The 207,214-nt window shown below is 40.4% G+C and overlaps 4 protein-coding genes across 12 annotated transcripts; 3 read left to right on the plus strand and 1 right to left on the minus strand.

The window, feature by feature from the left end:
* The first annotated feature begins 88,437 nt into the window (after positions 1–88,437).
* On the plus strand, positions 88,438–105,366 carry FURIN (furin, paired basic amino acid cleaving enzyme). 3 transcript variants are annotated; one of them, XM_074234040.1, is made up of 17 exons: positions 88,438–88,530; positions 92,947–93,298; positions 95,361–95,459; positions 96,108–96,203; positions 96,732–96,800; positions 96,884–97,012; positions 97,289–97,365; positions 98,207–98,295; positions 98,984–99,156; positions 99,386–99,598; positions 100,135–100,235; positions 100,499–100,602; positions 100,716–100,833; positions 101,086–101,265; positions 101,761–101,885; positions 102,011–102,127; positions 102,546–105,366. In XM_074234040.1, exons 2-17 carry the CDS (start codon positions 93,128–93,130, stop codon positions 103,094–103,096), a joined length of 2,412 nt encoding a protein of 803 aa, XP_074090141.1. In that variant the 5' UTR covers positions 88,438–88,530; positions 92,947–93,127; the 3' UTR covers positions 103,097–105,366. The 3 variants fall into 3 exon arrangements, with proteins under 3 accessions (XP_074090141.1, XP_074090140.1, XP_074090142.1); XM_074234039.1 differs by lacking the exon at positions 88,438–88,530 and adding an exon at positions 88,950–89,035; XM_074234041.1 differs by lacking the exons at positions 88,438–88,530; positions 96,732–96,800 and adding an exon at positions 88,950–89,035 and having other exon boundaries at positions 102,546–105,360.
* A 5,901-nt stretch (positions 105,367–111,267) lies between these two features.
* On the plus strand, positions 111,268–128,768 carry FES (FES proto-oncogene, tyrosine kinase). Of its 2 annotated transcripts, XM_074234048.1 has the most exons (19): positions 111,268–111,324; positions 112,368–112,589; positions 113,328–113,501; positions 115,628–115,724; positions 116,588–116,771; positions 117,668–117,805; positions 117,955–118,074; positions 118,374–118,496; positions 118,611–118,797; positions 118,981–119,064; positions 120,237–120,446; positions 120,972–121,094; positions 121,404–121,457; positions 123,225–123,343; positions 123,915–124,009; positions 125,111–125,234; positions 125,385–125,542; positions 126,000–126,122; positions 126,884–128,768. In XM_074234048.1, the coding sequence occupies exons 2-19, from the start codon at positions 112,377–112,379 to the stop codon at positions 127,024–127,026; spliced, it is 2,469 nt and encodes an 822-aa protein (XP_074090149.1). In that variant the 5' UTR covers positions 111,268–111,324; positions 112,368–112,376; the 3' UTR covers positions 127,027–128,768. The 2 variants fall into 2 exon arrangements, with proteins under 2 accessions (XP_074090149.1, XP_074090148.1); XM_074234047.1 differs by lacking the exon at positions 111,268–111,324 and having other exon boundaries at positions 111,658–112,589.
* A 2,490-nt stretch (positions 128,769–131,258) lies between these two features.
* MAN2A2 (mannosidase alpha class 2A member 2) lies at positions 131,259–153,150 on the plus strand. Of its 5 annotated transcripts, none has more exons than XM_074234045.1 (23): positions 131,259–131,281; positions 132,725–132,876; positions 133,611–133,868; positions 133,945–134,089; positions 134,558–134,729; positions 135,306–135,433; positions 135,970–136,143; positions 137,012–137,198; positions 137,946–138,123; positions 138,454–138,656; positions 139,006–139,188; positions 139,314–139,428; positions 139,942–140,009; positions 140,197–140,362; positions 140,669–140,905; positions 141,189–141,311; positions 142,045–142,159; positions 142,601–142,734; positions 144,281–144,422; positions 150,011–150,144; positions 150,894–151,088; positions 151,268–151,378; positions 152,155–153,150. In XM_074234045.1, exons 2-23 carry the CDS (start codon positions 132,745–132,747, stop codon positions 152,305–152,307), a joined length of 3,453 nt encoding a protein of 1,150 aa, XP_074090146.1. In that variant the 5' UTR covers positions 131,259–131,281; positions 132,725–132,744; the 3' UTR covers positions 152,308–153,150. The 5 variants fall into 5 exon arrangements, with proteins under 5 accessions (XP_074090146.1, XP_074090145.1, XP_074090144.1 ...); XM_074234044.1 differs by lacking the exon at positions 131,259–131,281 and adding an exon at positions 131,499–131,720; XM_074234043.1 differs by lacking the exon at positions 131,259–131,281 and adding an exon at positions 131,499–131,715.
* A 14,274-nt stretch (positions 153,151–167,424) lies between these two features.
* Positions 167,425–206,021, minus strand: LOC141521462 (protein regulator of cytokinesis 1-like). Of its 2 annotated transcripts, none has more exons than XM_074234050.1 (13): positions 205,903–206,021; positions 192,744–192,864; positions 191,461–191,583; positions 191,054–191,287; positions 190,339–190,509; positions 189,189–189,338; positions 188,072–188,219; positions 182,603–182,739; positions 180,740–180,835; positions 179,219–179,365; positions 175,904–176,014; positions 171,604–171,777; positions 167,425–167,942 (listed from the first exon to the last, which is right to left on the minus strand). In XM_074234050.1, exons 1-13 carry the CDS (start codon positions 205,905–205,907, stop codon positions 167,871–167,873), a joined length of 1,689 nt encoding a protein of 562 aa, XP_074090151.1. In that variant the 5' UTR covers positions 205,908–206,021; the 3' UTR covers positions 167,425–167,870. The 2 variants fall into 2 exon arrangements, with proteins under 2 accessions (XP_074090151.1, XP_074090150.1); XM_074234049.1 differs by having other exon boundaries at positions 167,425–167,945.
* Between the last annotated feature and the right edge of the window lie 1,193 nt (positions 206,022–207,214).

Consider the following 207,214-nt stretch of genomic DNA (forward strand, 5'->3'; position numbering starts at 1 on the left):
CATCCAGGGTCATCTCCAATTATCTTGATTCATATCTGGTCACAGAATTCAGATGATTCTGAAGGAGAAAGTGAGGCTGGTGACTTAGCACAGCCCCCCTCCCTCACTCAAATCCAATTCATGTGTTTGTCATGACATTACTGCCCTAATGTTATGGTCTTCCAGAATGAAGGAAAGATATCATCAAAACAATGAGACATTGAAGAGTAATTCTACTCCAATGTTCAAAATCTAGTTTAGGGATATTAAATTCTCACATGAAGTACCTCCATCTCCTTTAAAGAGAGGGTCCACCCTGACCATGGTATTCAGTAGATAAAAACTCCCTCTTTTTCTTTAGCTTTTCTTCAATAATAACAACTTATAACGTAGCCCTTAGACTTACCCTACAACAACTTTATGATATAGTACCAAGGTAAAATTCTGATCACCCAGCCATGTAAAGAGAAAAAAAATTTAAAACTTAAAGCTTTGTTAAAAATGAACTTTGAGAGCAGCTAGAGGGCACAGTGGATACAGCACCAGCCCTGGAGTCAGGAGTACCTGAGTTCAAATCTGGTCTCAGACTCTTAATAATTACCTAGCTGTGTGGCCTTGAGCAAGCCACTTAACCCCATTTGCCTTGAAAAACCCTAAAAATGAACTTTGTTCTCAAGTGTCCCTCAAACTTTCCTAAGTAGAGGCTCCTTTGGTCAGAAGATACATGATCTAGTCTTAGTTCTCAATCCAATTTCCTTGCCAAAGTTGGTGTCTAAATTCCTCATATCCTTGAAGGGCTCTCCCTCCACCCCATGAATATTTTTGTATGTGGTATAATAGAAAGCTGAAACCAGATGACCTGTGTTCTAGTCCCAATTCAGACATTTAGCATTTGTGTGATCCCTCCACAGATCACTTGGTTTTTCTGTTTGTGTACCTTAGTTTCCTTATCCATTAAAAGGAAGTCATTCGTTTCCTGCCTCTCAATTTTTGTTAGGAAGAAAGCTATTATTACTTGGCCTAAAGGTCATCAGGTAACACCCAAATCTAGTCTTGTCAATTTGGCATAAATCCTGTGAGCTAACCAACTTGGGCTACTTTTTAAAAGTCCTCTCCTTAGGAAGTTCTTTGGTTACAAGTGACAATGGGTTTTGATGTCTGAGAGTAGCAAAGTCTGGGATTTAAGGCCTTCTGATAAACACTAGCCATTGTGAGCACTGGTTAAATCACTGAAGAGCTGCAGATCTACATTGAAAGACTTTCTACAGCAATGAAATGTGTTTGGACCAAAATGACCAGCATTGAGCCACCTCCTACCCTCTAATGTAGCCCAGTATAGAGGCAAAAGGAGCTCAGCTGCAATTTAACTAACCCCCCACCCAGCAGAATAACTCTCTGTTCACCATAATATTTCACAAAAACCTAACCTTCACTCCCTATTTGCTTGTAATCCAGTTCCATAATTACAGTTTAAAAGCGATTTCTTCCTGGTTACCAGTCATCTCTTCCTCCTAAAATGTATCAAGGTTCCTGATGGAAGTATACACTAGACTAGACCATTTACATCTTGTTTACCTTTCAGGTTCTTAGATGGGCTAGGAAAAGCCAGAATGAGGTTGCATGAGTCAGGGAGGCCTATTATATATAAGGGGTGGCTAGGTGGCTTAGTGGATAAAGCACTGGCCTTGGAGTCAGGAGTACCTGGGTTCAAATCCAGTCTCAGACACTTAATTACCTAGCTGTGTGGCCTTGGGCAAGCCACTTAACCCCATTTGCCTTGCAAAAAAAAACTAGAACATGGAGAACCCACCTATTCTAATACCTGCCCAGTGTGGTTAGCTCTCTTATTGCCAGTTTAAATTTGTTTTTAATTAATAGACTTTTCTTTAAGTTCTGTTGTTTGGTAGTTTCAATTGTGTATTACTTCATGACCCCATTTGGGGTTTTCTTGGCAATTGGAGTGGTTTACCATTTACTTCTCCAAGTTGTTTTACAGATGAGGATAACTAGTAAGTGTCTGAGAACAGATTTGAACTCTAGCAGATGAGTCTTCCCTGATTTCAAGGCTGGTGCTCTATCCACTAACCGCTCATTAAATTTTAGCTACTTGCAATGTTCAAATACATCCATGAATGAAGAACAGACAGTCCGAGAACAGCTTTGAGTAATCAAGCTAATAGTGATGAAACCAAACAAACCAAAAAAAATCAAAACAAAGTTTGAAAAAAAGTGACTACCCATTTTTATACTGCAACTGTACCCTTGTTATTTGCCAGTTGATAAAGTCAAATAAACAAACCTTTATTATCTGCTATGTAACTAGATTCTCTGCATCATTCTCTATATTTCCTATGTCTTACTGCTGTTCGAAGTTATTTTCTACATTATGTTGCATTCAATCTATTCTTTATTTCATATAAACTTTCTCATTTCTTTATATTCATTTGTCATTTTAGGGTGGTTTATTTTTTTGCAAAGCACTGGGGTTAAGTGGCTTGTCCAAGGCCACACAGCTAGGTAATTATTGTCTAAGGTCACATTTGAACTCAGGTACTCCTGACTCCAGGGCCGGTGCTCTATCCACTGTGTCACCTAGCTGCCCCATCATTTGTCATTCTTTACATTGCAGTAATGTTCCATTATATTCATATACCACAATTTACTTAGCTATTCCCCAATATTCTTCTACATGACTTTTCTTACTATAAATGGTATACCATATCTTTCTACAAGTGGATCTTTTCTTCCTGTCACCAACCTCCTTTAAGCACAAATCTAAAAGAGAGATTGATAGGTTAGAATATGAATATTTTTGTAACATTCATTGTCCCACTTAGAATTTTTTTTTAAATTCTGAACTTAACCAACATCAAATAGGATGAGGGGAGGAAATAAGAATTTATATGCCCCTTTCTATAGGCCAGGCACTGTGCTGTGTTTTACAAATATTACTTCATTCATTACCTCCTAACAATTTTGCAAGATGAGTATTGCCATATAAAAAGCAAAAGAGAAAGAACTAGATGTGGAACTGCTGATCTATATTATGAATAGCTTGCTTTTCTCTACAGGCAGATAATAAGTTCATGTTATGTCCTTATCTGTTTCCTACTAACCTTTATTCTGTTCTCATCTGCATTTTTGAGTGCTTCAATGATTTTTTAAAAATTTTGATAATCCTATCACCATCCCTTTCCAGCTCCCTACTCCCACTTCCCCATTAAAAGAAAGAAAAATAATATACTTGTATCAGATAGCATTATACAAAACAAATTCCCTACACTGGCTATGTATGTCTCTCTCTGTACATTGAGTTCATCATCTCTGGTAGGAATCCTAGTTGGTCATATTGATCAAAGTTCTTAAATCTTTTAAAATGGTATTGTTGGGATTTTTCTGAAGTGTTATTTATTCACTGTTCTGGTTCTGCTCACTTCATTATACATCAGTTTATTTTGGTGGTATATTTGAGTCAAAGCACATTTACAGTTAAATAACTTAAGCCATTGTTCCAGTTCCAATATATTATAAGGCAATAAAGTTAAATGACTTGCCCAAGGTCACTTAGGCTTAAGTGTATGAGGCCGAATTTGAACTCAGGTCCTCCTGATTCCAGAGCCAGTGTTCTATGCACTGCACCACCTACCTGCCCCAATACTCTTCTTCTAAGGGTCAGTAAACTAGAACCCATGGGCCAGACCAGCTACCACTGTTAATGTATATTCAGTGAACTAAGAATGGTTGGTGTATTTTAAAATGTAAAAACCATTCTCAGCTTGGGGGAGGGAAGAGTACAAAAGTAGGTAGCAAGCCTGGCCCTCCTACAATTGGTCCTACACTACTCCTGCTTTTCTTATCCATCTGATTTATTAGTCTGCTTTGATAGATTTTAATCTAAAGTCCCTGCTGACTGTGGGCTTCCTACAGATCTCTCTTCTCCTTTACAATTTGACTTGATCATCAACTCCCAAGAATTCAATTATTATCTCATGATTCTTATATCTGCTTATCAAGCCTTAACCCAATAATCTCCAGGTTTACATCTCTAACCTATTGAACATCTCAAACTGAGGCCCCTCCCTCTTCCTAATTTCCCTATTATGGTAACCAGAATGACTTTCTCTCCCCATATCCAATCTCTTGCAAAGGACTATTGATTTTTTTCTTTCATTAACATTTATTGTATTAAGGAAATTGAGGGGATTTGGAGCAACAAGTGGTGATGGAAACTGAGTGAACCATACTGACAATGCTTAGTAAAGATAATCCTTGAAAGCTAGAACTTTTGTTTCTTTTGTCATTTCCTCTTTCACCTATCAGATTATATACTTCTCCTCGGACACTGCCACAGGTATAGGCCCTCATTACCTTGAGTCTGAACTACTGCAATACCTTCTGATTGTTCTGCCTTCCACAATTTTCCATACACCAGTCCATCTTCCATTCAATGGTCAAAGTGATCTTAAAGCACAGATAGGACCATGTCATACCCTATCCTCACAAATCTACTGTGACTCTGTGTCCTCTCCAGGTTCAAAAATAAAATTCTTGGTCATTCAAAGCCTTTCATTACCTGATTCCTGCCTCAACCTGTCCTGTCTTCTTCCACCTTCCGCCTCCCTACATACTCTGGGACCCATCCAAGGAGAGAAGCCTGGCCACCTTACTGTTCCTCCAGGAAGACATTTATTCCATACTGTTCCTCCAGAAAGACATTTATTCCATCTCCTGATTCCAAATATTTTCACTAACTGTTGTCTCCATGCCTATATACTCCTCATCTCTGCTTCTTGAACTAGAGTACCAATTAAAATTTTCCCAATTCTTAATTATAGTGCATTCAAATTTCTTCTGTACATAGTTGTTTACATGTTGTCTCCCCCATTATATTGTAAGCTCCTTGAGAGCAGGACTCCAGTCTATCTTCCACACAGTTGCCAAAGTGACATTCCTAAAGCACAGATCTGACCAAATCACTCCTGCACAAAAAACCTAAGTGGGGCAGCTAGGTGACACAGTGGATAAAGCACCAGCCCTGGAGTCAGGAGTACCTGGGTTCAAATCCGGTATCAGACACTTAATAATTACCTAGCTGTGTGGTCTTGGGCAAGCCACTTAACCCCATTTGCCTTGCAAAAACCTAAAAAAAAAAAAAAAAAAAAAAAACCTAAGTGGTTCCCTATTGGTTCTAGGATGAAATGCAAATGCTTCTGTTTGTCTGGCATTTAAATACCTTCAAGCCTTCAAAAATCCCAGAAAACTGAATTGCTTCCATTTAAATTATCTTGGGAAAATTCTGAAGATCACCTTGGCAGGAGGAGATACCAGACACTGAGGTCCTCTTTGAGCTAAATTGCCTAACATTTCAACATTACTATGGAAAGTTTAACTATGCTGCATTGGTCATGTTAGAACTTGTCAAAAAGGTTATTTTATGGACCAATCACACAGGGCAAGTGGTCACAAGGGGGTCAGAAGAAGCAATACCTGGACACTGAGGGTCTCTTAAGAATTTAGAATTGATTGTGCAGCACAGGAGACAGTGGCACAGGACCGCCCAGCATCTCTATGAGGGGTGCAGTGCTCTCTGAGCAGAATTGAGGCAACTCAGAAGAAATGAGGGATGCGCAAGTTTAGAATACCCATCCCAGGTGTTCACGTGGATTATTTGTGCCCATCCTATGGTAGAGCATTCCAGGCTCTTATAGGTTTGATCAGCCACAGTTGGACACACTGTAGTAATTCATCTGTGATGTTATTTTGGTTTTTGATAATGGACAAGAACGAACCAACCTTCAAATGTGGCTCCAGACAACTCTTCCAGGGTTTTCCACATTAATGTATATTTGATGTTTTCTCTGATAGAACTTAAGCTACTTGAGGACAAGATCTGATAAGTGCTGTTGAGGATGTTGTCTCCGTATCTAGTATCTAATACAGCACCTGGGCTACAACCCCTTGCATTTGCAGATTGTAGATTGTGAATCAATTCAACTCTCCAAACATTAAATGTTAACTATGGCCAAGACACTATACTAAACCAAGACCACAGATTCCTATAAGGAAAGAGCCAATGTTTTTGCTCTGAAAGGAAGGAGCTCTATTGAATTAAGTGGTCCAACTGACCATTCCCAGTGGATGAAAGGACCCCTGAAAACCTTTGATTGGGCTTCAGTTTGCCTTGAGAAATCAATTACTCAAAAGGAGTCAACTCCAAATTCATTTTGGAAACGTCCATTATGTCTTAAACTCTTTCAAAGGCATACTAAATAGAGCAACTACAATCCACATTTGCCAATTTTCCAGGGGCAAATATGATGTGGGCAATATCAGATCTGGGAAGGATTGTGGTTTTAAAAAAACATACTTGTCTTTAAACATGTTTATCAAAATATGTATGTAACAATGCTAACCTGACTGTTCACCGCTAAGGGGAGGGGGGTGGGAAGAGAGGGTGGAAGGAAATTTTGTAACTTAAAAATATACATGTGCATATGGATGAAAACAAATTTTTAAAAATAAAAAGCATACCTGAATCACTTAACTGAAACTAAGGAAAGAGAAGGATCTGTTCCTTAGAGTCCCAGTGACCATGACCAAGTCTGGAGAAGGAAGAAGATTCAACTATTTTCCTCTCTGTTCCTAAGTGGGGTGAAATCTTTTGGGGGAAAAAAAAGATAACTCCCCTAAGAACAGAGTCGACTAGATTGGAAAATGGATCAGTTTCTCTCCAAGAGATACATAGAGATGAAACCATTATTATACCCATGAGAAAAAGACTCAGTTTCCTCAATTGTAAAAAGTATATATTCTTCATATAAGACAGAAAATAATATAAATTCATTCTTCACAAGATTGTGTCAAAGTTTAATTGAGATAATGATGTGACAATTATTTTTTTAACCCTAACTTGCTTAATAAATGTTATCTTTTGTATTTTCCCAGCAATTATCACAGCTCACATATTGTAGGTACGCAATGTTTGTTGAAATGTTTGAAACACTGAAACTAAGTATGGTATCCCCTGAACTTTGTCTATATCCAAATGAAATAATATCTAGTCCGGATGTGGTCATCTGACTCAAACAAAAATAATTTGCCCTAAAGCCAATTTCTCAATAATTTGTACTTGACATTTTTTGCTCAAGATAAAAGTATGGGTCATCAAGTGGATTCCTCTAGTTAGAAATCCATTGGAACACATAGCAGAACTGTTTTTCCCTTTCTTTTTATTTGTGTCTCTCAAGTGGTGGGGGGAGGGGGGGCTCTTTTTCTGTCTTCTTTCACTTTCTGAAACTGGGAGGCTTTTTGAGTCATTTGTAGGTCCTTAGATTCTGAAGCTTATGGCCCAAGTCCCCAACAATGAAGATTCTGGAGGCAGTGAAAGATTAAGACTTGCTATCACAGAATCCTGTTTACTTGAATGCTTAGAAGAATGCCCTTGTCTGCAGAATAAATAATAACACCTATATTTAATTACTATAGAATTTGCTTATATTATAATTAATATATGCTATATTTAATAGCACTTTAGATGGGTTTTTTTTAACAAGGTGCTTTTCTCACAACTGAGGTAAACAGCTCAAAAATAAATTCACCTGGGGCAGCTAGGTGGCATAGTGGATAAAGCACCAGCCTTGGAGTCAGAAGCATCGGCCTTGGAGTCAGGAGTACCTGGGTTCAAATCTGGTCTCAGACACTTAATAATTACCTAGCTGTGTGGCCTTGGGCAAGCCACTTAACCCCATTTGCCTTGCCAGAAACCTAAAAAAAAAAAAAATGAATTCACCAAAATGGAAGAGCCTTAAGTGGTCATCTAATCCAATCCCCCCTGATCTTTCTGATACAGGTAGAAAACTCATTCTTAAAATATCCCAGAGGTCATTTCAGTCAATTCAATAAACAGCTATTAAGAGTTTATTGTGGGGGTGGCTAGGTGGTGCAGTGGATAGAGCACTGGCCCTGGAGTCAGGAGTACCTGAGTTCAAATGTGACCTCAGACACTTAATTACCTAGCTGTGTGGCCTTGGGCAAGCCACTTAACTCCATTCGCCTTGCAAAAACCTAAAAAAAAAAAAAAAAAAAAAGTTTATTATATCCAAAGGAAGTGGGGAAGAAGGGAAGAGGAAAGAAAGACAGGAAGGAGTGTCCAAGATAATGAGATAATATAAATGAAAAGTAGTATGTGATAAGTATATAATATATTATATACATATATATATACATACACACACCCTTCTTCATATAATAGAGATACAATTAAAATGTAAAACTTGTGCAGAAAGAAGGAAAAAAAGTATTTCATGAATCCTCTGCAAGAATGCATCAGGGAATGAGGAAGTCTACCTCATATTAGGCAACTCTAATTGTTACAATTTTTCCTTATTTTGCATTTTAAGGCTACATCCCTGTAATGTCCATTTACTGACCCTGCTTTTGCATTCTAGGTTTTGAGAAAACAAGTCTAATTCCTTGTTCCATATGAAACCCTTCAAATATATGAAGACGGCTATCTTATTCCCTCCCTGGTCTCTCTAGGATCAGTCAGCTGTGAGTTATCAGCCACACCCCTCTAGGCTTTAGTGTCCCCTCAAAAGAGGAAGGCATGAGCCAATTATAACCACACACTTGGGTTTCTTATGAAAAGTGTTTTCTCTGCTGTAATCTGTAGGGCACAGTGGTTTTATCCTCTTCCACCATCATCATATACTTGATCTTGCCGGGTTCCATCAAAGTATTTGCTCCCCCCAAGTTTTCCTAGAGAAGCTAAATGAACCTCTCTTCTGTTCCTCTGACCTTCACCCCTTATCTGGTGTTATTTCTTAACTTTTAATACTTTAGTTTTTTTTTCATTCAGTCAGCCAATATATATTTAACAAGCATCAACCATGTGCTAAGACAGACCCTATTCAAGGAGTGCACAGTCTAATGGGAGAAAAAACCATTCAAACAATTATATACGAACAAGTTCTAGTCAGGACAAATTGGATATAATTAACTAGAGGAAGGCAATGGAATTAAGAGAAGTTAGGAAAGACTTCCTAAAGGAGGTGGGGCTTGAACTGGAACTTGAGAGAGCCAAGAGATGGAGATGAGGAGGGAGAGCATGGGAGACATGGAGGGCAGTCAGTGAAAATGCTTTGAACATCAAATAGTATTTTATGTAGATTCCAGAACTGATGTGGAGCCACTGGAATTTCTTGAGTGGACCCTCTATCCCAGTTTTCTAACAGCTTCTCATACCCAATGTCCTCTCTCCCATTTTGGTGCTTCTCTCCTCATTTCTATGTCAAATATGCCTAGCTTCTTTCAAAGACTAGATCAGGTGCCACTTCCTCTAAGAGAGGGATCCCCGCCACTTCCCCACCTATTGACATAATTTCACTCTTGGAATTATGTCGTGCCTACTTTTATTTATTGCTTTGTGCTTGTGTGATATTCTCTACTAGAAAATATGCTCCTTCAGGGCATTTTGTTTACTTCTCTTTGTATATCCTCATCTGATGCTTAATGACTTGTTGACTTGGATTGTTTTGCATTTTCTTTATTCATATCATAATCCTCTCCTCTTCTATTAAATTTGTTGAGGGCATGTTTTGTTTTTCTGTCCCAAGTATCTGGAACCATGTCTTGGACATCAAAGGTGCTTAATAAATGGATTGAATGGAATGGAAAACTTGCAAAATTGAGACCTAACCACTGTTCCCCAAAAGACTCCCCCCATCCCCAAAGAACAACCCATCAAGGCCATATTTTTTGCCCCTTTGAAACAAGTTCTCTTTGGGGAGCAGGAGTAAATGTTTTCATTTATAAAGTCTTAAACCATTTGGATCAGAGGAATGGAAGGGCTTGTCTGCCCTTCGCCAAAAGGACAGTAGTGCTTCAAGAGGCAACCACAGGGTGGCAGCAGTGGGCACTCTTTGGCCACAGGATTTGCATTGGGAGGTGCTGCTTTTATGACTATGGGAGAAAAAAGAAGCCTGTGATTCTCAAAGCAAGAAGAGACCTAGAAGATCATCTAGTCCAGGGGTTCTTAACCCTTTTTTGTGGGTCAAAGACGCCTCCTGGTAATCTGGTGAAGTTTATGGACCACTTCTCAGAATAACATTGAAACAACCAATTATGTTCAAATATAGTCATCAGAATATTTTTTAAATAAGTTCATGGCACCCAGCTAAATAAATAACCCTGGTCTGGTCCAACCCCATCAATTTACACATAAGAAAAACAGGCCCAGAGAATTTTGTGATGTACCCAAGATTGTACCAGGAGTAAACTAGTCAGCTCTAGTAACAAATTAGAGGCAGGCCAATATAAAAGGATCGTTTATTTGACCGTGCATCAGTAAAATAACCTGTAGCACTTAGACTTTTCAAAGGAGGGAGAAGCAGGGAGCAACAGGATAGAGATGGTTAGATAGACAACAGCAAAACTCTGTTGTCCCTGGACATTCTGACTAATGGACTAGCAGCTTGAGAATTTGCCCATTTTGCTTTGGGAAAATGTCCAACCCTGAGAAAAGTCCAAGAAGGTAAAGGCCAGGAGCAGCTGGGCCAACCCCAGAGCAAAAGCTCAGCCTGGGGGAAAAATTAGGGGGAAGTGATGTAGGAAGGCACAAAGCCAGGCTTATTGGCAGCAAAATCATGTCCCAGGGTACCTGCTACAAGGTCAGGTTCCGACTCTGCTTTTAGATTTGAGGCCTAAAAGCAGAATAATTCAGATCCTCCAGACAAATATTATTTCCCTGTGATTGGTTCTTTGTCCCTCAATCGGAAGAAGAAGGGATGTTTTGTCATATGACCCCCCCCCCCCCATTCCCCTTAGTAGTTGCTCAACTTTGAGGATTGGGGCAAAGGCGTCTGGTCCCTTAATCTAAGCAACTTCATGTTATCGAGAGAGCCAGACACCTACGCTTGGACACCTACACTTCACTTGCCTGTAGGCATAATTCTGCTTTCCTTTCTTTGAATCCTAAATGATAGCTCTGTATTACTTACTGATCTGGATGATAAAGACATGAGTTCCCATTGACTTCTCTCCTACGTGTTCTGAGGGTGGCCTTGTATCTTCCCCATGAAGAGCCCCTTCAGGATGAAAATAATTGAGTGAAAAGTCATTATATTATTTGTTCTGAATCTTTCAGCCTATAGACACTTTATTAGAGAGATCCTGCCTACTCCTCTTTGGTGGAATGAATCAGATCACAAGACAGCTCTTATCCAGAGGCATGGACCAGCCTACTCAAGTTGTCTAGTTAGTAGCAAAGGTCAACTCTGCCTTGTAATCTAGGTCAGGTTGATAACCACCAACCACACACTTTCTATGCAGTTTACCTTCTGTACTCAAACCCCAATAAAGTCTAGAACAATATATGTGGAATAACCTTATAGCTTAGCTTACTCCCCACCCCACCCCCAGCCCTAGGCACCAATTAGACAATCATTCATCAAGAAACTACGGCACGGGGTGGCTAGGTGGCACAGTGGATGAAGCACCCGCCCTGAAGTCAGGAGTACCTGGGTTCAAATCTGGTCTCAGACACTTAATAATTACCTAGCTGTGTGGCCTTGGGCAAGCTACTTAACCACATTTGCCTTGCAAAAACCTAAAAAGAAAAAAAAAGAAAAGAAAAAGAAACTAAGGCAGCTAAATGACACAGTGAATAGTGAACTTAGAATCAAAAAGTCCTGAATTTTAAATACAGCCTCAAATACTAGCAGTGTGACCTGAACAAGTCATTTAACCTCTCTGTGGTCTCATCCAGCCTCTACATCTATGTCTTTATGATGCTATGAACCAAACTTTTTTGTGAAAAACATTCTTACTTGTATGCCTTGGATCTTCTGTGGGAGATGCAAAACTAAGAGGTTCCAACCCTGCCCACAGGAAAAAAAGGAGAAAATATGTAGAGAGTCTCAAGATTTCAAGGAAAAGAGATAACCATAGATAATGGTATTCATAAGAGGTATTGTAGGAGAATGAAAAATGAGTCAAATTGAGATGGGGATAGAGGCTGGGGAATGTAAAAAGGGAACTTGGGGATGGAGGATGAAATGAGAAGAGCCCTAAAGAGGGCCAGATTGACTAGAAGAGATTTCTCTAGTCTGAGATAAGGTAGGAAAAGCAGCCTGCATTATGGAGGACCTTATATGTCAAGACCAAGTTTGGACTTTGGAAAGTCACTGAAGGCTACGGGAAAGGAGAGTGACATAATGTAAATAGCATTCTAATAAGATTAATCTGATAGTGTAATGATGGTAGGTTGCAGGGAAGGGAAAAAACATCCCTTCAATTAATTGCATTGAATACCACACACATTTAATGCTACTTCTTCTTTTTTAGTTGTTTTTTTTTCTTAGTGGTTTGGACAGAAAAGTGATTCTCTTTTTTATGCAGAAGCATAGTTCTACAGAGATTCAAAATAGTTTAGAAAAGGAGGAAAATGCAAGAAGGGGCTAAGGAAACAAGGAAGCCTATCATCATGTGAATCTCAGCAGATAGCCTGAGCTCATAGGGAGATAAATTCTTTTTGGGTCAGTGAGGCCACAGGGGATAGATGGGATCATAGGATGTTAGAGCTAAGAGGTACCTTTTTTTTTGGGGGGGGGGTTGCAAGGCAAATGGGGTTAAGTGGCTTGCCCAAAGCCACACAGCTAGGTAATTATTAAGTGTCTGAGATGGGATTTGAACCCAGGTACTCCTGACTCCAGGGCCGGGTGCTTTATCCAATACACCACCTAGCCACCCCCCTAAGAGGTACCTTTTAAAGTTTGCTCTATTCAGGACAGTTAGGTGGTGCAGTGGATAGAATACCAGCCCTGGAGTCAGGAGGCCCTGAGTTCAAATCCAGCCTCAGATGCTTAATAATTGCCTAGCTGTGTGACCTTGAGCAAGTTACTTAACCCCATTGCCTTAAATAAAAATAAAATTTTTTAAAATTTCCCTAGTCTAGCTTTAAAATTTGCCTGGCCCACTCCTCTGTCTACAAATGGGGAAATTGAGGCCCAATGAAGTAACTTCCTTAAGTCACATAGCCAATTAGTATCAGGGTGGTCCTCCTTGGTGTTTCTGCAGTCACCATACTGTTGCCATGGCTTAAGAAGCAGGAATGTTGAGCATGCCCAGAGACATCTATGGGCAGAACAGGCTCGTTGTGCCCTCTTCACCATAGTGGGGGGGAAAGAAGAGAATTCATCACAGCCATGGAGATTTACATACAGAGTCAGCATGATCCCTGGGTTATGGTAGAGTGACTCAGTGAAACCGGTAAGAAAACACCTTGCCACCCACAAGGAGTTTGCCACCAGGTCCATATGAATAATAGCCATTCCATCTCCAAGTGTTGAAAGAACTGGCAGCTATGATTGTTGGCAATCACTGCCAGTGATCTTTGAAAGCTGGTGGAGATTTCTAGGACCACTGCAAGAGTGTTGAAAAGCAAATTTCCCAGTTTTCTAAAACAGGAAGATGATGTATTCTGTAAATTATAATGTAACAAATATGGTAAATTCCTAGGAAATTCTAAAATGGATTCAAAGGGATGGCTTATAAATGTTACATGGATGACTCTGGCTTCCCATCCTGGGTCACGTGTCTTCCAGCCTACAGAAAAACACCTGTCACTCCATTAATTATCTAGTGAGTGACTGCTATATCTAACCTACCTATCAGGTATCTATCTTACTTGAGCCACCAGCTTGATTGTCTTGTTAGTTGTTTTTTTTTCTGGGATGTAGACTGGATAGCCTTTCTTAAGAGTCTGCAATATATTTCTGTTGGTCACCAAAGTTTGCTCTATTTGTGAATAGATGGGAAAGGGTTGAGGCAAAGGCCCACAAGTGAGTGCAGCTACTCTAAGCAGTTAGGTTCAACCCTCACTGATCAGATCCAAAGCAAACCAAGGAGATGAAATTTTTGGTCAAAAGATTAAAATAAAATGTAAACCAGTGGTCTGTACCCAGTTCACATGCACCAACTCCTCAATTTCCCTCTATCATGACTCTATAAGTTCATAGGTTTCATAGATTAGCATGCTGTGGTCATATAGCTTATTGTATACAGAACAAAATGGGGAGAAAATAGTTCATATTCCTATTCAGAGACATCCAACTTCATCTAAACTCCTATGGGTGCCTTTTGAGAGCTTTAAATGCAACTGAGGACTCTCAACAACCCATCAATCACAAAAATGAATAAGGAAAAAAGTGTACAAACTCCATATCAGAATCATAGACTATAAGAAACAAGGAAAGGTGGGGAAGAAGGTAAGATCAATGACCTCTAGGTGTATAACTGGAAAACAAGATTTGGGCAGGTAGAAAGTTATAGCTTTCAGGTATTTTAAAGGGATTTCATATGAAAGAAGTCAGAGATACAAACTATAGGTAAGAGTTATAGAAGACATTAATTAAAGTTATAGAAGACATTAATTCAGTATAAAGAAAAACTTGTTAATAATTATAACTGTCAATGGGCTACATTGGAAACTGACAGGTTGCCCTTTCTGGACTTCTTCAAGAAGAGCCTGGGTAATCAATCAATCAGTTGTCATCATTTCTCTGTGAGGATCTGGGGTTAGTTGAATAAGTGTCCTATGAGAACCCTTCTAGCTCTGAGATTCTATAACTCTCTCTGTTTAAGGAAAACTTTCTGATAGTGGATAGAGGGCCGAACTTGAAGTGTGTGACCCCTAGACAAATCATTTAACCTCTTTCAACCTCAGTTTCCTCATCTGTAAAATGGTGATAATAATAACATCTATATCACAGAGTTAATTTGAAAGATCAAAAGTGATAATATATGTACAATATTTCATAAACCTTAAAATGCTGTATAAAGGCTAGCTTTCATCTTTATTATATTGTATAACAAAATAAAATATTTTCCAAATTCCTTTCATTTCTCCATGTAACTTCATTAAGAAAACTTTTAGCCTGTTGGGTTTGTGAGGCTAGGATAGGACTCAAGGCAATAGCTTTCTGCAATTTTCTGGGTGAGATTAAGGGAAAGTATCTCTAATGAAACCAATCTAAACAGACTGGTTCTACACAGGTTTCCTTGGAGACCATTCCACCAACTCACCTGAGGATGAGAGAGGTAGACAATATAGACAAATAAGGAGTCAGGAGATCTGGGATCTGATATCTGACAATGACCAGCAGCAATGTGACTTTTCTGTATTTGTTTCCTCATCCATAAAATAAGTGAGATGAACTTGGTGACCTCTAACTCTCCTTCCAACTTAAAGATGCTAAATTCTGTATGTTCTAAGCAGCCATATAAATCTGGCCAGTGCCAAAACAAAACACATACAAAATGGTGTTTAATGAGTCTGGGGTGAGGTTGCAAGGAAAGGTCTGAGGATATGCATGGGACTTAAAGGAAATACATAAGGAAAATCTCTTCTTTGCAGAAACTTCCCTTCAGAGAACAATGTGGTTCTAAAAGGTAGAATTTGGATCACTGGGTAGAGTTCTAGGGATGGTGGGACTGAAAATCAAATTAAATTTTAGAAAGAGATAGTTATAGGAACAGAGATTTCAATTCAATATCAGTAATAATTTTCTTATAGAGCTGTCAAATAATAATAGTCTGAGGTTATGAAGGAAGCATCCCTGGAGATATTCAAGCAGAGAATTAATGACTGAGTACCTGCTGGGAATATTTCAGAAGGGATTCTTACAGTAGGTGGGAGGTTGAACATGGGAACCTCTCAGGCCATTTCTATATGATACATGAATTTAACGCTCCCCCCCCATTCCCAGGGTGAAGTGGACTAGGAAGATCCATGGCTAAGATTTGTAGTTAAAACTCTCTTGCATTGAATAGTTTTCCTAGTTACCAGCCCTTGGTCACTATGATATTGCCCCTACTCCAAAGCATCCCTTTGTCTACAGTGTCCACAGTGAAGGTTTGGATCTAAGTGTCAGGATGTAATTGGGGTGGCAGGAGGAGTGGGCTTCGCTGAAAGAGAGAAAAGATATACCCATAGATAGGAGGCTAGGCATGAATGAGACTATACATTTGTATTACATCATTTAATTGAGATTTCCAGTAAAAAGTTCTGTGTCACGTCCAGAATAATGTCTGTCCTAATTCTCTACAATTTCCTGGAAGGAAGGAAGAGACTCTTGGGTTGGAAGTTTTTTTCACAATACTAAGGAGCCAGGAAGTGACGTAGCTCCCACCAGGTTAAGGAGGCCAGATAACTGTGGGCAAGCCCAACACATACATTTCCCAGAACTGAAGTAGAAAACCTCAACCTTTCCCCCACCTATCCCCTAGCCAACAGATAATGGGCCTAAGCAAGACGTTGGTGGTGGTTAAGTTGGAGAGAGGGACAGCAACTCTATTTCCAAAAGACTCCTTACTCAAAGCCCTGGAGGCTCCAGTTGGACAGTCAAAAACATGATAATGCCTGAAGGACTGAAGATTCAAAATAAAAAACCAAAACATTTGCATCTGACCTTGAGGAATAACAACCACAGACTGCCTGCCCAAGGCTTAAGGAAGCAAAAGGACAGAACATGGTCACATAACATCTCACTCCACTCATTCCCCAAATTGAATGTTAAACCACCTAGAGTGTCCAAAGGAGGGGGCAGTCAGCTTCATGTGTCCTAGAATGGAGAGAATCTGACTAGAGGGAGAATTGAGGTCAACCTTTATTTCATGATTCAGTGAGCCAGTTGGGACTTGGTGCTATTTGGGAGGGAGCATGATTAACTCCCTTTAACACATATATGTACATCTTTATGTGAGTGGAATAACATATTGTGCACCATAATCATCTACCTTCACTGACATATTGCTCAGTTCAGTTGTTCTCACAAATATTCTTAGCCCCACAGAGATTACAAGCCCCCTAGGGGCAGAGACCCTGACTTCTAATTATTTAGGATTCCTCCCCCAAACAGAAAGCAACAAAACAATACTCTGTGCATAGGAGATATTCAGTAAATGTCAAAAAATGATGGAACTGCAGCCAGCTTCTCCCCAGCCTCCTTGCCTGGCACTAAATTCTCCACAATCTGCCTTCCACCTACCTTTCCAGTCTTATTTCATTTTACTCTCTTTCACCCACTTACTTCCCCATTCCAGTCAAACTGTCTTTCTAGTTGTTCCCCATACATGAGATTTTTTTCCTCTTATCTCTCTGTTTTTTTTGAGCAAATGATTCCCCATGCCCTCCTTACCTCTGCTCCCTAAATCCCTGGCATCCTCCAAAGATTAGCTAAGGGACCCAAAGGGCTCTCTCCAAGGTATCAGCAATCTCTCCCTCTTGAAATTATTTTGTTCTTTTTTATTTGTGTCTGTTTCATACCCCCCCCAAATAAAATATAAATTCATAGAGGACAGAAATATTTAGTGACAACATAGAATTTTGAACAACTGAATAAATATTTATTGAATTTAATAATAATAATAATAATAAATAGTAAATTTTATAGCAGGCCAAAGTTTGAAAGGTACTATACATATATTATCTCATTTTAACCTCACCACAACCCTGAGAGGTCAATCCTAATATTATATCATGGTGCAGTGGTTAGAGCACCAACCTTGGAGTGGAGGACTTGAGTTCAAATCAGATCTCAGATACTTGACACTAACTTGTTGTGTGACCTTGGGCATGTCAATTAACCTTGATTGCCTCCCATCCAGGGCCATCTTCAGTTTTCCTGATCCATATTTGGCTTCTGGATCCGGATGACTGGAGGAAAAAAGTAAGACTGATGACTTAGAACAGTTCCCCCCCCCCCCCCCCCCCCCGCCCCACTGAACTCCAACTCATTTGCTTGTCATGGTATCACCTCCCTGATATCATGGTCTTCTTTGAGAACAAAGGACAAGTATCATCATCATCATCATTATTATTATATTCATTTTAGAGATGAGAAGATGGAGGTTGAAAGAAGTTAAATGACTTGTCCAGAATGACAGCAACTGTCTGAGACCAGATTTAACCTAAGGTCTTACTGGCTCCAGGTCCAGTGCTCTTACATGTTGAACCTTCTGATTGCCTCATGATTTCTAGCTTCTCGTTCTTTGCTGTCCAGATCAATTAGCTTCACAAATATGATCTTCATTATCTTTCTCTTTTTGACATAGTCACCTCCTGTACTCCCTGAAGGGAGGGATCTTCCCCCATTGCTTACTTTGCACAATGTAGAACACATTAAATGCCTAAATAAATGCTAGTTCATCAACTAAGTCATTTTCCTTCCTGGTATGCTTTACTCACATCCTATCAGTCAACATTTTGCATGAGGCATACACTAGGATCCCTCTCTACAAAAACAGTGCTATTTCATTTCTGTTCATCCATTCTCCTAGATTTCTTTTGTTCCCACCCAAATTCCTAGAAAAAGCATATATACTCACTGACTCCTTTTTCTCTCCTACTCCTAAATATTGCTCTTCACAAGGTCAACAATGATCTCTTTATTGATAAATTCACAGGCCATATCCTTCTTTATCTCTGCCAAATTAGAAACTACTAACTTATACTGATTTATATTCTGAAAAATATTCTCTCCTCTCTGTTTTTATAGTGCTGTTCTGTATGTTCTCTTCCTATTGATTTAAGTGATTCTTCTCTTTGCTGGATCATCATTCAGATCCAACTCCTCCAATGTTTCTTCTAGTCCCTCATATTTACAACTTAGGAATCATTCCCCAGCCTTCACTCTCATTCACCTGCTTATCCCAAATTTTGCTAAATTCTCTTAATTCTCCGGTCAACACCTTCCAGCCATCCCTTTCTCTATATTGACTTAATTTCTCTGGTGGAAGTCTCTGTCTCCCCTCACCTGGTCTGTTGCAGTAGCTTTTCTCCCTACATCCAATCCTTTTCCCTTTCTACTCCATCCTCCACACAGTTGCCAAATTAGTGTTCCTATCTTGGTCTAACCCATACTTGAGAAATTTCCGTGGCTCCCCGTTGCCTTAAAGATAAAAGACAACCTCCTCTGTTTGGCATTTAAAACACTTACAATCTGCCTCAGCCTTTCTTTCCAAGTTTATTACACATTACTCCTCCTCACATGCTACACTCCAACCACACTGGCCTAGTTGCTGTTTCTATACACAATATTCCATCTCCCACATCCAGGCACTTTGTATAGGCTCCCCTCCCCAAGGTCTGCAGTGCTTTTCCTCCTCGCCCCCAACTCATGGAATCCTAGATCTCTTCCAACTCAGCTTAAATAATATCCTCCAAATACCTCTTTTTTACTTTCTTATTATTCCTTTTTTGTTGTTGTTTACATTTTCTTTTGCAACATGGTTAATATGGAAATTTTACATAACTGCATATGTATTATCTATATTAAATTGCCTTCTCAAAGAGGGGGGAGGTAAGTGAGAAAGAGATTTTGAAACTCAAATTTTTTCAAAACAAATGTTAAAAATTTTTTACATGTAATTGAGGAAAAAATAAAATTAAAATTAAATGTAAATAAAGTCCTTCATAGGCTTTCCAAATTCTCTCAGTTATTAATGCCCCCTGCCTGAATTAACATTTTGTATAAATGCCATATTGACATATTTATGAACATGTATCCCCACTGCCACACCTCAATAGGATCCAGATCTTTATACTACTTGCCTTCTCAGAGGTTGGGGGAGGACCTGGAGGGAAGAATAGAATTTGGAACTCGGAATTTTTTAAAATGTTAAAAATGTTAAAAAATGTTACATGTAATTGGAAGAAGGAAGAGGACAAAGAGGAAGAAGGAAGAGAAGAAAGAGGAGGAGGAGAATCTCATTTCTGTATTTTTTATCTCTACCCTCTAGTACAGTACCTAACACTTAGTGGGTGCCTAGTCAATTCAACAAGCATTCTTCAAGACAAGAATAACTAATATGGAAATACATGTAACATGATTGTGCATATAAAATCTCTATGAGATTACTTGTTATCTTGGGCAGGGAGAGAAGGGGGGAGGCAGAAAACTTTACAAAAATAAATGTTGAAAACTATTTATATAAATAACTGGACAATTAATTTAATTAATTAATTTTTAAAACTAGGTCTAAGATACTGTCTTAGGTTAAGATGGATGCAGCTCCTCTCAGCAGTTCAATGATCAAGGACAATCCTGAAAGAACTGTAATGGACAATGCTGTCCACATACAGAGAAAAACTATGGAGTTTGAATGCAAAACAAAGCATACTATGTTCACTTTTTAAAACTTATTTTGTTTCTTCTTTCTATTTCATGGTTTTTTTTTCTTTCCTCTTAGTTCTAAATCCTTTTTCACTACATGACTAATATAGAAATATGTTAAACACAATTGTACATGTACAACTTTGATCAGATTGCTGGCCACCATGAGGAAGGTGAAGGGAAGGAAAGATGGTAGAAAAATATGGAACTCATAAATTTGCAAGTGGATGAATGCTGAAAACTATCTTGGCATGTAATTGGAAAAATAAAATAAAAAAAAAAATACAACAACAACAAAAGAGAATGTGTTAGGAGAATATAAATAAAACAAACGCCTGTCCTCAAGGCTCTTAATTCTACTGGGGGTCCCATGTGAAGACAAGGAAAAAAATGCAAAATATAAAAAAGTCATTTCAAGAGGACACTAATAATTGTGTAGAATCAAGAAAGGCTTCATGCAGAAGATGTCAAAGGAAGATAGGAAATCTAAGAAGTGGAGGTAAGAAGGGAGATCATTCTGGCTGGAGCTATGCCTACCTGTGCAGAGAGGCTACAAATGGAATGTCCATGGACAGTAAGGAGAAGGCCAGTTTGACAAGGGGACAATGCGTAAAGGGGAAAAAAAACACAAAATAAAACTGGAAGTGTTGTTGGCACTCATGTCCTGCCAACATTATATGGAATCTAGAAGCATGGGGTTTACAAATTAAATAGAAGATAAACAGTTAAATTATCCCTCAAGCTGTTTCCTGGAATACTCTTCTTCCTTATCTCTGCCTCCTGGTCTCCCTGGCTCCCTTCAAGCCTCAGCTAAAATCCTTCTACAGGAAGTCCTTCCTGATCTCTCTTAATTTTAGTGCCTTCCCTCTGTTGATTATTTCCTATTCATTGCACATATAGCTTGTTGCTCCTTGGTTGTTTTTTTTTTGTCTCCTCCATGAAATTATGAGGTTCTCAAAGGCAGAGTCTGTCTTGTCTTTGCATCCCTAGCCTAGAACCTAGCCCATTTCTTGGTCCACATTAATAGCTTAATAAATCCTTTATCTATTTATTTGAGATTTATGTAGAGTCAAATGATTTTTCACCTGGAAGGCAAGTTAGAGGAGTCCAATCCCCTCATGTCACAGAAAATTAAGAAGCTTCTTCCAAGAAATGGGGAGTGATGGTCTAGTTATCACATCATTAATCTGTTGTTGAGTCAGAGATAAGCCTGTTTTATTGATGACAATGACCTCCAACTGTCCTCCGGCATACCACACTCACCACACCACAAAAGAATACATATAATGATGTCTCAGAGAGCTCCACCACAATATTTACATGAGCTGAGAAAATGATGGTGTGAGCTAAGTACATTTAGTCAGGGATGGCTTCCTGAAGGAGGTGAGTCTTCAAACAAATTTTTGAAAATGAGGAAGAGTATTTGTTTCATTAGTGATGTATATTGATAATCTATTGTCCTAATTTGAATAGTACAACTAGGGGAGAATAGAATAGTATAGCCTAAAATATTAGTTCTGAGATATAAACAAAAAGATTATCTATTTAATTGATTAAAAACTCAAAAAAAAAAAAAAAGATGAGTTACACCTAAATTTTCATTGATGGAACAGTTAAATCAACTCCCAAAGACATTTAAAAGAAAAAAAAAGGTGCAGCGGAGGACCTATTTGCACAAGAAATATTTATAGCAGTTCTTTCTGTGGTGACAAAGAATTGGAAATTGAAGCAATGACCATCAATTAGGGGATGGCTAAATAAGCCGTGGTATATCTTTGTAATGGAATATTGTTGTGCTATACAAAAGAACAAGAATGATGATTTCAGAAAAACCTGGAAAGACTTACATGAACTGATACAAACTGAAGAGAACAGAACCAGGAAAATGTTATACTCAGTAACAGCAATATTGTTTGTTGAAAAATTGTGAATGACTTAGCTTATCTCAGCAATAAAATGATCTAAAAAAATTCCAAAGAACTAATGAAAAAGCATACTATTGGCCTCCAGAGAAAGAACTGATATTACTTGACTACAAACTGAAGCATGCTATTTTTCACTTTCTTTCATTTTATTTCTTTTATCTGACTCTTCTTATACAAAATGACTACTATGGAAATGTTTTACATAATTGTAAAAAACAAATAAATAAATAAAATTTTGATTGGTTGATAGAACAGTCTTCCTAGTGTCTCTAGGATAAAATACAAATTAATTAATTCAAGGTCCTCCACACTGAATTCTATAAATGTTTCCAGCTTTATTTCACATTGTTCCTTTTCATGAATTCTATGTTCCAGCCAGAGTCATCCTAGTAAATAGTTAACAACTGAATCTCTAAAAAAGCTGCAGGACACCCTTTTAAATTTAATTTGCACTACTAACATTTCCTCTATTACTTTATGTCTAGCTAATCAACAAACTAATAAGTTAAAACCTGATTTGTAGCTTGCCAGTATGAGAGCCCACAGTGCAAACTTAATAGTTAGCTTTGTTTGAGCTGATTCCAGCACACCCCTAACTCCAACTCAATTAAATTCACTAAACATGTATTAAGTTACCTACTATGCACAAGGGACTGTGCTTGGCATTGGGACACCAAGACAAACAGTAAAATAGTCCCTCAAGGAGCTCAATGAGAGGAGACTAGGCTGTTATCTACTCACCAAACTGAAAACATACTGAAGCATACTGTTTTTCACTTTCATTCTTTTTCCTTTATTTAAGTCTTCTTATACAAAATGACTAATCTAGAAATGTTTTACATAATTACGATGAAATTTTGACTCGTGAGTAGAACAGTCTTCCTTGTTCCTCAACACTCCATCTCCTACCTTTGAGCATTTATAAAAACAACCCTCCACATAGAATGTACTTCCTCCTCATCTCTTTGTATTACCTGAGATCAGTCCAAGTGCCCCTTTCCCCATGAATCTGTCTGATCTTTCTAGTTACTGGTACTCTCTCCAATTCCAGTTTAGTTTGTACTGTGGTTCTCATATGATCCTTGAAGACAAGACTTCCTAATATGCTTCTTGAATTGAGTTGCCCCGAAGTCCATCTGTATTATATGCCAGTTCCTCAACAGTGTGCATCTTGGTAGCCCTAGGGTTGAACATGGTATCTTATATGTTTGCAGAATTAAATTGTTTTAAGAGTCATAAAATGACAGGATTTAAAATTTATAATAAATCAATCAAAAGCATTTATTGTATGCCTACTATGTGCCAGCATCCTTGGATATCATCTAGTGTAACTCTTCATTTTACATATACCTTTTGATGTATGAATCCCCAAAGGAACTAGGGGATCCTACAGCCCAAATTCAATCCTGGAAGGAGTCAGGCTCTCTCTTTGGCTCTGTCCCCACCTTTGTAAAAGGAAAACTAGGGAAATCTCTAAAATAAAATATGGTTCATGGCTAAGATTTTCCCACAAGTAAATAAAGGGTGAGGGGAGGGGAGGGGAGGCTGGCAGTAAAGGGAAGCATAGAAATCTCAATGGCCTTCTCAGAAGCTCAATGAAGATAAGGCTGGGGAAAAGGTTTCAGGATGATAGATTGGCAACAGTGGAGTAAAAAAATAAGTGGACAACTTTCAGAGAGTTGGTATCCAGCATTTCATTTACTCATCTGGGTCAGAACACTCACAAACATCAAGACTGGTTTGATGAAAATGATGGGAAAATTCAGGAACTGCTATGTAAGGAAAAAAGAATTCCAAAGGGTTTACCAGCAGGATAGTTCATCTTTCTCTAAGAAGGAAGTTTTGGTTGGTAGAATTGTGGACTGATCCAACCATTCTGGAGAGCAATTTGGAACTATGCCTAAAGAACAATAAAATTATGCATACACTTTCATCCAACAATACCACTACTAGATCTGTAGCCCAAAGAGATTACAAAAAAGGAGAAAGGTCCATATGTACAAGAATATTCAATGCAGCTCTTTTTTGTGGTGGCAAAGAAATGGAAATTAAGGTAATGTCCATCAATTGGGGAATGACTAAACAAGTTGTGGCATGTGAATATAATGAGCAGACAGATTTCAGAAACACATGGTAAGACTTGCAAGAACTGATGTTGAATGAAGAAAGCAGAACCAGGAGAACATTGTACACATTAACAAAAGCATATAAGATGATCAGTCATGATGGAAACAACTTCTCTCAGCAGTTCAATGATCAAATACAATCCTGAGAGACCTGTTATGGAAAATGCCATTCACATCCAGAGAAAAAACTATGTCTTCTGAATGAAAAGCAAAGCATACCATGTTGACTTTTAAAAATTTCTTTTATGTTTTTTTCCTTTCTCATGGTCTTTCCCCCTTAGTTCTAATTCCTCTTTCACAACATGACTAATATGGAAATATGTTAAACACAATTGTACATGTTCAACTTGTTCATTGCCCTGGAAAGGAAAGAGGAAAGGGAAAATGGAAGAAAAATGTGAAACTCAAAAGCTTGCAATAGGAAGAATATTGAAAACTATCTTTGCATATAACTGGGGGGGGGGGGATTTTTAAAAAAAGAAAAAGAAAGAATAAATAGATAGGTTTCAGAAAAACCTGGAAAGATTTACATGAACTGATGCTGAGGGAAGTGAGTAGAACCAGGAGAACCTCATGCACCCTAAAAGCAACATTGTATGATGATCAACTTTGATTTAGCTCTTCTCAGCAATACAGAGATAAAGGATCAGTTCTAAAAGATCTGTGATGGAAAATGCCATCCACTGCCAGAGAAAGAACTATGGAATCTGAATGTACATAAAGGCATACTATCTTCATCTTTTCAATTTTGCTTTTTGCCTTTCTCTTTTTGGAGTTTTCCCCTTTTTGTTCTGATTCTTCTTTCAATGTGACCAATATGGAAATATATATATACTACAATTGTATGTGTATAACCTATATTAAGGTGGGAGGAGAGAAAGGTGAGAGGGAGAAAACTTTACAGAAATGAATGTTGAAAGTTATTTCTACATATAGTTAGAAAAATAAATAATTTTTTAAGAAAATTAAGAGGTAGTAATCGAAAGTAAAGTGCATGCAAAACTCAGAGAGATGCAGAATTCTTGGCAAAGTAAGAAGGCAGATAAAATTCAGTTTTACACTGATAATAACAACCCAAAGTACTTTTATGATGCCCTGAAGGCTATGGGTCAAAACTTAAGCTGTATCTCAACTACTGAGGACAGATGAAACCCATGTTAATTAGTGATAAGGATCCTGAAGAGATGAACAGAGAACTTCCATAAAGTTTTCAATTGTCATCAACCACTGACCATCAGCTATTGACCATATTTACCTCATTTTGATGTCAATCACTCTCTGACTAAATTTCCAAATGAAGTAGAAATTTTGAATTCCATTAGGCTCCTTTCATGTGGCAAAGTGTCTGTAGATGATTCCATTCCAGTTGAGATTTACAAGGCAAGGGATGCACTGCTCATACAAAAGCTGACTGCAATCTTCTTAGTTATATGGCAAGAGGAGGTTATTCCCTAGGAGTTCAAGGTCCTCTTTATAAATACAAAGGTTGTCCTGTGACAATCACAATCCCTTAGTCATTGTCAGCAAGATGCTTGCCAGTGTCCTCTTTCATTGGCTGATCCTTCACCTGGAAGATAATGATTTGTCTGAGAGAGTACGGCTTCAGAAAGGGCCAAGGAACAGTCCATATGGTGTTTGCTGCCTGACTACTCCAGCAGCAATGCCAGAAACAGAACAGAGGCCTGTACACAGTGTTCATCCATCAAACCAAAGCCTCTGATATTGTTTGCCATAAGGACTTATGGAAAATCAAGGAAAATTTGGTCTAGATAATGGATAATAAACTCTCTCACTTTTCCTGTCCCCAACTAAGTGAAGCAGGGCTGTGGGCTTCCTTCCCTGCTTTTTAGCATGATGGGGTTTTTTTGTTTTGTTTTTTTAGGTTTTTGCAAGGCAAATGGGGTTAAGTGGCTGCCCAAGGTCACACAGCTAGGTCATTATTAAGTGTCTGAGACTGGATTTGAACCCAGGTACTCCTGACTCCAGGGCCGATGCTTTATCTACTATGCCACCTAGCCACTCCTTTTTTTTTTTTTTTGGTAGCATGATGTTTTTAGCAATGTTATCAGATGCCTTCATCAAGGAGAAAAAGGGCATCAAGGTTAGTGAGCAAATTAATTCACTGCCACTTATGCTAATTTAGGCCTCACAATTAACACCAAGAAAACAGAAGTTCTCCAGAAGTCAATACTGTACCATCCATACGTGGAACCATAAGTTACAGCAAATGGAAAGATTTTGGATGCCGTGGATCAAGTTCACTTACTTTGGCAATACACTTTCCAGTAAGTCTACATAGATGAGAATGTTGATGCACAAATTGCCAGAACTAGCTCTAGAAATGAAATGATAGTCAACTTTTCTTAGATCCCTGGAGCTTGGAGCATACCCCTCTCCCTCAGCCTTCTCCCTTCTCATAGGCAGATTCCTTTCTTTTCTTTCTTTCTTTCTTTTTTGGATATAATTGGGGTTGTAACTTGCCCAGGATCACACAACTAGTCAGTGTCTGACGCTGTATTCGAACTCAGGTCCTTCTGACTCCAGGATCAGTGTTCTATCTACTATGCTACCTAGTTGCCCCAGAAGATTCCTTTCTTTTTTTTTTAGGTTTTTTTTGCAAGGCAAATGGGGTTAAGTGGCTTGCCCAAGGCCACACAGCCAGGTCATTATTAAGTGTCTGAGACCATCTGAACCCAGGTAGGTACTCCTGACTCCAGGGCTGGTGCTTTATCCACTGCGACACCTAGTCGCCCCAGAAGATTCCTTTCTAAAGGATTGTGAAAAGCAGAAGCTACTGGTGGGTCTTTCAGTGTGACCAATATGGAAATATGTATAATACAATTGTATGTGTATAACATATACTAAGGTGGGAGGAGAGAAGGGTGAGCAGGAGAAATGTGCTTCTTTCTGACCCATGAAGACTCATCACAGCAAAGAGGCCTGATCACTAGCAAAAGCTTCCCACTCAGGAGACTTTAAAGCAAATGTTCTTAACCTTTTTCATCAGGATCCCTTTGGCAATCTAGTGAAGCCTATAAACTCCTGCTTAAAATAATATTTTTAAAAGTATTTAATAAAATACATACGATTGTAAAGAAAACCAGTTACATTAAAACAGTTATCAAAATATTAAAAAAATAAGCAAGTATACAAACCCCAAGATTAAGAACTCCCTCTAAAGGGGAAACACAACTTCCACTCTCATTTTGTCTTTTTCCATTTTTCTGAATGTATGACTATAGCCCCATGTGCTCACCATGCGGTGAGGGAAGCATATGGTAAGATTGGATAGCAAGACCCTAATGGCTTTTCTGCTTTGGGTTGCTTTCCCTGAATACAGGTGATGGATGATTCCAGCTTTAACAGCTATATGAAGGATTCCAGAGATCTGGAATCATTGGAACACCTGAGAGCCCACCAAGGCAATGCTTCTGGGGGGTGGGGGGGTTGGGAGGGAGAAAGTTAAGTATTGATAGAATGAGCACAAATCATACCCCTGGCTTGTCAGAAGACATAGACCTTGAGAAAGTTAATTGAACAACACAAAGTCAAGACAGTCAACACAGTAGTCAAGGAGGCCCACAAAGTATTTCTACCAACCTAATAGGAGAGTCTAAGAAAAGTTGGACATTGGCTATGACTGGCTTAATGTTCTAATCCTTTGTCAGTCAACCTAATCTTTGTTTAAGAAATTCTTTCCAGAGTTTTTTGGCCCCTAGGGCAAGAGTCTGACTTATCTCCCAAGGTCTCTCCCAAGCCTGAATTCAGGTTGCAATGCATGAATCCAAAAGCTGGAGCTGCTTGGTGGAAAAGTCAACCCAGCTCTTTGAGTCTGCTAGACTGTGTAAACAAGTAATTAAATGTTTGTTATTGATCAGTCATGTCTGACTCTTTGCAGCCCCCATTTGGGGGGGTTTCTTGGCATATATTAAAATGGTTTACCATTTTCTTCTCTAGCTTATTTTATAGCTGAGGAAACTGAGACGACTTGCCCAGGGTCAATCAATTAGTAAATGTTTGAGGTTGGATTTGAACTCAGAGGAAGATGACCCCATGTCTCATGCTTCAGACAATGTGATACCCAGTGCCCAATTAAATTCTATCATTATTTATATGACTATGATCATTTTTTATGTACTATCATTAATTTGGGTCACCTACTCTGGGAGCACAACAGCATAGATGAGGAAGACTAAAGGGAGTAATGTGGGAAAAGTTGCTTATAATGCAGTAGCAAAGAACTAGAAACTAGGGAGCCTACCAACTGGGGAATGATTCCTCAAACTGCCCTACATCTAGGTAAAAGAATATTATTGTGCTTTAAGAAATGACAAATGTGGAATGATGTAAAGACTAGCAAATTGCCTTCTTGTGGGGGAGGAGCAAGATTGGGGCAAAAATTGTAAAACTGAAAATAACTAAAACCTTTCTAAAATTAAAAAAAAATGATAAAAGCGAAGAATTCCAAGTAAGCAGAATAAGAACTATTTATCTGATGACTCCAATAATGTAATGGAAAACAATAGTCAAAGACCAATTCCATAACCAGTCATGACTCTGGAGGACTGAGGATGAAGTCTTAGCAGAGAGGTGGTAGTCAGCAGGTTCAGAATGAGGCATACATCTTTAGCCACAGTCCATGGATCAATTAGTTTTGCTTGTTCCTATTTATTACAGGGTAGATTTCTAATGAGGAATGTCATTGAGAAATCACAATAATGTTTGAAAAGAAAAGAAAAAAATAAAATCAATAAAATATTTTTTAAAAGAAAATAAAAGTTGATTTAAATGTCTCTGGCCCAGTTGCAAAATCCTTTTCAATTTTAAATCCTTTCCCCACTCTCCCACATTCACTGCCTTGAGTCAGGTCATGCTATAAATATCACTCACTGTCCTTCTAGCTGAATATTCTCTTCCTGTGACTGCTTTCAGTGTATATGAGAGAGGGGGAAGAGGCCAGGGGACTGCACAAATAGCCCTACAAACACATGGGACTTGCAAGGATACAGAGAGGCCCTTTGATTCAGCCCTACTGTTTGCAGAGCCCTTACTATTTAAGACTAAGCCTCTTAAGCTCATATTCTTGGTCCGAAAGAATCACTCTTTCTCAGATGGTCATGCTACAAGCTGGTCTAGCAGAGGCTCATTGCCAGAAACCCCAGGGAAGTTCAAACTTTGGCAGGTGAGTTTTGTGTACCCTTCACCCTGTTTGAGTAGACCCCATATTGGTTCACCATTTTAGCAGTAGCTTGAGAAGTGTATTGTCATCCCTTCCCAATCTCTCTACACATCTAACCCAGGTCAGCCAACAAAATCCCTTCTCTTATCTCTTCAGAATCCCTCCTCCTCCCAGCCCACCCTTGGTCCTCCCATCTGCTACCCTCAGAACAATCTCAGCGCCTTCCTTCCAAACCTTGAGGATTCAGATAAATAAAACTGTGAGGGAATGTGTTTCTAGGATAATAATAATAACCCATCCTCTCTTCTCACCTCCACCTCTTGGAATCCCTAACTCTCTCAGCTCAAGTACCACCTCCTACATTGGGCCTGTCCTGATCCCTCCTCTTCCAGGACAGTTTATTTTATACTTATTTTGTCTCTATTTCATATTTGCCTATTTGTATCTGCTGTGTCTGTCATTCTTCCTCCGAACCCCTACTACCATCCCCTTAAGAATAATCTAAACTCCTTGAGGTCAGGTATAATTATTCGTGACACATAATAAACATTAATTAAAATGCTTATTGAATTGAACTGACATTTTTATGGAGCAATGTCTTTACAACTGTATAGACTGGGTAGTACAAGCACTATTATCTTCATTTTATGGATGAGGAAATTGAAGAAAGCTGAAGGACTGAGTGTTGGAGTAGGAACTTAAACCCTATTTTTCCTGATGCTAAGATCAGTGTCCTTTCCACAGTATTTCTTATAAAAGAACTACAGGAAATGACTGCAGTCACAAGATGCCATGATGTTATTTGATGTCCAAAAATGCTAGGAAGTGAGATCTCCTTCCTATAAATGCCACAAATGTCAGATATTTGCAATAGGACATTCAGAGTAGAAATTGATAAAATAGGCCAAGGTACACCCCATCTCCCAAAGCAGAAAACTTCATGAGATGAAATTTTCCATGGGCATCAATGGAAAGAATTAGATGGAACGTTTTTTCCCTTTTTTTCTGTCTAGTGTGGTTTTTTTGGTTGTTTTTTCCTCTGATGATGTCTTTTTAGATTCTCATTCTGAAATTAGACATGTGGGCTACAGAACCATGACAGCAACTTTAAGAGGCAGTGTGTGGTGACTTAGTATCCTAATATTATTCCCCTGGTCTCTGGCTGACAGAAATCCAAGAAACCCAACTTTCTTCTTCCTCTCCTGTGTTCTTAGTTTTCAAAACTTTCCTAATGGTTTAAACACTTTGATCTAATCTCATATTATCACTATCAAGTTTCTGAACTGTCGTACCTTAAACCCAAATTAGAAGATAGGAAAGTAAGTACCTTTAAAAGATCTCTGTATTTCCCATCACGACTCCTACTTTGGTACAGTTTACAACCTACAGACACCATCTAAATCTTGTTGAATGAAAGAACTAATGAACATCTAAGGGATAGGGGGATGGTGGGTGGTTAGGTGGGGCAGTAAATAGATGATTGTCCTTCATTCTCAGGGAGGTGTTGCCGTGACAAGCACATGAATAGAAATTGAGTGAGAGGATGCTGTGCTCAGTCACCAACCTCACTTTCTCCTCCAGAGCCATCTAGGTCCAGTGGCCAGATATGAATCAGGATGACTGGAGATGACCCTGGATGTGAGGCAATCTGGGGTAAGTACTTGCCCAAGGTCACACAGTTAGTACATGTCTGAGGCTGAATTTGAACTCCCACCCTGTCCTGCTGACTCCAAGGCCAGTGCTCTAGCCACTGCACCATCTAATAAATAGATCCCTGAAGTAAAAAAAGACCTGAGTTCAAATGTAATATCAGACAGTAGCTAGTTGTGTGACCCTGGGCATAACCCAGACCCTGGGCACAGCCCTCTTTTTCAGTTCCTTTTATAGAGAACTGTTTGTGTATGTTGATGCTATAATAATAAAAGATTTTTTTTTTAAACTGAAGAGAGATGAAGCATCAAGAAATGTCTTTTGTTGGAGGTGGCACCTGAGATGGATAACTAGCCTGACCATTCCCTGTTCCAAGAGACTCTAAGTTCAGACAACTTCTTTCCATAGTAAAGCTTCTTGCAGTCAGTTTTTTTAATAGGAGCAAAGGATTTAGAATTGAGAGGAAACTTATTAGTCGCTTTTGGTAAACTCTCTCACTTTACAGATGGGAAAACTGTAAGTAAAGTAAGATAAGAACTACTACTCAAAGTCACAAAAAATTAAATAACAGAGCCAGGATTTCAATTCAGTTCTTCTTCCTCTAAAATCAGTATTCTTTTCAGTCCCTACAACTGACACTCTTTGAAGACTCAGCTAGCTAGCTACTTTTGTGAGAAAGGCTGCTCCAAAGCAAATAGTACTTGTCAAGACTATGCCCATCTGGTCCCAGCAGAAGAGCTAGGATAGACCTTAAAGATACATGGAGGAGGTAACCGCCTACATCATGTAATTCTGACAAAACTAGAAAGGTTCTTCTAACCCATAAAAACACCTCCTTCACTTGATCGGTGTGCTTGATATTCTACTATTGGAACCTCATTCCTTCAGCTTTACTAAAATGGTAATGCCTTGAGTCATCTAGACTTCAGTTCAGGTTTCAACTCCTTCTGAGAGCAGGTTTTACAAGGAAGGAAACTGAAAACATTGGGCTGGGGAGGAGGGAAGGAGACCACAGGCCAGAGGTTTGACCTACTTTATACAGTCACGATAGAAATACTATAAACCATCTAGACAGAAGGCTTTAATGAGAGTTTGGAAAGCAAATCACAATTCTAGAATGGGGACCTGATAAAAGTAGTGATGGGAGGTTTCACTTATCTACCAGTGCCCTCTCTGACAAAAACAGAAGAGATAATAAATTTTTTGACTTGCCTTAATAATCATTTCAATCCTTCAAAAGTTGAAACTGCCTACTAGAATATAAGAGGAAATGGTACCCTTGGAAGAGAACAACTACTTCGTCAAATTCCTAAGAGAAAAGGAATAGGCAATCACTCCATCATAATAGAAAAAAAGGAAAAGATAGCCTAGCATTCAGATGTCACTGAATTTGGAACAAAGATGGGTGAGATCCCATAACCTAAAATTTGTTGGGTTCAAGAGTGATGGGTTGTTCCTAAGAATGAAATTCTGAGTACGTTGAATAAGATAATGACAATGAGGAAGGAAAAAAGAAAACTATCTAAGGAATCCAAATTGGATACACAGAAACCTAGTTAACCAACTTAAATTTTTAAAAGGCATATATAGAAGTTGGAAGCAAGGGCAAGTAATAGAATGTTAACACAAAACAATTGTTACATAGTGTGGTAAGAATCATTTCAGAAGCACTAAAGTTCAAAATGAACTGAGTTTGGTAACACATATTAAGAACAGCAAAACGGGGATTTTACAAGTAAATGGAGGAAATTTCTTTTTTAAAAAGTAATGGAAATTCATGACCATTATAGAACTTTCTTTAGAAATGCTCTCCTTTTGGGGTTTAAGTTCAGAGATTTTTAAAAATCTTTTTAAATTCATAGTTACTAGACTGATAACCCGAAGGAAAACAAAGAAAGAGGAAAAGAACATATATTCAAAATATTTAAAGTAGATCTCTTCATAATAGCCAAAAATTATAAATTAAAAGGGTATCTTCCTTTCAGGGGATGACTATATAAATATGGTTTATAAATGTAAAAGGACATAAGAACTGACAAAATGAACAGCTTCAAAGGAACAGTTTGAAGACCATGAGACTAAAATAATGAAAAGTGACACACCATTCCCCTCCTGCCAAAAAAAAAAAAGTGATGCAAATGCAGAAAAAGACATACATTTTTCAGAAATGACCAATGAAAGAATTTGATTTTGGTGGACTATGCATATATGTACTGTGGATATTCTTTTTCTTTTTTTTATTCAATAGTGGAAGAAATGAATTAATTTTTAAAATCACATAAGATTATATTTAAAGTGTTTAAGTATATGGGTATCTGGTAAAACAATTTGGAATTTTGCTTTATTTTTTAAAGTAGCTAAAATTGTCATAACTTTTAACCCAGAAATTCCACTATTAAATATATATACCCCAAGGAGATCAAAGTCAGGAAGAAAGGTCCCCCCATAAATTCCAAATTATTCATAGCAGCACTTTTTGTACCAAAAAAGAACTGGAAACAAATTATGTCAACAAACTAGGGAATGGATAAACACTATAATGTAAGAATCATTAAGAAATAAGAAATGTGAAGAATTCAAAGAAACAGAAAATTTATATGAAATAATAGAAAAGTAAACAGAATGAGGGAGATAATGTGCACAAGGAATATAACAATGTAAACAGAAAGAAAAGCAAAATGAAAGAGAAATAGACTAAAATTTAGCAACCTTGCTACAGAAGAGATTAGAAAAGTGTAACTTCATATGGAGAGGTGAGGAACCATGGATATTGGAATAATATAGCTGCTAGCAGATGCATTGTGTTGGTTGGTTTTGCTAAACTGTTTTTGTCTTCTAAACTTTTGTTATAAAAGGTTTACTTGATGATTTATATATTCATAAATAAATGTGATATAAAACAAAAAGGATCAATAAAAATTAAAAAATTATATTAGATAAAATAGGAGAATCAAAGAAAGGACACATCAGAGATGATGATAATAAGATGACAGAGATAATACAGAACAATTCAATTCTCAATTTGCTTCTGTTTCTTTTATACCAAGGAGTATGATTTTTGGACCAGAAAGAAAGGACAGAACAAAAAATGATTAATAAGCAGTTACAATTCAAGATAAGTAAGGAAATAGAGGGGGGAAAGCACCTATCTTCCCTCATGAATTCAATTCACCAAGCCTAGATGAATTATAACCCAGGGTTCTGGAAGAATTGAAATGTAATTGCTAAGACATCTTTAAAAGATTATTAAAAAAAACTACCTTTGAATCCTTTGACCATTTATCATTTGGGGAATGACTCTATTCTCTATATCTTTGAGAAATAAGACTTTTACTATATAAAAAATATTTCCCCAGTTCTTTGCTTTCCTTCTAATTTTGTCCAAAAACTTTTTTTAATGTAATCAAAATTTTCCATTTTATATTCCATGATATTCTTTATCTTTTGTTTGGTCATAATTTCTTCCCTTATCCCTAGATCTGATAGGCAAAATTTTCCATTTTCCCCTAATTTGCTTATAATATCATCCTTTATATCTAAATCACATACTCATTTTGACTATATATATATATATATATATGTGTGTGTGTGTGTATATATATATATTTTATACTTCAGATTTATCAAACACTAAATTACTATGGTCATTTAGTACCATATATTGTCTATCTAATCTATTCCACTGATCAATCACTATTTCTTAGCCAGTTTTGATGATTATTGCTTGTAATACAATTTAAAATCTGGTACTATAGGGTCACCTTCCTTCATATTTTTTTCATCAATTTCCTTGATATTCTTGCACTTTTGTTCTTCCAGATGAATTTTATTATTTTTTTCCTAGCTTTACAAAATAACTCTTTGGTAGTTTGATTGTTATGATACTGAATGAGCAAATAAATTTAGGTAGAACTGTCATTTCTATTATAATAGCTCAACCTACCCATGAGCAATTACTATTTCTCTAATTATTTAGATCTTTGTGAAAATTATTTTATAATTATGTTCATACATTTTCTGGGTTTGTCTTGGCAAATGGACTTGCAAGTATTTTATATTGTCTGCAATTATACTAAATAGAATTTCTCTTTACATCTCTTCCTATTATAATTTGTTGGTAATATACAGAAATGCTGTTGATTTATGTGAGTTTATTTTATATCCTACAACTGCTAAAGTCAATAATTGTTTCAACTAGTTTTTTAGTTGGTCCTCTAGGATTCTCTAAGTTTACTATCATTCATCTGCAAAGAATAATAGTTTTATTTCCTCATTGCCAATTCTAATTCCTCAAATTTCTTTTTCTTCCCTATAATGCTCTTTCAAAAAGACAGAGTAGAGTTTGCAAATTATGGGGCAGTGCATTTCACTTTCATTCCTGGCAAAGCCTGGAACATATTATTAAAGAGCTAGTTTATATCTAGAAAAAGGCTGCACAGATATTGACCTCATCAAGAACAATGATCACAGACTAAATGCATGTACTTTATTGACAAGGATACAAAAGAAGGAGTTCTATATCCCAGGAAATTTTCCATTTTCCATCAGCAGCTCTGCTTGGCTTACACTTCACTGAATATCATACTTCACCCAAGATAATCTGGTCACCAGAAATCTCATCACCTGGTCTCTTCCCCTTTAACTGGAGGACTGGAGGGTAAAACAATAAACTCCTCCCAAAGTCTTCTTTTATAGAGGACTCTGAATTGTCCAAAATTTTCCATTTCAATCAGCAACTCTGGTTTCAACTTCATAGAATATCAATAGCCTGGTGCACCACCCCCCACCTCTTTCAGCTTTCTTTTATATGTTGTCTTCCCCTTTAGATTGTGAACTCCTTGAGAGCTGTAACTATATCTTGCCTTTTTGTAATCTCTAGCATTTACTAAATCTTTACTCATTGATTGATTGATCAAGTGAAAACTTTCTCCTTTACATTTCAATTTCTCTGTTTTTTAGCTAGGACAGACCTTCAGCTTTTGCTTTGCCTCACTGGGCTATGACCTCTTTCACAAGTCAACAGATGAAACAACTCAAGACCAAGGATATATTCTTAGGGCAATCTACTGGAGACCTCCACGTTGATGTTGAACGATTAATGAATTCTTTTTTGATCTAGTAATTCAGGTAGTTCTGAATCCTCCACTTTGTATTATTCACCCAACATTCCTCTTGTTTATAAGAATATCATTAGATACTTTATCAAATGCTTACATGTAGGTAAGTTATATTTATTCATTGATTGAATTCAATAAACAATTATTAAACTACTATATATGCCTAGGAGCTCTAGATGAAATAAGAAAAAGAAAAACAACTTGCAAACAATTATCTATAAAAAGCAATTTATATACAGGATACAAAGGTAATCAATAGAGGTAAACCATTAGAATTAAAAAGAGTTGGGAAAAGCTCCCTAGAAAAGATGGGATTTTTAGTTTAAACTGAAGAGAGATCCTCCCCAAATGGGAGGGGTCCTCACAAAGTTTTGGCCTGCAAAAATAGATGTGTGATAACCTTCTCAGAATTTATCCTAATCAATAGACAAACATTACTAGAATTATGAAATTAAGAGTTTTGCTCTATGAAAGGGCAAAACAGAATTAGGTTAACACACACATATATTGCAATTTCTCTAAATTCACAGATTTACACAAGCATGCATGGGGGACTAGCTAGCGAGCCAAATACTCCAAAATGGAGCCTTACACTGACATTTTTATAGTTTTGATATCAGAAGGTAGAATCTGAAACATTACCTACAGTTTCTCCAATCAAAAAAGAGTATGGCCCCTCTATCTAGGATAAGACACTATGATTATCCCAGGGTTGTCCAAAATACTGCCCACTGGCTGCAAACAGTCCGCAATGGAATTTTATGCGGCCCACCTATGAGTTTTAATTTTCATGAGTGAAAAAATAAAACAATAATTTGTATGGAATGCATATTAGATTTTTTTAAATTCCATCACTAATAAATAATCTCTTTGATGGTAATTTTCTTTGGTATTTTTAAGCAGTAATGCAGATAGAACATACTACATTTTAAATCAATCTGTGGGATGTGCTCCATCACTACAATGCAGACTAGTCAGTATGCACCTACCTTTATATGTTGTGCTGTCACTGTTATTTTGTGCTTGCTTTCTCAGTTCAAATCTTTGTCTGTAGTATTGATGACACACTTTCCCCCCACTTTCTAAGAAGTTAAAAGTACCAAGACTTTTCATATTAACTATTATATTAGTGTATGGCATATTTTATTCTAGATGTGATCCTCAAATAATTATTTTATTTTAGTGAGACTTTAAGATAGACAAAGGTTGGACAGCCCTGGGTTATTCTAAAGGCCTTCAAAGCATAGAAATAGTCTATAAGAGTCATCTTGTTTAAGTCGACATTTTTACATTCAAATTTCTATCTGTTCATAAAGACAAGATTTACCTTTTACAATTGCTAAGTTGATCTGATTACCAGGAGGCTCTCTCTATGAAGGATGGCCTTTTTTTTTTAGCAAGGCAAACGGGGTTAAGTGACTTGCCCAAGGCCACACAGCTAGGTAATTATTAAGTGTCTGAGACTGGACTTGAACCCAGGTACTCCTGACTCCAGAGCCGGTGCTTTATCCACTATGCCACCTAGCAGCCCCAAAGGATGGCCTTTTTTAAAACCACTTTTGTTCTTAGAGGTACAGAAAAATAAGTCGTGTGTGTGTGTGTGTGTGTGTGTGTGTGTGTGTGTGTGTGTGTGTTTACTGTTTAAAAAACTGAGGAAGCCAGAAAAGTCAGTAGATGAAAATAAATATACTCTACCTTAAAAAGAGTTTGAAGTTAAATTACATTTGAAAAGGCAAGCAAAGTCAATGAAATTATTACATTCAAACCTTTTCTCTAGCACTTATCTACATAACATTCCCCAAAGGAATATTCGAGATGAAATTGATCACCCTAAGGTGAGCTTATAAAGGGAAGTTTTGAACCTGGGAAGATTGCTATCCAGAAGAACCTGGATCCTTTCTGCCTTGAAGGTGACAATTGACAGTCAAAAGGAAAGTTTCTATAAATCCTAACCTAAAGATTGTTGCTTTAGCAGAAAGAACAATTGTTGCACTCTAGCTGAGAAGAGTACCCTGATTAGCCAGTTGAAAATGGTGTAGCCCTATTTAGCCGTCAGAAGAGCTAAGCATCGTCTGGTAGCTAAGCTCACCCACCAGTTGTCCCTTCTAGGAGACCCTCCATAGACATTGAGGTGCTGAAGGTCTGATTTGGTAATTACTCTGGTTACTTGTGTTCCCTATAGCACTACCATCTTTAAGTTCATGCCCATTCTTCCTCCCATATATTATATATAAATTTGTGAAAGAATACACCACAGGAGGTAGAGCAAAGAGTGCTTCTTAAAAAACTTTTCTTGCTATTATGCCATTTTAATTAATTTCCTTGCAATAGAATTAACTGACTCTTCTAGCTGATTGTTAAAGGAATGCATTGGTGGGATTTCATGAGCTAGTGTAAAAGAGGATAACTACTCTCTAGATTTCAAGACTCTAGAGGTACAAATCTTGCAGACTTTTTAACTGGATCCTCATTTAGATCATACTTTTTAACTTTAAGTATCCCACAAGATTCTGTTCTGGACTCTCTTCTCTCTCATCAGTTCCCATGAATTTAATTTTTTTAAATGTTATTTCATTTTTTTTCAATTACATGCAAAGATGGTTTTCAACATTCATCTTTCTGAAAGCTTTTGAATTCTACGTTTTTCCCTCCTCCCACCCCATGACAGCAAGTAATCTAATATAGGTTATACATATACAATCATATTTAACATATTTCCATATGTCATATAAAAAAGAATCAGAATTAAAGGGGAGAAAATTCCATAAATTTAATTACTATATTTATGCTGATCATTCTTATATCTATCAATCTTGTTCAGTCTTTCTGTCGATGATCTCCAATCTCAAATCTTCAATTGCCTTTAAGAGATCTTGAATTAGATGTGCAGTAGACATCTCAAGGTATTGAAATCCAAACATGTTTTTTCCTTAAACTCTCCCCATCCTTATTTTCCCTCTTAATATAGGGGGCAACACCATTCTTCCAGTCCCTCAATCTCAAAACCATGCTATCAGTATTATCTCTCATTTCCAAAGTTCAATCTGTTGCTTGTGTTTTATTTATCTTAGCAACATCTCTTAAATATGCCCCCTTCTCTCCTCAGATCCTGCCACCACTCCAGTGCAGACCCTGCATATTGCAAAACTTGCTGTTGGATATATCATCCTCAGGTCTTTCCCCATTCTAATTCATCCTCCATTCAGCCACTAAAGTGTGATATCCAACCATGTCAACCCTCCTACTCAATTAACTGCAATAACTCCCTATCATCTCTAGGATCAAATACAAAATGTTCTGTTTGGAGTTTAAAGTCCTTCATCACCTAGCCCTCTCCTATTTTTCCAGTTTTCTTATACCTTGTCACATAATTTTGGATCCAGTGACACTGCCCTCCTTTTTGTTCCATGAACAAGACTCTTCAAATCTCAGTTTAGTATACTTTTTCTGGATTGTGTCCCATGACTGGAATGTTCTCCCTCTTCATCTCCACCTACTTTCTTTCCTGGTTACCTTTAAATCGAAATCAAAATTCCATTTTCTACAGGAAAACTTTCCAACTCCTTTTAATTTAAGTGCCTTCCCTCTGTTACTTTCTTTTTATCTTCTACCTAGTTTTTTTGTATATTTTTATTTATTTGTTGTCTCCTCCATTAGATTTTGTATTTTTAAATTTTTTCATTATTATTATTTTTTTTTTGCAAGGCAATGGGGTTAAGTGGCTTGCCCAAGACCACACAACTAGGTAATTATTAAGTGTCTGAGATCAGATTTGAACTGAGGTACTCCTGACTCCAGGGCCAATGATGAAACTGGTTAATAGCTTTTTAATATAACTTTCCTCTAGGGGCGGCTAGGTGGCGCAATGGATAGAGCACCGGCCCTGGAGTCAACCACCTAGCTGCCCTTCCTCCATTAGATTTTGAGTCCCTTGAGGGCAGAAATTATCTTGTGCCTCCTTTTAAATCCCCAGTGTTTAGTGCTTTTGATTAGCACATAGTAGATGTTTAATAAATCATTTTTTCAAAATTTTATTTACTTATTTATTTTCCAATTACACACAAAGATAGTTTTCTATATTTATCCTTTTACAAGCTTTTGAGCTTCTCATTTTTCACCATCTCCTTTCCCTCCCCCTCCCCATGGCAGCAAACAATCTGATATAGGTTGTTTTTCATGTACAACTGCATTTAACATATTTTCATATTAGTCATGTTGTGAAAGAAGAATTAGAGATAAGAGGGAAAAAATGAGAAAGAAACAAATTAAAAGAAGGTTTAAAAGTGAATATAGTGTCCTTTGCTCTGCATTCAGATTCCATTGCTACTTCTCTGGATGTGGATGGCATTTTCCTTAACAGGTCTCTCTCAGGATTGTCCTTGATCACTGAACTGCTGAGAGAAGTTATTTCCATCATAGTTGATAATCTCACAATGTTGTTGTTAATGTAGACAGTGTTCTTCTGGTTGTGCTCACTTCACTCAGATGCTTGATAAATCTTTATCAATTGATTGAAAGCAGTCACCACCCCCACCCCACCCCCACATAAGGATACAATCTGTCACTGATGAATGAGCCTAGAGAGGGGTGTTACACTTGAATAGAAGTATAAAATGAACAGGGTCATCCAATTTTCAAAAAACATAAATTTAGGAAGAATAATGTATAACTGTTTCAAGAAACCAGAAAATTTTAACAGCTAGACTGATGGACCAAATCTTATAAGGTGAAATTCATTGTATATATAAATATACTTGAGTTTTAAAAACCCTCCACTTAGGTTTTATTAAAAATTCAATTTTTTAAAAAAGTATAGGGAAGAAGCATGGCTAGATCTAAAAAAATTTGGAGATTTTTGTGAAATGTAAGATCAAAATAAAACAATTGTTAGACATGGCAGTAAAAAATGTTAATGTGATCATAATCTTCATTGAGATATACTGACCAGAATACACACACACACAGAAACACACAGTAATAGTTTTACTATACTCTTCTCATGTTTTATTACATTCAAAGTTCTGAATTCTGAGGGCCACACTTCAGGAAAAATATTAATAAACAAGGGAATATAATAATAATAACAGCATTATATAGTTCTTACTATATGTTAATCTCTTTATAAATATTATCTCCTTTGATCCTCACAAAACCCTGAAGGTAGGAGCTCTTAATATTCCCATTTTTACAGATAAGGAAACTGAGACAAATAGAGCATAAGTGACTTGGCTTTCATCACTGGTAAATGTCCAAGATCAGATTTGTAGTCAGGTCTTTCTGACCCTAGGCCCAGTGCTCTGAGCCACTTAGCTGTCTCCTTTGAGCAGGGAAGGATGACCAGAATTTTGAGAATTGTCAAACTGGAATTGCCTGCCTCTCATCTTTTTTTTAAAGCAAAAGCTAGATAGAAATGTTCTACCAGAGATTCTTGGTTGGGCATGGGTTGAACTAGATGACTTCTAAGAGCCCTTCTAACTTTGAGGTTCTGTGAATCATTGTTTTGCCTATGACAAGAAATGGAAAGGAGAGAATTTCAGGAGGAGACTTGTTTGTTTAATGACTCTGAACTGATCACAGTATAAAATAGAATCACCAAATGTCAGGTTTGCAAGGGACCTCTGGCCTTCCCTGATTGAGAATTCCTTTTACAACTTTCCTCTTGAGCCTCTAATGAAAGCTGACCTACTTCACCTGAAAGCATGGAAACCACAACTATTTTACCTGGCTAGGTTCATTTTCCTAGTCACTAAAATGGAGTTGGGCTAAATGATCTCTAATGTCCTATCCATGCTCCAAAATCTAATAAACCTATAATATGAACCAGAATATTAATTAAATGTTAAAAATCATAACTTTGAAACAGGAGGAATCAATATTATCATCTTGATAAATCTGAATTTTTAACCCATCCCTCAGAGAATAAGGCAGGGACAAGAAGAATAGAGAAGGGGGGGGGGAAAGAGAAGTGGTTGTTTTTTTTCATTGCAGAAAGGAAGTTGATTTGAATTGTGAGTAGATACTGACATGAGGAAAAGCTAAATACAGCTAGCAAGTCAAGTTGACTTTCCCAGTCCATGCTACCCCCATCACTAACCTCATTGCCAGAGAGATAGTGTCCCACTGTGCCTGGACAGTAACCCCACCTGGCCTGCAGTTAACACTGACTAATAACTGTAAGAGACTGTTGTGTGTGGAAGTGCTATAAACTTTTATCACCTGGTGTCCTTGAGTACCAGAGCATTATTTTATTGGTTGATTGGAGTGCTACCGGAGTGGGGGTGGACCTGGGACTGGGGAGGATATTTAAGTACTTGTATTTGTTTTAATAAATGGGTAACTTCAGAAAACTTTCCATATTTGTCTCCCCCCCCTCTTCAATATTTGTCTGGGTAAAGGATAAGCTAGTCAGCAGGAACATAACAAATGATGCCCAAACAGGGACATGAAATCTAATTGGAGTCTGGGATAGGGACCAACAGATACAAGCAAGGAAAAAAGCTTCCAGGCAACATCTTGGAGGAGAAGACTTCAGAGAGGTAACAGGTTGGTTGTTACCATGAGGCAGAAATTAGGGATAAAAGGACAAGGGTGCTCGGTAACTCTTAAAAAAATTAGAGAATTTTTGAAAGTAGCAGACAGATCATTTTTCAAGGGGTCTCATCAAGTGTGGAAAGAAAAACCTACTCTGCATGTAGAAGGCAAGGGATTTTTGCCATTCAAGCCCTGGCTGTGTATATAGTGTTTCTCTCAGTGAGACACACCCCATCTTTGAAAGGTGAATATTTTTGTCTTCACAGACCCAGTGAGGCAAGTCCTTTCTAAACTTGCCCTTGATTTTTCCTTAGCAACTTCCCAGAAACTCAGAGAGAGGATTTTAAGTAACATGAGTTAAGGGAGAATAAAGTGTCTTTGATAAGGAACACAAACTCGACACCCATTTTGTTTAGGAAGGAACTCAGAAGACCAACAGAGACTGTTAAAATTTCAACTGGAAGGGACTCTGTGGTGGCACACAGGATGACATCAATCCAAAAAGTATCCCTTTGGTTACATGAAGAAGGGAGTCTGGACAGATGGAAAATCTTTGGGTGGAACTCTTTTTCTCTCTTACTCTTTCAACTGCTCTCTATCATTCTCTGCCACCCCCTCTCTATGGGGGCGGGGGGGGGGGGGGAGAAGGGAAATCTTCCTTTTTGGAACTTTGAAGCTTAAACCTGTGTCTCAGGTGGAGTACATGCTTTGATGCAGGAAGGGTAGGACCCTCCCCAAGCCTTATTTTAGAAATCAAGGGACCCCCATGCCGTCTTCCTGGTTTGGGGAGGGCGGGGTTGGGCAATGACCACATTTTTCTTAGGCTATTGACTGGGAAGCTTCATGGTCAATTAGTCAAGAAAAAAAGGGAAAGACTTTTTTCTGGGACTTGGAAATTCAGATTTCATCTTTTGAATGAAGCCTGTGCTTATGGCTAATATCTCTGTAATAGGGTAGTTCAAAATATAAGTATATGTGTGTATATGTGTATTTAAACATCAATAGGACATTTTACATCTCTCTACTGGCCTAGAGAGGTGGGAAAATGTTTCTATATTTTGAGATCTGGTACTGGCCAGGGTATCAATCTCAGTTTGGTAAATGTGATACAAAAGAGTTATTTCTGTGTGTATGTGTGTATGTGTGTGTGTGTGTGTGTGTGTGTGTGTGTGTGTAATTCAGATTTGAAATAGTTACAGTTACCTGAGTTAAATACTACTCCTTTTGGTTTGGGTTTTGAATTTGATTGCTTTGAAAGGTCTTTTTTTGGCAAAAGAAAAAAGTTTGTAATCTTTGTCTCATCTATCATCACACTTTATGGAAGGGAATATATCAGTTATGTGATATTCTTTTCTAACTGCAAAGACATTATATTAACAGTGTTTGGTTCTCTTGTGAAGATGTAAGCTATTTGAATAATGTAATGTTAAAGCCTAGAATTAATTTGTGATTGTTTTGAAGGGGTGGTAAGGGAAATATCACAAATCATGACCCCCTTCTGGGATAAATCTGTGGATTCATGCATAATATAATGATGGAAATATTATTTTGTAAATTTAATAACTCATGTTAATCGACTTGGATGCTTAGTTGTTTTTACTGTTGTTTAATTGACATTTGTTTATACTACTTTTGAACTTTTGTTTACAACTTTTGTGGCATCCATCATGTGATTGAAAAGGAATTTCACTTCAAAAAACAAAAAAGGGGATTTGTAAGGGACTGTGGTTTGGGGAGTATTGTAAACTTTTATTACCTAGTGACCTTGAGCACCAGAGCATTATTTTATTTGTTGATTGGAGAGTGCCATGGGAGTGGGAGTGGACCAGGGACTAGGGAGAATATTTAAGCACTTGTATTTGGTTTAATGAATGGGTAACTTTTCAGAGAACTTTTTGTCTTTGTCTCCTGCCTCTTCAATGTTCATCTAGGTAAAGGATAAGCTAGTCCGAAGGAACATAACAAATAACAATGGCATAGAGCAGCCTCGTATGAATGTAGCATCATTACTCCATTGTAGACCTAGTATTAATGGCACCTTCAGGTCAGGGTGGAGCACCCAGCCCAGGTAACCTGCCAACCAGTCTGTCCAAAGAGGGAGGGAAGTAAGGGATTCCTGCCTGCTTCAGTAAACATTCACCCAACACATAGTGATATTTATTGAGCCTGCTCTGAGCAAAGTACTATGGGTATCTTGGAGAACTGTGGGGCATGGCAGGACACTCTACTAAGCACCACAGGTTATTGTAAACAGAAGCACATAGCCCAGTGCAGAGCTAGGTTAACCCCTGCAGTCATGAAAATCAGATGGAAAACCTGGGGAGAGGTGCCAATTCCAAACAATTGTACTTTTCACCTAAGCTGTCTCCATCACCTTTTTTTTTTTTTAAGTTTTTGCAAGGCAAATGGGGTTAAGTGGCTTGCCCTAGGCCACACAGCTAGGTAATTATTAAGTGTCTGAGACCGGATTTGAACCGAGGTACTCTTGACTCCAGAGCCGGTGCTTTATCCTCTGCACCACCTAGCCGCCCTCCATCACATTTTGACTACCAACTCTGGTAAAACAACAAAACAACTTTGAAGAATTCCAACTCTGTCTTGATTATGGAGTGATGGGAGGGTAAGAGAGATGAAAGGATATGGACTCATGTAACTGGGAGAAAGTGCAATGGGGAACTGGTAGAAGGAAATGTGATCACACAACCTAACCTCCTTCCACTCAGATAAAGAGGCTCTGGACTTTGCTATTGAGAAGTTATAGCAAAATTAATCAGGGTCAAATGATAAACAAAATATTAAGTGGATACATAAATGGAATGAGAATTGAAGAAGATATGTGTGCAAACTCAGCAGGGTAATGGACTTACTGGGAAAACTGGAGGCAGGGATGCCTAGGTATTGATTTGGTAATGGTTGGGGCTTTTAGTAAATCATTCCCCTTCTGCAGAACTGACTCTTAACTCCCTCTCACCATTGTCCTTGCCTTATCAGATATTGAAGAACTACAAAATCCATTTCTTATTTTTTTTTTTAGGTTTTTGCAAGGCAAGTGGGGTTAAGTGGCTTGCCCAAGGCCACACAGCTAGGTAATTATTAAGTGTCTGAGACCGGATTTGAACCCAGGTACTTCTGACTCCAGGGCCGGTGCTTTATCCACTGTGCCACCTAGCCGCCCCAAAATCCATTTCTTTTGAGGATAGTTTCTTCTGATTCAGAGTGAAAAGAATATTGTCTTTGAATCAAAAGAGTCCCACCTGCTACTTACAATATGGGTGACTGTGGCTAAAACATTTAACTTCCTTGAATGGGACTTAAAAGACAGGGATTTAAAACAGCTCCATCACTTGCTTGCTGAGGGACTATGGGCAAGTCACTTAAACTCTCCGAGCCTCAGTTTCCCCAGCATTAAAATGAGGATAATAAAACTTGTATTAACTAGAGGCAACAGGTCTATTGTGAAGACAGTGCTTCATAATAAAAATAATAATGACACATTATATAGTGGGAAGGCAAGGGAAGGTGATAAGTATTAAATGCTTACTATGCACCAAGCAATGTAAAACTAAGTACTTTTTATAAATATTGTATTATTTATATAACATAATAAAGTTATTTTATTTTATATAAAAAAATCATCTCACAACAGTCCTGGGAAGTAGGTGCTATTGTTGTTCCCATGTTACCATAGAGGAAGCTGAGCTAAATAAAGGTCAAATGATTTGTTCAAGATCATACAGCTAGGAAGTGATAGGAACTTGACTTCAAGCCTAAGGTTCTTCACCACTTAGTGCCTCACTTTATAATGTGATTTAACTTATACCTTAATGTTTTTAAAGCAATCATTGTCTTTGATTCAGGGTATTATAAAGTACCACTTAACAATAATAGCTAATATTTATATTGCAAAGTTGGCAATGGTATATATAAGGTTTACAAAGTGTTTTATGTCTATCTTCATTTGATCCTTACAATAACCCTATGAGGTAGGTACTATAATTATCTCCTTTTACAGATGAAGAAACTGAGACAAACTGATGTGGCTCCTTGTCCAGGGTCACACATCTAATAAAGGTCTAAGTCAGGATTCCAACTCAGGTGTTATTGACTCCCAATTCAGAACTCTATCCTCTGGGCTATCTAAATGCCCTTATATAAATATGAACTGCTAATATTATCATCAGGATGTCTGTGGAATATCAAGTTAGCTAGTTAACATCAGAAGCAAAGAGGGCAATAGGAAAGAACAAAGGAGTGAAGTGAGGCCCCAAGGCTCATCCTAGCTAGAATAGGAAAGAGTTATTATTCCATGAGAGGTAGTGTGCATTGACTTCAACTTGACTATCCGCTTATCACTCTCATTCAGCCGTCTCTGCACAGAAAGTTGTCTGAGACATGCTTACAAAGCAGGCTTGTCTACCCAGCACATACAGCATCGGTCAAGGTTTGGAGGCCACCAGAAAATGCTGGGGGAGTAACCCTCCATAGAGGACTGGAATTCCAACCTAGTGACAATGAGAGTTAGAAAGGAGTACGAGGAAATACAATATGTTAAGTAAAGATTGGCACTTAAAGCCAGGAGCCTGGAAGAGACCAAAACCTTGTAAGCTTCAGAACTGAAAGCCTCACCCATGTCTAAATTGGGGCAAAGAACTCTGGAACATTGTTTGTTTGTTCCTGGACCAGAAGAGAAGAAATTAGGGCAAGGTGGAGGAAAGGGACGGGAGGAGGGAACAAGGAAAACCCAATAAGACCAGCAGAGACAACAGGAAGACTATGGTGGAGCTTGTGGAATTTTTTTTACCCTTTCTCTATGCAGAGAACCAGAGTCCAGTACAGTGATCTAGTTTCAAGGAGAGAGAAGTGTTCCCTGAAACCATTCATGCTACTATGGGGCTTTTTTCCCCACTCTACTATAGAAAATAATTCCTATAGTGGTCCTTCCCAAGAAAAACAAACTGTTAAGAACTAGGGGGAGGGTGAAAAATATATCAAAAGTTCCCATAAGAGCAGGTTGCAAAAGAGAAGATACAAGGGGAAACTCTGGACAGGGCAAAACAAAAGATATCAATAAAAATCCATTTTTTTAAAAGCATATGGTCAAAACAGACCAGTTCTTGGCCACATGGTCCAAAAGGTCTATGTGCTTGAGTTTCCACATCCTGTGCAGAAAGTGAAAAATGCAAATTTCCCAAATGGACTGATCTCACAATCTGTCCTTTGTTGGGATAGTACCAGCATGGAGGTTGCCTCTAAGACAGAGGTTCTTATCCTGGGATCCATGAATTCTTTTTTTTTATAATACTTTGATAACTATTTCAATATAATCTACTTCTTTCATAATCCTATAAATTTATATAAAATATAAAAACATCTTGAGGGGCGGCTAGGTGGCACGGTAGAAAGAGTACCAACCCCGGAATCAGGAGAACCTGAGTTCAAATCCAGCCTTAGACACTTAATAATGACCTAGCTGTGTGACCTTGGGCAAGTCACTTAACCCCATTGCCTTAAAAAAAAAACATGTTGAGAAAGCATCTACAGGATTCACTGAAATGCTAGAGAGTAAGAATCCTTGTTCTAAAATAATCCCCAAATTCAAGAGTTAAAAGTTGGCCTTTTAGAAAAAATAGGGTAGCTCCTAAGCCAAATATCTACCAGAAAAATATATAAGGCTCCTCAATGTGACTCCTGCAGCTGGAGAACTCTCAGGCACAGAACTACCTTGCCACTTGTATTCTACCATCTTCCTTACAATCCTGTGAAAACTTGGACTCCGCCTTTGGGATCTATCTGATAAGTGAATTTTTGCCTGGGACAAGGTGTCCATATCACTTCTCATGCATTTCCACACTGTCACAATGCCCATACCCTCCCTTCTCTCTTTCAAGCTCTCCTTGTCACAATGTGCTGTTTCCCTATTAGAATATAACCTCCCTGGGGCTGCTAGGTAAAGTAGTGGATAAAGCACCAGCCCTGGAGTCAGGAGTACCTGGGTTCAAATCCGGTCTCAGTTACTTAATAATTACCTAGCTGTGTGGCCTTGGGCAAGCCACTTAACCCCACTGGTTTGCTTCTACTTGCAATCCCCCATACTGTGCAGTAGGTGACGTATAATAAGTGCTTATTAGACCGTTTTTCTACATGGAGCAACAAGATATCAAGACATTGCCACTATACCATCCCCACCTTCATATTAGAATGATTCAGACAATGCAGGTTTGAAGGAAGGGATCCTCGGAGCTAACAGTCCTTGGTTACAAAGTCCTCTTCCAAGAGACTCCAAACAGAGATGAATATAGGAGAAAGGAGAAAAGGAACAGCACGTTCCGATTTCATGAGAGTTTCTGAGGGTTCAGGAGTTAATAAAGAATAAAATGTCAAATGGTAGTTTCAGGAGAAACCAGAAAAATGAACAAAAAATGTCATGTAGGCAGGTTTCTGTACAGAACATAAACTGTTCCTAAAGCTAAATGAAGGCAAAGGGACAAAGAAGAACAGTAGTATCGTTGCAGAAATATCCCATCCATTAAGAGAGGGTAGGCCGCTGATGTTGGTGGTAATCCCAGTCCTATTATTCACATACTTAGACCTATACCTACGCTTTTCCAAAGCCCCCAAGCCCCCAAACTGTCTGAGTTAGAATAGATTAAGAAAGAATAGATTCTAGTAAAATATGGTCCAAATTTCCCCTCCTGTCCTATCCCCTCAAAGACAATTCAGAAGTAAATCAACCCAACTGTGATATTGAGGGGAAATAGAGTTTCAGACCTGATTATCAACTCTAATGCTTTTTTATTCCTAGCTCTGGTTTCATAAGCTCTTTGTAGTATTGTAATGGAAAGGGGAGACCCAACCTTCCCCAAGAGCCCACCAGTTGGTGAAATGTTAAGAAGTTGAATTTCTGGGACAGTTTTTGGAGGTTTCTGGGAAAGAGAATTTGGAAACCAGAAGAAGCAATCATTTCCAAGTTCCAACAGGTACATAATCTGTCAGTCTCGACTTCTCTATTCCTTCCTCCATGACTCAACAAATTCCAATTGCAGGCCATGGAACTAGAAGTAGCCTTCCTGCCTAGCCTGCAAGAACTAATAGGTCACGAATGCTAAGACTATAGCCACTAGAAGGAACTCTGCCTTTCCCTTCAGTTGTCTGTTGAAAAGGGATTAACTCAAAACTAACATCTCTGTTAATTTGGTGGACACTATGTTCTCCCTTTGGGAGAGGGCTGAGCTCAGGAGGAGCTTTTGGCCTTTAAAATCAGTAGTGAACCACTATCTTTTTACTCATTTACATAAAGCATATTTACATAAAGCAAATAAAATTTGACGGTTGCTAAATTCTTGTCTAGTTTGCCTAATACTTAGTTAGCTAAGGTAAAGATTTGGAGAGAGGTGGATCTTTATAAAGGAATGAAGGGAGATAAGTAGTATACAATGACTATTTGGAGTTCATATGTATTGTCTTCCTTAGAGCAAGTTTCCATAAACAAGAGAGTCCAAAAGCAAAGAAAAATAATAATATTGTAATATTCTCTCTGAATGTATTATCTTCTCTCTATATAAATTCTCTCTGAACATATACTATATATGTATATGATAGAGTATAGTGTATATTATATATATATATGTAAATATGTATATGTATATACTTAGAGGAAATAAAGCCCTTGAGACAAAACTGAGTTAAGCCTAGGAAAGGGGAAATCTTGATTATCAGTAAAAACCTCTTGCTCTTCAAGGGAAACATCCCTTAAATTCCTGACATGTCTTGCCTGGGTCCCACACCCCACCCTGCTCCTGTCTTCCCCCCATTTCATCTAATTTATCAATGAGATGCCATTTAAATCACCCATCCTCATGTATTCTTATATGGTACCTTCCCCACCCAGTATAAGGTATAGGAGAGGAAATGGAGAAACAGGTAAATTATCTTGTCCAGTGTCACAGAGCTAGTAACACTGCTGGGACACGTTACCAAGAACTTTGATTTCAGTGACAGTATTCTTTTTCTCTACACCATGCTGGTTCACTCCCTTTCTAACCTATTAGACTAAGGTAGCATTTCCTCCCTTCCCTATTGTCCACCTGGTAGACAAGCAGGGTTAAGGACTCAAGATCTAGGAGAATTAATCCTCTCCTAATGTCAGTATCTGAAGATGGAGGAAAAAACAATGAGTTAGGGTACCAGCCTCAATTTTTCTCTTTCCTCCTCCAGCATGGACAGAGTGAAGAGTATTCTGTAGAGATTTCTGTAGAGGCCAGAAAATAATTACACAGGCAAATGAGTCCCTCATAGTTCAGACTAATTCTGATTTCAGTGTGAAAAATAGGGGCCAAGAGAATATACAGAATCCAGCTTGAACCAACTAAAAGAGATGATTATTAAATTTTCTTTGTGAGGAAATCAACAAATATAACATCTCTGGATTTGATTTATTGTGTTATTTCTCTAAATTAAGAAAGTAATGGAAAAACTGCCAATAATGCAGATTGAACTTAAAAATGTATCATGTGCCCCCTTTTCTGGGGAGCTGGGGGATTATTGTTAAACATTTTCCAGTGAACCATTGAGTGTTGAAGTCTTGCCCACCCAGAGGAATTTTTTGGAGGGTTTTTGCAAGGCAAATGGAGTTAAGTGGCTTGCCCAAGGCCACACAGCTAGGTAATTATTAAGTGTCTGAGGTTGGATTTGAACTCAGGTACTCCTGACTCCAGGGCCAGTGCTCTATCCACTGCACCACCTAGCCGAATATTCCCCTGCTCTGGGGAATATTCAGTCATTTTGTCTGTATTGTCTGACTCTGTGACCCCATTTGGGGTTTGGGGTTTTCTTGACAAAGATACTGAGGTGGTTTGACATTTCCTTCTCCAACTCATTTTACAAATGAGAAAATTGAGGCAAATAGGTTTAAGTGACTTACCCAGGGATATATATCTGATAATGATGTTTGTCTTTCATTCTCAAAGAAGACCATGATATCAGGGAGGTGGTGACATTACAAGCATGTAAGTTGTGAGTGAGTCTCCTCAAGAGCCATCTAGGTCCAATGACCAGATATGAATCAGTATGACTAGAATTGACCCTGAATGAGAAGCATTCAGGGTTAAGTATCAAGTATCTGAGGATAGATTTGAATTCAGGTCCAGGGCTGGAACTCTTTTCATGGAGTCATATATTGACCTCCATGGTGCAGTCACTATGGATCATAAACAGAGTTGAAAGGGATTTCAGAGACCATCCAGCCCAACCCCCTAATGTTATAGATAAGGAAACTAAAGACCAGTGGGAGAGAAATAGCTTGCTCAAGACAAAATAGAGAGTAAATGGCAGAGACCTTTGTCTGTGTCCAACCTACAGCCTTGAGTCTGGGGAACTATGAGTGATTCTCAGGTGTGAAGTGGCCTTCTCTCTTTGTCCATTCCCTAGTCTTCTGCCATCTCTATTTCCTCTTTCCTATTCCCAGACACCCTGAAGTCCTGGACCATTACTTTGAGCTTCCTTCTTCTTGGCAAGAACCATGTTTTCTCAGCCCTGTTGCCTTGGAAGCACAAGTGTACTTTCTTAACTCAGAAAAGAGTTTTTTAGTGGAGGGAAACTGCTCTGCAACACCAACTGGGGAAGGCCGATTCAAGTGCTCTCAAAGTTAAGCTGAGCCAGGTTTATTGTCATGCAAATTTTATTCAAATAAAAAGAAGGGAAAAGCCAAGGGGAAGGGATCCTTTGAGTACATTCAAACTGCAGCCATAACTTAAAGAGACAGAAATCTTACTATGATTTTCTCTTCAGTGCACTCAGAAAACAGATGGGGAGTGAAGGAAAAGGAGAGAGGGAGAGATTTTGCACAGGTCTCAGAAGAAAGTTTCCCAATAGTAGCAGGAACAAGCAGACCAGAGAAGTGAGAATAAGAGCAATTTGGTTTTTTTGGTGGAGAAACTAACCTTTATTGGCTTATCCAAATTTATCTCCTATAAATATCTAACTGGTAATCTGCTCCAGCAGATTAGTAGTAGTGTTATTCATCCTAGCCTCTAAATTCACCCTGAGCATTTTCATCTCCCTATGCTAGCTCATTTCTCCCTATCTAAATATCCTTTCCCTCCTCTTTGCTCACTCAAGTCCTTCTTTGTATGCTCATCTTATTATCCACCATACTCCTTAGAGTTGGTCAAGGTTATATATCTCCCTTTTTTGGCCTCCTGCTATCGTCTCTCCCACTCATTTGAACCTACTTTATACTACCTTGTATTAATTTGGATTTTTATGTAAATGTCCTCTATTGAGAATAATTTACCTAATGACCACACCATGTAAAGAAAACATCATGGACTTCTGAAATTTCAGAAAACTAATGGAAAAGCATGTCTCTTAAGTGAGAGGTAATAGACTAGAGGTGAGTAATAAAACAAGGCCATTGTGTTGATTTGTTTTACTTTACTATATTGAATTGTTACAAGGGAAATGAGAGAAGAGAAAGTGGGAGATAATAATTATGTAAAAAATAAATGAAAATCATATCAATAAAGTATAAATAATGAATGAATGTCCTATCTCTTCGACCTGATTATAAGTTCTTCAAGGGCAAGGTCTATGCTGTCTATTTTGTACTCCTAGGCCTGCTTTTACCCAGTAGACACTCAATTTGTTGACAAAAATAATCACTCTCCTCCCTTCTCCATCTCTGAGTTCACTTGGACTCAGTCAGCTTTTAGGCAGTGATATTGGAGAGTCTTTCTGATTGGAGTCTTTTATCCCCTTCCAAATTTTACTCTGGGATAATCACTAATCATTGATCATATTTATATTTCTACAAATGTAAATAGAATGACTTCCCAGATTTTGTGTAAGTATTCAAGGTAACAAATGAATGTCAGGTACAGGACAGTCTTTATTTCACCACACAGAAAGACATAAGACAGAAAGGATTCACAAGAGCCCATAAACAAGCTATAGAAAAAATATGATACTCTTAGTACTTCCCCTCAAAAAGGACTGAACTTGGGGTGTCCATCAAGGCACTACTCTTAACATTTTAAAGAATGTTTAGCTCTCCTACAAGATCCTATACAGTTCCTTTAAGACTATTACTTGTTCTCTATTATTTGGTCTATTGTTGGGAGGTAAACACCTTTTGGGGCAAGTGAATAAGCAGACTTGGATTTATTTTATTTTGGAGGTTTTTTGTTGTTTAATTATATAATTTTTTTTCAATTACACACAAATATATACTATATACATATTGGTAGTTTCTACCAATCATTTTTTTTGCAAGGTTTTGAATTTTACAAATTTTTTTCTTCCTCCCTCCCTTCCCTCCCCACTTCCCCAAATAGAAGGCAATCTGTATAGTCTTTACATTTGCATCTGTGATATACATAGATTGAATATGTTGAGAGAAGGAACAGGTTAGACTATTTATAAGGGAAATATACTAATGGGTTGCCTGACAGAAGTAACTCCATTCCCATCTGACCAGCACTGTTCTAATAATTCACTATAATATTAGGGGATAGCAAAAACCTGATCTCTTCCTCTTCCTCATGATGTTGTTTTAATTCTTATTGGTTCTACAGGTACCCTGTTGATGATATTCTACTTTCTTTAAGAGGTTTACTGTTTAGGACATATTCTCTCTTGAATTTGAGGTTACTTTTTTTTTTTAAGGTTTTTGCAAGGCAAATGGAGTTAAGTGGCTTGCCCAAGGCCACACAGCTAGATAATTATTAAGCGTCTGAGACCGGATTTGAACCCAGGTACTAGTGACTCCAAGGCGGGTGCTTTATCCACTACGCCACCTAGCCGCCCCATTGAGGTTACTTTTGAAACAACTCCAAAGCTGGCACTGCTGAAGAAATATCTTTTCTGACTAGAAGGCTAGATTCTGGAATGATGCTGCCTAGAAAATTGCCCTACTCTGGCTAAAAGGACAGATTTCAAAGTTCTCCAATTCAATATTATAAGGGGAAAAAGGAAAGGAAGCACATTCAACATCTACTATGTATCAGACACAATGAGAAGCACTTTACAAATATTTTCTCATTTGATTCGCACAACCTGGGAGGTAGGTGCTGTTATGATGCTGATTATATTTTGAGAAAACTGAAGCAGAAACTCAAGAAGTTAAGTGACTTGTCTAAAGTCACGTAACTAATACATATCTGAGACTGGATTTTAACTGAGATCATCCATATTCCAGATCCATCACTCTATCCACTGCATCAACAGTTGCCTTAAAAGAATCTATCTTCGGGGAGGCTAGGTGGCCCAGTGGATAAAGCACCGGCCCTGGAGTCAGGAGTACCTGGGTTCAAATCCGGTCTCAGACGCTTAATAAATACCTAGCTGTGTGGCCTTGGGCAAGCCACTTAACCCCATTTGCCTTGCAATGCCCCCCCCCCAAACAGAAAAAGAATCTATCTTTCCCAGAGTCCTGATCAATCATCTTGGGGATAGCTTCAATCCTTGAAACCCATCTGAAGCTGTCTCCTATTGTCTCAACAGGGTATGAAAGGCATGTCATATGGAGATGTCCATCAAACGCTTAGAAGGCTCAAGATCCTGTAAACTTACCAAGTTGATAGGAAAGCTCATTAAATTGATCAGGGAACTCTTTGATCAACTTCTTCTTTTACAACCACACTTTAGTTTTTTGTTTTTTGTTTTTGGTGTTTTTTTTGCAAGGCAAATGGGGTTAAGTGGCTTGTCCAAGGCCACACAGCTAGGTATTTATTAAGCGTCTGAGACCGGATTTGAACCCAGGTACTCCTGAATCCAGGGCGGGTGCTTTATCCACTGTGCTACCTAGTCACCCTACAACCACACTTTAAGAATGGTATTATTCTATTTACAAATGAAAGAAGTGAGAATATATGTTCCTTGTGGGTAAGGACAGTGTTGATCTTTGTATTCCTACCATTTGGCACAATACACAAAGGAGGCTTTCAAATGTTTGTTGAATATAATTGATGAGGAATTGTGACTTGTTAGTGGTCACATAATTGATAAGCAAAGAACTAGGATTCAAATTTAGGTCCTTTTTAAAAAATACATTTAATTTTCCTCCAATCACATGTTAAAACAATTTTTTTAAGGTTTAAGTTCCAAATTCTATCCCTTCTTCCCTCCTTTCACACTTCCCTGAGATGGTAAGCAATCAGATAAAACATTACATATTTGTCATTTTTGTACAAGAAAACTTGAATAAAGGAAAAAAAGTATGAAAGAAAGTAAAAATAGCATGTCAGTCTATATTCAAACAATATCAGTTCTTTCTCTAGAAGCAGTTAGTATGCTTCATCCTTAGAATCCTTGGAATTTTATTGGATCAATGTATTGCTAAAAAGAGCTAAGTCATTTGCAGTTTTTCATCAAACAATATTGCTGTTACTGTGTTTAAAATTCTCCTGATTCAATTAACTTCACTTTGTATCAGTTCATGTAAGTCTTACCAGGTTTTTCTGAAATCATCCTGCTTGTAATTTCTTATGCCACAATAATATTCCATTACAATCATATATCACAGTTTATTTATCCATTCCCCAGTTGATGGGCATCCCTTTGATTTCCAATTCCTTAACTATCACAAAAAAGAACTTCTATAAATATTTTTGTACCAGTAGGTCCTCCCCACCACCACTTTTTTTTGATGTCTTTGGGATATAGACCCATCAGTTGTATTGTTAAATCAAAGGATATGCACAGTTTTATAGCCCTTTCATCATTTTCCTTTTTTGTCATATAAATCATTCTGATAGGTGTGAAGTAGTATCACAGAGTTGTTTTAATTTGCGTCAAATTCAGGTCTTTTTGATACCAAATTCATCGTGATAAATAGCAACTTGGATCCTTAATGGCCATGGCCCAGGGTAAGCAGACCTCCCTTCCCAGTTCTTGGAGAGACGACTATAGAGCTCCAAAATAACTCATCTATGTCAAATCTTGTTCATAACAGGTAGAGGCAGAAAGGGATTAAAGATCTTACTATAAGAGATATAGAGTTAGAAGGAACATAAGAGTATCAGAGAGTATGATGGGAGGCTGAAATGGAATACATTGGAACTCTCCTAGGATGATGAAATAAAGCTGGCTTACTTGTGAAAAGCAAAAAGTCAACTCTAGACATCTGGCAAAGATCAAGGAACACCAACCAGGAAGGCATCAAGAGGGGAAATGTGAGGTTAATAGGAAAAGGGAGTCTCTAACTACAATGAGATTCCGAGTGAGACAATCTCTTTTGAACAAGTCTAAGAAATGGCCCTTATGCCAAATCCCAAGACAGAGGCCCCAGAGAACTCAGGCCAGGCTTGCTCTAATAAAGCCTACAGAGTTGCCAAACAAAGAGCCAATGGCTGATTGCCCTCTGGGGAAATCAGTCCAACGGGGTCTTGGCCAGGGATGGTAAAATTGGCTGGATATTGTTCCTAATTTAAATAGGTTCATTAAAGTTCAACAGCTGGTAGCTCTGCTCATTTTTTAAAAATTAAAACATTTCAAAGTAAATCCAATTAGTAAATTTATAATTAATTGCTGAATAAGCACAATGGAGAAACTTCCAGACTTAAAGTCAGGAAGACTTGGATTCGAATTCTGCCTCTATTAGCTGTGATCAAACTTCAATTTCCTCATCTGTAAAATATGGTTAATAATATCTACAGTATCTATTCAATTCAACCATCATTTATTAAGTGCTGGATAATATGCTACATAATAGGAGTAAAAAGAAAGGAAGAGAAAAGAGCAAGTATTTTATTAAGTACCTAATATGGGGCAGGCATTGTGCTAATATTTTTATAAATCTTGTTTCATTTGATCTTCACAAGAACCCTAGTTCTATGATCATCTCAATTTCACAGTTGAGGAAACTGAGGGAGAGAGAAATCAAGTGATTTGCCCAGGATCAAAGAACTAATACAGGTCTTGGGAAATATTTAAACCCAATTCTCCCTGACTCCAGGCTTAGTACACAGGTCCATCTAGTTGCCTCTAAATGGCAAAAATGAAAACAGAGCTTACCTCAAGAAGCTTATAGCCTAATAGAGGGAAACATGCACAAATAAATATTGCCTAACACAGTTAATAAGAGCCACATTCCTAAATAAACCATATTATATGAGAATATGTTGTTATATATGTATATATTTCTAAGCTGATAAAGTAAATACTAGAACTACAAAGAGTGCTTTAAGAAATATTATATCTAAATTCAAATTTTCTCAAAATGTTCTTTTCCTAGAGGGAAAATTAAAAAAAAACAAGATAAAATCTTTCTCCCTAATCTCTACCCTCCTTCCATTCCTTTTACCCTCTAAAAGTTCAACATTTGCAAAAATTGAACATTTCTTATTTTCTTCCTGAGGCAGAGATGGTAATGTGGCAAGGGTTCTAGACAAGTCACAGAATACCTGGCTTCCATTGTTGCTTCTGAGAATTTCTAGCAGGGTCATCACAGACAAATCATTTAATCTCCTGAGTCTGAGCCTCAACTTCCCTAACTGTGAAATGAGGGTTAATAACACCTGGGAACATATTGAACAAAGTTGTAAGAATCCTTTGCCTGTAAGACACAGTTATAAAAATTCATAAGTTTTATATATATATATATATATAATATGTATATATATATATATATGCACACATGTATATATGAAAGCTATTAGGATGGTGGTACTGTACTCTTCCTCTCTTTTAAAATTCTATTGGTTTCTTCTAAGTCTAGCTCAAGTCCTATCTCCTCTGACCATTCCAACCCATATTTCTCTTTTCCTTTTTTTAAATTCCTAGAGTTTTCATTCTAGCATTTAATTATCTATGTACTGTTTGAATTATTACTTAACTGTTCCACATATTTGTCTTATTTGCCCATTTAGTCTACAAGGTCCTTGGAGATAGGAATTACGTTTTTTCAATGTCTTTTACATATTTTTGTATATCTCCCAGTGCTTAAAACAGTGCTGGACCTATAACAGCCTCACAAAGAACAATCTTCAATTGAACTGAAACAATGTGATTGAAATTTGGAGAGGCAGCTAAGAGTCCTGCCCTATGCTCAAGAAAGTCATTTTTGTTGTCTTTTATCAGTCATAGATAAACACAGGGATAACCCAGCTAGGATAATATAGAATCCATAGGACAAAAATTTCTTAACCTTTTTTTAAGTTCAATTCAACAAGGACCTACTATGTGCAAGCATGGTGTTAGAGCTAGGGAAAAAGGAAATATCATACCCAGAAGAATTTCATGTGAGATAGAATGTGATAGAGACAAAATAGACAGAGGGTCAAAAGAAATTTTGAGGAAGGATGCAGTCCCTGTAAACTAAGGATATAAGGCAAGACTTTGTGGCCCCTGAGTTGGGCCTTGAAGAAAAAATAGAATTGCTATATAAGGAAATGAATTTCATGAAACAGAGTGGAGAATAGGCTTATATAATTGCAGATAAAGTAGACAGCAGGAAGAGACAGAAACACCTAGCACACTAATTTGACTGGAACAAAAAGTACATCAAAGATAATACTAGTTTTACTCAGTTATTTAACCCACGACCTTAGTAATTCCCTCAGAAATGATATTTGGAACTGGAGGAACTTTCTTTTTTTAAAAAAAAAATTGTTGAGGGTTTTTTTGTTGTTGTTTCTAGAGTTACTAAGAACATTCTCCAACTTCAAAGATGGGTTCTCCCAGTAGAAAATTACCCCAAGTTCAATGTACTCTGTGGACTCACACTCCTAAACCAATACCTTACAATCCTCCACTTTTGTAAAGTTTATTTATTTAATTTTTTTTTTTAGGTTTTTGGCAAGGCAAATTGGGTTAAGTGGCTTGCCCAAGGACACACAGCTAGGTAATTATTAAGTGTCTGAGACAGGATTTGAACCCAGGTACTCCTGACTCCAGGGCCAGTGCTTTATCCACTGTGCCACCTAGCCGCCCCTGTAAAGTTTAATAGTAAGCCAGAAGACACACATTTGTTTGCTTTTTTCAAAATAAAGGCATTTAATGGAATAACGTAATAAGAAAAGTAATAATAAAGCATTTTCCTCATAAACAAAAGGATCCAGCATCAACAGGAAGGATAGAGACATACAGACAGGAATATACTAAAGGAACATATATAAAGCAGACTATTTCAGAAAAACTATCCTTAGGCCAAGACCTACTTGTAATTCACATCTCTAATTTAGTTGGGCTGATGATGTCTTTTAGTAATGTCACCAAACTTTCAAAGGAAGGAAAAAAATTTGGAAAAGTCTGACTGAGGGAAGAGGGGAGACTGCTCACCTAAGACCCTTTGGTCTTACTATAGACCATCAGAGTATAACACAAGTTGTCTGCCTACTCAACCAGAAAAGAATGAATGAAAAAGATTCTGTATTAAAGAATGAGGGTATAAACACAAAATCAAAAATAGCTCCCACCTTCAGAATTCTTTTTTTCTAATGGAAGAGACACACATATTAGGGAATGGTGACCAGGAAGTGCCAATTTTGATACAGAAATTTAGGGAATGAGAAGTGAGGTCCTAGAGGAGGTTGAAGCAGCCCATCCAGAAAAATAGTAGTTGATATAATGTGATTTCACTATTGAAGGAGGAGAGACCTGGAAAAGATAATCAGATAGTTCCAAGGTAGTAGTTAGCTAAGTTTTCAAGAATATGGTTGGGGAGGAGTGAGTAAAAAGAAGTATGTTTTGAATCCCCAGCAAAGACAGGAAGATGTATAAAAAATGGGAACAGTCAAGGTTGAAGCAGTTGTGGAAACACAGGCACACATGCATTATTGGTTGAGCTGTGGATTGAAAAGACATTAAGAAATACAAAAATAAAGTGACTAAAATGTTCACACCCTTTGACTCAGAGATTCCTCTTCTAGGCATGTATCTCAAGCAGGTTATTGACAAAAAAAAAAAATCCCATAAACACCAATATACCTATAGCAACACATTTTGTGGTTACAAAAAACAAGAAGCAAAGTAGAAATCCATTATTTGAGGAATGACTAAACAAACTGTGGCAAATGGATATAATAATTTACTTTGCTGTAAAAAATAAGGAACTTGGGGCAGCTAGGTGGCACAGTGGATAGAGCACCAGCCCTTGGAGTCAGGAGGATTTGAGTTTAAATGTGACCTCAGACACTTAATAATTACCTAGCTGTGTGACCTTGGGCAAGTCACTTAACCACAATGCCTTGCAAAAATGAAAAAAAACAAGAAACTCAATGAATACAGAAAAGCATAGAAAGAAAGCAGAGCCGGGTAAACAATATACATAATAATGACAAGTGGAAAGAACAACTACAAAACAATTGAAACTGAATTCTACAAAAGTATAAAAAAAAAAAAAACAGTTTGGACCTGGAGAAGAAATAAGAGAAAATATTACCCTGACCCCTTTATAGAGGTTGGGATCCATAGATGTGGGTCACTGTATAAAAGATAGTTTTGTGGGTTTTTTTTTAACATGTTGATTAGTATTGCTTAAGCTTTTCTTTCTTTCTCCTCTTTTTCTTTTTTGTTTTTTTTTTGTTTGTTTGTTTGTTTTTAGGGCTTTGCAAGGCAAAAGGGGTTAAGTGGCTTGCCCAAGGCCACACAGCTAGGTAATTATTAAGTGTCTGAGACCGGATTTGAACCCAGGTACTCCTGACTCCAAGGCCAGTGCTTTATCCACTAAGCCTAGCTGCCCCCCTCTTTTTCTTTTTTAAAAAATTTTTTTGTTGTAAGGAATGGTTCTCTAGGAGAGGAGAAAGGGAAAGATAAGGAGATCTAAGCCATGTAAAAACCAAAGATGAAATAAAAATCTATGGGGGGAAGGAATTCAGGGTTGGTTCAATATTAGGAAAACAGTTTAATTGACTATATCAATAACAAACCTAACAGAAATCATATGACTATATCAATAGATGCTGGAAAAGCCTTTGACAAAATACAGCACTCATTCCTACTAAAAACACTAGAAAGCATAGGAATAAACGGATTGTTCCTTAGAATAAATGGATTGTTCCTTAGAATGATAAACAGTATCTATGTGAAACCATAAACAGTATCTATGTGAAACCATAAACAAGCCTTATATGCAATGGGGATAAGCCAGAGTCATTCCCAATAAGATCAGGGATGAAACAAGGATGCCTGTTATCACCACTACTATTCAATATTGTATTAGAAATGTTAGCTTCAGCAATAAGAGAAGAAAAAGAAATTGAAGGAATTAGAAGTGAGAAGGAAGAAACAAAATTCTCATTCTTTGCAGATGACATGATGGTATACCTAGAGAATCCTAAAGAATCATCTAAAAATCTACTAGAAAGAATTAAAAACTTTAGCAAAGTTGCAGGGTATAAAATAAATCCACATTAATCCTCAGCATTTCTATATATTACTAGCAAGGTACAGCAGCAAGAGATAGGAATGAGAAATTTCATATAATTTCAGACAGTATAAAATACTTGGGAGACTACTTGCCAAGGCAGACTCAGAAACTTTATGAAAACAACTATAAAACACTTTTCACACAAATAAAATCAGATTTAAATAACTGGGCAAATATCAACTGCTCATGGATAGGCCAAGCTAATATAATAAAAATGACAATTCTACCTAAATTAAACTACTTATTTAGTGCCTTACCAATTAAACTTCCAAAAAATTACTTTAATGAGCTAGAAAAAATTGTAACTAAATTCATATAGAGAAACAAAAAGTCGAGAATATCCAAATATTTTTTAATGAAAAAAGTGCAAAAGAAGGTGGCTTAGCATTACCAGATTACCAGCATTACCAGATCAAAAATATTTATATTATAAAGCATCAGTCATCAAAACTGTCTGGTATTAGCTAAGAAATAGAGTGGTGGATCAGTGGAATAGATTAGGTACAAAAGAGGCAGGAGGAAATGATTATAGTAATCTGTTGTTTGATAAACCCAAAGAGTCCAGCTTCTGGGATAAAAACTTTCTCTTCAATAAAAATTGCTGGGAAAATTGGGAGTTAGTATGGCAGAAACTTGGATTGGACCAACATCTCGCACCCCAAACCAAGATAAGATCAAAATGGGTACAGAATCTAGACATAAAAGGCAATATTATAAACAAACTAGGAGATCAAGGAATAGTTTACCTGTCAGATCTATGAAAAGGGAAGCAGTTTATGACTAAGGAAGAGATGGAGAACATCATTAAAAACAAACTAGATAATTTTGATTACATCAAATTAAAAATTTTTTGCACAAGCAAGATCAAAAGAAATGTAAATTAGGAAACAATTTTTACAACTAGTATTTCTGACAAAGGCCTCATTTCTAAAATATAGAGAGAACTGAGTCAAATTTATTAAAAAAAACAAACATTCCCCAATTGACAAATGGTCAAAGGATATGCAAAGGCAATTTACAGATGAGGAAATCAAAGCAATCCATAGCCATATGAAAAAATGCTCTAAATCATTACTGATTAGATTTAGAGCAGCTCTAAGGCACCATCTCACACCTATCAGATTGGCCAATATGACCAGAAAGGACAATGGTTCAATATTGGAAGGGATATGGGAAATCTGGGACACTAATGCATTGTTGGTGGAGCTGTGAACCCATCCAACCTTTCTGGAAAGCAATCTGTAATTATGCCCAAAGGGCAATAAAAATGTGCATCCCCTTTGATCCAGCAATGCCACTACTGGGTCTATTATTCTGAAGAGATCATGAAAAAGGGTAAAAACATCCCTTGTACAAAAATATTCAAAGGAGCCCTATTTGTGGTAGCAAAGAATTGGAAATCTAGTGAATGTCCATCAATTGGGGAATGGCTTAGCAAACTATAGTATTATATATGTCATGGAATACTATTGTTCTATTAGAAACCAGGAGGGATGGGAATTCAGGGAAGTCTGGAGGGATTTGCATGAACTGATGCTGAGTGAGATGAGCAGAACCAGAAGAACATTGTACACCCTAACAGCAACATGGGGGTGATGATCAACCTTGATGGACTTGCTCATTTTCTCAATGCAATAATCAGGGACAATTTTATAGTACCTCTGATGGAGAATATCATCTGTATCCAGAGAAAGAACTGTGGAATTTACTTTTTTTTTTACTTTTTTACTTTTTTTTTTGTTTGCAAGGCAAGTGGGGTTAAGTGGCTTGCCCAAGGCCACACAGCTAGGTAATTATTAAGTGTCTGAGACCAGATTTGAAACCAGGTACTCCTGACTCCAGGGCCGGTGCTTTATCCATTGCACCACCTAGCCACCCCAGAACTGTGGAATTTAAACAAAGACCAAAGTCTACTACCTTCAATTTTTTTTAAATGTCTTTTGTACAACATAATTTTGCTATCTCTTGTATTTTATTTTTCTCCTCAAGGATATGATTTCTCTTTCAACACATTCAATTTCATTCAAAGAATAGCATGGAAACAATGTAAAGCTTATCAGACTGCCTTCTGTGGGGGGATGAGAGGTGGGGGAGGAAAAATTGTAAAATTCAAAACCTTACAAAAATTGATAGGTAGAAACTACTATTTTATATAATTGGAAAACAAATAAAATATTAATTAAAAAAATCTATGGGGAGAAAAAACTGACAATTCCTCTTCACTCAATCTCTAGAAGGTACCTGAGTGAAAAAGGAGAAGAGAAAAAATAAAAACTGGATCATGGAACCAAGCCTAGGATCTACTTGTTGCCCTTCTAATTCTTCTCCTCATTCTCTTCCTTTGAGCCTACTCCTGCCAGAGCTATGTGGCAACCACATTTGTCTCCAAGTACCAGCAGTCCCTTTGGAAGTAGAGATTAATAGAATTGAAGGCCATGGACCTAGTCTCTGTCCAAGAGCAAAACTGGGCCAAATCAAGGAACTTTTAACCTTTCCATGAGCTGTCCTGGGCTTTACCCTCTAAACCAAAGCTGTTTTTAAACTCTTAAAAGTTTTTATTGAAACAATAGACAATATATTTTGATTTGTCATTTCAGTGAGAGCTCTGCGGTAACTCGGGCAGGTAGAATTTTGAACAGCTCTGCTCTAAACTATGAGCACTACCTTTAAGCATATGGATTATAGAATTACTGGATTTGTATCAAAAAGGAACCTTAAAGATTAGTCCAACTACCTCATTTCACAAAAGAGGAATTTAGGAGTAAAAAGGAATTTTCTTTCCAGACACTGATCTCCTTCTGCAATTCTCTATATGACCTGCTCTTGACTCCACTGCCAAGCTCCTGTTCTGGTCCCAAATCTCCTCAAACTTAAGCAGCTTCTAGTGTCCTTCAAGCAGCAGTACATAGTGGATAGACCATTAGACTTGGAATGAGGAAGACCTGTATTCAGATCCTACCACAGAGGTTTTAATAAAGGTATGGATCTGGGAAAGTCACTTAACCCCTCTCGGCTTCAGTTTCTTCATCTGAAAAAATGAAGGGTTTGGACTTTATGACTAGGTTTCTTTCCAACTCTCATTTTATCTGGCATTGCTGTCAAGCACCCTCCCCACCACTTCTCTGTCTCCTCCCAATCCTTGACACATCACTCTATAGAGGCCCCAGAGGAACAATTATGTGGGCACTCTGGGAGCTCTTTTCTCCACAATCCAGCTGGGCAGAACTCACTGTTCATTCGCTTGTGCCTGCCAGGGAGTCATCCATTGATTCCAAGGAACAGCACCGCACCGTCCTAGAGTTGGAGAAAACAGGCTCTCATTGCTAGCTTCAAGGAGCAAGGCTGTTTACTTAGGGCAATGCTGTTTACTCAGTGAATATCCATGACTCACACCAAGTTCCCAGACTCCTAATTTCCTAGTTTTATGAACTAAAGGTGTTTTCATAACCGACGTTAGTGATGAGCTAGTTAGCCCAGAGGTTCACAAACAGAATGATTATCTGGCTGGAAATATCCCTGAAAATATTCTTGCCAGTAACTTAGGGCCTCCAGTGCTGTGAGCTTCCCCAGGGGGGTGTCCTCCTCATACCAATACAGGACCTTTGTGTGGTGTTGGCAAGAGTAAAATTAGCAAAATACAGTCATAGTTTAACACAGGTCCTATGCTTGAATGAGACCTAAAGAAAACCAGTTTGGGGGACAAGTTAAAAAAAACTGAAAATTAATTTAAAATGAATCTGCTAGGATGCTACTGATAGCACTTCACATTTACTTGGAATTCCACAACTACAAAAGGACACACCCAATGCCTTCCCTCAATCACAGCAAGGACACTGGGGGAAAAAAAAAGATAAAAAAATGGCATAGTCTTTGTCCTCAAGGAGTTTGAGGATTTAGTATTCTTACACATGGAAGTACAACATTGGGTTGAGGATGATCAGAAAGAACAAAGGGAAGAGAGGCAAAAGAAAACTCCATAGCAAAATCTGGGTGGAGGAGAGAGAAGAGGGAGACACAGTAAGAGGCACCTGAGGTAAATCTGTAAGAAAGAGAAGGATTCCCACAGACTGAGACCAGAAGGCAGTCAGTTGCAGGCATAGATAGCTCAGCTGAACTCACAAAAGCTAAAGACAGTAAGATGAGATGGGGCACAGCCAGTGATCTAGTTTGGCTGGAAAAAGAGGATGAATGAAGGGGAGTGATGTGAAATCAGGTTGGAAATATATATTGGAGCCAAATTGTGGGGGGGACAATAAATGTTTGATATAAATTAACTATATAAAATTTATTGAGTACTTACTATGTAAGAATCAGAGAATATACTGACTCCAATAGTCATATTATTTTTTAAATATTTATTTTAAAAAAAAGCATGTTTGGCACATGGTTGTATTATATGAATATTTATTCCCTTCCTCTTTTCCTATATCTAAGTAACTGGGAATAATAGGAAGATGAATTAAGACAAGCCCTCACTGTCAAATGATAATCTAGTAAGGAGAGAGAAGATTACAAGTATACAGATAATTACCCTTTTTATAAAGCTTTCGAGTCAGGATGACCACAGACACTTACTAGCTAGGTGATCTTGGGTAAGTCACTTGACTCTGATTGCCTTGCATCCAGTCTTCTTGATTCAAATCTGACCACTGGACCCAGATGTTTCTAGTGGAGAAAATGGGGCCAGTGACTTAGCACAGCAGCCCCTCTTTCAAATCCAATTCACCTGCTTGTCATGGCATTACCTCCCTGATGGTGGTCTTCTCCAGAACAAAGGACAAACATCATCATCATCCTCATTTTACAGGAAAAGAAATCGAGAATGAAATAGATCAAGTGACTTGGTCAATGTGTCTGATGCAGAGTTTGAGTTCAGGTCTTTCTAAGTTGTACAAAGAGCCTATAACAAGTGTGGTAAGAGAAGTTTCCATAAGAATCTAGCAAGTGAGATTATAACTGGTCGTGGGAATTAAGGAGGTCTCTTTACAGAGGAGGTGGTTGGTTCTTGTCTTTCATTATCAAAGATTATAATGACATCACCATGTTTGAGAAAAATTCCAGTGTGCCTGACTGGGGCTGATCAGACCAACAAGCTCAGAATGCTCTACCACAGGTTGGGCACAAATAGTCCATGTGAACACCTGGGGTGGGTAATATGACTTCCAAGATGCAGAGATGTTGACAAGGTCTGTGTGAAAGTAGGGAAAAAACATTCTAAGTTGAGAGAAGAGTATGATAGAGGCAAAAGAAAGGGAAGCTGTGTAGTAAATGGAAGACATGAATAAAGCCATTTGGTTGGATTATATGTAATGGGAAATGGTTGGGAAGGTTGAACAGGATTAAATGGTAGAAGGTCTTGAATGCCAGGCTAGAGAATTTGGGCTCTTTTTGGTAGACATGGGGAAGCACAGGAGGAATTAAAGAAAATATCTTCTTTAGGAAGAATTTGACGTAGTATGCAAGATAGATAAAGAAACAATAAAGGAGAATCCAAGTCAGAAGACCAAGTATGAGTTTATGAAAACTTGAACTACAGTTGTAGTAGGGAGTATTAATGGAGTTGATAGCCTAAAGCATTGCGGAAAAAGAACACACAATATTTGGTGACTAACTAGTTGTGGAGGATATACTCTTGTTTCTTTGTTTATTTCCCAATTTCTAGAATTGTCTTTATAGTCTTCCAGGCAAATCCTCTAGCTTCATCTCTAACCAGTTCATATAGACAAACAGCATCCTTCTTGCTGTGTCACCCTTTTCCAGCTAACAGCCAGACATTCTGATTCAGCAGCAACAGATGCTACAGGGGAAAGTCCCTTCACTGTCAGTCTCTTCTCAGTCAGTCCCCATGGTCTGATTTCTGGCACATCCACTACTCAGACGGATGTGGGAGAAAGCCACAGTTCCTGCTAAGATCATCTTCTCTGGGGCTAGAAGCTCCTCTCCCCAGTCACTATAGTTACCCTTGGCTAGAGTAGAAGGGGAAAGAAACCATGGCACTAGATCTCTCCAAGACCAGAAAGAGAGGGAAGAAAACCACAACAAGAAGTGGTCCTTTCTAGGGAAATTGGATAGAACTCTGACTTCACCTCATTGGATCAGGAGAAAATGTACTAAGAATGAGAACACGGGGGCAAGGGTTAAAGAGTCAACTTACACTCACCCTGTCATTAGAGTTTGTTCTCCACGAGCAGGACCCACCCATACACAGAGCTTAAAATATAGGCTGCGTTGGGTTTTTTTTTCCTTAGCGTTTAAAAACCACTAAAATCCAGCAAATGAAACCCCCCCTTCCCACCCCCAACTCTTTAACGCCATTTGACAGTGCCTCAGAGTTCTAAGAGCTCAGAGGAAGTTTGAGCCACAATGGAGATTGATATCCAAAGTCTGATACAATGTCACTTCCGTCCTTCCAAAAAACTACTTTCTGAGATGCACAGATCTGCTCTGATCAACCTTCCTTTTGCTGACTCTAGCAGTCATATGCAGGGGTGGGGTGGGGAGAGAGTAGGAAGGGACTCTATACATGAATAAAGGAAGCTCAAAAAAGGCCAGCACTTTGGTAGTCCTGAAGATGACCTCTGAAAGAATTGTGTTTTTTTTAAAACTGTCTCCTCCAATTCCCAAGAAAACCTTGAGGGTTTTGAGTAAGGGTTTGAGTAAGAATTGCTCAAATTTAAGATGAACTGTAATTGAAGTGTCTAGTACAAATGAGGGTCTTAGAAAAAGAGAAAGACATGGGTTTTGTCCGATTCCTTCCATTCGTAGAATGAAACAAAGAAAGTTAGAATTGGAAGGAACCTTTGGAAATCATTTGGTCTAAATCCCTCATTTTATAGGTGAGGAAACTGATGCCTAAAGAGGATAAATTACTTTCCATGATCACAGCTAACCATGTTTACCTGACCCCTGTCCTATGTTCTATAGCACAGGGGCCAAGTCAAATCTCAGTTTTATGAAATCCTGGGAAAATCACTTAACTTTCTGGATCTTAGTTTCTTGATCTTTACAATGGGGATGGGAGAGTTGGGACTGGATGCTTCCTATGGTACCTTCTAATTCTAAACCCAATATCCCTCTCTCCTTGAAGCCAACTCTGAAAGAGAGTGAAGTTATTCTCTAATGGAAATCAAGCCAAAAGGGTGTCTCTCTGACATGGCAGCAACTGTTTTATTGAACATCACAGTGAGCCCTTCCCTCCAGTCAACAGGCTTAGTTTAAAAAGTCCAAATTCTTCCAGAGTCCTTTAGAACATTTCAAAATGTCCTATTCAACCCTTATTGACTAATGTGTTTATTTAGGACAAAAGGCAAAAAAAGAAAAAAATTCAATTAAATTCTCTGTGTGTAGGTATGTTTTATCTATGAGGAGGCATGCTTGTATATACCAAAGAGAGTACCAGACTTGGGAGTAAGCTCATACTGCTTATCAATATCTGTGCCATCAGGGAATCATTTAACATCTTAGAGCTTCAGTTTCTTCATCTGCAAAATGGAGATAATAACAATAATTGTATTAACCACCACACAATTGTTATGAAGAAACAAAGTTTTAAACTTTAAAACAACAAAGAAATGAGTTACTAACTTAATCCATGGCTATTTTACCTAATGAGGGTTGAATAATGATGACAGGCAGACAAATAGAATACTCTACTGGTGACCTTTCAATGACAGGAAGAAAGGAGGAAGGCTTCTGGCACTTTGGGGTGAACTCCTTGCTTTGAACTTAGAGGACAACATGGATAAGATGTGTGAAGTATGGGCAGGCAAGGTTGCCATATTTGTCATTAAAAAAGATCTATATTGAAATATCCATCAATTTGAATATTTTACTATTAAGTATTAGATCCTGAAGATCAGGGGTAGTGAATACACCATTTATTTTATACTCTCTATATCATACCAGGCTTTCTCATCCTCCTCCTTTCCTCCCCACATCCTCAACCCCCTGGGCATGGTAAATACACATAACAAATGTTGCAGATTGACTGACTGGACAAGTTATGACTGCTACTGAATTTCAGACACTATAGAACTCTGAAAAATGATTTTATCTGGAGACTGAGATCTTAGGAAAATGAACCCGTCATTTTAGCTGAATTTTCCCTTAGGTTCTTTCTCACAATTTCCTTCTCCTATCCTTTACTAGTTGATCCCATTCTTATTCTTTGTTTTGGCTGAATATCTTCTTTCCAAGAGTGCCATTTGTTTTCATCTTGCTCACCCTATCTTGGAATCAACCTATGTTTTTAAATCCTTCCCTCTTCTCTCTTCCCCCATCAAAACTCCCATCCCTCTAGCCCCTAATCTCACTGAGGCAATAGATGGAGCTCATCTCACTTACAACAGATACTAAATTAATATATGGTGGATGCATGAATCCCACAAAATATTGTTTTAAATTGCTTACAACAATCTTGGAAAGTAAGTAATGCAAATAATAGTGTTCCCATTTTAGAAATAAGGAAACTGAGGCTGAAAGAGACAAAGTCTCTTGCCCATAACTAGAATCAGAACCAGCATTTGAACCTGTCTTCTGACTCCCGACCATACTACTCCCTACTATACTATCTTAAGACACAAAAGACCAGAAATAGTTTTAAGTTATTATTTGCTAGAGTATTTACTTTTCTTTTTCTTTTTGTAGGTTTTTGCAAGGCAAATGGGGTTAAATGGCTCGCCCAAGGCCACACAGCTAGGTAATTATGGAGTATCTGAGACCAGATTTGAACCACCCACCTAGCCACCTGGAGCATTTACTTTTGTTTTTGTTTTTTTTTTAGATTTTTCAAGGCAATGGGGTTAAGTGGCTTGCCCAAGGCCATACAGCTAGGTAATTATCAAGTGTCTGAGATCGGATTTGAACCCAGGTGCTCCTGACTCCAAGGCTGGTGCTTTATCCACTACTCCACCTAGCTGCCCCCAAGAGTATTTACTTTTCAAAAGAAGTCTGTAGATACAGTATAATACTTTTAATGAAAGGAATGTATATCTCATAGTAAAATTTCAGACAATCTGACAGGTGGTAGGGGAGATATTTGGGGGTCGAAGGACCTTTGTGGAGCATTGCAGATCATAATGAAGTAGAAGAAATATTGGACAGAGAAATATGTTTTGTTTCTTCTGCATTGACTCCATACTTTACATTAATACTGATCCCCTCCCCAATCCCTTTGTCCAAGCTATGAGATGAGATCAATGAACTTTTAGTAAAGTACTTTGCCCCTCCCTGGCAAGGACTTATAAATCCCCTTCCCAGGCACAAAATAAGCCTCTATCAACAAAACAATGGATCTCTACCTTAGTCAGAAAGAATTAAATCTTTGACCTATCACCCCTCAGCTACATATCATATATCTAAATTACATCATCTTCCTGCACCTTTAAAAGCTTAACTCACTCTTCAGTTAAGTTGCTTTTCTTCCAGAGAAGTTAACCCACTCTTGGGGAGTATGAATCCCCCAGCCCTGTGCCCTTCTCTACTATCTATCTCTGCTGGTTTGTCTTTTTTGTAAAGCTAGTCTGCTGTGAGGGAACATGATCCTCCAAACTCTCCCACCCTCTTAGCCATGCTGTTGGATCCATGTTGCTCTAAGACCAGTCACTGTCTCATGGTTGTGTTCCTTGTTTACCTTACCTGTTTTTGCCATTCTCCCCAGCCCAACTTGTAGTTGTCTCTTCTTTGTTTAAATTCACTCTGTTCTTTTAAAAAAAAATCACTTTCTTTACTTTTTAACAAACCTAATTTGTTATTTTTTTATTAACTTGTGAACTTTTGCAGCAACCTGTCAATTAAAGTCTGTGTCCTTTCTTACCCTCCTGAGATTGATGATTTCCCTACATAAAAGAGCCACAGCTCTTTCTCTCTCAGATCTCCCCACCCCAGCTACTCCAGCAACAATACCAGATAGGTGACTACCTATCTACCTGCTTCTTTGTACTCTCAGAAAGAACACACAACCCTTTGTCACTATTTGATTGAACTATGCTCACTCATATACATTCATTTTTTCCAAAATGTTGTTGCTTTGTCCTATTTCTTAGATGCAATTTGTTGCTGAACTTGTACTGAGAAAATATTCAGAATTTATCTCCTCAATATCTTTTTTTTTTTAGGTTTTTGCAAGGCAAATGGGGTTAAGTGGCTTGCCCAAGGCCACACAGTTAGGTCAGCCACCCCTACTCAATATCTTTTAAATGACAAAAAAACTGAAGAAGGACTTTAAGGAATCTCAAAGATTAACTAACTGCATCTCTTGATAGGAATAGCAGTGGGAGGACAAAAAGGAGAAGAGGAGCCTGAAGAAAAGAACTTATCTGATAGAGAAGATCTTCCAGTATCATAGAGTCTTGTTTCCTAGGATGATGTTTGATAAGCCACAGGTACTCACAACATAGCTACAGATTGGTAAGTATAGTGATTAGAAGAAACAAAAATTACAGTCATGAAGACAGAAAAAAAAGGAGGTAAGAGGTAAAGTAAGAAAGCCTTTAATAGAGAAGGTCCTATGAAGAAAAGTAATATAGTAATTACAGTAATAAAGAAACAGGCAGGGGCGGCTAGGTGGCGTAGTGGATAAAGCACCGGCCCTGGAGTCAGGAGTACCTGGGTTCAAATCCTGTCTCAGACACTTAATAATGACCTAGCTGTGTGGCCTTGGGCAAGCCACTTAACCCCATTTGCCTTGAAAAAAAAAACCTAAAAAAAAAGAAACAGGCAGCGATATTGATAAAGAACAATGGAGACTAAATCAAAGAGTGAAGAGTTAGCTTCAAGAGAGAGGCCCTTGAAAATGGGACCAGCATTTTAGCAATGGAAGGGTGAGAGGAATGCAAAGAGAGAAGAATGGGTGGTGAGGGGTAGAAGCAAGTTTACCATTTGAAAGCAAATCAAGAAAATTAGCAAAAAAAAAAGTGGGCACTGAGTAGAAAGGGAAAGGAGGTAATGATAATAAACTTGCAAATAATGGATGACATATTCTTCTTTAATTTAATATTTATCAAATCCCACATAAATACGTGCTATTGTATCAATACATATAGTTCTTATTTTCAAGGACATGGCTAAAAGTTATCCTTTGAGCAACAGATAAGATCATAATTTTTTTTACACATCTGATTTCTCTTTATGTATGCTATTTAATGTTAGGAAAGCGGCATCAGAATCATATGCTTATGGTTTTTCAGATAGAAGGAAAAGAATAGTTCTTAGGTCTAACGTCTTTGAATGTTCTAGAAATATCTCCAACCAAATACTTCTCTGTTGCCTCCATTTCCCCAAGATGCAAACCATTTCAGTAAAGCTGTGAGTGAGTCAGGGGAGCAGAAGGTAAAACCCCACCTACAATGGCCCTGTGCTCTATTCACTTCACCCACCCACTGGTAGCTATCCAGAGAAAACTATCTCAAAACGACAAAATTAGCTCAAAGCAAAATGAGGTCTACCCTTTCTAGACCTCATTTTCCTCATCTAGTAAAATGACTGTATGTGATTATATATTATCTCACTGGTAAGAGATGGTATAGAGGTAGGGAGAGAATTTACTTAATGTGACAAGTATTTATTTTTCTATTTTGAAACCTGGAGATTAGAAAGCTATCATTCCCTAGATTCAGGGAATAAAAAGATTAAGTCATGAGAGACATACAGGAAAATGGGTGGAACCTATCAACGGACCATGAATCCACTGTTCATTGATACCAATATGTATTTACTATCTCAGTTTTCTCAATAAGCTAGAAGCTATGGAATCCAAGAAATAAGAATCTGGTGAAAAATTCCAACTTGAACAGGAAGAAATTAAATGTAAAGGGAAAAGTAGTAAGAGTTTTCAAAGATCATGGAAGATTAAACTATGTAATTCATAGGTAACATGGCCTCCTGAAAGGAGAGTTGGAGGGAAAAAAACCAACATCACCAAAAAAGACAGGCTTAATCCTGACATCAGGCTAGTTAATTTGCTCTAACAAACCAAATAGGAAAAAGAGAAGAAATCATAGGAAAAGAAAACTTAGGGTTGAAGTCTGCTTATAACAGAGAAAAGATAATTGCACCCACAGACACTGATGAGACTCCCACAGAGAGTATAAAGAGAGAAGAGAAAGACAACCTAGGACAGAGACTTGAAGTACCAGACAATGCAAGACATAGGTAGTGATCCAGCAAAAGAGACTAAGAAGTTGTCAGATAGGCGGAAGGAGAATCAACTCAGAGCCATTTCACAAAAATCCAGAGAAGAAAGAGTATACAGGAAGAAAGGGTAGTAAATTGTATATTAGATTCTGCAGAGATGTCAAGCAGGATGATGACCGATAAGAACTTAAAATGCTGTAATTAAAGGGGTGTGTGTCTGTGTGTGTGTGTGTGTGTGTGTGTGTGTGAGAGAGAGAGAGAGAGAGAGAGAGAGAGAAACAGAGACAGAGAGACAGACAGAAAGAGACAGAGAGAGAGAGAGAGAGAAAAAGATGTCTTTGGTAATCTCTGAGAGAGCAGTTTCACTTGAATACTATGACTGAAAACCAGATTTCAAAAAGTTGAGAAGAGGAAAAGAAAAATGAGTGCTTTTTCTAGAAATTTGGCAGTGAAAGGAAAGAAAGTTACAGGGCTTTGACTTAAGGTACATTCAAGTGAGGATTACTTAAAAATATGGAAAACCTGTGCCTATTTGTGAGAAGCAAGCCTGTAGATAGAAATTAACAATTAGAAAGAACAACAATATGCCTAAGTAGATGAAAGGGGGTGGGATCAAGAATCTATGTATACCACCCTTCCTAGAACTATTTCCCCAATTTGGACTCATACTCACAGGCTGGATCTCCAGAGAACAGCTTCTACTCCTGAAAACTGAAGTTCCCAAGTCTTCATTGGTAAGTTTGCCTTTAACAGTCATCCAGTAGACAAAATTATTGTTGTTCAGACATGTCTGACCTTTTGTGACCTTATTTGGTGTGCTTGTAGTAAAGATATTGGAGAGACTTATCATTTCCTTCTTCAGCTCATTTTGCAGATGAGGACACTGAGGCAAACAGGGCTAAGTGATTCACCCTGAGTATCACACAACTACTAAGTGACTGAGGTCAGATTTGAACTCAGGAAGATTCCTGATTCCAAGCTCAACATTCTATTCACTTCATTACCTAGCTGCCCAAAACAGATTAGCTCAAAATAATAAAATTAGCTCATTGCAAAAGTTTGAATTTTTGGCTTATTTTGCTACTCTCTAAAATAACGAGAAGAAAACCTGTATGTTCTTGCTCTTCCCCCATCCCAGATACCATTCTTCATTTTTTTTTTTGGCAAAGGCAATGGGGTTAAGTGACTTACCCAAGGCCACACGTTGGTCACATTTGAACTCAGGCAGGTCCTCCTGATTCCAGAGCTGGTACTCTATCCACTGTGCCACCTAGCTGCCCCTATACTATTCTTTATTACAAAGAATTTTTAAGGGCTAAAGAAACTCTTATCCCAGTCAATGGTCTGGCTTCCTTTCCAATCAATGAGAGTTCTTTCACACTTTGTTATATATTATTAACAAATTAATATCTCCATATCTGTCCCTTACTTTCTATGATTACATAAACTCAACAGGGAAAGGAAAGTCAAAGTATCCCATTACAAATGCACAGAATTTGGTCTTGTTGAAGAGAAGGACTAACTTTTCATCACAGAGTACAGAAAAGGGAGAAAGAATAAAAGATATCAAGATATTTTGAGATGTTGAAGAGAAGGCTCATATTTGTTCCCCTTTGTTTTCTCAATGAACTATGTGGCAAGTAAAATTTGAAATGACTAAGGAAACAATGATTTAAGCTTCCAAGTATATTGATTTATTAAACAATGAATGCCAGCTGCATAATAAATGGGTACCAGGCCTCCTCTGCTTGGCACTAGACACAAATTCAGGGGGAAGGAGATTTTTAATGCACTAAAAAAAAAAACAGGGTACAAAATTAAGTAATCTGATTTCTAATTAGAGGAAAGATTAGGTGCTTTCTGAGTTAGGAGGAGGAAAGCGAACAGGTACAATTACCTGAAATAAAATAATAGGTATCCATCCTATTGGCTTCAAGTGTCTATATTCAATCAAATGATTGAATCAAACCAATATGAAGTCAATTTTCAAATCAGACATATGGGTTGTTTGAGATGTTTAATAGAAAACTTCTTGCATTAGTCTTCAGATCTGACTGGGTTTCTGATCACTATAACTTAGGACCTTAGTTAAGGTTGTCTGAACAACAAGTAGAGTGGTCCAATTTCCCAGCCATGCAGGAGTAGGTAGATTCAAGCAAAGAAATAAAGTTTTCTCCCAATTCTCATAATTGAGTAAAGTTTTCTCACAAGGCAGAAATTGGACTAGACCCATAAATGAATAGAAAAAGAACAGAGCTAACACACCAAAAAGATGTGAATGTAGTTCATTCAATTCCCACAATTTTCTCAATTATGAGGTATGATCTTCTGTTTAAAGGGAGTAATAAAAATGAAAGAGGACAAAGTATAATTTAGTTCCATGTGCATTTTTATCTGCATGCAAGACCAGAATTAGCTGATAAGATTCCTATAATCTTATAAACTTTTCCCTTAATTGTTATTATAAGCACTATGAATATTAGAAAAATATTCCTTAAAAATATTGAAAAGTGTTGTCTTTTATTCTGGGAGTATAAGGCAAAGGAAAAAGAAAAAGCCTTCAAAAGGAAGAGCCCTGGAGACAGGACTTGATTTCAAATACAATTCTAACTTTGACTGTTACCACCTCTCTATGTTTCATTCAGGTTGCTTCTTATCTATAATAAATAAAAAGATTGGACAAGGAATCTCTAAGGCCCTTTCTAGTTTCTAATTCCGATAATCCTACAATCTGTCCCTTCCAGTTCTAAAATGCTAGGAAATTCTGATTCCTAATACAATATGACTTGATTCTTCCATATTTCAATTCTCCAGGTCTCTCCTTGACCCTAGAATATCCTGGTTTCACCTCAGAATAACAGAAACATTAACCAAATTCACCCCAGCTCTTATTTCCAAGTTCTTAAGTCCTTAAGACCTTGAAAGTCACTGCCCTAAAAGCATCTAGAAGATACAATGGATATGCATAGAACACTGGGGCTGGAGTTGAAAAAACCTATAGAGTGCCAGCCTTGAAGTCAAGAGGACCTGAGTTCAAATTCAACCTTAGACACTTACTAACTGTGTGACTTTGGACAAGTTGCTTAACCCTTATTGTCTCACATCCAGAACCAGCTCCAGTCATCCTGAGTCATATTTAGCCACTAGACCCAAATGATTCTGGAGGAGAAAGTGAGGCTGATGACTTAGCATATCCCCCCTCACTCATGTCCAATTCGTGTGCTTGTCATGGCCTCACCACCTTGATGTCATGCTCTTCTTCAGAAATGAAGGACAAGGGGCAACTAGGTGGCACAGTGGATAGAACACCAGCCCTGGAGTCAGGAGTACCTGAATTCAAGTCCAGTCTCAGACACTTAATAATTACCTAGCTGTGTGGCCTTGGGCAAGCCACTTAACTCCATTTGCCTTGCAAAAAACCTAAAAAAAAAAAAATTGACAAAAGCATCATTATCAAAGACCACTAGCTCTATGACCTGGGAGAAGTCACTTAATCTGTTTACCTCAGTTTCCTTATCTGTAAAATAGGCATAATACCCAAAGAGATTGAAACAACAGCAGCTTTTTTGTGGTGGCTAAAAATTGGAAATTAAAAGGATGCCCACCAATTGGGGAATGACTGAATAAGTTGTGGTATATGAATGTAATGGAATATTATTGTCTATAAGAAATGACAAGCAGGACAATTTCAGAAAATAATTGGAAAGATTTACATGACCTGATAACAAAGCAAAGTAAGCAGAAACAGGAGAACATTGCATAATATTAACTGCAGTATTATACAATGAAAAACTGTGAACATCTTTAGTTATTCTCAGCAATACAATGATCCAAGACAAATCCAAAGAATCCTGATGAAAAATTCTAGCTTCCTCCAGAGAAAGAACTGATATCATCTCAATATAGACTAAACCATACTATTTTTCTCTGTTCCTTTCTTTCTTCCTCTTTACTTCTCTTTTCTCTTATTCTCTCTGTTTTTTTAAGATTTCTTACACAAAATGTCTACAATGGAAATGTTTTACATGATTGCACATACATAACCTATAGCAGATTGCTTACCACCTCAGGGAAGAGGAAGAGGAGGGAGATAGGAATAGAGTTGTAACTCAAAACTTAAAAAAAATGAATATTAAAATTTCTTTTTATGTGTAATTAGGGAAAAAAACCAAAATATTAGTTAAAAAAAATGTGAAATCAAATAGGGATAAGAGCAATACCTACTTTTTCTGGATTGCTGTGAGGATAAAATGAGACAATATTTGTAAACCTTTATTCATATCTATGGACCTCATTTTCCTCTTCTGCAACATGAGGAGATTGGAATAGATGACCTTTAAAGTCTACTCTAGCTCTAACAATCTATGAGTATATGTGCTACCAAAACATTAGGGTACCCCCATATTCTCCAAGCTCTAAAGGCCCAGTGAAAGGATCTCTGGACTTGCAGTCAGGGAGATCTAAATGATTTACCTCAGATATTTTCTAGCTATGTGATCTAGTTTCCAACCTATATAATAGAGATAAAAATAGAACCTATCTCCTAAGATTGCATGAGGATCAGATGAAATAACATGGAAAGCACTTTGAAAACATAAAAGTGTTATATAAACACTAGTAATTATTGCTGCTGTTACTACCACTGTTAAATTGGTAGGAATTTCAGTTAAGATTAGGGAGGGCTACTAAGAATCCCATCATTATTTTCTGCCAACAGCTCTCCCTTCTGCAGGTCTCTTGGTATCCCTTCTAATCGACTATGTCTCTTCTTCCAGCCGTAACATCTTGATGCACTTTGCCAAAACGAAGCTAACAAGTCTTCCCAGCAGGACTGGCACTATGTAAACACAGTCGGCTCTACAGTGTTTGCAATACCACAGTGAAAGCTATCTAGACGTGTCCACTGGGCAGCTAACTGATTTTTTTCCCTTTAGTGTTTGTCTTAGGGATTAAAGTTAAATGTAGGAGCCTATAATTCCCAAGATCACAGTTCCTTTCCTGGCAGAAGGTACTACAAGTTGTTATTTTATTTTCCCAGTCCTACTGATAAAACTATTCCAGGACTAGAGGTTGATTGTCATATCCCAAATCTTAGAATACTGTGATTAGCTAATTCCTGCCTAAGCCTCAGGGCATATATTGGCTTATCTTCACCATAGTTTCTCCAGTATTGCTCAAACCACCTTTCAAGATTGCGTTGCCACTCATCTTCCCTTCCCCCTTCTTTCTTTCTTTAAACATAAACCACTAATGTCTCAAACTGAAACACCCCTTTGTGTATAATCTTAATATTTTAGATGAAAATTTTCATAAAATGCATTACATATTTTCCTGCCTTAGTAAGCAGGATATAATCAACATAATTTAATCTTTTCTTAATGGTTGAGTCATTTTTATGAACACCCATTATTCAATTAAGCAGCTCCATTCAACAAACATTTAACCAAGTTCCTACTCTGTTAGGCAATGGGCCAGGCCTTGGAGATACAAAAGACAAAAACAGTCCTTGACCTCAAGAAATTTAGATAGCACCCATATTTGAGGACAGGGACATACTGTGCCCAGAAAAAATAAACGTAAATTAATATAATATAATTTCAAGAGGGGAACTAAGGGAGAAGGGGAGTCTGGAAATGGAGACTCAGGAATGGTTTCCAGTTAGTAAATTGGGGTTCTAGAACAGAAAGTGAAGGAGGGCAACTTAACAAAGAGGAAGAACACCAGCACCAAGTCCCTGAGGTGGAAAATGGAAATACTGAGTTTGGGAAATAGCTAGGAGGATAGTTTCATTGGAATGGAGACCACAAAGAAAAGCAAGGAAAAGTAAATTATTCTGTCCTATATTATATATAAGGGAGTGATATTCTTAGGACAGCTAAAGCATTTAGGGTTGCATTGCCCCACATGCTATAATCCAGAAAAAAAAAAAACCAAACTATAGGTTGCCAAGGGAAAGATTAAACCAAATTTGTTAAATCTATAACTTCATTCATCATTTGGTCTCCTAATCTTAAAACTCTCCCCTCTTCAGCCTCCTACACCAAAGTACAGTACTGATCTGACTACATCATTCAATAAACTCTAGTGGTTCTCTATTGATTCTAGGATCAAATATTATTTCATCCTGATCTTTTCAAAATTTTTATTTTTGTGAAAGTTTTATTATAATTATTAGTATAATACATAATTTCTAGTATAGTAGTCCTTGCATGTAATTTTATTTCATTTGTTAGTTTAACAAATTTATTTACTTATTATCCTAACTATATGCAAAGGTAGTTTTCAACATTCATTTTTTTTAATAAGATTATGAGTTGCACATTTTTCTCCCTCTCTCCCTTTCTTCCCCAATACCCTTGACAGTGAGCAATCTGATACATGTATAATTATGCTAAACATATTTCCATACTAGTCATATTGTGAAAAAAAGAATCAGAACAAAAGGGGGGAACATGAGAGAGAGAAAAACATTAGGCAAATTTTTAAAATTTGAAAATAGTATTTTTTGATCTGCATTATTTCTCTCCATGTGGGTAGTATTATCCATCACAAGTCTTTAGAATTGTCTTTGATCACTGTACTGCTGATAAGAACTAAGCTATCACTGTTGATCATCACACAATTTTGCTGTTACATGCAAATAATTTAACATAAATATACAAATATGTCCTAAAAATATTTATTTATATGGTACATGATCAAAAGAGTTTGGAATCTACTGTTCCAGATGGTTAATTTGTTGAATTCTAGACAGAATGTTAAGTATGGTCTAAGGGCAAGAGCATGAGGTTGGGACTCAGGAGACCTGGATTGTGATCCCAGTTTCATTTGGTGACTTGGGTCAAGTCACTTCCCCTTCTCTGAGCCTTAATTTCCTCATCTGTAAGATGATCTCTATGATTCCTTCCAGCACTAACAATTTATGAGTCTAGTGTGCTATTAATAAACCTTTAGATTCCCTACAAGAGGAAATGAAACTATTCCCTGACTTGTTCATTCGGCACCAAAACATTCAACAGACATTCATTAGCATCTCCCAGAGAGATGAGGTGCACTATATCTAGGCACTAAGAAAGTTATAAAGAGAAGAAAGACTCAATCCCTGAAAGTTCAAGAGGCTTATAACCCAGTAATGTGAAATTTGGTAAGCACACAAAAATGCAACACAAGTTGGAACATAAGTGCATAAAAAAAGATAAAATGTTATGTGTTTGAGAAAGGACAAGTTACTTCCAATTGGAAGCATTAAAGAAGACTTCATGCAGGAAGTGTTACTTGAGATGAATTTTGAAGGTAGGTACAAAGCTGCCTTCCTCACTAGCCTACAAACTGTTTGGAATTCCTACTCCAGATCATTTTTTTTTTTAGGTTTAGGCAAACTTATCCAGAGTAATGGTGTAGGAGCCACATAGATAACTGAAATCAATGAATAAAATAAAACCATTTAATTGCAATTTCCCTCCTGCCTCACCAAACTTCTTTTACCAGTACTACTGCTTATAATTCAGTCAGTAAAGAAGCCTTTGCCAATTATCTGCATTTTGTAGAGCTCTGGAATTTCTTCTCCTTTTTCTGGCCTTATAAATCTCCTGTGAGGGCAGGAAAGTGCAAGAGAAGCTATAAAGATGGGGATCAGGAGGAAGAAACTGAAGCAGTAATCCTAGAGAATGAACAAATTGTATAACAGCTTCAGAATAATCAAGAAATGTCTTTTTTTTTTTCACATGAGTGGCAAGACATGTGGTCCTTGCCTAGGTAAGGACTGGAAGGAAGGAAGGATTTATTAAGTACTTACTATGTATTAGGCACTGTGCTAAGTACTGGGATTATAAATACAAGTGGAAAGAAAGGTGAACCTGAACCTCAAAAAGTTTAACATTCTAAAGGGGAAAAGATAACCCATAAAAGCAAACAGAAAAAGTTGGGGTGGGGGGGGCGGGGAGGGAAGGTAACTAGTTGGGAATATGCTTTTGAAGTTGGTAAACCAAGATCAAGACCAGGAAGAGAATGAAGGCCAGAGAGGGTCCCCCATAAAATGGAAGCTCCAGGAGGATTCACCAATTGGAGCAGAAAGGTGGGATGGCACACTACTGCTATCATGGAAAGTCCTTTATTGGTTGGAGCACTTGTGAAGTATTGTTTTCATTTTGGGGCACCATGTTTTAGGAAAGACATTGACAAGCTGGACCACTCTGAGGAGGGAAACTTAGATGGTAGAAACTATGCCATGATTTGTGGCTGGTGACATATCTCCCAGAGGGACCTGAAGCTGGGAATGACTGGCCCTTCTCATATTCCCATTTATTAGAGTTCAGTTGAAGGAAATGAAGATGTTAATCCTAGAGAAGGGGAAGATGATAATTATCTCCAAGTAATGTCATAAATTAGAGCGCTAAGATTTGTAATTCTTGGCCCCAGAGGCCAGAACTAGGAGTATTGGGTAAAATTTTCAGAAAGGCAGTTTTAGATTGATCATCAGGAAAAACTTCCTAATGATCAGTCATATAAACATAGGAATGGCTGTCTCTGGAGACAGTGGGTTTCTTATCCATCACCTAAGGTCTTCAAATGGAGGTTGGATGACTTACTTGTCCAAAAATTATAGAATCCAAATAGCATTCAAGACCTCTCAAGTCTCTTACAACTATGAAATCCTATAATTCAATGAAAAACTCAAAGCCTTTGCTTCCTATCACTCTCTAGCCATATGACCTTCAGCAAACCTCAGCTTCCTCATCCATATAATAGGGATGAGATTATTCACCTGGAAAAACTTTTATGAAAACCAAATTAGATACTATATAAAAAGTATTATAGAAGTGCAAGATATTTCTCTAATTTGAACAAAGTAAATCAAAAGGCATTTATTGAGGGCCTAATTGTACATAACAATGAGCTGGATGATGAATGAGGTCAATGGAACATAGAAACATATGTTCAACAGAAGGAAAGCATTAAGCAAAAAAAAATTACTATAAAGTACATTCATTCCACAAGCATTTATTATGTTCCTACTACATATAGTGTATCTTTCAGGAAGGTAAATGCACATTAAGAAGAAGAGAAGACCCACCCACCCTAATAAATGGGAATATGAGAAGGGCCTGTCATTCCCAGTAACAAGTCCCTGTGGGAGATGTGTCACCAGCCACAAATCAGACCCAACCCCTCCCCACTGCCCTCAGAAGCCTAGTTTATATCCTTTATATAAGGGAAATTAAGGAAATTTTCCAAAGCATCTTGACTAGAACTGTCTCCTAGGAATTACCCCAGGAACTGACTGGAGTAAAACTAGGCTGAAGAATCCTCTTTTTTATACAATCAATCGTCCAGAAGGAAACAGAAGCAACTATCAGAATGGGAAGCCACCAGATCCAGTTGGTGATGTTATCCAAATTTTTATATGCTTTTTAGAAAGAGGATTATGTCTTTACCAAAGCCTTTGGTTAAGTAATTGGGTGTGAGAAGGATACCTGTTGATCAGAAACCAGGGTTCCCTTCCCCTTAATTATTATGGAAAAGTCACCAAAGGAAGTAGAGATCTAGGTACTTGTTCCAGCTCATCCACTAACTAGTTGTGTGGTCCTGAATACAACACATTTCTGAGCCTCAATTTTCTTATCTGTAAAAAATAAAGGGATTGAACTAGATCTCTGAGGTCCCTTCCAATTGTGACAGTCCATGACAATATGTTTTTTGCTGGATGGAGGAAGCTGGAAAACAGGGTGGTCAAGTCTATGATTTCATTGGCGCACCAAGAGCTTAAATAATTTGCTTAGGGTCACACAGTCAATGTGTGTCAGAGGTAGAACTTGTATATCTTCCTGATTCTGGAACTAGCTATGACCTCTGTGCCAAAATGATTGTTATCTCTTGTTTTTTTTTCAAAATGCTCTATAGGAATAAATTTGGAAGTTTAAGTTTGCTTTTGAATCAGCCTGGGGCAGTCCTCTGAGATCCTGGACTTTATTAGCCCCAAACCCCAGATCAGTCTTAGAATAATCCAGGTCTTTCTATGATTCTAAAAACTAGAGGAAAAACTGGGGCAAGCTAGACTCCCTCCTCTTCAGCTCTGCAGTGCCAGTCCGAGGCATAATTGGAAAGTAGATAATTTTCTCTTTTAGTATCTTGCTCTCCTCTCATTTCTGTTTTCTTGACCCACAGAGCTCTTAGGATACTCATCAGTTTACCTGGAGCCATGATTTTGTACCTACTGAGGCCTGCTCTACTAGGGCACACTCCAGAACTAATTCCTATTGCTTTCCTCCCACCCTCCATCTAAAGGTAAATTGATAAATGAAGCTAGGCAATAGATAGAGTGCTGGTCTTGGAGCTCAGGATGACCAAGATTCAAATACAGAGTCAGCTACTTACTGGCTGTGCATCACTGTTTTACCTAGTTTGCTAGGGATAATACCAGGACCTACCTCTCGGGGTTGTTATGAGAATAAAATGGGATTAATTATCTGAAAAATGCTCTGTAAACCTTAGAGTGCTATTTAAAGACCATTTATTATTATTTTGTTGTTGTTATTATTATTATTATTATTATTAATGATAATGGTTAGTTGTCAATCCAGTTATTAGCAGTTCAATCTAGCAGGGGCCTTTCTGGAGAAAATGTGTTTTGGATCACATTAAGCATGGTGCCAATATCTCTTGAATCTGTTACCTTCTCTTCACTCACACTGCCACCAGCTTAGATGAAGACTCTCAGAACCATGGCAGTAACCTCCAATATGGTCTTCCTGGTTGGAGTCTCTCTCTTTTCTAAGTCATCCTCCTCATACCCCTCATATTTCTCAGACACAGGCCTAACCATGTCCCTCTTTTGCTTAAAAAGTTCCAGTGGTATCCTATTTCTCTAAGAACATAAACAAACTCCTCTGGTATTTAAAAGCCTTCACCCTACCTTTTAAAAGGTTTATTATAGATTACTCCCTATCATGCACTTTTCCATCTAGTCAAACTGGCCTACTTGTAGATCCTCACATACAACATTTTGTCTTCTTTCTCCATGTCTGTTTATCATGACTGAAATGCATTCCCTCATCATCTTTGCCTCTCATTTAAAGTCTTGATTTTTGTTTAGGTTTTTTTTTTTAGTCTTGATTTTTTTAAAGGTCAACTCAAGCATTCTGTCTTACAAGAGGCTTTTCCAAATCACCCAGATAGTGCCTTCCATTCCCATCCCCTCCAAAACTTTATCTAGTATTTATTGTCCATATTTTTTCTAACATTCACATGTATTATTTTCCCCTGAGAGAATGTAAGTTCCTTGAGGACAGAGATCATTTCATTTTTTTTTTACTTTTGTAAAGGTTTACCTAGCAGCATGGGGAGGCTAGTAGGGAGATATCTGGGGGGAACAAGAAGGCATTAAGCTCACCTCTAATGTCAGTTACCTGCTGACACAGAGAATAATCTGGCCCTATATTCACCAGTTCAAAGGGTCCTACAGACCAGAGGAGAACCCCCTCTGGTTTAACTGCAGCCTGGGGCTGGATTTCCTTCTTAGAGTAATCACTGAATTCTACTTCAGTTATTTACTGAAGTTATCACAAGCAAATCAAAGTCCCCGTATTTCCATCTGTAAAATGGGTTCTCTCTCCTTCATAAGATTGTTGTTGCTTTTTCAAACCTTAGACTTGGGATGACTGAGTTGGAGCTAAGGTGGCTTGAGATTTTTGCTTAGCAGTGGCAGCACTTTCTGAACCTCTTCCTTTCTGCAACCCCCCAAAGTCCTATTCCACAACATGCTGAAGTCCCACTACCTGGGGGATGTTTACCTAATAAAATTCAATGACTTGCTCTGACAGGCTTTGGGTTCACCTCCTTCCTCCCTTCACTGCTTCTCAATTCCTTTCCTGGTCAGGAAGGATGACCTCTCCCAAGTAATACCTACCTAGCCCCCCCCCCCCCACATAGGTGACTTGATGGTCTTTGCAGACTCTGTGAACCCCATTTTAACCCTTTGCCTTCCTGGGAACAGGGAGAAAAGCTTTGTGAGTGAGCTGGAATGGCAAAATTGATGCCCACACCACCCTTTCTCCCAGATCTGAAAATGATGAGACCAGCAGAGTAAGAGATATTAAGCCTGGTGTAGCCCTCCCCTTGTTATGGTTACCACATGGCTAAAGTGCTGATGCCAGAACACTATGGAAAAACTCTTGGGATAAGGCTACAGCCTGTGGCTTCATGGTGGATGATGTCCACAGTGTGGACTATCCAGAGCACACATTCATCATGACTGGGCTGTGTGGTTGGGAGATGAAGAGAGCTATGAGATGTTCAAGGAACTGTTTGATTCTGTCATTGAGGACCAACACAGAGGCTAAAAGATTTCAGATCTTAACCCTGACAATGTGCAGGGTGGTGATGACCTGGATCCCAACTATGTGCTGCATTCTGGTGTTAGAACTGCCTGGAGCAGCCAAGGATTCTGCCTGCCCCCACATTGTAGACATAGAGAAGCTCTGGTCAGCCTGGAAGGTGACCTGAATGGGAAGAACATGACTGAGTAGAAACAGCAGCAGATTGATAACCACTTCTTCTTCGGCAGGTCTCTCCACTCCTCTTGGCCTCTGGTGTGGCCCAGGACTTGGCCCAATGGCAGGGAAATTGGTTTGATGGTAGGGAAACAAGATCTTTCTGGAATCAATGAGGAAAATACCTGAGAGTCAGGTGTTTACAAGCTTCTGCCAGGGACTCATTCAGATCAAAACCCTTTTTAAGACCAAGAACCATGAGTTCATGTGGAACCCCCACCTGGACTATAATATGATGTACTCCTCCAAGCTGAGCACAGGCCTACAAGCAGGTGGCCACATCAAACTTCCCCACCTGGGCGATCACAAGAAGTTTGGTAAGGTGATGAAGAAGTTGTGGTTGCAGAAGAGGGGGACAAGGGGTGTGGACACAGCAGCTATGGGTGGTGTCTGATGTCTCTAATGCTGACTCCTTGGGCTTCTCAGAGGTGGAAGTGATGTAGACAGTGGTAGAGAATGGTTGAGACGGAGAAGTGTTCCCACCCTCACCCTGGGGAGCTCCAGATGCAGTCCACCTAATTATGCCATGCCTATGACTAGATAAGTCTTCCTTCCATCCTTTGGTATTAGAATTTTTATTTTGATGACTGAGATGTTGCCGAATGCTGAAATAATAAACCATTGTTTTGGTCTGAAAAAAAGACCCAATAACCTTAGACTCAAAGGGCATTCATCTGCTTCATTACTTTTATTGCAATTTATCTTTCTGCTTCATCACAAGACAACAAAGGACTCTTAGGTCTTTGGGTCTGGGTGGCCAGCCTGGTTTCCCAATTTCCCCTTATCCAGGTTCTCAAGCCTGTCAGAGGAAGAGTCTTGCATCATTTCCTGACCATACTTGACACAGTGGTATTGTTCTCCCAACTGGGTCCTGGCACAGGGCCTGAGCTACCCCTGGGGAGGGCTACACCAGGCTTAACACCTCTTACTCTGCTGGTCCCATCGTTTGGAGGTCTGGGAGAAAGGATGGTGCGGGCATCAAGTTTGCCATTCTAGCTCACTCACAAAGCTTTTCTCCCTGTTCCCAGGAAGGCATAGGGTTAAGAGGGGGTTCACAGAGTCTGCAAAGACCCTCAAGTCACCTCTGCCTGGGGCCTAGGTAAGTGTTCCTTGGGAGAGGTCATCCTTCCTGACCAGGAAAGGAACTGAGAAGCAGTGAAGGGAGGAAGGAGGTGAACCCAAAGCCTGACGGAGCAAGTCAATGAATTTTATTTGGCAAACAATTATCTGAGTGCCTCCAGGATCCACATCTTTCCCAAGACAGAATGGATCGTTTCCAGCATGATATCAGGATGAGTCTCCTCACGTTGCTTCGGCACGGCATCTCGTCCTCAAGAAATGAGGAAAAACAAAAACATTAAAAAAAAAATAATCTGCTCCTAGCATTTATTCCAACCCGACCCCTGGTCATCGCGTTTAACCACTGTAAATGAGAGGGAGCGGACTCCGCGGACGGCCGGGGCCGGTCCAGGCCGGAGTCAGAGCGCTGGGCACCCCCGGAGCGGGCCCCCAGCCTGCGCTCGGGCACCTGGCGGGCTGACCACAGGCTGGGCTGGGCGAGGCCGTGACGCTGCAGACGCCTCCGCCTTATCTAAGGCAAACTCACCTTGGGCCTCGGGGGCGCCGCAAGCAGCCTCCCGGGGCCAAAGGTGAGGCTGGCCGGACCCAGAAAGTCTCGGGCGTGCACTCCTCCGGGCGGCGGGCCGGGCTCCGGGGCGTCCGCGCGGGGCGGCGGCGGCGGGCCGGGCGCGTCCTGCGGAGTGGAAGCCGCCTGAGAGCAGGGCCCCGGCTCGTCAGCGCCGGCACACGGTGAGCCCGCAGCGGCGGGGGCCGGGGCGGGGGAGGCTCCGGCGCGGGTCCCGCGGCCCCCCGGGCGGAGCCCTGCTCCCGGGGGGGGGCCAGGGCGGGCCGCGGAGCGGCGGGAGCCCCGGGCCGGGCCGGGCTCGGAGCGGCGCGGCGCGGCGCGGAGCGGAGGCGGCGCGGGGCGCAGGGGGAGGGGCGGGCGCGGCGGCCCAGCGGAGGAGGAGGAGCCCGAGCCCGAGCCGGAGCCGCCGCCGCCGCCGCCGCTGACAGCGGCCCGAGTAAACAAGCGCGGCTCCGCGGCCGGGCGGCCCCCGCAGCCCTCCCCGCCCGCCAGCCCGGCCGCCGCCGCCGCCGCCGCCGAGGCGCTGAGCCGCGCCGCCGGGACGGACCCGGGCGCCGGAGCCGAGGCCGCCGCCGCCGCCGCCGCCGCCCGGGGCTCCGCGCTCGGCGGGCCGGGGCCCTGCGCCCGCGCTGCCACCCGGAAAAGTTTCCGCAGCCCGAGCTCCCTGGGGTAAGCCGCGAAGCGCGTCCGGAGCCCCCGGAGCCCGGGCCGGGCCCCGCCGCCGCTCCTGGGATCGCGCCCGGGGACCGGGCTCCCCCGCAGCCCGCGAGCGGGGCCCCGGGCTCGGGCCACGGCCAGGCCGGCGGCGGGCCGGGGCCGGGGCCGGGGGCGCCGCGGGGGGCCGGGACCTCGCCGGGCTCCTCCGTGACCCCGGCCCGACCGGATCCATCAGCCCCCCCCCCCAGGGAAGAGGGACCGGGGCCGGGGGGGGCGCCCCAAGCCTGCCTGCGGGCGCGCAGCCCCCCTGGGGAGGGGGCCCCCAGCTGCCGCCCACTCTGGTACTTTTCCACTGGGGACCACACAGACCCACTGACCCCAGGAAGTGCACGTCTGGCCCCTGCTGGCCGCCGGGTCCGGGGGACGATCCGGAGGGAGCCTCCACCCTCCCCGGGGACGGCCGCCCACCCCCGGCCGCGGAGGGACCGGCGGGGCGCCCCGGCCGCGGGAGGGGGAGGCTGGAGGCATTGTTCCCGGGCCAGCCCCCTCCCGGGCGCCCCTACCTGTGGGGGGGGCAGGTGCTGCCTGCGCCCGGCCCGAGGGGCCCCCGGCCCCGGGCCCCGGTCCCTCCCCGAGGCCTACCCTCCTCTGCCTCTGTGGCACTCGTGACCCTGGAGAGGCTCGGGGAGGACCGGGGCCGAGGAAATGGAGCCGGCGGGGCTGGACAGCTCTGAGCCGCGTCCCCCGGCCAGCCCTGGGGCACAGGGGGCCCGAGCCCGGGGACCCCCTGCCGCCGCGCCCCCGCCCCCCGGGGCTGGCATCCTTGAGCTAGGCCGGCCGCAGCGCCAGGGGCTTGCTGCATTCTCCAGCATTTACAAATGTCGGGCAGATGGAGAGAGCACATAAGGTAGTTGAAATCTCCTTTCTCCAGCCCCCGCGCCGCCGCCTCCCCTCCTCCCCCTCCCCATTGAAGACAGGAGGAAAAGTGGTTTCCAGAGAAAGCACCTGAACCGGTCGGATGGATGGCGCGGACAGAGGACCCAGGACTGGAGGGTCGGGTCGGGTCTGCATTTTGTTTGACAGCTTTGTGTGGTCTGGTCCGGAGACCCTGCTCATACCCTCCCCTTAGCCCTCCTAAGTGGGCCTGGCTCGCCTTTTACCAAGCTGGAATCAAGCTTCCAGGATGATTCCGAGTTTTGTCACACTGCTTTGTCAGTGCCTCAGCCACACTATGATGTGGCTGGGAGGAACCCTACCTTACAGGGATCCTAGCTTGGAAAATCACCGAGGCTGCCCGCAATTCCAGGTTTTCGTCCGGCCACTTTAGTAATCTGATTTGGAAAGGAAAAGAGACTTTGACTAATCATCTCCAAAAAAACCTTTTAGACCCTAGCACAGTTCCCCTGGAGTGGGTGAGAGACTCAGAGCCAAATCTGTAATGCGTCTGTGTATCTATGTGTGTGTGTGTGTGTGTGTGTCTGTGTGAGGGGCTCATTTGTATCTCAATGAAGAAACAGCCTCAGTTGTAGACGAGTTAGAACTTGGTGGGTGAGTCAGAGTCTAGGGTGGGGGCGGTGGGGAAGCCCATTGTTTAAAGTTTTGGCTGCCTCAGCTTCCATTCAGGCCAACCAACTGAGATGCTTGTATGATGGTCTTTCTCAAGGCAGAGGTCTAAGGATTATTCCTTTTGACGAGGGGCTGGTGACATCCTCCTTCATCTGGGAAGGGAGGCAAGTGCTTTAGGGGAAAGAGGAAGAGGGTACAGGGCACTGGGAAAGAGGAATGATGTTTTAGTTCAACTTCAAACTTGCTTTCCCTCAGAGCTGTAAGGACTGTGCAGGGTAATTAAATAGTTGGTTAATCACCTTTAACATCAGGCAGCTGCTGCTTGATCCCACAGAGATCAGAAACTAGCTTTATTGAGCCAGTTTTATGCTTGGGCTACAGTTTAGCTCCTGCAGGTTCCTGGCATTTTTATAAAGGCTGAGGTCCTCGAGTAATAGATGGAAAAAAGTCTGACTTCTCCCTTCCAACCATTCTGTGCTGTCTCAGGGGTAGTTCTTCCTTAAGCCCCTCCCTATGAAGACACTGGCTCATCTTGGGGTTGGGGGAGGGTTAGGAGGGAGAAGATAGTGGATGGATGCAGCTATCAGCTGTCAAGTTATTTTGGTATAAACTGAAAATATCCTAGGAAGTACAGGTGGTGGTGGTTGTGTGTGTGTGTGTGCGCGCACACACGCGCACATGGCGGCCCACTAGAGTCTGGAGTGTGGTATGTAGAATTCTGACTATATGGATGAGGGGGAGGGTGCCACTTCCTGTTGGAGACTGTGGACAGGACTGGCAAAGGGGTGTGGTTGACCCTGGATTTATTCTATCCAGTATTGACATGCCCCCTTATTTTCCATTTGACATGCAGAGTGTTTTACAAATATCTCATTTGACTCTTGCCACAACTGTGTAAGGAAGTTACTCTTAATTTTCCTCATTTTACAAATGAGGAAACTGGGGCAGATGGGTTAAATAAATTGCCCAGGATCACATGGCTAATAAATGTCTAAAGACCAATTTGAAATCGTCTTCTTGACTGTAGGCCCCAAAACTCAATCCATTGAACCACCTCATCATCCCCCTCTTAGCTATGACTTGGGGGAACCCTAGTTATAGGTCCTGGTCTGATATCTGTTTCATAGATGAGGTGTTTTCTGGTTTTTCTTTTGCTAGATTAGGGCATCACTTTCAAAACTTGGGGCAGAAGAAAATAGTAATTCTTGTAGATCGGTGATGCTTATAAATGTGGAACCCCAAGCTAGGGAGAGCCAGACAGTCAGACAGACACACATGCACAAAACCAGCCTTCCTTAGGCCAGCATCCTGAGTCCTAAGAGGTGTCACAACTCTGTCTCTCTTCCAGACTTCCATGGGTACATTTTTAGCTCAGGAATTGGCTTGGTGTGGTTTCTTGTAGGGGTTGGGGGCCCATGTAAGGGACAGTTATGTGAATGTGGGCAGAACGGTCCCGTTGTTTGTTTGCTGAGGGAGGAGGAGAGGCAACACACAGCCTATTGATTTCTTGCCTCACCTTAGCTCCCTGGCTTAGCAAGCTATGTTTGCCTGGGCAGCCCGTGGCTTAGGTTACGTAAGACACGGTATATGTGCTCTTTTGCGTGGGGGTGCTGATGCCACCCAGTCTTAACAAGCTGGCAGGTCTCCTATTATGGGCATTGCTGAGACAGTAAACTCCCACCCCACCCCCCGGCTAATCAGGGACAGTTAGAAAAAGTGGTACCCTAAAGGAAAACCACAGGATCAATGAACAGAAAAGACCCCAGGCCTTCATTCCTGGGCTAGATGTTGAGTGCCTCTGGATTTAACCCAAAGGAAAAGAGATGCTCCCAGTTTTGGGAACTCTGTCCGTATTTACACTAGTAGAAATAAAACTCTTGTGTGTCCATTTGACACAAGTGGCAAAAAGTCCCAGATCCGAACTAGATTGATCCTGTTCTCTGATGTTTGTCTTTCACATGCTAACAACTCACTGGAACTATATATAGACCAGACAAAGAAAGGATCTAGAATTGAGGTTGTTGGGCCCATATTGACTTCTTCCTGGTGGGAACCAATCTTGAATGAGTCAGTCTCTGAATTTTGTTTTTCCACACACACACACTTCTGTTGCGCAGTATACTGAGTGTAAGAACTGAGGGTTTGTGTTGTCATCTGGGGTCAGTCATGTGTTGTCCCACAAGAGACCTTGATGCTGGAGGGATGGAAATAGAATGCCAAGTTTCTCTGGAGAAGACTTTTTTTTTTTTTTTGCAAAAGCACTTTTTAGGGCAAAATTATGGTAAGGGAGGGAGCAACTCTGTCTTGGAAGGGACAACTCAAATGAATTAATTTCCTTCTTTTCCATTGTTTAACAGAGCTAGTGGCCCTGAGTCCTGCTCCATCTGGCCCTCCTTGGCTTGGCCACATGCTCCCACCCACCCACTCCAGGGCTCAGCACACCGAGCAAGAGCCTGAGACCAAAGCCATTCTGATCAGGCACAGGCATTGAACCTATAAGAGGGAAGTGGGATTCCCCGGGCTCTGCCCGCCCACCCCATGGAGCTGAGGCCCTGGTTGCAGTGGACGGTAGTAGCTGCTTTGCTTCTTTTGGTTGGAGAGGTCCTCACCCAGAAGGTTTATACCAACACCTGGGCAGTGTTTATCCCTGGGGGCCTAACTGAAGCAAACAGAGTGGCCCAAAAGCATGGATTCCTCAACCTGGGACCGGTGAGTCTGTAGTCTCTTACCCTGCTACAGAAGGGTTAACCTTGGAAGGAGAGTTGGGGGCTTGGGGGGGAGGGGAGGTCCTATTTCTCAATGTTTCTTTCAGTTAATGGGCCAGCCAAGCTCAGCTCTCTGGTACTTATTTATCAAACTTTAGGGAGGGAGAAACTATTATTTTCCTTCAATGCAAACTATTTTTGGAAATTTGGGAAAATGAGTAGAAGAGGGGAGCTCAGGGTGAAGCATCTAGTTTCAGAGGACCCCGGGCAATGTAGGAAACAGTGGCTTGGGAGCAGAGGAAGGTAGGCACTTCTCTCCAGGGGCTGGGCAGAGTTCCTTGCTTTGGGATGGTCAGCAAGACTCTGACCCTTGCCCATGTGGCAGGAAGTTCCAGTTCCTGTTTGGCCTCCAGAGTAGGAGTGGTGTGACTTTTGTTTAGTGTTTTGTGAAAATTAGCTTTGGCTGTCCTCTCCTTAGCTTGGCACCAAACAACTGCTTTTGCTCTTACCCGGTTGAATGGTAGAGAGTTCCAGTCTCTCAGATATTTCAGGGCACCTGATGAGCCAATGGGGTAATCCATGTTTCTGGGCCAGTACAATGAGGGAGGAAGGGGAGGCAAGTCTAAGTTCTTCTAAAAGAAGAACCTTGTGTCCTCCAGCTCTCAGACCATAGGAGGTATCCAGGAATGGGACCTCAGTCAAAACAGAACAAGAGCTCACTTTTGCACAGCATCTTAAGGTTTGCATGGCATCTTAAGGTTTGCACAAGTATCTATCCAGGTACCTTTGAGAAAGGTGATTTAAATATCATGCCCATTTTACAGATGAGATCACTGAGGGAAAGTAACTTGTTTTCATCTGCACCAGTGATTGCTGGAGCTAAAATTTGGACCCAATTGTACTGACTCCTAGCTCTCTCCCCACTGTGTCACCACTGCCTCTCCTGATTATGTTCACACATGTGAGCATGCCCACGTGTCTGTGTGTAGACACAGACACAAGACACAGACACACACAGTCTGCCTCCTCTCAAATAGCGATTTCTTTGCTATGAGGGTTGCTTGCTGAGGTGTAGGATATTTTTAAGAACAAATAGAGTGAGAGAAAGGGAGCTTAGGATGACACAAGACTCAGACATCAGAAGAGCCCAGCATAGACCCATCAATTTACAACTTCTGTATGATGGAGACTTTGGCTCAGTAAAATTTCAGTAAAAAAAAATTTGTGGCCATTTTGAGTTGTTCTGGTAATGGGATTTGCCCTCCTGGAGAAGCGGCTGTGGGCCCCTCATGCCCTAGTTCCCTAGATTTCCCTCATCTGGGCTGCAAAAACAATTCCATTTTTAAGAGCTGAGTTTCCTAGATTGTCCCAGGGCAGCATAACTAATATCCTCTCTTAAACTCAAGAGTGCCGCTTGGTAGAAGATTAAACTGTGCCCAGTAGCAACCACAGAGAATGGGTGAAGGGTTGTCTTCCTCTAATTCTAGATTGCTCAAAGGGAAAAAATTAAACATTTTTATGCATGTGATGGAACAAATTAAATGAAAAAAGCAATTCTAGAATAGCCTTACCTTTCAACCCGAAGGCTAAAAAGCAACATTGAAAGCCGGTTCTGAATGCCTTCTGTAGGTGGTGGGGAGAGGGAAGCAAGAATGGGGGAAAAATTGTAAAACTCAAAATAAATAAAATCTTTCTTAAAAAGTGGGGGGGAACAGTTAGGTGGTGCAATGGATAGAGCACCAGCCCTGGAGTCAGGAGTACTTGAGTTCAAATCTAGCCTCAGACATTTAATAATTACCTAGCTGTGTGGCCTTGGGCAAGCCACTTAACCCCATTTGCCTTGCAAAAACCTAAAAAAAAAAAAAAAAAGTTGGTTCTGAGAGGAAAGGCAAGAACCATGGCTTACCTGGTCTTCCTACCTGGCCATATCTGCATGCTTGCTGTTGTCTTAGTTTATCTCCACCAGCGGATCTAGTCCCTTCTACCTATTCCTGAAGATTGATAAATCAAAAACTCATGAATCCCTCAGGTGGAATGCTGACTCAGTCATTCTTACCTGATTTCAGATTTTTGGGGACTATTACCATTTTTGGCATCGGGCAGTAGTGAAAAGATCACTGTCACCCCACCGCCCCCATCACAGCCGACTACAGAGGGAACCCCAAGTAAGTATAACCCTTTCCTCTCTTGGAGGCTTCTCCTTGATGATTGAGGCAGGGGTGATATCTGGTAGGAATAGGAGAAGACCTTGGAGTCCAATCTGCCTCTCCCTCCCTACATAATGGGAGTATCTTGGGTCCAGTAGCATAAACTTTACAAGGGTTTTACTGAGCCTGAGGCTCAGTATGCTTGCCACATAGACTCATTTTATGGCAGAATCTTGGGTCCTGGTTGGGGGGGGTGGGGAGGGTGGGAAGGGAAAAAGGAAATTAAGAGGGAGTTAGAAGGATGGCATCTCTGTTGTATGAGACAGGAAAGTTGGGGACTCTAGGGACATAATTCTCTATATTGACTTAATTGCCCTCCAAGTTGTCTCCACTTATCTCAAAGGATATTGCAAATTTCCAAAAACAAAATATTAATCTAATACATTATAGATGTGGAAATATTTGACCTTTATGGGGTGGATGTTTTGTCTGTCAATCCAAGCAGAGACCCATATGGTAAGGGAATCTTGAACTTACATTGGCAGCTTATCTACCATTGTGCCTAACACCTTAATGAGGTGGCCTTTCCTTCACCTTTTCTCTTCGTTCCTAGCCTTCCCCCCTCAACCCACACCATGTCTTCTCCCCCTTAACTTTATGTTCCAGGTGCAGTGGCTGGAACAACAGGTGGCAAAACGTCGGAAAAAGCGGGATATATTCATGGAGCCCACTGACCCCAAGTTTCCCCAGCAGTGGTACCTGGTATGTAGAATTCTTGGGACTCTGTGCGGGCTCTGGCCTCCAGTACCCCAGCTGGGGGAGCTTTGGGACAAGTCTGTCATCTGTAAACTTTTTCTCCTTTGCCAAGCCTTTAGATGCCCCTTCCATCCTAATCTTGATTTCCTTTTTTGTCACCTTTGCCTCTTTGCTCTGACCAGCCCTGGCTAAGGTAGTTTAAGTAATCCTCCAGGGGCTTAGTCTCAACAAAATTATTTATTTGCTGCTTTTCTCATTGCCCTTCTTTTTTTCTGTAAATCCCTCAATCCTCCCTCAAATTGGTCTACAGTAATTGTTACCTAACCCTTGCTGTATCTTTATCAGATTTTAAAGGCTTAAAATATTAACCTTCCCAAGGATATTTGTATTTTATTAGGGGATTCCTAAAAGGCCCAGAAAAGTATTACTAATTGCAGAATTTGGGGCACAGTGATAGCTATTGGGGAATACTTGGGGAAGGTGGACTTTTCAGAAACCCCTCAAATCATACCACCTATTCCATCTCCTTGTAAGGTTGGCCCTGCTCACCATCACCACAGGGAGGCCGGGAGAGTGCCGATGAGCTCTGCAGGGTCCCTAGAGGTCTGAAGAATGGGGTTTGGGGTGGTGGTGGTGAGTGACTTCTGATGGGTGTCTGTATATATGCTGACTGAGTGTCTCTGCAGTATGGTATGAATCAGCGAGACTTGAATGTTCGAGGGGCCTGGTCCCAAGGCTACACTGGCCGTGGCATTGTGGTTTCCATCCTGGATGATGGCATTGAGAAGAACCATCCTGATCTGGAGGGCAACTATGTGAGTCACCCTTTGGTGTAGGGGGTGCATCTTAAAGACAAAGGTGACCAGGGCCCATGAATTCTGGGGAAGGCTTGGCACCACAAATGTAACCACTCAAGAGAGTGAAGCAGGGCTATACCCACTGTGGTAGGGGTGAAGACTATTTCTGGAAGCCATAGTTGTTTCATTCAGGAGCTCAGAATGTGTGCATGAGCCATCACTGGGCATCTGTTGGGCAAGACCAGACACTATCCCTTCCTAGTATAGCCACTGAAAAGACTTGTTCCTTCCCAGGATCCTGGTGCCAGCTTTGATGTCAATGACCAGGACCCAGACCCCCAACCTCGTTACACACAGATGAATGACAACAGGTAACATTGAGGGCCAAGGGATGGGGATTTGTCCAAAGCCAAGAAAGGAATGACTTTTTAAAAATGGGAGGAGATAGAAAGCAGGTATTAACCATGAAAGGACCCTTCTAGGTAGGGACCAGGGTGCTAACTTATTTCATGGTAGTCCATAAATCCACCCCTACTGCTGGCTATACCTTTCTGCTCTCCCATTCTGAGTCAGGAACATATACCTAGCAGCTATCTCAGGAGGATGAAATTTGGACTTATGGTTAGAAATGAATAGGCCCGTGATCTTGGACGATATTGGGCCAAATCAGAAAAAAAAATCTTTATATACAACGCAGCTAAAGTGGTCTCAATATCTCCTTTTAGTCATGTTAGGACACATCACCAGATTGGACCATGAAATCATACTTTGATTTCATGGAACAAAGGGTCAAATGAAGGCCTTCAGAAAGGAGCTAATTATTGATTAAGAATAGATCCCTAGCAGCTAGGTGGTGTAGTGGATAAAGCACCAGCCTTGAAGTCAGGAGTACCTGGGTTCAAATCCAGTCTCAGACACTTAATAATTACCTAGCTGTGTGGCCTTGGGCAAGCCACTTAACCCCATTTGCCTTGCAAAAACCTTAAAAAAAAAAATAGATCCCTAGGCAGAGGAAGGGAAATAATCGTGAAGTCAGAATGTAGAGAAGTTGGGAAGAGGGAGGAGAGAGAGAGATTGATTAGATAAATTTGTCCTAAGTTAAGGATTTCTTTCTTAGTCCACAAGATCGTCTTTCTGAGAAAGAAGGTAATATTGTGATTCCCCCTATTCTCTTTACTCTTTCCCTAACACTGTTTCCCTTGGCATCTGCAGACATGGTACCCGATGTGCTGGTGAGGTGGCTGCTGTGGCCAACAATGGAATCTGTGGTGTTGGTGTTGCCTACAATGCCCGAATCGGAGGTGAGTCTAGGAATCTTCTGAAGGGCAATAGAACCCAGACAGTCACCTTGACACGTCCCTAACTTCTGAGGATTGGATTGTCTTGGACTACAGCATGGGAGGAGGCTTCTGTTGACTTAAGGGAGAATGAACAAAGCCAGGGCTTCTATTGTACTCGTTTTTATACCTTCTAGATGGCTTGCATCTGAAATAAAGCATTATTTCTTCCCACCATTATCATTGTCTCTCATTTGCTTCATACTTGGTTAGGAAAGTCCTGATAAATGTCCTTTCCTCCCTGCCACTCAACAGTATTCTGTCAGATTTCTTTATTAAATATTTCGTGCATCAACAAAACTGGTTTCTGATCCATGTGCCATCATTGTTAATACCCTTGTGATAGTGGATAAGTCACATAACTTCCCTGAACCTCAGTTGTGACACCTGTAAAACGGGGTTGAACTAGGTGATCTCTAAGGTCTCTTTCAGCTCTAAATCCATGATCTAGCCAGATACCTCTTAAGGCCTCGGATTCCTCATTTGTAAATGAAACATTTAGATTGGGTGATGTGATACCTAAGTTCCCTTCCAGCTAACTTCATTATAACTTCCTTCAAGTCCAAGTTCTGGCCTGAGCCCTGTCCTTGTAGCCCCCAAAAAGGACACATGGGGTTCCTGAGGTTATACCTTCTTCCCCTTGACCATCTAGGTGTGCGCATGCTAGATGGAGAGGTGACTGATGCAGTGGAAGCACGTTCTCTAGGACTAAATCCCAACCACATCCACATCTATAGTGCCAGCTGGGGCCCTGAGGATGATGGAAAGACCGTGGATGGGCCAGCCCGCTTGGCTGAAGAGGCGTTCTCCCGGGGAGTCAACCAGGTAAAGGTTAGGGTTCCAGGGAGGTGTATTGATAACAAGGGTCAAGGAGAAACAGGAGCCATTTGATCACCAAGAAGAAAAGTTGGAGCCTCATTGATCTGTCAAATGCTCTCTTTCTGGCAGCCTTTCCAAGGGTTCAAAGCATCATCTGCCTGCTCTTATCTATACCTCCCACCACACCTACGTCTTCTGTAGAGATTACCCTTCACCTGTCTCTTGTTTCTTATAGGGCCGTGGGGGTCTTGGATCGATCTTTGTCTGGGCTTCAGGCAATGGGGGCCGGGAGCATGATAGCTGCAACTGTGATGGCTACACCAACAGCATATACACCCTGTCCATCAGCAGCACTACCCAATTTGGTAATGTGCCCTGGTATAGTGAAGCCTGCTCCTCCACTCTTGCCACCACCTACAGCAGCGGCAACCAGAATGAGAAGCAGATTGTGAGTTCTGGACCTTGGGCAGGGCTGGAAGTTGCCCAAAAGCACTTTCATCATGGGGAGCTCTTTGACCCCCCTCTTAATTCTACTCTCTGTAGTGGGTTGAAAAGGCACTGCTGATGTGACCAATCCCTAGGGCCATCACAGCACCTTTTAGGGGGAAGGCTGAAGATATTTTATGTACCCCATCTTTGCTTCTCCTCCGTATGCCAGTGATGGGACTCTCCTGCCATGTAATTCCTGCTCCATCCTTTTCCAGCTCAGGTTTTAGAAATGAAAGTCAGAGCTTAAGACTAGATAAGGGAGAAATAGCTTAGTAACCATAAACCATAGAATATAAGAGGTGAACTTGGCAGTCATTAATCTCATCCATCCCTCTCATTCCACAGGAAAACTGAGGCCCCAAGAGACAGCAGAGTAGTGTCCCAGATAGGACTTAGTGAGCCCTAGCTCATATGCTAGAAAACCCCCTGGACAGCCAAGGGTTCTTCCCTCTTTTAATACTGCTTGGAGTCAGGCCCTTTCTCTTTTCTTTATAGGTCACTACAGACCTGAGGCAAAAATGCACGGATTCTCATACTGGCACCTCTGCCTCTGCTCCACTGGCAGCTGGCATTATTGCCCTCACCTTGGAGGCCAAGTAAGGATGAAGCTAAGAAGGGGGTGGGTTTACTCTTCTTACCTGATCCCTGGGTTAGTCCTGACTTGGTTAGCCCTCTAACTCCAGGAGGTCCCCTCTACTTATTTGGACTAACCTTGGGGTTCTCTCCACACAATCCATCTGAGCTTCAGACGCCTTGAGCTTGTTGGGGAGAGGGAGAGCTTTCTGTTATCCCCGTGATTCTCTTTGCCCTCCTTCTTTTTCCTTGAGGCACATCTCAAATCTGACTTCTTCCTCCACAGTAAGAACCTGACGTGGCGTGACATGCAGCATCTGGTGGTCCGGACCTCCAGACCCGCTCACCTCAATGCCAATGACTGGGCAACTAATGGTGTCGGGCGCAGAGGTGATGTGGGGGAACGTCCTGGGGACTGGGAAAAGAAAGATGGGGCCTGGTTTTGTCAGGCTAGCTCAGCATTGTTCCCTTTCATGAACCATGTCTGTCATCTCTTTCTGCAGTCAGCCATTCATATGGTTATGGACTCTTAGATGCAGGAGCCATGGTGGCATTGGCCCGGAATTGGACCACGGTGGGCCCACAGCGCAAGTGCCTCGTCGACATCCTCACCGAGCCCACGTGAGGGAGTGGAGCATGAGGGAATGGGAGTGGGAGTGGGGGGGCAAATCTCCCCTCATCAGAATAGGGCAGGTATAGAGACTTGAGAACAACTAACACTTGCCCTTGTATAAGCCCTTGGGAAGATTTCTTTTTTCTGAATGCCTCTTTTTATGATTTCAGTCCTCTCTGATCTCTCGAAGATCATCTTAAGTTAGAAGAAGAATGAAGGGCTTTCCTAAGAGGACAGTTTGGGTTGTCTCTTTTGGGCAGGGACATAGGGAAACGGTTGGAGGTACGGAAGAAGGTGACTGCCTGCCAGGGAGAGGCGAACCATATTACCCGACTAGAACACGCCCAGGCCCGACTCACCCTGTCCTATAATCGACGTGGGGACCTGGCCATTTACCTTGTTAGCCCCATGGGCACCCGTTCTACCTTGCTGGCCTCCAGGTGGGTCTCATCTCCCTCCCCAAGACTCAATCCTATTTCCTATCTAGAAATTTTTTGTCTAGGCTTCCCTTGGGATTTTGGGAGGGCATTCCTTACCCCAGGGGACCCCCCAACAGATTTATCTATTTGACTGTGGGTCATAACTCTGTTACTTGGAGCAGCAAGAGGGGGTACAGGTGGAAATGAACCACTACTCCTCCTTCCTCTCGAGCAGCAACACCCTCTCCTCCCCAGTCCAGACCCCATAAAGTAAAAGAAGAGAACCAGTATTTTGGAATTGGAAAACTTGGGTTCAAATTCTAGGTCTTTCCTTTACTACCTGTGTTTCTTAAAGTCATTAACTTCAGGACCTCTGATCCCATTTGTAAGATGAGAGTCCTGGCCTTTCTGTGATCCTGCAAATGAAGACTAAATAGCTCCTTACCCCTCAAAAGATGTTAGGGAACCCTGTCACACCCCAGAGGAAACGTTCTTTTGTTGTCCCCCACCTCCCAGACCTCATGACTACTCCGCTGATGGGTTTAATGACTGGGCCTTTATGACTACCCATTCCTGGGATGAGAACCCTGCTGGGGACTGGGTCCTCGAAATTGAAAACACCAGTGAAGCGAACAACTACGGTATGGAGTGGCTCAGGGGTTCTGTGGCTCCAGGAGCAGGAGCAGCATGTATGGGAGGGTTGAGAAGCTGGAGGGGTCGGGGACAAGGAGTGGGGAAGAGCTAACCCTGTCTGTTCCGGAAGCAGGAACGCTGACCAAATTCACCCTCGTGCTGTATGGTACAGCTGGTGAGGAGTTTGGGATCTCTGCACCCTCTGAAAGCATCGGCTGCAAGACCCTCACTTCCAGCCAAACCTGCGTGGGTGAGTCTTTGCTGAAGGGCTTGTACCTCTGACCAGCAGGGTTGGTATGGAAAAATGGGGCCCTCTAAGAGAGAGCAGGCCACAGGGTGGGTGTGGGTATGGGTGTGTTTCTGTCTGTATCTCTCTCTGTCTCTGTCTCTCTCTGTCTCTGTCTCTCTCTCTCTGTCTCTCTCTCTCTCTCTCTCTCTCTCTCTTATATCTTTGTCTGTGTGTTTGATGGAGAAGTCACCTGTTAGTTCCTAATCTTATACCAGATGGGTGACATCTAAAGGTGAGATAGTTTTCAAATGGGAGAACTCAGCCCCCTGGATCAGATGTCTGGTACGCTGTAAGCAGTTAATAAGTGCTTATTGATTTGATTTGCCATTCCATGGATATACCCAGGAGTGATCTAACCATTCCCTGTCCTCTCTGCTAGTGTGTGAAGAAGGCTTTTCCCTGCACCAGAAGAACTGTGTGCGGCATTGTCCCCAAGGATTCATCTCACAAGTTGTCACCACCCCGTATGGTCTAGAGAACAATATGGAGCCCATCCATGCCAATGTCTGCTCCCCTTGCCACCCTTCCTGTGCCACTTGCAAGGGGACTGAGTCCACAGACTGCCTCAGCTGCCCCGTCTTCTCTGACTATGACATGGTGGAGTTGACTTGCACCCAGAGGAGGCAGCCCGGCTTCAAGTCTCCAGGGCTCCCTCACAGTGAGGGGCTGCTACCTTCTCACCTCCCTGTAGTTGTTGCAGGCCTGAGCTGCGCCTTTATCGTTTTGGTCTTCATCATCGTCTTCCTGATCCTTCAGCTCCGCTCCGGCTTCAGCTTTCGGGGGGTCAAAGTGTACTCGCTGGACAGTGGTATCATATCCTACAAAGGGCTGCCCCCTGACGCCTGGCAGGAGGAGTGCCCTTCCGAGTCTGACGAGGACGAGGTCCGGGGCGAGAGGACTGCTTTCATCAAGGACCAGAGTGCCCTTTGATGAGCACCAGATCTTCCCCTCCCCTGATCTGACTCTCCTGGTCACACCTTCCACCCCCCTCCTCGGGCACTTTTTAATTCACCAAAGTATTTTTTTATATCGGGACTTGGGTCAGGTCCCCCAGCCCAGGGGAGGGTATGGAGCGGTAGGGTCTGCCCACTCCCCTCTCATGCTAGCTGGGGAGCCCTGAGATCCTCACCTGCCACCTCCAAAGTGGGGTAGAGGGCTGGAACACATGCCAGCTTTTCTGTGGGACAAGCTCTGGGGCAGAAGAGGCAGGGGACAAGGGGTGGGTCTCAGTCAGCATAGGAGCAAAGTCAGTCTTGAAGGCATTTCCTATCACCTAGGGGTCTATGCCGCATCCCTCCCCCACCCCAAACCCACCTTTGATGGAGAAGGAAATGAGATACTGGGACAGTGACTGTCCCCTTTTCAGATGGACTGAGGATGAGGCTGCTGTGGCAGGCTGGTTTATATGGGGAGAGAAGGGAGGGGAAGTAGATTCTTTGTCACAACCCTCCCTTGTTTAATTCTCCTGCTTCCCTCTAACCCAGGCTCTTTCCAGCTGCTCCAGTTCCTTCTAAAGCAATAATGGTCCCAATCCAGCCAGCAGGAGGCACTGGGCAGCTGTTGTCTGGGGGGGGTTAACTGGAGGACACCTCTCCAAGGATTCTTGCCCCCTCCAGTTTTCCATCCTAGCCTGTGTCCTTCCCCTCAAAGCCACAGGCTTTGGAGGCCCGCGCCATAGAAGTGATTGTCCTAGAAGGGACCAAGAAGGGCAGGTGCTTTCAAGGGTGTCTGTGTGTCTGTGTGTGAGGGTGAGCTTGTTTGTATGTGTGTGTGTCTGTGTGTGTGTGTATCTAAGGACCCTCCCTCACCCCTGCCTCCATGTGTGTTCCTGGACCACCCCATCCTTCCCGCACACATCTCTGCACCTTGTGCCTCCTGCCCTGCTTCCCAGAAGCCCAGGCGAGCTCAGTACCGTCCACTCAGCCAGGCTGGCAGCAGGTGCCAGGCTGGCAGCAGGTGCCAGGGCACGGCTCCAGCCATGAGCAGAGCTGCTTGTGTCCGGTTCCATCCCTCTTCCTGCCCTCCTGCTGTGCGGGGAGACCAGAGGCCCCTTGTGCAGCCAGGGACTTCTTCCTTGTTTTCTGAGCCCGGGGCTTCCTGGGCTGTTCCCCCTCGCAGCTCTGGAGCCCCTGGGTGGAGGGGAGGGAGGTCATCCCCAGAACCCTCCCCCCATCCTACCTGTTTTTCCCCACCCCACCAATGCTGCTTTCCCCTGTGGGGATCTCAGGGGCCGTTCGAGGATATATTTTCACTCTGTGATTTCACTTTAGATGCTGATTTTTTTGTATTTTTAACTTGGGGTAGCAGCCGGAACACCCATACCGTCTGTCCTGCTGTTCCCCTCCCCACCTCCCTGGCCCTGGTGGGAAAACTGAGTTCCTGAGCTCAGGACAGGGCATTGGTCAGGGGGAGAAACGATGATAGGGGGTCATGGGGTGGAGGGAAAGAAAGGAGTATTTTTTTCTGTGTTAAGAACAATGGTTGGTAGTGCCAAGGGCTCATGGGTCATTCATTTCTCCTTGTGCCAGGGCTGAAAAGTGAGGGGGTAGGTAGGCAGTGGCATAAGGGTCGCCAGCCCCCTCCCCACACTGTGCCTAATGGGAAAAAGCACTGACCTATTGAGTTTCCTCCCCCCCACCCGTACATCCCCATCTCCCTCTTCTGATGTGCCTTTTGCACCTCCACCTCCACCCCCCCCCCCATTAGGACAATCAGAATCATCTCCCACTTGGGAGTCCTTTCTTTCTCCCCAATCCCTTAGGAGTTAACCAGCCACCAGGGTGAGAAGCGGTCATCTCTCCCAGCCAGGAACAAGCCTGGTGTTTCCACCCCTCCCCCACCCCCATTGTCCTCCATGGCCGGCCCGGGCTGGTTTTGTATGATACCGGGTTGGTGCACAGTGATTTTTCTTGTAATTTAAACAGGCCCAGTGTGGTGGGTTCTATTTAATGGACGCGAGATGATGTTAGAGGTTTTTAAGTGATTAAATGTGCAGACTATGCAAAACTGGCTGTTCCTTATTTGTGTTCTGACCCAGGTTTCTTCCCAGCACTTAGCCATCAATCCAGACTTCTGTCAATGGGGCAGGGAAGCTGGCCAGGGGTCAGACAATCTAGTGTTCATTTACTCTTCTCCTGCTCTAGCTCCCTTGTCTGACCTGTAGTCTGCCGAGTCTAACAAAAGAAAAGAGGCAGGTTTTACCATCAGGTCTCTGAAGTCAAGGTTGATCAATTGTTGCATCAACCTAAATTCTGATGCCTTGAGAGCTTTTTCTTTTTCCTTTAGTGGAATAGTATGCATTGGTTCTGCTGGTTTCCATCTGCATCAGTCTGAGTGAGCCTTCCCAAATTTCTCTAGATTCTCCAGAGTCCCCTTCCTTTTCTTTCCCCTCCCCCACTCGATGCCCGTTTCATTAAAGAAGCTGCTTCTCCCATTTTCATTGCAGGGCAGCCACCTCTCAAGCATGCAGTCTCTTAATTTCTAGCTGACTGCTGCAATGATACCTGCCCCTGGGCCCTGTCTGCCCTGCTTTTCTACCTCTTGGTTTCTGTCCACTCCTTTTTTTTTTTTTTTTTTTTTTTGCAAGGCAGTGTTAAATGGCTTGCCCAAGGCCACACAGCTAGGTAATTATATATTAAGTGTCTGAGACCGAATTTGAACCCAGGTACTCCTGACTCCAGGTCCACTCCTTTTCCTGGTTTCTATCTTCCTTGCCTAAGGAGTAGACTGAAACTGGAGTCAAGGACCTGCATTCAAATTCTACCTCCATTTAATAGATTGGTGATCTTTGGCAAATTGCTTCATCTCTTTTATCTCAGCTGTACTATGAGGCAATTGAATCAGATGATCTCTATGGTTCCTTCCAGTTAGAAGTTCTGTGATCCTTGCTTGCTTCGGCACACTGGTGTTTTGCAGTCTTATGCATAAGAACTCTTCCTGAGAATTGAGGACAGTTCTCTCTAGGAGAACTAGAACAGAAGAACCAAGAGGTATTTGATTTAGGAACATCCACTGCCTTGCAGCTATGAACATTTGTAATTTCACTGGAATAGGAAACTGCCTCTGCCAGTGCTGGTCAGCACCTCTGCAACTTAACAGTTCTGGAGAACTGTTGGGGAAAGAGATGTCAAACATCAATTCCCCAATGTGCATTGTCATTGGGAAAGATTTTTTTTTAATACAATAAAGCACATAAAATTACATTTTAAAACTAAGTCGATATATCACTCCTCTCCAGATAGTGTAGTGAATTTAACAGCTCTGACTTTGAACAGTGAGACTTGGGCAGGGGGCCACATGACCAACTTGTGTCAGGCTACATTCTCCTGGCTTCAAACTAGCTCTATTCACCTCACCATAAGTGAAGCCCTTGAAATAAAGAGACCTGGCTATGAGTTTCATGTACTACTAGACTGGACTTAGCCTTTATTTTATTCAACTGCCTGTGAGTTGAGCTCTTGGGTCTGCCATCAGCCCTGAGCTAATTTTCACTTCTAATAGCGCCCTAAAGATATTTAGAATCAGAATTTGAGTTATAAGGTCCTCAGGGATCATCCAATCCAAATTATTTTCCCTTTACAAAGTATTCTAAAAAAAACAAATCACAGGGGAGGCAACTAGATAGCATCGGCCCTGGAGTCAGGTGGGCCTGAGTTCAAATCCAGCCTCAGACACTTAATAATATCCTAGCTGTGTGACCTTGGGCAAGTCACTTAACCTATTGCCTTACAAAAAGCAAAAAAGATAAAATAAAAAATCACCATCCAGTCTTTTCTTAAAGACCTCTAGTCTCACCCTAGCCATACTGTTTCCACTTTTGCATAGTTAGGAGGAATTTTCTTAGATCATGTCTAAATCTGCCTCTTGTGAAATATTTTATGATTTTAAAGAATCGTACCTCCAAACCACTCCCCTCCATAACCAACAATAGAAGCCCCCCTTATAATAAATTAAGCAAAACATCAATAGCTTGGGCACGTGTGGAGATCTATTCCAATCTATAGTCTGCCCCCTCTCTGTAGGGAGGTAGAACATAAGCTAGTGTCAGTGTTAGTCCTCTGAAATAGCCATTTTACTGTATAAACTGGAAACCATATTAGTCCAACCCTTTTGATGTTACATTGTGTCTGGGAATCTGTAGGGTGCACTTCACTGTGGATGTTTCCATTGGTTCCTTAGAGTTGGGACTGGAGATGATTGTACCTGAAGATGATGCTTTACCTGTTACCTAGCCAACCTTCCCTCCCTAAATCTTGTAGTAATTCGGAATCTTGAGTTTCTGACTCAGGTGGTTAAAAGAGCCTTGCCTAGGCATAGTCACTCTAGGCAGAACACAGGTAAAGTAATTTTCCAGGTAAATCAAATGAAATACCTCCTTTTGGCAAGAAAAATCCGGAATCAATTAGAGCCAGGGAATTTCTATATTAGCATATGTAATGACTGTTTCAATTTCATAACTGGATTCCTGCTGGCCCCACCCTTTTCCTTAAATACACTTCCTGTTAAGAAAGTAGTGGCTCTTGCCCCATTGATCTAAACATGAGATTTGAAAGGGAGGATAAGACAAAATTGGGGTTATTGTTACGAAACTGGCAGCAGTAACATCATTGAGACGGAGGTGCCCTTCCCTGAGAGTGGTTTACACAGTAGCCTCTTCCAGTAAATGGTAGCAAGGCAAAGTGCTGGAACTCTGGAGAGATAGGACTTGATCTGACCCTCTCTATGTGACTTGCCTTTCCCTGAACCTCATCTGTAAAATGAGCGGGTGAGGCCAAATGTTCTCTGAGGTTCTTAAGTTCTTTCCAACTCTCGCTCTATTATCCTGCTAGAACAGTTTTCAGAAGAAGCAACTGAGGCAAACACAGAAATCAGAGTCATATCAACTTGGTTGGATCTCTAATATGAACCTGGATAGGGTTCAGGGCACACCCTTATCATAATGTGGAAAAAAATGGCTACCATGATTATTATTCTACTTGCTTAGATGAACTTCTCTGTCAAAGAATCACAGAAGATGGTGCTACCGTTGATGGAAGGCAGAATCTTTGACTAAAGTTCTTTAGTGATAATCTGGTATGAAGTTTCATGAATGTAAACTATTATTCCTGAGTCAGCCAAGGAGAAATTTAGATACTGACATCTCATGAGTTCAAATCAGAATTCCGTTTGTATATGAAACTGAACTTCTGTTAAACAGGTTTGGTTTTTTTTTTTTAAAGGATAGTAGATGGCACAATGGATAGAGAACTGGGTTTGAAATCAGGAAAACAGCCTCATGAATTCAAATCAGACATTTAGTAGCTGTGTGGCCCTAGGCAAGTTGCTTAACCCTGTTTGTTCCTCAGTTCCTCATCTGTAAAATGAGCTAGAGAAGAAAATGGCAAATCATTCCAGTGACTGATCTTTGACAAGAAAACCCTACATGGGGTTATAAAAAAACAGACACACTGAAATGAAAAACAACATATATTCTTTTGCTTGGTGATCTCAACAACAATAAAATCACTTTTTTTTTGGAAGACTGGATCCCCTGATCACCTAGGCTGTAAGTGTAGCCACACAGGTCTGATCCCATTACTGATAGACAAAAAAGTTTTAACCTACTTGATTTTTCTGACCTGGGCCCTGTGGTCTCTCCTTAAGCAGCCTGGTGACCCTCTACTCCCAAGCATTGACCAAATTTGTGCCAGATAATACAAACATCCAGTTCCCTTTAGCCCTGCTGCAGCTCACAAACCCAGAATTTGAATGAAGAACTAACCTCAAACACTCCCAGTTAAAAAAAAAAAATTATAGGCATACACTACAATGCTCAGAATCAAAACTCTTTTCTTTCTTGATTTTTTTTTCTATTAATTTACCCTTCAGGACATAGAAGTTCTCCCTTATACCAAATAAGTCATCCTCTTTTCGCTCCCCCACAGGAACTTTGAATTCTTCCACTAGAAAAACAAGAAAATTGATAGGAGAGGTGAGCTTTCACCTTATCTTATCCTAAACCAAATCTCCACTCCATTTCCTGTCTCTACATGATGAGTATTCCCTACACTCCTGTACAGATTCCCCTTGATTATCCAATGCTTGGCTCCTAGTAAGTTCTTAATAAGCAGTACCATCCCAATTTACTTTAGGAAGACTCAGCTGAGGTCCATAACTTCTTGTTGAAGAGGTGAGAGCCATACTTTATTATCAGTCTCCTGTGTCACTCCTATGATCACATCTAAAGTCTTTCATAATTGTTTTCCTTTATACTATTTTGGTCATCATTCACACAGATTTTACAGGTGTCTTATCTTAGTTCACCATAGACCATAAGATTCCCCCTAGGTATTTGTTGACCAATGAAGTGTATATATATATATGATACCATGCAAGGGTCTCCAACCTGATGTTTCCCCAGGATTCATCATTCTACTGGCCTGAAAGAGGTGTGGCCACTCATTTTTAAAATTAGGACAAATTCTTATAGCCTTGTACCTTCATTCTAAAGTGCTCAAGCCTCAGAATCACAGAATGTCAAAATCTGGAAGAGACCCCAAAGACCAATTAGTTCAAAATATCTGAAAAAGAATTCTCTCTACATTTCCAGTGAGTAGTTGTCCAACCCTGGCTTTTAAAGACCTCCAATGAGTAAACACTTTCTCAAAGCAATCTCATTTTTGGTTTACTCTAATTGTTTGGGAGATCTTCCTTAAATCAAGCCTAGATTTGCTTCTTCAGATTTCACTTATTATTGCCTTTGAGTCCTAGCAGAATAAATGTAGTCTCTCTTCTGTGGGATAGCCATTCAAATATTTGAAAGGTAGTTACCATTTTCCCCAAACTTCCCTGATCCCCGGCTGTGCTATTTCTCTAGCTTCATATTCTTAGGTCTTAATGGAAGGACTGAGGATATAGAAATTGAAAGTTATCTTACAAGTCATTTGGTTCATCCCTGATTTCTGAATGTATTGTGTTCAAGTCCCATCCACTGGGAAAGAAAGAATCAAGGAAAAGAATATGTTGAAAAATCTTAAAATCTTTTCACCCTTTTCCCAACTCAGACATTCCTTATCTGACCCAATTTCTTTTTAAAATTTTCTTTTGTATTGTGAACTTAACATGCACAAACATCTCAAGTTACAAAAAAAGGGAAAGATTATATAAGAAATTGTCCATTTTTGGTACAACTTTTTCAAGAAATATGTAACAACACAGTAACAAAAATACTTTATTTGCTTTCCCTTTACACTCTTTTTGTTTTTCCTGTTTTTTTTTAAAAAAGGTTTTGCTCATGCTCTTTTTTATGTTTGTTGTTAGGCACTAACCCACCTTCCTCCACTGCCTTAGCTTGTAAAAACTCTATAGGGTCAAACAAAAGAAATGAACACATTCCTCAGTTTGCCCCTCTAGCCCATCACCTCTCTCTCTGCTAAGAAATGAAAGGCACGTTTCTGCATCAGTCATCTGAAGGCTCGCTTGGGCTCTGGCTGGGCCAGGATTCTCTTCTTCACCCTCACTTCCTTTTCCCTGGTCTCTAAGCAACTGGGGAAGAAAGAGGGTCGCATCAGCAAGGTGGGCCTGTTGGGGCCACCACTCCCTGCTCCGGTCCAGCCCTGCCTCCCTCTCACCTGCCCAGGAACCTAACCCGCTGCAGCGGGCTGGAGCTCTGAGCGCATCCGAAGCCTGGGGAGGGGGCGTCCCGGCCTGGGGGTGAGGGGCGCAGGGTCCGCAGCTTTCGGACGCTTGCCAGAACCAAGCATGAGCGGCTTTCCCTAAGGGGAGGAGGGCGGCGGCCGGGCTGGCCCCGCATCCGTGGACGCACTGACGGAGGGTCCCGGAGCACCCCCGCCTCACTCCCCCCGACCCCTCCTCCCGTCCCCCCTTCTTCCGACCCGCCCAAAGGCCGGGGCCACGTGAAACGGCGGGAGGAGGAAGCTCCAGAAGCAGGAACTGGCCGGAGCGGCAGCGGGGCCGGGGCCGGGGCCGGGGCCGGGGCCGGAGCGGCAGCGGGGCCGGGGCCGGGGCCGGGGCCGGGGCCGGAGCGGCAGCGGGGCCGGGGCCGGGGCCGGGGCCGGAGCGGCAGCGGCAGCGGGGCCGGGGCCGGGGCCGGGGCCGGGGCCGGGGCCGGGGCCGGAGTGGAGGCAGCGCGGCCGCCGCCAGGAGCAGCTCCCTCCCCGGTAACCCCCCAGCGGCGCCCCGGCATCCGGACTGGTCCCCGGGGGGCGGACAGCAGGCGCGGCCGGGGGGCGGCTGCGGGAAGGGGCTCGCGGCCCGGGGCCCGGGGCGAGCATGGCCGGCCCGGGCCGTGGGGAAGAGGGGGGCTTGGAAGGGGCTTGGGGGTCGGGGCGGGGCTGGCAGGGATCGCGGGGAAAGCCGGGGCTGAGCCTCCCTGAGCTGGGAGAGGAAGCGGGAGGGGGATGGCAAGATGGTGATCCTGCGGGTCGGGGGGCGGGCAAGGCGAGGAGGATCGGGAGGTCCGGGGGGACCAGAGGCACAGCTGCGCCTCAGGGCGGACACGACCCCGTGGGTCACTCGAGAGTAATGCTGCCCAAAGGACCTTTGAGGGCCGGAAAGGTGCGACCTTTGAGGGCCCAGGATGAAAAGAATGCAGGTGACCAAGCCACCTGTAAACCTGGACTCTCCGCTAGCGTCAGGAACGCCCCCATCCGAATTTTAAGGAGCCCTCGAGTTGGTGCTCTCTGGGGAGGGGGAAGTCTGAGGGTGCAGGGACAGGGAAACCTTGGGAACTGAGGATGAGGTAGGTAAGTGACCCGGGGGCTGACCGTGCATAAGTCACCAGAAGGCTTAAACCACAAGTTCCTCTTCCTCTTTCTGGTCATGCTTGTCTTTCAGGGTATGTAATAGTGAGCTGTTGGCACATTCTCTAAGACTTGAAAAGGGTCCCAGAGAAGATCTGAGGATAAACACACACACACACACACACACACACACACACACACACACACACACATGCACGCAGGCACGCACGCGCACACACACACACACACACACACACACACACAGACACAGAGGCATCTTGTTTTGTTTCTTGAATTCAGTGTCTCAAGGACTCCTTCCTTTTTAGGCCTCCAGGGCAGCTATATCTTATGGGTACCCCACAACCCTATCCCCAAGGATCTGCTTGGCTGGGTCCCCAGCTCTGTCCAGCTTCCACCTACCTTGATTGCAACTGGAAATGACAACATATCTTTGCTTCCAGGGCAATAGAATGGGCTTCTCCTCTGAATTATGTAGCCCTCAGGGGCATGGAGTACTGCAGAGGTTGCAGGAGGCTGAGCTTCGACTCTTGGAGGGTATGAGAAAGTGGATGGCCCAGAGAGTAAAGAGTGACCGGGAGTATGCAGGGCTACTACACCATATGACTTCACAAGAAGGGGGCAGCCAGGTCCGAAACCTAGACCATGTCAGCCAGATCAACCAGGTGGGCACCTAATTTCTGTTCCCTACCTCATTTCCTTTAATGTTGCTCTTACCACTCTCCCTCATTACAACTACTGCTCTTCATCAGGGTTTTTCCTCTTTCATATCTCCTTTGGATTTCAGTTCATCCTCAAAAGAGTCTCATTAAGTTAATTCAGTGTTCTAGATGGTGGGGTAAAGCAGAGTCTCTAAGGCCAAATAGGTTAACAATTTTGTGCCATCCTGGCAGTAACAATGTGAACAGTTTGCTACCACCCTTCTTCTTCTTTCTTCACATATATTATCAAAAATTAATCATTGTAAGGACTGGCAAACTGCCTTCTGTGGAGGGTGGGGGGAGGGAAGTAAGATTAGGGGGAAAATTGTAAAACTCAAAATAAATAAAATCTTTAAAAAAATTTTTTAAAATAAAAAAAAAATGGGGGAAGCTAGGTGGCACAGTGGATAGAGCACCAGCCCTGGAGTCAGGAGTACCTGAGTTCAAATCCGGTCTCAGACACTTAATAATTACCTTAGCTGTGTGGCCTTGGGCAAGCCACTTAACCCCATTGCCTTGCAAAAAAAAAACCCTAAACAAAAAATTAATCATTGTATTTTTGGCAATACCTTAGAATGCTAAATAAATTAGTTATTATTATTATTATTAATTAACTTATTATTCCCAACTGCTTTTCTGCCTCTCCAACTGGATTGTCTCAACTTCTCTAGTATCTTCAACCTTGTCCTTTCCAATTTCTAGTCCTGGGTCGAAATAACTCGACAGACTGAAAGCCTAAGCCGGCTTCTTCGTCAGCATGCAGAAGATCTGAATTCAGGCCCCCTGAGCAAGTTGAGCATCCTGATCCGTGAACGGCAACAGCTTCGAAAAAGCTACAGTGAACAGTGGCAGCAGCTCCAACAAGACCTAACTAAGGTACCATCTTCCTTTCTTCTACTCCAGGCCATTCTTTTAGTAACTCCCAAAAGATAAAGAGCAAACACATGTAGAAAGACTTCAGGAAGGGGATTATTGCTGAGGGAGCCTTTCTTAGGATTCCTGTGGTGGAATGAAAGGTTGGTGGCAAATGATGTCCATGAAAGGAGAATCTGCCCATTTATTTTGTTCTTTTTCAGAGTTTTCCTAAGAATTTCTTGGTTCAAAATTCAAAGAAAAGCCTCTTAGTTATAACCGGTTCTCTTTTCTTTTCTAAAATTGGCTTGTCTGGTTACTCTAACCACTTTCCTTCTCAACAAGTATTTTTCTTCTGGTTCCTCTTTTCTGTTAATTTTCCTTTAATGTCCTGCCTGTACTTTACTTCCAGTTTTCTTCATCATGCAGTCCAAGCCTATCCTCTGCTCTGACTCTTCTCCCACTTTGGTTCCACCTCCAGATGTCCACATTGACCTGAAAACAATTCACTTTCTTGTATGACCAGTTCCCTTCCTGGGAAAGTTGGTGACACCCAGTCCTTCTCAGGAATGAATCATGAATTGGGGACTCCCTCTGCCTTCACATAAAAAATAGTCCAATGTGTGGTCAGAAGTCTAAGGGGAAGTATTGAAGGAAAGAGATCATCTGACCTTGCTCAAGACTATAGAATCTTTAAAGTCGACATTGTTCCTTCCTTTCCAAATTTTATCTTCAAATCCCACCCCTAAGTCAACAGAGACTTCTCTAGGTGGCTAATAAAGATCTAGTCTAGACTAAGCACTTTCAAATCATTTGGCCCCTCACTTTTCATATACTAAGAATGTGTTTCCAGTCCCCAGGGTCCTCTCTTCCTGCCTGATTTATTTCATTTCTAGACTTCAGCTCTGCTCAGATTCTGGTAACCAATGAATTCTCTAGTTCTTTTGTTGGAAATGGTGACACCTAGTGACCAAAATGTGACTGACCTAAAGCATTTCTCATTTCTTTTGAGATGGGCAGAGTTTAGAATCAGAACATTTTTCCTTTTTAGAGGGGGAAAGAGATATTAAATAAGGCAGTGTTGTTAATCTTGGAGTCAGGAAGACTTGAAAAATCCCACCTCTGACACTAGCTGTTTGACTTCTAAGTACCTTCTGCAATTTCCTAAAATTTCCTACATAGATATATATCTGTAGACTTATTGAAGAAAATTCCCACATCTGGAATTCTCCATATTGACAAAAATCACTGGTTCTTTTAAAAGAAATGCGATGTGTTCCAAATTCCTTTATATGAGTATGACTTTTTTAATTATTTATTTTTCCAGTTATATGAAAAGATAATTTTCAACATTCATTTTATTCCTATGATTTTCTGATATAATTTCATCCACCTCTCAGAAAACTGAGATCCAGAGGGTTTAAACTTGTCTAAGTGAGAGGAGTTGAAACTAAAACCTAAGTTTCCATACTCTAGCCTTAGTTCTTTTAAATAGCCAAAGAAGTTAGATTTTTTGTACAAAATAACCTCCCAAACTTTGAGAAAATTAGTTGCCTCTTTTACAGTGTTATTGAACCAGTCCCTACAGAAAGAAATTTTTTACTTTTAATCACCTTTCCTTTAATCTTTTGTTTTCACTTTTAAATGGTTTTTGTTGATATCTTTTGTTTTTGTTTTTGCAAGGCAAGGGGTTAAGTGACTTGACCAGGTCCTCCTGACTCCAGGGCTTGTGCTCTATCCACTGCACCATCTTTTGTTTTTATATCATCTGTTGAGTTGTTTTTTCATTTGTTCCCAGTCGTATCCCCATTGGAGGTTTATATGGCAATATAATGGGAATTGGGTTGCCATTTCCTTCTCCAGCTCATTTTCTAGATGAGGAACTGAGGCAAATATGGTTAGGTGATTTGCCCAGAGGCACACAAATTTAAGTCTCCAAGGCCAAATTTGAACTAGGCCACCTAGCTGCCTTCATATTACAATCATTTCTGAATAAGGTATTGCTTAACTTGGGTTTCAGTATAACTCTGCTAGAATCACATCCCTTCCAGGGATTCTCTCTGCTCCCTAACAGAGGCAACCCTACTCCACAGCAGCCCATATTTTAGAGACTTAAAACAGATGCTAAGTACCTTCCTTTGCTCTGCCAGATCCATAATCTAGATATTGAAAAGCTGAAAAGTCAGTACCGGGTACTGGCACGGGATAGTGCTCAGGCCAAGCGCAAGTACCAGGAAGCTAGCAAAGGTAGGTATCATCATTGGTTAGTAGAACTTCTCCAGATGCCTCTATCTAGAACATAGTCAGGGAACCTCTGGGTTATTAGTCTGGCATTGCCAAAGAAACAGCAGATGAGACCCAAAATTCAATAAAGAGATGCTCTTTGGGGTGAATTAATTAAATGGCTGACTAAATATAGCTCTCAAATGATGTTATAAATATCCAAATGGCCCTTGGCAGAAAAAAGGTTCCCCACCCATAATTGAGAGTGAGAACCATGGATCTGCTTTCCTAGAGAAAGGATGCCTAATAGACAAGAGCCCTATCCCTACCTATACAAATACCTCATTGGTCTCTAGGCTTTGATTTAACCCAAGGTATACAGATTTGTTCATAAGGATAAGGATTATATCTTAACTTTTTGGTATCCCCATTAGCCCCTAGATAGATCCCAGCACATTATGGACAGTGCTGTTAACTAATAGAGATGGTAATAGAAAGGTTACCCTCCAGCCTAGACTTGGAATTGATAGTACTTTAAGTACCAAGTACTCAATAACCTCTAATCTAGAGAAACTGTTGGGAGAGAGCATCTGAACCAAATTTTCCCTTTTTGTTTCTCCTTAGAGGCTGGTCTGGTCCAGTAAAGCCCTTTGCATATAGACTTGGGAGGAGGGGGGAGATCCACTTGATTTGGAGGTCCAGTCTAGCCCAGCCCTGGGTCATCCCTGATTTAGAGCAACCCTAAAATGTTGGGCTACTTCCTATATAGCCCTGGAGGGTTGGGGTTCACACTGGACAGTGGGTTGTTGTGCATCTTATGATTTCTCTTCAGTTTTGAAAAGGATTTAATCAATACTGCTTATATCCTGAACCCCTTCTCCATTCAGACAAGGACCGGGACAAGGCCAAGGATAAGTATGTTCGGAGCCTCTGGAAACTCTATGCACATCACAACCGCTATGTGTTGGGCATCCGGGCTGCCCAGCTGCACCATCAGCACCATCACCAGCTGCTGCTTCCTGGCCTCCTTCAGTCCCTGCAGGACCTGCACCAGGAGATGGCCCTAATCCTGTAAAGACCTCCCCATTTGACTTCTGTTGCTCTCCAAATCTCTTTCCTCATCTCCCATTTTGTCCCTTGAATCCCCCTAGAACCCCAGACTGGTTTGACCTATGATAGGCTTTCTGGCAACATGGTGCAATGAAAGAACCCTACATTTAGAGTCCCAGCATATGAGTTCAAATCTTAATTCTGCTGTTTGTGCAACCTTGGCCAAGTCACCTAACTTCTCTGGGTCTCACTTTCTTGTTAAAATTTCTATTAAGAAAGGAGGGATTAGACTAAAAGCTCTCTTAAATCCCTTCTAGCTTTTAATCTATAATCCTATGATCCCTCTTCCTACCTACCTACTGGAGAACTTTCCAAAGCCATTGGCCTACCCTCTTGAGAAATAATCAGGGCAAGGGTTTGAAAGAAATGCAGGAGATGGCATCAAGAGTTGGGTCAGGGGGTGAGACAGAACAGTAAAGAAGGGGAAGGGAGGAAAGACAGATATTTCTCAGACACCTAGTGTTTGGCACTATGGTAAGGGCTTTATAAATGTTATATCATTTGATCTTTACAACTCCCCTTGGAAGGAGGCAGTGTTATTATTACCCCCCTATTAAACTTGAAGAAATTGAGACAGAGATTCAGTGACTTGCCCAAGGTCACACAGCTAATAAGTGTCTAAAGGTCATAGGTGAACCTAGGTCTTTCTGACTCCAGGCCTGGCACTCTATCCACTGTATCAACCAGTTGCCTTGGCATCTTAAATGATGTTTCAGGAGGGGTTTGTTAGGCCCTGATCCTGAGACTGAACACTGGAATGAGATGGGGAAAGGGGAACTTGGAATGTAGAAAACTCCATCCTGTGAGAGGAGTCTCCTACAGATCCCTGTGCTTGGGGGTGGGTGGGTGGCAAACAGGAAAGAGATCCTACAGGAGTACATTGAGATCAGCAGCCTAGTACAGGATGAAGTGGTGACCATCCATCGGGAGATTGCATCTGCTGCAGCCTGCATCAATCCTTACACTGAGTATGAAGGCTTTCTTCAGCAATATGGGTAAGCTCACTAGTAGACATTAAGAATCCACCTATCTTCCACCTATCCCTATCAAGTACCAAAGCCATTTTATTGAGTACTTTCTCCTTGCCCAGGGCAGGAATCACCCTTGAACTCTGACCTCTATGGTACTACCCGCTCCTCCACAGATCAGCACCAAACGTCCCTCCCTGTGTGACTTTTGATGACACTTTGTTGGAGGAAGGTGAACAGCTGGAACCTGGGGAGCTGCAGCTGAATGAGCTGACAATAGAGAGCGTACAGCACACGTATGTATGGGAATGTGATCTGTGTGTGAGGCAATGGCATTGCCACTGTTTGTTTCTGTGTAGGCAGTTTGGTTCTAAGACTATTGAAATGGGCCTAAGAACTACAGGATATGTGTGTGTGGGGGGGGGTTGGAGACTCTTAAACCCCCAAGGTATAACATGAGGCCTGAAGATGATAAAGTTATGCTGAGGGGGTGGTAGTCACAAGCAAGTTGGTGAGCATCTTTCCTGGAAACTTCTCTTTCTTTGGAGGAAGGAAGGGCTGGGGCTATTACTGACACATGCTTTGGGGACCATAGCCTAACTTCAGTGAATGATGAGCTGACCACGGCCACAGAAATGGTGATGAGCAGGCAACAGATTGTCACCCAGATGCAGAGGGAGATTCAGAGGGAAGAAGAAAGCATTCACCCAAGGGAAAGGTGAGACCAAAGGAGCAATCCGAGGGTCTGGATAGATGATAGTTTGTGAAGAAAAGAGGAAAAAGAATAGGATGGGGTGATCTTCTCTATCTGGCCATCTGGTCCATCCAACAGAGTACAGCTCCTAGGGAAGCGCCAGGCTCTACAGGAGGCACTCCAGGACTTCCAGGTATCCCTTTGCAGCCAAGCCAAACTGAAGGCCCAGCAGGACCTGCTACAGAGCAAGTTGGAGCAACTGGGTCCTGGGGAGCCACCCCCTGTCCTCGTGCTCCAGGATGACCAGCACTCCACCTCCTCCACAGTACGTCTGTTTCTCCTACCTCACTGTTCTGACCCCCTGACCATGCCCTGGCCACAGACAATGTTGTCTGCCTAACTCCATTTCTGCTTCCTTCAGCAAATGCTGAAGTAAGTAGACCCTTATTATGCCTTTTCCCCTTTACTGAAAACTCAGTCGTGCCCTGAAATCTATCCTTGATCGCAGGAGCAGGAGCGTGAGGGTGGAAGGACACCCACATTGGAAATTCTGAAGAACCATATCTCAGGAATCTTCCGCCCTAAGTTCTCAGTAAGAAGGTTTAGATACTCAAGTCCCAAACCCATTCACTCTATATTCCTCCCACTTTGTTTTCCTCCTTTTCTCCTTGATCAGTTTTCATGTCCTGTCAGACAGGGTGGTCTGGGCCTTCACTTACGGGGAAAAAGTGCTGTCCTTGGGAGCAGCTGTTCCTATGCTGGGTTAGTCACATATCCCCTATGATTTCAAAGCCACAGTGTTCACCACCAGCCTCCTACTCCACAGCTCCCCACCCCCTAGTCTTGACTATGACCTCAGTAGCTCCATCCAGACCTTGACTTTGATTATACATTAGCCCCTTACATTAAGAATGTGGCTCAATTGAACAAACATTTATTGAGTCTAACATATGCAGTGGTAGGCAATATGGGTTATCAAAGATGAGTTGGATGTGTTCCATGCCCTTGAGTACTTACAATTGGGGACACATCCATAAATAACTATAACCCAATACAGTATTTTACTAAGTGCCATAAGAGAAGTTTTTCAGGGTTTTTGAACAGAAGTAAATCATATATGATTGGGAGAATAGTAGAAGATTAAGAAGCTGGCATCCAGTGTGGACCTTAAAGGATAAGTAGAATTTTTAAAAAGTTATTACTGCCTTTAGTTTTTACACCACCATTATTTCCCCTTAACACTTCACCCCCTCACCAAATTCTTCTTTGCAAACAAAGAATTGGTAGAATTTTGACAGGAGGGATGGGGGTGGGGGAAGGAGCATTCTAAGTGGAGGGAATAGAAAGAATAAGGGTGTGGATGTGGAAGAGGTGTGGAACATGTTCAGGGAACAGCAGGTAGTCTGCTTTGGCTAAAGCAAAGGGAACATTTGCTATGTAGTGAGAGATAAGACTAGAGATAAAGGTGCCATATGGTAAAGGACTCTGAATGTCAAACTGAGAAGTTTGTACTTAATTTGGAAGGCAGTAGGGCTCTATTGAAGGGCATTGGGAGGGGGACATGAAGGGTAGGGGAAGGGAAGAGTTATATAATCCAAGCTGTTCTTTTGGCAACATGTGTGAAATAAACTAAAGGGTGAAAAACTGGAGTTGGGGAGATAGGAGGTTATTACAATAGTCCAAGGAAAAATTATGAGTCTGAATCAAGGAGGAGGTAGTGGGAAGTTCCATATGTTTATCTGGGTTTTTCCCCTCTACCCCCAGCTCCCTCCACCACTACAGCTCATCCCAGATATACAGAAGCCTCTACAGGACCAGGTGTGGTATCATGGCGCTATCCCACGAACAGAGGTGCAGGAGTTACTAGTGAATTCTGGGGATTTTCTCGTGCGAGAGAGCCAGGGAAAACAGGAATACGTGCTATCTGTCCTGTGGGATGGGCAACCTCGGCATTTCATCATCCAATCTTCAGATGTGAGTTCGGGGAGGAGGGGCATTATGGGACTATTGTATCCATTATCCCTTTTACAGGCAAACCCTTTGGGTCAGAAAAATACCGAGCAGGGGTAGATGAGGAATATTGGGGCTATAAGAATTCTAAGGTTATAAGAAATCTAAGAGATGATCCAATTTAGCCTATTCAATTTACACATAGGGAAACCAAGACTAAGATTAAATGACTATCTAACATCATATGTCTAGTTAGTGACAAAATTGATTTAGAACCAAGGCTTCCTACTCTAATCCATTATTCTTTTTATTAAACTATGCTGAATCTCCATCTAGAGAAATTCAGAGAGGAAACCATATTAGTATGTGAATGGTATGACTGGATATGACAACTGATATGAATAGGATCTGATCTGTTTCTTACAAAAGTATGCCTTAGCAACTAAGCCAGGAAGACCACAGTCCCTTTTTCCAGTGCAAGGCTGTTCACAAAGGCCTGGCCAGCCCAAATTCAGGTATGCTGTTTTCTTGCTCCTATCCCCTTTACAGAACCTATACCGGCTAGAAGGGGATGGATTCCCTAGCATCCCCTTGCTTATTGACCACTTCCTCCGCTCCCAGGAGCCCCTCACCAAAAAAAGTGGTATCAGTCTGAAGAAGGCAGTCCCAAAGGTAATTTTCCCAAGCTGTGCCTCTAGATTTCCTCCCTCATCCTTTGGTAAACTGGTCCATCTGTCCCCACCCTAATGGCTTTTGCATCCCCCCATCCTTTTGCATCTAATACTTTATCCAAGAGATATTTGTCCTAGAATCTGGAGGGCAGAGGAGGGAAGGAGAAAAGCAAAGATTTTTAAAGGGAACTTAGCTCACAAAGTAGGAAAGAACCTTTCCAGTAGACCTGGCCTGCCCAAACCTCATGAAAATAGTCCAACAACCTTTCTGTGTAACATTAGCTCAGTTTTTCCAAATCTACTTCTCCAGGATAAATGGGTCCTAAACCATGAAGATCTAGTGCTGGGTGAAAGAATTGGACGGGTAAGTGTCAGTGCTATGCTGGCTTGAATCCTCTGTCTGAATCACTCATGCCTCCCCACTGATTTCCCCCTCCCTAACCCCAACCCTCACCTCCCCTTTTTCAACTCCTAAGCTATATACATGAAATAGCCTCCCTCTTATTTCCTAATTTTCTCCTATTAAGATACAAAGCTTTATTTGATTACAAATTGGTCAATAAATTTTAGTTTGAACCAAGTAATTGCGTACATTTTAGACACTGGCAACCCCCAATTATTATCTGGCTAGCAGATCACTTTAAAGATGACTTCTCCATGACACCCACTTATATTTGTATTTGGAGGAACCTAATATGAGAATTTGAAAGGAACTCAGAATCTCTCTAGGCCAAGTCCCTTATTTTACAATTGGGACTGAGTCCTAAGGAGATTAAACTTGTCAATATTGGTTAGTATAATTTCAGGGTGTATAGGTTGGGTTTTTTTAAGTTTATAATTTTTTTGAGCTTTTTAATATTCTCTCTTTAGAGTTCCAAATTCTCTCCTTCCTTCCCCACACATTAAGAAAGCAAGCAATATGATATCCCATGTACATGTGAAATTATGCAAAATATAATTTTTTTCTATACTAGCCATGTTGCAAAGAAAAATAGAGTGAAAAAATATATGCTTCAGTCCACACTTAGAGTTATCCATTCTCTCACTGAAGGGGGATAGCATTTTTCATAATGAGTCCTTTGTAATTGAATTGGATCATTATATTGATCAGAATATCTATGTTTTTTACAGCTGATAATCATTATAATATTGCTCTTACTTTGTACAATGTTGTTTTGGTTCTGTTCACTTCACTTTACATCAGTTTATATAAGTCTTTCCAGGTTTTCTGAAATTCTTGTCATTTTTTATAGCCTAATAGTATTCCATAACAATCTATATCATAACATATTCAGCCATGCTCCAGTTGATGGACATCTCCTTAATTCCCAAGTCTTTAGCACCACAAAAAGAGGTCCTATAAATATGTTTTTTACATAAATATGGATCCTTTTCCTTTATCTTTGGTCTCTTTGGGAAGCAGAGCTAGGGTTGCTGGTCAAAGAGTATGCAGAGTTCTATAGCCCTTTGAACATAGTTCCAAATTGTTCTCCAGAATGATTGGACTAGTGTACAACCCCAACTAGAGTGCATTAGTTTCCTTATTTTCCCACATAACTTTCAGTGTTTGTAGTTTTTCCTTTTCTGTCATACTAGCCAGCTTGATAGGTATGGTAACAGGGTATGTAGTTTTTAACAATGGCTCAGAAACATATTTAGGAGGATAAATCTGCTAAAAACATAAAGGCATTTCAAATCCAAACAGAAGGTTATCTATGTCATTTCTCTCAATTAGCTTAGGAAACTGGAGCTTATTTTCTTATTACATATGTACTTGAGTTGATTCCTCAACTTAATTTAAACTCCTTAAGAGACATTGGTGGCTAGGTAGCGCAGTGGATAAAGCACCGGCCCTGGAGTCAGGAGTACCTGGGTTCAAATCCGGTCTCAGTAATTGCCTAGCTGTGTGGTCTTGGGCAAGTCACTTAACCCCATTTTTTTGCCTTCCAAAAAAACTTAAAAAAAAAAGAGAGACATTGGATTTGCTCCATTCTCTGGAGAGAGAGTTTGCAAAAGAAAGATGGATTGATTGATATAATGCTGAGGTTCCAGGGAAAAGGGTAATTGGGAAGGAGGAAAACAAGATGATTGAATGGTGAGGACTCTGCTTTGAATCTAAGTTTTTTTCCAGGGGAACTTTGGAGAGGTGTTCAGCGGCCGTCTGCGGGCTGACAACACTCTGGTGGCAGTAAAGTCCTGTCGAGAAACTCTCCCACCAGATCTCAAAGCCAAATTTCTGCAAGAAGCCAGGTGAGAAGTAGTAGTAGTATAGATTCTTCATCCAGCTCCTAGACTGCCCTAGTTCATTTTCTAGTTGACTGATTCCTATTCAGTTTACTTATGTCAAGCACCCGGGGAAAGATATGAAGTTTAGGCAAGACATAGTCCTTCATGGCTCATGTCAAAAGGAGATCCTAGCAGGGCCTAGAAAATAATAACTCAATAAATTTTGAAAATTGTATTCCTCAGCATGTGAAAATTAAATCCTGTATTCATTACCAATACTTATTGTTTGTTACAGATTTGAAATCTTCTCTATAATATCTTTGACTTGATAAAATAAAATAAATCCTTCCATGCCACTGAGAGCAGAGTTCATTAACAATATATATACATTTATAGAAGTAACATTAAAAAAGATCCCTAGAAGTTCCTTTATATTGGGCCTAGGTAGCTGCCTGCTTTGCCTCCTGTCTTCTCGACTTAACTAAATATACTGTCTGCCTTCCTTCAGTTGAGGAAGAGAGAACATAGATTGTGTTATATTAAAGTAAGGTTCTGAATCTGGCCCTAATCCCCTTCCCTGGTGATTCCCTCACAGAATCTTGAAGCAATACAGTCATCCCAACATTGTTCGACTCATTGGTGTCTGTACCCAGAAACAACCTATCTACATTGTCATGGAGCTGGTGCAAGGTGAGTGTCTCCAAGTTAGAGAAGATAGTCTAGTCAAAGCAGCTTCCTGTGGCAGTGTCAAAAATACCCAGACAACTTCTTCACTTCCAAGACTTCTAGCTCCTTAGGAGTTTCCAGTTATATTGTTGAAGGCTTAAAACATATGAGAAGTATTGAAGAAAACTAATAATCATTGTAAGATAATTATACAGCACCTCATTGTTTAGAAAGTGCTTTCCTCACAATAGCCTAGAACAAGAATTATTATCTCCACCTTACAGATGAGGAAACTGAGTTAATAAAAAATAATATTAGCTAATATTCATGTAACACCTACCATAGCCAGTGCTTTACAATTATTAATTCATTTGATCCTCACAAAAGCCCTGGGAGGTAATTCTATTATTATTCCCATTATGCTCCATAAGACAAACAGAGATTAAGTGACTTATTCAGGCCACAGTTAAGTATCCAAAACTAGATTTCAAACCCAGGTCTTCTTGACTCCAGGCCCAGAACTCCATCCACAACATTATCTAGACTTGCCAATAGTCACTTAGGATTATAACAACAACAACAACAACAACAATTATAATCCATATTTCTCTAACCCTGAAATGAGCAAATTTTTGTTGTGGTTCAATGATGTCTGTCTCATTGTGACTCCATGGGCCATACATACCAGAACTTTCTGTCCATGGGGTTTTCCTTGGCAGAGATCCTGGAGGGATTTGCCATTCCCTTCTCCAGTGGATCATTTTGTCAAAACTCTCTACTATGACCTGTACCTGCTTGACCTAGCTCATAGTTTCATTGAGTTATGCAAACCCCTATGCAGCAACTAGGCAGTGATTCAGGAGGGAGCTGTAGCACATAGTGTGTGCTTAATAAATATTGATTGATTGATTGATTGATCTTGCACTTTTAGAAGCACTTTGCATAAATTATCTCATTTGATAAGAGGTGTCAAATGCATAACTTGAAACCAGGTCTTCTGACTGGTCCTGGTGATTTTTTTCCAATACTTGGTAATGAAATAATGTCCAAGATTCTCCAATACTTGGTAATTAAATAATGTCCAAGATTCTCTAATCCTTTGTGTTCCCTTCATTCCTTCCTCAGGTGGGGACTTCCTGACCTTTCTTCGGACAGAGGGTGCCCGGCTGCGGGTTAAGTTGCTGTTGCAGATGGTGGGTGATGCAGCTGCTGGCATGGAATACTTGGAGAGCAAGCACTGTATCCATCGGTGAGTGCTCACAGAACGTGATGCCCTTCAGTCAAGATGATGGTGGATGGAACCCTGACCCTTTGCTGAGGTTGAGGGGCTGGGGTCATCAGGATTGACCTTGGGTTGGAGGTATTCTGGACTTAATTTTTTTGCTACTGCCTTCCCCAGGGACTTGGCTGCTCGGAATTGCTTGGTAACAGAGAAGAATGTGCTAAAGATCAGTGATTTTGGAATGTCTAGAGAAGGGGCAGATGGAATCTATGCAGCTTCAGGGGGTCTCAGACAGGTCCCTGTCAAATGGACAGCACCTGAAGCTCTTAACTATGGTACCAACTCTTTTTCTCAAATCACACTAGCCTTACCTGGCCCCTGGTCCCTAACCTAGGTCAATGCAGGGTATCCTCTTTATGGGGTGACATCTGAACCTGAAAGTGGCTCTCTACCTACCTTGTACCATGTAGTTGGGTTGGAGTTTATTTCCAGCATTCCTGCTTTCATCCATTCACCCAACTTCTTATAGACACAAACACACACACACACACACACACACACACACACACACACACACACACACATACGCCTCTTCCCCTTCTACAATTAACTTAGCCCAGTCTAATCTATCGTCTGCTACACAACCCAGGTCGATGCCATACTCCCAGCCAGAGTCTAGAGGGTGTCACCAAGGAAGCTGGCACTCCTTTTTTCTTGTCCCTTTACTTTGATCAGAAGACCAAGAACCATCTCACTGGCTTCTCTTTCCTCCCAATTTGGTTCTCTTCACAGGGCGCTATTCCTCTGAGAGTGATGTATGGAGCTTTGGAATCTTGCTTTGGGAGACCTTCAGCCTGGGGGCATCTCCCTACTCCAACCTCAGCAACCAGCAAACTCGGGAGCTTGTAGAAAAGGGTAAGAAGGGTGACTAACTTCCCTCTGATAAGCTATAAGTTCCAACTTCATCAGGGAAGTTGAATATCCACTTTTCTTCCTCAATAGCTAATTTTTATTTATATCACTATATGTTTTTGTCTCATTCAGTTCTCATAAAAACTCCTTATTATCCTTACTTTTACAGATGAGGAAAATGAGGCTAAGAATAGTTAAGTGACTTCCCACTGTCATATAACTAGTGTCTGAGGCAGCATTTGAATTAAGGTCTTGTTGACAACTGGATTCTTATTGATCCCTAAGACTCTTCACTTTAGCAAAAATTTCAAAAAATGTAGGACTAGAAGGAATTTAGCAATTGTCTCAGCCAGAAATTTTTTAATTTTGGGTCTATAAGGTTCATGAACAGATTTCAAAGAGATACATGAAATTGGATAAAAAAATTACATCTTTATTTAGTTGATTTCTGCTGTAATACTATAAATTTTATTTTATACATTTCATAATAGCCAGCATTTATTTAATTCTTAAGCATTTGAAAGCACTTTATAGAGGTCACTTTATGCATTTAAAAGCATTATTCTGAAAAATAATAGAAGCCTCCCCAGAATGCCAAAGAAATTAATAATACACATGAAAATTAAGAAATTCTGATCTAATTTATCTCAAGATGGTAAGAATTATATTAGGAAATAAGAGATCCTGGGAAAGATAAATGACCACTGATTGTTATTGGACTTCTCCTATTTTCTCATTCTCTTGTTCATCATATTACTCCCCAGGTGGGCGCCTGCCCTGCCCAGACCTGTGTCCTGATGCTGTGTTCCGGTTGATGGAGCAGTGCTGGGCCTATGATCCAGGCCAGAGACCCAGCTTCAGTGTCATTCACCAGGAGCTAGAGGGGATCCGAAAACGGCATAGGTGATACCAAGAACAGGGACACCAGTTTCTGCCTCTCCACCCCTACCCCCAAGGAGTTATTCTGATTGGGAGAACATGCCTTCTCCCTAGCCTCAGCTTTTTCAAAGCCCCAGGGCTGGACAGGTACCAGCCTGGTAGGTACCAGCAGGAGCCCTCAATCTCTCTGGTTGGAGCCAAGCATTCCCCCAGGCCCACAGTTCACACTGCCAAAATCAGTGCAGGGACATGTTTCTGTACTGGTTCTGTTCTGTACCCTAATGTGCTTCTAGGGTACAAGCTGCTTCCTTCTGTGAGAAATAATAAAGCTACTTATCCTTACTCTGGATACTTTGGATGCAGCTTATTTGGAGAGGCTAGATTTTCTAGTACTTATAACAGTGGAAAAAAATGTGTTTTAGGGACTCTGAGATACATGTGGGGAATGTTGAGGTGGGGTAGGAGTGGAGGGGGCCCTGCATCCTGTGGGAGTCATCAGACCTCATTTACAAGTCACTGAGAACAAAGGAAAGATGGCAGAGCCCTGAGGCTAGGGGCCCATTTGGCAGGCAGCCTGATCTGAACAAAAGACACTAGAGAACAAAAGAAATTTGCCTGCCTGGAAAGTTATATAGAGTCTTAGAAGTGGAAAGGACCTTAGAAGTCATATAGTCTAGTCTCTTACCCAGTGCAAGAATCCATTGTATATACTGTACTAGCAAGTATCTCTGAGAACTTTCTTTGTATTATGACAAAAATATTTTATCTCTATCTTTTGTTACTAAATTGCCTAAATTTCCCCAGTATTATCCTTCCTCCCCCTCCTAGAAAGTCATCTCAAATAACAAAAGAATTTTTTTTAATGAAAAGGAGGAAGTGGAAAAAACCAACCAGCAAAACTGATCAACATGTTGAGAAAAACTACTGCGAAACTTTACATAATGATCCATACTTTTGGACCTCCCACCTCTGCAAAAGAGTGGGAAAGGTATCTTTTCATATCTTTTTTTTTTAAGGTTTTTGCAAGGCAATGGGGTTACATGGGGAGCCCAAGGCCACACAGCCAGGTAATTATTAAGTGTCTGAGGTCGGATTTGAACTCAGATACTCCTGACTCCAGGGCCGGTGCTCTATCCACTGCACCACCTAGCTGCCCCCTCATATCTTTTTTTAAAGACTTTATTCTGAGTAATTTGTGAAAGATCCATTTTTGATGGATATGTGATTTTCCTTTCCATTTATATTGTTGTAGTCATTATGTATATTGATCCCTTGGTTATGCTCATCTCACTTTGCACCAGTTAAGTCTTTCCATGATTTTTTGGATTCATCATATTTATCATTCTTACAGCATAGTAATACTCCATTCTATTCATATACCATGGGTTGTTCAAGCTCCCCCTAATCAATAGCATTTACTTTGTTTCCAATTCTTTGCTACCAAAAAAAAGTATTCCTATAAGAATTTTTGGTTTATTTTGGAGCTTTGTTTTCATAAATGGACTACTTGGGTATATATTTCTAATGTGGGATCTCTGGGTCAAATGGTAGACATTTTAAAAATATATCTGATATAACTTATGAATGTGTATGTCTTTCTTGCTAATCTCCAATTCCAATTTTAGTGTATATACTCTCAAAGCAAACCCTTGACTGAGCACTTTCATTTAGTGAAGTAGGCTGATTGATTTTTTAACAACTCTAATTTTTAGAAATTTCTCCCTCATATTGAGCCAAAATCTTCTTCCTCGTTGCTTCTAAGTTCTGACTTCTGGAGCAAAACTATCCATCTGAAAAGATAGTTCCAGGCCCCAAAGCTTGGGTTTAGTTTCTTTTTAATATTATGATGGGCAGCTAGGTGGCTCAGTAGGTAGTATGCTGGGCCTGGTTCTGTCAGACCAAACCTTCAACATCTTGAGTAAGAAAAGGTGGAAGCTGCGTCCTGGGAATGACTCCAAAACATTGAGAGTGATTGCAGGACTTTGAATTTGGTTGCAGAGATTTAGGTAGAATGCAGAGAATCATGTAGATCTTTAAGATTTAGAACTGATTGGGACCTTAATGTATATCTAATCCAACCCCCTCATTTTACAGAAGAGGAAACTATCACCTGGAGAGGTAAAGTGATATACCAAAAGACATTCTAGTTCTAAAGTGCAGAGACAAATGTGAAATCCAGGTCTTTTAATTCCAAATGCAAGGGTCCTTCCACTAGATGGGGCTAGACTAGATGATTTCCAAGGTCCCTTTAAGCTCTATAATGCTAATCCTCTGAGCAAGTCTAACCTCAGTTGCCCTTTTATTTCATCATCATTGAATACCATTTACTAAGTATCTCACTTTATTCTATATTTGGTACACTAGCAGCAGAATCCAAAGGCTGTAATAACACCTCCCTCCCTCACTGCACCAAGACACACACACACACACACACACACACACACACACACACAAACAGCCAAAATTGTGAAATTTTTCTTTTTTGGTTAAACAAAAATTTATTAAACACCAACTACTAAGGAATACAGAGACAGAAATTAAATCCTGCCCTCAAGGGGTTTATATTCTACTGGTAGGAGTCAACACTTAACCAGGGAAGTAAATGTAAAATACATACAAATAATTTCAGGCGAACAAGAAAGCCCAAAAACTACAATTGTAGAGGAACAAGAGTCTCAGTTACATTTTGAAGACAGTCAGAGCTTCTACAATGAGAAGAAGAGATGGAAGTCCATTTCAGATATCAAAAAGCCATTTATGCAAAGCAAAGGCACAGAGATAAAAAATGGTGTTTTTTGGTTTGTTTAAGTTTTGGGGTTTTGTTTTTTTTTTCAGAGAAGAGTTAGATTTAATTACCAAAAAAGAGTAGTTAAAGGAATTTAATATGAAGTAAAATTGATAAGGTATATGGAAACCAGATTATATAAACCTTTAAATGCCAGTCTGAGAAATTCACATCCTGGTGGCAATGGAAAGTCATTTAGGGTTTTTTTAGAGAGAGGAAGAGGGTAATATGTACAGAAATGTGTTCTAGGAATATTAATTCGGAAACTTGAGAATGAATCAGAAAGGAGAGAAAATGGAAACAAGGAAGTCATCTAGAGGGGTGCAAAATCATGAGAGCCTGAACTAGATTCGTAGAGTGAATGAAACGGATGCAAGATTTTATTTCATTTTGGTAACTGAATGGATACATAGGGTTTGAAGGAGAAAGAAAAATCCAGGGCTGTGAACCTAAGTGACTGGAAGCCTAGAGGTGACCTTAAGAGAAATGAGGAGGGGCAGCTAGGTGTCGTAGTGGATAAAACACCAGCCTTGGAGTCAGGAGTACCTGGGTTCAAATCCGGTCTCAGACACTTAAAGACCTAGCTGTGTGGCCTTGGGCAAGCCACTTAACCCCGTTTGCCTTGCAAAAACCTTTAAAAAAAAAAAGAGAAGAAATGAGGAAGCCTATAGAGGAAGGATGAGGAAAGGGGAAGAGGGAGAAGACCACCCAATGAGTTCCATTTTTTGACTCACTGAAATTGAGATCTGTGGTAGAGATTTGGAGCTGGTGATGCAAGGTCAGAAAAGGAATTAGAGCTAGATGCCCAGAGTTAGGAATTTATGGAATAGAACTACAATCTTGGAGCGAGTGAGAGCAATAAACCAGAGTGTAAAGAAAGAAGAGAAGATAGCCCAAGGAGTAGTTCTGACAAGAGAGGGAGAGTGTGATACAACAGAAAAATGAGTGCTGGGAGAACTAGCAGTGAAACAGTTTCCATTTTGCAGCCCTATCTTATTTCCCTTTGTAAACTATCATCCCACCCTCCCACAGCTGCTTAAATCCTTGATCTCATAAAAGAATAGAAAATGTATCTCTGCCAAGACGCTAGTGACTGATAGGTTAAAAGTATTCTCCTTCCCAGAGGAGTCCGGCAATTAAGGATTATTTATTGACTGCCATATCTTCGGCATTGTCCTAAATTCTATCGGATTTACGAGGGAAGACTGAGCCGATCCTGCTCTCAAGAAATTTCCAGCTCAGCTGGAGGGATTAGCTTAACCAACACAAACACGCTCCACATAACAAACAAACAATATAATTAATGAGCGATTGTGCCGTATTTTATTTGCATGTTAATTGGACTCCGAAGTTTGGGGGACAGAAGGCCTCTCTGGATGTCAGGCCTCAGCCGGCGGTGGGGCAGGGATTTGACCCGGGCCCCCCAAGTCCTATCGGCCGGCGGTCGTCGCAGTCCTCCTGAGCCTCCTCTGCAGCGGGCTCGGGGGGCCGTGGCGAGGTAAGGGGGCCAGAGGCGGGCCCGGGGAGGGCAGGAGGGGGCGCCGGGGCGGCTCAGCGCGAGCCTCCTGAGGGCAGGCGCCCCGGCGGGGCGGGGCGGGGCAGCGGCGGGCGGGCCGGGCCTGGGGGCGGGGGGCGGCCGCGCTGTCCCCGCCCCGCACGCAGCTCGCCGCCCCGGCCCGGCGGCTCCGGAGCCCGGCGGAGGCGGCGCTGTCCGGCCTCGGCGCTGTCCGCTGTCCGTCTGTCCGGCCTCGGCGCTGTCCGGCCTCGGCGCCGGGGCGGAGCGGGCCGCTGCGGGCAGGGCTGAGCCCCCGCCCCTGCTTCCTCCCTGCCCGGACGGAGGCCGCTGGGCCGGGGCTGGGATGTGAGAGGCGGCGGAGCGGGCCGGCCCGGGGCCCGGAGAGGCGCCGAGCGGGAGGCCGGAGCCCCGGCGCGGTAAGGTGCCGGCGCGCGGGGCCCGGGGGCGGGCCCGGGGCTCCCGGGGGTCGGGGCGGCCCGAGGAGGGGGCGGCGGGCAGAAGCGGGGCACGGCGGGCTCTGCGAGGGGCTGCGCGCGGACCCCGGCCTGGGGGGCCGGTGCGATGGGGGGATTACGGGAGCTCCACCCTGCACCCCTCCAGCTCGGGCCCGGGCCCCCGCCCCCGCCCAGACTCCTCGGGCTAAAAATAAGGCTCCAAGCCGGGATTAGATTAAGTAGGACACCGCTCCCCCCTCCTCCTGCAAGGCTCCAGCCCTTCCAGGCTTCTGCGGCCTGTCGTCCCCCACCCAAAGGATGTACACCATGATCCCCGGGAGGGGCCTGCTGTGTCAGATCTCACTCCAGAAAAGTTGGGTTTGGCTCACCCTCTCCCCTGAGGAAGCTCTAGGCTTCCCGGAGATCGGGTTTGCTTCCAGTTTCAGTGATGGTGACCTGGGAGGCCACAGAAGTCTTTCCTACCTAGGACTCATCACAGTTTTTCCTAGAACTGTGTCAGACTTCATCTGGGCTTTTGGCATCACATTGTAGAAGGAAATGACAATAGACATGCTTTGGCCTGGCAGTGCACAAAACTGCTTGTCCGGTATTTTCAAAGGAGCCAGCAGAGTATCAAGAAGTGCAGAGAGCTCAGGTGAGACCTGAGGCTCTAATTTGCACGACCTTAACTAGCGCAGAGCTTGCAGAAAAGACTTCCCTCTTTTCCTTCCAGCTCCTCATCCCCTGGATGGGGAAGCAAAGAGTTCCTGATTAGGCTTCCACTAAGAATGATGCCACACGCTGTCCGTGACAACAGAACCAACAGAGAACAACATTCCCAGGCCACCTTGGGAAGTGATGCTTTCTTTCTTTGGCCTTCAGGAACTGCTCTTCTCAGTGCCAGGGCAGAACAGACTTGTGGGGCTGATTTCTCGTGATGTCACTTGATGGGAAGACATGAGGCATATAAAACATGTTGCTCCTTTCACAGGTATATTCAGGGGGATCGGTATGAAGTTGAAGAAGCAAGTGACAGTGTGTGGGGCAGCCATCTTCTGCGTGGCAGTCTTCTCCCTCTACCTCATGCTAGATCGAGTTCAGCATGATCCTACCCGGCACCAGAATGGTGGCAACTTTCCTCGGGTGAGTCTTGCCCCTGATTACTAGTATCTTTATTGTCCAGGTTCTCTAGGTTCAAATAATTTTTACAATGATGGACACTTATATAATTGCCAGAGCTGGTGATTCTACCACCCAACTAGGTCAGTACTATCAGGCTGGTTCCCTATTAGGTATGTCTAACACCTATACTGATGTCCTTCTAGTGCCCAGAAGTGACTCTTATTTTGGTGGAACATAAATCCTCACAAATTGGCACTGCTAATAGTTGTTCAAGGGCCAGGAAAGTTAAGTTTGGAGAATCCCATGCCAGATTGACCAGTGATTACTTTTTTGAGGCTATAGTAATTCCCAAAGTCCGTCTCCCCAAAGCCTTGTAGGGTTTCAGTTTATCCTGGTAAAGGAAATATTCCTAGCAGGGAAGGTATTAAAGAGATCTGTGGGTTAGGTCCCCAAAAGGAGATCCTAGCCCATGTGCAGCATCACCCCCTACCCAGTCTGTTCAATACTGGTTTTAGGCCAGAAGACCCCAAAATAAAAGGTTCCATGAATTTCATGGTTTGTAGGCCTCAAGCAGGATTCATCTTGAATTTACCCTTCATTCTGAAAAGAGTACATCTTTCCCCATATCCTTGTGTTTCTGTGTCCTTGCTAGAGCAGAAAGAATCATGGCCAAGTCCCAAGTGGTTGCCATGAAGTAATTTCTTATTCCTGGCTTAGGACGTGGTAACTGATTGTCCATTGTCACTGATTGGCAGAGCCAGATCTCAGTACTGCAGAACCGAATTGAACAACTGGAACAGCTGCTAGAGGAGAATCATGAGATCATCAGCCACATCAAGGACTCAGTGTTGGAACTGACAGCCAATGCCGATGGCCCTCCGGCTTTGCTCCCTTACCACACCCCCAACGGCTCCTGGGTGGTACCCCCAGAGCCCCGCCCTAGCTTCTTTTCCATTTCCCCCCAAGACTGCCAGTTTGCTCTTGGGGGTCAGGGTCAGAAGACAGAGCTCCAGGTGAGATCAGGGGTAGTATGATGGTTGGGAGAGTGATCACGAGTATAAGATACTTAGCCATTCCCTTCCTCAGCAGATGCTTACAGTATCAGAGGAGCTGCCCTTTGACAATGTGGATGGTGGTGTGTGGAAGCAGGGATTTGATATCCCCTACAGCCCCCATGACTGGGACTCAGAAAATCTTCAGGTGTTTGTGGTACCCCATTCCCATAATGACCCAGGTAAAGATGAAGCCTCTGGGTGGGGAAGAGGGGGAATTATTCTTCCCAAGGCCTTGTATAACTTATTTAACCACTTAGACCTAAGTCTTCTCCCCCCCCACCCCGTCAGTAATTATACGAGAAAGCTTCCTTATGTTGGAAATAATCCTTTTTATAATAATAATAATAATAGAAGTATCTGACACTTAAATGGGATTCTACACTATAAATCATTTTACATGTATTATTTTTTATTCATTCTTCACAATCCTGTGAATTAGAGAGGGCAGCCATTATTATCTCCATTTTATAAATGAAGAAATTAGTTTGTTCAAGATTGTACATCTGGTAATTGTCACAACCAGGACTCAGACCAAGGTCCTCTTCTTCCACATCCATTCTTCTAACCACTACAGCAAGGCTGCCTTATTCTTTGAGAATAGTCTTCAGTGGTGCTCTCTTCTGGGGCTTCTCTCTTGTTTTTCACAGGCTGGATCAAGACCTTTGACAAGTATTACACAGAACAGACACAACATATTCTTAATAGCATGGTGCCCAAGCTGCAGGAAGACCCCCGGCGACGCTTCCTCTGGGCTGAGGTCTCCTTCTTTGCCAAGTGGTGGGAGAATATCAATGCTCAGAAGAGGGCGGCAGTACGAAGGCAAGTATACATGTTGGTAGCCAGAAGGGCTTAGCATTCACAGAGGTAGCAGAAAGGAGAGCAGGTTGTAAAAAGATCAAGGGAGAGGGAATGTGGAAAGAGATTTCCCTAAACATTGTGCTTCAGAAGACAGGGGGTGGAAGAATACCAAAAGAAAGGTGAAATGGTGTAGTGGTAACCAAAGAGAATTTTGGAGAAGATTTGGCCAAGAAAGCATAGGTCACCTATGGAAAGAGAGGAATCAGAGGTTGAATGAATGTAAAGAAAAAGAATGTATCAGAAAAATTGACATCAAGGAACTAGGGAGATGGAGTGGAAACCATAGGGTTGGAGGTTGAAGGAAACCTTGATTAGAGAGGAGAAGCTGGGAGGAAGGGGAAAATGAGTGACTTTGGTATCAGTGCAGATGTGAATTCCCCTTTTCCACCCCCACTTGTCCATATCTGAAGTAGGTTGATGTGACTTGGCTTTTTGTAGGCCAAGGTGGTCATTCTCTCAGGCTCTGGCATGCAGTGTTAGAGTAGGGATGGACACTAGGACCTTGAACCATCCTGAGTGGAAACTGTTGGCCCACAGGTTAGTGGGAAATGGACAACTGGAGATAGCAACCGGAGGCTGGGTGATGCCTGATGAAGCCAATTCCCACTACTTCGCATTGATTGACCAGCTCATCGAAGGGCACCAATGGCTAGAGAAAAACCTTGGTAAACCCAGATTGGGGTATTCACTTTTTATAAATTAAATTAAAATACTTTCCACTAAAAGTTTATTTTCTCTTCTTCCCATCTCCTCCCAGCACACACACACACACACACACACACACACACACACACACACACACACGGGAAAAAAAAGAAAAACAAGTAGTGACAAAACAAATTTTCACATTGCCTTATCCAAAATTGTATGTCTCATTCTGCATCTTGAGTCCATCACCTCTCATCAGTTTTTCCTAAAGACCTTCTAAGCCCAAGGAAAGCATGATTGTGTTAGGTATGGGTACTGATGGTAAAGGAGTTAAGGGTGGACAGTGTGCCCAGGTTAGGAGTGCCTTTCAGTAGCTATCAGTTTTTAGGGTACCATTCCATCATACCATTTTCAGAGAGTTAGATTTGATTTAGCACTTTATATAAGAGTAAAGGGTAGAGGGTGAGGGTGGGGAGGGGAGAGTGTCCAAAATGGAATAGCCAAAATTCAGCAAGACACTTAGCACCTCTGGTCTTCACCTTTTCCTGCTTAGGTGTGACCCCACGCTCTGGCTGGGCCGTGGACCCTTTTGGACACAGCTCAACCATGCCTTACCTGCTCCGCCGCTCAAACCTAACCGGCATGTTAATCCAGAGAGTGCATTATGCTGTGAAGAAGCACTTTGCTGCTACCCACAGCTTGGAGTTCATGTGGAGACAAACTTGGGGTAAGAGTTAGTATGGAGTTAAATCTTGAGAACGGCATTACTGGCATTTTTTTTTTCTGTGGCTAGGACAAAAAAAAAAGTATGAGTTCAGAAAGAAAAGGGTAGCAAAGATGTAGATACCTCTCTCAGCTGTTCCTGGGAGCAAGGCTATCTGCAGCATGGAGGGCAACTGCTATTATGTTGACTTTTCTTCATCTTCCTGGCCTCCATATAGTCTTCCTTCCACCCTCAATTTCCCGAAAATTTAAATACTAATAATTTATTTGTAAAGCATTTGTATAGTTTTTGCTTTATATGCTTTACATATATTATTTCATTTGATCCTCACAACATTATGAGGTAGGAACTGTTATGGATCTCATTTGATAGATAAGGAAACAGAGGCTAAGAGAAATTAAGCAGCTTGCTCAAGATCACACAACGAGTTAGTGTTTTAAGATTCTTCCTGATTTCCAGTCCAGTGTTTTTATTCACTAGGCCACCCAGCTATCTCATGATCTTCTTTCCAAAAGATTAGTCTTGGCAAACATATCTGACCCACTACGGAAAGCAAATTGCTGGGTGATGAATTAAAGCATTGTCTTTTACCAAGACCTGAAAATGATTCTTACCTGTGCTAGTCCACTGCAACTGAGGAAATAATTGCTCCCCAGTCTCCATTTCTCTCCTTGCCTTAATATTTGTGTCCTGGATCCTAGTCCACGTACTCATGACTTCTTGTTGATCACTCATCTTGGGAAGCTTTGCTTTCTTCTAGGTCTTTGCCTGTGGGCAACCTTATGAATGCTTATTCCTTGCCTCCCACTTGCACAGTGCTTGTCATACAATTAAATGCTTCATAAACACTTATTGGTTATGCCTTCTGCAGACCCAGATGCCAGCACAGACATCTTCTGCCACATGATGCCCTTCTACAGCTATGATGTGCCACATACTTGTGGCCCTGACCCCAAGATCTGCTGCCAGTTTGATTTCAAGCGTTTGCCTGGTGGACGAATCAACTGTCCCTGGAAGGTGCCACCCCGAGCAATCACAGAGACCAATGTGGCTGAGAGGTACCTGTCATCTGTAGCATATACCTTCAGGGGGCTGCTAAGGGTCTCTGAAATAGCTCTAGAAGACCATTTCCAGAGTGCTTTTTCTGCCAACAACCCTAAGGGCTCTTAAGAAGCTGGCAGAGCCTACTGACTAACACTGAGGCAAAATATTTCCAAAGCTGGTATACAGCCTTAGGAACCTGATAAACTCTGTAAATTTCTAGTCATCCCAAACCACCTCTCAGGGAACCTGGATCATAGGGTTCTCAGTATTCAGCAGAACTAGGGGTTTTATTTATTTATTCTAGGATTGTACTCCTAGAATGGATTTCCTCAGAAATGGAGATGGAAAGATTTGAAACCAGGGTCATTTTTAATGGAACCAGACCTTTTACGGAAACTTCTTGGGACTGGTCCAAACACAAACCCAAGTGGTTTTTGCCAGAACTAGAACAACCACTAGAATGTTCTTAACATGGGCTCTGTGAACTTGTTAAAAAAATATTTTGATGACTGTATTTCAATCTAACTGATTTCCTTTATAAACCTATATTTTATTTTATGCATTTAAAGAATTATTCTGAGAAAGGATACCTGGACTTCACCAGATGTAAAATGAATGTAGCAAATTAAGCAGCCTTTTATTTTAGGATTTCTGTAACGCACCCATCGGTGTTTCCATATTTTCTCCCAATTGTAACCTTCCTCTTAATACTCTGGGCCTCTGCAATGATACTATACAGTTTTATCTTCACCTCTCCACAGGGCAGCCCTGCTTCTGGACCAGTACCGAAAGAAATCCAAGTTGTTTCGAAGCAATGTATTACTAGTGCCCCTTGGTGATGACTTCCGTTATGATAAGCCCCAAGAATGGGATGCTCAGTTCTTCAATTACCAGCGGCTCTTTGACTTCCTCAATAGCCAACCTGACCTCCATGTGCAGGTGTGATAGCTGCAACTAAGAGTTGGGGTCAGGGTTGACAAGGAGAAAGCAAGGTTTGGAGTAGTGTAAAAGGTCGTTTAGCATTGTTACAGTCCTGTTATAGGGGAAGCACACCCTACTATTGACTCAAAAAGAAGATCTTCCAGTTTAGGTTTCTCAGTTTAACAAATAGCCAAATATTCCCCTGGAAATAGCTGGACTAGGTTGAGTTGTTCTGTTTAGAATGGCAGAACGAAACTTCTCTACCTGTAGCTATTTGTTGGTAGTTAGAATTCCTATGGAGCTCTGCTACCTACCATGCTGATGGAAGCTGGGATTCTGTCTTCCCAGGCCCAGTTTGGCACTCTATCTGACTATTTTGATGCTCTATACAAGAAGACAGGGGTGGAGCCTGGTGTCCAGCCTCCAGGTTTTCCTGTGTTGAGTGGAGATTTCTTCTCTTACGCTGACCGGGAGGATCACTACTGGACAGGCTATTATACCTCCAGGCCTTTCTACAAGAGTTTGGACCGGGTCTTAGAAGCCCATCTGCGGTGAGATTTAGCAATAAAGACATGATTGGGGCTTGGAATTCAAAGAAGGCAAAAGGCCTGGGGGCCAGGTGGACATTAGGAAGTAGAAGGGAATAGGAAGGAGGTTAAGGCAAGGTGGGCTAACTGAGAGATGGATCACAGGATTTCTGAGTTGGAAAGGACCTCTGTGGCCATTTAAATAGTCAGTGAGGTCCCTAAGCATAAGGAAATACAGTTCCTAAGGATGTGGAAATCCATCAAGGTTAGTGTTTGGGGAGGAGGGTTCAGGTTAACTGGAAAGGTGGAAGAAACCAGGAAATTGTGTGGGTGGTATCAAAGAAGGGAATGGTAACATCTCTCTCTGGGGCAGGGGTGCAGAGATCCTGTTCAGTCTGGCACTTGCTCATACTCGGCACTCTGGCTTGACCAATCAGTACCCACTCTCAGACTACACCCTGCTGACTGATGCCCGTCGCAACCTAGGTCTCTTCCAGCATCACGATGCCATCACTGGTACTGCCAAGGAGGCAGTGGTAGTGGACTATGGGGTCAGGTGGGACCACAATTCCTTTTCTTTGGGGGGGGGGCAAACATCCTTAATAGATGGGTTCAGAGGGGAATGAGAACCAGACATTTCCCCGAACTCATTTCCTTCTTTGTCCTACCTCCACCTTATAGGCTCCTGCGTTCTCTTGTGAGCCTGAAACAGGTCATCACCAATGCTGCTCACTACCTTGTATTGGGGGACAAAGGAACCTACCAGTTTGATCCCAATACACCTTTTCTCAGCATGGTGAGAGATACCCCTTGGCTGCTATTACCTATTTCTACCATTGGGAATCCTGTTCTACCCTCATCATACTTGCTCAGAGCTTTGAGTCCTAAGTATAGAATAGGTATCCTGTGCCTTTGCCTGGGTGAACAGCTGCAAAGGCTGGTAGGAAAATAGTTGTAGAATAGTTACAGGGACCTGTTGTCATTTTCTCATCCTTAATATCTTTAGACCCTGTGATAAGTTACTGGGGTTGCAAAGATAAAAATGAAAAAGGGGCGGCTAGGTGGTGCAGTGGATAGAGCACTGGCCTTGGAGTCAGGAGTACCTGAGTTCAAATCTGGCCTCAGATACTTAATAATTAACTAGCTATGTGGCCTTGGGCAAGCCACTTAACCCCATTTGCCTTGAAAAATCTAAAAAAAGAAAAAAAAGATAAAATGAAAAGTCCTTTGCCCTCAAGTAACTTACATTCTATTGGGAGAGACCTGTATACATAGCTATATATGAAATAAATACATAGCTCTCTTGCAGGATGATACACGCTTAACCCAGGATGCCCTGCCTGAGCAAACAGTGATTCGGATTGATTCCTCACCCCGGTGAGCAGTTAGATGAGGCTTCTCTCAGAATTCTTTTTTACTCTGTAACACCCCAACCCATTGTGTCCAGCCCTTTCCCATCTTCAAAGACCCATTTTCATGTTTAACTCCCTTTGGAAAGCCCCTTACCTTCTTTACCTTTTCCTCTACACCTTCTCTAGTCTAGCTTTACCCATCTGCCTGGCAGGTTTGTGGTACTGTTCAACCCCCTGGATCAGGAGAGACTCAGTGTTGTCTCTTTGCTTATTAACTCTCCCCGGATCCGGGTCCTCTCTGAGGAGGGCCAGCCCTTGGCCGTGCAGCTCAGTGCCCACTGGAGCTCTGCCACTGACATTGTACCTGATGTCTACCAGGTAGGTGCCAAGGGGAAGGGTCCAAAGTGGCAGTGGGGGATCTGGAGTGTAAGCTACAAGTTGGGATGCTGTCATCTGAAGTTTGAATCTTGTGATTTTGATGAACACTGTCTCTTCCTGGAGTCCCCAACCTCTGCCTACACCGGTACCTCATTGTGTCCATCAACATGAGTCTTCTGTCACTATTCATCCCTCTTTTTTCCTGTTGCATTGCCTGGTCCCTTTGTAGAAGGCTGAGAGCTTATCAGCTCCTGAAGCTGTATGAGGAGCCTGCTCTGGTCTCACTTTGTACTTTGCAATGAGCAGGTATCTGTGCCAGCTCGCTTACCTGCCCTGGGTCTCAGCATCCTGCAGTTACATCCAGGCCTAGATGGTCGCCGCACTCTGCCCTCTTCTGTGCGTATTCACCTGCATGGCCGCCAGCTCTCTGTCAGCAAGCATGAGATCTTCCCCGTGCGTGTCGATGAGGCTGGGTCCAGTGACTTCGCCCTCAGTAATCGCTACATGCAAGTCTGGTTCTCAGGCCAAACTGGGCTCCTCAAGGTAAAAGAGAGCACCAGGGGAAGAGGTGAAGGGAGGGAAGGAGAGTGGGGAGAATGGGGCAGGATTAGTAAACTTAAGTGGGAGAAGTCAGCAGCCTCCAAAGGTAACCAGGATTAGGAAAGGGGGGGTGTCCTGACTGATCAAGAGAGAGATAGAATGACTGCAGTGTGCTAGGGAATACCTGGAATGCAATCCCTTTAAGGTGATTGCCAGCCTATTCCCTGGGTGGGCAGGTCTGATATTCTGGGATGGGGCCAGGGGTCAGGGCTGTGTTTGTTGGCAGAGCGTCAAAAGGGCGGATGAAGCGCAGGAGCATCGATTAAATACCGAGTTCCTCATCTACGGCACACGAACCTCCAAAGACAAGAGCGGCGCCTATCTCTTCCTGCCTGATGGCGAGGCCAAGGTACAGGTGCAGAGCAGCCTTAGGTCTGAGCCAGTGAGATGTTGAGTTCTAAGCATCTTGCTCCTTGCTCAAACCACCTCACCTTCAGGCTGACCTTGGGTGGTCTGATTAGGAAATATACATGGAGAGGCCCCGTCCAAGTGGTGGTCGCAGGCCCAAGTTAGAGGGTTCAGTAGACAAGAGTATCGGACTGGGAATCAAAAAGACCTGAATTCAAATCCTGCCTCAGCTAATGACAAGCTGTGTGACCCTAGATGAGCCATTTGTATCCTTTCTTAGCCTCAGTTTCCTCATCTGTAAAATAGGGATAAAAATAGGACCTAACTCATAGGATAACTGTGAGGATCAAATGAGATAACACTTGGGACTCATTTAATTAACCTTTTTCTACCTGTTTCCTTATGGGAGAACAGTCTTATTGATTACAGCTAAAGATGGTGTGGTCTGGGGGGAAGAGGACTGGATTTTCAATCATAAGATTCAGGTTCTAATTTCTCCTGCCCCTGATTAGCTTTATGAGTCTCCTATTTCCTTATCTGTATTGGAAAGATAATAATGCATGCGCTGTCAGTCTCACATAGGTATTATCAGGATGCAATTAGAGAACATATATAATGTTCTAAATAAATGTCAGCTGTTGTTGTTATTGTTATTATTAACCAGGTTAAGGGTCCATTCCTCTTAGTTTATTCACTGTGCTGTGATGCTCAGCACCTGCCTGCTCTGTTCCTAGCCCTATGTCCCCAAGGAGCCCCCTGTTCTTCGGGTCACTGAAGGCCCCTTCTTCTCAGAGGTCGTTGCCTATTACCAGCATATGCAGCAAGTGGTTCGGCTCTACAACCTGCCAGGTGAGTCTCAAAGTAGAAATGTTTGCCCTGAGATTAGAAGTAGTCCCTAGGGAGAGAGGCCCTGCCAAGGGAGGTCTACTGCTTCCTGGTCCTATGCTCCTTCCCAGGACATGCCTTCCAAAACTTTTCTAAATTTTATTCTGAAAGTGTTGCAATGACTTTGTTTTTTTTTTTTTTGGACATGGGATGGGAGGGGAATCACTTTCTATACCTCTTCTCCTTTAATGAAGAAAAAGGCAGCAGGAATGTATGTAGGGAGAAGAGTGCAAAAGGTGGGGGGGGCATAATTAACAAATTAACAAACTCATAACAAATAAACAAGAGTCAAGCAAAATAATTCACACAGTGACCATGCAGGTCATATTTTTCATGACTGAAAAGTCATTCCCTTCCTCTTCCAACTCATTTCCCTATCTGTTTGCCTTACCTCACCTCCCCCAGGGGTCGAGGGCCTCTCCTTAGATATCTCCTCCCTTGTGGACATCCGAGATCATGTAAATAAGGAGTTGGCACTTCGTATCCAGACAGACATTGAAAGTGAAGGCACCTTCTTCACAGACCTCAATGGCTTCCAGGTATGATGCCTGGGAATAGGACTTTGGGAGTCCTTCTAGAGAGGGCCCTCCATCTCACCTACTCCTATTGAAGGTACTAGTTTAAGGAAGAGGAGGGGGCACGCAAAGAGTTTCTAATGTGGGGTCTGTGAGCTTTTATTTTTTTTAAATTTAATTCTTTTCTAATTACATATATAAAAAAATTTCAACATTGATTCATTTTCTTTTTAAATTTTAATTTTTTCAGTTACATGTAAAGATACTTTTCAACATTGATTTATTTTTCCTTTTTTAATTTTTTTCCAATTATGTGTAAAAAATAATCTTCAACATTGATTTTTTGTAAGATTTTGAGTTCCAGGTGGCTAGGTGGCGCAGTGAATAAGAGCACCGACCCTGGAGTCAGGAGTACCTGAGTTCAAATCTGGCCTCAGACACTCAGTAATTACCTAGCTGTATGGCCTTGGGCAAGCCACTTAACCCCATTGCCTTGCAAAAAAAAAAATTGAGTACCAGTTTCTGCCTCCCTTTCTTCCCTCCCCACCCCATGACAGCTGAATAATCTGATATAGATTATATGTGTACAATCATGTTTAATATATTTCCACATTTGTCATATTGTAAAAGAATCAGAACAAAAGGAGAAAAACCATGAGAAAGAAAAAACATAAAGCCAATTTTTAAAAATGAAAATAGTATGTTGGAGACTGCATTCAGATTGCATAGTTTTTGCTTTGGCTATAGATGGCATTTTCCATCACAAGTCCTTTTAGAGTTGTCCTTCCAACATTGACATTTTTTGTAAGATTTTGAGTTCCATATTTTTCTGCCTCTTTCTTCCCTTCACCATTCTCCCAAGGCAGCAAGTAATCTGATAAGTTATATATGTACAATCATGTTTAGCACCTTTTTTATTAATCAAGTTGTGAAAAAAGAATCAGAAAAAAATAAGAAAGAAAAACACAAACCAGTTTTTGAAAGTGAAAATAATGTGCTTTGGTCTGCATTCAGACTCCAATTTTTTCTCTGGATGTGATGGCATTTTTCCATCACGAATCCTTTAGAGAGGAGCTAAGTATATCATAGTTGATCATCACATAATGTTGTCATTAATGTGTACAATATTCCCTGGTTCTGCAGTGAGCTTTTATTTCAATCCATTATTTATTATTTATTTTTAGCATTCATTTTTTAAAATATTGAGATCCAAAATCCTCACCAGAGCCCTTCCTCCATTCCCTAGGAAGATAATATATGAATTATACATGTGAAGTCATTTAAAACACATTTGTGTATTAGCCAACTAGTGAGCTTTTTAAAAAAAAAAATCTGATCAACTCTTTCACTATAATCAGTTTCCTTTATAATTCTGTATATTTTAACTGTATGCCTGATTCTTAGAAAGAGTTCATGGGCTTCACCAGCCCACCAAAGGGATCCCATAAGAAAGGCTGAAGAGCCTTGTATGAGGATATAGGAGATAAAGGACACCTGGAGCCAAATTGAGTCTGTGTTCCAGAAATACACCCAGCTGCCTCTCATGTGTCGTTTGTTACCACCTCTCCAGATACAGCCCCGTCGGTATTTGAAGAAGCTGCCACTGCAAGCCAATTTCTACCCCATGCCAGCCATGGCCTATATCCAGGATAGCCAGAGCCGCCTCACCCTGCACACTGCACAAGCCCTAGGAGTCTCCAGCCTGAACAATGGTGAGTGGGCATGCCCTTGGGGCAGTGTGGTACAGGATGAAGGGGATATATCTTCTCATTTGCTTCTAACTGGGGGAACTTTTTCACATAGAGGGTTGGTACGAAGAAGGAAGAAAAGAGTATGTTGTATCATTGTATCACCACCTATCCAGCTATTGGCAGGAAGCTGATCCACAAGGGATGGGAAGGAGGCTGGGATGCTCGCTTTTCAATCGGGCAAGATATGATTAAAAAAAAAAAACCCTGAAAATCAGTATATTTGGGTTTTGGTCTTGTCTTTGCTACTAACTAGCTGCTTTATTTTGGAAAAAATCACTTAAGCTTTCTGAGTTTCATATAAAAGATTAATCAGTTGCCCTGGACTGAAGGAAAAATCACTTAACCTCACTGGGTTTCCATATAAAAAAATTAACCAGTTGCCCTGGACTGAAGGTTCAGTGGATCCAGTTCTAAAATTTTGTGATCTATAATCTAAGTAAGGAGTTGAATCCATTCAAGTAATAGGCTATAACCACAAGGTTATGTTAAGGACAGCAGCTGATTTTGTCATGAGGTATGATCCTAGCCCCCATTGGCTTCAGTACTTTTATGACTTGGAAGAGTCAGGTGTCCCAAGCCCAGTGACCAGCTGCCTTTCAAAAATCCTATCCCTTTGTCTGTTTTGTGCAGTTATTTGGGAGCTTGTTTTACTACAACAAATGGGAGTGGACCTAATTTATAATGAGCATGATCCATTTCTCTGCTCCTTCTGGGATTTGAACATACATTTTAATTATATAGCATCTAGATATCTGGATTTTTGTACAGGATAATCTACTTTTTTAAGACTTCTTTTCTCTTTCAGGGATATAATAGAAAAAAAAAAAAGATGAGGGTCAGATCCACATCAGATAGAAAAAGGATATATATGCAGTGATGTTCCCCTTCCAAAGAGTTATATTATTAAAGAATTAACCAAAAAATAGAAAGAAGGAAAAAAATTCAGCAAAACTTATCAACACATTGAAAAAACCTGATGTTATATGCAATGTTTAACATGACCTGTACAAAGGAAATGGGGGGGAGATGTCTTATCTCTTCTTTGGGGCTAAGTTTGCTCTTTTTAATTTTGCAACATTCAACTTAATTTTCCATTTACATTATTATAGTCATTGTTTATATTTTCCCTATGTTTGCTTATTTCACTTTGCACAGTTTACATGTCTTTCCATGTTGCATTCATCCTGTTCCTTACAGCATTGTCATATTCTATTGCTTTCACATACCCTAATGTTTAATCTTTCTAGTTCTTTGCTACTATAACATATTTTGGTGCATTTGGGAACTTTCTTATTATTAATGACCTTCTGGGGGCCAATGCCTGATAATTTAATCTCTGGATCAAAGGGCATCATATTTTAGTCACTTAATTTATGTAATACTGCTTTGCTTCCCAAAATGTTTGTACTAATTGTACCATAGCTTCACTAGTAACAACACAGTCATCTTCATGAATGGTACAGTTATGTAATTAAAGGAAGGAATATGGACTGTGAGATAATAGGCCAGAATTCTAATTCCATTGTACTCAGTGTTCCAATCTGAAAATGAAAGCTGGGAGAGAACACCCACTGGAGAGATAAGGAAAGGCTTCCTCTAAGAAGATAGTGCCCAAGCTGAGCCTTGAAGGGAAGCTCAGGACTCTTAAGAGGTAGAGATAAGGAGAGAATGCATTAGGCAGAAGGAACAGTCTGTGCCAAAGAGATAGCAGTTTGGGTATGAAGAACAGATACTTCCCCCAACCTGGAAAGTTCCTTTTTTTTTTTTTTTTAGCATGAAAACATATACTATATTAAATTTTCTAAAGAATAGCCCTGTTGAATGGGGGCAGCTAGGTGGTACAGTGGATAGAGCACTGGCCCTGGAGTCAGGAGTACCTGAATTCAAATCTGGCCTCAGACATTTAATAATTAAACCAAAAAAAAATCCCTGTTAATGTATATATATATATATATATATACATATATATATATATACATATATGTATATATTTATACTTAGATATGTAAATATAATGTAATATAATACAGTGTGAAACAATGGTAATGGAGTATGCAAAAGTGATTGATCTCATACAGTCAGAAGAAATAAATGCAAATTTTCTAGAAAAGTATTACTTGTACAATGGCATAATGATCTTGAATCTTCTTGAAAGTAAGTTGCCTAGTGTATTAATTTTTTTCCATTCACTGTGGTACCATATTCAGGAGAATTCTGATCCACTCTCTGACAGTAATCACCTGGTACAGGTACAGTTTTGGTTAACTCAGTTTAAAAAGCTATAACTGAGATTTAACAAAACATATGGAAATTAATGTTAACTTACAATGTTTCTAGAAAATTTTCTAGTTTGTAATACACTTGAAAATTTCTTTTTAAATTTTAAATTATATATATTATATTATATATATATAAAATATTCTGGCTTCCTGGTATCATAAGCAGCCAACTGATATTATGAACAGTTCAGAATGAAGCATTCATGATTAACCTAAAACCTATTTAAAAAAAATATCTTAGATGTGGCCAAAGAAATTCATTGATAAGATCAAAAAGCTATCAGGTTCTTATATCCAAAGAGCACAATGAATAATGGCCTCATAAAATAAATTTAATCAAGATATTTGGAAAATGTAAGTCTGAAAAGCTAACAAGGATGACTATTTAATAGCTGATGTAATTTGAGCCTTACATTCTAGCAGAATGTTTGACCTGATGTGAGGTGGGCTGACATCTGACAATCAAAAACATGGTCGACAAAAGCCACACCTGAAGGACAATATGAAGGAAAACCTGAAGCAATTTGATGCAAGGAATGACAGCAAAAAACTTTTAATGAGACTACCTGTAGCAACCTAATAATATAGAGATTAACTTTGAGCAAAAGCATCAAGGAGAAGATGCAGTCACTCTGGAAATTGAGTTTGGTCACATATAAAGTATAATCCTTTCTGTTAATCATTAGGCTATCTTACAGATTACTCTCTTAAGTGAGTGAATGTTACCAACTGTAGCAGGTAATGAAACTTCAACAACTCCCTAATGAAAAGAAGCTATATTTGCAAAAGAAGTTAAAGTATAAGGTCCCTATTTGCAACTCAGTGAAATATTATTTTATCTTGGACTTTACAGTTCCACTCGTAGAAATGGATAGCAAATATTGCCAATAGCACCATCTTTTTAGATTGAGGACAATGCATGTAATTTCCTAAATGTCCTCTTGTGCCTGAGTGTATCAGCCTCCAAAAAATAAACAAATACTTTATTCTCAGGGAAAATACCTATTTACCTAAAGTATAATCCTAATTTTTTTAAATGAGTATGAGAAAGTAGGTGGGAGCCAGATTAATTAGGATTTTCAATGACAGACTGAAGAGTTTGCATTTTACCCTTGATGCCATTGAATTTTTTTAAGCGGCAAAATCATAGAAAGGACCTCAGGGGCCATCTAGTCCAACCTCTTCATTTTGCAGACAAAGAAACTGAGGGTCCAGGAAATATAAGTGACTTGGTCAAAGTCACATGGATAGTAAGCCTCAAAAGTAAGATTTGAACACTGGTCCTCAAGACACCAGAATCAACACTCTTTCCACTGTAATAATAATAATAGTTGGTTTTATATAGTACTTTCTGTGAGCTAGGCACCTTGCTAAGCACTTTATAATTATCACCTTATTTGTTCCTCATAACAATCCTGGGAGATGGGTGCTCTTTATTATCACCCCTATTTTATGGATGAGGAAATTGAAGCAGTCAGGTTAAATGACTTGCCCAGGGTCACACAGCTAGTGAAGTGTCTAAGACTGGATTTTAACTCCAATCTTCCTGACTGGACATCAGGCCCAGCATTCTAACTAGCTGTCCCATACTACTGAGTCAGACCTGCTGTTAGACCTGGGTCTAACCCATGTGGAGGATGGGTTAGAGAGACTGGCAAAAACTAGAAGAGAGGGGCAGCTAGGTAGCACAGTAGATAAAGCACCAACCCTGGAGCCAGAAGGACCTGAGTTCAAATTTAACCTCAGACACTTTATAATTACCTTAGCTGTGTGCCCTTGGGCAAATCACTTAAAAATCACTTAAACCTATTGCCTTGCAAGAGAGAGAGAGAGAGAGAGAGAGAGAGAGAGAGAGAGAAGAAAGAAAAACTAGAAGAGAAAAGGATTAGGAGAATATTTGTAATAGTTCAGGCAAGGGCCTGAACTATACTGGTGGCTCTGGGAGGGGAAAGAAGTATGAATGGAGGGGATGTTGTGGAAGTTGAATCATGAAACTTGGCAACTGGTTTACTATGGAACTGTGTGCAAAAGGAGAGAAGCAAGGGTGCTTTGCAGGCTGTGAAGGGAGGTTACTAGAAGCATTGTAGTAGCAGAGATCAGAAAGTCTGAAAGGATGAGAAAGATTTAGGAAAAATAACTGTTTGGGACCCTGGTTCAAGTTCTATCATCAATGTGACCCTGAGCAATTCTCCAAATTACAGAATATTTAAGCACTCTTCAGTGACAGCAGGAGTTTGCACCAGACTCTTCCTACGCTGTTGCGATCACAGAAACAAAAATGAAATGCTTTGTATGTATTGAGTCTAAAATGTCGTTTAGACATTCTTGGTAAAGATGTTCAAGACAAAAATTCAGGAGAGACTACAGGTTGGAAAAATATTTAGGAATCAGCTGCATAGTGATGATAATAGAATTCTTGGGAGCATAAGGGTGTATCAGAGGAGAGAGAAGACTGAGGACTGAGACTTCAGGGTCACCATAGTAAACAAGGGCAGAAAATACATGATGATCCAGAAAATTAAGCTAAAAAGTAAGTCATTAGGTAAAAAGAAAGCCAAAAGAATAAAAGAGAATCTAGATTAAGGATCATAATCAACAACACCAAAGAGGATTGAATATCATAAGGACTGAGTAAAGGTCATTGGATTTAGTAGTTAGATGATCTGGAGGTAGTGTTTTAGAGACTAGAGAAGCAGCTCTGCTCCTTGGCCAATTAGGGCATCTGCTGTGTTACTCGTACTTCTGAGCAGGCAGTCTACTTGCAAGGAGCAAGCTACAAGGGGTCTCCTCAGCCCACTGTCTCCTGTGTTGAGAAAGTAGCTTGTAACCTTTTACATGGAAAAGTTTTTCTACTTCACCTGTTGTCAAAAATAGGTTTTCTTTTCCAGTCAAGCTATCTAAATTGCTTTTCATTAACACATGAGTTTTCATTAAAGTACCTGAGGACATGTCATCTTTACTAACTCGTGCTACAGTGGAATGAATACTAGACTTGGGGAGTTTGGGGTCTTGGCTCTGCCATCGAATAGCTGTGTGACTTGGGACAGGTGACACCTTCTCTGTCCCTCAGTTTCTTCCTCTGCAAGTTGAGGGGCATAAGGTTACACGGCTCTAATGCTGGGAGGGACCTTTCAACATCTCATCCCATCTCATTTATCCCTTAAAGGGCAAAACTTTGACATTTTTCCTACCATTCTGATTGAGGTTTTGTTTATGGCAGGGCAGGTGAATAGATTTGCCCCTGGAGATTTATTGTTTTCATTTCTTCAGGCCAACTGGAAGTTATCCTAGACAGACGTTTGATGCAGGATGACAACCGGGGCTTAGGCCAAGGACTAAAAGATAACAAGAGAACCTGCAACCGGTTTCGCCTCCTACTGGAACGACGTACCACTGCTAATAAGGTACCATTCCTGGGGTATGGGTCATGAAAGTGCTCCAAATCAGCTTGCCACTTTAGGGTCTCAGCCTGGGGAGGAAGGAATGAAGTTAATACATTTGAGTGAACTGAGGAGTGGGACCTAGTGTTTCTGGGTTGTGTGGAGGGGGCAATTTCTCATCCATCCCACTGCTGTCTGACTCTTCACTCTGCTAACCATCACCTTGCTCTCTTACATGCTTCATCTGATTATCCATCTTTCTTCATTTCATAATTTACTTTGCCATCAGCCACTTAGCTTCTTTTCCAAACTGGCCTCTGCATTTAGGCATTTGATCTTTCCCAGCAGCAGGAGCAGCAACCAAGAGGTAAAGCCCAGTAAAGGTAGCTTTTGTCTAGTACTAGCCAGTGGTAATTGTATCTGGAGCCCTGTCAAGTCCAGACCCTGTAGCAGAGTCCCTCGTGTCTATGTGTAGAGGAGATCACTAGAGAGGATGCCTAGATAGTAGTACCATTTTTGTCTAGGGATGGTAGTCACTAGATGGGCTTGCGGGGGGGGGGAGGATATCAGATATTAATCAGTAAGTATTATTCAGCAATGTAGCATGTACTACAAATTGTACTAAAGCCAGGCTAGAATATCTTGAAGTTATGTTTGGATCGGGGGAAAGGCAAGGTTATTTTATAGGAGATAGCTGTATCTCCTCTCCCACCTACCCATCACTTCAGTTGCTCTTGAGTTGCCTCACCCAGTTCTTGGTACTAACATTGCAGGTACAAGATGGTCGCCCAACCAGCTTCCCATCTCTTCTTAGCCACCTGACTTCCATGCACCTAAACACACCAGTGATGGCCCTACCTGTGGCCCGGGAGCAGCCTGGAGGCCCTACCTTACGTTCCTTCCAGCCCTTGGCCTCCTCACTTCCCTGTGACATTCACCTGCTCAACTTGCGAACCCTCCAAGCTGAGGTGAGTGCCCTTGTACCACTCTTCAGCCTCTTATCTGCACTTCTTAAACCAGTCTTCTGGATTCTGTCTCAGAAGTGCCGTCCTATGTAGACAGAAGATCCTCAAGCTAAAAGATTTGTGTGCAATGGTCCAAATGCTTTTGCAGTATTCACACTCTTACCATCTCCTCCATTTCATAGGATGACAAACTCCCTTCATCTGAGACTGCACTCATTCTACATCGAAAGGGCTTTGACTGTGGTCTGGAGGCCAAGAACTTGGGTTTCAACTGTACCACAAGTCAAGGCAAGGTGAGCATGGGACAGTATCAAATAGACATGATATATGGGTCTTTGTCTGCTATTTGGAATAGCAAACAACTCATTTTGAGAAAAACCAAGAGATAGTCCAGGGATGACTTGAGGAATAGCAAGGCAGAGGACAATTGGATAGGGATGAAGTAGGATGATGGAGTATGAAATGGAGGCCCATGTTCCAAGTCTTCTTTGAAAGTTAAGGTATGAACAATATTCCATTGTTCTTTAAATCCTTCCAACTTAACCCCCAAAATAGACTCACACAGGAAGCTTTCACAGACCAGAAATGTGGAACATGGACTCAGAGTCCACAGATACTTTTATATAAGATCCTTATCAAAATTAAAAACAAAAGAACCCCAAAACTTGTGGTTTGCTGGGTAGATGGGAGAAAGATATATTCAGAAACAAACATGACATATAAAAGCATGAGAAATAAGTAAAACAAGTTTTAAAAGACCCATGAACAAAAGAGCAGTTTATATTTGAAAATGTTTTATGCTGAGATTTACATCATGGGTATCTAGAATTGATCAGAAGAACTGTGGCAGGAAGGAATCTTAGAAATCGTCTTATCCAGGCCCTTCATTTTACAGAATGAGAAACTAAGGCCCAAAGGTTAAACTGACTTGTGACCCAGGTCACACAAGTACTAAGTGGCAGAGCCAGAATTTAACCCCACTTTCTCCAGCTCCAAATCCAGTGTTCTCTCAAGTGTATGATGCTGTCTGTCAATTTGGGTGCTTGGCTTATAATCATTTTTTCAACAGGTTGCCCTGGGGAGCCTTTTCCAAGGGCTGAATGTGGGCTTCCTGCAGCCCACCTCACTGACATTACTATACGCACTGGGCTCACCTTCAAACAGCATGGACATCCACCTGGAGCCCATGGAGATTTCTACCTTTCGCCTCCATCTGGGCTAGTGTTCTTCGTGGCCAGAAGTAGTACATCCATATAGACCACCTTTCAGACTAAGGCTGGGCTGGACAGCTACACTGGGTGCCCCAACCTACTCCACCTTCCCCAACTAACAGACTGAGCTCTGCCCTGTTGCCCACTATTTATTGTTGCTCCTATGCTTGGGGGGGCTGCCCAGAAGCCCAGAATTAAACAGATGGGCCAAAAATGCAGGTAGGCTCAGGAATGAGAGGCCGGCCCTAGATGCTGGAGCAGATGGGACTGGGCAGCACCTTGAAGTGCATGAGTGGCTGCCCACCTGGACATGAGGTTCTTACCCCCAGTTCCTATTCTGTCTCCCTTCTGTTAGCTTTTGGGATTTGGAAGACCCAAGAGCAGAAGTACAAAGAACTGAGTGGGGCAGCAAGGAGTGAGATGGAATCTCTGCTCCTGTCTTGCTGCCCTGATTCAGGAGGCTAGTTGAGGCAGGTATGCAAGAAAAAGGGAATCATGATCCCTCCTTCGGTCAGAGCGGGCTCTGAAATGAAGTACAGTGATTCTATAGAGCAGAAACATTTTGGTGTGTTAACCAGGTCTATAGAAGTCTAAGATCAGGAATCAGAACAGTTTTAACTTGGAAGAAAAGGAGAAATAAGGGGATAAAGGAAAGATTTCTCTCTCCTTGGAAATGGAATCTCTAGGTGATCTGCTAGTTGCTAGGCCTGGCTACACTAGGTGCCACCCTGGCCGAGGGGATCTGCATCAAGCAGGTGATTTTGTAGCAGTAAGAACTCTTTGTATGGAACTAGAAACTGTGACTTTGCCAGAATTCACAGGACCCTTCAGGTAACAAAATTCATTTCAAACTAGTGACTTGGTCTGTGTGTTGCTTTGGGATCTGGTGGTGGTGGGTTGCCTTTGCCCTACTTGTCTATTCATGGTTTTCCATTTTGGTTGATGTATTTTTTTTTAACAAAAGAGGCAGTACCTTATACTAGCAGATGAGGGTCATAATAGAGGTGATGTTTTTTCCAGAGAAGAAACTTTTAATCTCCCTTTCTCCCCTTTCCTCCTCAACCCCAGAAATGCATTAAATGATCATTCCAGAGTTTCCCTGGTTGTAGGAAATAGCTGATCTAGAAACAGATGGGAAAAACCATTGGGACAGCCTGGGGATGGACATAATCACAGCAAGTAGACCATTTCCTCCCTGGTGATAAGTTTTCAAGAGGCAGATCCTTTGTCTGATTCCCCAGGACCAGTAACAATGGGAGATCTTGAAAAACAATTCTTTCAGCTTGTTAGGAGATTGATCTTTCTTCTAAATTTCAGGCTGAGAAAAGTTTGAATAGCAAAAAGCCCTGATCTATACTCTGAATTGGAGTGGCTATGTTATACTCTTATCTAAGGAATGACTCTTTCTAGGTACAGAAGTAACAAGCAAATTCAAGAAAGGTCTTGTGTAGAAGGTGGCACCTTAGCCATAATTTTGAAGAAAGTTAAGAATTCTAAGAGGCCATGAATAGGGCTATGGTGACTAAGGCAGAAAACATAAACTTTTGAGATTTATTTGAGGTGATGAGAACAGCAACATCTGTTCAGGCTGCCAGCCAAGAAAATTTATCAAGTGCAGGAACTTTGCCACAAAATAAATAACTGTTTTGGAGAGAGCCTAATATTCCATCATGGTAAGTAACAAAACCCACAGACAGCTCCCTAATCCCAGAAACATAAAATACCTCAGCCAGTCATCTAGCTTAACTATTTCACCTCACTGCATTCACATCTACCCTGGGGCGTACTCCACAGCAAAGATAAAGATAACACAGCTGTTCATAACAACTAGCATTTTTATAGTTCCTTGAGGAACTATACATTTGATAACCCCCTAAAGTGGGCTGGCAAGGTTCATTCCTCTCACCAGGTCCTAACAGACCACTGCTATCACATCAAACTTTGGACTTCATGAACCTAAGTACAAAATAGCCATACTTGAGATTCATTATATGCGACCATTTCAATACTTAATTATCTCTTAGTAAGACTTAGATTACAAAAAGTTGGTCCTTGGAGAAGAGAGATTCAGGCTTGAACTGGGTTTCACCGGATTGGCCTCCATGCCCTATGATCAAGAAAGCACTGGCCTCCCAACACCTGAAGACCTAGGCAGGAATCATTGCTTTGAGATCCCTCCTCCATCAGAAGTTGTGTCTGTCATCAGCTTTCTGACCACCTAGGGCAAGACTTCACCTCTCCCTCTTAACAGAAGTCACGTCCACCATCAGTTCTGTGACCATCTGTGGATGCATTTATTATTGGGGTTTTTTTTTAGGTTTTTGCTAGACAATGGGGTTAAGTGGCTTGCCCAAGGCCACACAGCTAATTTAAGTGTTTGAGGCCGAATTTGAACTCAGGTACTCCTGACTCCAGGGCCTGTGCTCTATTCACTGCGCCACCTAGCCACCCTTTCCTGTTCCATTTTAACTGAAAACTCTTCCCTTGCTGTGTCTATCCTACCAGACTTAAGTCTCCTCCTTGCCTGGCCCTTCCACCTTACTAATCAGAGGCAGCTAGGTAGCAGGATCTAGGGCTGGAAAAACCTGAATTCCAATCTAGCTTCAAACACTCTGTGACCCTGGGCAAAATCATTAAACTATGTTCAGTTTCTTTTCCTGTAAAATGGGGACTGATAGCAAATGACAATTTTTGAAAATAACTTTGTCAGTCTGAAAACATAAATGCTTGCTCTGGGTATGGTCCCATTTCCTTACCATCTGCTCTTCCACAGAACTTCTGCCACTGGCACTTTAGAACTGCTCTGTTAGAAACAAACCCCTCCAGTTTCCAGATGTTTTCTTGATTGCCTCCTCCACCTCTTAGTACTAAGTGGTACTGACCAAATGATCATCTTCAATGCAGAAGACCAGAGGATTGGCATGCTTCTCCCTTCCCTTTGCCATTTCCAGACCATTAGTTTGTTGCTATCAACCACCTAGCCTTGGAAGTTAATGCCATGCTATTTTCCCTCTTGCTATCCTGGTTAATCAACACCTCTAAGATAGTCTCTGCTTCCTGATTTGAGGATGAGACTGCCTTCTCTCTGCCTTCAATTTTAATATCCAGATGTTAAAGATTCTTAGGTTTGGTTTTTTTTTTGGCAAGGCAAATGGGGTTAAGTGGCTTGCCCAAGGCCACACAGCTAGTGTCTGAGACCGAGTACTCCTGACTCCAGGGCCGGTGCTTTATCCACTACGCCACATAAAGATTACATTATAGTCTCTCAGTGTCTCCAAAGCCAATAGTTAGGCACTGCATCATCCCAGAGGGCAGGAGGAGAGAAAAAGAAACGAGTAGATAGCTGAACCCAGCATCTATATGAAGGCTTTGGTAGAAATCTCGGAATTAGACTAATTGCAGGTCAGCAAGCAAGAAAAACTACATAATTTTACACAAATACATGTATATGCATGAACATGTATATGTCCACACAAACATGCATATAAAAATGAGTATGGATGGGTCTGCATATACAAGGGAAAATGTAAAAAATCCTAATATAGATAACATCTTATCCAGAAGTCTTAAATGCTGGTATCTCCACTACAATGAATAGATAAGGTGAGCCACCTGGGGGCCAGAAAATCAAACGTGAAAAGGAAGGTGAATTTTTTTTAGTAACTTGCACAGTGATCAATCTGCCAGTGCAATCTGGTATCCTCGAAACATAAAAGGGCTGGAAGAATGAAGAATTCTTTAAAATGATAGAAGTGCTTCAAAGTAAAAATAATCTGAAAGGGACAAGGGTAAGCTTTACTCGTATAAAGAGGTTGGAAGAATGGAACTATGTAATAACTATTGGGTTACTATGTAAAAACTGTGAAGCTACATAAGGTAGAAGCTGTACCTGACTACTAAAGAATACCAAGGTTGCCATATTTGACTTGATCCATTTACCTGGGATATTAAAAAGTTCTCTCAAGGGGCGGCTAGGTGGCATAGTGGATAAAGCACCGGCCTTGGAGTCAGGAGTACCTGGGCTCAAATCCAGTCTCAGACACTAGCAGTGTGGCCTTGGGCAAGCCACTTAACCCCATTTGCCTTGCAAAAAAAAACCTAAAAAAAAAAACTCGAACCCAACTACTACAATCCACTTACCTAGTGAAAGGCTACTTACTGGTAGTGTAGTGGATAGATCAGTGGCCCTGGTGTCAGGACACATTCAATTCTGGCCTCACACACTAAGTAGCTCTGTGACCCTGGGCAAGTCACAACCCCAATTGCTTAAAAAAAACACAAGTGACCAAATGACAAATGATGCCACCAGATGAAATTTAGAGAGCTAAGGATTGAAAACTAGGGATACTGTTTTTTCACTGCTTACAGTGAAAGGGGCTTTAGAAGGCTTTAAATGAAAATGTCAAATCAAATACTGAGAGAAACAAGAATAATCTAGAAAAATAATGGAAGAGAGGACCAACAATGTGTAGGAGATAATACCAGGAGGAACAATGACCAGACCTAGTTTCAGATGTCTATATAAATGTATAAAGTACAGGAAAGAAACAGGGTAAAGATACTGATTTTTTGTTGTTGATCAGTTGTTTTCAATCTTAAAACAACTCTTCATGACCCCATTTGGGCTTTGCTGTGTTTTTGTTTTTTGGCAGATTCCCTAGTGGTTTGCCATTTCTTGCTCCAGCTCATTTTGCAGATGAGGAAACAGAAGATTAAATGACTTATCCAGGGACACAAAGCTAGAAAATGTCTGAGGCCAGATTTGAATTCAGGAGGATGAGTCTTCCTGACTCCAGCCCAATACTCTTTATCTACTGCTCAGCTAGCTGTCCCTAGAAATACTAATAAATTAGACTTCACAGGTATGGAGTTTGTGGAATGGCTCTCATGACCGTCTCGGGAAGGGCATATCTCATATAAGAGGGAAAGAATCAATAACTGGGATAGTGAAGAAGCATTATTTCCTAAGAACATAATCCATGCAATAAAATCCAGGATCGAAAACCTGAGGTTATTTGAGTGGAAATAAATGAAGAGCAAAATAAAAGCGATAATTTCGCGGGGGGGGGGGGGGGGGGGGAGCTTTTATCCAGTGAGGAGGAAGTGAGGAAACAAGAATTAGAAGTGTGGGAAAAAAGACAAAAACCTGATATAGGGATATGATAGGACATGTGCTGGAGCTCTCTTCCAAAAGAAGACGACTTCATAAATTTGTTATTTAATGTGAATTAGTCTTCAAAAAGTGGAAGATGGGGAATGACAATGCACTAAGGAGGATGTAATAGATGAAGTAAAAATAAGAGAAACTTGGGGGTGGGGTGAACTTTAAGCTTAAAATTCATTCAGTAAAATTCAGTAAAAAGTGGTTATAGTCTAATGTGCCCATTAAGACTTGGAGGGAAAAAAGACTGAGAGAACAGATTCAAAGGGTTTAGAGCAAGCCAGAGTAGTTAGTTTGTATGTCACAGTTGCTTTTGGTAGTCTGAACCACTAATGGTGATTTGTGAATGATTTTGAAAAGTAAGGTAAGTGTCAATCTTAGATAAGGAAAAATATTCCAATTTTTTTAAAAAATGAGAATGGAATTTGCCAACTATGATACAGGAAACCCAACAAATTCTTGGCAATATTCTAGAATGTATTTTTAAAAAATATGAATACATATATAGAAACAGAAGCAGTCATCACAGAGAGATCCAGCAAGGTTTCCTCAAGATCAGGTCATGTCATTCTAACCTCATTACCATTTCTTTTTTTAGGCAAGATCACCAGACTGGCAGGCCAGACCATTTCTTTGGTTATGCATTACCTAGATCTTAGCAAAGTTCCTAATACTATTCTCTTGGAAAGACGTGGGTTAGATGACAATGCAAAAAAAAGAATGTTTCATAACAATTAGAATCAGAAAACCCCAAAGGGTAGTTAGTTCAATATCATTCTGGAGTATGCCTTAGCAAGATGAAATATCAATGACTTGGTCAAAGACAAAGATGATATGCATCAAATTTGCTTGTGACACAAAGCCGAGAAAAACAATATAATGAACAATCTGAATTCGAAAAGCTTTCAAGTGTCATAAAACATTGGGCCAAATTGAACAACTTGAAATATAATAGGAATTTTAAATCTCCCACTTAAGTTTTAAAAATTAACTTTACTGGTATAAGTTAGGGAAGGTATAATTAGGCAGCAGTCCAAATGGAAGAGTTCTTGGGATTCCAGACTGAAAGCTCAACAAGAGTTAGCAGTGACACAGAAGCTAAGAAAACTAATGCAATATTAGGATGTACTAATTAAGAAAAAAATTTAAATAAAGAAAGGAACACTATCTAAGACTAGGGAACTGATAATGCTGCTATGCTCTTGTGTTTAATTTTGGGAGCCATGTAGAAAAGGTATGAACTAGCGCTCATTCAGAATATGTCAACCAGATTTGCAAAGGATTTCTGGTCATGGAAAATCAATTGAAAGAATTGGAGATGTTTAGCAGGAGAAGATTTAACAGATATAATTGCCCTCATATATTTAAAGGGTTAACATGTGGAACAGGAATTATACTTGTTCTACTTCGCTTCAAAGGACAGAACTAGATACAATAGTAAAAACTGCAAGGAGGTAGACAGGTTTAAGAAAAATCTTCCTAACAGGCTGAACTTTACACAAAAGTGGAATGGGCTATCCTGAGAAAGAGTGAGTTCTCTCATTTCAAGGTTTTCAAACGAAGGCTGAATAACCTATTTGTTAGATATATTGTAAAGAGTAATTCTGATTCAGGGTCTGGTGAACTAGATGGTCTTGTTGATTACCATATTAGCAAAGACAGAAAAATTCAGGGTTAGAAAACATATGCTGAGGGAGATATTAATGTTTATTAATTATATTGACCTCATTCTCTTTTTCTGATTTATTCCTTCCTGTTTTGTCAATCAATACAGTTTTGGTTACAGAAAGAGTTTGCTAGTAAGGTTGCTTTCTCTATTTTTGGAACTAAATATGGAATATTTATATATGGAGTACTTTCTGAAGTAATTTATGGCTCATTCCATTTGTCTGATAAGGTTATTAAATGATCTAATTATTAGTTTGCTAATTTTAGTATTTTATATTTTTGTAGCTATTAATTTTCTTTTTATATTTTATTTTAAAAGTTTCCAATTACATATAATTGGAACAATTACATTGATTTTTTGTAAGAATTTGAGTTTCACATTTTTCTTTCTTCCTTCATTCTCCCCTCTCCATGCGGGGATGTAACCTGATAAGTTGTATACGTACAATCATGTTTAATATATTTCCATATTAGTCATGCTGTGAAAGAAGACTCAGAACAAAGGGGGACAAAAGATCATGTTAAAGAAAAAAAAAACTAATTTTAAAAAGTGAAAATAGTATGTCCTGATCTGCATTCAGACTCCATGGCTTTTTCTCTGGACACAAATGGCATTTTCCATCACAAGTCTCTTAGAATTATCTTTACTCATTGAACTGCTGGGAAGAGCTCAGTCTGTCATAATAGATCATTACCAAAATTGCTGTTATTATGTACAATGTTCTGCTTCTACTCACTTCACTTGTCATCAGTTCATACAAATCTTTCTAAGCTTTTCTGAAATCCATCTAATCATGATTTCTCATAGAACAAAAGTATTATATCACATTCATATATCATAACGTGTTCAGTCATTTCCCAATTGATGGGCATCCCCTGAATTTCCAATTCTTTGTCACTACAGAGCTACTATATTTTTGTATCCATGGGCTTTCCCCACTTTTATGATTTTTTTGGGATATAGACCTAGTGCTGAATCAAAGGATATGCACAGTTTTATAGACCTTTAGACACAATTCCAAATTGGTTGGATCACTTCACAACACTACCTACACTGCATTAATGTCCCAGTATTCCCACATCCCCTCCGACATTATTTTTCTTTTTAGTCAATGTATATTATGTATATTAGCCAATGTAATAGCCTCAGTTATTTTGCCTTTACCTAATTAATAATGATTTAAGGCATTTTTTCATATAACTACAGATAACTTTAATTTCTTCATCTGAAAGCTGCCAATTCATATCCTTTGACCATTTATCAATAGTGGAATACTTGTATTCTTATACATTTGACTCAATTCTCTATATATATTTTAGAAAGAAGTCCTTTATCAACTAGTTGTAAAAATTGTTTCCCAGCTTTCTGCATTCTTTCTGATCTTAATTACATTGGTTTTATTTGTGTAAAAATGTTTTAATTTAATGCAATCAAAATTATCCATTTTGCATTTTATAACACTCTCTCTTTTTTGGTAATAAACTTCTCCCCTCTTCAAAGATCTAATAAACAATTCTTTATTCTCCTAATTGGCTTATGGTATTACCATTTTTGTCTAGGGTTTGAGGTGTGGGTCTATGCCAAGTTTTTGCCACACCATCTTCCAGTTTTCCCAGCAGTTTGTGTTAAAATAATGAGTTCTTATACCAGAAACTGGAGTCTTTGGGTTTATCAAATAGCAGGAAAAAGTAGTAAACGAATGTATATAGTATGGTATTCTACTCCACTGATCCACCTCTCTATTTCTTAGCCAGTACCAATCAGTTTTGATGACTGCCACTTTATATTATAGTTTGAGAGCTAGTATAAATAAGCCAGCTTCCAGTTTTTTTCATTAATTCCCTTGCTATTCTTGATCTTTTGTTACTCCAGATGAATTTTGTTATTATTTTTCTCTTTCTACCTCTTACCTTTTGTTGGTAATAAATAGAAATGCTGATGATTTGTGTGAGTTTGTTATATATCTTGCAACTTTGTTGTTATTTAAAGTAGTTTTTTAGCTGATTTTCTAGGATTCAAGTATACCAACATATCTGCAAAGGGTGAGTTTTGTTTCCTCATTACCTATTCTAATTCCTTCAATTTTTTTCTTCTCTTACTGTTAAAGCTAACATTTCAAGTATAGGATGGAATAAAAATGGTGATATGGGCATCCTATAATTTTTTTACTAATAATTTATTTAAAATTTCTGTATCATATTCTTTTTTTAAGGTTTTTTTTTGCAAGGCAAATGGGGTTAAGTGGCTTGCCCAAAGCCATACAGCTAGGTAATTATTAAGTGTCTGAGGCCAGATTTGAACTCAGGTACTCCTGACTCAAGGGCTGGTGCTCTATCCACTGCGCCACCTAGCCACCCTTTTATCATAATCTTTAGGGAAATTGGTCTAGAATTTTTTTCCTCTGTTTTGTCTCTTCTGGGTTAGCTATCAGAACCAACTTGGCAGGATTCCTTAACTTATTTTTCCAAACAGTTTATATAGTATTGAAATTAATTAATGAGTGATAGAATTCACTTGTGAATCCATCTGGCCTTGGAGATTTTTTCTTAGTAAGTTTATTAGCAGCTTATTATTTTGCTGAAATGGGGTTATTTAAATATTTTATTTCCTCTTTTGTTAATCTGGGCAATTTCTATATCCATTTCACTTAGATTGTCAGATTTACTGGCAAATATTTGAGCAAAATAACTCTGAATTAATATTTTAATTTACTCCTCATTGGGGGGTAAATTCATCCTTTTCATTTTTTGATACTGGTAATTTGGTTTTCTACTATTTTTTGGTCAAATTAACCAAAGGTTTATCTATTTTATTGTTTTTCTTTTTTATGATTTAATTTATTTTCATATTATTTCAATCTTTTTTATTTACATTATTCTATTCATGTGGAATAATCTTTTTTTTAATTTTTTAAGATTGTATTTAAGGCAATGGGGGGTTAAGTGACTTGCCCAAGGTCACACAGCTAGGTCATTACTAAATGTCTGAGGCCACATTTGAACTCAGGTCCTCCTGACTCCAGGGCTGGTACTCTATCCTCTGCACCACCTACCTGCCCCTATAATCTTCTTGTGAAAGTAAACATAAAGCTCCCTCCCCCCCCAAAAAAGATAGAACGTCTCAAGAAAAATGAAGTGAGAGGGGACAAAAAGTGTACTTCAGTCTGTATTCAGACTCCATCAGCTCTGTCTCTGGGATGAGTTGGCTTCTTTATCATAAGTCCTTCAGAGAAGTTGCTTCAATATCTTTTCCCACAGTTGCTATTGCTAACTGTATTTCCCTCCATTCTATTCCTCTCCACTCCCATATATTCTATTTCTCTCTCCTTTTACCCTGTCCCTTCTCAGAAGTGTGTTGTATCTGACTACCCTCTCCCACCATCTTTCCTCTCTTCTATTACCTATTCTCCCCTCCCCATTTCCCCTTTCTTCTCATTTTTCTCTCTGACAAGATAGATTTCTATAACCTATTAAGTGTGTATGTTATTAACTCTCTGAGGCATTTCTGATGAGAACAAAGACTCACTCATTACCCCTCACATTTCCCACTTCCATTCCATTACAAAAGCTTTTTCCTGACACTTTTATGTGATATCTTAGCCCCTTCTTCCTCTCTTTTCCCTTTCTCCCAGTACTTTCCTTTATCACTCATGGATTCCACCTTTGTACTTTATTATGCCATTAAATTCAACTCCCTCCTGTGCCTTGGCCTTATATGCTCCTTCTAACTGCTCTTATAAATGAAAAGGTTCATGAGTTATTAGTATCTTCTTCCCATGCAGGAATGCAAACAGTTCAACATCATTAAGTTTCTCTCATAATTAGTTGTTTTCATTTACCCCCTCTATGGTTCACCAGAATCCTGTACTTGGAGATCAGACTTTCTGTTCAGCTCTGGCTGTTTCAACTGGAACATCTGAAGTTCACATTTCATTGAAAGCCCATCTTTTCCCCTGGAAGATGATGTTCAATTTTGTTGGATAGTTGATTCTCAGTTGCATTCCAAGCTCTTTTGTCTTCCAGAGTATCATTCCAAGGCCTATGAAATGGAGGTGCTGATAAATCCTGTGTAATCATGACTGTAGAGACTCAGTAGTTGAATTCTGGCTCCATGTAGTATTTTCTCTTGAGAGTTCTGGAATTTGGTTATAGTATTCCTAGGAGTTTTCATTTTGGGATCTCTTTCAGGAGGTGATCAGTGAATTCCCTCAATTTCTATTTTGCGCTCTGTTTCTAGGATCTCAGGGCAATTATTTCTTATTTCTTGAAAAATGAAGTCTAGGCTCTTTTCCTGGTCATGACTTTTTTTTTAATTTTTTTATTTTTATTAAAGATATTATTTGAGTTTTACAATTTTCCCCCAATCTTGCTTCCCTCCCCCCACCCCCACCCCACAGATAGCATTCCATCAGTCTTTACTTTGTTTCCATGTTGTACCTTGATCCAAATTGGGTGTGATGAGAGAGAAATCATATCCTTAAAGAGAAGACAAGTCTCAGAGGTAACAAGATCAGACAATAAGATTTCTGGGGTTTTTTTTTCCCAAATTAAAGGGAATAGTCCTTGTACTTTGTTCAAACTCCACAGCTTCTTATCTGGATACAGATGGTACTCTACTTTGCAGACAGCCCAAAATTGTTCCCAATTGTTGCACTGATGGAATGAGCAAGTCCTTCCAGGTTGAATATCACTCCCATGTTGCTGTTAGGGTGTACAGTGTTTTTCTGGTTCTGCTCATCTCACTCAGCATCAGTTCATGCAAATCCCTCCAGGTTTCCCTGAAATCCCATCCCTCCTGGTTTCTAATAGAACAATAGTGTTCCATGACATACATATACCACAGTTTGCTAAGCCATTCCCCAACTGAAGGACATTTACTGGATTTCCAGTTCTTTGTCACCACAAACAGGGCTGCTATAAATATTTTTGTACAAGTATGGTCATGACTTTCAAGTAGCCCAATAATTTTTAAATTCTCTCTCCTGGATCTGTTCTCTAGGTCAGTTGGTTTTCCAATAAGCTATTTCCTATTTTCTTCTAGGTTTTTCATTCTTTTGGGTTTGTTTTATTTTTCTTGATTTCTCACAAAGTCACCAGCTTCTCATAGTTCCATTCTACATTTGAAGGAGTTATTTTTGTCAAGAGATTTTTTATCACCTTTTCTAACTGGCCAATTCCATTTTTTAAGTCATTCTTCTCACTGGCCTTTTGGACTGCTTTTTCCATTTGATCTAAACTGGTTTTTAAGATGTTATTTTCTTCAGTGTTTTTTATCACCTTCATCAAGCTGCTGACTTGGTTTTCATGATTTTCCCACATCGTTCTCATTTTTCTTCTCAAATTTTCCTCTTCCTTCCTTGTTTTTCAAGATCTTTCTTGAGCACTTCTATAACCTAAGCCCAACTTCCATTTCTCTCTTAAAGGCTTTGGATTCAGAAGTTTGAACTTTGTCATCTTCTGAGTGTATATTTTGATCCTCCACGGAACCAAAGTAATTTTCTATAGTCATGTTCTTTTTCCTATTGTTTGCTCATTTTTCTCAGTCTATGACTGATTTACCATACTTCCAAAGCTTTGGGGGACAACCCAGAGGCCCTAATTCCTCCAAGGTCTTATGAAAAGTTCTGACTGCTCTCCTGGCCTTTGCCCTGGAGCTGTGAGTAGGGTCCCTGCTCTATGAAAAATAGAGGCCCCAGACTGCGACTAGAGTCTGAATGTGGATGAAGCAGCAGAATCCTGCCCCAGGGAGAGCAGAGAGACTTTCATGGTCTCTCCCCAACCTCTTACCATCTGTGGGCCGAACACTCCTCAGGTTCCTGCTGCAGGGTTGCTCCAAGGCCAGCACTGGCACAGGCTCTGTGCTCACTCTTTTGTGGCAGAGTTCTCTCTGGGATCCCCTATGTCAGGAAGTCTGGAAATTGCCCCCAGGGCCACAAAGCCAGGCAACCCCTGGGACTCAGGCATACCACAGGCTGTTCCTGGAAGGCTGGAGTTGGTTTGCTCTGGTGTGGCATGACTATAGCCTGGCTGTGTTGCAATTCTTTCCAAATCCCAGTCCCAGACCTTTCCCATGGATCTTCCAAGTTGTCTTGAACTGGGAAATTATATCACTCAGTCTTTCTGTGGATTCTGCCCTCTAAATTTTGGCTAGTCATAATTTTATGGCTTTTGGAGCTTTTGGGGATTCCTGCCCTTATGCCACACACTTTTCCCTTTCTTATACTATGCCACCTAGCTGCCCGTTTAATATTTTTTTAGGTTTTTCTTTTTGCAAGGCAATGGGGTTAAGTGGCTTGCCCAAGGCCACACAGCTAGGCAATTATTACATGTCTGAGGCAGGATTTGAACTCCAGGGTCAGTGCTCTATCCACTGTGTCACCTAGCTGCCCCAGTTTAATATTTTTTTACTTTCAATTTTATTAATTTCTTCTTTGATTTTCAGAATTTGTACTTTGGTATTTAATTGGGGATTTTTATTCTGTTCTTTTTTCTAGTTTTTTTTTTCCAGCTGCATGCCCAATTCATTGATTTCCTTTTTATCTACTTTTTTTTTCATGTAAGCATTTATATTTAAAATTTCCCCTAATAACTACTTTGGCTATATCCCATTATTGTAATTGTCTTCGATGAATTATCAATCCATTTTCTATTGGTATTGAACTCTATTTCTATGAAATTCAATATAGTTGTTCCATGTACTTCTCTTAATTTCTTCATTATCTGATGTTAAATTTTCCCTCATTGAGTGGTCTTATATCATTTGAACTGATATGAATTGCAGAAGTACCACAGTGTAGGATATAATGATCTCCTTGCCTCCAATCTCTCCCCCTCTCCAAACCATCCTTCCCAAAGGAACCAAAATAAAATCCAAGAAATCATGTTTTCCCTGCTCAAAAATCTTCAGTGGTAACTCCTTATTACCTACAATGATAACGTACCAACTCCTTGGCCAAACATTTAAGGTTCTCCACTGTCTGGTTCACCCCACTTTTCCAACTTCACTTCATATTAGTACTCTACACACACACACACACACACACACACACACACACACACACACACACAAACACTGCACTCCAGCCAAACTGGATTACTTGCTGTTACCTAAACTTGTCTCATATTCTTGCTTCAATACAATTTGGTAATGATGCCTATTTTTCACTGATTGCACCCATTACCTACCTCACACTCCCTAGTCTTCTATACGTTTAAGAGTCTTTTTCTTTGTTCAAAGTTCAGCTCAGGTATTACCCTTTAATGATGCTCCCACCCCCCAAACCACCAGGTAAAATGTTCTTTCATTCCTCAACCTTTACCTTGATCTTTCTTTTGCCCTAGTCACTCCCTTATTTTACAGTTATTTGTGGGGGAGGCTTATTCCCCACCCCATAATGCCTGCATGATATGCTGTCATTTTCTCTCTAGGTCCCTGACACCTACCATAGTGTCTTGCATATAAAAGGCTCTTTTGTTAAAGGAATTGAAACGAAAAAACAGAGACCCCACTTAATTGAGAAGCAAGTTCTGCTTATAGCTGTCTTCAGTAAACAGTGGTAAACCAAGTTACACCTATTACAATCTGAAAAATGGGTCTCTTCCTGTCTCCATCAGTGACTTAGCTTGGCCTCCTCTCTTCTTCCCAAGCAAGTATGAGGAGTTCAAGTCAGCAGATCTGGGCAGAATCTATAATTTACACACCAAGGAAGAGGAAAAAGTGACTGAACTGTATTTCTCTCAGCCATTCCCAATTTTTAATTAGGAGCAAGAGATGATTTATATGCCCATGATCAGCTAGAAAAATATGGAGCTGTCACAGTTGGAGCAGAGGAGAAAGGAGAAAGAAGTAGTAAAAATACAACAGCAGGGGATGACAACAATGGATCCTCTCAAAACATTTTTAAATGTATATAATACAAAAGATTCCAAAGGAAGCAAATTATAGTGCAGTGAATACTTAATAGTGCAGTCATACTTAGAATGAGGTAAACCAGAGTTCAAATCTTCTAGTCATTTGCTATCTCTGTGACCTTGAGCAAGTCCCTTAACCTCTCAGCCTTAGTTCCTTCATCTATAAAAATAGGCATAATAGCATATATTTGTAGTAGGGGTCAAATGAAATAATGTACGTAAAGCACTTTACAAACTGCCAAGTCCTATATAAAAGGAGTTCTTATTATCAATAATTATAATTTTATCAAAATATTTCAAAATCCCTGTTTAAGGATCTCTATAACTAAAGAAAAAAAAGCTAACAAATCTATGAATTAAAGATCAACATTTCCACCCTGAATATATTAATGTATACCATATTTACAGAAAGTATGAACATTTGCTCTTTCAATAAACTTTTAACTAGCTTTATTTTTATAAAAAGAATTCACTTTTTCATCAACAAGTAGTTATATGGTAACTTTATAACCCTTATTTCCATTTAACGAATATTGTTATTGAAGGCTCAGAGGAGTTAAATCAGCTTCCTCTGTTCCAAAACCTTAAGTGGCAGAGGGAGGATTTGAACCCAGATCTTTTGACTCTGAGTCCAAGGCTTTATCTACTACATCACAGTCAAAGTAAATGTTATTATTGAGAATTATGTCCCTAGAATAAGTAGACACAAACATTCTGTGAAATCCAATCACTGGATTAAACATTTTCTCATAACAAACCTGAACTAAAGGTTATCAAAAACCACCCCAGTGAAGACAGAGAGGCCCACAACTTGGTAGATGAAGGGGATTCTTTTCAGGACTCAATACTGGTAGAATTGAAAGTTTCTGAATTGTCATCCGATTTGGAAACCTCTGAAAATTCTTGCTGCTGGGAGAGAAAAAAAGTCAATTGATCAAAGTGAATAGTAAGCTTATTCCTGGCTCAATATAGGGATCTTGCAACTTAGTTAAGTCACCATCCTTGTCCCTCCCTCACAGCACAGCAGATGCTTTTGGAGGTCTAGACCTTTTTTTTTTAAGTATTTTTTTGCAAGGCAAATGGGGTTAAGTGGCTTGCTGAAGGCCACACAGCTAGGTAATTATTAAGTGTCTGAGATCATATTTGAACTCAGATCTTCCTGACTCTAGCTAGGACTGATGCTCTATCTACTGCGCCACCTAGCCACCCTGGTCTAAACCTTTCAACCCACAAGCAGAGGGCAATGATGTCACCCTGATCAGACATAGGTCAAGTGTCAGTTACTAGCTCCATCCAAAGGCACCACGTTGGTGCCTCCAGTCAGGTACAGAAAAGACTCATAAGCGTGTGTGTGTGTGTGTGTGTGTGTGTGTGTGTGTGTGTGTGTGTATGTGTATGTGTACACACACACTCCAAACCATAACAGGTTAATAGGTTATAAAGGAGACAGATTCTATAGAACAGAAAGGCTAAATATTCACCAAACTACTAGTGGAATTTCTAATTAAAAAATTACTTAGTGTTCAGGGAAGCAACAAATATTGGCATATTGGCACCTTGAGATATCCACATACCACAGACCAGATGCCAGTCTTTAGAACTAAGAGCCCTCTGACTTGATCTCATACCAAACAACAAAGAATGAGCTTAGAAAGTGCCAATGTTAAATTTAAATAGGAAGCATGAGACCCCATAAACATAAACATGTGAGATGAGGATCAAAGATAACCTAGCATAGCCCAGTGGAATAATTAACTGAATATGTTTGGATTTGACTGGACCTTAAAGCAACAAGTGACCATGATCAAACTCTTACATATCAATCAGACGGTAAATAAGACAGGTATCACTGCCAGAAACAGATGGAGCTGGCCTCAGAACCTGCATTCAAGTCATGCTGACTGTGTGACCCAAGTAAGTCACTTGAGTTGTCAGGGTTCTAGGCACCTATCTAAAAGTTGCCGAGAAGGTGTGGCTGAATTGGTAAAAGGAGATTCCTCCATCCATGAAACCATAGGGTCAGTTCTGTCATTATCAAATTAAACAAATAATGGTTTTACTAAAGAAGCAACCATTTCTTAAAAACTCAGACAAATATCTGTACCCCATTGTTGTGGCTTTTTGGTGATTCTAATGCAATGAGCGGTGTTTATTAAATAGTGGGCACTAGGAATTCAAGGTCAAAGTTAAGAAACTGTGACCACTATTTTGAGTGTAGAGGAGAGAATGTATATAAGAAATAAAAATTAAGCAATAAATTAGACATGAGAATAAAAAGGGAAGGGTCAAGAAATGACTGAGGATATAAACCTGGATGACTAGAAGAGTTGGACCCTCAACAAAAATAGAGAAATCTGGAAGAAAGGTGAATTTAGGAGTAAAGAAATTAGTTCTGGTTTTGAATGTATTAAATCTGAGATATCCAAGTAGAGATTTCCAGCAGGCAGTTGATGATAGAACATTGGAGTTTAGGATAGATAATAGGGCTTAATATATAAATTTTTGAAGTCATTCATATAGAGATGATAAATAAACTTTTCTGATGAGATCAACAAAAAAAAAAGAATAGAGAGAAAGAAGAAAAGATTCAGGATAAAATCATAGGGCGTATTCATAGTCAGGGGTCCTGTTGTGGATGATGATATAACACAGGAATAGGAAACATCCAACCCACAGGTTAAGGTCCATGAAATAATTTGGTCTGCTGCTGCCACAGCAACCACAGGTAGGACTCAAAATTCAATAAATCTAGGAGAGTTTTTAGGGGTGAATTAAATGTTTGACCAAATATAACAGACTAATTTTTAGTTGATAATTTTGTATGACCCACAAGTGATATTATAAATATTCAAATGATCCATGGCAAAAAAGAGGTTCTCCATGCCTGTTTCTAACATACAAAACTGAGAAGTGGTCAGTCAGCTGCAAAGAGAACTAGGAGAAAAGAGTATAACCAAAACTGAGGGAAGAAAGAATAATGCTAAGTTTCTCCTAGAATTTTACTCTAGCACTCATGTGAGGATAGACTCACAGATCAATAGTATTAGAACAATCAAGAAAATGAAATGATGAGGCAAGAGGTATCATTGTTCGGTTTAAGCAGAAGCATCATCTAGGGCTGAAATGTATGCCATTTAATATATATTAATCTATAGAGCTGGAACTTCCTAGAAAGCCAGTCAGGAACATGACAATGACTAAGTCATACCAGATGGCATTAGCTCAGTGTAATGAAAAATACCATAAAGCTATAAAAGAAATGGGAACCTGATAACAAAGTCAGGGTTCCCTCACAACATCAAAAATAATGACTCAATGATCCTATCCTGTTTTTTTAGTTTAATGGGTGCCCTTTGTCCTTGTATCAGAGTCAATTCAGTCAACCCCATTTTTCCAGATGGAATACTCCCTCCCGTATGACAAAATAATTAAGTAAAACTATCTGTTTCAAAGTTCATATCTGGCAGGGTATGCAATATTCTGTCCTAGTAGTCTTCCACCTCTCTGCTATGAGAAAGAAAGCATATTTCCATTAGAAATGATAACTAGGGGTGGCTAGGTGGCACAGTGGATAGAGCACTGGCCTTAGAGTCAGGAGTACCTGAGTTCAAATCCGGCCTCAGACACTTAATAAGTACCTAGCTGTGTGGCCCTGGGCAAGCCACTTAACCCCATTGCCTTGCAAAAACTTAAAAAAAAGATAACTATCCTTAATTAAGTTTTAATGCTATTCTTTTGATGAAATTCAGTCACAGTTACTAAATAAAGCTTATCTTAAAATGCTTTGGCACATCTAAAAATTTACAAAAAATTAGAGCAATGTATTTTCAAAGAAAATTAGATTTTTAAGTATTAAAAGCCCAGGAAAAAAACCTTTGCTTTCCTAATCTTAGGAGTCCTCAGAGAGGGCTCTTATGAAGAAATTATAATGAAATCAGCAGATGTTATTAGGTCAATATTAAAGAAGGGACATGCAAAGGTTGTCTTGAGATCTGACAGATGAAAAGCTAGAGGGGAAAATGAGTTCCTTCTAAAAAAAGAAAAAGAAAGAAAGAAAGAAAGAAAGAAACTGAGATGGTGACCAAAGAACATTACCAAAAAAACACCAGGTGGAAAAGGGATGCAGGTTTTCTTCCTACAAGCCAAACTGTGAAGTTCAGCAGTTTTCCCCCTTTTTTAATTTTTTGATACCTTATGTTTTTATATCACTGTCATGTCTAAATATATCCTTCACCCTTCCTCTACCAAAATAACCATGCCTTAAAATAAAGAAAGGAGGTAAGAATAGCAGTTCAGCAAAACGAATTAATTGAAGCTGCCAGGATCCTATACATAGAGTGGCCCTGACTTTGCAAAGAAGGGAGGGAGGTATCTTTTCTCATCTCTTCTTCAGGCAAGCATGAGCATTGCAATTACACAGCATTCATTTTCCATTTTTTTCCCTCAGAAGTTAAACTGCCAGCTTCCCTCCTGCACATTCAGTTTTTCCACCTCTGAGACAACCCATCCTGCCTGTGTCTCTGCATGTTTCCCCAAGGGCAGGAGATGTTACACAAAGGTAGATTACCACAAATTCAGAATAGGTGCTGGCAACAGAATGAATCTGGAAGCTTCTCTGGAGTAGGGTCGGCTGAGAATATCCATTGTTCATTAAAGTCTCATCCAAGTCAATGGTTCTGTTGTGCTCCCCTTGGCTGGTATTCAGCATCTTTTGTCCAAGGGAACCAATATTCCAGTATGACTGGCCAAAGGAAGCAGAAGAATGAAAGACAGGTGAGCATGACTAAAACATTTAAAGAGAAAACTGCCAGCCTGCCTCCCCTTCAGCCACAGGGAATTTGTATTGCTCAAAAGAGGATAAGAGGTGAAAATATTAATGAAAGATATTTTTATCATCCTATTCCCCTTTCTATTAATGGAAGGTACTGGTAGGCAGCAATTTGAGAAACAGAAGTAAATAATACTTTAGCACTATTTGTTAAATGTAGTATAATTTTATTATTAAATGTAGTATTATTTGACTACCTCCACCATACCAACATTCTTTAGCTTTATTTGTGCTTTCCTATTTCATTGATCTGTTCCCTCATGGAAAAGAAGCAAATTGTTCTTTTTCCTCATCTGTCCATTAAACCAGCATTGGTTCATTCTAGGCTTTTTAGCCTTTGTTGTATGTCCTCAATTTCATCATTTTTTTTAAATTAAATCTTTTTTTTTTTAATTTAACATTAGGGACAGGGAGGTGGTACAGTGGATAGAGCATTGGCCCTGAAGTCAGGAGTACCTGAGTTCAAATCCAACTTCAGGGGGCTGCTAGGTGGCGTAGTGGATAAAGCACCGGCTTTGGAGTCAGGAGTACCTGGGTTCAAATCTGGTCTCAGACACTTAATAATTACCTAGCTGTGTGGCCTTGGGCAAGCCACTTAACCCCATTTGCCTTGCAAAAATCTAAAAAAAAACAAAAAAAACAAATCCAACTTCAGACAACTTAATAATTACCTAGCTATATGAACTTGGGTAAGTCACTTAATCCTACTGCCTGGGAAAAAATGAATGAATGAATTTAACATTAAGCATCAACATAAACAACCAAGGTTGCTTGAAAATAATTTACCTTTTAATGAATTTCCTCTTAAGTCTCCATCTGTAGAATTCTTTGGGTTTTTTTGTTTTTAGGGGTTTTTTTGTGAGGCAATGAGGTTAAATAACTTGCCCAAGGTCACACAACTAGGTAATTAGTAAGTGTAGGAGATCAAATTTGAACTCAGGTCCTCCTGATTCCAGAACTGGTACTCTATTCACTGCACCACCTAGCTGTCCCTGAGGGATTCTTTGTCCACTTATTCTCACGATTTTATCTGAGGCCTATCTCCTCCTACCTCTTCAAGCAGACCAAGACAATGTAAATACTTTTAAATGTCTCCCCACTATTTTTTTAAGTTTTTTTTCCTTTTTTTTAGGGTTGTTTTTTTTTGAAAGGCAAATGGGGTTAAGTGGCTTGCCCAAGGCCACACAGCTAGGTAATTATTAAGTGTCTGAGACCAGATTTGAACCCAGGTACTCCTGACTCCAGGGCCGGTGCTCTATCCACTGCGCCACCTAGCGGCTCCCCCACTATTTTTTTAAAGTCTAAACTTTTTAACTTTGCTTATGCTATGGGAGGCAGTATAATATAGTAGGAAGAAGAGTATCTGAAATTAAGACCTGAGATTTAGTCTTAATTCTATCACTAACTCGCTGCATGGTCTCAAGCAAACAACTTCTTTTCTTGGCCTCAGTTTCCTCACCTAGGAAATTAGGAAATTCTATCAGATGAACTCTGTGGTCACCTCAAGTAGATTCAGTCAACATTTACTTAATGCCTACTTCATTCAAAGTGCTCTGCTAGGTGGACATCCTGCTAGGGCCACAAAGATGCAGAGGATGCAGGTATTGTCCAAAAGCAGGTTACAACTCAGCAGGGGCAGTAACACAAAAAGTACTTGTAATACAAATTGCAACATGCTAAGTGTATAGGAAAGACAAAAAGTACTGTGAAACATCTCAGCAAAGGCAAATTTTTTTCCTAGATTTTTGATAAGGAGTGTTAAATCAGGAAAACCTTCATAGACATGGTGGTCTACGAATGAGACACTGGCAAATGAGAAAGGTTTCCTCAGGTAGAGATGGAGAGGACAAAGACCAGCGATGGAAGCCACACAGTATGGTGGTAGAAAGGATACTGGACTTGGAATCAGGAGAGAGCTTCATTTAAATCCAACCTCCAATATTTACTATTTGTGTCACCTTGGACAAGTCACTTAACTTTCAAGAGCCTCACTATCCTCCTTTGTAAAAGTTGATATGCTGAGAGAGGAAAGACTAGTATTGAAGTTAGAAGACCTAGATGCAGGTCCTTTGTCTAATATGCCCCAATTGTTTGACCAATGGCAAGTCAATTAACCTCTAAGGGTCCCAGGCAACTCTCAATAATAATAATTTTTACCTACATGCCTCCTGATATCAAATGAAATAATCAAGTGATTTATAAACCACAGAGTGCCATATAACTATCAGTTATTAGACAATCTATAATAGTCCAATGGGGGTAATGGACCAAAGTATTGGGCCAATATCCAGGAATAAAAAAGGCAAGAACCTCTCTGCTCTAGAGAAGCTTATATTCTAAGATAGGAAAACAGCAAACATAGGGGTATGGTGGCCCTGGAAGGTATCTGGGTCTACAGTCACAAGGAAAGTAAATAAATCCAAAGTGCAATTATTGGTGGTAATTTTCCTAAACCAACCATCTTTTTATATAGAAACAGACAGATTTTAAGGAATGGCAAAAGTAAGACAGGAGAATCTGACAAAAATGTATCAGGCCCCATGAAACATAGCTCATAATAGACCTAAACTAGGTTTTCAAAACTGCAGTGGACTAGTTTATCAGCTGGAAGGGACCTCTGAGATCATCCTAGTCCAAGCCCTTCATTTTACAGATAAGGAAACTGAGGCTCAGAGACATTAAATATCTTGCCCATGGTCATCTAGCTTAAAAAGTGCTTGAGGGGCAGCTAGGTGGCACAGTAGATAAAGCACCAGCCCTGGAGTCAGGAGTACCTGGGTTCAAATCCAGTCTCAGACACTTAATAATTACCTAGCTGTGTGGCCTTGGGCAAGCCACTTAACCCCATTTGCCTTGCACAAACCTAAAAATTAAAAGAAAAAAGTGCTTGAGATAGAAATGGAATCCAGGTCTTTCCTGGTTCTAAATCCAGAACTTTAACACTCAGCATTTGCCTCAGTTGCATTCTAGTGATGTATTAGAATGTTTTGATTCCAGTACATGGAACCTGGGTATATGATAGCATGCTTTTCCAATTGTTTGAGTCTTTTTTTTTTTAAGGGAAGGAAAGAGAGAGGAGAAAGGTCTCTGGTGAATGTATGTATAAGCATACCTTCATGCACAGGCAAAAAGATAAGTGAAGAAATAGCTAAACAGACCAAAAGGTTAGGAGAGAAAAAACCCTCCTAGGTCTTGGTCAGTGACAAGACATCATGGAAAACAGTGGTGTATTCAACTAACACAGACAAAAGCCATTTCAAAATCTATCCTGGAATCCAGCTGGAAGAAGCAACTGTTCTTTCAGTATTAATGTAATTAGAAAAAGTCTAACTAGCAAAAAATATTAAAAGTCTGTAAGAACTTTTGTCTATTTCTAATCAAATTAAAGTACCATTAATTGGTAATTATGAGAAATGCCAATAACATTTTCAAAAACAATTTCTCCTAACACCACTCAGTCACATGGGGATGGAAAGAACTCAATAGCAGAAGCCTAAAGTAGGAGGGGAAAAAACAACTCAGCTACTGTCACCACCACCCAACTCATTATTTCCTGAAATCAGCTGCTATGCCATCCATCACTGTTAAAATTTATTTGTTTATTATCTATTCCCCAAATGCCAAGATCAGCACACATCAATGTGGAAAAATGATTATTTTATAATGACCATGTTTATTACATATACATACATACATATATATATGCAAATGGGGTTAAGTGGCTTGCCCAAGGCCACACCTAGGTAATTATTAAGTGTCTAAGGTCAGATTTGAACTCAGGTACTCCTGACTCCAGGGCCAGTGCTCTATCCACTGTACCACCTAGCCACCCCCCATGTTTATTATATTAATTTAAAGTTCTTTTATGCAGCATCTCAACTGGAATTTAGCTGAATGGAAGCTACAGAAGGCCTACTCATCATTGCCATCATTCCAAAGCAATTAAGATCCTATTCAGAAAAAAAAACGGAATCCTTTTTGGTCTACAGTTCAATAGTCAAGAACCCTATCCCCCAAACCCTTTGTAATCTCATGTTACCTTCAGAACTTTGCCTGTTGTTTTGGATCCCGAGCCTTCCTTCTTGCTAGGAATTCTAGATGTACTGCCATAAAACATTTCCACTTCTATCTGCTGGTTCTTCTTTAGATGCTAAAAACAGATAATCACAATTAAAATATAAGAAGGTTAGATAGAGATAGGAGGGGAAAATGAAACAAGACTGATTCAAGATAGATAAAGCATTTTAAGTGCTTATTATGTACCAAACACTGAGCCCAGTAAAAAAAAAAAACCCATAAAAAGTCATAGCGGGGTGGACCCAAGATGGCATGAGAACAGCCTTTCCTAGGAGCTCACTCAAAAAGATTCCAAAAATCTTAAAATTATGGCTTCAACTAAATTTTCAAGAGATAGATTCCACAGAAAAGATCCAGTGAGGCAGTTCTCCCACCCAAGCTAGCCTGGAAAATCATGGGAAAACTCTGTTTCACAGCAGTGGAGGGGGCAGCAGCACAGCCAGGACTATCACACTGGAGAGAAGGAGCTCTAGTCTTCCCTGAATAGTCTACAGGATGCCTAGATGCCTGGGTCATGGGGAGTGCTGGCTCCCCTCAGCAGAAGCAATTTCCTGACCTGGCAACCCAGGGAACACCAAGCACACCTTGGACGATCAGCGGGGAAACCTCTGCCAGAGTGAGTGGAAGCCAGTGTGGCCCTCAGCACAGCCCAGATCCCAGGAAATGGAAGCAAGAGCACAGAGCCGGCCAGCAGCTGCGACCAGAGCACTCAGCCCACAGAAGGTAAGGGGGTAGGGGGAGACTGTTGAGGCTTCTCCTCTGGCCCTGGGACAGGACTCTTGTGTTTTGTCCACATTCAGACCCTGGTTGCAGTCTGGGAGTCCCCCATTGCCATCCACAGTCCACAGCACAGGCAGGAGAGCAGTCAGAGCCTCAAGTACTGAAGTTCTTGAGAGGGTCTCATAATAATAAATAATAATAATAATAATAAAAATAAAAAGCTCAGGAAGCACCTCAAACTAGGCGTAGGCTGGGGAAATGAGTAAACAGAAAGAAAAAAGGAACCTGCCCATAGACAATTACTTTGGTCCCATGGAGGACCAAAACACACACACACACCCAGAAGACAAGAAAGTTCCAGCTTTTGCGTCTAAATCCTCCAAGAAATATAGAAGTTGGTCTCAGGCTATTTCAGAGCTCAAAAAAGATTTGAAAATCAAGTAAGGGAGGCCGAGGAAAAATTAGGAAGAGAAATGAGGGCGATGTAGGAAAAACATGAAAACCAAGTCAGAAGCTTACTCAAAGAGATAAAAAAAAAATGCTGAAGAAAATAACATGTTAAAAACAAGTTTACGTCAAATGGAAAAAACAGTTCAAAAAGTTAATGAGGAGAAAAATACCTTAAAAAAGCAAAACTAGGGGTGGCTAGGTGGCGTAGTGGATAAAGCACTGGCCTTGGAGTCAGGAGTACCTGGGTTCAAATCCGGTCTCAGACACTTAATAATTACCTAGCTGTGTGGCCTTGGGCAAGCCACTTAACCCTGTTTGCCTTGCAAAAACCTAAAAAAAAAAAAAAGTGCAGAACTGGCCAGATGAAAAATGAAGTAAGAGAATTCTCTGAAGAAAACAAATCTTTCAAATGTAGAATGGAGCTAAAGGAAGCTGAGGACTTTGCAAGGAATCAAGACACAATAAAATAATATCAAAAGAATGAAAAACTAGAAGAAAATGTGAAATATCTATCTTATTGAAAAAAACAACAGGGGGTGACTAGGTGGTGCAGTGGAGTACCTGAGTTCAGATCTGGCCTCAGACACTTGGTAATTGCCTAGCTGTGTGGCCTTGGGAAAGCCACTTAACCCCATTGCCTTGAAAAAAAAACCTAAAAACAAACAAACAAAAAAAAAAACAGATCTGGAAAACAGATACAGGAGAGACAATTTAAAAATTATTGGGCTCCTTGAAAGTCATGATCAATTAGAGCCTTGACTTCATTTTTCAAGAATTTCTACAGGAAAATTGTCCTGATATCCTAGAAGCAGAGGGTAAGATAGAAATTGAGAGAATCCACTGATGTCCTACTGAAAAAGATCCAAAAAAAAATAATTACCAGGAATATTATAGCCAAGTTCCAGAGCTCCCAAGTCAAAGAGAAAATAATACAGGCAGCCAGAATAGAACAATTCAAATATCATGGAACTGCAGGTCAGGAACACACAGGATTTAGCAGCATGCACATTAAGGGCTTGTAGGACTTGAATATAATGAATGGGAAAATGATATAGATAATACTCTTATGAATCTTCTCATTTATTAGAACAGTTAGCAGGAGCTTTTATAGTCAAGAGAGAGCCGAATTTGAAGGTATAATATATTTTAAAAATGGAGCCAATGAGTGAAAAGAAAATGTACTGGGAGAAAGGGAAAGAAGAGGTAGAACAGTCTAAGATATTTCATGTAAAAGAGTCAAGAAATAGCTTTTGCAATGGTATGGAAGGGGAGAAGGTGAGGGAGAATGATTTTTGGGGTCAAAAACTCTCGTCAGAAATGGCTCAGTAAAGAAACAACATATATATTTAATACTTAAGGGCACTGAAATTTAGAAGAAAAAGAAGAGAAAGGGGATGGGAGGAAAAGGAACAGGGGGAAGGGGGGAGAGATAGGGGATAGAGAAGAGGGTGTATCATGGGAGAGGATAGTCAGATATAACACATTTTCTTTTTTACTTTTGTTAAGGTGTGGGATTGGGTAGCCTGTACAGGACCACAGGGATGAGTGGGTGCTTGGTCTCTGGGATGGGAAGTTGGCTTGGGGACTCTTGGCCCCAGGGCCAGCACTCTGTCTGTCATGCCACTCAGCTGTCCCACAGCACACTTTTGACGAGGGACAGAGTGAAAGGAGAGGGAAAATTTAAAAATTGGTAGTAGGAAGAAATGGATGGAGTAAATTACAATCAGCAACATCAACTGTGGAAGTAACTTCTCTGATGGACTAATAATAGAGAATGCGATCCACCATGAGACAGAGATGATGGCATCAAAACACAGACTGAAGCACCTTTTTTTCCCCTTTCACTTTATTTCTCGTGAGGTTTTTTTTATCTTTGGGGGGGGTTATGTTTACTTTTACAACAAGACAATTTTAGTAATGTATAAATTTTAAAAAATAATCATAGCAGCACTTTTTGCAGTAATAAAAACTAGAAACAACTGAAAGCAAAGTGCAGACATGGGCTGGTTTCTTACCACCTATAGTGACACTAGCAGAAATATTATAATACACTTCATTTTTTTTAAAAAACCTTACTACTTTTCTTCTTTCCCTTTATTAGACTTACTCTCTCCTGCTTTGCTTTTTCTTTTTCCAAATGATGCATCTCCCACTGTTCCATCACATATTCCATGAATTTCTGCCCATTCACCACAAAGTCCTTTGAATATTTGTGTTCCCACAGTTCAATTTGTGCTTTCAACTCCTCTTCAAGCTGAGGTAAAAAAAAAAAAAAAAAAAAAAAAAAAAAAAAAAAAAAAAAGAATAGTTATTGTCACCAACTCTTTTATCACAATGAAAATCCCAGAGATCTCTCCAAATGCAAACTTCTATTCAGGAGCTTCCTTGTGGTATCTCTAACAAGAAGATGTAACTCATAGCAAAGAATGTGCTTATCAGTGACTGAAGTGTTCAGACACTAAAAAACTTAAAGGCCTTATTCATTCACAACACAGTGAGAAGGAAGAAAAACCCAAAACTCTTCACTTTATCTAAGAAGTTCCTGCTTGGGTTACCCATGCTACAGCACCCATTATTTTTTAATCTCATGAAACTAAAATGCATTTTGAGCTCCAAGAATCCTGGGAGCACAGATTTTTAAAGAATGGAGGGATGAGGAAAATTTTGGAGCTAAAAACTCTATCTTAATATCTCACCCCAAAGATGTATATAACTATTTTTGATATATGCATAATTTCACAGTTAATATTTTGGAGGGTAAAATGTCCTCATAATTAAAATTTATCTGAGTCTTTTGTATTTATTATACGTTCAGCCTCAAATCCTTTTCACTATAGTTCATCCTCAACTTCTCTATCAAAGTTTTCTCTACTTCCTGGCTTTGCTGGCTTCCTTTATGATGATGATGTTTGTCCTTCATTCTCAAAGAAGACCATGACATCAGGGAAAGTGATGCCATGACAAGCATAGGAAGTGAATTTGAGTGAGGGAGTGTTGTGCTAAGTCATCAGCCTCACTTTCTCCTCCAGAGTCATCTGGGTCCAGTGGCCAGATAAGAATCAGGACAAGTGGAGATGGCCCTGGATGTGAGGCAGTCAGGTTTAAGGGACTTGCCCAAGGTCATACAGCTAGTAAATGTTGAGTGACTGAGGCCAGATGCGAACTCTCATCCTTCTGACTCACAGTGCTCTATCCATTGTGACATCTAGCTGCCCTAGTTTCCTTCAAGTCTTAGCTAAAATTCCATTTCTACAAAAAGTCTGATCTTCCTTAATGATCATGCCTTTCTGCAATTACCTACAAGTTATCCTATATAAATCTCATTTGCACATAATAGTTTGCAGATGGTCTCCTCCATTACACCTTGAGATACTACCCTGAAGTACAATTGAAGACAAGAAACCTTAATATGAGTCGTTTATATAAATTAGAAAAGAATGAGTAAACCCAAGACTCTCACAAAGCTACAAAGGCTTGTCCCTGAGCTAGGCACAGAAATTACATTACAGGCTCCAAATGTTCATCAGCATTATTAGATTAGTATGTAGAATCCATTAGTTATAGAGCAAAACCTTCAAGTGTAGATTTTCTAGAATTAGGGGTCAATCAGTCAAAGAAATGACACTACCTTAAGGAAAGTTTTTTGGAGCTTGGCTCTTTGTTTTTCCTCCTTCAGGAGGTTTCCACCTCGGTTAGTAAAACGACTTGGATCTGAAGCTTTTCTCTGTGGAAACAATTACACTTCAATTAGGGCCAGTTGAACCAGTAGGTCTCAGTATAAATAGTTAGTTCTTTGGAATCCCCTTAATCTCAAAGAGCTATACTTAGGAGCTAGAAAGAAAGGAAAGCTGATGATTTCTCCCCAGGTAAGTTGTGATAAAAATGAAGTCCAGTATTAAAAAAAAAAGACTAAATCAGAGCTGAAAAGACATTTCAAACTTTGACAGACTGACAAACTGAAAAATTGATTTGAGGTAATGATAGTTGTTCTCCTCTTCTGATTACTTTGTTTAAATTACATCAACCCCAGAACTGCTGAGCTGATTCTCCAGGCCTGGAATGCCCTCTCCTCTCACTTTTATGTCTTTTTATAAGGCAATGGGGTTAAGTGACTTGCCCAAGGCCACACAGCTAGGTAATTATTAAATGTCTGAGGTTGGATTTGAACTCCGGTACTCCTGACTCTAGGGCTGGTGCTCTATTCACTTCACCACCTACCTACCCTCTCACTTTTACTTCTTAGACTCCCTGGTTTCCCTCAAACTCCAGTTCCAGTCATCTTTTAAAATAGAAGTTCCTTGTTCCTTCTGCTACTGGTGACTTCCCTAGTAAGTTTACTTCCTATATAGCCTGTATAAAGTTAAGTATATGTTTCTCCCACTGAAATGTAAGCTCCCCAATGGCAGGATAGTCAAGATTGAGGGAGGGAGGAAGTTTTGGCTTTCTTTGTATCCCCAAGGCTTAGCACAGTGTTTTTAGTATATTGGAAGTGCTTTAATACATGCTTGCTGACTGCCTATCTCTGTTTCTTATTTTCAAATGCCCAACAAGAGCTGGCAGGTAGGAAAGTTTGAGATTATCTCTTCACACTAAAGCTATACTACCTGAAAAGGAATCCAAATGGATCCCAAATTAAAATAGATACTTCAGGCAGTTTTATGAGATGTTGGAAGAGGAAAAGAGTTTATGAAAATTAGAAGACTTAGGTGGCAAAGTCAAGTGTTATAATAAAATTTTTCTGGTAATTATTATTGTCATTTGCTTAAGTCAGCAAGACACAAAATCTAGGCTCCACAAAATCAAATTAAGATATCTAACTATAGCTCTAATTATTAACCTGTTAGCAATAAGAGAATTTCTAGCTCAAGTTTTATTAACTCTATTTACTTAAGATCAGAAAGTTATGTAACTAACTGTCACTCCAGTGTTAATGGTCAGTCTGCAAAGTCTAGCTATATTTCCCGATGTTTACTGACTAGTTAATTATTTAAGCTGATGAAATCTTCCCCTTCTATTAAGTTGTTGGATTAGTAAATCTTTGTTTCTACCTTCTGTAAAATTCCACTGTGCCCTGCCAATGTAACTAAGTCCTGTCTAAGGTTGCTGAACCTGCTGCTCAAGGCCCACTGGTATTTATATCCAGTGGGTCTATACTCTGAGCACATAACCAAACAGTATTTATATGTTCCTGCATACTGGTGTGACTGACAGAAGTACCTATCAACAAATCCTTGGACAATACACAAGTCTCAGAAATCTCATATTGCATCTGTGCACAAGGCGGTGATTTGACATACTTGGCATAGTGAACTGAGAGCTGGCCACAGAAGCATTCAATGGCTGTATAATTCTGGATAATTAACTTGACCTCTCAATGTCTAACTCTCTGGGACTGTAAGCTGCAGAGAATCCTAGATCCATTCCTCATCCTTGTTTTTTTGACTGCCTTTCCCTTTGCCTTCCTCTTGATCTGCAAATAGCAGGACAGTACCTCAAACTCCAAGAAGAGCTTCCAGTTTTCTTCCCACTTGTGGACGCTTTCAAAGAGCTCTCTGTGCACTTCGTAGTAGTGTTTCAACTGCACCACCTCAGCATCATGGAGCTGGAGCAAAGTCTCTGAGTAGTTTTCTGCATGATAGTCATGATCCCACAGAAGAATGGTGAGGGGGAGAAAGTCCACATTTATTTCCATTAATATTTCAATGCTCCTAAATGGTCATGATCCCATTTTCCCTGTACCCCTTTGCTTTTCTACTCATTTTTAATGCAGTTCTGATGAGAAAGAATTATTCTTATTTTTCCATATAAATTTTCCTCCACTGACCCCTTCACATCTTTAAAGACAATGCTGCTCATTTGCTATAATACAAAATTAAATTTCTGTTCACTTTTTGAAAATGAAGCATTTTTGGACTATGCTTAAGTTTATTTTTAATTATTCATTAATTTTTTCACCATATATGGCTTCTTAAAGGACAGAAAGACAGAAAAGCACAGACACGGAAAGATATGAGAAAAAGACAGTGACTCATACAAAAGACACACAGATTTTCATGGAGTAACATCACCACCTTTAGCCCAGGGAGTAGATTGCCTCTAATAACTTTAAAGTCACATTGTATTTAAGTAGCTATGGACATAAATGAAGATGTCATCCCTTAATGCTTTTCCAGTCAGCTCCATAAAATTTTACTGAGCAAAAGATTCTACACACCAGCTCCATGCTATCTCTTCCTTTCCCAATACATCCTTCAGACAGCTGCCAAAATAATCCTTTAATGCATAGCTCTTACTGTAACAGCCCAAAGCCTCCAGACTTCCAATGGTTCTCTATTATCTAAGTTCTAGAAGACAAAACACAAACTCTTTAGCCTAGAATTTAAGGACCACTCTATTTTGGCTCCAACTTTACTTTGATAGCCTCATTTCATCTTATTTCCCTTTGTGAATCTTACAATACAGATAAACTAGATTGCCTGATGTTCCCCAGTCTTATCCTGAACTCTCCTGTCTCTGTACATTTATATAAATGTCTCCCATCGCTGAAATGCATTTTTTCAAGTCCGCCTACTGAAATGCTTCCCTTTTTCAATGTCAAGATTTTAGCTCAATTGTCATGCCCTTCATGATGCCTTCCCCGATTCTCCAGCTCACAGTGATTCTCTCCTCTTCTCAACTATTTCTAGATCATTTCAGCTTTCTCCTTTTACCCTATCACAGTGGACAGAGTACTGGACTTGGAGTCAGAAAAACCTGAATTCAAAACCTACCCCAAGACTTACTATGTATTCCTAAGCAAGTTATTTAAGCTCTCTCAGTCTAAGTTACCTCATCTGTAAAATGGGGATACTTCATAGGATTGTATGAGATAATATACATAAAGGGATTTGCAAATCTTAAAGCTTTCTATGAATATAAGCTATTATTATTTCTCTTCTCACAGTTATCAGTGTGCATGACATATCCCCTGAACAGACAAGGCTTATAGTAATATCATATCTATACTTTCCCCCCTGAAAATCCACTCCAGTCACCTTCAACTGTAATCTATCTGGATGACCCTCAAGTGACATTCAATTTTACTCAAACATTTATTAAGTAGCAACCATATGCAAGAAACCATGCTATACAATGGGGATGAAAAAAATCCCCTCCCTCACTTAGGGTAAAACCAGCTCAAGTTCTAATCCTATATCCACAAGTGCCTACATTTCCATTTCAACATTCTATCATCAGCCCTGATTTAGGACATCCAGAAGTGAACAATTTTCCTACTGGAAACATATCTCCCCTATTTGCATTTGTTTCTATTTCTATAGATGACATCACCTAGGCTAAAAACCTCAAAGGCATTTTAACCTCCTCCCTCTCAGTTAGTGGTCAAATCCTACTAATTCTTCTTCTGAAATGTCTCTTTTACACATTACTTCCTTTCCATTTCTATTATCACCCACCTAGGCTAGGCCTCAACCTCTTACTGATGACCTCACAATTAGTATAATCTACTAGGTTTGCCCCTAACCTCTTACTAATGACCTCATAATTAGTATAATCTACTATGCCTGCCCCTTTCTACACTTCCCAATTATCCTATCACCAGACTGTTATTAATAAGAATAAAAGTTAATGGGGATTTATGGGTGAACTGAACAACAAGATGGTAGACTAGCCATTTTCTCTGATCCTCAAGACCTCTTAAACTCTAAAATAGAAATTATGTACCAAAGATAAACAACTTCCTCTAATTTCATAAACTAAAGCACCCAGAATCTCCACAAAGGTATAAAAAATATTCTCCCAAACCCAAATCAAACCGACTCTCACTGACACTGAGCTCACTCAGGACCCAATCCCTAGCTCCCATGCTACCTGCACTAACAGACCCAAGAACATGACACAAACTTAAATCAAAATCCACCCCAGCACCTGGACCCTCACTCTTTTCCAATGCTACAGCGGCCTGGCTATAGAAGTTCTTAGAACTTGAGTGCCAACTTGGCCAGAACCCTTCACAAGCAAAAGTCAGTTGGAGGCTGTAACCCAGAAGCATCAATGTTACAGAGTTCTGAACTGCTGGTTCCAGTTCAGATCACCAAGACAGGACATTGTATTTATGGAGAGAATGCAGTACTCTACAACAAGCCTGAGACAAAGGACAAAGAAAGCATCCAGCAAAGCCTGGTTCTGATCACCCAAAAATCACATAGAGAGCAGAAACCTGGTCTGGTGACCAATGAATCACCTTATGTGGGAGGAGGCTGAGCCACTTTGAAATCTAATGCCCAAGAAAATTATAATTAGAGGGGAAGGAGTAAAAAGTAAGTGATAAGGAAAAAAGAGAGAAAAAAGACTGAAAGTACTAAAGATTTCAAGAAGAAAACTCTAAGACCTTGTACACACACACACACACACACACACACACACACACACACACACAGAGATAATAAATAAATAGGAAAAACTATAACAACAGAAGGAAATATGGTCTCTGGATCTAGTAAATAAGTTTCAGCATCAATGAGTAAATACTGCAAAATGAATGCAAATGACTCAACACTTGGGGAGACAAGTGGTCCATGTAGAACTTGAGGTGAATATGGAAGCTCAAGCTGCTATTTCTGAGTGGGCTAATTTATTATTTTTTTTTAGATTTTTGAAGGCAATGGAGTTAAGTGGCTTGCCCAAGGCCACACGGCTAGGTAATTATTAAGTGTCTGAAGTCACATTTGAACCCAGGTACTCCTGACTCCAAGGCCAGTGCTCTATCCACTGCGCCATCTAGCTGCCCTCTGAGTGGGTTAAAAGGAAAACAGTGGACTGCACAATAAAATAATGAGGAGAGTAGAAAAACTTGAATTTTGAATTTTCAAGCCTTACCAAAGAAACAAAAAGGGAGAACAATAGATTGGTAATATAAATATACAAACTGAAGGACAACCTATAATAAAAAAGTCAAAAAATAATGAACATTTAAAGAAAATATGCTCACTATACAAGCCAAACATTATTAACATTGAAGAGGATGCACAGAGACAACCTAAGCACCAAAGGTCTCCCTGAAGAATACAACAGATACAAAAAATGTTAACACTATAATACCTAGAACTTCTAAACACAGAAAATGAAATTCCATTTGAAAGAATTCATAGATTGCCTTCAGAAAAAAAAATCCAACACTGCAAACTCCAAGTTACCATGGTTAAAAATAATAATTCAATTCAGAAACAAATTCTTCAGGCCATCAGGAGAAAGACCTTCAAATACAAAGGAAAGGACAGTTGAATAATGCAAGACTTTTCTGTATCCACTAGAAGAGGGAATGGAATAATGCATTCCAAAGAGCATAGTGCTACCCAGGGTGACCTATCCACAAATCTGAGTTTAATCAGACAAGACACAACCCAACTGTTCCCTTCTTCTCCCTCTCCCTATCTCTCAAAATACAAATTTTCTTCAGAGCTCTTTCCTTGGCCATTCATAGAAGGTACAATAATTAAAAAAAAATTTGTAGATAGCATAAATCCAACAGTGTGACCTCAAGCAAAACACTTGACCTCTCAATGCTTGCTAAGAGTATAAGTTGCAGAAAACATTCTAGCCTGTCTTGATAAAGGAACTTGTGACACCTAGGAATTCTGTATATCAATAAAATCACAGGTCTAATCCACATCCCTTGGGTATTTCATTTATTCCTAGATAGTCAGAATTTTATCAGTGCTCTTTCAGATGATATAACTAGGACTAGCAGGAAGAAGGAGTTAGATTTTCGCTTATGAGAAAATCTGCTATAGACATCTGCCAATAGACTACCTTATGGGGCAGAAAACTTTCCATTACTAAAAATATTCACAAAACCCCATTGCTAGAAGGAACCTCAGAAGTTATCTATTACTACAAGTAAGAATTTTCTCTATGAACAAAGCATACTATGTTCACTTCTAAAAACTTTTTTTTGTTTTTTCTTTCTTATGTTAGATCTTCTTTCCTTAGTTCTAATACTTCACAACATGACTAATATGAAAATATCTTACACACAACTGTCCACATACAACTTTTTATCAGATTGTTTCCTGCCATGGAGAAGTGGAAGGAAAGGAAGGGTGGTAGAAAAATCTGGAACTCATAAACTTGCAAATGGATGAATATTGAAAACTACCTTTGCAAGCAATTGGAAAAAAAATTTTAAAAAGAATTTCCTCTATGACACAATCTTTGACTAGTCCTCATACCACCTCCCCTTGAAGATTTTCAGCAAGGAAAAACAAATCTCCCTGGACATTCCATTTTAAGTTTTGGATAGCTCTAATTATTAGATTTTCTAATTCCTTTCCACAATCACAAACCTCCCAATATTTAAAAAACCTATCACATTGCCTGTGTTTCCTTCCCACCAAAACCTTTACAAACTGATTTGAGAAGCAATGTGGTATTGTATAAAGTGAGCTGATAGCAATAAGACCTGTTTGAAAATCCTGCCTCTGATAAATACTGGCTTTGGGACCCTACATAAGTCATTAAATCTGTCAGTATTCTGAGGTGCATCTAAGATTATAAATTATGAGTTGCTATCAATCTGCCAAGGTAGAAGGAGTTTCTTCACTGGAAGTTTCCTAGACTACTGAAATCACAGGTCCTGGTACCCTTTTGCTCCATCCCAACCCCCAAAATAAATCACTTCCTTTGTGGTTCTATGCCCAATCACTGAACCAAAGCCTCATTTTTTCTCATCTATAAAATGGGAAGACCAAATTATCTTCAAAGTCCCTTCCAACTCTAAGCCCGTAATCCCGTGAACTAGAAAAGGCAGGAAGTGTCTAATGTCCTCTTAGAAATGGATATACTTGTTGTTAAGACAAATAAAAGAACACAGAAAAAAAATAAATAAAAGAACACAGGTTAACACAAAAGAGTGAGCAGACAAGTTTATCTATGGGGCTATGTTGATATCTCTCACACCAACCATCATAGTAGGGGGCAAAGGCTTCTCTCTGCTCCTGGCTGTAGAAGCACTTTTCCCAATACAAAGCCAGCTCTTCTCTGACAGTTTCAATCACTTTTTTCAGGTTCTTAATCTTCAGCTCTTCCAATCGATCTGCTTCTGATTGAAGCTGTCAAAAGGGGGAGGAAGCAACCAAAAAAAAGCTGTTGTTCTTTGTTTGTAGGTTTAATTTTATATATTTATTTTTAATTTATGAAACAAAACCACCATTTCCATAAAGTGCAGTATAATAAAAAGATGATTGCTACTATGTACAGCTTTTAAAAATATAATACAGGTATCATGTCTATTTCTTTTTTCCTTTTTTTTTTTCCTTCCTTTCCCCCTGACTAGATATGGCTGCTATTAGACACAAATAGACTCATTTCATTCATTATTTTGCTCGTTTTTCCAAGATCATTAAGCTCATCATTACTTAAAATATAGTTGTATTCAATCACAATCATATACTGAATATTCACATCTACATCTCTTTTCACCTTTTAATGGACCAGTCTTAGTTTAGGGCACTAAGAAAGAATTGTCCTATAGGATGGATTTTGTGGATATCATCTTATTGACCAGCTGGGCAGGGTACATAGTAGTAGACATTGGACCATTTTTCAAAATGCTAACTACTCAAACCTCTCTTCCATTATGGTTTCCAAGAGTAAAACCACAGTAGTTCTCTCCCCCACCCCAAAAAAAAGAAGTTTTGCAAACTGGAGCTCAGGAATCAGATCTTTTTAAAACAGTTTTCAAAGAAGATATGTTTCTGAAAAACAATCATCACAGACTCTAGATGCTGGCCCAGTCAATCAATATACAAGTCTTTATCTAGCACCTACTTTGTGCCAAAAACTACCAGAGACAAAAATAAAACAGTCCCTGCCTTCAAGAAGCTTATTTTCTATCAGGGGAAATGGCATGTACATAAATAATCATATGTAAAATAACCAGAAAGTTATGAGTATGGGGAGAAAAGCAGGTAGAAGGCAGTACCTATATCAAAGAAGTGAGAGGGCATGGGAGAAAACAAGCTCAAAGAGCCAAAAGGTGCTTCTTCCCAGTCACTTGTGTGAGCTCCTACTATGCTTACCACTTTTCTCCTTTTGAGCATTGACCCAGTCATGAGTTTAGCCAGGGCTTCTCTTTCCTCATAAGGAACTTGTAACTTGTCCCAGAACTTTTGGATTTGATAGTATAGTTCTTCACATACAATCTCATTCTCAGCTCTCAGCACCTCTAACTGTTATTTACCAAAAAAAAAAAAAAAATAGCAAAGTTTAAGAGAAAAGCATCTTTTCAAAATAAACCATTCAGCTTGCCAAAGAAGATGCCTGAAATATACCAGCTTGTAGGGAGAGGGAGAGCAAATGAATTTTTGGATTAAACTAGTATTTATCAATTTTTCAGCATAGTCTATCCAGAAATCATCACTTCAGGGAAAAACTACAAAATAAAATCTCTGCATTCCAGATCATAAATTCTCATCAAAAGCTAGACTGATAAAAGGAATCAATCAATAAACATTTATAAAGCACCTGTTATATGGCAGGCCCTGTGCCAAGCCCTGGGAACACAAAAAGAAGCAAAAGACAGTCCCTGCCCTCAAGGAGTTTATATTTCTAGTGGAGGAACTGCCAGTAATATAGACCATTCCCAACCTAAGCAAGACAATGATGCCCTCTTCCTCCCCACAGGAGGAAAAACTCATTCAGTGTTGTTCAAACACCACCACCCCCAACTCCTCCCCATAATTATCTGTCATCTTTATTAGTTAAAATATCTTTCATTCATTAAAAAATCAGTTTTATAAATTTGAATTCAAAACTAGAGCTTTTCAATACTTCTTTCCTATTTTTCCTCATTTCTTAGCACACTATATTTGCAAATAACATTTTCTCTCCCTATTAGAAATAAGTAAAGACAGTAGCCAAGTCACTAAAGAATACTGAGGCTCTGGGGCAGCTAGGTGGTGCAGTGGATAGAGCACCAGCCCTGGAGTCAGGAAAATCTGAGTTCAAATCCAACCTCAGACACTTAATAATTGCCTAGCTATGTGGCCTTGGGCAAGTCACTTAACCCCACTGCCTTTAAAAAAAAAGAAAGAAAGAAAGAATACAGAGGCTCACTTAAAGCTTTGGCCAAGTATCCCAACTCCCAGGATAATCTCAAGGTTCTGATCCTAACACTCCCTCAGCAACAATAAGACTTCCAAATAGGAATTTGGGCCAGGGTCTCCATACCTGATGAAGTAAGTCATGCAGAGCTGCAAGTTTTTCCAGTGACAGATCAGAAATATCTTCATCTTCACATAATATGTCTTTTACAGCACTTGTGTCTGAGGTATAATCTAACTCTTCCATAAGGAGTAGGATCTGCTTCTTTGCACTGATAAATTCCTCCTGTCTGCATGCCTAGAAGAACATAGAAATTATGTGTGCCCATTCGGAGTGAGTCAAAGTGACTTTTAGAAAAGGTGCCTCTGTGTTCTGAGCTTCTACTCTAAAACTTCAGCCTGACACGGATGTAACACTGGTTCTTGAAAGCCACGGCAGCAGGTGCAAGCCTGAAAGCCAAAAAGGCCACAAATACAAACCTGGCAATGAACTACATACACATCTACTTTGAAGAAGCTAACCTGAGCTGGGCGGAGCTTATCATTAGTAGGATGGTCACAAGGTGAGGAACTTTTGAACCACAGCAACCCATCAGGAAAGGCAATGTGGTATGCTGGGAAGAGCCTTGGACAGGTTTGTTCACCTGGGATGTTGCCTCTATGGCTCTGAGCTGTTACTGCTGCTCCTCCTATGGCTACAACTGCTGCTACTCCTGCTCCTACTGCTGCCACCACTCCTGATGCTACTATGGTTCAACAGAGAGCTTATGAACTGTGCCAAGGAAAGACCTCCTGCTGATTAAAACAAAGACACCTGAAGTGCCAGGAGTCTCTGACACCACCTTTGTTTCAGCCAGAGTTGCCAGGTAGCCTCTGAACTGGTCCAGCTCCTCCAGACTGGGCACAGAGCCTCTGTCCATGCTGTAGGGGGATGTGTGGAGAACCTCACAGAAGGCCTGGTCTTGCTCTTGAAGCCTTTTCAGCTCATGCATCCTATCCTCCTTCTGCTTTAATCTGACTTCCAGTTGGATGCCTAGGTCCTTCTCCAGCTGCAGCATTGTGAGGCCCTCTTCCTCCTGAACAGGAGGAAAACAAATAGTGCTGCTCAAACACACCTAACCCACCCTCTCCCACCCTCTCCCCCCCCCCCCCCACACACACACAATGAAGATTATTACATAAAAGAGAAATCTGGGGACTGGGACGCTGAGGATGATTGGGAAACTATTCCAATTAGTTCAAAACTTACTTTAAAATGTTCTACATTTAGTTCAAAGCATAGACTGTCTAGTTGTTTTCGATGTAATGCTATGCTTTCCAGAAGCCTTGTCCTCTTATCTTCTTCCTCTGCAGTTATCATGTCCAAAAGGTTCTACGGCATGAAAAGGGAAAAATTAGCAATCCAATGTCGGATTCTTGGAAATATGAAAACCCAGTGCTGGCAAGAGGGCTGCTCAGGTTTAAGCATCTTGATTTGACATCCTATACCTATTTTTTTTTCTTTCTGGAGTAGGGTCAGAAATCAGGATTAAGTGACTTGCCCAGGGTCATAGAACTAGGAAGTATCTGAGGCTAAATTTGAACTCAGGTTCTCCTGACTCCAGGGCCGGTGCTGTCTTCCCTGAGTCACCTCGTTGTCCTTCCCCCAGCTAATTTCAAATAAGCAAATATTCTCCCAAACCCTCAAATCCAAAGTCTAGTGCTAGATGCTATTTACTAGGCAATACTTTCCCCACAGTCTCCTGGAGTTACTTTGTATTTATTCTATCTTTATCTGTGTACAAATTATTTCTCCAACAGAATATAAGCTTCTTGAAGGCAGGGGCTGTTTCATTTTTATATTTCTTTCTCCACTGCATTAACATGGTGCCTGGCTCATGGCTCATTAAGAAATGCTGGTTGTGTGGAAATTCTCACTATCTAATGTGCCAATGGCATGTTTGATTTATCTTTGGAACATTCTTGTTTCAGCTAGCACCAAGTTCAAGAGCAGAGATTCTAGGGTGGCTAGGTGGTGCAGTGGATAGAGCACCGGCCCTGGAGTCAGGAGTACCCAAGTTCAAATCCAGCCTTAATAATTACCTAGTGGGCAAGCCACTCAATCCCATTGCCTTGCAAAAAAAAAAAAAGAGCAGAGATTCCCTAATGCTTTTATGCCATGGATCCCTTTTCAGAATTATTTTTAAATGCATAAAAAATATAAACCATAACATTATAATTATTATAAAAATATAAATTCAAGGGAAGCTAGGTGGCACAGTGAATACAGCACTGACCCTGGGGTCAGGAGGACCTGAGTTTAAATTCAGCCTCAGATACTTAATAATTACTTAGCTGTGTGACCTTGAACAAGTCACTTAACTTTTGCCTTGGCAAAAACCAAATACACACACATTTACAAATATATATAAATTCAGATGCATAAAAATATGTAAAAGTACCAATTACACTGAAATATAAACACTAAAATAAAACACATTTATGAACTCTGAAGACCATGAACATCACCAGCATGGTCAAAGTTATACTCACTTTCACTACTTCCATCCTCTCCAGTCTTTGGTCTTCTGGAATCCCCATTGACTCAAAGAGATCCTGAAGGAAGCTCAGGGTTTTGTGTAGATGTGCCATTGATTCCATGGACAGCACTTCACTGAAGGAAATTAGTAGGTAAAAATGAATAAGGAAATAAAAACATGTGGAAAGCGGGTACCCTCTGAGCTGAGGGAGAAAGATTGAACAAATTGGGTTATAATTGAATATGATTGTCATAAGAATATGACATAATGAATATGAATAATTCAGAGATGCAAAGGAAGATTTCTGTGAACCACTATAGAATAAAGTAGGCAGAACTAAGAGAATATGCGCAACTACAGTTAGGTAAATCAAAGCCACACTCTTAAAAGGTGGCCAAACTCAAAATAACTGCAGTTATCATTCTCAGCCTGAGAAAACAGTAAACCACATTTCTTTTCTCTTGGTAGATGTGAGGGACTACGAAACCAAAATATTGTATATACCAGAAGAGGTTGTTTGGGTTATCTATTTATTTGTTTGTTTGTTTGTTTATTCATTTATTTTTACAATGTAGTACTTAGAGTGGTAAGAAAAGGTTTTTTGGGAGGTTGTACCATAAAAACCAAAAAAAACGTTAAAAAGCCTTTTCAAGGGGCAGCTATGTGGTGCAGTGGATAGAGTACTGGCCCTGGAGTCAGGAGTACCCGAGTTCAAATTCGACCATAGACACTTGATAACTACTTAGCTGTGTGGCCTTGGGCAAGTCACTTAATCCCATTTGCCTTGCAAAAAAAGAAAAAAACTAAAAAAAAGCCCTTTCAAAAAACCTGTACATTTTAACTCAGTTTTATATATTTCAAAATATTTTCAAATCATCTGATTTGATGCTTATAATAACCATAAAAATATATATGTATATAATTATAGCTGAAGAAGCAGACACAGAAAAATTAAATATTATATAAAAGATTATGTCCCTTCTTGGGGGGATGCCCTATCTAGAACTCTAGTTTCCTGACTCCTAGATTCAGGGTCCTTTTTACTCTGCTATAGATCCAACAAACGATAGGGTTTCCAAGTGGAAGGTATAGAAAGTGATCATGTTGTAGAATACAGGACATCTTTGCAAAATTGTCACTTTAAAGTAAAATAGAAAAACCTTTCTTCCTTATCAATCCTCATTTCATAAAATCATAGCATGTCAGAATAGGAGGGGGCACAAAGATAGCTAAAACTCTAGCTTTATAAATAAGGAAACTGAGATGTAGTCTACTGATGACAAAATATATCTCCCTCTTCCTCTTGATGTAAATGTATCCATTTATTTTGCTTATTATATTTATTATAAGAAAAAGTGCTACTATATTGGTGGAGATTACTGAGAAGTAAATCTTTTTAAAGCAACCATAAAATATAAAAGAAAAGAAACTATGGCCTAAAAAACTTAAGTGATTTGCCCTATGCCACACTATTATTTAGTGACACAGCCAGCCATATCTTTCTAAAAATCTTGGTTGGTTGTTGTCTATTCTCAAAGAGGACCAAAACAGCATCACAATATTAGAGTCAGTGTACAGTGTGTCTGACTGTGGCTCATCAGACCAATACAAAGTTGGAATGCTCTACTACAAGAGGAGCACAAATAGGCCACATGAACATTTGGGGTGGATTCTCTAAAATTTACACACATCTAACATTTCCCCTGAGTTACTATCAATTCTGCTTTGCTCATAGACCATAGTGCCTTCTCTGATAAGGGCACATCATGCTTAATGGTCCTCTGCCAGGTCTCCCAACATCTATATCTATATATAATCTATATATCTATATCTAATACTTATATACACATCTATGCCTACAGACTCCCAATTCACACCATGATGCCTTTTATAATGCCTTTCTTCTCTCACCAAAACAAAAAACTTCTAGATTCATATTTTCCAACTTGGCAGAAAAGAAAAACGCTAATTTAAATCATGTAACGTTATCTTTTCTTCATCTACAATTCCACCTCTAGGGGGCAGATAGTGAATAATGCATGAAAATAGTTATCAGAAAAATCCAAGAACTTTGAGCCATGGTTCTTTTCTCACACTGACTTAATTCACAACAAACCACTGGATTCCTAAATAAGAGATATAGGCAATGATCATCCTGTACAGCTGGGGTATATAGAGGGTCCCCATTGATTCTTTGCCATTCATGGAACTAACAATATTAATTTCCTGTTATTCAAAAGACTGTAGGCTTCCAAAAAGAAGTATAAAACAGCCTCTGCCCTAAAGGAAACTTTTAATAAATTGGGAGAAATGATGAAGCAAGTAAAAATTACAAGTTTTAAAATGATGAAGGGACATCATAAGGCAGGCTATAATTGATTAACACATGAATTCTATAGATCATTATTTTCTTTAACAAGACAATGGGGTTAAGTGGCTTGCCCAAGGTCACACAGCTAGGTAATTATTAAGTGTCTGAGGCAGGATTTGAACTCAGGTACTGCTGACTCCAGGGCCAGTACTCTATTCTCTGCACCACCTAGCTTCCCCCTAGATCATTATTTTTCACAAAGTGTTCCCTGGAAGCCTGGTTGTTCCATGTTATGTGAACAGGAAATCCATGAGAAAATAACGTTATATTTTCCCCTTAAGATACAATGCCCCTTCTCTCCTCTGACACTGCCATCACCCTGGTGCAGGCTGTCATCACTTCATATCTGGACTACTGCAATCATCCTCTAGTTGATTTACCTGTCTTAAGTACCTCCCCACTCCAGTCCATCCCCCTCTTCCCTGTCAAAGTTATCTTCCTTAAGCCCACATCTGATAGTGGCACCCTCTAACCGACTAACTCCAGGGGCTCCCCGTAATCTTCAGGTTTGGCTTCTAAAGCCTTTGAAATCAGACCTCTTCCTACTCTCCAGTCTCCTTACTTGACTCCCCTCCTTGTATTCTACCATCAAATGACACCGGTCTAGAGGTTATTTCTCAAATAAGACAATCTATTTCCTGGCTATACATTTTTCACTGGGCGGATCCCATGTCTAGAATTCTCTAGTTCCCTATCTATCTCTGAGCTTCCTTAAAATCTCAGCTAAAATCCTACCTTCTGCAAGAAATCTTTCCTGATCCCCTCCTCCATAATGCTGGTGTCTTTTCTCTGAGATTATCTTGGACATATCCCATTGTACAGAGCTGTTTACATGTTGTATCTCCCATTAAAATATTAGTTCCTTATGCCCAAAGGACAACAAAAACGTGCACGCCCTTTGATCCAGAAATACCACTCCTGGGTCTATTCCCTGAAGTGATGATAAAAAAGGGTAAAAACATCACTTGTACAAAAATATTCATAGCAGCCCTGTTTGTGGTGGCAAAGAATTAGAAATCAAATGTCCTTCAATTGGGGAATGGCTTAACAAACTGTGGTATATGTATGTCATGGAACACTATTGTTCTATTAGAAACCAGGAGGGATGGGAATTCAGGGAAGCCTGGAGGGATTTGCATGAAGTGATGCTGAGCAAGATGAACAGAACCAGAAAAACACTCTAAATACCCTAACAACAACAGGGGGGTGAAAATCAACCTTGATGGACTTGCTCATTCCATCAGTGCAACAATCAGGGACAATTTGGGGCTCTCTGCAATGGAGAATACCATCTGTATCCAGAGAAAGAACCATGGAGTTTGAACAAAGACCAAGGACTATTACCTTTAATTTAGAAAAAAAAATGATATCTTATTGTATGAACTTGCTATCTCTTATACTTTATATTTCTTCCTTTTCTCTTTTTTTTTTGTTTCTTCCTTAAGGATATGATTTCTCTCTCATCACACTCAATTTGGATCAATGTATACCATGGAAACAATGTAAAGACTGGTAAATTGCCTTCTGTGGGGAGTGAGGAAGAGGGAAGTAAGATTAGAGGAAAAATTATAAAACTCAAAATAAATAAAATCTTCTAAAAATAAAATAAATTAAAAATAATAAAATAAAATATTAGTTCCTTGAGAGCAGGGACTGTCTTTTGACTTTCTTTGTATCCCCAGGACCTAAAGGTCTGGTACTTAGTTATCACTTTAGTAAATGCTTATTAATATGTTGACTTATTTCTTGAAGTTCTATAAGGAAATAAATGTCAGTCCAAGATCAGCTTACTAGAATGTCACCCATTCATCTCAAGAAACTAAGTGGAAAGAAAGTAATCAAAATTTTGTTTAATATGTGTTCAGTTCTCATCAACTTCTTTCTTCAAATTCCCAGCATCTTTCTATCTTCAGTCACACTTCAGTCTTACCTATGTGAGCAAGTTTCAAATAGGAACATGCAATCAGATTTCAGAATTTTCATTGCCAATTATTCTTACTATACATAAATATGAATTCATGTACATATGTGTGATATATGTAGTCACACCTACATGTCTAAACTGTAGTTTGCTATGTGCCCCAGAATTTATCTCCTTCCTCTCAGCAATCACAGAATCAGTGTTGGAAGGGACCCACATGAGGATCAGCATGGTCTATACCCTCAAGTATGGAAAGGAAAATAAACTTGTAACATGTTTGAAAGAAAGAAAAAAAAGTAAAAAGCATTTATCAAGTCTGATACCATGTACCAGGTAGGAACTATGCTAAGATAATATCTGAGTCTCACATAAATGCTCTTGTACCTCCATTTTACAATTAAGGAAACTGAAGTAAGCAGAGGTTTAAGTGACTTGCCCAGGTCAAAAACTAGAAGTGTTAAGGCTGGATTTGAACTCAGATCTTCCTGATTCCAGTAATCCATTGTATCACCTAGCTACCTGAGATTGCCTCTTTAGTTTGGGATCAGCTTATGATGGTCTTTGAAATACACAACAGAGTTTATATTTGATCTTAAAATCAATACACTGAACTGGATAAATAGTGGCATAGTCAGACCTGCACTTTAGGAAGATCACTTTAGCAGCTATCTGGAAGACAGTTTGGAGAAGGGAGAAATGTGGTCAGAAGCACATAAGAGACTATTAGAGGAGTTTAGAAAAACATAATAAATAAGCAGAAACAAATGAGTCCTCAGAACATGATAGAGATCTAGCAACTAAGCCAGGTGAAATAAACAGAACCAAAAGAATAACATATACAAGAACTAAAGCCATGTAAATAAGAAGATCACAAAGAAAAGCTGAGCTCTGGGTCATGAAAAGACCATCATGGTGTCAGAGAGCAGATAATGAAACATTCTTCCCTCCTCACAGCAGAGAAGCTGGGGGGGGGGGGAGAGAAGAGCTTGTATGCACTGTGAAATCAGATTATATTAGATGTTTGAGCTTAATTGTTTTTCGTAGTTATAAGAGAGGGATCGATCTGATCAAGAAATGACTCTAAAGTAAAAAAAGAGCAATAAAATGTACTTTTAAAACTGTTTAAGGGGGGAGGCTAGGTGGCGCAGTGAATAGAGAGCACTGGCCTTGGAGTCAGGAGTACCTGGGTTCAAATCCGACCTCAGACACTTAATAATTACCTAGCTTTGTGGCCTTGGGCAAGCCACTTAACCTCATTGCCTTGAAAAAAAAATTAAAAAAAAACTGTTTAAGAGAAAAGTCAAATAAATAAATGGGGTACCCAGGACAAATGGGGTACGTACCTGGATCCTTTTCCCTCTTCTAATATAGCCTCAGACCGCATTAGGGGTTTTTTTACTTTTGTTTGTTTGGGTTGTCATGTCATATGTTGAGTTTACAGATCATTTAAACTCACAGATCTTTTCCCAACAATCTGTTTTCCAGTCACATTGATCTCATTTTTGTACTTGTAAGATTGGTGTTTAGAACCCAAATTTATCCATTTAAAATTTTATCTAATGATATTTGGCATAATATTCTGATTTGTAAAGATAGTTTGTAATACTAAACCTTTTGTGCAGCTATTAGCAATTTTATTACCTAGAAATTTCATAAGCATCCTTTTTATGCCTTTATTTAAAATTACTAGTAAAAATGTTAAATAGCAAATGCCAAGCACTCACTGGTTCTTGCAATGACACTATATTAAAGACCCCCTTCTAAGAAGACATCAAACTATGAATATATATTTAAGTTTATTCAATCAGCACCTAACTGGTATATTCTTTATCTGTCTTTTCCACAAAAAGAACATTAGAATTAGCTCTCATATTTTACTAAAATCTATGTAAGCTATATTGATAATATTTCTCAAGTCTACTAATCTGGTAGTACTAAAAGTTATGCTGACTCAGTGAAACCACTGTTCCCAGTTCTGCTTGTCAATCTGTATAGAAGGAATGCTGCCCAGTGTGCAACTTTCATTATTACCTACTATCCACCATATATACCTCAACATCCCCTATTTGTTAGCTATCAAGTACCAGCAATTGAAGAAGAGCTGAGACACCATGGCCCACCCCCTTTTGTTGCCATGGACCCATTCACATTGTCTATCTCAGTACGAAAATTATCAATAAAAGCTTGCTTCATTTTGAATCCTTTACTGATCACTAGAGATTAGCCCTTAAACATGTTGCTACTTTGACATTTTTAATAGTATTTTTCCCAATTATATGTCAAAACAATTTTAGGATTCATTTTTACAAGATTTTGAGTCCTAAATATTTCTCCCTCCATCCATCCTCTCTCCTCTTTCTAGAATGGTAGGCAATTTGATATAGGTTATACATGTGCTATGTGTGCTATCATGTGAAACATATTTCCATATTAGTGACAGTTGTGAAAGAAGAGATTGAGTGGAATATTCCTAGTAAAACTCTCACAGGGTTAATATTCCCAATGAAATCCTCTCAGGGTTGAGCAATATTAAAAAACAAATTATTATTATTATTATTATTATTATTATTATTATTATTATTATTAGACTATTCCTAGAAAGACCTTGCTGCAAAAGAGAAGCTCATGAGCCACCTGCTTTACGATAACTATTTTTACTAGACTTAGACATTACTTTACTTTAGATAGTATAGGTATGAAGGTCATTGAAATCTTTCTTGGGGGAGTATTCTCACCATCTGGATCATGAGGTAATATTTTATAAAAACCTTTTATTCTTTTCTTTGTTGCTGGGATAGATTTTCACGAATAAAATGTAACCCTGAAAAACTTAGCCAATGAGTTGAAAGGGAGGGGACTTGTGGGGGCGGTGCATAAAGTTTCACCACTTTATGTGAGATTGTGAGTCTGTCCTTTTTCTCCAGAAAAACAATTAAAACCTTCATTTTGCTCAGAATCAGTCTGTAGATATTCTTAGGGGATTTTTATCCCACACAAGATCAAAAGAAAAGAACATGAAAAAGAGTAAAGTTTTAAAAAAGTATACTTTGATCTGAATTCAGAATCCATCAATTCTTTATCTTGATGTGGAATCAAATTTTCCTTTGTATTTCTTTGACTTGTTTTTAAATAAATTTCCTTTAATTGTCTTTTTCCTGAGTTTTGCTTCATTAAGCAGAATGAATAAATCAGGCCAGAATTATTTCCTTTTAAACAGTAACCTTGTCAAAAAAATTAAATATTTATCTGACATGATCTGTTCTGCTCCTCTAATTTGTTTATATTACCCACCTATTTGGGACATTGCCTTGGTATTTGGTAGGAGAATTTGGCAGGACAACAAAAACGCATATCCTTTGACCCAGCAATACCACTACTGGGTCTATACTCTAAAGAGATGATGAAAAAGGGTAAAAACATCACTTGTACAAAAATATTTATAGCATCCCTGTTTGTGGTGGCAAAAAATTGGAAATTAAGTGAATATCCTTCCATTGGAGAAAGGCTTCACAAACTGTGGTATATGTATGTCATGAAACACTATTGTTCTCTTAGAAACCAGAAGGGATGGGAATTCAAGGAAGCCTGGAAAGATCTTGCATGAACTGATGTTGAATGAGATGAGCAGAACCAGAAAAACACTGTACACCCTAACAGCAACATAGGGGTGATGATCAATCTTGATGGACTTGCTCATTCCTTCAGTGCAACAACCAGGGAAAATTTTGGGCTATCTGTAATGGAGAATACCATCTGTATCCAGAGAAAGAATTATGGACTTTGAACAAAGACAAAGGACTATTTCTCTGTCATCACATTCAAATGAGATCAAAACAGACTGCCTTCTGTGGGGGATGGGGGGAGGGAAGCAAGAATGGAAGAAAAATTATAAAACTCAAAATAAATACAATCTTTCTTAAAAAAAAGGTAAGTTAGGAATAGCTAGGTGGTGCAGTGAATAGAAGACAGGCCCTGAAGTCAGGAGGACCTGAGTTCAAATCCATCCTCCGACACTTAAAACAATTACCTAGCTGTGTGACCTTGGGCAAATCATTTAACATCATTGCCTTGCCAAAAAAAAAAAAAAAAAAAAAAAGGGTAGCTAGACAGATAGTATTGAGCCTGGAAGACAAGCCGTTTCACCTTTGTGAATTCAAATCAAAGAACTAGCTGTGTGATACCCTGGGCAAGTAATTTAACCTTGTTTGCTTCAGTTTCCTCATCTATAAAAAAAGAACTGGCAAACTACTTCATGATTTTTACCAAGAAAACCTCAAATAGGAACCATGAAAAGTGAGACACCACTCAAAAATAACATTCTTCATCAAAGCAAACTGGTTCTTTGGGATCTCTGCTTCCTTTTCTGGATAATCAATAACAATCCCTTTAGTAAGTTCTGGAATTTTGCAAGAAACAAAGTCAAGCTCAATGACCTATAGAAGATTCCATTCTCTTCCCCTTTTGGGAAAATCAGGACAACAATTGACCCTCCCAATTCTATTCTCTCCAATTCTCTGTGGTCTTTCAAAAAAATCACTGAGAACCTCAGCAAGAGCATGTCCAAGATATTTCAACACTCCACTAGATAATTCATCTGTGCTAGATAACTCTGAACTCACGGAGGACACTTTACGACTACTTTGAGTATTAAATCCCTAATAGTAATCTTCACTCTGTCCTTTCCAATTCAAAAATCATTCTCATCAGAGAAAACAAACAAGAAAAGAATCAAAAAGTTCTGGCACCAGTTTTCATTACTACTTTCCTCCCAAAACAAAAGGCTAGGGACAGCTAGGTCCACAGTGGAAGAGCACCAGCCCTGGAGTCAGGAAGACCTGAGTTCAAATATGGTCTCAAACACATAATTGCCTAGCTATGTGACCTTGGGCAAGTCACTTAACCCCACTGCCTTGTAAAAACTAAAAAAAAAAAAATCCCAAAATTGGCTTTTCCCTTATTTGATTGTCCTTTTCCCCCAAAATACTTTGAAAATCTTTTTTTTTAAGCCTTAGGTTTATCAGCAGCCTCGACTTTCTAAGCTTTTAGTATTCTTGAACTTATTCTTACAGTTAAGTCTGTACAAAAAAGCCTTGCTTTTGTATTCCTCTTCTGTCACCAAACTTTCAACAAGAGCTCTAGTATTCCCATCCAGAATTTGAATGACCTCATTTCCCAACCGTTTTGTTTGACCATTCAGTAGCCACTCCCCTAAGAAAGTTCAGACTACTTATAGAAGTTGAGCCAACAACTATCTAATACCAGTAGCAGGAAACAAGTGGTAAGAAAATTAAGCAACCATGGTGATTGAAATTACTAGAATTTAAAACCTTCATGAGGAAGGGTAGGGGGAGACACACACTGACATACCAGGAGCAGGATTGGAGAAATAAAGCTTCTTTTTGCTATTCTTAATAGAACCAAGCCTTCCTCCAGGATTCAACTCAATTCAATAAATATTTATTCCAGGAGGGAAATACTTAACAAGTCAGTTCTAATATTCAACTTTGGAGGAAAATATATAAAAGTCACATTTCTAGCTCTCTTCAACATCAAGTCAGAACCATAAAACTACCTAAGACTGAGTTGCTAACTACTCCTTCCAAGAATCTTGGTTAACTTTACCTAGCTGTGAAAAGCATCACCCTAACAAAGCAAACGAAAGAGAAGATAATAGAGTTATCTTCAGTGTTTAACCTAAATTAAAACATCTAGGGCAGGTTTTTAATTTTAATTTTATTAAAAATTTTAAATAATTTTAATTTTAGTCTTTTCAATGAACAAAAATATTTTCATTCTCCCCCCCACTTTCCATTTAAAATAAAACAAGACAAAAAAATCTTGTAACACATAAATAAGCAAAGTTAAGGGAAACAAATTCTTGCTTTAGTAGGACAAAGGAGGAGTTCTAAGGATCCACAGATTAAGATTAAGATCTGTGAAATTCAATGGAAAAATATACATGTGGGTGTGTGGGGGGAGGGAGATATATATATATCTTTATTTCCACTAACTGAAATTTATAATTTACTTCATTTAAAAAAAACATGATTCTGAGAAGAGATTCATAGGCTTCACCAGACTGTCAGAGGGATCTTTGACACACAAAAGTGAAGAATCCAGATCTAAGGCTATTGGTCAATACACTCAAAGTCCTCTGAGAGTAAAATTTCAGGAACTGTCTGCTTCCTTTCTATCTCTCCACTGGATGTTAGAATAATAGCTATTAGCAGTACTGAGCAACCAAACTCCATCTATCCTTATCAAATTTGCAGCTTCATCATCTGAACCAAGAAATCTATCTACTGACTTAAAAAGATGGCTTGTTTGAATTGTGTTAAAATAAAAGAAAGTCATTCTAAGTGTTGAAATGAGGGGTTAACCTATTAGTAAAAGGAGCTTAATAAATAGCATGGGTTTTGACATGCCTTGGTTGCTCAGTTTTGGGGAGGAGCTACTTTCTACACCAAGGGTTCCTAATCATTTTTATGTCATGGTCTGCTTTGGCAAGGTGGTCAAATCTATGGACCCCTTCTCTGAATAATGTTTTTAACTGTACAAAACAAAATACACACAATTACAAAGGAAATTAATTATACTGGGATAGTTACCAAATCTTGTTTTAAAGAATGTCCATCTGCTCTAGACCAAAGTTATATCTTACATATTTAGGGGACTCTTTATGACCTCATTTCTAGATAAAGAAGTCTTTGGGAACTATAACTTAAGGATATGGTATTTAACATTGCCTTCTTTAAAAAAACATACAAACAAGTATGTTTGTTGTTTCTCTTCTCATTTTCATTGCATTTTAAGATGTCCCAGTCTATCAGGTAGAGGGGTCACATCTTTAAAAACATGCATTTTTAAAAAAATAAACAAAATGGGGCAGCTAGGTGACCCAGTGGATGGAGTCGGGAGGATCTGAGTTCAGATGTGACCTCAGACATTTATTTAAAAAGTATCTAGCTATAGAACTCTGGGCAAGTCACTTAGCCCCATAACCTAGCAAAAACCAAAACCAAACAAACAAAACTCTCTAGGGGACTAAAGTTCAAAGTAGTCATTTGAATTGCAGGTTCCTCATGACAAATAATACTAGTGAATTTTCCTTACTTCAGTCACTTTTCTCCAACTTTATGAACAGTGTGAAGTCAACAAATGGGCTGGTAATGCAAACCAGCCAAACCATTTCTAAGATTTTCATGGCACCTGCTTTCTATGTCCACCGATGTTTGCCTTGCTCTTGACCAATGGAAATACTGGAAATGAAAAATGTCCTTGAGCTCCCTGCCCCACTTTCTCACGCTCAAGATCTGTGGCTTTAACAACCGGGACACCAAAGATAAAGATAAAAGCTAACGGTTTTTTAGTTTTTGTTCTACATATACTCTCTCACTTGACCTCACAACCCTGTAAAGGAGTTAATACAGGACTTGGGGGTTAACCCATCTGACAGAAGACAGACCTCTAGGATTCCTTTTATATATTAAATTTATGATCCTATGAGGCTCTGGTCAGTTGACTACTTCCCCACAGTCAGGATTTGGGTAGGACTTCAAGCAATAAACATTTATTAAGCACCTGCAGGTGCAGCATTGACCACCGGATTTGAATCCAGGTCTCTCTCTCAACTCCAAGTCTAGACTGTTTTCCACACCACCACAGTTTCTAAATATTGCTGAGGTCCGGTAGTGCATAGTTCTTTGTGGGCAGAAAATATTCCATTTGTTTCTTTTCTTCTCAAAAGTTGACTCTTTCAGGAGCACCTGGTTTCAAATTCGGTCTCGGACACTTAATAATTACCTAGCTGTGTGGCCTTAGGCAAGCCACTTAACCCTGTTTGCCTTGCAAAAAAAAAACAACCTAAAAAAAAAGTTGACTCTTAAGAGATGTTTGTTGAGTATTAGTTGCTCATGAAGTTACTCCCACCCCCACTCTTTTCTTGCACTTCAGCCTCCATCTCCAGCCGTGGGGATTCTGCTTCTGATTGGTCAATCTTAACCATTTCTAATCTGATCTAGAGATCAAAACAAACAAAAAAATGCCCAGAACAGGGGCGGCTGGGTGTCTCAGTGGATAAAGCACCGGCCCTGGAGTCAGGAGTACCAGGGTTCAAATCCGGCCTCAGACACTTACTAATTACCTAGCTGTGTGGCCTTGGGCAAGCCACTTAACCCCATTTGCCTTGCAAAAACCTAAATAAAAAAAATGATCAAATCAATCCTCCACCAGCACCTCTGGCTCCAGAAGCAGTAATCCACCCTAGCTACCATCCCTGTTAAAGGCTGTCCATAAAAAGAGGCTCTAGCCCTCGGCCCCGGTCCTCCTCACCTCCCTCCCTAGTAAGATGGAAGCTTCTTGAGGGCCGGGGTCGCAGCTTGCTCATTGGCTTTGGCATCGCCCCGTTTCTCTTAAGCACTTGATGTTTCTTCACGCCTTCTTCCTAAACCCAAAGCTCCAGCTCCAACCTCAACTCCGAGGGGCCCCGGGGGTAATTACCAAAGGGCTCCAACAAGCGGGTTCACAGCATTGTTTGTCTCACTTGAGCCTCGCAACTCAGTTACTTAATTGTAACTATTAGTTCCATTTCCTAGGTAAGGAAACCGAGCCTCAGAAAAGTTCAGTCACCTTCGGATGGCCCAACTCCGGACTCAACCAGGTGTTCCAGACTCCAAGTCAAACACTTTCCCACGCTGTCGCTAGTGTTATCCCTAGGCGACCGCCAAAGTCTCTGAATGTTTGCTTAAAATTAAGACCAATAGCTTAGAGGGGAGGAAGAAGGAAAGATGCGGGTGCAACCTCCCAGGGCCGGGGCAAGTGACCCAGCCCAGCTGCTGAGCAAGCCGCCCCCCGAGCCCTGCGCCCTCCGCGGCCCCGCACCTCATGGCTGCCGTTCGGGGCCGCTCCCTCGGCCCGCTGGGCTGGTCCCGGTGGAGCCCGGGGTGCGGGCGGGTCGGTCCCGGCCCGGCGCAGCGAGCCCAGCCTGGCCCGCCCAGTCCTCACGCCGGCTCAATTTCCCCGCACAGTCCCAGGGCGCAAATTTCAATCAGGACGCCTGGGAGGAGCCGCGCTGCCATTGGTCGGAGGGCGACGACGCCCCTCCCCTTGGCCGGGAAGCCCAGCCCCGGCCCCAGCTGAGCCTGGGGAAAGGGGCCCGGACCCAGGCTGGGAGGGATCGTCCGCCGTTCGGCCCCGGGATTGGAGAAAGAGGACTTTGGCAGGGCGGGGGAGGAGAGGGAGGCGCCCCAGGAACCGTAGGGACCCGGGAGTTAGGAACCCAACTTCTTCACCCAAGGTGCAAGAGATTGAACTCCTTCCCCTCTACAAAGTGCGGACTTTTTAACCCCTCAGAAAAGGGTCCTGCAGCTAGCTCTTTAACAAAGGCCCCGGGCGCCCCGCTCCTCCGCGTGTGGGGCCTCTATAGCCCTGCTAGGGCGGCTTCTTTGGCACCCTGGCGGCCCTGCCATTCTAGAGCTCTGAGAGCTTCGCTGTCGTCCACCAAGTACAGCTCTAAACCTTCCTCCTGCCTTCCACGATACCTTTCCCACAAAATCCCATCCCTCTTCACGGTGCTCTCTCTGCACTCAAGCAAAATGGACTTATTCGTTCCCTAAATACACCCAGAGCTCCCACAAGTCCATGGCTTTGTTCAGGGGTCTTCTCTCCCATTGTGAAATTCGTACCTACCCCATATGCTTTTTAAAGGACCTTTAACGGCATCCCCAGTGGCTGATTATCAAATATTTCCACCCTCAGATTTCAATTGTTTTTACACCTCTAAAGCATTTATATATTATTATGTATTATCCTTATATGTGACACTTTTTTAACCTGTACTTCATTGTTCCTACTGTCTTTTCTAAACTGTGTATTTTACTCCCTAACACGGTCCCTCTGTATGCAGTAGGCATTTAAATAAATGGTTGCTGAATTTGTGGAATTGATGTCAATATTGAGAGAGGAGCTACACTTTACTAAATGCGTAACCTTGGGCCAATAAATATCTTTCCTTAACTCAGTTTCTTCATCTGTAAAATTTGGGGTTTGAGGCAACCAGTTAGTTGGTACAGTGAATAGAGTGGATGGAGTCAGGAGGACCTGAGTTCAAATGCAGTCTCAGATACTAGCCTTGGATAAGTCAACCCCATCACCCCACAAAAACAAAAACAAAAAATTGGACTTACCCCTCTTT

The sequence above is a fragment of the Macrotis lagotis genome, chromosome 4, assembly GCF_037893015.1.
Source record: "Macrotis lagotis isolate mMagLag1 chromosome 4, bilby.v1.9.chrom.fasta, whole genome shotgun sequence".
NCBI classification, from domain to species: domain Eukaryota; kingdom Metazoa; phylum Chordata; class Mammalia; order Peramelemorphia; family Peramelidae; genus Macrotis; species Macrotis lagotis.

Coding starts and splice junctions, on each gene's coding strand:
- FURIN (XM_074234040.1), top strand. CDS start 93,128: ATGGAGCTGAGGCCCTGGTTGCAGTGGACGGTAGTAGCTGCTTTGCTT. Junction 96,204..96,731: donor TTCCCCAGCAGTGGTACCTG/GTATGTAGAATT, acceptor TCTCCTTGTAAG/GTTGGCCCTGCTCACCATCA. Junction 98,296..98,983: donor CTACAATGCCCGAATCGGAG/GTGAGTCTAGGA, acceptor TTGACCATCTAG/GTGTGCGCATGCTAGATGGA.
- LOC141521462 (XM_074234049.1), bottom strand. Junction 176,015..179,218: donor AAAAAGCAAAGCAGGAGAGA/GTAAGTCTAATA, acceptor ATCTGTTTTTAG/CATCTAAAGAAGAACCAGCA. Junction 167,946..171,603: donor GCACCTATTCTGAATTTGTG/GTAATCTACCTT, acceptor TTTCTCTCCCAG/CAGCAAGAATTTTCAGAGGT.
- FES (XM_074234047.1), top strand. CDS start 112,344: ATGACAACATATCTTTGCTTCCAGGGCAATAGAATGGGCTTCTCCTCT. Junction 112,590..113,327: donor ATGTCAGCCAGATCAACCAG/GTGGGCACCTAA, acceptor TCCAATTTCTAG/TCCTGGGTCGAAATAACTCG. Junction 118,075..118,373: donor ATAGAGAGCGTACAGCACAC/GTATGTATGGGA, acceptor TGGGGACCATAG/CCTAACTTCAGTGAATGATG.
- MAN2A2 (XM_074234046.1), top strand. CDS start 132,745: ATGAAGTTGAAGAAGCAAGTGACAGTGTGTGGGGCAGCCATCTTCTGC. Junction 140,363..140,668: donor TTGTACCTGATGTCTACCAG/GTAGGTGCCAAG, acceptor TGCAATGAGCAG/GTATCTGTGCCAGCTCGCTT. Junction 144,423..150,010: donor AGTCTCCAGCCTGAACAATG/GTGAGTGGGCAT, acceptor TCATTTCTTCAG/GCCAACTGGAAGTTATCCTA.